This window comes from Giraffa tippelskirchi, chromosome 11 (genome assembly GCF_054371585.1).
Source record: "Giraffa tippelskirchi isolate mGirTip1 chromosome 11, T2T-mGirTip1v1.2.pri, whole genome shotgun sequence".
NCBI lineage: Eukaryota > Metazoa > Chordata > Mammalia > Artiodactyla > Giraffidae > Giraffa > Giraffa tippelskirchi.
In genome coordinates this window covers 30,352,102-30,618,794 of record NC_137285.1, presented here as the reverse complement: position 1 = coordinate 30,618,794, position 266,693 = coordinate 30,352,102, and the positions used below count along the sequence as shown (strand labels likewise).

Below are 266,693 nucleotides of genomic sequence, written 5' to 3'. Positions count from 1 at the left end.
AGTACTTGAGTTAATAATTATTAATACCTTCAAGAATGATATAATGTATTCTGACTTCAAAGATGTTCTGGACAAGCTATTTCTCTAGTTAACATGATCATGGTTCTGTAATTTTTAGGGAGATGAAAAATGTGCTGAGGGTTGAAAGTATCTTGATGCATTTTCAATGATGCACTTTAAATATTCAGCACCATTTTACCCTATCCTTACTGTGCACTTTCTAAAGGAATGACCAAGAAATAAAGTCATGAATGTATACCTATAAGTGCCTCAAACTTATCATGGAGAGTGTTTCTGATTAAAATGTAAATGTGTTAAAATAGAGTAAAATTATGGTCTTATAGATACTAGGTTTTGGACTTACTAACACAATATTTAAAATTATATATATGCTTTTCCTCCACTGTTAGGAGGTTGCAGCTGCTGAGTAAAGTCTAAAGTTTATTGACTGGACTGATTCCTAGTAACAGCCCTGACTTGCAAAGTTACTTATTGATTGAAGAAGACAGATTGTACCTCTAGCTGGTCAGTACTTTCTCTTTGATTTAAATGACCCTGTATTTGGACCCTGTGTCCACCTACTTTCCATCATTGTATGCATCTTCGTTAATAATGTTTTCTGTTAAGTTTCTATCTATTGCTTGTTTGCAAATTGGACCCAGAAGTTAAGAGATGGGTTAGTGAGTAACAAGAGAGCACAGGAGAAACTGGAAGCGTCATCAATACCGACTAGATACAAAGGCTTCTCTGGGAAGAAGTAGAGATGGGAGTTGCATGTTTGTGGAGTGCAGTGTCAAACTAGCCAGTCCTGTTGCAGTCAAGGTACTAGACAAAGCGGTATTGCATTCCACATGTATTTTGTATATTTCATATGTATATTTCTTAGGTACTAGTCAGGGAGAAAATATACTGAAAAGGTACTCAGGTTCTAGGAAAGCAGCTGACTTGACTTGGTCATAGCCTCTTCCTCTCTAGTGATGGAGAGCAACTGCCACACTCCTTTAGGGCTTCCTTTCAGTTCCTCACACTCTAGATTATTTTGGGTAAGTTGCCAGAGTTACTTCCGAAGGAAAGATATCTATATGATTGTGTTCAGAACTTCCTTCCAATTGCTGATGCCCTAAGTCCAAAGTCATTTTTGAGTGTGGCTCACAGAGACTCATGGTCTGTATCCAGGGATCTCCTCCAACTTCATCTCCCAGTCTGACCTCCTGCCCTCCTCTTAATCCCCCACTCCTTCTCCTAGTTTCCCAGGCCTGGCCCCACCCGCACTCCACCTGTTCCTGCCCTGCCTTGACCTCTTCCCCCAGAAGCAGCAAGTGGGAGATCTGGATTGAGTTCACCTTGCGTGGTCAGTTTGCTCATCTGTCCTATAAAATGAGAGATAGTACACATAACGATGCACCATGATTTTGATATTTATATGGCGAGTGGAAAGAACCCGGATAAACATGAATTCACATCCTGCATTAAGCACTTAGGAGCCTGTGATCTTAGCAAATCCCCAAGCCTCTCTGAGACTGAGTCCCTCCTCTGGGGAGGGGAGGATCCATCGCCCTTCATGGTTCATAGGAGGATGTAATTAGACAACACTTCCAAGTGTTTATCATTTAACCAGAACTTCAGAACTGTAACTGACTCTAATTACAATTTCAGCAATATAAATAATTCATGTTAATCATCAGAATATGGCAACTTTGGCCTAGCACATTTCATGTCTCTAAGCATACTATGAGTCATATTAAAAATTTGAAAGTTTCCTCAGCATGAATTTAAAAAGTAGTGAAGATTCCTGGGGACTCATCAGACATGTATGCTTGTGGTGGTGCAGGTTCTAGGTAGGATGGGATCGTCACACCAGACTCCTCTTTGTTCCTCTTATTTATCACATACTCTGTTGTTTAGACATTCTATTAGAAAGAATTTGTGGAAGAAAGTTAACAGACAAACATAATGATTTGGGATATGTCACTATTCTAGTAACACTTTTCTGTTTTGTCTATAGTATTGTGATTCATGTTGGTTAGAGCCACAAGAAAAGAAAGCATTAAATAAAATGTAGGGAAAAGAGGTTGAAAACAAAAATAACAAAAAAGGTAAGTGAAATAAGAATAGCTGATCTGGGCCACATAATGGAAGAGTGGGAGAAATAGTACCAGAAAGAGCATAGAGTTTTCAGTCATGATATTTGAGTTAGAATCTGAATAGAGTGGGCACATTTTTGGGTGATTAAAAAAACTACCAAGCTTCCCAGGTGACTCAGTGGTAAAGAATCCGCCTGTCAATGCAAGAGACGTGGAAGATCTGGAGGAGGAAATGGCAACCCACTCCACTATTCTTGCCTAGAAAATCCCATAGACAGAGAAGCCTGGAGGGCTACCGTCCATAGGGTCGCAAAAAGTCGACATGCCTGAGCATGCACGCACGCATGTAAAAAAATCTAATAAATGAAGATAACCCTCTGATAAAGTGAATAACCTTATCTACTACCATTATGAAAATTTTGCAAATTCTGATTTTTCTTTAAATAAAAAAAATTTTAATTGAAGTATAGCTGATTTACAGTGTTGTGTCAATGCCTGCTGCACAGCAAAGTGACTCAGTTATACACATACATACATTCTTTTTCCTTTCGAAGTGTCTGGAAAGTGGGAGTAAACATGTGTCTTCACTGCATCCACTTAACAGTCTTGGAAATACAGCTAAATATTTCACATTATATATTTTGAACATTCTCAAAAGAGTTCTTATTTTACTAATATATGTCACTGTAATTATGATTTCAAACTATTGTCGTTTTGTGTTTATAATTCCTGCTTGTCAAATGCTCCATGCTTTTAGGATTTATCCAAATATACTGCCTTGTTGGTTATTCTTTTTTTTTTTTTCACCCTTCCCTGGTCATATGAGGCAGATAGACTGTGCTTGATTCTAGATGAGTGTCTTTAGATATGAGCCCATTCTGTGACTGTACCACATATAATGGCTTTATAAAAAATAACTTTGTTAATGTTATGATTTGGTCATGCGGTATGTGGGATCTTCCTTGACCAGGGATGGAACCTGTGCAGCCGTCAGTGGGAGCATGGAATCTTAACCACTTCCCAGGTGGCTCAGTGGTAAAGAATCCACCTGCCCGTGCAGGAGACATGGTTATGATCTCTGGGTTGGGAAGCTCCCCTGGAGGAGGAGATGGCTACCCAGTACGGTATTTTTGCCTGGGAAATTCCATGGACAGAGGAGCCTGGCAGGCTACAGTCCATTGCAAAGTCAGAAGGGACTCAGTGACTGAATAACAACAACAACCAGGAAAGTCCATAATGGATTTACATATTTACACTAACATCATCACCAACACATATCCACTGTATCTTGTCCCTCCTGCCTCTGCGTCATGGCCAGCTAGGTGGTTTCACTGAGTTCTTCTTTTATCTGAGGGCTTGCTCTCTGTCTGCAAACACTATTTATTTTTATTCAATACCATGCAGCATCATTCTTTCTTTGACGCCCCCATAACTCCTGCCTTGTTAAATATCATTTTTGATTAGTACCACATTCATTCTATCTTAGATTCTAAACTCCTGGAGGGAAGGGAATAATCTATTAATATCTCTGTGTCGGTAATGGACCATGAGATAATAGGAAACCTGCTGCATAAACTAGCTTAGGAACCTTGAAAAAAGATGCCTAGGAGCCAGCAGCATTACAAAATGATTTTTAAGGCTTTCTTTTTTTTTTAATTAAAATGAACTTGATGGACAAATGAGTTGCCACATTATTCCAGGTCAACATTGGAGATGGATGCTCAGTTGCCCCCAAAAGTTATTGAACAAACAAAAACTGTCCTTCTTCCAGGAAGCATTAACTGTTGTGCTGTGAGATTAGAAGATCAGGGGTAAGGACTGCAATCAGAAGGGCGGAAGTAAAAATCTGTATTTAGCTTAGCCAAACCAATCACTTCTGATCTTAACACAAAGAGGGGGTTAAGTGGAGGTCCAGAGAAACTGACAGCATGACCACTGACGTCTTCTTGTCTTAATTTGAAATGTGTGAAAAAGCAGGACATTTATAAACCATGAGGCAGTTTTGCAATTTCCAACAAATCAGCCACAACAGAGGAAGTAAAAACGGCAAATCTTTTGGACCATCGAAAATGAGTCAAACATTTCCAGCCTGCTCTGGGAAAAACCTATTAAAATATCAAAAGGCTGGAGTGAGCAGCAGAGAATGAGAGAAAAGGATAAAAAGGAAAGGCGAGGATCAGAGGCTTTGCGAGTGAACGCAATGGCCGTGTGACTGGTGTTCTCAGTGCTCCGTGAGCCTGAGAACTTGATCAGTTATTTCATTAATCAGTACTTGCAGTGTGTGTGCTGGATAAAGGCTTCCAAAAAAGCCTCTCTCAGCTTCTCTGACTTCTCCCAGTAGATTCAGGCACATACATTTACAAATTTTGTTCACAGTTTGTCAATTCATGTCCATTTGTATATCTAGGTCTGTAACATTTCAATTTCAAATCTGTAAAGAAAGATGTCTCTGTTGAAGTGACTACAACTACAGAAATCTGCAAGGTCATAAGTTTCTTACACTGGGAGGATCAGGTTTTGGAACCATCTTCCTAAATAAAAACAGAATTAGCCTGGGTTCGATTCCTGGGTCAAGAAGACACCCTGGAGAAGGGAATGGCAGCCCACCCCAGTATTCTTGCCTGGAGAATTCCATGGATAGAGGAGCCTGGCGGGCTACAGCCCATGGAGTCACAAAGAGTTGGATACGACTGAGTGACTGACACAACAACAACAAAAGCCAAAAATCTCCATGAATCTGGGTAATGGCAGAATGAGGTTGGAAGGATAAGGTATAATGTGCATAGAGTGTGTTTAACAGGCTGTTGTCCTCTATGAAAGGACGATTTTGTGAGGAGAGACTCTTAGGGAGAAAAGGTGGGTAGAAATAAGGATTCCCATTTGCAAGGTTTGTGACCAAAATCTCTGGTGTAGATGTTGTCAGGAGGTGTGGTGAATCTGAGAAATAGAGAGAAGGAGGAACCGGTTGGCTAGGCCTGGGAATTAATATCTGGGCCACCTGGAGGCCAGAGTGGAGATGCTGCTGAGATTCCACTGGGAGGGATGAAAAGGAGGAGGAAGTGAGCACAGAGAACTTGTAGGAAGTGGGAAAGCGCCCGAGGAGACTTGCTTAATTTTCACTTTATCTCTCGATGCCTGGAGCCAAAATACGTAGACATTCTCACCCTACATGATAAACAGAATGTTGGACTGGCCTGGGAGTCGAGAGCTTACTACTTGTATGGGGTTTATTTGCTACTGAACCATGAATTGTTGATATTAGTACCTGCGGGGAGCATCACGCAACGGTGAAGGTGCCTTGCAGGGCTTCTGTAAGCATCCTTTCAAGCTCTGTGAAGTTGGAAGACATGTGACTCCATCTCGGGAGATGGGGTGTGAGCTGTGGGGGCGGGGGTAGGGGCGGGAGGAAAAGAAGTTCAGAGGCCTGTGTCCGTAGGAACAGAGTCTCCACTGCACCCCTCCACTCCCCACCGCCCCACCATCAGCCTCAGCATAGATGCAGAGACAGAAGACATGGTATTTTGGGGCAGGGAGAAGGAAGGGATTGCGAGAAGGGTTAAACATGTAAGCACTGGTGCTCAGGCTATTTGAGGATAGTAGATTAAGTTCCCTGCTTACGAATCCTCAAGTTGTGAACTTTCAAAGATGCGAACATGTGTTCCATCAGTGTCAGGCATGAGTGACATTGCAGCTTGCCCTCCATCTCCTATTGCTGATGATCCTTCAGTTCTACTATCCCCCAGCTCATCTCCCTCCTCCATTCAGTAACTCTCTTTGCCTGTTCATTCGATGCCAGCCCCTGTGTGCTAGCTGTTGTACTGTACTACTGTACATTTCAAGGTACTGTACTGTAAGATTAAAAATGTTTTCTCTATTTTTTGTGTTTGTTTTTTATGTATTATTTGTGTGAAAAGTATTATAAACCTTTTACAGTTCAGTACTATATAGCCAATAGTGTTAGTTGGGTATCTAGGCTAACTTTGCTGGACTTAAACGAACAAATTGGACTTAACGAACAGGCTCTTTGTTCATATGTGGGGGACTTACTGTACGGAGACAAGAAAATGTCTGTCTTGAAATGAGAAGCACTGAGATTCTGATCGTGCACCAACCTCTCCTGGGACGTGGATGGTTACCTCTTGGACTCCTGTAGAGCCATCAGTCTCACGCAGCCTGCAGCACAGGCAGGAGGCCTCCTGCACTTCATGAGGATGCCCCAGAGGCCACATTCATTCATCTGCATGGCATGTGAGGAAAACGATGCATCTTCTAGTTGTCTGGAGAATAGCATGGGAGTGAGGGATGTGGAGAGCGGACACATCCACGGGCTCTGAAAAGTCCTTTTCCTTAAAGTTGGACCTGACTGCAAGCATGGACTTGGAAAGGCGTCCTCAGAACCCTTCTCTCCTCTGTCCAGTCTCTCCTTAATGAAGAGAATGGTTTAAAATGTTTATCTGCCAGGCAGGTGCGTGGAAGTGTGACACATGATAATGCAAGATCAATGTATTTGCAAATCTTAATTTTTGAGGCTAGGATTTTGGTGGGTAATAAATGTATTTTAATAACTGTGATTTAGCTTCTTTCTATTTAAAGGTGATGCTTTACCCTTCTGATTTTTCTTGCCCATCCTGTCCTACATATGAAATTGGAGGCATACTTTTAAAAGCGAGTAAAAGATAATAAAGCAGAAATAAAAGGGAGCATAGCTATCTAGGCTCAGTTTCTTCTTATATGAAAATGAGGGCATTGTACAATATGAGCTTTACATCTCCTTTGAACTCAAAAAGTGTAATTATGTGAAACAAATTAAGAAAGTACTTGAGAGATATGAGGAAACTGTTTAATCAAATTGCAATTCACTGGAGACTCAGACTGCTGGAGGCAGAAAAAGAGACTTCATGTAATGTTACTTTGCATGAATGAGGTACGAATCAGGAGAACAAACTCTCAGGAGAAAAATAGTACAACGAAATGTTTTTAATCTATGAATTAGCTCATGTAATTGTGTGGCCACCAGTTCAAGCACACACTCAATTCTCTACCAAAAACAGAAAAATGATTTCAAATCTCAACCAAAAAAAAGAATAAATATGTATACATTGCTACTAAAAAATAAAGTCTCAGCTGCCTTTGGCTTAGAGGGGTGGGAATCGGGTGGGAAGGAGCCTCAAAAGGAGGGAATATATGTATGCGTCATGCTAAGTTGCTTCAGTCGTGTTTGACTCTGCGACTCCACGGACTATAAACCGCCAGGCTCTTCTGTCCATGGGATTCTCCCGGCAAGAATACTGGAGTGGTTTTCTGTGCCCTCTTCCTGGGGATCTTCCTGATTGAGGGATCAAACCCAAGTTTCATGTCTCATGCATTGGCAGGCGGGTTTTTTTTACCACTAGTGCCACCTGGGAAGCCTGGGTATACCTATGGCTGATTCATGTTGTTGTACAGCAGAAAGTAATACAACATTGTAAAACAATTATACACCAATTTTAAAAAATAAAAGAAAATCTCAACTGCCTTCTAAAAAGGGTGAATCTTACGATTAGAGAATGTATCAGATTATCTGCTGTCCCTTTTTGAGGCTAATCACTTGGGCACCTTGACTAAAGGGCGGACCTGGAATTTGAGTTTGGAGACCGGTTAAGGAGAGATGTCTGTGTGTTCTTCATCATAGAATGTGAACTTGAGCTCTTGGGCCAATGTAGGTGGTGGGCAGAGGTCAAGGAGAAAGGATGGGGAGGGAGAAATGGAGAGAGGAGCTGGCATAGTGACCAGAGGTCAGGGCTCCACATGGCCTGGAACAACCAGTGGAAAAGCCAAGGGTGTCCTTCCCCCAAAGTAATCCTCACTTTTTTTGAGAGCACTGAATATTAAAAAAACAACAACATATTCGTTATTAGAGAAGATTTAAGAAATAAGGTGTGTGTGGGGGGGGTTGCATGCTCAGTTGTGTCTGACTCTTTGCACGCTCAGTCACTTCAGTTGTGCCCAACTCTGTGCGACCCCATGGACTGTAGCCCACCAGGTTCCTCTGTCTCCAAGCAAGAATATTGGAGTGGGTTGCCATGCCCTCCTCCAGGGGCTCTTCCCAACCCAGGGATGGAACCCACATCTCCTTTCTCTCCTGCACTGCATGTGGATTCTTTTCCCAGTGAGCCACCTGTGAAGCCCAAAAAACATTGGCTTCTTTGGTTCTAGTTAATTCAGGTAATAATGAAGTAATTATACAATACATTTATTTAGCAGAAAATCAAATCTCTAAATTATTATAAAATACAATGATTTTGTAGGAAAATGTCAATTTCCAACACAAATAACCAGAGATCCCACTTTATGCTGTTCTTTTTTATTTCTATTCAACATTTATCTTGGCTGTGATAGGGAATAAAACCTAAATTTGAAATGCTCACAACTTGCCCTCATTTTTTTCCAAAGAAGGAAAGAGCTTTTGGTTTCAGTGATGCCACCTTGTTTCGTTCAGTATGATGGGTAGAGGCGCAGATTTGAAGATGATGAGAGAGTGTTGGGCCACAGTGGGTAAAACAGGGAATAAGCTGCAGTGGTTGTGCAGACAACAAAGGCAGAAAACGTCCATGGGGTGGGAGAAGTGAACTACTAAGATGAGAATTATGTCACTATGTATTGGTTCTCCCTGTGTATAAATCTCTGTGACATGTGCTATCAGCAAAAGTGCTTTCGAAGCAAAATCCTGGAATCAATACAGGTTGAGTGTAATGTTCTATTCATTCAAGTTATTTCCACATCTTTCCTCATCCATAAATTCTTGGTGCATAATCAGAAGTGTACACAAAGCTGGTGGTACCGGCCAGCAGGAGGAGATGCACAGATATGGAGCATGGACTTTTCAGGCTCCTGGGATGAGGATAACCTTGCTCTAGCAGAAACTTTGTTTTTGTTTGGATTTACCAGCTCTGTGACTATGGGCTGGTCCATATTTCTCTTTTGCTTAATCAGTAAAATAGAGAAATAGCTAATGCACCTAAAGAACAGTGGGCTAGGGCTTCCCTGGAGGTGCAGTGCTTAAGAATCCACTTTGCAATGCAGGGGACATGGGTTCAAACTCTAGTCCAGGAAGATTCCACATGCCATGGAGCAACTAAGCCCACAAGCTGCAACTATTGAACCCTAGTGTTGCAACTACTGAAACCTCCATGCCTAGAGCCCGTGCTCTGCTACAAGAGAAGCCACCACAATGAGAAGCCTGCACCCCACAGCAAAGAGTAGCGCCTGTTTGCTGCAACTAGAGAAAGCTTGCACAGCAAAGAAGACACAGCACAGCCAATAAATAAATAAATAAATCTTAAAAGAAAAACTCAGTGGGCTAGATCAGGGGATCTGTTCAGGTCTCTTTTAATTCTCAGATACTGAGCTTTAAAAAGTATTAACCTCTTGCCTGGAGAATCCCAGGGACGGGGGAGCCTGGTGGGCTGCCGTCTATGGGGTCGCACAGAGTCGGACATGACTAAAGCGACTTAGCAGTAGCAGCAGCAGCAAATATTAACACTGAATCATGTTTTACTAGCATAGGATGTTCAAGGACACAAAATTGGATTGAAATCTCTTTTGCAACACTTACTAAGGAGTGATGTCAGGCTTGCGACTTAATATTTCTCATTTTCTGTTTCCTATTTTGTAACGTGAGAAAATCTCTTAAGGTTGTTACAGGTATAGAGTCAGATCATGTTCATAAGCATCTGGCGCAGTTTGTGGCCCATGGAAAGCTCTTAATAACTGGCAGTTATAACATCATGTGTATAACCACCACATCCATAACCACAATCATATAGAACTTGACATTAAAATGGTATTAATGGGTACAGTTTGTTGGGAAATTTTTGATTACTGTTTCAATTTCCTTACTAGTAATTTTTTAGTAAAGTCTATGCAGATCTTATTCACTGATGGATGAATGTATAAAGAAGATGGGATATAGGTCCGTAATGGATAGTGTTGTTGTTGTTTAGATGCCAAGTTGTGTCCAATTCTTTTGTGACCCCATGTCTGTAGCCTTCCAGGCTCCCCTGTCCATGGGATTTCCCAGGCAAGAATACTGGAGCAGGCTGCCATTCCCTTCTTCAAGGGATCATCCAGACCCAGGGATCAAACCAGCATCTCCTGCATTGGCAGGTGGATTCATTATCATTGAGCCACCAGGGGAGCCCCCATAATGGACACTATTAAGCCATAAAAAAACAATGCAATCCTGCCATGTGTGACAGCATGGATGGATTTAGATGGCATTACGCTAAGTAAATAAGTCAGATGGAGAAAGTCAAATACCGTATGATTTCATCATATTGGGAATTGAAAAAAAAAATGAAATAAAACAAAAACAAATTCATAGATACAGAGATTAGATTAGTGGTTGCCAGAAGGGAAGGGGGTGGCAGGGTGAGTGAAGTGGAGTGGGGAAGTGGGTCAACGGTAATGGATGGGTCAATCTACGGTAGCAGATGGTAACTAGACTTGGAGTCGTGACCACTCTGTAGTGTATACAGATGTTGAATTATAATGCTATTCCACCTAAAAATTATATAATAAAAGTGCTTTCTTTTAAGGACAAAAGTTAAGCCTAACTAGAACACACAACTCCATCCATTTCAGTTTAACAAGTCCGCCTAATGTGTGAAATTAAGCTTGCGAAATGATTTAGTTCCCAGATGTAATCATTTGTTTCTTTTCATACAGATGATGGCGCTGCATTTGCACAGACTTGTTAATTTTCTGTTTGAGACATAAAGATGTGATTCCAAATTCCTAATTAAGAACAATAGGAAATTGTTAGCAACCTTAAAAAAAAAAGTAAGGTGAACTGTTAGATATTTCTGTAGCCTGCATACTGGAAAGATTTTTCTTCATCTTTTGGAGGTAGATAAATATGCCAGTACTCCCTTTTCTTGTGTGCTAATTGCCAGTTCAGAAAACCTCCTGGCCCCTTCTTTGTGGTTAGAAGAGACAGTTGCTAGGAGACATGCCAGTGCCAGGACTCAAGTCAAAGATCAGGTGGTCTTGTACATATCCACTTGGAATCTAAAAGTGAGGACCTTCCCAGCTGGGTCAGTCCTTGGCAAAATACTAAAGTGGATCAAGTTCATATTTGGGGCTTTTTATTTCCTATTTCTTTATTTATTCTCTGCCTATCCAAAGTGTTAAGCAAAATGATTGCTTTTTGCTTGATGATATTGTTTAAGTAACAGTAAAGCATTGTGGATAAGGACTTAGGATAAAATTCTCCCAGAGGATCATTCTGTAACTTTTAATTTTAGACTCACAAGATGTTGCAGAATACTACAAGAGGTCCCATAGATCCTTGACCTTGCTTTGCCTAATGGAATCGTCTTATATATCCATAGTACATTATCAAAACTGAGAAATTAACATTGCAAGATACAGCTAACTAGACCATAGACAGAGGAAACTTTTTAAGAATAAAAATTTCTCAAGGATAAAAGGAAATTTTTTCTGAATCTTGAAGTCACCTTCCCACCCCACCCGCTACTGTGTGTACCTAGGCTTTTGCCCTTGTCTCACAACTTGGTGATCCTAGATACCTTTTTCTTCTTCACTCCAACCTTTTAGAGGAGGGATCATGCTGTAGCCATCCTTTAGTCTTATTGTTTATTAAAGTAACTGGCATTCAGTAAACATTTTTGAGTAAAAGGGTAACTAACAATTGCTTAAGTCTATAAGGGGCTTTCTGTTTTCAAAGTCCCCTTATTATACACATTATCTCTACCGAGAACATTCATAGTCTAGGAGAAAGAGTGTAGACAATGAAAGCATTCAAACTTTGACATTTATTAGCTTGAGCCTTGTGACAAGGTAATGAATGTCCTTGGTCTTGTCTTGCTCACGTGTTTAATTACATCTACCTAATCGAGTTGTTGTGAAGCTCCAAGGAGGTAATGTATGTAATAAAGAATGAAATACAGGGGCTCTGGGAGGTAGAGAGGGGACACGACTTTATTGCCATTTCACAAGCTAAGGCTTAGAGGGTAAGTCCTTGTGGATAGTTATAAAGCTAGTATAGGGTGCTGCTGTCAAGAACCTTAAATCTTGCATGACAGCACACTATGTTTCCCAGGCAACAGGAGATAATGTTAATAAACAAACCACCAGCAACAACCATGGGGTTAATAAGGAGAGTTAAGGTATTATCTTTATGTGGCTGACTTCTTTTGCTGCATGCCCAGGAAATCCTCTCTTTGGTAGGGCATGGTGATGGGATAAGCCAACAGGTGAGTTATGGGTGTGGGTTGCTGGGTTGGGGGCCCCTGTCAAGTGCCCTCCAGCCTGCCCACTGTGTGGACAGCATGTAGCCAGGAGTCCCGCCTGCCCAATTCTGCTTCTGGAAGGGATGGAGGGAGGAGGATTTGGGATTCCCAAGTATTCACAGTGCATTATCAACATTATTTTAAAAATCCAAAGATAAATTTAAAAAGTTGGAGGGTTTTGACAATTATTGTATTCATCACTATTACCTATTTTCTGCTCATGAAAATAATTTTCTATTGACAAAAGAATAGAGAATTTTTTTTTTTTTTACTAAGCATAGAATATTTTTACCACATGACTGGTAACACACTAGCCAAATTGCTTCTCAACTTGCCCTGAATACCTTTTAACTTTCCCTTGAATACCTCATACTAGAATGTCTATTTGGAAGTATTCCTTTGGCTTATTCAGCCTGCTCATTTCATTGAAATGGGAGAGGAGATGGCAAAATGTATTATGGATTTATGAGGCTGTTGCTTGCAAATATCCACAACACCTGGGTTGTATTAAAAACACGCAGTTTTTGGTGGTGGTGTGCAGTTTGACTTTTCACTCTCTAGTTAAAAAATGGCAATGATAGCAGTAAGATCAGAGATGGAGAAAGCTAGGAGCTATCATGTTTCTCCAGGATTTGGAGTCATTTTCTTGGTTTCACACTGTCTTCCATCTTTGACTGTCAAAGTGAGGTGTACTAAGAGGTCAGGAAGACTGGACTTAAAGGAAAAAAATCACTTGGGTTCAGAATATGCCATCAGGATTGGGAGAGTTACAACTGAAATATGCCTTGAGGCATTCCTCAGTACAATGTCTTAGTGTCAATAAATTTCTGCAAACTTTTAAGAGACAGAGAAATGTAAACATGCTTGTGAATCTTAAATTTGTCATAAGTTAATAATTCACAGCACCATAAGGTATGAAAGAGACCCAGAAAGTTTTCTTTCTCAGTTTGTTTTGATGTTTCTCATCATATATTACCCAAGAAACAAAAACATTTTATTTCTGTGTACCTAATGTATTTTAAATAAAGTTTAATGCAGAACAGCTCTTTCCTTTCATTAAAAAATAGATTTGTTTTCAAAACAAACACTGTATACAGAGAGGAAGCAAAAAAATAGTCATGATAACAAAAGTAAACTGTCCATCTGGGATCCTTGTGTGTCTGTGGTTTTAACTGCTTTCTACTTTCCCCTTGTTTTTCTTTCCGGGAATAGTGAGAAACCTTGCTAAATAAAAAAGAGTTTACTGAAGGCATCTCTCTGTGAGGAGGCAAACCTATGATACAAATCACAAAAGGCTAAGGTAAAAAAGCATTACAAACACACAGGAACCAGGAACAGACATACAGACCATCCCTGGATGTGTCCTTGGGCACAGCCCTTGAACACAATCTCTTTAAGGACCGTTCCTCTTGAAATATACCATAACTTATAAAACAAATGTTATTATCAACTATACCAATTGATTGTTATGAAGCATAGATTTACATGGAATGTTAGTATTCCAGCTTTTAATGTAAATACCAGAAAAGCATTCCCAAGAATCCTTCTGAAGTGAGATGACAGTTTTATCAGAAAAAAGCATTTGTACCTTAAAAGCGTACATGTCAGTAATCAACATTTGTCCTTTTGATTATTTCATAAAATCCCAAGGTAGACAAAATTAAACGCTGAGCATACTTACAATATTTTCCAAAAATCAAGATGTAGAGGAAGACAGGACCAGATGTCATTTCCTTCTTAGAGAAACTGATTAATGAAAGTGAATACAATTTGGTCCTGGTTTCTGAGTCGCTTCGGCTCACAGTGGTTGTATGCTATTTCTGCCTGCAATCTTAGCAGTTACAAAGCAACCCCCTACCCGCCTCTTCCTCTCTCTTCCCAGTCCTCCTTTTTTCTTTCTTCCTTTCCCTTTCACAATCTCTCCTCCCCACCCACCTTCTCTAAAAGTCTTAATGTTTTTCTTCACACACACACAGATGAAGTTTCAGACAGAGAACACACAGGCTCTTCTTGTCGACTTTAAACATTGAGCCTCCATCCCCGGCAGCAGTCTATAAATGAGGATGTGTACGGACACTGACAAACGTCTGAACTGATCACAGTTACACAGAGAGACAGAAATCAAGCTTGGAGATGCATCAGGAGCCAAACCTGCTTTTCCCCCATGTGACTTGGGACTAGGAAAAGAACAGGACTATGCAGTACAAAATGCCTTTGTGGAATGAACTATAAGGCAGTAATTAGAGTATAACTAAAGTAATCTTTGTGAGCTGTCTGAGTTTAGGCATTTGAAGGATAGGATATTGTTCAAAGAACAATCTAGAGGAATGACACACAAATATTACATTTTCTTGGACTCATTAGTTTTCCTATGGTGGAGACCACACTGTGTCTGGTGGTGGAGTAAAACCTTCCTGGGTTTGAGTCACAGTCTGCTTTTTGAGAGATGTGGAGCCACTGATTCTTGGCCGAGCCTTGCCTCCCTGGAGGAAGACATCTCTCTAGCCAGGTAGCTGTGATGACCAGCAGAGAACTCACTGACCGTCTGGCATGGGTCCCAGTATGTTGTAGGTGTTTACTAAATGGCAGCTGTTCACAGGATGATGTTCTATTATTTTTAGCAGTGGGATAAAAACTCATGTAAATGTAAAGAATGTTTACATGTAACACGTTTTCTTTTTATCTTAATTTTTATTGAAGTAAGGTCGATTTACAATATCATGTTAGTTTCAAGTGTGCAGTACAGCAATTCAGTTATACATACATATATGTTCTCAGTCGTGTCTGACTCTTCGCGGCCCCATGGACTGTAGCCCGCCAGGCTCCTTTGTCCATGGGATTTTCCAGACAAGAATAGTGGAGTGGGTTGCCATTTCCTTCTCCAGGGAATCTTCCCAACCCAGGGATCGAACCAGGTCTCCCTGGGCATTGCAGGTGGATTCTCTACTGTCTGAGCCACCAGGGAAGCCCTACATACATATGTATATATGTATTCTTTTTCAGATTCTTTCCCTTTATACCTTATTGCAAAATATTCAGTATAGTTCTCTGTGCTATACAGTAGACCCTTGCTGTTTATCTATTTTACATACAGTACTATGTATATGATAATCCCAAATTCCTAATTTATCCCTCCCCCACGTTTCCTCTTTGGTAACTGTAAGTTTGTTTTCTATGTCTGTGGGTCTATTTCTGTTTTTTAAATAAGTTCATTTGTTTTATTTTTTATATGTTCCACATATAAGACAGATATTGCGTGCTACTTGTCTTTCTCTATCTGACTTACTTCCTTTAGTATGATCATCTCTAGGTCCTTCCATGAGAGGGACTGCTACAGTGGCATTAAGAATGCATTTTCTTTAAACCATTCTTATTTTGCAACTTGATCATTTATTGCCAGAAGAAATGGATAGCACTTTGACATGATAAATTTGTTTATGAGGTTAATGTCTCCTAACCATTCATCATGTAGGATCTATTTAAATTACATGACTTTATATCACTGACTCTGACATAAGAAGTCTAATTCTAAATGATGGCTAAACGATCATATTAACACCATTTTTTTTTCTAGTAAAGGTAATTAACACTATGAAAGGAGAAATGAGATATGTGAATGCTCACAATTCCTTATTCATTTAGCAGACTTATCTAATGAAATGTCATGCTTTTGGCAGAAATATTTACAGTTAACTGGATTCGAGTGCTTCTTTCATAATCAATAAGTGTTCCTTTAATATTTGTTGTTCATAATAATACTTGATAGAAGTAGTTAATAATTTAAAAAATTACTTTAGACATAGTGTTTCCTTGGAGGAGGCTGTGGGACATGTCAAGGGCAGACCCATCAGAAGCTTCTCAACAGTAGTGCTGAGGAACTTGCTTTGAAAAGTGTCTGCATAAAGTGAGCTGTTAATACAGAGGTTTGCAAAGCAATCCTGATGTTATTTTGTCAGCTTTGAATGTTTTGCCTGAGCTGATGACACAGGCAGACACAACGGCCAGTAGCCAGGGAGCACTCTTTCCTTAAAAAAAAAAAAATTTACTTGGATGCTTTGGCTCTTAGCTACGGCATGTGGGATCTAGTTTCCTGACCAGACGTTGAACCCAGGCCCCCTGCATTGAGGGCTGGAAGTCTTAGCCACTGGACCACCAACGAAGTCCCAGTATTCTCCCCCCCCCAAGTATTCTTTAATAATATATACAGGGAGTGTATTTTGGGGCTTCCCAGGTGGCACTAGTGGTAAAGAACCCACCTGCCAATGCAGGAGACATGAGAGACACGGGTTCAATCCCTAGACCAGGAAGATCCTCTGGAGGATGGCGTGACAACCCACTCCAGTATTCTTGCCTGGAGAATCTCATGGACAGAGGAGGCTGGTGGGCTACAGTCCATAGGGCTGCAAAGAGTCAGCTATAACTGAAGCGACTCAGCACGTAGTGTATTTTTAATCTCAAATTATTACTACAAAACTTCAAAATAATTTCTTATTTCACCAAGACTTTATAAATAGATTTTGCTAAAATAACTATTTATTCAGAGGAACAATTTTAGACATTTGATTTTTCAGGCAATGAAAAATCTTTCTTATTTCTGGCAAAGATAGTAAATCTGGAATATTAGTTTTACATAAGTACATTGATGGAAAAAATGCATGAGTGTATCAGAGTACCCATATTGCACACACTGCAGCAGGCACTATTTTTATTTAGGGTCAGAGACTTCTTTACCGTGAAGGGCTGTCTTTTGCTTTGTAGTCTATTAATCTGCATCCTTGGCCTCTACCCACTAGATGTCCATAGCACTCCTTGGTTGTGATAATTAAAAATGTCCCTAGACATTGGCAAATGCCTCCTGGGGGCAATGTGCTTCTGGTTGAGAAGTGCATTATAGCAAAAGATTTCCCTGAACCGTGTTCAAGTATTGATTTTAAACAGATTATTGAAAGAGAATTCTTCTTACCTAAATTTACTTATTTATCTTTTAAGATTTTTTTAATTTGGACCATTTGTAACGTCTTTACTGAATTTGTTAACAATACTGTCTCTGTTTTATGTTTTGGTTTTTGGCCACGAGGGATGTGGGATCTTAGCTCCCCAACCAGGGGTCAAACTTGTACCCCCTGCATTGGAAGATGAAGTCTTAACCACTGGACCACCAGGAAAGTCCCCCTGAATTTAAATCAAAGTATTTTCTCATTTGGCAATTTTTTTTAAAAATATTTTATTAACAATTTTTTTCTTGGAGTATAGTTGATTTACAGTATTGTGTTCTTGTTTTGCAGTATTTGAAGATTAAAGAGTTTTAAAAACAAACAGATGTTGGTGAGGGGAGGGATAAATCAGGAGCTTGGGATGAACACACACTACTATACATAAAATAGTTAGCCAACAAAGACCTACGGTACAGCACAGACAAATACACCGAATATTCTGTAGTAACCTTTATGTGAAATGAGTCTGAAAAAGAATGGATATATGTATAACTGAATCACTTTGCTGTACCCCTGAAACTAACATAACATTGTATCAAGTATAATTTGAAATAAAAATTAAATTAAGAAAATAGAGGATATATGAGACAAAACAAACAAAAAACCCAAACGGGTGTTGTACGTGCTTGACTTTCCCTTCCGCACAGGTTGTTTGATGATCACCTGCGCCATTGGCCCCACAGGATCTCTGACATCACTGCCGGCACTTGGCTGAGCGCATCGGGGTTTCTGCCCCGCATCCGTGCTGACACAGGGTTGTAGAGGTCAACCTCTTCTTCAAACCTTATTGTGGCTCTCTGAATAGTATCAAAATCTTCAGTTTGAAGATTATTTCTCAGATGAGCATTATTAACCTGTCTGTATTTTGTAGATTCAAGTCTCTAACCTGGTGGTTTTTCCATCCCACTACTACTGAAATACACAACAATGTTCTTCAGCATTGTATTTTAAAATTAGATAATGATATTTAAGGGCTTTGGTCCATGCTTCTGAACCTGTTTTCAGTAGCAGAAACAGTCATTTTTATGAAATGTCTGTTTGATTGTAGACCTGGGAAAGTCCCAGCGAAAGAGGTTGATAAAATCTCAGTCAGGGCTTCACAATGTAGAGACATTCAGAAAACAGTAAGCCAACTCATACGTTAAAAATAGGTGAGATCCAAGAGCTAAATGCATGCTGTCATGTAGCTCATCCTATGGATCCATTTCTAGTTGACAGCTGTCAGTCAAGCAACACCCTTGAGATACTCATCGCTAAGCCATGGCAAAAGACAATTTTAGCTGTCTTGATTTAGCATTAATGAAACAATTCTGGAATGCAATGATTTTGGGGGAATGATATCAAGCAAAATGTGTGCCTGGGACAGAGCAACTAATAGGTACAGGCATTTCAGAAGACATTTTGTACAAAATCAGAACAATTTCATCCCAGGTGGAAGTGATCTGAAGCTATTATGTGTATCATTTTAGCAGAGAATCAATGATTAAACAATAAACCAACTCTTGTATGGATTCATGTGTTGTCTTTGAGGCATATAATATGGAAATAACAGAATTAAGTGATCCTCTGCAGAACTGACAGTGTGAAGATGGGGTCAGAGTTAGCAAGCTCAACACCATTTATCTATGAATCCATCTATCTGTCTGTTATCTACCAGGCATCTATCCAATTTATCTGTCTAATCTATAATATAGCCTATCTATCTATCTATCATTTATCACATATCTAGCTAATCTATTATCTACCTAATCTATTGCCTATCTAATCTGTCATCTATTATGGGCTTCCCAGGTGGCTCAGTGGTAAAGAACTCACCTGCCAATGCAGGAAATTTGGTTTGATCCTTGGGTTGGGAAGATCCCCTGGAGAAGGAAATGGCAACTCATCCCAGTACTCACGTCTGGGAAATCCTATTGGCAGGGGAGCCTGGTGGACTATAGTCCATGGGGTTGCAAAGAGTCTGACATGATTTAGGAGCTAAACAACAACAATCATCTATTATACATCTGTCTAATCTACATAGTTAATCAATCCATCATCTATTATCTATCATGTGTCTGTCTAATCTATTATCTAATTAATGTATTATTATCTAATCTATCTGTAATCTACTACTTATCATCTCTCTGGTCTATCTAGTTAGTCTATTATCTAACTAACCTATTATCTATGTAAAACATCTATCTATCTATCATCTATCATTTATCAAGCTAATCTTTTATCTACCTAATCTACATGTGTGCATGCTCAGTCACAGACAACTCTTTCTGACCCCCATGGACTGTGGCCCACCAGGCTCCTCTGTCCAGGGGATTCTCCAGGCAAGAATACTGGAGTGAGTTGCTGTGCCCTCCTCCAGGGAGTCTTCTTGACCCAGGGATTGAATCTGCATCTCTTGTGTGTCCTGCATGGGCAAGTGGGTTCTTAACCACTAGCGTTCTACTTGGTAAATATGCACAATTCCCTGTTGTATATGTCAATAATATGTATTTCATGCATAGCTATCAGTTCTGCATGACCGATTGCAGTGCAGACTGGTCAGGACAAAATGACCCAGTACTAGAGAGCTTGTGGATGAGACACAGAGAGGAAAGCATGAGGTTACAAGCTGGAGAAAGAAAAGGGAGTTACACTGAATCTGAGAAAAGCAAGTACTGTAAATTCAAGGGATCACACTGCTATCAGAGTCAAGGGATGGTGACATCAAAGGTGTCATAGGAAGCTCTACTGAGGACCTGGAGGAGAAATCTGGAGGTGGTAATGTGATTAGAATAAGAGGCCAGGAGATAGGATTTAACAAAACAGGAATACAGAAACCAGAAAGACTCAGAGTCCAATAACATTTGATGCGTCCACACTGATGTCTTACATGGATATAACACCTCATCTCTGGAAAACAGTAGACTCTGTCTGAAAGCTGGGTGGTATTGGGTTGGCCAAAAGTTCATTCAGGTTTTTCTGTAACAAACCCAATACTTCCCAGTCTAGAGAAAGGCATGGCATTGAGGATTTGGGTAAATCATTTAAATAAGGAGAAAGGCTAAGTAATGCTGGGTGTTGACTTCTTGACTGGCATATTTTGAGGAATAATAATATAACATTGGTAACTGGTGAAGTTCACTTGGGAATTATGGCATTAAATAAATATCAAATGCATTTTTGGTGCCAGATACCGGCTAAACTGTCTATGATCAGAGTTTCAGTTATAAATATTTGCCCATCTTTTAAATAGTAATATTGATTTTTGTTTTTTGATAATCTAAAATGTATCTCTGCAGTAGATAAAGAGGAAAGCATGAAATTATTATAGAATTTCTGGTCTGAGGTTAGTATTCTCATGAAAACAAGCAGTCCATTTTTCCTATAGAACCCATTCCTAATCAACTCACATTATCCTTGCTGTGTCAGAACTCTCCAATTTTGATGGCGAGGTGAGTTACCAACCACTTGATGAGGTCAGCAACATGATTCGTGGATGCAAAACAGGCAATTTTTGGAAAAGCCAGGTGCTGGTTTATGCAACTCGTCTGATGACAGACACAGCAGCTGGCCTAGAAAGGCAGACATGGGAACACTACATGTGGATCTTTCCATAAACATGAATCGCTCTTGAAAAATATGTTTGGTTTATTGGATGTGGAAGTCTTCCTCCCCAACAGGGATGAATGTTTCCAATCACCAATGTCAAAAGACTAAATTTTACCATTAATCTTGGAAATCTCATAGAGCAGAGCTTTGAAAGAGGTATAGGTGTTTACTTTTTAAAAAAGAGATTTTTGAAATTCTGGCAAGAGTCTTGAATGATAGTTTGTATAAATTCGGATGCATTCATGGAAAAAGAGGCTATTGTGAAAACTACTGGGATTCTGGGATACTGAGATAATCCCAATATTACAATACTAGATTAGTAAATTTACACTTTATTTCTCCCTCTCCCTCTGACTGAATTCACTGGGTTGACCTTAAATGGGTCATTTACTGTCTTTGTACCTCAATTCTTCCTTATGAACATGTAACTTAAGTCGGCATACAGTACAAATAAAAGTTTATATCTCATCCCTGGAACTTTAGGTATTTTGTATAAACTAATGACACTGTTTATCTTCCAAATGAATTCATAAGCCAGTGAAGTTTCCTAAGAATCAGACATGAAAATGGCATGCCCTGTTTATTCCTTGTTTGAAACGGAAATAACAGATAAATGGAATTTACTGTTCACTGACATTTTCCCTCCAATTTTCTTGAGCAAAATAGAATTACTCCTTCTTTCAAATTATTTTTCAAGAATCATTTGAATTTGCTCATTGTGTTTCACTCTAAATAAATCACGTGTTTTTAAATAGGCTCTCCTAAATATTTTGGGCTTTCCTGGTGGCTCAGTTGATAAAGAATCTGCCTTCAATGCAGGAGATCACCTGCAATGCAAGAGGCCTGGGTTTGATCCCTAGGTCAGGAAGATTCGCCTGGAGAAAGACATGGCAACACACTCCAGTATTCTTGCTTGGGAAATCCAATGGACAGAGGAGCCTGGCAGGCTACAGTCCTTGGGGTCGCAAGAGTTGGACATGACTGAGCAACTTCACTTTCACTTTTCCCTTTCGTGCACTGGAGAAGGAAATAGCAACCCACTCCAGTATTCTTGCCTGGAGAATCCCAGGGACGGCGGAGCCTGGTGGGCTGCTGTCTATGGGGTCGCACAGAGTCAGACACGACTGAAGCGACTTAGCAGCAGCAGCAGCAGTGACTAACCACCACCACCTAAATATTTTATAAACAAATTTTGTCTTTTAGATTGAGTCTGTGGTGTTTTAGAGTAATGATTTGGCTCTGAGATCACTCTCTAAAGTTTAAATTAAGAGTATAGTATTTCTCAAGAATCATTGTTGATAAAATTAATAAAATGTTTTATGGACTTTCCCTCAATTTGTCATTAAAATTTACTAACACATTTGGTACAATTTTAATAGCGTTAAAATGTTACTAACACAATTTACTAATTCAGCATCTCTTGTTAATTTAAGGACAAGGAGATATTGAAAGCTTCCTATTTGTTATGTATTATTTCTGTAGTTGCCATAGCCTGGAACAGATGGTCTGTGAAACACAGAGGCTGGATGCAAAGTGACCTGAAGCAAATACCTGTAATAATGCAGTGGTCCAGATAGGTTACTAATGCTAAGATACTTATCAGAGTTTGCTGTTCGACTTATCTCCAAAGTTAGACTGTAGTTTATGCTGGTCATGAACTTTATTACTGCTTCTTTTGTATCTAAGCCTCACACACTATTTCAGTGTGATTCTTCCAAATTGCAATGTGTTTTAAATAAGAAAATCATGTGTAGCTTAAATTAGATGAAAAACAAGCTTATTATTATTGGTGGTGTGAATCTGATACTCCATTATTGAGTTGGGCTGTCTTTGAGTCTTGGTCATATGGCTCATGGTGAGAAATCACCTCAAGATTCCAATTTACAGGGTTTAAAATCCATCCTATTGAGACAGCCTGAGACCTGGGACCCTTTGCTGCAGTGCCGCAGTGCTTGCACCTGGATACACCTCTCCTCAAGCAATGAAATATAAAAAAACTGTATGGGGCCAAGAATGCATGCATGTGCAGTTGGGGCAAATTCTGGACCCCAAAGGTACAAAGAGATCAAACAATCCAACTGCCACTTTTGAAGAGCCTGGAGCAAAAATTGGGTGTTGGAGAAAAAGCAGGGTGCTGTGCATGCCCCTGGAAACACCTCTTAAGGGTTGGGCAGACCACCTAAGCCGTCCCTCCAGCCTGATCCCTGGACATATCCCTATCCTCACCCCATATAAGGAACAAGTTGTCCCCTCTTGGGGAGTGAGTGAGCAAGGGAACTTGTTGGTTGTTCTCACCCTCCAGTGCCACAGTAGAGGCCCCGATAAAGCCTTGCCTGAATTTCTTGTCTGGCCTCTGATCAATTTCTATTGATTGGAGAAGGCCAAAACCCCTTTATCCTAAAGTTTTATCTCTGCCCCGAGAACACACTTTCATCATAAACAGGTGCCAGAGATGCTTTCTGCTTCCTGTGTTTTCTTTTCCTTGACGTGTTAATATTCTCCTCTGCTTTTCTTTTCTAAGCCTCTCTTGTTCCATCTTTGGGTCTCTCTGTCCATCTGTCTATGTCTTTTTCTCAATTTGTGATGGGCTGCAGGAATCAGCACCTCTCCTCTACCTGCTACACATTCTGACCCGCCTGTCTACCAGAGGGCTGGGTAATTACTATTATACATCTGGAAAGAAATTCAGAGGGTAGTTTTTGATTTTTCTAAAAAGATTTTTTGATGTGTACCATTTTTTAAATCTTTATTGAGTTTGTTAAAATATTGCTCCTGTTCTGGTTTTTTGGCCATGAGGCACGTGCGATCTGAACCCGAATCTCCTGAACTGGAAGATAAAGTGTTAACCACTGGACTGCCTGGGAAGTCTCAATTTTTTACTTTTCATTTAATGTTTTATGTTATATGAATTTTATTGTTTGGAGTTGAACATTTTCATTAGGGGGCTTCCCAGGTGGTGCTAGTGGTAAAGAACCTGCCTGCCAATGCAGGAGACATAAGAGATGCAGGTTTGATCCCTGGGTCGGGAAGATCCCCTGGAAAAGGAAATGGCAACCCACTCCGGTATTCTTGCCTGGAGAATCTCATGGACTTAGGAGCCTAGGGGTCTACAGTCCATGGAGTTGCAAAGAGTTGGATCCGACTGAAGTGACTGAGCATGCAGCATGCATTTTGATTACAACATATACAAATAAAGTAGGAGAGATATTTCAGTTTACACGATGGGAATGAACACATGAACTTTTTGTGACACTGGATGTCTTCAACATTATTATAGCCTACACTTAAAGAAATAGGACAGGAATATCAGCATCATGTTTAATACTTACACATTAAGTGCTCATCTGTAAGGTATGAGAACTTGTGTAACACAGGTCCCCACTCTCTAGGAATTTACAATCTGGTTGATTAAAAAAAGACAAACTGTCTAGCTTTAGGACAGTTAGAGAATTTGTACATTTTTAACTTGGAACTTCCCCACTTTCTACATTGTTGCTCCTGATACTCTCAATGTTGGTAGAAAATCCTACAAAAGCATAATGATTAACTCCATTACAAATCTGTGAATTCCTACTTTGTCTGTAAATCCTTTTTCCTACTTCTCACAAAAACTGCCTCATATTCCTCCTTCCCACTCCTTCCCCACACATTGGTTCATCACTTAAAAACCAACTCTATTGAAATAAAAACTCTCTCTCTCTCTCTCTCTCTCTCTCTATATATATGTATGTATATGTATATTAATGCACACAACTTGAGTTTGGAGATAAGTGTACACCTATGAAACCATCACCACAATTTATGCCATAAACATATTAATCACCTATTAATCACCTCCAAACTTTAATCCTATTTTATTTATTTTTTATTAATTAATATTCTCTGTGAAAAATTTTTGGGTACATAATCCTTGTTTCCATGATTTCCTGAGACTGGATTTGTTCATTTCCATCCTAATGCCCTGGGTTTGCTCTGTCTCTGTATTTGGTCACCATCAGCTTGGTTCACTTGGGTCATCTTAAGGCATGTGTCCCTTCATTCTGACCCCAATCACCCTTTGTGTTCTTTTCCAGCCTCTGTATCTGTCTTGTAGTTTTGTTGTCTTTCCATGATCTTGGCTCTGTTTGATAAGACTTTTCCTTTTGGTCTTGGATGTGCTTTCCTTGAAAATTTCAGTCTATCCTGGGTAATAACTGCCCACTAACTTGTTTGCACTCCAGTCCTGCCCATCTCTTCAGCTGTCACATTGTGCTCTCCACACACAATTTCCTGCGCATGCAACACATGATCTTTCATCTATTGGCTTCTACCTACATCTCCATCTGTTCTCCAAATGCACCATTTTTTCTGCCATATTGCACTGTTTATTGTCATCCCAGCAAGTCTATATTCTGGCACCACTTGAAAGAGCCAGACATGGTGTGGGCATTCTCATCTGAGGCAAAGGGGGAAACAACAGAAAGGCAAAACAAAATAATGAACAAAGTACATGAAAAGGATTCTTCAACAAAGAAATATGAAAAACCAAACATATAGAGAAAACTGTAAGATACCGATGTAGGCAAGTGATGCTACTGAGAATAAAACATTGATTTCAGTTATCAACTTGATTGCTGCTGTTCAGTCACTAAGTCGTGTCTGACTCTTTGTGACCCCATGAGCTGCAGCCCACCAGGTTTCCCTCTCCTTCGCTATCTCCTGGAGCTGGCTCAAACTCATGTCCATTGAGTCAGTGATCAACCATCCAACCAGTGAGTCAGCCATCCAACCATCTCATCCTCTGTTGTCCCCTTCTCTTGTCCTCAATCTTTCCCAGCACGAGGTCCTTTTCTCATGAGTCGGCTCTTCACATCAGGTGGCCAAAGTATTGGAGCTTCAGCTTCAGCAACAGTCCTTCCAGTGAATATTCAGGGTTGATTTTCTTTTGGATTGACTGGTTTGTATGCTCTACAAAACTTTAAAATGATAAATCCCAGTATCGGTGATCTGTGATAGTTTTAATGGTACCTGGATATTTGTCGAGTAGGTAGGGTAAGACATACAGACACAGAAATGACTGTCATGAAGGAAGAAGTTTCTGCTATACTCATAACCCCCTAGACACAGGAGGCCTGACTTCCACGCAGGGCACAGAGGGAAGCACGTGGGCAAGATGGACAGACAGAGAGGAGCTATGGGGTAGAAGACTTTATTGTGGTTTTCCTGGGAAGGAACAGACAAGGTAAGCAAGCTAAGCAGTTGTGGAGATGGACACTTTGAATAATTTTGGTGGGCTCAGGGCTGCTAGAGTGAATCCTAGTTGTCCAGTAACTGGTCTTGGGGTGATAAGGATGGGGAATGGCATTCCCACACAGCAAGACCCTGATAAAATCAGGCAGAAGGAGATATGACTCAAATTGATTTGTTTTCATATTAAAGACACACTTCCAGGCAACCCTTTAGTCTCTCTAGGAATTAGATAACCTGGAATTAGTGACTCCTCACCACCAACAAGGCCCCAGATGCTAGAACATCAAGAATACAGAAAATAAGAAAATACAGTCAACACAATGAATGTGGATGATCTTGTATACATTACTGTAAACAACTATTTTCTCTCTTGAAGCTAGAAGAGTCTTTCAAGAAAAGTTAGAGGACTTTAACCATCTGATTTCTACAATTACTGTAAAGCTACAGTAATTGAGACAGAGAGGAACTGACATGAGGATAGACAAATAGATTAATGAAACAAAATGGAAAGGCCACAAAGACATCAATTGCTTTTTGAAAAAGTTGCCAGCTCAATTTAATTCAATGGACAAAGAAAGTCTTTTCAACAAATGGGGCTGAAATAGCTGGTAAATATCTGGGGAAAAGGTAAACCTTGACACTCATCTCACACTTCACACAATGCACTCAAAATTAACTTGAGTGAAGCATGAACCTAACTTAAAAACCAAAATTGTAGTTTCTAGAGGAAATGAAAACTTCTACCATTCAAATGAAAACTTTTACAATATCTTCATGGTCTCGGGGTAGGCAAAAATTTCTTAGAGAGGGCAATGAATCCAGTAACTATAATAGAAAGAAAATGAAGAACTTTACTTCATTGAAATAAATCTATAAAGAAAAGTAGCTCAATAACAGCCCAACACAAATGAGCAAAGCTCTTGAACAGACACCTCACTAAAGAGGTTACAGAATGAGTTACCAAGTAAGCAAATTAAGTCCACAATGAATTCCCGTGTTACTCCCCCTAAAATGGCTGAAACTAAGAAAACTGGAAGCACCAAATAATAGTGATGAGGATCTCTCACTTTGGAGATATGTGACTGTTAGTTTGAAACCTTCGGCATCTGCCAGGTGAAATTCAAAGCTGGCCCCTCTACACAGAAGTCAGGGAGAGACTGAAGGAAAAGGCAGAATCCTCCAGATGGGTAGAGAGTAAAGTAACTTTAACAAACAAGGAGACCTACATAAGATGTCGTCTTGGACTCTGTGAGATGAGTAGATCCCTGGAGTCTTTTTTGTTTTTAATTAATTAATTAATTTTGGGGTTCTCTAGTTTCAGGGAGCAGGGGCTACTCTTTGTTGTGGTGCACGAGCTTCTGATTGGGTGGCTTCTCTTATAGAGGAGCAATGGCTCTAGGGCTCACAGGCTTCAGTAGCTGTGACACATGGGCTGTGTAGTTGCAGCTCTTGGGCTCCAGAGCACAGGATCAGTAGTTGTGGCAGGCAGGCTCCATAGCCATGGCACATGGGTTTTGTTGCTTCAAGGCATCTGGAATCGTCCTGGACCAGGGATAGAACCTGTGTCTCCTGCATTGGCAGGTGGATTCTTATCCACTGGACCACTAAGGAAGTCTACCTCGAAGTCTCAAAGTTTATATAGAGGCCTTAACAAGGTTCTTTCATGTATTTGGTCTGGCAATACATTGCTCTCTCAAGGCTGCACCCTTGAAGTGTCTCCTAGTATAGGAACAGTGGGCAGAGCCTATGTTCCAAGGTTGGGAGGGGATGAGGGGTATTGGTCATGTCCTCTCAAAGACCTCCTCCAACAGGTAGTTTTATATAAAATTAAATATAGATTTTTTTTTATGACATTTTACAACCTGGTTATTCTACTCCTAAGTATTAATATTTACCCAAGATATTGAAAGCACATGTCCACAAATACTTGCATAAGAATGTTCAAATCAACATCATACATAATAGTCTAAAACTAGAAACAACCCAAATGTTCATCCACAGGAAGACAGATACTTACACTGTGGTCTACTCACACGATGTATTATGAACAAGCAACAAAAAGAAACAAACTACTGATGTATGTAAAATCATGAGCAAATCTCAAAAATCTTGTGTTCAGCAAGAGAAGCTAAACAAAAAGATAACATAGTGCTTGGAAGTGACACATGTCAATCCTGCCCCTAATCAATTGGTAAAAGCAAAGATGGCTCCATCTGTATCCAACAAGGCAGAGGATGTATAATTATTCTATGGGAGGAGAGTTGAAAATTTGAGAAATAATTCAACTTAACACAGTTAGATTATAGTATGGGAAAAATCTCCATATTACAGAAACTCTTGCTTTGTGTTTTGATTTCTTTTTTGCCATGTTTTAATTTATCTTTTGACTAGGTTTTGGCAATGTAGACTGAAAATACAGTTGTTTTGTTCTTGGTCTTATACTTTAGTGGGATCAATACTCAATGCTGATCCTTTTGCAGTGTGATGGTTGTTTAGTGGTTTAGTCACTTAGTTGTGTCCGGCTCTTGTGACCCTATGGACAGAGGAGCCTGGCAGGCTATAGTCCATGGGATTCTCCAGGCAAGAATACTGGACTGGGTTGCCATTTCCTTCTCCAGGGGATCTTCCCAACCCAGGGATTGAACCTGGCTCTCCTGCATTGTAAGCAGATTCTTTACCAACTGAGCTACAAGAGGTAACTTTTCTCTTCATTACTTGTTTGGCTGAAATTTATCTTCTAGTAGGTTTAAGCAAATTTTGTTTTCTGGGTTCTAAAATATTGAAAAGTATTTTTCAGTGGTCTTTATGCTTGAATGACAGTTTGGCTGTGTATAAAATTCTTGAGTTGTATGTGTATAAATTGGGTTGTCTGTATATAAAATTCTTTGTTTGATGGCTTTGTGAGTGTTATTCTGCTGTCTTCTAATAGTTAATGTTTTTTTCTAAAGAAGTCATAGTCAGAATTCTTACTATAGAAGTCACTAGATCATTTTGCTTAGACACATTTCTCTAATTTAGTTTTAGTACAATTGAAAATGCAGATATTGATAGTGTCTTAGTGTTGCAAGGATTAAATGAGATACTACCTGCAAAACATAAACATAAATGATTATTATTACTATCATAATTTATTTAGTTCAGTTCAGTTCAGTCGTTCAGTCATGTCCGACTCTCTGTGACGCCATGAATCACAGCACGCCAGGCCTCGCTGTCCATCACCAACTCCCAGAGTCTACCCAAACCCATGTCCATCGAGTCAGTGATGCCATCCAACCATCTCATCCTCTGTCGTCCCCTTCTCCTCCTGCCCCCAATCCTACCCAGCATTAGGGTCTTTTCCAATGAGTCAACTCTTTGCATCAGGTGGCCAAAGTATTGGAGTTTCAGCTTCAACATCAGTCCTTCCAATGAACACCCAGGATTGATCTCTTTTAGGATGGATTGATTGGATCTCCTTGCAGTCCAAGAGACTCTCAAGAGTCTTCTCCAACACTACAGTTCAAAAGCATCAATCCTGCGGCGCTCAGCTTTCTTCACCGTCCAACTCTCACATCCATACATGACCACTGGAAAAACCATAGCCTTGACTAGACGGACTTTTGTTGGCAAAGTAATGTCTCTGCTTTTAAGTATGCTATCTAGGTTGGCCATAACCTTCCTTCCAAGGAGTAAGCGTCTTTTAATTTCATGGCTGGAATCACCACCAGCAGTGATCTTGGAGCCCCCAAAAATAAAGTCTGACACTGTTTCCACTGTTTCCCCATCTAACTGGTTCTATTTTCTTGTGGAAATGCTCCTTTCAATCTATGATTTGCTTCTTTTATTTTGGAACATTTCCTTAAGTTATTTTTTTCCCCTAGTTCTCTGGTTTTCTTCTTTGGTAACACTATATATGCAAATGTTGGATCTCCTTCACCTGTTTTCCTAAACTCCCATTTCGTTTCTAATGTTTAAAAATCCTTGCTCTTTTAATTTTACTCAATTTTTTGTAACTATTCCCTAGTTTCTTTTTTTAAAATTATTAATTTATTTGGGCACATCTAGTCTTAGTTGCACCGTGTGGGATCTTTCATTGCAGCCCACAGATTCTCTAGTTGTGGCATATGGGCTCAGTATTTGCCCACGTGGGCTTAGTTGCTCTGCAGCACATGGGATCTTAGCTCTCCAATCAGGGATCAGACTTATGTCCCCTGCATTGCAAGGCTGATTCTTAACCATTGGACTACAAGGGAAGTCCCTGTGCTCTATTTTCTTACTGCGTATTATTTTTTGTTGTGGTGCTTCCAATTTGATTTTCATTCCTGTGATGAATTTTTTCCCCTTGCACTTCTTTTTTGAGCTGATCTATCTTATTTTCCACCTTCAACTGTTTTGCCATGAGTGCTCTGATTTCTAGTATCTATGATTTGTGTTTTCATTTTAAACAGGCATTTGCTTCTTTATATTTTTCATATAAAGCAACTTGTATTTGGCTACAGTTTTTATTTCCTCCGTGCCATTGTTTCTTCAGTAACTAGTCTACATACCATTTATTTTCCTTGTTGCTTTCCTCTTTAAAAAACAGATCTTATATAGTTTCCTTTTTTCATTATTTTTTATTTTTGAAAGGTGAATTGTTCCTGAACTGTTCCAGAATTGCTCTTTTCAGGGGAGTTTGATAAAGAGAATTCTATTCCTGCCATGGGCTAAATCCATTCTTTTTGCTTTCATTCCTTTCTAGTCAATTAAAAATAGCACTGCAGTCTGGTTTTAATCAACCTTATCTCCCACTCAGATGGTTGCCCAAATCTAGCTTGTCTGGTTGTCTCCCAAATTACCTCCACTGTCTGAGATATTTTACACTTGATAGCAAATATAACCCAGAGAGCCTCTTACTATTAGCCTAAACATGTCATTTATCTTGTTTCAAATATGAAATAGTTCCTAAAACTATGCCAGGGCATGCCACCCACTTTATGTCACAAATGCCCTACCCAACGTTTGTTAGCTTTTCAGCAGTGGTTGTTCTCTCTTTGCATTTTCCTGTACTTGCTGTCTGTCTCAACTTTTTGTCCACTTTCTTTTGTTTTATGATTTAGAGGATCAAATTTCTCCAGTTTAAACAAAGGTGGATTTATATTTCTGTTTCTCACCTATTTATAGAAAGGGCAATGCTTCATTTATTTATGATGAAATCTGAAGTTACTCTGGGCTCATATTGCTAGATCCCAATCTATCAATTTGAGATCAAGTTGCCAACATCCGTTGGATCATCGAAAAAGCAAGAGAGTTCCAGAAAAACATCTGTTTCTGCCAAAGCCTTTGACTGTGTGGATCACAATAAACTGTGGAAAATTCTGAAAGAGATGGGAATACCAGACCATCTGATCTGTCTCTTGAGAAACCTGTATGCAGGTCAGGAAGCAACAGTTAGAACTGGACATGGAACAACAGACTGGTTCCAAATAGGAGAAGGAGTACGTCAAGGCTGTATATTGTCACCCTGCTTATTTAATTTATATGCAGAGTATATCATGAGAAACGCTGGGCTGGAGGAAGCACAAGCTGGAATCAAGATTGCTGGGAGAAATATCAATAACCTCAGATATGCAGACGACACCACCCTTATGGCAAAAAGTGAAGAAGAACTAAAGAGCCTCTTGATAAAAGTGAAAGAGGAGAGTGAAAAAGTTGGCTTAAAACTCAACATTCAGAAAACTAAGATCATGGCATCTGGTCCTATCTCCTCATGGCAAATAGATGGGGGAAACAATGGAAACATTGAGAAACTAATTTTAGGCTTCAAAATCACTGCAGATGGTGACTGCAGCCATGAAATTAAAAGATGCTTACTCCTTGGAAGAAAAGTTACGACCAACCTAGACAGATTATTAAAAAGCAGATACATTACTTTGACAACAAAGGTCTGTCTAGTCAAGGTTGTGGTTTTTCCAGTAGTCATGTATGGATGTGAGAGTTGGACTATAAAGAACGCTGAGTGCCAAAGAATTGATGCTTTTGAACTGTGGTTTTGGAGAAGACTCTTGAGAGTCCCTTGGACAGCAAGGAGATCCAATCAGTCCATCCTAAAGGAAATCAGTCCTGAATATTCATTGGAAGGACTGATGTCAAGGCTGAAACTCCAATACTTTGCCCACCTGATGTGAAGAACTGACTCATTGGAAAAGACCCTGATGCTGGGAAAGATTGAAGGCAGGAGGAGAAGGGGATGACAGAAGATGAGATGGTTGGATGGCATCACTGACTCAATAGACATGAGTTTGAATAAACTCCGGGAGTTGGTGATGGACAGGGAGGCCTGGCGTGCTGCAGTCTATGGGGTTGCAAAGAGTCAGACAGACTGAGCGACTGAACTGAACTGAGGGCATTGAAAACACAATAAAGGGTACTTAATGTTACCAGATGTTAGTTTGCATAATAATACTTTCATTTTCGTTATTCCCTTGTTCTTGCAGATAACTGTGATAGGCAGGGTTGGTAGTTTTAATTTTTATTCTACTCTGTGAAAACTGAGTTTTACATTCTCAGAAATGGTTCTCAGACCCTTTAAACAACCTTGGATATGGAATTTGTTACAAGGCAGTCAGAAAAAATTGTTTTCCGTCGGACAGGTAACATTATCTTTCTTCTGTTGTGACTTAAAAAAATATTTATTTAATATTGGAGTACAGTTGGTTAACAAAGTTGTGTCAGTTTCAGATGTACAGCAAAGAGATTCAGTTATACATATACATATGTCTATTCTTTTTCAAATTCTTTTTCCCATTTAGGATATTACAGAATATTGAGTAGAGTTCCCTGTGCTATACATTAGGTCTTTGTTTTTTCTATTTTATATATGACTATACATATGTCTACGTGTCAATCCCAAGCTCTCAATTTATCCCTCTCCCTCACTCCCCTCATAACCATAGGTTTGTTCTCTAAATCTTTGAGTCTATTTCTGTTTCATAAATAAATTCATTTGTTTCATTTTTTCGATTTTGCATATAAGCAATGACATATCACATTTGTCTTTCTCTCTGGTTATGACTTTGGCATGCATCAGATATTCCTTCATTATCCTACCAGTTGTTGCTTTCTGCTTTGTCCCTGCAACCTGTTTAACTCAATTTGGAACTTGGTCTTTTTCTGAGTTCATCCTTGTGCTAATGGCTGCTGATGCTACTTGGTCTCGGGTTCGTCTCCTGATTCTTTGTGTGACCAGCCTCGGAAATTCTGCCATCTCATTTCTGCTGTCCTCAGCACTCAGTTCAATAGTGTGTTTTCATAGCAGATGAAGAAACCAAGGCTCAGGGAGCTTAACTGAATTACCTAGTACTACACTACTAGTGGGCTTCCCTGGTGGTTTGAATTGGTAAGCAAAAAAAAGCTGGATTAGTTAAAGGTAGTGTGACATGATTCGTGTCATGACTAGTGGAATTTACTTTCAGTTACTTTAGGGAAGAAGGGAGGGAGGGAAGTGGTAGGTGGGGAGAGGAATATAAAGAAAGGTGGAGAGAAAGAGAGAGCAAAGGAGCAAAATGCTGGCAACTATTAGCCTTAGATGAGGGGCATATAGCTGTTTATACTACTATTTTTGCAAAATTTCAAACTTGAGTTTGTTGTACATACTGTCAGTAGGTTTGAAATTCTGCAATGTAAAACTTGAAGGAATTCAAAAGAGCCCCTGGCAAGCTTGAGTGGACCAAGCACACCTCTCCTCCATCTTCGAGATCTGGGGTTCAGTAGGTCTGAGATCAGCCTGAGTAATATAGACTAAGGTGACTCTGTGATTCCATGGTCCACACTTTCAGAAACATTACCCTATACAGAACAACTAAGAGAAGCTCACATATTTTCTAAATTACAAGGAGGACAGAGGGTCAGAGAATACAGATTATGTAGGAAAAGATTGGGAAAAGAGGAAGTTCCTAAAAATGAAAGACATAAGATGAAAGAATTGAAAGAAAACCTTGTGTTTTAAAGGATAACTATAAATGGGATAAAACTCATTTCTTAAGTAAAAAAACTCTTATATTGGATCAAAAAGCAAGACTCAACTATATGCTGCTTACATGCAATTCATCTAAAGTTAAGGGAAAAAAGTGTATTCAAAGATAAAAAGATCTTTTATCTTCTGTAATGAAGATCTAGCTAACTAACAAATCTCTTTGAACTAAGTAATATAACATCAGAATTCAAGAAGCAAACGTGGAATACAAAAGAAAATTAATAGAAAAATAATTCTTTCACGGAACATTAACTAACAGATTAAATTAAGAAAATAAACTTGTTTAAAGGTGATGAAAAAGATAATAAATAAGGTTGATTTAATAGGTATATGCTGAATTTAATAGCTTTAGAACAGTTATGACATCTTACTTTCAAACGTTGTTAAGTATTTATAGAAATAAGATCCTATCTTAGCACACAAAAAAACTCTTAAATATATTTTAATAAATATCAAGAATATAGATTACCTTATTTTTTTGAAAAATGGAAATTATAAAAATTAAAAGCTTTAACCACCTGGAAATTTTTAAATGCTACCTTAATTATTCTTGTGTAAAGCGGGATACTGAAATTCATGGTACATAATTTCTAGCATGAAAATAAAAACTAGATATAAAAAATTATATGACTTGTCTAAAATCATGTTACTAAAAAAATTAGTAAACCTAGAAACTTATACTTATTAAAAGAGATAGAACAAAATACTGAATTGGAGGGATTCAAAATATTGAAAAGAATTAAAATGATTAAAACAGAAGTATGAAAGATAAGAGAATTCATTAATAAAACCAATATCTGATATTATACTTTAAAACAATAATAATAAAATTCAAGATCATGCAGTAGCACAACCAAAATGTTTTTTAAATGTGCAAAGATATTAAATGCTCTTGCATACAAAGACTCAATATTTGAAATTGATATATTGAATTTTTCAAGTTCAACATTAAAATTAAATCTGAAAATTCAAATACTATCCAATAAATATACCAGCAGACATCTCATTGTTGTGTTTACTTGAAACTTTATAGACTTATTCGCAATTCATCCATAAAAATAAACATGCAAGAATAGCCTGGAATAATGTGAAAGAGAATAACAAAGATAATGGACAGGCTAAACAATTTTAATCTATATTGTTAAGACAGTAATTACAATTCTGTGGTCCTAACACAAAAAATGATTACATGATCCTATAGGAATCTAGCATTACTAAAAACATTTCTGAACACTGGATAAAAGAAGAATTATTTGGCAATCAGTGCTGAAATAACTCATAAGGTGTTTGGAAAAATAATATAGGTAAGTCTTCACTCCTTACTCTAAAATTGACTATGTGTAGATTAAAATTTTAAATATGAAACATCAAAATGAAAGTGTAAGGAAAAAAATCACAGAGGTTAAAAAAAAATTATCCTGAGAGTATGACCAAAATCCATTAAATGAAGACATTTGAAACCTTTACCATATAAGAATTAAATGTACAGTAAATATCAACAAACCCAAAATAAATAAACTGGGAAAAATGTTCATCAAAAATTGCAACACAGGGATTAATTATGTTGCAGCAAAAACAGAAATGAGTGATTGGTCTTTGGCACATACCAGTCAAACATGCCTGCAAGAATTAAACATTTTTGGACATTCTTTAGTTGTTAATAGTATCAAACACTAGTACCTGGACTTGTCCTTCACAAAACTAATTCCTCTCTGACTCTGTATATTAATAGATTATACTCTGCACCTGGCATTCTTCTCCCCTAACTCCTTTGTGCACGCGTGCCAAGTCGCTTTAGTGGTGTCCCACTCTTTGCGACCATATAGACTATACTCCACCAGGCTCCTCTGTCCATGGGATTCTTCAGGCAAGAATACTGGAGTGGGTTGCCATTTCCTTCTCCAGGGGATCTTCCCGACCCATGGATCGAACCCGGGTCTCCTGCATTGCAGGCAGATTCTTTACTGTTTTGAGGCACTAGCCTGCTGTATACTCCCCTATGCCAGGCAAAGATAAAGCCATTTTTCTATTTCCTCCAAACTCTGTCTCCATTTTTTTTTTAGTTGGGGGACAGGGGGCCATGATTTTGGCAACAATTACACCAAAGAGATGAATTCTTTTACCAAACAGAGGTATCCTACAAATTATCTTTAGACCTCAAAACTTGCTAGGAAAAAATCAACAACAGGAGCAAGAAGAAATCACAAGAAAGGCAATATAAGGAGCCAATACACATAGAAAGGATTGATCAGTTCTGTCCACATATTAATGATCACTTAGACACATTTAGTGGTTTAGATACCATTTTAACCACATCACATTGGGAAATAAGAAAGAAAATCATTTTGGCAAGTGTATGGAGAATCTTAGCAGTGTTAAAATATAGTTACAACATTTTGCAAAGTATTACGAAAATATATACAGAAATTTTAAGTGTGTAACTATCTCATGATACAGTAATTCTACTGGGAACATGCCTTGTAAACATAAATGTAAGTGTATCACAATATACAATGTATATGGAAAGATATTAATGGCAGCATTTCATTTATCTGTCAGTAACAAACAGGAAATGCTAGGACACTGTGTTTGTGTGTGTAAGAAAGAAATTGACAGATTGGGAGAGAATGAAAGAATGAATACAGGTGCTATTTAATTTACAGTTTTGTACTTTTGATCTTTTACTATTTTAAAAACAAACTTGTTTTATTGATAAACAAACAAACCCACTTAAACAATATCTATGTACATTTTGGAGAGAATTTAGAAGGACAGCTTAAGTTACATGAAGAAAAAAAAAGAACCAGAATCTTGCTATATAAATAACTTTTTAAAATATAATTTTAAACTCCAACCAATATGAAGAACAATTTATGTTGATGTGGTTCTCTCTCTTGGACAGGTCAGTTGCAAACAGAATGAACTGTTTTGGCTGTGCTGGATTTTTCAGAGACTTTTCTGAAAAGTTTGCCTGAATAAATGGTAAATCAAGCAGCTGGGGCTGTAGAACCCAGTAAAATCACACAACACTCGAGGATAATTACATTTTGCCCCTTTCATTCATGAACTTGAAACATCTTCTCAGGAGGAGAAATTATTCCCACACAGCATCGAAATTAAGCAGTGATTGGGCACTTAGAATTTTTGCAGCAGTCGTGTAAAAGACATCCACGTCTACATAAAACAGCGCAGCATGTGCAGGCAGCCTGGTTTCTGCAGAAAATCTTTCCTATGCAAAAGTGTCCAATACCAAGTTGCCAATAAAATGCACAAAAACCTATTAGAATATATTGAGAGTTAATTATACATATTTTTTCTAACCACGTAAGAAATATATCATAGTTCCATGTTAAATTTGAAGGCCTTATTATTAAGACAACATTTATATGTGACTTTGGAATTTCAGACTTGAGGTCTTCTATAGGAAGCAACACAAGATGATGTAAACGAAGAGACAGGATTCTGAATGACATTTATTGCGTAAATAAAGAGAAATTAAGATGCTAGTGCTTAGTCTCTCAGTTGTGTCTGACTCTTTGCAACCCCTTGGACAGTAGCCTGCCAGGCTCTCTGTCCAAGGGGATTCTCCAGGCGAGAATACTGGACTGGGTTGCCATGCCCTCCTTCAGGGGATCTTCCCAAACCAGGGATTGAACCTGGTCTCTCACATTGCAGGCAGATACTTTACCATCTGAGTCACCAGGGAAGCCTCAAGATGCTGGAAAATGTCTCAGCTTCTGATTTGAGCGTTTGAGGCATGTCCAACTTCCCTATCTCCGTGGAATATATTATGCAGTAATTTTCCACTAGGCATTTCAGAGTTGAAGCAGACATCATGTTCATTTGCTACCCACTTTATGTCAAATAATTCACTTTAGTAAGACATTGTTCTGTTCCCTGGAAACAGAAGCTGAGGACATGCCTTCCTGAAGCCAGTGATGGCAAAACCCTTCAGAATCCATATTTAGAATACATCAAATTTAGCATATAATTACTTAATAGCCTATTGGGAAAACATTTCTATCTCTTGGTTGCAAAAGTTTCTTCAAAAACATCAGGGCAAGTAGTCCCAGGTCTCTGTGACCTAAAACGTCTAATAAAGCTCAGGAATTATTAGAATAACTTAGAGAACCCTGAGGCCACTCAACCTGATGATTTAACAATGACGTTTCTGTCACTGGGGCAGAGAATGTTGAGACTTCTAGTTCAGTATTTGCTCAGCATCACTCATATTGTTGGCAGCACTGGCTGTGAGAATTCTTCTATGTCCTTAATATTCTAAGGTAACATATTCTTCTGTTTGAGTAACTCTAGGGGTGGATTTATTCTGCGATGTGTTCAAACTTCTAGGAAACCAAATGATAGAGTGCAAATAATAAGTTATAAAGGTGTGGAAACTTTAAGAAAGCAGATGTTACAGTGAGGATTCGATTGATACATATTAGATATAGGATTGTTGCTCTTTAGTTGCTAAGTCATGTCCAACTCTTTTGCGACCCCATGGACTATTGTAGCCTGCCAGGCTCCTCTGTCCATGGGATTTCCCAGGCAAGAATACTGGAGTGGGTAGCCATTTCCTTCTCCAGGGGATCTTCCTGACCCAGAGGGTGAACCTGCATCTTCTATATTGGCAGGCAGATTCTTTACCACTGAGCCACCAGGGAAGCCCAAGAAAAAAAGTTTACATTTTTAATATAGACTATCACAACTAAACTTACACTGCCCTCTGGTGGTCATATATGAAAACATTTATACAGTTGAATTAAACGAATGATTATTTCACACATACCAAAACAACTAAAGGTAAGGCAACCAGGTGCCTCATTTTGCATTTTCAACAACTCACCTGACCCGATTTCCCCTAACTATCAAGGTTGAATGGCTTCTTTATGGACATGTCCCAAGTCTTCCTTATTTTTAAACTTAATTACAGAAGCTTTATGTAGTAAATTGTATTGAGTAATACTACTTATATACTTGGGATTTAGGTACTTATACATGTGACAAGTTATGCAGAAATAATAAGAAAAATATTTTCCTCAATTTGTTACACTATTTAAAGAGTAGATGATGAATTATTTAATGCCTTAATTTTATCATGCATATTAAAATGAATATTTTAGGAATACAGACACATTATTATCATGGTATGTCAGGTCACAGACTTAATCCAGCAACCAAACCTAGTGTTCCCTGTCATTAGATAATTTTTCTGATTGACAGTTTTAAATTTTTCTAATACGAACTTTACTACTTGCACAATAAAAAATATTCTTAAAATATTTTAAAAATATTTTTATTTATTTATTCACTAGGCTGCACCAGGTCATGGCGACCCACTCCAGTAGTCTTGCCTGGAAAATTCCACGGACGGAGGAACCTGGTAGGCTGCAGTCCATGGGTTCGCCAAGAGTCGGACACGACTGAGCGGCTTCAGTTTCACTTTTCACTTTCATGCATTGGAGAAGGAAATGGCAACCCACTCCAGTGTTCTTGCCTGGAGAATCCCAGGAACAGGGGAGCCTGGTGGGCTGCCATCTATGGGATCGCACAGAGTCGGACACGACTGAAGCGACTTAGCAGCAGCAGCAGCACCAGGTCTTAGTTGCAGCATGTGGGATCTAGTTCCCAGACCAGGGATTGAACCCGGTCCCCTTGCATTGAGAGGCAGAGTCTTAGCTACTGGACCACCACGGAAGTACCAAAAAATATATTTTTAAAAGGAAAAATGTTAAATCAAGAGGAATCAGTTGATATGCCCAGTTTCACTGCTGATCTGGTATGCTGGTATGTAGGTATCCTGATACCATCCAGTGGTTTTCTCTATAGTCTTCAAATTCTGATATATTTTCTGTTTCTAACAAAAATGCAACATTTCCTCTGAACCTGCTTTTCATTAAAATGTGCTGTTACAATTTGCTTTCAGTCACATCTCCGATGTTAATCGCTTTGGGGTGAGTGCTCAGGTATGGGGCTTCAGACCTCAAGCCTCAGAGTTTCTCGAGTTGTTCTTGGGTGCACTTCCCCAGCATGTCACAGGGGTCACTAGTGAGTGTCCACTCTTAACGGAGGTTGTAGGACAGATGAAGAAGCTTCTCTGTACACGTGTATACACCGAAAACCAGTGGAGAACTATCTGCAACGTCAGACCAGGGCAACTACCCCCTTGCTCTCTGCCCGCCTCCCTTCCTCACACCACAGACTCTTAGGACGTGGATAAGAGAGAAGTCTGTCTGTGTGGACTGTGCTGATGCCTCAGGGAAGAGGCATCTGACTTTTCTCAGCCATGTCCCATCACCCTGCAAATTACATAATTTGCCTCAATAAGAGTAGTCCTCAAAGTTACCCCAAAGCGTCTTTCTCTGTTATCATATTTTGAACCAAACAGAAACACTATTTTGAACATAGGTTTAGTATAGTTTCTCCCTCAGAATTTATGGAATTTTATCACATACTGAAACATTTTATGTATTTGAAACATTTATCGTGAATGAGTTGACCACCAATCTCCTAATGCTGTGACCACTCATGTAAATGACAACTTACTCTGCCCTTTATATTTCAACAGCTTTATGTCAGGTTTCAGCTGAAAGATAAATTACACACAGAGAAGATATTGTTTCCTTTCTCAGACTACACAAATTTCTTAAAAGGCTGAACCACATTTTTTACATGGTTTCACGTGTAATTCTGCAGAGTTGAATTTGACTTTAATATGTGAGTGAAATTTGAAATAATATCAGACTAGGTAAAATCCAGAGGAAAATTTCCTAAGAATTGCATATTCTTTTGTGTGTTTATAATAAGCATATTGTAACTATAGTCTCAGACATATCATAAGCAATCTCCACCTATCAGTATTACCAAACAGTGTATTCAAGTATTTAAACTCAAGTTCTTTTTATGATTGAGGGGTAAAATATGATTGAGTACGACAAAATATTCTCCTATATGTGTAATGGTTAATGCTATGTGCCAACCTGGCAGGGCCACAGAGCACCCCGATATTTGGTTGAACATGACTCTGGGTGTGTCTTGTGAGGGTGTTTCTGGATGAGATTGGCATTTGAATGGCAGAATGAGTGAGGCCGATTGGGTGGCCTTATTCCATCCACTGAAGGCCTACATGGAATAAAAGGCTGAGTAAGAGAGAAGCTGGGCTTCCCAGGTGGTGCTAGTGGTAAAGAACTTACCTGCCAATGCAGGAGATTTGACAGATGTGGGTTTGATCCCTGGGTCGGGAAGATACTCTGGAGGAGGCCATGACAACCCACTCCAGTATTCTTGCCTGGGGAACCCCACTGACAGAGGAGCCTGACAGGCTACAGTCCATAGTGTCACACAGGGTCGGACATGACTGAAGCGACCTAACACACCCAGGAGAGAAGCCACACTCTCTCTGCCTGTCTCTGGGTTGGGGTAGGGGTCTTCTCCTGCCTTGGGCAGACCTAGACTCAGACCAGAACTTATTAGAGCCTTGGTTTTCCTGGTTCTCTGGCCTTCAAATACAAGCTGGGCTTGACACTATTAACTCCTTTGTTTTCCAGGCTTTTGGACTCAGACTGGAATTACACAAGCCCTCAGGGTCTCTAGCTCACCAACTGCAGACTAACGACTCAGCCTCATAATCGTGTGAATGAATTACTTATAACGAATCTCTTTTACAGAGTTATGTACAGGTAGCTCCAGCACCAGTATAAACAATGATGAGTGAGTCACAGCTCACATAATTAAAATTCTGTGTTATATTTTATTTTTCACTTTACTCAGAATCCTTAAAAAGACAGGAGTATAATTATCTTCCAGAGAGACAGTCTGTCTTCAGTAGGAAAAAGAAAATGACATAGTTCCCACATGAGTACATCAGTAGCTAAAAAACGATTGAGTTCATGTCGATGTCCTGTTTGCTAGAAGGATCTGTCAATATTAAGAAACTTTAGACAAAGTTCTATTATTTTTACTAGAACATAAAGTTCTAGTAAAATAAAGTTCTGTTATTTTTCTTATCTAATTCCTGTTTTCTATACGGAGATGTCTGCCTAAGATGCTTTACACAACATGCCAGATCATCAGGCTTATTTCCTTTTTAAAAATGAAAACCGTGGGAGGGGTGTTCTGGAAGGGGAACACATGTACACCCACGGCGGATTCATGTCAATGTATGGCAAAACCAATACAATATTGTAAAGTTAAAAATTAGATGAATAAATTAAAAAAAAAAAGACATCCTGATCAAGATTATAAAAAAAAATAAAAATGAAAACCAAACAAACAAAAAATCACTTGACACATTTTCTTTTCATACAGGAAGAGAGGTATGCCCCCTCTCACACTAAGATGAAATGCACAACTGTGTCGAGGCAAAAACAGCCACTTTTCCAGACCTTCACAAAATGTAATTTTCTACTTATTCTATGTTTGCCTTGCAGTTTAGCCAACATCTTTATCTTAGTAGCAGTATTGCCAGGGCTAAAGTTCATAGTTTGCATTTGTGCATCTTATTTTGTGCAATATCTTGTATGCTCACTGGGTTAGAGATACCTGAGTTAGTTGCTTAGGGGTGTGTGCTCTCTTACATACACCCCTGGTGGCTATCAAGTCTGAAATTAAGATCTTGGCAGGGCTGTGTCCTGGAGGGCGTGGGGGAGAAGTCCTTTCTGTCTGTCTCTTGGTTTCCAGTGCCTTCCAGCAATCCAGGTCATCTCTTGGCTTGTAGTTATGTCTCTCTTATCTCTGCCTCCCTTTTAAAGTATCCTTCTTTCCTGTGTTCCTGAGAATGTCAAATAACCCTCTCCTTCTCTTATAAGAGTTAGAGTCCATATTAAATCCAGGATGACCTCACTGTGAGATCCATAATTTAATTAAATCTGCAAAGACCTTATTTCCAAATAAGGTCACATTCACAGGTACTGAAAATTAGGACTTGGACACACTTTCTGGGTAGTCACACTCAACCTGGTATAATGCCTAATTATTATCTGATGTTGCTATTTATGAAAGAGAGACCCAAGAGAAGTTTCAGTCATTTAACCTGCTACAATTCAGTAACCAAATGCTCACCAGAGGGCTTCTGCTTCTGGCACAGATGGAGTAACTGAAGTCACATTAATCCTCCCACGATAAAGAAATTTAAACATGAGTAAAATACATAAAATATTGGGCCATAGGCAGGACAAGACTGTGATACCTGTTACAAAGGGAAACAAGTTGAGTCCTACAACTTTCCAGTTTTACTGCCTGGATAGAGTTTGCAGGCTTCAGTGTAGTAAGGGGGAAAACAAACAGACCCCAGCAATCTTCCTGAGTTGAGCAGACAGAGATAAGAATTTGGAATGTCAAGGTAGGTACAAGAAGTAGGACAAAGGACTAAAGTGGGGGAAGAGAGAGAGTGAGATCGAGAGCCCCAACAATATCCAGGGAGTTTCTCAAGTCTTCAGGTCACTGAAGTGTCAGAGAAAAATAAAGAGACTGGGCAAAGAATCAGAGAAAAGGAAAGAAACAGGTGGGAAAAAAAATCCCCCAAATGACCTAGAGTTTGGGAGATTTCAGGTTCACCACTGCCAAACAAAACAAAACTAAACAAAAAACCAACTTCCCCCAATACAAAAAACAAACAAACTCCTAACAAAGAACAAAAAATCAAATAGCAAAACCACAAAAATTCTTATAATATAAAAGGATCTGAGTATCAGAGTTCACAGAAGGGTAATAAGTTCTGCACTATAACTTAAAGATATTCTTCAGGGTATATGGCAAAAAAAAAGTCACTTTTTTCCCCTCATGTGTCTACACTGTGCTATGTTCTTGAGATGTAAAGATGAATTAAACAACATTCACATTTCATAATAATTTTAACTATCAATGGCCTATAAAGCTCATATAATTCTTAAAGGGAGACAAAACAGCTTTCTATGTCAGAAAAAATTAGAGGTGAGTTTCATAATTCAGAACTTTATGGTATATGTGAAAGACAAGCTTATAAACCCTTTAATTATGGAAGGTATGAATGAGTTAGAGTACTTACAAGTACCTTGTTGGTAAGAGAAAAAGGAAAATAGATCTCTTTCTTAGCTGTGTCACCTCACACTGGTCAGAACGGCCACCAACAAAATATCTACAAATAATAAATGCTGGAGAGGGTGTGGAGAGAAAGGAGCCGTCTTATACTTTTGGTAGAAATGCAAATTGGTGTACCCACTATGGAGAACAGTATGTAGATGCCTTAAAAAACTGAAAACAGAGCTACCATACGATCCAGCAGTTCCACTGCTGAGCATATTTCCAGAAAAGATGAAAACTCTAATTTAAAAATATATACACAACTCAATGTTTATAGCAGCACTGTTCACAACAGCTAAGACAAGGAAACAACTGAAACGTCTATCAACAGAGGAATGGATAAAGAAGATGTGGTACATACATACAATGGAATATTACTCAGCCATTAAAAAGAATGAGATCATGCCATTTGCAACAATATGGATGGACACAGTCAATCCTAAGGGAAATCAGTCCTGAATATTCATTGGAAGGACTGATGCTGAAGCTGAAACTCTGACACTTGGACCACCTGATGCAAAGAACTGACTCATTGGAAAAGACCTTGATGCTGGGAAAGACTGAAGGCAGGAGAAGGCAACAACAGAGGATGAGATGGTTGGATAGCATCACCAACTCGATGGACATGAGTTTGAGCAAGCTCTGAGAGTTGGTGATGGACAGGGATGTCTAGCATGCTGCAGTCCATGGGGTTGCAAAGAGTCACATGACCAAGCAACTGAACTGAACTAGGTGGACATAGAGATTATCAAATTAAGTGAAGTACGTCAGACCCAGAAAAACAAATATTATATAATATCACTTTTATATGTATCTAAAAAATGATACAAATGAACTTATTTACAAAACAAAAACAGACTCACAGACATAGAAAACAAACTATGGTTATGGTTATCAAAGGTGAGGAAGGGATAAACTTGACATCTACATACTACTATACCTAAATTAGATAATTAATAAGAACCTGTTGTATAGCACAACCAACTCTACTCAATACTCTGTAATGACCTATATGGGAAAAGAAGCAAAAAAGAATGAACATATGACTGATTCACTTTGCTGTACACCTGCAACTAACACAAGGTTGTAAATCAACTATACGTCAATAAAATTTTTTTAAAGAAGAAAGAAAGGCACATAAAAAAGAAAAAATAGTCAGTGTTTTGGAAGACTCTATGAGGTTCTCCAGAAAACCATGTGGAATACTGCATTTGTGACTTATGCCTGTAATAAGTAGTACGTTGGGGTCAGGCTTGCAGCCTGCTGTCTCCACAGAAGAAACAATTCTCACCTTCCTCTCCAGTTCATTTCCAGTGATTTGTTTCACTGGATCTTGCTGCAAAATATCCATTTGGAAGTTGGGATTTTTTGTTTGTTTTCATGAGATCTTGTCAATATGCATTGTGTTAGAGATTTTATTATTAAAGAAAGAAAGAGTCAGTTTGTAGAATCTGAAGTAAAATTGGATGTGGCCACTGACTGGAGATGATTCTACATATGAAAATTAAGTGTTTGAACCAAAAATAATAATACAATGCCCAGTTATTATTATTGTTATTTTTTGCTAAAAATACCACTTAAATGGAATAGTTTGAAGTATTTCATTTTTTTCTCCCCCAAATCTTCATAAAATTAAATGGATACCTGTTTCTTTTAAATATCTTTTCTCTCTTCCTCTAGAGGTAGAAGACAATATTCTTTATTTTGTAAGAGCTTAGTACTTTGAAATCCTTTAAATATCAAGGTATAAGTCACAGATTCAAAAGAATTTAGAATTCAGGTGTGATAAGAATCACCAAGAACCCTTGTAAAAAGTGCAAATTCATACTTTCCAGCCCCAGAGATTGTAATCCATTAGGCCATTGTAGGAAACCCAAGAGTATGCATTGTTTTCAACATGCAGAAAATGGAGGTGATGTGGTTTAAGCAGCTTAATATTTTGCAGCTCCTCAAAAGAGAACATTAAGGAACGGGGATGGACTCAAAGAATAGCTAAGAATTCTTTTTAATTACACTATTAATTTAAAATTAATTTCTGAAGCAGGATACATCACACACATAAATATAATAATTCCAAATGTTAGTCATTTTTGCTTTTGTTTTTATTTTGAATACACACATATGCTTTCTTCCACTAGGGAAAATAATTGAGAATGAATTATAATTGTTTGAGATCAAGAAAAATTGTTCGAAAATGGCTAGAACATGAAAGAAATCAGATTCGAAGGGTACATTATATATGATCCCATTTATATGAAATTTTAGAATAGGCAAAAAGTAATCTAGAATGACAGAAAACAGATCACTTGTGGCCTGGAGCATAAGGTTAGCTCCAAAGAGGCAGAAGGGAACTTTTGGGGTTGCTGGAAATGTTCTGTGTGTAGCATGTAGTGGTGCTTATATGAGTGTATATTTGCTAAAGCTCATAGCTGCTGCTGCTAAGTTGCTTCAGTCATGTCCGACTCTACACGACCCCATAGACAGCAGCCCACCAGGCTCCCCCAGCACTGGTCACTTAAAATGGGAGAATTTTATTGGATGCAAATTATACCTCATTAAAGTTAATTAAATAGACTGTAAGATATTTGTGTGTGTGTGTTTTTAATGAGGCCAAATTTCTGAAACAACTATGTTAGGTAGTTCACAGGATCTCAAGCAGGACCATGGAACTAGGCTTAGACCCTACTGCAGGAGGCCATGAAAGTGAGTTTCTGGGGTCCACCTTTAGGAGATGGGATTCCTAAGCTGGAAATTTTCCCAACTGTCTTGATTTTTGCTGCTTTTATTTGTATGTACCTGTGTGTATGCATTCTTGTTTTGAAATTTTAACCAGTACCAAAAAGGATGAAAAGGAAAATAACATTCCTCCACACTCTCTTTGATTAGCTTTAATTTCTTTAACATTTAGCATATGCTTCTGAGCTATTTTGCTGTTGATTCTTTAACACATATTAACTAACACAGATAATTCATTGCCATAAAAAGTAGAGCACTACAGGTAATGCTCGAGGTTACCTTGAGCCAGTGTTGCCATTGTGATCTCATTTATCCTCACTAGAAGTAACCCTTATGAGTTTGGCGTACATGTTTTTCTAACATGTTGCATACATATGAATTTATAGAAAATGTGCGTATTACTTTGATTTTTACAATTTTTAAAAAATGGTATCACAATACCACGTACATGGTTCTACATCTTTTTACTGAGTGAGTTTTTCAGAAGCTCCCTCAATATTGATACACACAAGGCTAAGAGGTAGCAACTCTATCAGTACAAATAAATCAGTACAACAGGACTAAAAGAAGATTTGGTAGCTCAGAGGAAATGCTGTATTATTCATTCTCTAACACTTGTTAGGGATTTTTAGTAATCAGGCATTTTTGTTGTGAAAGTAGAAAATTCTTACTCTGGACGCCAGTCTCACTGGGAGTTAAGTGCTGCCTCTTTGCACAAAGAGACAGAAAGCGAAGACAAAGTTAATGCAAACACAAGAATCTGACCACACTAGACAAGGGAAGATAAAGCCCCAAACTTCAAAGACATGGGCGTTAACTTCCTAAGGTAAGCAAAGAAAGTGGAGATCTACAGTTGCCCTAATCTAGGCTAGTCTCTAGGATTGAACTGAACTGAACTACCTAAAAAGGTGCTGGTTTGGTAAGCATTTTGAAAAAGCTTCTTTTCTCTGACTTCTACTAACACTACTCTCACTAATGCTATAGGCGCTGCCTGGTAGCAGAAACTATACAGTGGTATTGAGATTTTTTTTTTTCATTTTTCCTCTGCAACTGCTTTACTTCAGATTTAAAATTTTGCATACCAATTTGCAACCTCAACTAAAAAGTAATTCAATGCAATTAATATAAAAATTTTTAAATATATTTAAATGAGAAAAATAGTTTTGTTTCGTATCGATTTATTCAAAGTTATTATAATTAGTGACATTTCAGGTTAAAATTAAATGAAATTTTGGAAGATGTTAATCAAATATTTATTTTATACCTGCAATTCAACAATTAAGCAGTGTCATTTTTAAATTGCACTCATAGACAGGAATAACTAGTTGTTTGGGTCAGCGGGTAGTGGTAAGGGAAACAGTTCTTACAATGTATTCTCCGATCTAAAGACACAGGCTTTTTTCCTCAAACAAGATGTAATAATAATAGCTTAGAATTATACAATGTTTTCCAAGCGCCAGACAATCATGAAAATATAGATTTTCACTAATTTGAACTTCCTGGTAACCATGTGAGATGGATGCTAGCAATAGCCCGAGTTTACAGATGAGGAATCTGATTCAGAATATTTATCCAAAGGCACACAATTAAGATGAAGCAGAGATAGGATTTAAACCCACATAGATCAGCTAGGGAATCACACATATTTTGCCCCTCCAAGTAGCAAAGTAATGTGCTATCATCAAGTGGGAATGGGTGAAACTTACAATGCACTATTCCAGTTATTTTTATTCTATTATTTTAAGAGTTTGGGAACCATGGAAATAAACATTGTACTAGCAGTTCCACTTCAGTTTTCTTAAAGACAATTATCATGTTCTGTGATTTTCTTTGACCTAGTGTAAACCACCATTTAAAAATTGAAGAAAACCACTGGTTACAAGAGGGGTTTTAGAAAAAATATATTTCAGAAAAAAATTAAATTGTACATCTAATGGAGTGCATTGGTCCCTTAAAATTCTCACTTTGAGAAGCTAGAATCCTGCTTCAGCAATTCTAGAATTTCTCCACAAGTTAGAGTAGTACATACATATATGTGTGTGTATTCATGGGTGTGTAATAAGCTAGAATCCTGCTTCAGCGATTCTAGAATTTACCCCCAATTTATAGTAGAACATTCATATATGCATGTGTATTTACAGGTGTGTACTTGTAAACATATGTATATGTGTTACACACATATTCTCAACAGTGGGAAGTTTTTGTTCTCTGAGGATGGATTTTATCTGGAGATATCAAAGGTATTTTGAGCTAACTGGGTGGGTGATTGAGAATTGGGCAACATTAATTTGAAGTAAAAATAAGTCTGGCCTGAAAATAATGAAATGGCCTTTTTAACATTCACTTGCCAACTCTGACATTTACTTTTTCTGACAAAGGCTCCAGATATCTTTGGATCCTAATTCCTTCATAATATACGTCTTCATCCTGCTTCATCCCCCACATTTTTATGCCTGTCTTCATGAATGAGGCTCATATTTTGGAAATGTGGACACACACAAAATTCTTTACATACGAATGCCACACTGTTTGCTAGATTCTGCACCAGTAAACACATATTGTGGTTAAAGCAGCATCTTCAGATACAATGAGGTCAAGTCCTACCTTCATCAACAGTTCATTAGAAGAACTCATTTTTACGCTTTGACTCAAAGCTGGTTTTCCTTCAATGTCACATTTGTGGGAAAGAAAATCATTTACCCTAATCCAGGACGGATGAAGATCCACTTGCTGTGTGAACATGAGCTCTGTTCTCAGCACAATCTCTTTGTCCAGGAGAGAAGTGCCCTCAAGAGCTGCTGCCATCTTCTGGCCTTGAGGTTGTCAAATTTTAGAAAAAGCTGTGCATAAGGCTCCAGTCAAGATGATGCAAAATGCAAGCATCATCAGCAGGTAGTTTTTTCGACCCTGAGTAATAAAAAGAATAAGTGTCATTAAGAAGGCCTGAATCAAATATGTAAAAAGCATAAACTCTCATGATTGCTGTGGACCTTACTAACCATCTGGTCTACCTCCTCCTCCTGTACGCTTTTCCATTACCCCCTGTATGAATCTTCCAGATTCTCAGGTCCTCTGTCATTACCCATTCAATAAATACATTTGCACTCCTACTATCCATCCCCATGTTCTGGAATTAAAATGGTAAGCAAAACGGGCCCCTATTTAGTGACTCATGCAATGTGGGAGATGGGAATGAGTAACATGCAAACAGCTGTGGCTGTTGTGAGTGCATCACAAAGAAATCTTAAGGAGGCAGATCTAGAGTTGAGTTGAGCTCCTACGCATCAGTGAATTGGGGGAGGAGGGCAGCAGATACAGATTTTGAGTAGAAGGAATGTGTGTGCAAAGCTCTGTTATAAGAGAAACATGGTACTTGCCAGGGACTGCAAGAAGGTCTGAGAGGGTGCAGCAGTGAATTAAATGGGGCTCAATGAGGCTGGAGGCTATGCATGTGTCTGAGCAGGCGGGTATCTTAGAGGCCATGTTATACTTTGGATTTACTTTTCCAAGCAATGGGAAGACATGAGAGGAACAGGCAGTGCCAAGTGTGTTGAAAAGATAGGCTTGCATTTTGTAAAGCCCACACTTTTGCAGATGATGAACAGATTGGAGGGGGGCCAGAATGGATGCAAGGGGACCAATGAGGAAGTGACCGCAGTCCTCCTGGGCAGAGAGGATGAAATGCAGATGGAGAGACAGAGACCAATCTAAAGGGCAAGGGAGAAATAGAAACAAAGATTACTCCCCCAGCTACATGTGGGTGCACTGGTCTTAAAGATGGAACCACGGAGGATGTCAGCCAATCTTTATATGAACAAACATATACCACTCTGTGTTCAGTAGAAATACTGTATTTCTCACAAGTTCCATCTCTAAGAGTACAGATAGATCAATTCTAGTCTCTCTCCCACAAGATAAACCCTCAAACACTGGAAAAGAAGTGTGCTGTATCTCTGAAGCATCTTTTTTCCTTGGTCAATATTTTAGCTCCTCTGACCATCTTTCATAGGGAACAATTTCAAGCTCCCACATAGTCCTGGCTGTTCTCCTCTGAATGATTGCCAGGCTAAACAGCCTATATAACTATTTAAATGTAGACCCAATACTCTGAGGCAAGTGGAAGAGGATCTCAATTACACTGAGATCAAGAGGATCTCAATTACACTGAGATCTCCTTGTAGTCAAATCATATGATATTATTATCAGCTTTTAGTAAAACTAATGACAATTAATATATAATCAAAATGTCAAAAACGGCTATCTCCATTTTTCATCTGAATAAAGAATTGGGTCTATCTGATGACCAGAGTGGTCTTTGTAAGTTGGATTGGGCTGGCTACATTGTCTGATTCACTGTCAGCACCAACTCTTCAGAAGTCACTCTGGTATAAGTTCTACAAGTGAAAGACAGCACAAAACCTTGCCAAGCACAGGGCAGCTAATTTACTCACACCTACATACAACACACACACACACACACACACACACACACACAAACATACTCCTGAAGGCTTTAAGGTTCCCTGACAACTTTTTCTTAAAGGCTACAGCCTTTGCCTAGATACTAGTATTGGTGCAGAGTAGGCACCAATAAATATTTGTTCAAAGAGTAAATACACTCAATTTCCAAATGTGCTGTGTGAATTAAACAACAGATGAGCTCATTGAAATAAGGAAAAACAATATATGGGGTCTCAATTATCAGCACTTTACAACCTAATTATGTGAATATGTTGCAAGCTCTCTGCTTTATTGTCTTTGGAGACAGAAGAACAATATTCTCAGGGACTAAAATTTTTTTCCCTTTTAAGGTTAAGAATCTGCCCAAACTGCCTATCTCCTAGAGAAAAAGACTGATTATATTTGGGCAAAAGCAATAGTTTCACTTTGTCAGAGGTGAATGTTAACGCCTAGAAAGAGCACGCTAACATTCTCCCAAAAGCAAAAAGTGTTTAATGTGGATTTCTGAGACAGGTACTAAGATGACAAATCATCTCATTCTTTATCTGGGAGTCGCTATTGCCTTGTAAACTGTGGTAACAATTCCCTGCATTGGGATTGCTGTGGATATTCTGACTAAAGTGTGTTGCTAAAAATATACTGGCTGTCTAGCTTAAAATAGCTAAATATGAGATTCTAAAACAAACTTTCCAAAGAGGAAAAGATATCAGATATAAAAGAATGTCACAAGGGCAAAGTGTCCAACCACAGCACTCATGGCACTGAAATGAAATAAAATCTTTAAACTCTTCCACACAGTGCTCGGATCTCCAATTAAGTCCTCACTGCTGTAGGTGGTGGACTTTTAAATATGTGTCTTCGAGGACTGCTTCCAGACATAGCTGACAGGAACTACAAGTCACAAAGATGAAACGTTTTGCTAATAAGGACCTACTGTACAGCATGGGGAACTCCGCTCAATAAGCAATGACCTAGATGGGAAAAGAATCTAAAACAGGGTCGATGTATATAGATGTATAACTGATTTACTTTGCTGCACAGCAGAAACTAACAGAACATCGTAAATCAACTATACCTTAATAACAACTTTTTTAAAAAATTGCTTTTGTTTTCCTCTAGGGTTTTGTTTTTAAGAAAAATAATTTTAAAAACTCAAATAGGATTTTGGTTTCAGTGTCTAGTCAAACTCTTAAACTCATTGGAATATAAAGCATTTAAAACTGTCCTTTAAGTCATCTGTCAAGAGGCCGTTGGGCATTTGCACTGAATGATAAGTACACTGGACACTCCTTAAGTTCTGCTTGTACACAGATTTGTAAGGTGTTTTAACTAGAGTTAAAAGGTCAACAAAACTCGCTGAGCTTTCAGCTGTAGCCCTCCAGGCTCCTCTGTCCATGGGATTTCCCAGGCAAGAATACTGAAGTGGGTTGCCATTTCCTTCTCCAGGGGATCTTCCCGACCCAGAGATTGAATCCATGTCTCCTGCTTGGCAGGCAGATTCTTTACGACTGAGCTATACGACTGAGCTATACGAGAAGCCCAAAAGGTCAACAAAATTTGTTGTGCTTTCAGCTTTGCCTTCCCTCTCTCTATTTTTGCATACACACTTGGCCAAACTTAAGCACTAATTTGCGTATCTATAGATGGAACACCCTGGGATTTTATTGGAATTACACTGATGGTGAATGGAGATGCTGCCCAGTAACAACAGGGAGCTGCTCTATCAGGAATATGGTGAGTAGCTCATTTGTTATGATAATCGTTGATATTCGGTAGTAAGCTTTTGCAGTATAGGAAATTATTCCATAAATCCAGCACATTTCATGCTATCTTCTTATATTTTTATCATTTTTGTCGGTATTAATAGCATTTATTTTTCTCTTTTAATTGGCTCTTGGTGGCATATTGGAAAGTTACTAATTTAATATTTATATTTCAGTGCCTGACAAAGTGATCTTATTGGTTCTCCAGATTTTCAGCTGCTTCTTTTAAATTTAAAGAAGAGAATATTATATGCAAACAATTTTTCTTATTTTTCTCTTATGTCTTAATTTTATCTTAGCCCACTGGTTATGACCTCTGGGAAATACTGAGTAACAGCAATGATGGAAATATCTTTGACTTATAGAGAACTCATATTTTTTCAGTTCTATTGAGATATAATTGACAGAGAATGCTTATGTTTCACTTTAGTTATGTATTTACATAGTTTTTGATAGACATCTTATATCAGCTAAAGTTTCCTCTTATTTCCTATTCCTCCTATTGTTAAAGGTTATTTTCTCAGTTAAAAACTGGTCTTTAATTTTAGCAAATACTTTTTGAATATATACTATTACACAGTTTCTTTTCTATCTGAAAACAGTACAATAAATTAATTATACATATTATGATCCATCCTTGCATTCCTGAATTAAATCCTACTTGGTCACGTTTTATCCTTTTTAAAAGCCTCTCCTCTATTTGGTCTGAGCTTTTTTCCCAGGTATCTTAAAAAATCATTCTGTCTTTTATGTGTCTCTTTAAAGGACTCTCAAGAATTAACAGTAGGCCCAATGGTTAGGTATTCTCTTGCTCAAATGAGTTCTATCTAGGGAAAAAGATTTTTCATTCAGTATTGTTATACTGCAAAGTAATTTTTACATGCTTCATAATAAATCTATTCTTTGTTTGTGTTTATTTATACCTACAGTTTATTTATACCTACAGTTGTAAACAGGCTTGTGATTTTCTAAGGCTTCAGCATGTTATGTTGGATAATACCCAGTTCTTAATAGGAATCATTATCCTTCAAGAAGCAGATGAAATATTTGTGAAGAGATTTAGAGTGTGCTTTGGCACAGAATTATTTTTTTGTGGAAAGGAATCCTAACTAAAATAAATAAAAAACATATTCAAGAGAATAACATCTATAAATGTTTTAGGTTGTCTTGTAAATTTAAAAACACAGCAATCAAGATTGTGATCCAAATATCTTCTAAACAAATTTATTACTTCTTTAACCTGAAAATCTTACTTGTATTAACATCTTTTGGCTTTCTAAGTGAACACATTTCATTTGAATGAATGAAATGACGTTTTAAATCTAAAACTGAGTAATCATTTTAAGAATTTTCCAGGGACATGTTCACTTTATGGCTCCCAGAGATTAGCAACATCAGTCTTCTTAGAGATAAGAATTATTTGCTTTGTGTTAAGACAAAAAAGTATTATATCCATAATGCCTTGACAGTGTCTCTAATTTATATTGTTTTCAGTAAAAACTACTACAAAATATCATTCACATAGCCTCAACTGAAGGCTTTTTCCACAAATAAGGGTAAAGGGGAAAAATCTTACAAACAATTTTTAATGAAAACACACCACACACACATCCTAGAACTACTTGGTAAAAGCATTTTAAGTCACCATAATTTACACTTGAGAGGGTGTTCTCCTATAAAGATGCTGGTTGGATGTGGAGGACTTTGGAAGGCGTGAGACTCAACAACAAACCTATTCTCAAATTCCATTTGCCTCAAGGATGTTTTAATTTGGGGGGTAAAAATTTTCATCTTGTTTATCTAACATTTTTCACTAGATAAAATTTCTATCTATCTTATTTTATTGGATGATTTAACCAAAATCTCTTAAGGGAAAATAAAGTCAACTAAAGCATTTTTCCTCTAAGGCTGGGGTGGAGAAAAACACATCCATAATAATTATCATATGGTTGGTATTTTCTAATTAGAGACGGTAACACTTTGAATATCTGACCTGTCAAATTCATTCACATGTTTTCTGCCCTGGGCTTTGGTGTTGCAATTTTCAGAAATAACACATAGTATTAAATACGTTTCTTTACCGATCTACACCTTTTGTGTACATACCTGTATTTCCTTAAACATGAAGACACCCCACATTGCGGCTATAAATCCTGGACCCTTAAATTTAAAAAAAAATTAATTAAATTGGCTATTTTTCTGTGACAGTACTCTACACAAATACAGTAAGTTGGAGAGCTGACCTGACACTTTCATCAAATAAATTTTGATTGTAAAAACAATATAACAACATTGTCAGGAAAAACTATTCATACCGCAATTCAAACTCAAGTTAAACTAAGCAGCATTAGGAGAAAAATGAAGACTTTTTTCTTTTCTTTATGGTTTTCATTTTTATTTTTTTGATGATGCTAGAATACTGTGTGCCATAGAATGTTTTCCTTCAATGTGATTTATAACAAAATATTTTCATAAGAAAATAGATAATCTTTTTCACTAGTTCCTCAAGATACTAGAAATGGGCTTACCAAGAAAAAGTGTATGAATAAACTTATAACTTCCTTCAGCATGAGATAATTTCAAAACTGAAGAAATTCTAGTATGTTATTTTGGACCTGAAATATAGCACGTACTTTAAAGTTTTCCTTAACTGGAGAAAGAAATGGCAATCCACTCCAGTATTCTTGCCTGGAGAATTCCATGGACACAGGAGCTTGGCGGGTATAGTCCATGGGTTTGCAAACCAGTAGGACATGACTCAGCAATGAACACTTTAACTGATATTACTGGACAGTAATCAGCTATATCTCACATTTCACTCTAATGAATGCTAAAGACAGCATTATGGGAAGATGGAAAAATAAACACTGGGTTAATGAGCAAGAGTTAAAGACAGGAATGAAATAATATAAGACAAAAGAGAAGAAACAAGATGGAAAAAAGGATGATTCTGCAATTTGAAAATTTTAAGTTCTTAAAGCATATTAATTTTTTTTTTTTTGCTGAGAAAGGAAAACATTGGAACTTAGATCAATTGCCATCTTTGTGGAAAAGATGTATTGTATCTGCATTCTGATGATTCCTTTTCAAGTCCTGCACAAACTCTGAAGAGTTCCAAGTAAACAATCTCAGCCTGTTTCCCCGTTTCCCAGTTGTACATGACTGGATCAGTCATGATCCAGTACATCACATGATCAGCAGAGCTGGACTCCACTCATGACAGGTAAGCCAAGCAATGGGAACACACTACTCTCTGTTTATCAGGATCCAGAAAAGTCAAGAGCCAAAGAGCCAGAGAAATAGGTCAAAGGAACTGTGGTCCACCAATGATGTATGGGCCTAAGCTTCAAAAATCCAAACCAAACAAGAAATACCTGTGCCCTTTAGCAATTCCACACTGACTTTGGGTAGGATGGGAGGAAACAGTAGCATAGGTGACAAAATATTAATGTTATCATGCCAATCACACTTGATCCTCTTCAACCTGGAAACTCATTTCCTTTTCAGAGTACGTGGGTGAAGACAATACCAAGAGGTACTGTTGACCTCTGCAGGTTTTTGGCTGATGATTTTTTAAACATGAGTTTGGACGTGGCCTAAGGGTTATTGCAAGGAACAATGTAGTGCTTTGCTAGAAGTAATCCAAGCAGAAGTCAATGTGGCTGGCTCAGTTCAGGCAAAGGAGATCCGAGTAAGGCTGTTGTTCAGTCCCTAAGTCACATCCGAATCTTTGCTGGTAGGGAGGGCATCTTAAACAAAAGAGACAACTGTTTTGGCATTGGGATCATGCATTTTTCTGTTGTAAATTAACAAAAATTACACACTTATACATTGGCCTTTGAAAAGAAGGTGAGCTGGAGCCATCTGGAGAGGCTGAACCTTCTGGAGAAGCTGATTTAGCTGTTAAGCTCCTTGAGGAAGACTGGAAACAGAGCTCTTTGTCCTGTTACCTGGGCTTTTCTTCTTTCTTCTCCTATTTGCTTTTTAATTGAATATTTGCCAAGGAACTATATAGATAATGCTTTCAAGGAACTCCCAGTCTAGTCACCAATGGATTCTAACAATGGGAATACATGTCCTTGGCAGGAAAAGTGCGCTGCTGGGATTTGAAAAATGTACTCTTGATGAAACAAGATTAGCCTCATCCATACTTCTTAAAGCTGGGTGGTGGGTATGGTTGAACTTTTCCATCAAAAAAGTTAAACTTAAAGCAAATCTAGCACTATGAGGAAAACAGAGGAGAAAGTAAGATCCTGGAGGGTATGGTTGAACTTTTTCTGCATGTGGATAAGGCCATCTTTGAACTGAATAATGACAGTGAAACCAAGCAAGAGCCCAGTAGCAGTAAAGACCTAGGCCCTCATCTCCCAGAGATACCTGTCCCTCCCAGGAGACAACCCTCAGGCGCCAGAGGGAGCCACACCAGGGGGGTGAGATGCCTTCTTCTGTTACAGTGGTCGAGAGTCATCCTGCTGACAGGTCAGTCTCCAGACGCCACAGAGACCACTCCCACTGGCCCTCCACCCACACCCACCTGCCTCAGCAATTTATTTCCACTGCGTTTGGCTGTCATGTCTGGCCCTAAGTCTTCACTGTAATTTAATACAAGAAACAACAGTAGGAAAATCATATCTGTCTACTATAAAATTTTTGTGAAGAATATTATTTATTATTGTTCCACGTCTCCTGTATAAGGATCCACAGGATAAATTCTATTAAGAATTCAGCATTTTCAAAAGAACCCCCCCAAAAAAATTGTGTTAGAAAATAATTAGTCTTTTCTGAGGAAATAATGTTACCAGTTAAAAAGAATTAACTATCTCTCTGTCTCACCGGCTTCTGCAAGCACAAAACAAAACAATGTTTAAAAAAAAAATGTTTAATCACATGACTGTTTACCCTCTGAGCTATTTGCTTACTCTCTCATTTTCCTCAAACTTTTGATTTTCTATTTATGTTTGTATTTCTCTTTGCCTTGTGTGACTTAATTGTATCTGTGTGTTTTATAGAAAGTTGCCTTAAACTCTTCTTGAAGAATCCACATTAGTTCAAGAATATAGCTTGATTGAATGACAAAATCACTGTCATATGATTAAGTTTAAGTTTGATGTGATTAATGACTTACCTATTTCAATAAGTGTCATTCCTCCTTATATGGTAGGATATGACTGTCATGCAGCATTTGCATCCCTAGTTGAGGTGTATATCATATTGTATACTTTGCTCTACAAATTTAGTTTAAATTTGTTTAATTTCATTTAGTTTTAAGTATTTCACTGATAAGTTTTTTTTTTTTTTAATAAATTTATTTATTTTAGTTGGGGGCTAATTACTTTACAATATATCCCATTGCCCATTACATTTTTCCTGTTATATGGTCAATTCTAGCACTACATATCTTTGAAAAAATGAAAAGCAAACACTTTTTGGGGAAAAATTTGGGTTTTTACCACTCCAATGATGAGGACTTAAACTATTCCTTATAATTTGCTCAATTTTGATAACATTTTCCCTCAGTACAGATTAAGAATGTCAAAATGTGAGTCCTTTAAGTTAAAAAAACCCAAACTTTTATTATTTGAATTTAGTTGTACACTAAAGCTAACTATTTTATGAACACAGTAGAACTGTCAAAAATATGCTATTTGAAACCCAGATTCTCTGTATCATGCATTGAACCTGGACCAGTGATTTGTTTTACATATGATAATATACATGTTTCAATGCCATTCTCCCAAACCATCCCACCCTCGGGATGACCCAGAGGGATGGGATGGGGAGGGTTCAGGATGGGGAACACATGTACACCCATGGCGGATTCATGTCAATGTATGGCAAAACCAATACAACATTGTAAAGTAATTAGCCTTCAATTAAAATAAATAAATTTATATTAAAAAATAAAAGAAACCCAGATTCCTATTTAAATTGAAGGATGTTTCAAACTTTTATGCAGTTGTATTTTAGACTAGACAATGCATTTTAAAAATTCAGTTTTGTATGCTTGCACAGGTGTGCAGCTAGAATGTTTCAGGCAAATTTTATTTATGATGCTGATTTAGGAAGCAGGGGAGGCAGGTAAACAACTGAACAATCTAAGATACCAGGAGTAGAAATAAGAGCAATTAATTCGTGTGTATGCATGTCAGTCCCGGCACCATAAGGAACCTGAAACATTCTCAACTGTATTTTATACTAAAGGCAGAAAACAGTCCTGTGTACAGTAAACTCTATACTGAGAAGCCTTGAGGTATCCATGTGGCTGTGTCCCTTCAGATGATGCTCTTCGCTACTGTCTCAATTTTCTCATCTTCAAATCGGGGACAATCCTATCAATACTTGTCCTGTCTATAGCAAAAGAAACATTTTTGCTTTTCTGTTACCTGACTGTGCTACATGTCTGGCACTCAAAAATATCAGATGAAGCAAATTACATTATGAACGCATGATAAATGGCACCATCAAGAGACAATACTTTGCTTCAGCACTTTCTGAAAACCTTCTTTAAAACACTGACATGCCCTATGAAGAGAGGCTAAAGTACTCTCTATCTCACAAGGATGCCACGAGATTCAAGTGTGACAATATACATAGAAGCATTTTTGTATCTATAAACTATTACATAGAGATAAATATTGTTATCAATTAGATTCCCAGGTGACTCAGTGGTAAAGAATCTGCCTGCCAATGCATGAGACACAGGAGATGCGGGTTTGGTCCCTGGGTCGAGAAGATCCCTTGGAGGAGGAAATGCAAACCACTCCAGCATTCTTGCTGGGAAAATCCCACGGACAGAGGAGCCTGGTGGGCTACAGTCCATGGGGTTGCAGAGTCTGACACAACTGAGCAACTGAGCACACACACTGCTATCAATAGCAAATGACAATGTATCCCAAATGAAATCAGGCAGAATGACCAAACGAAACTCCAAAGGTATCAAAGATGAACAAGCTTGTTAAAATCAAGTTGGCAACATTCCCTTAGCAATCAAGGACATGAGATTAGAGGTGTCAGTTTATCCACATGAATCCGTTACACTGATTGTACTCCTGAAAAATAAAACTCCATGAGAGACTTCAGTGATTCACTAAGAAAGCTTCAGAAAAGTGTGATTTACATTTGGAGAACAAAAACTTGGAAACGCAATACAGCTACTTACGGCTGTGATGATCGGAAAACTGACCACAGCACTGAGAGAGTGGTTCGCTATGAACCAACAGCAGGTGGCAATCGCCCAGAGGACTCCGGACAGGAACCCTGAAACAAAGACGGCACACGTTCGCCAACCACATCCCTCTCCAGAAGGGTCCACACTCCAGGTGGAACAGGACTACTACAGTGAAAATATCACACACTCCTATCAACACCGACAGCCAACATGGGTTTTTGAATCATGTTTATGACCATTTTGGAAACCAAATCATTTCTCTTTTTGTGACTGCACTGGGTATAAGGATCACCTTTTACCTTACTGTCATTAAATCAAGTACCCAAAGTAATAGGTGCAGTAAAGACTGGGTAGTGCAGCGGCACCCAGGGAAGGTACTGGGTCTGAACATTTTCTGAAAACACCATTTACTCTAAGCCATGCACGTAAAAATATGTGAAATTCAGAATGATGCTTAAATAAGGGGGAAAAAAAACCTGGAATCTGAATAAAACTACCAGCTTAAAATGTCCAGGATACTTTAGCTAGACATTCAGTAAATATTCTACCATTTTTCTAAAACTGTATAGTGGAGGAGTGGCATTCTTTGGCTTAAATGAATCAAGCACTGAAAAGTGAATCTCTGATACATGCTTTGTTTTGTTCTTTAAAGAATTTTTACTTCTGGACCTATATTCCATATTGAATTATAGTAAATTCTTAAGTGAGAAATTATAATTTCTTATTATATACATTTTAATAATTAAATTAAAATATATTAATTTTAATCTTTTAATACATAATACACATTTAAATTGAATTACATATAACTTTATTTTTATAATTTATATATTTATAATTCTTATTATATTAATTTCTCATTGTATATGTATATATATATATATATATATATATATACACACACACACACATATATATACCCAGGTCTCTTGCATTGAAGGCAGATTCTTTACTATCTGAGACACCAGAGAAGCCCATATATATATATATATACACACACAATTATATATAATTTTCTTTTTATAATTTATATATTATTTATAATTCTTATTATATATAATTTATCATTATATATGTGTGTATATAAACACATATATGAGCCTATATGGGCTTCCCTGGTGGCTTAGATGGTAAAGAATCTGCCTGAAATTCAGGAGATCCATGTTTGATACATATACACATACATTACCATCAATGTCTAATAGATTAAATTCAAAAGCATGTATATTTGACATAACTTTTTTACACTCTGAAATAATTTCTCCGTTTTGGAAAAAAAATGCTTGTTTTCCCTATCGACAATATAGAAATATGTGAAATTCAGAATGATGCTTAGCTAAGGGGGAAAACAATCTGGAATTTGAATAAAGATACTAGCTAAAATTTTCAGGATATTTTAGCTAGAAACTCAGTAAGCATTCTACCATTTTTACATCTACTTGTACACGTTATACCATTACTATAATGTCTGAATTATAGTAAACATTCTGTACTATAAAATGGTATAACGGTGCAGTGGCACACTTTGGCTTAAATGAATCAGGCACTCAAAGTGAATCTCTGGCATATGCTTTATTTTGTTCTTTAAAAAATTTTACTTGTGGATCTATATTCCATATTGAATTATAGTAAACACCTAAATAAGTGAGGAATTATAATTCTTCATCCTATATATGTGTGTGTGTGTGTGTGTATCTATCTATCTATCTATCTATCTATATATATAACCAACAATGCCTAACTGATTAAATCCAAAGCATGTTCATTTGACATACCTTTTTTACACTCTAAAATAATTTCTCTTAAATTTTTGGAGAAAATGCTTATTTTCCTAAGTGACTGCAGATTTGTATTTGTGGATACCTTTAAGAATAAAAGAGCCCCAGCACTCTGACTTTTAATGTGTATCCTTAGTGAAGAAGAAATACTAAAGTCTCATGCTCATCACACAAGGTATTTCAGCAGAGGAAACACTCTCAGATTCACACTGGTCCAGTTCTAGGTTTAGTATTAATGACTTGGCATTTCAAATCCAGTTTCATAGTTTTTAAATCCTCCATATTTGGTGGTGAACTGAGCCAGAGCAATTGAGGGAAGGAACACACAGACACACACACACATACACACAGAATGGCTTCATTTCCAGAAGATGAGTATTCAAGGTAACTTAATAGGGAATGATGCTTTCACAGCGTAGGAAGATTTTCTGTAGTAAAGATTCTTACCTGGCAAGACTGCTTCAGGATGTAGTTTGGGATTATTTTTCATGGCTACACAGTAGGCCAGAAAGTAGACTGTACTTGTGAGGAAGATGCCGCTGAAGTGTGCAAAAACGTAGTCTAAATCTGGAAGCGCAGATTATAAAACTCTCAAGCATATTGTTTCAGTCATTTCAAATATATTTAGAGTTCTAAGAATAAAACAAGCTCACCAAAATTAACCTTAAGTGTAAAGGAAGCACTCATTATATTTTATCATACTATTTTTCTACATGCTATTTATATAGAATTTTAATTAACCTATTTAAAATATTAAGAAGTTAGTTACTATAATCAAATCTAAGAGGCTGGCTTTTATATTGTCTTGGAAAGCTAAATAAGAAATGACAAACATTATGTGAATATAGCATTAATATCTCGTTTTTTAAGAACCGGTATCCAGACTTAATATTACTCATAGCTACAGAAACTGTAGCAAATGTCCAAGTAGACGGTATTTGGGGGGAAGTATGTAAAAAATTTTGGCAGTGCTGATTTTATAGGTTGAATTGATCAATCTGGAAACCAGTGTCCAGGTTGCAGCTATACAGAAGGATATTCAGGAAGTTATTCTAGAGGATTTAATTACTTATTATAAAACTAATTACATGGGGAAGTTAATACCCAGATGGTGGCCCAAATTCTGAGAAACCCAACTCCACTGACTAAAGCAGATGGTCCTTTTCCATAGAATGGGTATAGGAGGTTCTTGGCCGGGAAGGTCACTTTGGGCCCAGGGTTTCTCTCAACTAAATCTAGAGAAGGATGGGCAGCCATGCTTAGAGAGGAGAGCTTGAAAGTCAAAAGGTTTGTCTATTCTTCTAAAGTCTTACTTCCTACTTCTGAGCCATATAACAACATGTCTGTCCCAAGATCATCACAAAAGGCAGCTTAATCCAGCGATCAGAACCATAGACCACCTGGTGAGACTCCTGAATCCACTATTTGCTAACTTGGAGACTTGGGTAAATTAACTTATATCTCTCTCTCTCATCTTATTGTAAAACCAGGATAATAATGGTACCCAAACAGTAAAGCTGCTATGAAGGCCAATCAAGTTGTTATTGCCCAAAACTCAGCATATACTATTTATGTGACCGTTAAATAAATGAAATAAAAAACTATGCCCCCTTGAATTAGTTTTGAATGAATTGAAATGAAGTGTGTTTCTATCAGACTACATTTGAGTTGCCATAAAAAGATCCCTTAGACCTGATTGTACTATTTATATGAAGAGATTCTTAAGGACATTGTTCATTATGCTCCAGGACCAAGAACAACTGTGCTTCTGAACAATCAGTTGTTTTTATCTTGTGTTTGCTGAATTCTGGGACTTATCTGATTCCCTTTGTGGCTGTAAAAATCTTACAGCCAAATTTATGACTCATTACTAGCAAGGGTACAAGTGTGGTGCAGTTTTTAAGACTTGTTCATGGTTACATTTTACTTTGTCATTCATTTTCCCTTCCCTATTAATTTTTCCTAAGTGATTCTATTTTTATTAGTTTTTATCCTTTAAAACAAAAAGAATAAAAATACAAAAAATATTTGGATAAAATCTTAAAAAACACAGAAGGTAATAAAAGTACTTTGGGAACTGTTTGTGGGGCTGAACATAAAAGGGAAAAGACAAACCATGGTATCTATTCAAAGTCAATCCGTTCAATTAGAGTTCAGATCCCAGTTTTTCCATCCCTCTTCCCCTCCTGACTTGCCCTCCAAACTTCTCCCTTATCTGAACACAGATGACATTCATTTTCTGTGCCACTGAAGTAGAACTGACTTAATCATGATCTCCTTCTTTTATCATCATAGATGTGAGTCACATTTCAATATAATCACAGGATCCTGAACTAGACCCTCCCATCTTCTTCTGAGCCTGTAAAAGGCTGTTGCACGCAGTGTGGAGGTGACACCTGAGAGATGAATTCTATCACTCGAAACTGAGACAATTTGCAAGCATTACATTGGGTCTTTCAATGTATTACTTTGTGCTTGAAAAATAATATCCTAAGCAGGCTATATTTTGACCTTTACTTGGTTTGAAAGCACTGTATGCTACACCTCAGTTTCTTTTTTAAAGAGAAGAACAACACACATTTTCCCAGAGATCATCAAACTGGAAAATAATCTCCAAATCTTGCAGCAAAGCCAGAAACCATATGTTAAGATCCAAGTAGCTGAAATGAATCGACTAAAATTGATTCCATTCGTATGTTGAAGATCATATGAAAATATTGAAATAGTCCTTTCTTTCAGTTTCCAGGGCCCTTCTAATTCACCACTTACAATGACAAAGTAAGATCAAATCTGATGAAAGGAAATTTATACTTTAAGATGGGATGAGAAAGCTTAAGCATAGAATTCTCTCTGTGTCTGTCTGGGCTTTCTCCCTCTCTAACACAAGGTGTGCACCTGCCTTTTAGTTTAATCAGAGCTTCTCAAAGATGAGGGTGCTTGCTTGACCATAAAGATCAATTTCTTTCTTCTCATGCTAGTGATGTATTAATAACATCTTAAAAGAATAACATTCTCTCCCAGCTCTGCAGGGGGTCATGGTGACTTGCTGTTCACTTTGTACTATGCTTCCCTAGACTATGTATCCTTGGTGAACTTTATGTGAAATGTCAGTATGTCATTTTGATGTACATCCTTTGTCTCAAAAGTGCCTTCAACTTTTAACAGGTGGAACTATTCTCAGAGCTTCAGAGAGTTGGTCTCCCGGGTTATAATGCTCAGTTTGGCTCAGATAAAATTTCCTTTCTTTCTTCTTAACTTGGTTTTTCATTGTATTTCCATCACCCAATCTATGTACCCATATCTACCACAGTCCGTTTCTTTTTATAGTCTTAAGTAGAAACACGGGTATTGAGTTTACTTATGAAGTAAAATGACTTTTTCCTCTCACCATGCTGGCTTGCCCCTGCATATATACTATCATTTCTCTTGCTGTGGTCCTTGATGTAAATGATGGGCACAAATGTAGATCCATAGAGAATTCCAGATATCACTGCGAGACTGCAGCCCCTTAAAAAAAAATACATTTCTATTCACCTTGGCCCAAAGCATTATTTCTGCCAAACATAAATGGAATCTTACCTAAAGCATGCTTCAAAATGTAAATCACAAGGCATCATGTAGCAATTATCCATCTATCTCAATCGGGGTGATGAGCAAAAGTCCCAGGAATGCCCTGCAGCATCCAGGTACCTTGCTGGGACTCACCTTCAGCCCTTCACTATCTAATGGTGGAAGGACATGATTTACAGACACTGTAAAGGATTATTATTATTATTTGTCATTACATAGGTGAGGATATTGCCATCATAGTCTACAAGTGACATGAAAAAACAAGGCTCTCTAACTAAATTAGGACTTCACTGGTGGCTCGGTGGTAAAGAATCTGCCTGCAATGCCGGAGACTCGGGTTTGATCAGCAAGATCCCCTGTTTGATCCCTGAGTCAGGAAGGTCCCCTATAGTAGGAAATGGCAACCCACTCCAGTATTCTTGCCAGGGAAATCCCATGGACAGAGGAGACTGGAGGGTTACAGTCTATGGGGTCTCAAAAAGTTGGACCATCTTGGGTGACTTGTAGGATCTTAGTTCCCCAGACCAGGGATTAAACCTGGGTCCACAGCTGTGAAAGTGCCAAGTCTTAACCAATGGACTGCCAGGAAATTCCTTAATAAAATAATTTGAATATTTCAGATAAAACATTACTTCTGTAAAAAGAAAATGTTTTGCCTTAAGCAGTAGAGTCATGCTGGGCCTTCATACTTGGGCTATATCTGCATGAAGCAACAGTCTTCATTGACTTTGGTGGGCAATGATTAATATTTTAGAACAGTTCCTTTAGCTTAACATAAATAAGAATGGCATGAAACAGGAAAGAGTTTTAGGCAAAAACCATTCCTTTCTAAGCTTAAAAATAAATTCTTAAAATCTATTTTAGTGGTGCTTTGAGGAATATGAGACTGTAGGTACTCACAAGACCAATGAGCTCTGTTCATGATGGAAACCTCTATATCGTGGTAGAGACCACGAATCCTGGAGGAGAGTCCCAAACACAGACCAGACTAATGGACTAGGTTGTCCAATGAGACAACTAAAAGAGTGCTTAACAAATATTCCCTTAATGAAGGTGATGCTTTGTGAAAAACATTTTGTTGGAGAGATCTATTTTATTTCAAAGCAAAAATAACATATTTCTTTCTTCCAAAGCTTATAGGTTAGTTCATTCTTTCATTCATGTAATTGATTCAAATATTTTTTGAGCATCTATTATGTGCGCAGCACTGCCTCTTTCCACTGTGAAGACAGTGTATATACTAACAAAGGACATGCTTTCTGTTCTTAAAGTGTCACCACATAAAGTCTAAAACAGCCCTCAATTGAAAAATGCAAGCTACTATTACACATGCTAGTGTTACATACTATTATGTATTCATATTTCTTATATAAACATGTAAAGGTTCTCATATTTCTTTGCTAGCCCTCCAAACCCCTAAATATAGGAGCTATTGTTGAACCTAACTCTCTCAGTCTTCACAGAGACAGTGCAGGGGTGGGGACTAGCACCTACATGGACACAAAATATCCTACCATATTTGACAATAAATACCTCAGGATTATAAAACTCTCTGATACACAAGTGGAGGGGTTCCCAGGGCACAGTGGTCATCCTGGCTAGAGACGCGGATTGCCTAATTCGACAGTGATGGCTGGGAGCATACTGGTTGTTACACTCTGTGGCCTATACTTCTCCTTTCCTTTGCTTTTTTTTAATCTTTCCTTTTACTTTAGGCATGAAAGTCCTGCAAAATGAGATTGCTTCTGTGAGCAACTTACTGACTAGAAACACTGCGGGGGCTTAGGAATTCCCTGAAGCACTGAGACCAAGGCCCTCCATGCTGTAAAATTCAGCAAGGGACCACAAAGTCTCTCTACCATGAAGTTAAGAAGTCAAAGCTTGTGTAACCATTTGCATCTTGAGCTCAAATGGATAAGCTCTCCACTCTGCTTATCTTGCTGTAACCATATATGAAACCCAACAACAGAACCTCTTCTTACACTAAGCGGCTTTGTGCTGTGGAAAGTTTATCCACCCAGGAACAGTTAGGATCAGGGTCTTGAGTTTTGTTAATCACCTAGTGAAAACATTGGCAAAAAAACAAAAGAAAAATAGCATTCAATTAATAGCCACCCTGGTGACAAGATTTTCAGTGTTTTTCTCTTCTGTCTCAAATACACTTTAAAATAAAATAAAACCATGTCACCCTGCGTTCTGATTCTGTGGGCATCACTAGACTCACACATTTCCAATTCTGTTTCTCTTTTACTCAGAATGGTCTGGTCTCTTTTAAAATGTTTTTCACAGTTTAATAAATGGCTACTTTGATACACCTATCAAAACTAACTAAAGTTATTAGTGCTTGCATTTTATTTGCAAACTTTAATAATCTGTCAAGAAATTAGAACTTAAGACTCTTCTACTCTTCTTTATCATGAGTACTATGGAGTACTCATGATCAACAGGCATATTTTTATCCAGATTTTTTAAAACTAAATTGGTTGCTGGTTCCAGTCTTGTTTCAAGATTAGCTCATATTCTAATTTAGGAAATATTTTGCCCAAGTTCATAATATTTCTATCAAAGTAATCATCTTTGTCTCAGCTGAGGTTTCCTTGATGCTATACTCCTAACAGTAATAGATGAGAAATTAGAATTGAATTCTTTGTTACGTGCTAGGTCAAGCTTTCTTCTGACAATGATGCTTTCTTCCCTGACGAGGACCTCCGGATACATGGCTGCATCATAATCAACACTGTTTATGCATCTTTAATCTTAGTTGGCTTACCTACTGCCAACTTGATGGAAAACTCTAAGGCAATTAGACTCCTATGTTGCTTTCCCCAAGTTGTTTTTCTTTCCTCTCCTCCCCCTTTGTTTGAAGGGAGGTTGGTTAGGAAGTATCTGGAACGCTAAAGTAGGCAAGGACACCAGACACCTTCTCCCCATCTCACTTCTCCATCCTCTCTAAAGAGTTCCTTGATTAGAGACGCCCGTGGATGAATACATCTCTTTCCTCTTACACCTAAGCTACTTATTATTTAACTTGACTCCCCTGGTGACTCAGATGGTAAAGAATCTGCCTGTAAGGCAGGAGACCCAGGTTCGATCCGTGGGTTGGGAAGATCCCCTGGAGACGGAAATGGCAACCCACTCCAGTATTCTTGCCTGGAGAATCCCATGGACAGAAGAGCCTGGTGGGCTACAGTCCATGTGGTCACAAAGAATCAGACATGACTGAGTGACTAACATACTTAGTGTCAATTTAACTAAGGTTTCTGCCACCTTAGTTGAGAAGAGTTTTGATATGGGAAAGATAAAAGGGGGAAGAAAGATTAATTTTGAAGTAAGGAGTAGAGGCTGTGCCTTCCAGGGGGGCATGGCCTGAATGTGGGGGCAGAATGTGGGATTGAGGCCAGCTTGCTAGCACTGGGCCCTGGCAGTTGGACAAGCTATGTGACATAGGAGGGCAGGAGTCTGCGCTCATGGCCATGGGGGTTTGCCCTGAAATTGCTTCTGTAACATGGAACCACTGGCACTGTGCTGTGTGGGCTGTCTTGTAAGGGTTGTCCCTGCTTAATCTAGGTTTGCTATGTTCAGACTCATTCAGCTTTTTTAAGGTCAAAACAGAGACTCCTTACATAGTTCCTGTCTTCACCTTTGAGTGGAAGAGATATGGCAGAAAAATGAGAAGAAAACCAAGTCTAATTCCTACATTCATACGACCTGATTTACCTTTTCATTAACTTCCTCTGATCGGCTACCTGCTGCCCTCCTTGGAGTTATTAAAACCTCCTCCTTCCTCCTTTCTAAGTAATTTTCATACTTCTCTGTAGTATTTAGAATTCCTGTACTGTGACATCCTTAAGTTATTATGAAATATGGGCTTGTATGAACATCTCCTATTAGGGATCTACCATTAATAAAAATAACTAGACCTCTGTGTTTGTTGAGAAATTTTACTGTGGAAATATGGATTGATTGCTACATAAACCTACCCATGATAAATATGCTAAGATATTTCAGATATCCTTGATTTAACAACATACCCCACCACCCTCTCATCTGAGTTCACATCCATGCAGTTTCCTTTTATCCTAATTTCATGTTTCAGATCGAGTTGGTTCTCATTCTGTACTCACATGCTCTGCTATCAGTGGTGTGGTGTCCACAGAACATGTGTTATTTGGTATTTCACTTTTGATGAACAAAAATATGAAAGCACTGTAAAGAAAAGAAATTTTAGTGACATTTATCATAACCCTGGTTCACATTAAGATGCCTGAATTTTAAGGGAAAACAGAGCTAAAATGAAGACCTAATGGTATTACTTCCAAACTGCCTTTGCAGGGATCCTGCCATTTCTCCAGCACTGACATTGTCTTTGATGTCTCTCCCCAACCTTAATTTCAACAGTTTAAAAGCTAAACTCATAAGCTTTCCTCCCAAATCAGCTTTTTCTCCCAATTTTCTTGTTCAGTCAATGGCCCCATCCTTCTTTTCATTCCTGCTTAGTCCTAAATCACATGGTAAGAAAAATACAAATGAAAATGACATTGAAATATATTTCTCACATATTCTATTGACAAAATCCCCAAAGCTTCACATGCTTGAACAACCTGCAGGAGAAAAGTACCATTGATATGAGTGCAGACTGTCTGACCCCCATGGAGGAGACTCTGGGGCCATGTACCAAGGGCACAGGTGCGTCCACTCCTGCCCTTAACAATCCTGCTCCAGGCCGTATAACACAGGTACAGCCACACTCAGGTGAGCTGATTTTCATGGCCATGTGATGGAATACAACACAGCCATAAAAAAGGAATGAGGATAATCTCTATGCTCTATGTTCTGATATGGCTTTCCAGACTATATTTTAAGAGATAAAAACACACATGTAAGCCTAATGATTTTTTTTTGTTCTTGAACTTCTCTCTCCTAATTTACTAACTACTCATGTCCAGCATCTTTGTAATAAATACCTCACTGACCTTGACTTTTAAATTATGCAGAAACGTTAAAATGTGTTAAAGTATTTAATTAACTGAAGGAAAGTTACAACTCTAGTACCCTTTTGATATTTCTTTTTTTTAAACATTTGCATGGCTCAAAAGTGAAAGCAATATAAGAAGTTTTCAACATACACATGAGACAGAAATAGTATAGATAGCTGGGTGCAGACTAGGGCACCCACATATGCTATCATTTGTATAAAAATTAAAAATGTCTAGTGGCTTCCTTACTTCAGTCTCTTGTTTGCTTTATACACTTAACTGGCTCCATACTCCATCCCATAGGAAATTCAAGTTTCCTTTTGATTTTTTACAAATATATTTATTTATGTATCTTTGGCTGTGCTGGGTCTTTGTTGCTGTGTGTGGGCTTTCTCTAGTTGTGGCAAGTGAGAGATACTCTCGCTAGTTGTGCTGCGTGGGTTTCTCATCGCAGTGGCTTCTCTTGTTGCAGAGCACAGGCTCGAGGTACGTGGGCTTCAGCAGTTGTGGTGCACAGGCTTATTTGCCTTGTGGCGTGTAGGATCTTCCCAGACCAAAGATGGAATCGTGTCTCTTGCACTGGCAAGCAGACTCTTAACCAATGAACTGCCCAGGAAGTCCTCCTTTTGACTTTTATTGCTCTCTACTTTATGCCACACCCAACCTTCCTGAAGATAACTCCTCCATGGACTTCTTTCTCTGACCAGTCCCTGCTCCAAGCTTTCACGTCTTGCTTGCCAGCCTTCCTTAGCTGGGCATACCATATTCTCACCTCTTATCCAAACTACAGAAGAGGTGACTACTGACTGTGAGAGGGGAGCCTCCCAGGCCAATCCTCCCCAAATCTCCCTCTTTTCTGGATTCCTGCAACACTGAGAACTGTCATCACACAATCCAGACCATTTTCCATGCAATCTTTTTTCTCTAAAGATGTTCCAATTCAATAGAAAATTGAATAGGAACCACATTTTCTATCTCTTTCAAGGTCCTCAAAGTACTTGAATGACTTGTACTCAGTAAAACTGAATGCATAAAATCTGATTATATGTGTCTATCTTAATTGTTAAACATGTAAACATGTGTGTGTGCTCATATATGTTAATTCGCAAAGCTAATATTAGACACTACCTTTGCATTTTCTCCTCAAAATTACCATGAAAACTTTCTACTTTGTATAGACCAGTCTATTTGCTAATAACAATAGAGAATGATATGTTAGAAATACTTGAAGGAGCTTTCGGATCTACCATCTGTGGTGGAACTGCCGCCAAGATGCAGATTTTTGTGAAGACTCTGACGGGGAAGACCATCACTCTCGAGGTCAAGCCCTCAGATACCATAGAAAATGTAAAGGCCAAGATCCAGAATAAGGAAGGAATTCCTCTTGACCAGCAAAGACTGATCTTTGCTGGCAAGCAACTGCAAGATGGACGTACTTTGTCTGACTACAACATTCAAAAGGAGTCCACTTTTCATCTTGTGTTGAGACTTCGTGGTGGCGCTAAGAAAAGGAAGAAGAAGTCTTACACCACTCCCAAGAAGAACAAGCATAAGAGAAAGAAGGTTAAGCTGGCTGTTCTGAAATATTGTAAGGTGGATGAGAATGGCAAAATCAGTCACCTTCGCCAGGAGTGTCCCTCAGATGAATGTGGTGCTGGAGTTTTTATGGCCAGTCATGTCAACAGACATTATTGTGGCAAATGTTGTCTGACCTATTGTTTCAACAAACCAGAAGACAAGTAATTGTATATTGGTTAATAAAGATACGAGCTAACATTAAAAAAAAATACTTGAAGGATCCAGAGAAAAGTCCTTGAACGTTTCTTCAAACACCTGTATGACTTTCCAACAAATCAGTTAACCTCTCTGACCTTCAACTGTTTTCATCTAAAAAATGGGGAGAGAACCACTTTTCAGAGCTGTGATGAGCGACTGTCCTCCAAAAATTATGTTTTGGTCTATACTTCTCAATAGTGTACAATTATAAACTTTGATAATTAAAAACAATTCAAAAAAATGGTCATAAAATTCTCAAGGAGAATGTGCCATTTTTGGCACATGATAAAAGCTCAAAATATGTTAATCAGTTGAGAACCTTAACTATAAACTGGATGGAAGAGAAGGGTGCTGAGCATATGAAAGAAATCAAGACTAAGTCAGTCATCTGAGCCTGTGTGACTAGACACAAAATGGTTAAGTCAGAAAGAAGAAGCCCAGCTAAGTTAGGTCAAGAGAGGATGTGGTGGCACTAAGTTAGGGCAAGGTAATGAGACATATCATATATGCCAATATAGCAATATGAACATAAGGGTAAATAGATCACATGGTCTTCTGGGCTATAGATGCAAAGAACTTGGTATGGTTTGTCAAACACAAAGTTCCATGAGAAAGTCTAGAAATCTTGTCAAAAGCATGGGAAGCAAAAAAAGAAAAAGAAAAAAAAATCAATTATATTACAGGCAAAGGTGCTTCTCTACATTTTCAACCTTTCCAATTTCCCTAGGTCTGCAACTTTCTATTAGGAAAACTCACGTGCGTGTGTGTTTACACTGACAACTGATTTCAACAAGCATTTGTTCTGAGTCAAGCACTGTCTGATCGTGCTGGTGGGGGAGATGGTAACAAAGAGCAGACTTTGTCCTGCAGGAGCCCACGGTTTAAGGATAAAGACAGTTTTGTGAATAATACAAAACAGACCTGAAGGATGTGGATAGTATCAATAGAGGAAGGTGCAAAAGACAGTAGGAATTTGGGAAGAAGAAAACATCATCGGATGGGAAACCTTACCTGAAATTTCAGGCTGGCCAATGAAGCAGAGGAAAGGGCTTTTGGGGCTGAGGGAAGTGCCAGGTATGCTGTGATAAGGAATCCCAGGTCAATGAGGTGACAACACAGGAGAAACCATGCTAGGAAGAAGCACTAGATCTGTAACTATGGGGGACCTGCCAGACTAAGGAGACAGATTTATTTTGAATCCAGTGGGGAACCTTCAGAGGTTCTTAAATAGAAGAGTGATGTCCTGATTTGAGAGCAGATACAAGCAAGCCATTCTGACAAAGGAAAGAACAGTACTAGGCAAACGAAATGCAAGATTTTTACAACCATATACAGGTGAGTAGATAGAAAGGGGCCAAGGGAAAGGAGGGGAGGAAGCTGTGAAAAATTCACGAAGAATTTTACAGAATTAGATATGGGGGGTTACAAAGGAAGCAAAATAAGAAGTCTGAGTTTCTGAATTTGAATGACTGTGACTAATACCTTCCATCCAGAGAAGAAACGCAAGAAGAGAAATCAAGTTTCAGGGAAAGCTAAAGTAACAAAAGTATTCATTTTTAAAAAATAGACAGTACTTTTTAAATTAATTTATTTATTTGGACATACATCATGTGGGAATCTTAGTTCCCTGACCAGGGATTGAACCTGTGCACCCTGCATTGGAAGCAGAGTGTTAACCACTGGACCACCAGGGAAGCCCTAAGAAAGGTAATTCTGATTGAAAACGTTGAAGGCAAAGAGAAAGGAACCAACAGCCCAGGGTTTGCACAGTCCTGGCCTTGTTCCTGAACTGGCAGGGTCCCCTTCCACAGGTAACCCCACCTAAAATGGAATAGGAGGTGTCCGGAGAGCATCTACCTCAAGATGACTAGCCTGCTCCACAGTTCCATGTAAGGACCGTGGCTCTGAAGAAAAGTAACGGCTAGAGTCCAAGACCTGGGTTTCCTCACAGCACCATTCTCCAAGGAAAACAAGTTCAGAAAGTAAAGAATGGAGACAGATTCAAGGATAATCCAGAGCCTGCTTTCAACTGAAAAGGAAATCTGTCTTTTCATGAATTCTGACTCCTGCATCTTCACTAAAGCATGTCTAAGAGAGTGTCTTGAACTTTGTTTCTTGGCATCAGTTCCACTTCTATCCTGAACCATGGAGCCCAGAAGACTGAAAACTATGTTTTCCTAAACTGTGCTTCATTTCGGCTTTGCCAGCAGGACACACATGAATAAGGCAAAAGTAGGGAGGCTTGGTGGGGGCTCCAGTGGTGGCGGTAGCTCAGGGTGGGGGAGTCTGTCCCCACAGTGCCAGCAGGAACAGGGGCTCTGGGGCTTCTGGTGAGGCCACTTTCCTCCCTTTGCTCCTTTGGCTCTTGTAACACTTCTGTCAACAATTCGTTGTGTTAAATCCTCTGCTGCTAAGGATGCCTGGAGTGGTCCTGAATGTGGAAAATGACTGATCCTTACAATAGATATCATGTAGGAAAAACGTAATGCTAGACATGACCTAAGCAACCCTTTAAAAATGATGGTAAGGAGGACTGAAGCAATCACTGCAATTTTAAAAAGAAAAGCAACATCCTAAACCAAGATGACCATATGTCAAGTTTCCTTATACTGACCATAAGACTCCAAGATATTTCAGTGAATTTCACTCAGAAGAAAGTAATTTATAAATTTCTCTTAGGAAAGCATAAAATTTTTTTAATAAAAAGAACCTTTAATTAAACAGAGGGAAAGGAAATTTCTCACACCCTGTGAGGATGGTAGAGCCAACAGAAAGAAAAAGGCGCCTCTTCCTTCCCGGCCAGGACTCGGTCAGTGAAAATCCATGCACTCCTTGTTCACTGTAGCCCTCCCAGCTTCCTTCTCCCCTCTACAGAGCTCTCCTCCCCTTGCTGTGGGACTGGTACTGGCTCGTCATGGCTGCAGACCCCAAATGGCAATTCTCTATTGACCCCGAATAAACCCATTTTTGCTGGGGACGATCTGGCCGTGTAGTATTTATTTCAGGTCAACAAAAGAGAGGCAGGATGCACCACAGGCAGAGACCATTGCATCTCCCTGCCTCAGATCAAGCTCTGGGCCAAGCTGGGAGACTCCCCAGGCACTCTGACTAGCTGACTGCAGGGATGGACACCACAGGTCCAAAGAGGAAAGAGTAACTGAGCATGGAACCGTTACTAACAAAAGAATGACTACTGTAATTAAAATTACCCAACATATAGAGTATTAGCTACGTGCCTAACATATTTTATTTCATCTAATGCTCAAAATGTCATATAAGGCTGGTGCAATTATTATCCACACTTTATCCCCAGACAAAGAAACCAAGATTTAGAGAAATTAAGGTCATACAGGTGGAAGTGGTAAAACATGAATAATCTGTCATTTCAAAGAATGTACACTTTCTAAAGGAAGAAGGAATATGGAAAAAAAACAGTGTCTGATGGACGGGGTAAATTGGTCTTAAATTACCATTAAGTCAAGACAAAGGCATGCCACATTCCAATTCTAGGGTGTAAAGAAATGATTTCTGAGAGAGCTATTCAAAGCTCGAACGCTATGTGAATTGTACAAAATGCACAAAATTTCCTCTAATCAAAAATGTCAAGAATCTGCTATTGTAGAATAATCTATGTTATTTCCTCTCCGATTGGCCTGGAACCACTCTTGAAGGCAACATTTCAATGACAAAGAGATTGTTCCTGAATGTGACTGGGGAAAAGTCATCACCACAGGAAGAAGAGAAATATAGTGTTCTTCCCCTGAAGAATAAAAAAAGTACTAAAATCTTCGCAGGCAGTGTTATCCATCATGTGAGGTGCTGACAGGAAATATAGATGGAGTCTAGAGAGGAGAAGGGAGTGAATCAAAGGTGACCTAATTCAGCGATGATTTTATAGACTGAACGCTGCCATGCAGAGATTCAGAGTCACTTTCACCCTCGTTCATACAGTGACTATAACTAGACATCCCCAAAGAGGTAGTTACATGAGCGTGCATTGTAACAGGTGAGAGTGTGCTTATCTGAGCAGGCTGAGGAGACAGACGTGAGGCCACAGGAAAGGGGAAACTGAGTGGCAAAGAATCCGTAAGAAATAAGAGGAGAGAGCCAGTAGCTATTTCAGAGCAACAGGAAGCCAGCACAATGCTGATTCATATAGGATTTTCTAGTTTGCAAAATATTGGGTTGGCCTAAAAGTTCATTCGGGTTTTTCCATAAGCGCATACAGAAAAATTCGAATAACTTTTCGGCCAACTCAATACTTTAACTGCCACTTGATCCTCATTTATGAACCATGTTTTAGGACTTTCTGAATATTACAGATAATGAAAGTGAGCTTGACAACAGCTGAACAGTTTCCCGGGGTCTCAGAGCTTTCTAGCTGTGAAGCTGGGGCTCCGGACCCCAGAGCTGGCATTTTCTATCCTCTGAAATCATGGCTGTCAATGTAAATGAGAGATCTGAGGAAAAAAATCATGCTGATTGATGAGAGGTGGATGTAAAACAATGTAAACACATCAGGATCTTTAAAAATGGTTCTCAATGTTGGGAAGAAGAATTAAATCATTATAAATGGACATGTACCTTACTACAGACAGCCCAGCTCCAATATAATTGAGCAGTGGTTTTGCCACTTCTTCTGCATCCATTCCAAACCAGCCAAACCTGGAAATGGAGAAGTCACATCAAAACAGATGTCGCGCTGTTTGCAGAGACATGGGTGGACCTAGAGACTGTCATACGGAGTGAAGTAAGTCAGAAGGTAATATACGATAAAATATCACATATTAATGCATATGTGGAATCTAGAGAAACAGTACAGATGAACTTATTTGCAAAGCAGAAATAGACACAGGTGTAGAAAACAAACATATGGACACCAAGGGGTAGAAGGTGGGGGTGGGAAGAATTGGGAGACTGGGACTGACATATATATAACTACTAGGTATATAACATAAGCAAATAACGAGAACCTACTGTATATAGCACAGGGAACTCTACTCAATGCTTTATAATGACGTATATGGGAAAACGATCTAAAAAAAAGTGGATATATGTGTATGTATAACTGATTCACTTTTCTGTACAGCAGAAACTAACACAACATTATGAAACAACTATATTCCAATAAAGTAAATAAATTGTCAAAAAGAAGATATTTTTGAATATGTGTTCATCACGCTGTTTAAGGCCATGGACTCAAGGTCAGATTCCTGATTCAAACCCTAGGTCCATGATTTACTAACTGTGACTTGGATAAGTTAACTACCTTTATTGTGTCTCAATTTCTCATGTTTAAAATGGGGATAATTATATCTATAATTATACCTAATATACAGATTTCTTATGAAGATTAAATGAGTCAGTATATGTAAAAGTACTTTTTTAAAAGAAAACTCCCTTTCACTTTAAGACTAAGAAATAAAGAAGAAAAAATAGGTTATGTGGCTAACTGAATGCTGATAAATTGATGCAATTTTGTATAGAATTTGAAATAAACTTCAGTGACTATTTGGTTAAAGATCTCTACTCTTTGGCATCGCTTTAAATTCTGCTTTTAATGCCTTGATCTTGCAGTGACCATTACCGATAATTACTGTGAACCATCCAAGGGCGAGAAAAATGGAGGCAAGAAGAACACAGCACTTGTAAAAGGCAGACTGGGGGTGGAGAAAGGACAGGAAAGAATGTCTTGGAGGTTAATTTGCTTCATTATAACAGGTTGCTGTAGTGCACTGAGTAGGAAGAGGAGCTGGAAAAGTAAGGTTAGAATAAAATCCTCCTTCTATTTATCATCCCAAACTCAACTGGAATGTTCATCTTAATGCTGACAGAAGGTGGTGCGGTCCAACAGGACTTTGCTAATGTTCCATGGCTGTTCCGTGGCTGCACAGGGCAGCTTCTAACCAGATACAGTGATGGAGCACTTGACATGTGGCCAGTACCACTGAGGAACTGAATGCTTCATTTTATCACATTTTAATTAATTTAAAAATACACAGCCACATGTTTTGTGGCAACCCCATCTGACAGCTCAACTCTAGAGTTGAACGGTTGGCTAACTTTCCCATAAAGGGCCAGAGAGTAGATATTTTAGGCTTTGTGGACTGGATGGCCTCTGGCAACTACTCACCCCTGCCTTTATGGGGTAAAAACAGCCATGCTGTAGACATTCCTAAAATGGATGTGTTTGGCTGTGTGCCAATAATACTTTATTTACAAAGTGGAACCTGGGCAATGATTTGCTGACCATGGCTCAGACTCTACAGGGAAGAATACAGGCTCTAGAACCATTAGATCTGGGTTTGAACGCAGCTCATTAGCTCTGCAACCTTCAACAAGACACTCAGCTTTTTGTGGGTCAGTTATCTTCTAAGACAGCACCTACCTCATTTATTTGTGGAAATAAGATGAGAATGATGATGTGTACGACATGTGAAATAAAACTGTCAAACACAGAAAGAGAAAATACATACCAATGCCCTTTCTCTCTCCCTATTTCATTCTCTAAAGAAAATTATCTTGATCAGCGTGTTAGATCACTTCTTTAGAATTAAGGCAAATAATTCAAGGTAGCACATGTTACTTGTATGTCTTACAAGAAGTGACCTTTGTGAGGGCAGAAATCAGCATATGCCTTACACAGAATGTGAGTGCAGAGAATCTGAGCTGAAAACACCCTGTTTTGTGTTACCTTGAGCTTGCCCATCCAGTTAGGGCATTAAATGATCCCCAGATTAAGATTCCAAGGCCCAAACCAATGGTTTTGATAATTGGGACAACAGCTATATTACCTGTAGATGAAATATACAGAAGAAAAGTGTTATTTTTCAATACAGAAAATCTATTTATAAATTAAATTAGTTTTAATTTCAGATGAAGCTTATGGGATTTGGACAAACTTGCTGCTGCTGCTGCTAAGTTGCTTTAGTCATGTCCGACTCTGTGCGACCCCATAGATGGCAGCCCACCAGGCTCCCCCGTCCCTGGGATTCTCCAGGCAAGAACACTGGAGTGGGTTGCCATTTCCTTCTCCAATGCATGAAAGTGAAAAGTGAAAGTGAAGTCGCTCAGTTGTGTTCGCCTCATAGCGACCCCATGGACTGCAGCCTACCAGGCTCCTCCGTCCATGGGATTTTCCAGGCAAGAGTACTGGAGTGGGTTGCAGTAAAGCCTAACTTCTCATTTTAAAAATAAAACAACCAATGTTTGGCATTAACCTCATGATTATGATTGCTAAAAGAGCCAGGCTTAGGGCAAAATCCTACAAAGAAAATGTAAAGTTAGCTCTTTGCCTAACTGCACCAATGTTCTTTATCCTTAGTGTAGGTCTCCATTGTATGATTTTTTTTGCAGAAGTTGGTCAATGACAAAATCAATGGTGACCATCCTCTTAGACTGGAACTAGGACCAGCCACTGGCAGATGTCCTTGGCTCGATATGGCCCCAGACTTTGCTCTCACGCTCATTTACTTGTCTTTTGGATTGCCCCACCCAGTGCTTTGTTCTCTTGAGGGTCACTCAGGACCAAATTCATGGTCTTTTTTTTTTTTTCCATTTCCTGACCTGTTGTTTGACTCAGTCAATATCCTCTTGAAAGGTTTTCTCTCTTGGTTTCCAAGATGCCTTCATCATCAGATTCTCTCCTGTTTCTCTCTTTTTTTGGCTGTTCTTTCTCATCATACCATCTGGATATAGGTATTCTCTAAAAATTATCCCTAAAATACACTCCTACTCTTGCTATATTCTTTGGGCACTTGACTAGCTTCATGATTTCAGCTATCAGCTAGAGACACATGCTTCCAGCACTAGCCTGGACCTTCTCCAGAGCTTTAGTGCCAATAAGAGATTACCAACCAGATGTCCCCCATTGAGGGAATATTAGGAACTTTAAACTAAAAAGGTCCCAAGCTGAAGTCATCATTTTCCCTTTCATCCATGTTCTTTTCGCTTTTCTCCTCATCCGTGTCAATGATACTGTCACTCTCCCAATCACTTACAATAAAATCCCTACATCACCATATCACCATTAACTCTTCCCCTTCCTCTACTCCCCATATCCAGTCAGCTATTGTGCCCTACACTGTGAGATGGTTAGACAGCATCACTGCATCAATGGACATGAATCTGAGCAAATTCCAGGAGACAGTGGAGGACAGAGGGGCTTGGGAGGCTGCAGTTCATGGGGCCCCAAAGAGTCAGACACAACTTAGCAACTGAAGAACAATGCTGTGACCTACATCATCCCAGTCTGCAGCAGTTCGCAAATTAAACTCTTCCCACCAACTCCTTGGACCATAAAGAAGGCTGAGCACCGAAGGACTGAGCACTTTTGAACTGTTGTATTGGAGAAGATCCTTGACAGTCCCCTGGACTGCAAGGAGATCAAACCAGTCTGTCCTAAAGGAAATCAGTCCTGAATATTCACTGGAAGGACTGATGCTGAAGCTGAAGCTCCAATACTTTGGCCACCTGAGGCTAAGAGCTGACTCATGAGAAAAGACCCTGATGCTGGGAAAGATTGAAGGCAGGAGAAGAAGCGGACAAGAGAGGACGAGATGGTTGGATGGCATCACCAACTCAATGGATATGAGTTTGAGCAAGCTCCAGGAGATGGTGAAGGACAGGGAAGCCTGGCGTACTGCAGTCCATGGGGTTGCAAAGAGTCAGACACAGCTGAATGACTGAACAACAACAACAACCAACTCCTGTGTGAACAGATGTTTGAATATAAATACTGCGGTGGTTGTCAAGATCTGCAGGGTGAATGGTTGCTCTCTCTGTTCCCCTCTCCTATTCAAAATGATGATCACAATCATACTAAAGTATACATGAGGTGTAATAATTACAACTCTAGTGCAAATTTAACTCTTTTGTCCTCCAACTCATCATCTTCACTAAATCACTTACTTCTGTAGAGATTCAAATTAAGTAGGTGCCCAATAAAATTTTAACATTTAAACATCTATTTGCTTTTAATCAAATCACCTCTAGAGATTCTTGATTTTCTTTGTTAAAGAGAAGAAAACTCCTGGGGTATATGTTTATATTAATCGAAGAAAAATATTTCTGATTGGCCAAGCAAAGGCATAAACTCTAGTTACAAAATTTCAGGCAATAGTGATAAGGCAACAGAAGGAAGATTTTTGTTTGTTTTTGTTTTTCTGCCAGTGCTTTTGAAATTATAGCGTGTTTGTATTTGTCTACTTCTAAGGACAAGTCCTAAAAATGCTATCAGTAGAGATGATTATTTAGTAAGTATTTTCTGATAAACATGCTAGAGAAAGGGCAGAGCACTTATGCTTGAACAAATAGCAAGTGAAACACTTTTCCTATGATAATTTTATATAATAATATATATATATATAATAATTTTGCTATCATAATTTTCTAGCAGGAACAAATATGAAATCATTAAAAGAAAAGAGTCAGGAAAAATGTGAGTCAAAAATATGCACCAAAAATATTTATGGAGCATATAAATGAAAGAAATGAAATCATTAATTTCTAGTATCCATCACCATTTCCTTCTATTATGATCATAGTATTAAATGATTAAAGAATAAGTTATATCAGACATTACCTGTTGCCCAAATGCAGCCCCCAACCATTGCAAAAGGCCAAAATTTAGGGCAATGCAGTATCAGATTTACCACCAAGGCAACCAACCACACGGCGGCACAAAGTACCCATTGGAGAAACATTCCTGGAAATAAAAAAATTGGTGTCAGGGGTTCAACCTGATTTAAGAAAATTAGTGCTTAGGAATATCAATGAGATGTTATAATAACAGTCAGAATTTATTGACTTCCTATATTCCAGATGCTTTACACCTCTATTATTAACACTTGTAACTACTATACATCATAATTAACCCTAGTTCAAAGACAGAGAAAACAAATCTGAGATGAAGGAACTTGTCCAAATAACTAACAGTTTGTAAAACTAAAATTTAAACTTACTTGGCTCCAAAGATTGCTCTACATTGTGCATTCTTGCTTAATAGGGATCAAGAATTTTCTGCCACAGAGTAAGGGCAAGACCAAGTCTATATATTTTTATTCAGATGTCATACTTAGTGCCATTCCTGACCAAAAAGAACGGCATTAAGAATTTCAGAATAGTACAGTAGTAATTTGAACCTTCGGAGAAGGCAATGGCATCCCACTCCAGTACTCTTGCCTGGAAAATCCCATGGACGGAGGAGCCTGGTAGGCTACAGCCCATGGGGTCGCTAAGAGTCGGACAAGACTGAGCGACTTCACTTTCACTTTTCCCTTTCATGCACTGGAGAAGGAAATGGCAACCCACTCCAGTATTCTTGCCTGGAGAATCCCGGGGACGGTGGAGCATGGTGGGCTGCCGTCTATGGGGTCGAACAGAGTCGGACACGACTGAGGCGACTTAGTAGCAGCAGCAGCAATTTGAACCTTTGGAGATCATATGAGTCACTCTGAGATAAACATAAAGTCCTTTATGGCCACGTGACATTCCAGACCTGAGAATTAGCCTTTCTACATCACGGCTACTCCCCTTCCTATGCTCTCGGCTGCCATCTGCCAGTTAGTGGAAGGTCATGTGGTGATACAGGGTGTATCTGTACTTTTGTGGGGCTCAGAAAGAAGGTTCAGGGATTAAAAGGACACAGAAAACATCAGTGTTGGAAGAAATACTAAGCTTGTTATAACTCAACGTATTTATAGCACTTTAGACTCTATTGGAAGATTTTTGCTTATTTCTACTCAATCTCACGGTGGAGGAGAGAAAAACATCTGTTAACCTCTAAAACTAGGAACACAGAGATGAAAGGGAACTTCATTTTACAAGTCCTTCATTTTACAAATGAGAAACTGAGAACCAACGAGCTGATCAGGCTTCCCGGGATCACATGGTTCTTGTAAAACCCCGAAAGCCAGGTCCTCTACCCTTTAGCATCTTTTTTGTTCTTCTTTTAGTACTTTTCATTCCTGTTCTAACTCCAACGGGAAAAAGAAGAAAGACTATGGAAGGAAAGAATCTGTAACTCTATTGTCCAGGTAGTATAAAGACATAAGAAATTGGGGTGATAACACAATGCTTCTCACCAGACTTTCACCATAACATCCCCAATTCCTTTTCCTGGCTTTAGTAGGAAAAGCAAGTGGATAAAAACAACTGCTACTTCTCCTTCCTTGAATTCACATTACAGTCAATTCTATGAAAATGTAACACGTATGTTTCAAAAATCACTACACTAGGTAAAATAATATGATAAAACCCACAGAGCTCATGGGGGAGATGGGGCTGAGGACACAACACTCGAAAACTTCATTAAAAAAACGTATTAAAAAAGATAGGAGGGCTTCCCTGATGGTTCAGTGCTAAAGAATCTGCCTGCCAATGCAAGAGACACAGGTTTGATCCTTGGTCCAAGAAGATCCCACATGCTTTGGAGCAATTTAGTCCGTGTTCCACAACTATTGAGACTTGCTCTAGAGCCCAAGAGCTGCAACTACTGAAGCCTGCACTCCCTGGAGCCTGTGCTCCACAAAAGGAGAATACTGCAATGAGAAGCACTTGCACTGCAGCAAGGAGTAACCCCCGCTTGCTGCAGCTACAGAAAAACCCACCCAGCAGCAAAGACCCAGCACTGTCAAAAATAAATAGATAAAATTACTTTTTAAAAAAGAAAGCCTAATAAAAAATGGTAGTATAGCTTTATACTGGTTAAGTGGTTAAGAAATTCATAAATGCTGTAATAAATAGGGCACTTTACCTTGAAAAAGACATGAAGTTTACTTAAGCAAATGAGTGTCAAAAGTGTTGCAGCCTGTGAATTATTGCAAAGGTTGGGAGGGTTTGAACACCAGATGTGGATGGCTGTGGTGGTTTGGGGCAGAGGGTGTGAGCACATTTTGTGCATTGCTATGTACCTTTATCCACCTGAGTGCAGTTTTCTGTGTTCATGTAAGGTTTGTCAAAGTCAAAATTGTGTATGAGCAAGCACAAAATTTGTGTTATGAGCAAACTGCTTCCTTTTATATCATTTGTGTTGGAAATCTGTGTTTTAAAAAGCAAGTATTATTACAGAACTGACTTCTTTTGTAAACACAGCTTTTGTTGCTAAAGTTGTTCAGCTCCTCTGTCCACAGGATTCTCCAGGCAAGAATGCTGCAGTGGGTTGCTATTTCCTTCTCCAGTGGATTTTCTCGGACAAGGGGTTGAACCCATGTCTCCTGCCTTGGCAGGCGGATTCTTTACCACTGAGCCACTAGGGAAGCCCATAAACATAGCAGATATGGCTAAAAAGCTTCCTTCATCCTAGCTTTACCATGAAACAGAATATTAAGGTTATCCTATACTGACTAGCACTTAGATAACCTGGCATGGGCATTATCAACTGCTTGTTTTAAGCTCTATTCATTTGGCATCTGGCATAGCAAAATTCATTTTTACAGTCATCATTTAAAGAAGACCGACACATGTAAACCCATGGCTGATTCATGTCAATGTATGGCAAAAACTATTGCAATGTTGTGAAGTGATTGGCCCCCAACTAAAATAAATAAATTTATAAAAAAAAATTAAAAAAAAAAAAAAAAGAAGACCGAAACAGTGACCTTCACATTTAAAATTAATTTAAGATTAACAGTGAATAAAACATAATTACCATCACCAGTCTCATATTTTTTAAGTGGTACAAAGTTTGAGCCGAATAAAAGGATGGCTACAATAGAAGCGATGAAACCAGTGGTGAGGTCTGTTCCATTACTGCTCATGGCTCTGGTGCTGCCAAGAGCAAGCTGATTCACTTTTGACTTGATGTTCTTTTCAAGAGCTTCTGAAATAAAAGAAATAAAAATGAAACAATTAAGAAGTTGTGAATCTGTGAGCAAATTATGATCAATACATGATATTAAGTTTTTCAAAAGTATGGTAAGATTCCTTCATCTAGATTAAAAACTTAGGACACTATGAATTTATGTCCACACCCCACATTAATTCATTTTCTTCATTTATTTTGCCAACAAATACTTTTTTGACTACTGACCTAAATAAAAATCAAACAAAAGAACAAGCAAACTTTGTCTTCGGAGTTTGAAAAACCTAACTTCTTCCAAGATCTGGCTACAATTTGTATGATATTTTAGAGAAATTCTCCTGTGTGGGTAGACTGGTATAATGAAGATTTGTGGACCAAAATTCTGTTCATTTCAATTGGGTCTTGTGACAATTAAGTGACAGAACCCATGTGAAGACAAAACTATTAGTACCTTCTGAGCACAAGCTCTTCTGCTATTTAAACACAAGCTTAAGGGCATATTTAAGTTGTATTGTTGCTACATACTCAGGATCCCCTAGAGGTAAAGTCATTTTTCTTCATCAGTAGCACCCTTTCAGTGTGTAATAGTTCGAATAGTTTAGTTCATGAAACTATCTTTTATGACTTAAAAAAAACACAAAAAACGAACAGGTAGAACAATCTCTTCAGCAATCTCCTAAATCTCTTGAAGGCAGCCAACACGGTGGAGTGGGAAGACTCTGAACTCACCTCCTCCCATGGACACACCAGACTCACAATTATTTACAGAGAAACTATCAATGAAAGTAACCTGAATACTGGCAGAAACAATCTTCTACAACTAAAGAAATAAAGAAGAAACCACAAGGGGATTTCCTGGTGGTCCAGTGGTTAAAACTCTGTTTCCACTGCAGGGGGCACGGGTTTGATCCTTGGTCGGGGAACTAAGATCCTACATGCCATGAAGTGAAGCAAAAAAAAAAAAAGGAACCCCACAGGGATGGGAGGAAGGGTGGAGACACAGTAGAGTTGAGACCCATACCTGTTTGTAGGTGACCGACAAACAGTAGGATAATCATAATTGCTGGGATTCTGCCAAGGTGAGGGGCCCAAGTCCCATACTGGGCTCCCCAGACTGGGGGTCCTGCATGGGGAAGAGGATCCCATGCTTTGAAGAGGACCCTTCTAGCTTTGAAGGCCAGGGAGACTTGCATTTGGGAACCCAGAGGGCTGTAGCAAACAGAGACTCTGTTCTTATGAGGACTCATACAAAATCTCACATGCTCCAAGACCCAGAGCAGAGGTTGTCATATGAAAGGAACTGGGTCAGACCCCTTGCTAGTCTTAAAAGGTTGCCTGGTGAGGAAGGAGGCAACTAACACTCACTCTGGGGATGCAGATGTTGACAACAGCCATTTTGGGGACCTCAGTCTGCCAGGAAGATACTGGAAAGCACCATTTTGAAATCCTCTCACTAACCCAGCCTCACCCAAAGGCCTGCTGGCACCATTCCTGTGATGACCCAGGCCAAGCAACCAGCAAGGCAGGGACACAGTCTAACCCACTAGCAGACTAGTAGCGGCCATAGGTAGGCCCCTGCTTCGTCCCCAGTATTCCCAGGACTTGACCCTGCCTACTGACACCAGCATTGGGACCACCAGGACCTGGCCCATCGGCAAGACCAGACTAGCTCCAGAACCTCCTGGCTTGCAGCCAGCTACCACAGGACTTGACTCAGCATTAGGGGGTCCTAGAACTAGTCCTAGCCCACCAGTAGAACACATGAGATTTTGCATTTACCTTTTAAAAGCAAAATCTATTTCCACCAGTGCATAGCACTAGCTCCATGATCTCCTGGTCCACTTCAGTCAGCTGCGTTAGGACCTGGTCTCACCAACCAGCAGGTGGGCAGCAGCCCTGGGATGACCTGGGCCTCATAGCCAGCCATGCTGGGACTTGGCCCCTCCTACCAGTGGCCAGCAGTCTATGCACTAGGCAGGGCCTGGCAAGCAACCGATCTGAGGGCCAGCCACATCTAGCAGTGTACCCACAGTAGCTGGCTCTAACACAACAGAAAGGCTCATGCAGCCCATATAGGGGGCACCACTAGACCTCTGGTGACCAGAGAGGAGTGTTATGCTGGGATGCATAGGATGTCTACTACTTATGGCTACTTTTCCAAGACCAGAAAATATAGCCAACCTACCTAATATGGAGTAACAAAAACAAAGAACTGGAAAAATGAGGCGACAGAGGAATAGTTTCAAAATAAAAAAACAAGATAAAACTAAACAAGGAAAGCTAAGTGAAGTGAAGATAAGAAATTTACCCAATGAAGAGTTTAGGTAATGATCATAAAGACATGCAAGGAACTTAAGAATGGATGAAACAATAGGAATTTTAACAGTGAGCTAGAAAATATGAAGAACCAAAGAGAGGTAAGGAATACAACAACTGATATAAAAAGTACACTAGAGAAAAATAACAGTTGATGATTAGATGATACACAGGAAGCGATCAGCTAACTGGAAGACATAGTAGTGGAAACCACCCAAGCTGAACAGCGTGAAAAAATTTAAAAAACCAAGGATAGTTGAAGAGATCCTTGGGACAACATCAAGCATCTAACATTCACATTGTGCTCAGTCACTTCAGTTGTGTCTGACTCTTTGCAACGTTAGGGACTGTAGACCTCCAGGCTCCTCTGTCCATGGGATTCTCCAAGCAAGAATACTGGAGGGGGTTGCCATGCCATCTTCTAGGGGATCTTCCTGACTCAGGGATCAAACCTGCATCTCTTATGTCTCCTGCACTGCAGGCAGATTCTTTACCTCTGAGCTACCAGAGAAGCCCAGTACTTACATTAAGTGGTGCCAGAATGAGAAGAGAGAGAAAAAAGGGTAGAAAAAGTTATTTGAAAAAATAATAGTTGAAATTTACAAACAGCTCACGTAGCTCAATATACAAAAAACAAACAAACACCCAATCAAAAAACGGGCAGAAGACCTATATGATCCAGCAATCGTGGGCAGAGAAAAATGTGGTTCAAAAGTATACATGCACCGCAATGTTCACTACAACACTACTTACAAAAGTCAAGATATGGAAGCAACCATCAACAAATGAAAGGATAAAGAAGATATGATATGTATATATAATGGAGGATTGCTCAGCCATAAAAAGAATGAAATAATGCATTTACAGCAACATGGATGGACCTGGAGATTATCATACTAAGTGAAGTAAATCAGACAAAGACAAATATCATATGATATTGCTTATATACTCAATCTAAAAAAAAAAAACTGATACAAATGAACTTATTTACAAAACAGAAAGAGATTCACAGACTTAGAGAACAAACTTATAGTTACCAAGGGAGGAAGGTGGAAGAGGAGGAATAGTTAGGGAGTCTGAAATGGACGGTATACACTGCTCTATTTAAGATAGATAACCAACAAGGGCCGACTGTAAAAAAATAAAGAAGAAGAAGAATAGCTGAAACTTTCTATAACCTAGGAAAAGAAACAGAAATCCAGATCCAGTAAGCAAAAACATTCCAAACAAGAGCAAATCAGAGATGTCCACACTAAGACACATTATAAACAAAACAGTAAAAATTAAACATAAAGAGAGAATATTAAAAGCAGCAAGGAAAAAGCAACTAGTTACATACAAGAGAACTCCCATAAGACTGTCAGCTAACTTTTCAGCAGGAACTTTGCAGGCCACAGGGAGTGGCATGATATATTTTAAGTGATGAAACCAAGATGGCTTTATTCTAGGGATGCAAGGACATTTCAATATCTGTAAATCAATCAGTGTGATACACCACATTAACAAATTGAAGCATAAGAACCATATGATCATCTCAATAGATGCAGAAAAAGTTTTTGACAAAATTCTATATCCATTTATGATAAAAACTGTCAACAAAGTGGATAGAGGGAGCATACCTTAACATAAACGATGAACCTGGGGCTGCTCTGGTGGCTCAGTGTTAAAGATCTGCCTGCCAGTGCAGGAGACACAAGAGATGCGAGTTCGATCCCTGGGTCACAAAGATCCCCTGGAGAAGGAAATGGCAACCCAGTCCAGTATTATTGCCTGGAAAATTCCATGGATAGAGAAGCCTGGTGGGCTACAGTCCATGGGATCGCAAAGAGTTGAACACGACTGAGCACACCTACACACACAACTAGGTGGTGGTGTGTGCAGCGGGCACGGGCATGATGAACCTACAGCTAACATCACTCAACGGTGAAAAGCTGAAATCATTTCCTCTAAGAATAGGAACAAGACAAAAGATGTCCACTCTCATCACTTTTATTGAATGCAGTATTAGAAGTCCTAGGGATGGTGTTGTGGACAAAAAAAGAAATGAATTCAAATTGGAAAGAAAGATGTAAAACTGTCACTGTTTGCAGATTACATGATACTATCTATACTTCTGCTGCTGCTGCTGCTAGGTTGCTTCAGTCGTGTCCAACTCTGTGCAACCCTATGGAGAGCAGCCCACCAGGCTCCTCTGTTTACAGGATTCTCTAGGCAAGAATACTGGAGTGGGTTGCCATTTCCTTCTCTAAAAATGCATCAAAAAAGTGAGAACTAGTATATGAATTCAGTAAAGTTGCAGGGTACAAAATTAAAATACAGAAATCTGTTGCATTTCTGTACACTAGTAATGAACTATCAGAGAGAGAAATTAATTAAACAATCCCATTTACAATAGCATCAAAAAGAATAAAATCTCTGGGAATAAATCTAACCACAGAGATAAGACATTGATAAAATTGAAGATGACACAAATGGAAAAATATACCATGCTCATGGATTAAGAGACTTAATGTTGTTAAAATGACCATACTACTCAGGGCAATCTACAAATTTCATACAATTCCTGTCAAAACAGCTTGGCATTTTTCACAGAAGTGGAACAAATAATTCTAAATGTGTATGGAAACACAAAAGACCCCAAATAGCCAAAACGATCTTGAGAAAGAACCAAGTCTGAGGTATTATGCTCCCTGATTTCACACCACTAAGCTACAGTATTCAAAACCATATACTACTGGCACAAAACTGGCACACAGATCAATGGAACAGAATAGAGAGCCCAGAAATAAACCTACAAACATATAGTAAACTAATTTATGACAAAGGAGGCAAGAATATACAATGGGGAAAAGGAAACCGTTTTGATAAATGGTGTTGGGTAAACTGGACAGCTACGTGAAAAAGAAATATCAAATAACTGTGTTGTGTACCTGGAAATAATAGAGTGATATAGGTCAACTATACCTCTATTAAAAAAAAATTAAAAATTGGGAGGAAATATGTCAAAACAGCACTGGAGAGTAGGGATTATGAGTGAATTGTAAATTTTTACTTGATGCTTTTATGTGCTTCTACTAGAACATATGGGCTCCCCTGGTGGCTGAGCTGGTAAAGAATCTGCCTGCAATGCAGGAGGCCTGGGTTCAATCCCTGGGTTGGGAAGATCCCCTGGAGAAGGGAATGGCTACCCACTCCAGTATTCTTGCCTGGAGAATTCCATGGACTGTATAATCCATGGGGTCACAAAGAGTCAGACACGACTGAGCGGTATAGTAGAACATGTATTGCTTATAAAATGAGAAACAAACCAATGTTATTAAGAATGAAAAAAATTAATCTCTTAAATCCGTTCAAGAGTAATGTTCTTGAAAAATACCTTCAAGACTATCTGAAAGCCCAATGTCGGCAGTTATGTCATGCACGATACTATAACCAGCCACCAGAATAAAGGGAAGCAGCTAATTAGCTGTCTGTGCAATCTGGTAGCCCATGGGTCACATAAAGATAATTACATTTTCATTAAAATCAATTAAATTTAGCAAAAGAAAAAAAATTCAATTCCTTAGTTAAATTAACTACATTTCAAGTGCTCAATGGCCACACAGAGCCAGTGGCTATCACACTGGACAGTGCAGATTGTATGCAGAACATTGCTATCACTGCAGAAAGTTCTACTGGACAACACTCCTAAACTTATTGAAAAACTCTGGTTTACTATGAAGAAAAGGACCAAAACTCAGAGTCAAGAACCAGACATTTTTCACAAGATACTATCTGGAAAAAGTTATTGAACATAATTCAGTTTTTTAGCTGTAAAAGCTACTTGAGAAAAATACAACAGTCATTTTATCACAAGAGGTAACCAGAGTCATTCCACAATACCACTCTGAAATCATATTTGGCACACTGACCTTTTGTTTCACTCACTTCTGTATATAAATCCTCTGGAATGTAATTTAAAACAATCCAGCTCTTTTCCCCCCAAATTTAATATTATAGTGATATCTTACTACGCATATGTAATGAATAAAGCATTTTATACATCTAAAATCACGTTTATTATTTTATTTTACAATAATAAATATTTACTTTCAAGGTGTTTCATTGTTTTCATTGTCAAAGAACAATGCACTTTGCAGAGAATATTATATATAAAAGTATCTACAATATATCTTCTTCAGTATTATTAACGATAGTTTAACCCCAAACATACTGTGGATCACAATAAACTGTGGAAAATTCTGAAGGAGATGGGAATATCAGACCACCTGACCTGCCTCTTGAGAAACCTGTATGCAGGTCAGGAAGCAACAGTTAGAACTGGACATGGAACAACAGACTGGTTCCAAATAGGAAAAGGAGTACGTCAAGGCTGCATATTGTCACCCTACTTATTTAACTTATATACAGAGTACATCATGAGAAATGCTGGGCTAGAGAAAGCACAAGCTGGAATCAAGACTGCTGGAAGAACTATCAATAACCTCAGATATGCAGATGACACCACCCTTATGGCAGAAAGTGAAGAACTAAAGAGCCTCCTGATGAAAGTAAAAGAGGAGAATGAAAGAGTTGGCTTAAAGCTCAGCATTCAGAAAACTAAGATCATGGCATCTGGTCCCATCACTTCATGGCAAATAGATGGAGAAACAGTGGAAACAGTGGCTGATTTTATTTTTCTGGGCTCCAAAATCACTGCAGATGGTGATTGTAGCCAAGAAATTAAAAGACGCTTACTCCTTGGAAGGAAAGTTATGACCAGCCTAGACAGCATATTAAAAAGCAGAGACATTATTTTGCCAACAAAGGTCCGTCTAGTCAAGGCTATGGTTTTTCCAGTGGTCATGTATGGATATGAGAGTTGGACTATAAAGAAAGCTGAGTGCTGAAGAATTGATGCTTTTGAACTGTGGTGTTGGAGAAGGCTGTCCCTTGGACTGCAAGGAGATCCGACTAGTCCATCCTAAAGGAGATCAGCCCTGGGTGTTCATTGGAAGGACTGATGTTGAAGCTGAAACTCCAATACTCTGGCCACCTGATGTGAAGAGCTGACTCATTGGAAAAGACCCTGATGCTGGGAAGGATTGGGGGCGGGAGGAGAAGGGGACTTCAGAGGATGAGATGACTGGATGGCATCACCGACTCGATGGACATGGGTTTGGGTAGACTCCGGCAATTGGTGATGGACAGGGAGGCCTGGCATACTGCGGTTCATGGGGTCGCAAAGAGTCAGACACGAGTGAGCGACTGAACTGAACTGAACTGAACTGAACCCCAAACAGGGATAACCTCAATACTGATCAATAAATTTTAGTAAGAAAGCTATCTATTTGAAATTTTGTGTGCTTTCTTAAAATGAAACAAAATGCCTGTAAGACAATATCCTCCATGAGGATGTAGTTGAGAAAGAGGTGCTGACATATTTACCACTGACACGGTAAAAAAAAAAACTTCAATAAAAATACTACACATCTTATTGTTAGGTGCAAAGAAAGTTTCAGCCCTGTGGCCTCCATCAGTGGCTTACATGAGTTTTGTTCAAAGATCTAGCTGGTGGATTGTTGCTAAAATATCAGGGAGGCAACAGTTCAGAGAAACAGGAGATATCCAGGAAGGATATCACAGGACTAAAGACACATGTTTAGGTTCAGCTAAGAAAGCAATTTTGTTTCCATTTTAACTAAACTCAAGGAAGTGGGGGGGGAGGGGGCGGGGAAATCCTTGATAAGCACGTTGCAAAGAGAATGCCCACCCTTAAAAAATAGCAAATTGAGCAAAAAGATGGTTCTATTGAAGAATATTGACAGCCCAAAACCTCTCAGATTTACTTGAAAGAATAACCCGGTGTGCTAATCACAGTGGATACACTGCATTTTGACTGCTGGGTGAACATTAACCGGAGTTACTTAGTTATTACCGGCAGATGCAGACAAATTAAGTTTACTGCATGCGCCTCTGATACATTGCAGAAAGCATGTGATCTAATTTCATCGTGGGTTGGCAATGTTTATTATCTTTAAGGTAGAGTCCACTCTTGCTAAATCAATGAAATTTTTGTGGAAAAGATAACACCACTCTAGCACATTACTCCCAGTTTTTTTGGTGCAAACCTATCGAGTTAACAAGGCTCAAACTTTTAATTATAATGTTTAATTTAAATAATTGAAAATGTTTAAATTAACTTAATATACTCTCGACTAAAGTAGTTTTTAAATGGCTAACTATCTACTGATACATTGTTAAACCATATTCATTTAGTTTTGTTCTAGTACTTTTGATTCACTGAATAGTACTTCTTTAAATCTCTCGTAGTAATTTAAACTTTTTCCTCTAAATCTCTCCTAGCAATTGAAAGCTTTCCCTCTAATTCTCTAACAATTTAAACGTCTATAGAGACCCTTTTTTGGCTAGTCTTTAGTACGTTCTGATCAATTTTGCTTGCTCCATTTCACCTAAGATTTCGGTTTTAGTTTCACGTTAATTTCCTCAAACCTCCTGGCAGGTTGCGCCAGTGTCTTGGCTAACATTAGCAGTCTTGAATTTACTTACTCTGAGACTTGTTTTTTTGTTATTTGTTTTCAATCAGGAGCATGTTCTAAAAAATCGTCAGACACTCCCCTGCCCAGCTGCCCGGGTTTCCTTAAGCTGCCGTCCCCACGCTGCTCGGGGTCGGGGCTGGGCTGAAATCCCCTGGCGCTCTGCAGCCGCACAGCCGCCTCCCCAGCGCAGATGCCGAACCAGCACCGCCTTACTCTTCCGGCGCGCAGCCAGCCTGGACTTCCTGCGCGACCTTCCCTACCTGTTCACCTGCAGAAAGGGAGGGCAGGGCGCCTGCACCCTCGTTCCCAGGCTCGTCTGGGCTCGTCTTTCCTTCCCGAGACGCAATGACCTGCACACCTGGCCGCAGAGGACGGAGAAGCACTTAACAAAGGAGATCCCGGACCTGCGAGGCGGCAGGTTGGGAAACACCTTCCTCCAGCTGCCAGGCAGTGCAGGTCACGTGACTTTGTTGTGCGGTCAACAGGCCCCTTGTCAATCAACCAGCAAACTAGAAAGGCTTTTGTGTATTTTAAGACGTGATTGTTTTAGGGAACTCAAAATGTCACCCTCACTAAATCTCCCAGAGCATGGTATGATAGGTACTGTTAATGGATAAAAGGACAAGGAATTTCACAACTGTTAAAGATGATCTAAAGCTGTGTTTTCTTTTTTACAGAATGTGAAGAAATTCATCTGAACCACCAATGTCACTAATATCTCTTGTAACATCACAAGATTTTACTTGTCATCACCCACCCTTTATAAAAGCTCCCAGACCATTTATCTGTATATTTATTTGGTCTGTTTTGAGGAGCAGGTGAGAACAAATCTTCTAGACTCAAGCTTGGCTGCCCATCACAGTCCTCTGGGGAGATTTTCTGTTTTGTTTCATTTTTAAAAAAGACTAATTAATACCTGGGGGTTTTCCTGGTGGCTCAGTGGTGAGGAGTCCACCTGCCAAGGCAGGGGACATGGGTTTGCTCCCTGGTGAGGGAAGATCCCAGGTGCCATGGAGCAACTAAGTCTATGCACCACAACTACTGAACCTGTGCTCTAGAGCCTGGGAGCTGCAGCTACTGAAGCCTGCCCTGCGCCTACAGCCTGTGCTCTGCAACAAGAGAAGCCACTATAAGAAGAAGCCCCCGCTCACCTGCAATTGGAGAAAAAGCCTGCACACGGCAACAAAGACCCAGGGCAGCCAAATTTAAAAAAACAAAAAAACTAATACCTGGACCCCACTCCAGGCCAACTGAAATATAATTCTCTAGAAGTGTGATTGGGACATATTTTCTTTTAAAACTTCCTTCAGTTCAGTCTAATGTGAAGCCAGGATTGAGAATCCCATTCTAGACCAATAGTTGTGAAATTTTGTTGTATTTTGTTGAATTACCCAGAGAATGGGTCACTAAGCGTCTTAGTGACATCGTGATTTAGATTTCGAGAAACACAGCTTTAGTCCCCCACTGTCAGAGATGTGGCCACAAGCTGAATTTAGCTATTTAAATTTAAATTAGGATAAAAAATTCAGTCCAAGTAGCCACGTGAGTGGATTACAGACAATTTCTCTTCCTGCAGAAGGGTCTAGTGGACAGCACTTCGGGACTGTCTGTCCTGGGGATCAGCTGTGACTTGTGCAGAGTCTACCCTCGTGAAGATTCCAGAATAGCAAGGGACAGAGCCATTCAGATTCAAAAAGAGGAAGTTCAAAGAAGGCCTCTCTGAGGAAGTGACTTTGCACTGAGACATTTCAACGGTTGGTAGTTGGTAATGGTCGTGGAGTTACAATGAGAAAGCCTAAGGACAATTCAAAGACAAAGGAAACCCTGGAAGGGAGTCTTGTTTTAAATATCAATCACATTCATAAGCTATCTTTGTAATTAAGCAGATGGGAAGGTAAAGTGTCATCCCATTTAAAGAATTAAAGAAGCTAAGGCTTTTCACTTCAGGGAAAGAACAAATTTAACAGTTCAGAAAAACTGTGGAGAAATAAGTTCCCCTTTCCACATATCCATACTCACAGATACACACATATACAAACTCTCTCTCTTCCAAAAATACAGAGCCTAAATACAACCTAGAATTGCTTCTTTTTGTGATTACAAAAGACCTCAGTGAATGATCACATGGTTAGGTCTTGCTGCAGATTCTTTGAGAGACTGAGACTCCCATTGTTGTGAATTCCCTAAAATCTAAGTGTGAGTTAGGGACTGAGTCAGGCTTGAGGACACATTATGGAATATCCCTCTCCAGGGCTTTTTACGTCAGGCCGCAGAAACAACTGAAACATGGACAATCCAAATGTTTTTCTCAAGTGGGTTCATGTGCATTAATGCCTGAGCATGACGTTTTGTGTTGAAGGAGTCTTGGCAACCTCTAGAAGATGTGGGTTACCTTCATCTTCTGACCCTTTATCTTGGCAAAGTCATTCATTCTCTCTCAACTTCAGTTTTCTAGCATGTAAAGTGCCAATAATAAGATCTATGTACTTTGTCCTTGTGAAATAAAATTCATATTTTATGGCAAGACAGGGATTCCCAGATAGCTTAGGGATAAAGAAAACATTCTCGTGCCATTGCAGGAGACCCAGGAAAGGGGTTCCATCCCTGGGTCAGGAAGATCCCCTGGAGAAGGAAATGGCAACCCACTTCAGTATTCCTGCCTGGAAAACCCCGTGGATTGAGGAACCTAGCAGGCTACAGTCCATAAAGTCAGAAAGAGTCATACACGACTAAGTTGCATACACATACATGTATATGGGAAGACAAGAAAAATTTAAACATAAACTTTCTCCTCTGACCATTAACTACTCCGCACTCTGCATTGTGGATGTGCATTTATGTGTGGACCAGACCTCCCAAATCAGTAACAATACGTCAGTTCAGTTCAGTTCAGTTCAGTCGCTCAGTCATGTCTGACTGTTTGTGACCCCCATAGACTGCAGAACGCCAGGCCTCCCTGTCCATCACCAACCCCCAGAGTTTACTCAAACTCATGTCCATTGAGTCAATGATGCCATCCAACCATCTCATCCTTTGTCATTTCCTTCTCCCACCTTCAATCTTTCCCAGCATCAGGGTCTTTTCAAATAAGTCAGTTCTTTGAATCAGGTGGCCAAAGTATTGGAGTTTCAGCTTCAGCATCAGTTCTGCCAATGAATATTCAGGACTGGTTTCCTTTAGGATGCACTGGTTGGATGTCCTTGCAGGCCAAGGGACTCTCAAGAGTCTTCTCCAACACCACAGTTCAAAAGCATCAATTCTTTGGCACTCAGCTTTCTTTATAGTCCAACTCTCCAGTCTGTCTTGACTGGACGGACCTTTGCTGCAAAGTAATGTCTCTGCTTTTTAATATGCTGTCTAGGTTTGTCATAGCTTTTCTTCCAAGGAGCAAGCATTTTATAGTTTCGTGACTGCAGTCACCATCTGCAGTGATTTTGGAGCCCCCCAAAATAAAGCCTCTCACTGTTTCCATTGTTTCCCCATTTATTTGCCATGAAGTGATGGGACCAGATGCCATGATCTTAGTTTTCTGAATGTTGAGTTTTAAGCCAATTTTTTCACTCTCCTCTTTAAGTTTCATCAAGAGGCTCTTTAGTTCTTCACTTTCTGCCATAAGGGTGGTGTTATCTGTATATCTGAGGTTATTGATATTTCTCTTGGCAATCTTGATTCCAGCTTGTGCTTCATCCAGCCCAGCATTTCTCATGATGTACTTTGCATATAAGTTAAATAAGCAGGATGACAGTATACAGCTGTGACGTATTCTTTTCCCTATTTGGAACCAGTCTCTTATTCCATGTCCAGGTTTAACTGTTGCTTCCTGATCTGCATTCAGATTTCTCAAGAGGCAGGTCAGGTGGTCTGGTATTCCCATCTCTTTAAGAATTTTCCACAGTTTGTTGTGATCAACACAATCAAAGGCTTTGGCATAATCAATAAAGCAGAAGTAGATGTTTTTCTGAAACTCTTTTGCTTTTTTGATGATCCAACGGATGTTGGCAACTTGATCTCTGGTTCCTCTGCCTTTTATAAATCCAGCTTGAACATCTGGAAGTGCACAGTTCATGTACTGCTGAAGCCTGGCTTGGAGAATTTTGAACATTACTTTACTAGCGTGTGCATGTGTGCTAAGTCACTTCAGTCATGTCTGACTCTTTGTGACCCTGTATACTGTAGCCCACCAGGCTTCTCTGTCCATGGGATTCTCCTGGCAAGAATACTGGAGTGGATTGCCATTTCCTTCCCCTACTAGCGTGTGAGATGAGTGTGGTTTTGTGGTAGTTTGAGCATTCTTTGGAATACTTGCTCAATCATAAAGAGTAACATTCTTCCAGCATTGATAAGACAACTCCTTAAAAGATAACATTCTTCTTGATCTTGTAAAGGGTCACATGATCTACTATGATGATGTTTAGTCTGGATTATGTAAACTGCCAATAAAATGTCATTTGATATATAGCCCTCTGTCTCAAAAAACTTACATAACTGTACCTTGACTTCTGAGATGCTCTTCCTGGTTATAGTCTTCAAATTGGCTCAAATAAAAATTTCCATTTCTTTCTTTGATTGACTGATTAATTTTCCATCAACACCTTTTTGTGTGGTCAAAAGATATAATGGATATAAAATATTACTATTACGACTTATGGTTTCTGCTCTGACATATGAAGATCTTGAAAACTGTCACTACTGCCATCACAATAAGAAAAAAGTTAAATCAACTGAAAATCAATGATTCTTTTGACACCTACCAGAGAACTGAGGCCACAGGACAAATCACTTCTCTGGAAACTGAAGCAGACAATACCAGCTGACTAGGAGCAGAAGCCACTGTCGCCAGTGATGGATAGAGGGCAGTAATCGGAGGACAGCTTGAGACCGAGTGTGAACTTGACTAAGAGTGGAAAACTCTGAGGCAGTAGGATTTAGGCTTAGGTGAACTCCCACACTTTCATGATTTTTACCTTGAGGAGCCCCACCAGTTTCTCCTGTGAAGATAAGAGAAAAATTCCCTCTTGGATCTGGCAGGGAGGGGGTGCAATAGCTTTGAAACGCATATAGAGCTTCCTGTCCCTGAAACAAAGGCTGCACGAACACTCAGTCGCTCAGCCATGTCGGACTGTTTGTGACCCCATCAACTGTAGCCCAGCAGGCTCCTCTGTCCATGGGGTTTCCCAGGCAAGAATACTAGTGTGGGTTGCCATTTCCTTCTCCAGGGAATCTTCCCCACTCAGGGATCGAACCAGCATCCCTTGCATCTCCTGCAGTGGCAGTTGGATTCTTTACCACTGAACCACTTGGGAAGTTGAAACAAAGCTAGCCCTCAAGGGTCATTTCTGTATCAGAGCTCTATCTGAACTTGAGGGAGAATAATTAGACAACTTCTGCTCCTTCAAGCCTGTCTCACGTGAGTAGAAAAAGAACTGCTGGTTCCCACTTGGATATTTGAAGATTTTGCAAGTTGTCATGCCTGTCATCACAAACAAGAAAGCTGAACAACTATTCATAGCCCAGGGATTCCACCTCACCAAAAACGGAGATTTAACCACAAGATTATAGAATGCATCCCCTTCCCAATTCCTTATGATCACATTAAAAGTTTTCCAGTTACAGTAGCAGTGGATTATAACTGAGAGCTGCAGGACACAGACACAGTTCAGGAAGGAGTTTCTAAGAAAACCCAAAGACAAAAGAGCAGACAAAACAAACGGCGTTAAAGGAAAGTAAAACCTCTCTTCAGCAAATATTAAACACAGCTTAACTCGTGGCCATTTTAACATAAAAGCTCACACTAAAGACTTGCTTATCTCAGTTCCTATTACCTGATACATTATGCCTGGCTTGTAAAAAAATTGCAACACATGCTGAAAGGTAAGCAGTCTGAAGAAATAGAGCAAGCATCAGAAGCAGACTTGAAATTGGTAGAGGTTTAGGAATTTTCAGAGTGGGAACTTAAAATACTTACAATTAATATGCTAATAGGTTTACTGGAGAAATTAGACAACATGCAAGAACAGATGTGTAACATATGCAGAGAAATAAAAAACTCTAAGAATCAAAAGAAAGTGCTAGAAAACAAAACACTGAAATAGAAATGAAGAACACTTTTTACAGCTGAGAAATAATCCATGGACTTGAATATATGTCAATAGAAACATCTCAAATTTCAGTATAAAAACAGGTTTTTTTAAAAAGGAACAATATTCAGAAACTATGAAAAATCACAAAAAGGTGTAAAATATAGGTAATGTGAATACCAAACAGAAAAGAAAGGAGAAGAATATTTGAAGTAATAGTGCCTGAGAATTTTCCAGAATTGATGGCAGATACCAAACCAGAGACTCATGAAGTTCAGAAAACACCAAATAGGATAAATACAAAATTATCTACATGTCAGTATATCATATTCAAGTTGCAGAATGTCAGACAAAGAAAAAAAATACTGAAAAAAGCTGGAGGAGAAAATTACCTTACCTATGGCAAAGCAAAAATAGAATTACATGAGATATCTCTCTTCAGAAACTAGGCAAATGAGTGGAATGGGACATTTAGAGTGCTGAAAGAAAAATCCATCAATGCATAATTCTGAATCCGGTTAATTAATTATCGTTCAAAAGAGACGAGGAAATAAACTTTCTCAGATCAAAAAAAAAAAAAAGGAGGGGGGAATCTTTCACTAGTAGATCTACCTTGGAAGAAAAGTTAAAATAAGTTCTCCATAGACAAGAAAATGATATAGTCTGAAACTTTGATCTACATGAAGAAAGGTAGAACATGGAAAAAAGGATAAATAAAAGTAAAAATAAGATTTTTATTCTTAGTTGATCTAATAGATAACTTCAAAATAATAATAGCAACAATATATTTGGTAGGGACAGAGTAAAGGGACAAAGTAGGTGATTATATTGTTAATCCCACTAGGGGGTTGTAAGTAAAAAAAAAAAAAAAAAATATATATATATATATATATATGAGACCCCTGTAAGTTAATGATTATTCAAGAAAACAAGTTTGCTAAACCACAAAACCAACCATATTTGCTTAGTAATAAAACCATGCAGTAGAAGCGTGAGACATGCCCCCAAAGAATAAAGCAATGGTGCATGAGAACCGCATACTGCCCCGTGTGCTCAGTAAGTTAATGATCTCTGTGACAGGCTGTCTGCACACATACGAAACAATAATTTCTGGAACTAGCTTGACCATGTAGGGACAAGGAAACCTCCTGCTCAAACTGAGGGAGAAACTGCCTACTCAAGAGAGACAAATAAGGTCTTCTTCTCCCTCTCCACTTTTCCTTTGATTATAAAACTGTAGCCCAGTAGGTTCTCAGAGCATAGCATTTCTTGCCTACCTGCTTGTAATCCTCACAAGCGTCCTATTCTAATACATCACTTCTTATCTACTACTTTACTCTCATTGAATTCTTTACACTGAGACATAAAGGACTATGGTAATGAAGTTCTTTGGAGCACTCTTGAAATGACACTTACAGATTTCACATTGGGTGATTATGGCTTACGGGTAAGTGAAATGAATGACAGAGTGTTAGAAGAGATAGGAAAGAGGAGCTGGAAATAGTTTATAATAAAGAAATTGCATTACCTGTGAAGAGGTATAGTGTTATTTGAAAGTAGATTTAGATTAGTTATAATTGTACTATATACTCGGGCAATTCTTAAAATAATTGTGCAGAAAGTATAATTAATATGCTAAGAAAGGAGAGAAAATGGAATCACATAAGTCCTTATGGACCTCCCGAGTGGCACTAGTGGTAAATTACCCACTTGCCAATGCAGGAGACTTAAGAGATGTGGGTTCAGTCCTTGGGCCAGGAAGATTCCCTGGAGGAGGAAATGGTAACCTACTTTTATAAAAAGTATGATTAATATGCTAAGAGAGGAGAGAAAATGGAATCACATAAATCCTTAATTAAAACTAACAAAAGCAGAAAGGAGGAGGGAAGAAAAAAGGAAACAAAGCAGAAAGGTAGTAAGTAGAAAAAAGTTTATGGTAGATATTAATCTACCTCTATCAATAATCACTTTAAATGTGAATTGTTTAAATACACCAATGAAAAAATAAAGACTGACAGAGTGAATAAAATATAGGACTCAAATACATGTTGTTTACAAGAAACCAACTTTAATTATAAAGACACAGATGAAAAAGGATAAACATACTCCATGGTAACACTGATCAGAAGAAAGTTGGATTAATCATTTTAACTTCTGACAAAACTGATTTCAGAACAAGGAAATTTTTAAGGATGTATAATGATAAAGGGTCAACTCACCAAAATGACATGATAATCCTGTGTCTGCATCTCACAGTACAGCTTTGAAGTATATGAGGCAAAGCCAGATAAAACTGCAGGGAGAAAGAGACTTAAATGCACTATTATAGGTGGAGTCTTCAGCAACCCTCTATTGGTAATTGACAGATTCAGCAGGCGTAAAATCAATGAGGATATAGTCGAATTGAATGCCACCATCATCATCTGGGTCTAACTGTCAGTTGTATATTTCACCCAATCAGAGGAGACAATGCATAAAACACTAACCTTACACAGAAAGTTCTTCAAGGTCACATAAAACATTAACCAGAATAGGCTACATTCCAGGCTGTACAGCACATCTCAACACATTTAAAAGAATAAGTATCACACAAAGTATTGAGAGAGTTAAAGCTTAAGGCCCTTTAAGGAGGAGGTGAACATTCTTGCTGGTACTTTCCTTAAGCCTGTGTAACAAGGCATCTTGCCCGAGAACTGGCCTTTCTTTAGGTCTGGAACTAATGATCACACAACACAACGTCTTATTCATGGAAATGTTTTTCTATGTTAATGATTATAATTGTAACAGAGCTTGCCTGGGAACCTGTTTCTCGATACTTGTACCCCTGATTACACAGCAATAGTATATCTCACCCAGAGACGTTGCCCAGAACCGTTCTCCCTGGCTAATCTTGTGCCAAAGTTATCTCAGGATGTATGCCTTGGGAAAAGGTCTGGTGGAACTCTTACAACCTTGAGGTATTCTTTTTATCTATTATCGGCAGCTAGTTGAGAAGTATATAAGGTCGCACTTAAACTAGTGAGGCAGGTACTCTCCTGCCCCCTTCTGATGTCTATGTCAGAAGCTTTCTCTATCCTGTCACTTTAAATAAAATTTTGCACTCAAAGCTCTGAGTGACTGAGCCCTGTCTTTGGTCCCAGAGTTAAATCTCCTCCTTCAGAGACCATGAATCCGGCAGCACCATTCACCATAAGCTATCAGTGTGCTCTCAGAGCACAACAAAATTAAGTTACAAATCAATATGGAAAATACACAACACGTTTCTAAATAACTCATGGATCAAAGAAGTGCTCTCAAAATAAAACTTATTTCAAGCTAAATGAAAATACTGCTTATCAAGCTCATGGGATGCAGTGAAAGCAATATATAGAGGAAAATTTATAGCACCTAATACATACATTAGAAAAGAAATATCTAAAATCAACAATCTAAGTTTCCATAAGAGGAAACTATAAACAGAAGAGCAAAATAAGTGCAAAGTAATAATAAGAAAAAAAAAAAAGAATAGAAATCAATGAAATTGAAAACAAGAAAACAATAGAGAAAATAAAGGTAATGGCTATTTATTTGAAAAGATAAATAAAATATATAAATCTCTAGGCTAACTAAAGAAAAAAATACACAAATTACTGTTACTAGAAGTGAAAGTGAGGACATCACTACTTATCTCATGGATGTTAAAAGGATAATAAGGAAATGTTATAAACAGTCCTATGGCCATACATTTGATAACCTAGATTAAATGGACCAATCAGTAAAAAGACATAATTGCCAAAACTCAACTAAAGAGAAGTACACAATTTGCGTAAGTTTATGTTAAAGAAACTGAATCAGTAATAACCTTTCAAAACAGAAAGCGCCAAGCCCAGATAAGTTCACAGGTGAATTCTACCAACATTTAAGGAAGAAATGTATACCTATTATCTATACTCTTTCAGAAAATAGAAACAGAAAAACACTTCTAACTCATTCTATGAGGCTAGCACTACCCTAATAATAAAACCAAATAAAGACATCACAAGAAAACTACAGACCAGTATCACTCATGACTATACATGAGAAGATCCACAGCAAAACATTAGCAAATAGAAGCCAACAATATTATAAAAAGAATTATACCCAATGTCCAAGTGAGACTTATTGCAGGTATGTGAGAATGATTCAATATTAAAAAACCAATTAATGTAATGCATCATATTAACAAACTAAAAAAAATTGCATGATCACATCAATAGATACAGGAGAACCATCTGACAAAATCCAATACCCATTCATAATGCAAATACTCGGTAAACCAGAAATTGAGGAAGGGGAGCTTCCTCAGTTTGATAAAGAACATCATTAAAAACCTACAGTTATGATCATGCTTGATAGTGAGAGACTAGAAGCTTTTCCACTGATAATCAGGAACAACATAAGGATAGCTCCTTTCACAACTGCTTCTCAACACTGTAATAGAAGTACTAGCTAAAACAATAAGACAATAAAAAAATAAAAGATACACAGATTGGGAAGGAAATAATACAACTGTCTTTGTACATGAATGATTTGATTTTGTATGTAGAAAATCCCAAAGAATTACAAAAAGAACTCCTGGAACAAGTGAGCAATTATAGCAAGGTTGCCATATACAAGATTAGTATATATGTCAATTGTTTTCTATATGCCAGCAGCAGACAGTATAATTTGAAGTTAAGAGTACTACACCATTTACATTATCACTAAAAAAAAATACTTAGTATAAATATAACTATATATATATATATATATGCCCTATACGAGGAAAAGTACAAAATAATTCTGAGCAAAATTGAAGAGCTAAAGAAATGGAGAAATATTCCATGTTCATGGATAGAAAAAGTATTGTTAAGATGTCATTCTTCTCAAGTGGATCTGTAGATTGAAAACTGTGAAAAATAAAAATACAAATAAAAATCCTAAAAACTTATTCTGTGAATATTGATGAATTGATTCTAAAGTTTATACAGAAAGACAAAAGACCCAGAATTGCCAACACAGTACTGAAGAACAGCAAAGAAAAATGATAAATACCAAATTTCAAGGCTTACTGGAAAGTACAATAATCAAGATAATGTGGTATTAGTGAAAGAATAGACACATAGATCCATGGAACAGAATGGCAAGCCCCAAACAGAGCCATACGTAGAGAGTCGATTGTTTTTTATAAAGAAGCCAGTAGAGAAAGAATAGTCCTTTCAAGGAATGGTGCTGGAACAGCTAGACATCCATGTGAAAAACGAAGTTAGCTGCAGACCTTATACTTTTTGTAAAATTTTAAGACAAATCATATACCTAAATATAAAATATGAAACTTGAAAACTTGTAAAAGATAGCATAGGAGAAAATCTAACTGACACTAGGTCTGGTGATGAACTTTTATATGCAATGCTAAAACCACAATGAATAAAAGAAACAATTAATTGAACTTATTAAAATTAAAAATAGTGCTCTGTGAAAGATGTTAAGAGAATGAAAAAACAATCCTAATATGAGAGAAGATGTCTGTAAAATACCTGTCAGACAAAAGACTTGTATCCAAAAATATACAAAAAACTCTTAAAATTCAATAGTAGGAAAGTCAGCAACACAGTTTAAAAAGTGGACTCAAGATCGGAACAGACAGCTCATTAAAGATTTTAAAACAGCAAATAATTATATAAAATGATGCTCAGTATCATATGTTACTAGGAAGTTGCAAGTTAAAATATTTGAAAGTTACATCACACTTTTAAACCACTAAACACCTACTAGGATGGTTCAAATCCAAAAATCTGACAGTAGCAAATTATGAAAATGTCTTAGAACAATAGGAACTCTCATTCGTTGCAAGTAGGACTGCAGAATGGTGTGGTTACTCTGGAAGACAGTTAGGTGGTTTCTTACAAAGATAAGCAGTCTTACCATTTAATTTGGTAAACATGCTTCTAGGTATTCACACAAAAGTATTGATACTTACGTCTAATCTTTCTAGCAGCCTTATTCATAATTGCTAAAAATTGTTAAGCAACCAAGATATCTATTAATAGGTAAGTGGAGAAGCAAACTGTGGTACATCCATACAGTAGAATATTATTTACTAATAAAAAGAAACTATCAAACTACAACAAAAACATGAAGAAACTTTAAATGCATATTTTTAAGTCAAAGAAGCCAATCTGAAAGGGCACCACACTGTATGATTCTAACTATACGATATTCTTGACAAAACTATGGAGATATTAATACTAAAAGGACCAGTAGTTGTGAGAAGTTCAAGAGGAGGAAGGGAATGATGGTGGGGGATTAAGGACAGTGAAGCTATCTGTATGATAATGTAATGGTGGGTACTTGATATAATATACTTGTCAAAATCCATAGAGCTGAGCAATGTAAAAAGTAACTTCTAACTAAACAACAGACTTTATTTCATAAAAATGTTTCAATATTGGTTCATCAATTATATCCAAGGTACCACACTAATGCAAGATGTTATTAACAGGAGAACTGTGAGAGAAGAGGGATGAGGTATATGGGAACTCTATCCTGTATGCTTAAAATTTTCTGTAAGTCTAGAGCTGTTCTAAAAATAAAGTTGGAGGGAGAAGGATAAATAAGAGTTTGGACTAACATGCACAGTTCAGTTCAGACAGTTCAGTCGCTCGGTCCTGTTCAACTCTTTGCAACCCACGGACTGCAGCACACCAGACCTCCCTGTCCATCACCAGCTCCTTGAGTTTACTCAAACTCATGTCCATTGAGTCGGTGATGCTGTCCTCTGTCATCCCCTTCTCCTCCCACCTTCAATCATTCCCAGCATCAGGGTTTTTTCAAATGAGTCAGTATTTCACATCAGGTGGCCAAAGTATTGGAGCTTCAGCTTCAACATCTGTCCTTCAAATGAATATTCAGGACTGATTTCCTTTAGGATGGACTGGTTGGATCTCCTTGCAGTCCAAGGAGAGAAATCTCAAGTGTCTTCTCCAATACCACAGTTCAAAAGCATCAATTCTTCAGCACTCAGCTTTCTTTATACTCCAACTGTCACACCCATATTGACTACTGGAAAAACCATAGCCTTGACTAAATGGACTTTCGTTGGCAAAGTAATGTCTCTGCTTTTTAATATGCTGTCTAGGTTTGTCATAACTTTTCTTCCAAGGAGCAAGCATCTTTTAATTTCATGGCTGCAGTCACCATCTGCTGTGATTTTGGAGCCCCAGAAAAATGAAGTCTCACGGTTTCCACTGTTTCCCCATCTATTTGCCATGAAGTGATGGGATCAGATGCTATGATCTTAGTTTCTGAATGTGGAGCTTTAAGCCAACTTTTTTGCTCTCCTCTTTCACTTTCATCAAGAGGCTCTTTAGCTCTTTTTCACTTTCTGCCATAAGGGTGGTGTCATCTGCATATCTGAGGTTATTGATATTTCTCCCAGCAATCTTGATTCCAGCTTGTGCTTCATGCAGCCCAGTGTTTCTCATGATTTACTCTGCATATAAGTTAAATAAACAGGGTGACAATATACAGCCTTGACGTACTCCTTTCCCCATTTGGAACCAGTTTGTTATTCCATGTCCAATTTTAACTGTTGCTTCCTGACCTGCATACAAATTTCTCAAGAGGCAGGTCAGGTGGTCTGGTATTCTCATCTCTTGAAGAATTTTCCAGTTTGTGGTGATCCACACAGTCAAAGGCTTTGGCATAATCAATAAAGCAGAAGTAGATGATTTTCTGGAACTCTCTTGCCTTTTCGATGATCCAGCAGATGTTGGCAACTTGATCTCTGGTTCCTCTGCCTTTTCTAAATCCAGCTTGAACATCTGGAAGTTCACAGTTCATGTACTGTTAAAGCCTGGCTTGGAGAATTTTGAACATTACTTTACTAGTGTGTGAGATGAGTGCAATTGTGCAGTAGTTTGAGCATTCTTTGGCATTGCCTTTTTTGGGATTGGAATGAAAACTGACCTTTTCCAGTCCTGTGGCCACTGCTGAGTTTTCCAAATTTGCTGGTATACTGAGTGCAGCACTTTCACAGCATCATCTTTTAGGATTTGAAATAGCTCAACTGGAATTCCATCACCTCCACTAGCTTTGTTCGTAGTGATGCTTCCTAAGGGCCACTTGACTTCGCATTCCAGGATGTCTGGCTCTAGATGAGTGATCATACCATCGTGGTTATCTGGGTCATGAAGATCTTTTTTGTACAGTTCTTCTATGTATTCTTGCCACCTCTTCTTAATATCTTCTGCTTCTGTTAGGTTCATACCATTTCTGTCCTTTATTGAACCCGTCTTTGCATGAAATGTTCCCTTGGTGTCTCTAACTTTCTTGAAGAGATCTCTAGACTTTGCCATTCTATCGTTTCCCTCCACTTCTTTGCATTGATCGCTGAGGAAGGCTTTCTTATCTCTCCTTGCTATTCTTTGGAACTCTGCATTCAAATGGGTGTATCTTTCCTTTTCTCCTTTGCTTTTTGCTTCTCTTCTTTTCACAGCTATTTGTAAGGCCTCCTCAGACAGCCATTTTGCTGTTTTGCATTTCCTTTTCTTGGGGATGGTCTTGATCCCTGTCTCCTGTACAGTGTCATGAACCTCTGTCCATAGTTCATCAGGCACTCTGTCTATCAGATCTAATCCCTCGAATCTATTTCTCACTTTTGCTGTATAACTGTAAAGGATTTGATTTAGATCATACCTGAATGGTCTAGTGGTTTTCCCTACTTTCTTCAATTTTAGTCAGAATTTGGTAACAAGAAGTTCATGATCTGAGCCACAGCCAGCTCCCTGTCTTGTTTTTGCCAACTGTATAGAGCTTCTTCCACATGTACACACTACTATATATAAAATAGATAAACAACAAGGACCTACTGTATAGCACAAGAAACTATTTTAAGTATCCTGTAATAATCTATTACAAGAAATAATCTATACTTGTATATGTGTGTGTGTTTGTGTGTGTATAACTGATTCATTTTGCTGTATACTTGAAACACTGTAAATCAACTATTTACAATGATTGAAGGCAGAAGGAGAAGAGGAGGACAGGAGATGAGATGATTGGATGGCATCACCGATTCAATGGACATGAACTTGGGCAAACTCTGGAAGATGGTGAGGGACAGGGAAGCCTGGCATGCTGAAGTCCATAGTGTCACAAAGAGTTGAACATGACTTGGTGACTGAACAACAAAATCAACTATATTTCAATAACAAAGTAAATAAAAAGTAAAATCTACAAAAGTATTAAGTCTGTGATTATTTTGTGAAAGTTAACACTATTTCATATGCTAGGTAAAGTATATTAACTACATAAATATGAGAAGATATATATATAGATAGATAGATATGTTTTTTAACTTGATTATCTTTTTTGACCATTCACTGAATACAAGAGACAAGTTTATAAAGTGAAACATATACTGAGAAGTACCATTTTACCCTTTCCCTTAGAATCAAAACCAATTACTTCCCATTTTGATCTTTGAACACCTGTTTATCATTTGATGGCTCTTCTGGGCAAGTATGGATGTAAGATCTAGGTTACCTTTATCCTTCCCATAGTTGCTAAATGATCTTCTCAGATCCTATAATTTGTGCTATCCTGATCCCAAATTTAGATTCTATACAGAATGAGGAACTGTGAATTCTGTGAAGGCAGAAAAATCCTGTTTATTCACTAGATAGGGTAATCATTCACTTTAGTGTTAACTCTCCCTGGGTTCTTTGCAAAAGAAGACATCAATTTAAAGCAATTAATTTTTAAGAAGAGTTTTATTATATCATGAAAGCAAACAAAAATTTCCAAGAATAACGTGACACTAGAAAAATATGCTGTGAGCATTGATGATGCAAAATGTTAAAAATAAATGTTCCTTTCCCGATCCAAAGCTTATTTATCATGTAAACTATTTCACAATAAAGTTTACTTCAATGAAAAATAAAACAATTACATTTTATTGAGTTTTTAAAATAGGGTTCACAAAAATGTTAGATCTTTATTCTTCAAAATGTTTACTATAATATACTGAACCAGTGATAGTTTTAATCACCTATTTTGAGTTTAGGAGAGAACTAACACTATTTATTTGCTTTTATTTGCTTATATTAATTTTATGAAGTCTTGGAAGCAGTGTAGAATGAGAACATAATAATCGGAATGAAATATAAAAAACAGAGAACTTATAAATGAGAGAAGGAAATCAAGATGAAACAAAACAAAAGGTACCAATTCTGAGAACCCATATATTTGCTATGCAAACTAGTAGTAAATTTTAGAGGCATCCTTACAAAGTGGGAGCCAGTCACAAAATCCTATATTTGAGGCATTTTCAAAAATCTTTTGACCATGCTGAGAGGCACATGTCATCTTAGTTCCCTGCTGCTGCTGCTAAGTCGCTTCAGTCATGTCCGACCCTGTGTGACCCCATAGACGGCAGCCCACCAGGCTCCGCCATCCCTGGGATTCTCCAGGCAAGAATACTGGAGTGGGTTGCCATTTCCTTCTCCAGTGCATGAAAGGGAAAGTGAAAGTGCAGTTGCTCAGTCATGTCCAACTCTTAGCGACCCCATGGACTGTAGCCTACCAGGCTCCTCCGTCCATGGGATTTTCCAAGCAAGAGTACTGGAGTGGAGTGCCATTGCCTTCTCCGCTTAGTTCCCTGACCAGGCATCAAACCTGCACCCCCTTCAGTGGATGCCCGGAGTCTTAACCACTGGACCACCAGAGAAATCTCCTTAAGTTAATATTAATTGGCTATCCATGCATCGTTGACACTCATGTATTCACCTGAGAAATCTTTATGGAGGATACACAATAAACTGGAGAGTGTATCTACATTGGAAAGAAACAACAATCCATGCACCAACTCAGCTCTCAGCTACCGAGTGCAGAGGCATCATCTATAATGAAACTGAAAGTGAAGTCACTCTGTCATGTCTGACTCTTTGCCACCCCATGGACTGTAGCCCACCAGGATCCTCCATCCATGGAATTTTCCAGGCAAGAGTACTGGAGTGGGTTGCCATTTCCTTCTCTAGGGGATCTTCCTGACCCAGGGACCAAACCCGGGTATCCCACATTGCAGGCAGATGCTTTACCATCTGAGCCACCAGGGAAGCCGATTGTAGATAATACATGAAGTCTATTAAACAGTAATGCGTGTGAAGGAAAAACTAAAGGAAAGAGAAAGAAGAATGTGTGTGGGTGTGGGTGTGGGTATATGTGGGGAGCTCTCTGGAAAGGTCATTAGGGAAGGCCTCCCTGAAAGTGGAACACTGAGGGATGGCCTGGCAGGAGGAGAGGGGAGGGAACAGTGATGCCCTGATGCTCCTGAGAAAGGCAACAGGGTCACTGTGGGTGGGCCTGGGGTGATAAGAAGAGGGTGGAGCCAGGGAGGAAATAAGAGGCAAGCAGGATAGGAAGGGGGCTTCCCAGGTGGCACTAGAGGTAAAGAACCTGCCTGTCAATGCAAGAGATGTAAGAGATGTGGGTTCAGTCCCTGAGTAGAGAAGATCCCCTGGAGGAGGGCATGGCAACCCACTCCAGTATTCTCACCTGGAGAATCCTATGGACAGAGGAGCCTAGCGGGCTGCAGTCCATAGAGTCGAAAAGAGTTGGATACAGTGAAGTGACTTAGCACACAGGCAGGATAGGAGGGTCCTTGTGGGGTCTCCAGAGGACTCTGATTTTCCTCTGGGGAAGGTGGGGAGAAGTTCAAGTCCTGTGATCATAGATGTATTAGTTATTTATTACTGCATAACAAATTGTCCCAAATACATTATCTTGGGGAACATTGGACATTGTCCTCTCTCACAGTTTCTGTGGGCCGAGAATTCCGGGAGCATCTTGGGTAGGGTTCTCAGAGTCTCTCCCGAAGCTGGATGGAGACGCTGGCTATGGTTTCTGGCATCTGAAGATGTGGATGGGCCCCGAGACTTCACCTCCAAGGAGCCTTGCTCATCGGATGGGCACATTGGCTGTCTCTCGGGCAAGACCTCAGTTTCTCTTCATGGGCCTCATCAGAGGACTGCTTCAGTGTCTTCATGAAGCAGTGTGGCTTCCCCAGGGTGAGAACTCCACGAGGGTGGAAGCCCCACTGTCTTCTATGACCTAGCATCTGAGGTCACACACCAGGGCATCTGCAGAATTCTGTTGATCACATACTTCAGCCCTGACTCCGTGTGAGAGGGGACTTCTTCACAGTGTAGGTTTCAAGGGCTGAGATTCATCAGGGGCTGTCTTGGGGTGGATGACCAGGGAAAAGAAAGGAGGGAATTCCTGGAACAATGTCCTCCCAAGCAATGGGATCTAGTGCAAAGGAGAGAGAGGAGCCCTGTTGGGTGAACAGGAACATCCCGACCAGGGATAGCATACAGGTGCAGCTGCAAGAGGTTGGGAAGATGTGCGATTTTTGTTGTTGTTGTTCTACTTCTGATTTTTCCTACTTCTCAGTGAAGTAGGAAACAAGGTCATCAAGAATGAGGACTGGGAAGGAGCTTTTGCAATTCATCAGTATTTCAAGTTTTTCGGTATCTCTCAAGCAATGCGATTGTCATTGTCACTAAGCATTGCCTGGTCATATTGCTAAGGAGGAAAAAAAAACACCTTTTTTGATCATTGTTGTATTATATGAGGCATGGGCTGGGCTTGGGGAAAGTAAAAGAAAAACCAAGGAGTTTAGTCATTGGTTTTGTTTTTCATTTTAAATACAGTGATTTTCTTCCTCTTTGATCTCGAGAATTTTCTATGTTTATAGCATGGAAACTTTTAAGTTATAAACATCCTTTGGTTTGCAATTAGATGGTTTTGTTACTCCTGCTTACAGAATGGAATAAAACACAGATAATTAAAAGTAGACATTTGAAATACAGGACACATTCTTTTTCTTATCTGATCAGCCTAAGACCACCAGAGATAAACCTGTGGACTACCAAAGTCAGGTTCACTGATTCATTGCCATGTAGGGACATTTCACCAGAGAAAAAGAGAGAATAATTATGGGATTTTGCAAGAATGGCATTTAGGTGTAATGTAAATGAAGCAGTATCTTTTTTTTTCCTTTGACTGTGCTGTGTAGCATATGGGATCTTAGTTCCCCAAACAGGGATCAAATCTGAGACCCATTCAATGAAAGCATAGAGTGTTAACCACTGGACTTCCAAGGAAGTCCTGAAGCACTGTTTTGATGGGCTCCAAGCAAAGTTGGACTGTGTGTAAAGGGGTCGCCATCAGTTATGGGCCAAGTGAAATGGACCTGCAGTTCTGTTTCCTTGGAAACGAAGTTAAGAGAGATGTCAAATGCTATGTCCAAGACTGCTGTGCAAAACTCTGCACACGGACTGCAAATCAAGACTACTACCCTGCGATTCAATGACTAAACTCCATCAGACCACACTTGGATATTTCATCTTACTGAAATAATTTCAAACAGAAATGTTTCTGGTAGTCCATGATTTCAGAAAGTAAGATTTTTCAGTACGAAATTCGTGGTCACTCCAAGAATTGGGTTGCTATGACCTTTTATGGCTGTAGTGTATATTTGGAAGAATTACCATTTTCTGATAAATTTGTACCTGGCTTTACCTGAAGTTCAGAACCTGGATTGGTGAATTGTAAGGAAGATGCTTATTCTTAGTCAAAGTCAATTTTCACTTTTCTCCAGAGGATCTTCCTGACCCAGGGATCGAACCCAGGTCTCCTGCATTGCAGGCAGATTCTTTACTATCTGAGCGGCCAGGGAAGCCCTATATTCTGTATTATTATAATTTACTAAATCTCAAAATCTATTTTTTGGGTGGTCAAATGTAGTTTAATGATGTAAAAAAATGGCAGTAATCTGTATGTTCAACAATAGGAAAAGGTTAAGTAATTTTATATCTATGTTATGATATATTATGTAGCCATTAAAACTTTATATGCCTCACTTCCACTATGTGTAGAGAGGTTATCTCATAAGGTTGTTGCACAGATTAAACGAATTAGTATGTGTAAAGTGAAGCTCAAAATCTTGGTGCAATTGTCATTTTCCCTTCCTGGGTACTCTTGGTCAAGACACTTAAAGAGTTTGTACCTCATATTTTTAATTTGAAATATTAGGAGGTTGAACAAATTCCTTGCCAGTTGGTTTATGAAATTGGACTCCTTTTATGTTTAATACTGAAGTTACAATGCCTCCTGCAGTGTGTTTACAAGACCTCAGCATCTGAGTTCCCACACCATCCCCCAGTACCTGCCAGTCCCTAAAAGGAGGCCTCCCAGGTGATCACAGTGCCCATGTGACACTTTCACCTTCTTTTCTTGTTCAGTTTCCCCAGGCTAACAGCTACCAGCATCCAGTTGTCCGAGAAAGACCTGCAGTGTCTGTGACAGATGGGATGGGCACCACACCTGTGCTCCCATAGCTGCAGCTCCCCAGGCATGGGACACTGTTGGTTCAAGAAGAAGCTCAGAGGAAGCCCCTCCTCTCAGGACGTCCTCTGGGCCTTGAAGCAGTTCTGCTCCACCTCATTCACCTGGCTGAGCCGCCTCTGCCTTGTGGGCCTCATCACCTGCCCACGATCCTCAATGCTTTGAACGAGTAAGCAAATGAAACAAAACCAAAGAAACAAATCAACCAATAATAACAATAATGAAAAAGAAAGGATGCCTATATTCCCAGAGATCCAGCTCATTCTACCTTGTGTGGTGACTGATTAAACCCCAACATCTAACTTCAGCCTACAGATCACCTCATCTTTGTCAGAAACAAAGGACTTGCCTTAAGTGTGTGTAGTCAAAGGGCTGGTCTGCTGATCTTTCTAAAAACAGGTAATGGTATGGTCCAGGTAATTTAAACTCTCTGTGTTTGGAGATCAAAATCTTCTTCTAGTATCACATTTAATTAAAAATTTTCACTTGATTTTACCCATCAAAAATATAAAGTTTGCTGAGTCCAGTCTTATCGGGGATAAAGTAATCTTTAACTGCCTGCCAGTGAACCCACATGGCCTCTTTTTGCTTGCTTGTTGGCATGAACGTATTTTTTTTTTCATGTTTATTTGTTTATTTGGCTGTGTCAGGTCTTAGTTGCAGCACTCAGGATCTTCGCTGGGTCATGCAGGATCTTTTGTTGTGGAGCACGAGCTCTCTAGTCGTGGCTTGCAGGCTTTAGTTGCCCCTCGGGATGTTAGTTCCCAGACCAAGGATCAAACCTGGTTCCCCTGCATTGCAAGGTAAATTCTTAACCACTGGACCACCAGCAAAGTCTTATGTGACTGTAATTTTTCCTCAACATCGTTTCCGGGTGATGAATTCACAGGGTGAGAGGGAGGTAACACAACACCTGTGGTGGAAGGACATGGGAGAAGGTCATGGGGCAGCTGATGGGGACTGCTGATGAGAACTGGTAGTGGGGTGGGGGGGAGGCAGAAATGGAGTCAGATATGGAGGCAGGAGAGAAGGTCACTAAAGGGGCCCTAAAAGGAAACCTTCTGGGTGGTGGATAATTACATTGCTGCTGCTGCTGCTAAGTCGCTTCAGTCGTGTCTGACTCTGTGCGACGCCACAGACGACAGCCCACCAGGCTCCCCTGTCCCTGGGATTCTCCAGGGAAGAACACTGGAGTGGGTTGCCATTTCCTTCTCCAATAATTACATTAATGCTAACTAATAATTACTGAGCATCTACTATAGGTGTTTACAATAGACCCTTCTCTTCATTATCTTGTTCAGTTCTTAGACCAACTGGGTGATGCCGTTAATACCTCCATTTGATGGATGAGGATGCTGAGGAAAGTTTGAAAAGTGAACTCAGATTCACATGGAGTGTCAGTAGCAGTGCTAGTTCTCAAGTCAAAATCTCTCTAATTTCATTGCTTGCGTTATTCATTCTTAATATGCTTTCTAAAATATTATGACATGGATGCCTCATTCTGACCTCTAAAGAGACCTGAAACATGCATCTGAGTATCTGAGCAAGTAAAAATCTGTAATGCATCTAGACAGCTTGACATGTATGTTCAAAAATTCTCTAAACTGGCTTCATCCACCGCTGATCAACTACAGCTTTACTTGCGTTATTCCTGACCTCAAAGCTCTGCTAATCTGACTCTGTTCCCAAAGTCTTTATACTTTTCAGGTGGATGTCCCATTTTCACACTTAACTTATCAATTTCTCCCTGTAGGATCTCATCTGGGTATAACTCAATTTTGGGGACCAAAACCAAGAGTAAGAGGCAGCTCTACAGCTCACATTATCACAAGAAAAAGACCAGATGTGTTTGAAAAGAACTGTCAACAATAAGCTGTGGGTCCGGCAACTCAGATGGTAAAGAATCCACCTGCTGTGCAGAAGACCTGGGTTCGATCCCTGGGTCAGGAAGATCTCGCGGAGAAGGGAATGGCAACCCACTCAAGTATTCTTGCCTGGAGAATTCCATGGACGGAGGATCCTGGCAGGCTACACTCCATAGAGTCACAAAGAATCTCATACAACTGAGCAACTAACACTTTCACTGATATGGGAAGTTTATTTAAAAGAAATTTATAATGGATATAGCAAGCCTATTTCTAGATATGTATTAGAAGAAGACAAAATCTATATCTCAAAGAGATATCTGCCCACTTGTGTTCACTTCAGTGTAGTCAAGGTGGGAGAACTACTTACATGCCCATCAACAGATGAATAGGGAAAGAAAATGTGATACAACAACATTACTATACATATATTATAATGGAATATTATCATCCATAAAAAAGAAGGAAATCTTGCAATATGAAGCAACAAGGATGAACCTGGAGGAATTATGCATACTGAAGTAGGCCAGTCATAGCAGGAAATAAAGGGCATAATCTCACTTTTATGTGAAATCTAAAAAAGTCAAAGCAGAGAGTAAAGTGGTGGTTGCCAGGGGCTGGGGGTTGATGGGGAAAATGAGGAGATGCTGGTCAAAGGGTTGGAAGTATCAGTTTGAAGATGAGTAAGTTCTGAGATCTGATGTATGGCGGAGTGACTATCCTTCATATGATATTGTATATTTTAAATTTGCTGAAAAAGTAGATCTTAATCATTCTCACCACACACATAAATGTAACTGTGGGAGGTGATAAAGTGTTAGTTAGCTTGATTGTGGATCATTTCATAATGTATGTATATTAACTCACCACATTGTAGAACTTAAATATGTAAGATTTTCTTTATAACTCCATAAATTTGAAAAAAGTTATCATGAAACTTTACTCCAACTAGAGTAAAAACTTATTAACACAGGCGGCAAATCCAATACAAGGACACCACATAGTTCCTTTAGGTTTGTCTCTCTGACTTGGTCTTTCTCCCCACCTGCTGGTAAGAAGGGAGAACACGAACTTTGATTTAGGGTTTAGTGGGATCTGCTCTTTTAAGTAAAAGCTTCATTTAGTGCTCAGATTCTCTTAATAACATAAGAAAACAGCGCAAACAGTGCTTAGTTTATCAAATAGCCTCCCAGCCCTTGTTCATCTCCCTCAGGGGTGTTCCAAAGCAGGGGTTGGGGGGAAGGTGTGGCTTATGAGATGTTAGGGACCTGGAGGAATCAGAGCCTTGAGGGATTGTGTCTTAGGACATATTTAAAGTCTACAATGTGGTCCAGGTTAGGGACCTGGAGGAACTGGAGCCTTAAGGGGTTGTGTCTTAGGATCCTCTGTTTCCAGGACAGTGTCCCACTTAATCTCCGTTTCCTGTGCTGGCATTCCCAGCTCAAATGTGACTTTTGCCTTGAGCGCCATCACTTCATGGAAACTGTCAACATCACCGACGTCAGCCACATTGCTAAATCGGATGACCAATTCTTAGTCACTTTTTCTGTGACCCTTCAGCGGTACTGTCACAGTGATCTTCACTTTGATGTTTTCCATTGACATGTCTTCAGAACATCACTCTTCCCGGTTTTCCGCCCATAATCTGAAGGCTTCCTCAATCTGCTCAGATGTTCCTCATTTATTCCTGAACTCTTAATATCTGACCCATTGAATAGCACAGGGAACTATACTGAACACTGAGGAATAACCTACAAGGGAAAAGAATCTGAAAAAGAACAGACATAAATGTATGTACTAATAAGTCATTTTGCTGTACACCTTAAACTAACACAACCTTGTAAACCAAACACACTTCAATTTTAAAAAAATGACCCAAAACGGAGAGTCACCAAAATGTAAATAGGATATATAAGTTGAAATCATGAAATACACCCACCCTGAAAGTCAAATATTAAAAACAAAGAGGAAATCACAAAAAATAAAACCAGTAATTCAATCAAAAAATGCAGCAGTGACTAGACTGCTCTTCTCATATCCAGTCCCACATTTCTAACAGTTTCCTTTCTTTTTAAGTTTTTTTTTAAAGTGGACCCTTTTTAAAAAAGTCTTTATTAAATTTGTTACAATATCGGTCCTGTTTTATGTTTTGCTTTTGGGGCCAGCAGGCATGTGGGATTAAGATCCCTGGCCAGGGATAGAATCCATACCTCCTGCATCAGAAGGCGACGTCTTAACCACTTAACCAGGGAAGTCCCTCTAATAGCTCCCTTGACCTCTCCTTGTAAGCATCTGAGAGAAAACTCAACCTTACCCTAGTCCTGCCCTTCTCATAAACTTCCCCTTCTCCATCAGCAGTAACCTCATTGTTCAAGTTGCTCAGATCAAAAATCTTGGGGTTCTGAGACTCTGCTAGCTCCCGACCTTGTCTCCTGCCGCAGAAGAGAGAAACACAAATCAGGATGTTTTGCTCTTAAGCTCTTGCCTTTTTGTGACTTACGATCCATTCTTTGCTCTTATAAGGCCCACTCTACTATTGCCCATAACCATTTTAAAGTGAGCAAAAATTCCTCTGAAAACTAAAGTTCTAGATAATTTCACGGTAGAATTACACACACTTTACAGTTTGAAGTTTCAGCTGAGATGACCTGTTTCATTAGAATCAATAGCATGCATAAATTGTCTCTTACAGATGTTGAGCAATAATGTTAACTGTTCACATTTCCATGGCCTCATTTGCATCATCCATGAGACTTCAGATAGGCTACCCTCTCCAGTATTCTTGGGCTTCCCTTGTGGCTCAGCTGGTAAGTAATCCACCTGCAATGCGAGAGACCTGGGTTCGATGTCTGGGTTGGGAAGATTCCCCTGGAGAAGGGAAAGGCTACCCACTCCAGTATTCTGGCCTAGAGAATTCCATGGACTATACCCATGGGATCTCAAAGAGTTGGACATGACTGAACAACTTTCACTTTTTTGGGGGGGGCTTCAGATTCAGCATATTTGAAACATTATCTTTTCAGTAAGGGACACCTATGCTGTGTTTGCCCTTCTTCCAGGAATAGTACGCCTATCCCTCTTGGAATTATTCCTCTCCCTTCTCTGACTTTGTGGTTTATATGAGCATGGCTGTTCTCTTACCCAAGTCTGCCCCACTGGCCTCATTCCACTGGTTCAGGGCTATCATTCTGGCCCAATCTAAGCTAGGGGTAGGACTGCAAAACCCTAGTGACGATTGCTTGATCTATTGTATGGCACAAGGCAGTCAATCAGATTCCTCCCTTAGAATTTTTGAACTTAAAAGTGCAGAGAATAAAAGGTAGAGAGTAAAAACTGCCTGGTTTTTACTCTCTGCACTTTCAAGTTCAAATATAGAGACAGAACTTGGTTCAAAAATAGAGACAGAACCAATGAAGAGGGAACCAAGGCAGCTGTATGGTGGCCACGTTGCCAATGATGGAAAGTAGTCTGTAGTGAGAGAAAAGGAGACCAGCATCCACAGAGACACACAGAGGAAAGGCAGGCCAGGTTTTGCTGACTCTGACAGTCCAGTCCCCGGACTGAGTTTTCCCTGAGGCCCAGTTGTAGCTCTGGCCTCTCAGCAGGTATTCATGGAGAATCTCATGCTTTATATTTCAGAGTCCCATTTCTAGCTAGCCAAAGGGAGAAAAAGGCCTCTATTTCCTCATATGATTGGGAGGGATGTTGAAAGAGCTAACATGATCAAAGAAATACCTGCATTACCCAGGCCTCTGCTGATGCCTGGAGCTCACACTGTCCATTTTTCACCTCTGCTTCTCTCAGCAATTGAGTTGGTCTCAATTGAACTTCATACAATTACACTTTTTTCTAGGTTGTTGCGGAAGAGGGTTGCTTGTTGCTGTAGTAGTTCATTCTTCCCAGACATTTCCCCAAAGACAACAATTCCAGGAGAAAGCCCCCGCTGGCTCTACTGAAGAAATCTCATGAATCCTTGATTGGCATGCTCAGGTCTTCAGACCACCTCTGAGCCAGTCACTCTGGAAAAAGTGTGGGCACACTGACTGGCCAACCCTGGCTCCTTCACTGCTCCTATGTCTGTGAGTAGATCAGACGTTGCTGTACTTAAAAACTGGAGACTTATTAGAAGAGTTATGAAAATGCATTCTGAGAAGACAATTTTAGCTACCACTGTCCACTACCCCATTGCTGGGTCAAGACTTGCTTTAATTTCATGCAACAGAAAAAGCCTTTTTTTTTTTTTGGTCTTAGTCAGTTCACTTGTTTTATCTCATTTGCCATCAAGAGTCCTGATCTCCTCTCTGTTTTTCGATTTACGTGCTTCTCTCCCAGCAGGATGCTGTTTACCAAGCCACCTTAGCAGGAGATATGTGAATCTTCTTCCATTTCTTCCTATCCCTCCCTCCCTTTATCCAAAAATGTGGGAATTATCCTCCACTTCTGCTTAGCCTTCCCTCTCCATATTCAATCAAATATCTTATATTAGATCTAGCTCTGAACTGTATCTAAAACTTTCTAGTTCTGAAATGTCTCTAAAACTAACCTCACAGTTCCATCCCTATGGTCTCAGCTACTGTTCATGCCTTCATCATCTTTCAGTAGATTGGCCCCCTTCATTGATTTCCTTACTGCTAGCCTTTTAAATTAAAAAATAATGACTTTATTATTTATTTATTTGACTGCACTGGGTTTACTTGCATCACTGGGATCTTTTAGTTGCGACAGTGGATCTAGTTTCCTGACCCGGGATCTAACCCGGGCCCCCTGCACTGGGAGTGTGGAGTCTTAACCACTGGATCACTAGGGAAGTTCCTTACTTCTAATCTTGTTTCTTTGCCTTTTATCCTCCATCTTACTGTGAAAGTGAAATGATCACGTCAATTCCTGAATAGAGTTTTCTCTTGGACCCATTGCCAAGAAGTTAAAAACTCCCTGGTGATGCATTCAGGACCGCTGTAAACCTGTGTTGAGGATGCCTCACATGGGCCCGGTGTTTGGGTCTCAGCATCAGCTCCTAGCTATATATACTGTACCTTGGCTGGTGTATTATCCTGTTATCTTGGTCCTATTCCTTTCAGGCATCGCTGCCTTGGCCCTAAACTCTAATCTCATAATTCAATGTCTCTTTTCGGCTCTTGGGATTCCTCAATATCCTGACTCCTTTTGCCTTTGATATCTACCATGTTCTCAAGCATGATATAATCTATAAATAGCTTAGAAAGATTTTAAAAGTCACATAGCTCCTTGACTCAACCCAGATACTCTACACCAGAAATATTTTTTTGAAATGAACTCCTGGAGAGTCTGAAGCAGGTGGTTTGCAGAAGCAGGACTTTGGCAAACACCATGCTTTAATGTCTGCTTTTGCCTGCTATCCAGTTTTCTGATGCCTCTTCTTTGCATTGACTGGCTTTCCTCTTCTACTTACTCCTAAGTCCTCTGATTGGCCAACTTGACTGTGGAATCTCTTCAGATTTACATCCTAATCATCTCTGCTCTGGACCTTGGAGCCATCAACCAAGGATCAGTGATTTCAACCACTGAGCTCTCATTTGGCTATGTAGCCCGTCATAATTCCACAACCTTGGATTTATTCTATTTTTCCTTTATCATCCATCCTTCAACCTCTAGTTCAAGTCCAAATTACTTTTCCCGTCTACTTTGGCCATGTCTCCAGCCATAAATTCTCCTGACTTAGGGGCCCAAGTGGGCTTCCCTCGTATTTCAGCTAGTAAAGAATTCACATGCGGTGCAGGAGATCCTGGTTTGACTACTGGGTCAGGAAGTTCCCCTGGAGAAGAGATAGGCTACCCATTCCAGTATTCTTGGGCTATCCTGGTGGGTCAGATGGTAAAGAATCCACCTGTAATACGGGAGACCTCGGTTCGATCCCTGGGTCGGGAAGATCCCCTGGAGGAGGGCATGGCAACCCATTCTAGTATTCTTCCCTGGAAAATAAATGGACAGAGAAGCCTGATAGGCTACAGTCCAAGGGGTCACAAAGAGTCGGACATGACTGAGTGACTAAGCACAGCTCAGGGGCACAAATACTAGATAGATAGGCAGATTTTCACTAACTCTTTAAAATTATCGTAAAGGCTCAAGTTAGTGGTAAACTTCAGCTGACAGGAGACTGTACTTCTCTCCCAAACTCCATATTCAGTAAAATCACGTTGTTTGAGCTTGAATTTGAATATTTACACCAACCGCAGAAATCAGCAAATACTCAGAAAATGCTACTCCCCCCAAACCCAAGGGACCGGGAAACATTTTCCAGCATACCCCTGTTTTCAGAGCAAGACCAAGCGGTGGGAGTCCTGGTGCCAGCCTGACGTACCTGATGTAACCCTTGCAGAAAGAAGTGTGTACCATGAGAGCACAGGTGTACTGAGCCTAGACAGGTGGGCAGTGAGTGGTCCCTGGGCCTTGGAAAGTAGAAAAGTAAATCCCTCATACCACTTCAGATCTGTTCATCTCCTAGATGGGTCCCTCTCAGCTCACAGCAACTACATTCATACATCATTTAAGCGATCTGCACAGCAAGTTCCTCATTCATAAAAAGGGAATGCTAATAACATTTATTTCACAGATAAAAACAAAACAACCCCCAGAGTGATCCTTTTCCAATTTGAAATTTTGTCCAAAGCAAATCAAGTAAAAGCATGATCTGTAATGGGTACCTTGGAAATCGGCCTGCTATGAAGAAGGCAAGAAAATATCCCCAACTAGTACCTGCAGAGAACCTGGCAACCTTCAATACTCCTTAGTCTTAGGTAGACATGGGTGAAGTGTGGTCTGGCTTTGTTGTGGAGTATTCAAAATTAGGAAGCCTGTGCAGGTCTGGACAAAAAGTATTTCCAAATCGGGTGGTATGTAGAACATGCTCCACTAATAATATTGACCTGCTTCTCTCCTGGAAAAGCAACTAGGAACTGGATGTTCCTTGGGAGCAGCTGGGATGGGTTTAGGGTTAGGGCGAGGGTTAACACAGCAAAGAACAAAACAAAGGCACTTGGGAGAATCAGTCTCAGTCCAGCTCATGGATAATCTTTTTCTTGAGGCAGAAAGAACAGAGGCCAAGAACAAATATACTAAGTGTTATCTTTAAAATCTCATCTTAATAAGGTGGGGATTATAAACCAAACAAGCAGATAATCAAAAAGAAAATAAATATAAAAACTGATATGTATCTTGTTCAGTTTAAAACCATCGCCCTTGGGACTTCCCTGGTGTTCCAGTGGTCAAGACTTTGCCTTCCAGTGCAGAGGGTACATGTCCAACCCCTGGTAGGGGAGCTAAGATCCCGAATGCCTTGGGGCCAGAGAGTCAAAACATAAAACAAAACCAATACTGTAACAAATTCAATAAAGACTTAAAAAATAATAATAAAATCAAAAAATCCCCCAAACCAAAAAATCATCGTATTAAGTAAAAGATCCTGCAACAAAATCCACCAGATTTCGCAGAAGAATCAGCATGAGATGCTGTCTGTTGTCTTCAGCCTGGCTTCATCTTCTATCTTTTCTCCTTTTCTGGTACTGGTCTATTGATTGTGTTCTGGTCTGGACATGCACCTTTTTGGCTGGTGTTTGATCCCTGAGCTGCTTGTTAGCCTGTATCTCAATACCCTTATTATAACTTGGCTGTGGTTTGTCTGCTGGCTAGATCCTATGCTTTTGGTACCCAGTGGTACAGAAGACTCTCATATGGTCATCCTTCTGAAACTTTTTACCACAGATTGGGACTTGCACCCATGTACTGCGACTCAAAACCAGCCAAAACCCAGTTTGGGACTCAAACCCATGTGTCTGGGACTCGAACCCAGCCAAAATCCACAGTACCTGGTTTCAGGACCTAGTGAAGCTCAGGTTCTTCATGTCTTATCACAGGAAGAATTCAGTGAGAGACAAAGTGATAGGTATAAAGTGGATTTATTCTGATTCAGAGAGAAGCACACTCCACAGACAGAGTGTGGGCCATCACAGAGGGCAAGTGCACAGCAGTCTCAGAATGTGGCATGCTTAGTCTTTATAGGCTGGGCAATTTCATATGCTAATGAGTGGGAGGACTATTCCACCTATTTTGGGGAAGGGGCAGAGATTTCCAGGATTTGGGCCACCGCCCACTCCTTGGTCTTTTAGCAGTGCCTTGGAAGTGTCATGTCACCTCTGGGTGTGTCATTTCACTTGCTGACTGAGGATCAAGGTCTAATCTTGTCTGTCACCTTGGTCCCATTTGATTCTAATTGGTTTATGTTGTGTCCTTGGGCTATGTCATTCTTTCAAAAGTTGTGCCCTGCCTCTTTCCTGCTACATTTGCCCTGCTCCCCTTTGTCCCCCACATCCACCCCATCCTGTTTTCTTCTAGATCATGTCCTTCAGTTAATCCAGGTTCTCTCAGAGATACATTCACAGAGATAGACTCTATGCAAATATCTCACTGCAGGATAGAAAATTCCATCATAGCACATCCAGCTATCAAATACAAGATTCTGGAGTGCTGACAAGGTCAAAGCTTTGTCTTGGAAAATTTGTTCCTACTGAGAGTTTAGGACTCGGTGAAGAGTTGTTTCTGCTTGTATGCAGTTGAGGCTGTTGGTTCCCACAGAGTTCCTGTAGCTGGTGTGGGCCCCACCCCCTCCCTCACCCCAGATGCTTTGAGTAGAGGAGCTCAAGCAAGACTACAACTTCCTCCTGAGAATGGCCCTGCCCTTCCTTGACTAGTGGAACCTGGCCCTCCCAGAGAGGCTTAGGACCTACTCCTCCCTCCCACAACAGACCACTTGGATCAGATTTCAAATCTCATTCCACTGGTAGGTGGAGTTGGGAAGAAAGATACTTCTGCCATATAATCACCATACATAGTCCTCTGTAAAGGTTGTGGGTCTGTGACTTTTTGCTGATTGCGTACAGTCAGTTAAAATGATATTCCTCCCATCTTTATATAAAATCTACCTCATGACTTGGATTTTTTTTTTTCCGTCAAGTCAAGCATTCAAACCTTTCTCTAACTCTGATTAGGGAATTATTTCCAGATGAGAGTTCTGATACATCTTCTGGGACAAGCTGTCAAACCCACACTTCATCAAGGGTGCCTCATCCTAGTTATGATTTGCATGTTTGGGAGGTAATATATCTTCAGATTTACAAAAAAAAAAAAGAGAGAGAGATAGGAGGTGGTGTGTGAGTGGCTCTCATCAAATTGCATTGATGTGAAGCTCGAGACAGAGGTATTGGATTCTGTTTCCATAGCAACTGCTTCACTGCTCAAGGGGAAAAACAGGACAGCAATTGAAGTCTGTGTTAATAGCTGCTCTAAAAATATTCGGTAATGTGTTGAAATCAAGTGAAAGACCCAGAAAGCAATAGGTAAAAATTACAACCATGCAGGATGGGGTTGAAAATGAGGTGTTGTGCAAATACTGTCACAACTACAATATGCTCTAAGAATTATAGGAATAGTTGGTGACAAATACATGTTTGAGGAGATCAACTATTATTTTATTTGCTCATTCATTCAGGCAACTATCCAATCTTGATTTTATGCCAGCTACTAGGTAGCATCTGAAGGCACAGAGGTATGCCAGGACTGTCTCTCTTACAGGCTCTGACGGTTTTATGGGGACAATAGACGGTGGTTAAAAACGGATGTTTTTTTGTCTCCCAATACCAGTCTGTTTCCCACTGTGTAGCAGCCAGAAGATTAAGGATTTGTATGGGACTGCTATCACATGCAGCTCCAGGGACAATTGAAAGTCATTTACTTCAGTTATTGGTTCAGCAATAAGGGTGTAACCCTATATGGCACAATTTTAAATATACTGATTGCCTTCTGCATGAGGCTCAGAAATCTTGTTTGGTGCCATACTTATAATTTTTTTTTTTCACCTACAGGTAAAAGAGGGGTCATGGAGGGTCTATCACTCCAGGAAGCCACCCACTTGGTGATCAGCTTGAGGATGTCAGCTGTTGACAGAGGCAAGGCCAGGATAAGAACACAGAAACATGGCCAGACGTGACCCGACAGACCAATGGCCGGCTCTACCCTGGCCGTTCTGGCAACGCCAGCCAAGACAATTTCTTTTTTGTAGATTGATTTTTTGTAGAATTTTGTAGCTTGAATTGAGTTTTTAGGTTTCCTGCTGCCTGCAAACAAAAACAGCATCACACTAGTGACAAATGACAGTATCATGGAATAAGTAAAATATTGGAAACAAGCGGAGGGAATGAGAGACATAAAGAGGAAGAATAAATCAGGAGGAGGTGACAACTAGCTCCATCTTGGAGAAAGGAGTACAGGAAAGATCCCAAAGTGTCCTTTGTAATGAGGTAAAGAGTTTCTGTCTGCATAGCTGCTGATTGTTGCTGGAGAAACAGGCCTCTCCTAACCCAGGCTGAGCGCCCAGGGGGGTGCACTGTGATCCCCAGGCAGCCCAAGCCCAGGCACCCTTCACCTTCACTGCCCGTTGTGGGGATGAACATTGCAGCCCCCGCTGCATAGCAGCACCTTGACCCCTAGATGGAGATCGCCCTCCAAAACCCAGGGGTGTTTCTAGGCTGCGGGTGGGGAAGGGCGTGCCAGTAGCATTATTTTTCCACTTTTCCTGACTTCAAGTTCATAGCCCCTGGTGGACTAGCGGCTAGGATTCCTGGCTTGCATCCATGCTGTGTGCGGTGCGTGCGAAATCACTGTAGCCCACCAGGCTCCTCTGTCCATGGGATTCTCCATGAAGAATACTGGAGTGGGTTGCCATGCCCTCCTCCAGGTGATCTTCCCCACCCAGGGTCTAACCCACGTCTCTTGTGTCTCCTGCATTGGCATACAGGTTCTTTACCACTAGCGCCACCTGGGAAGCCTCTTTCATCCAGGCTACACAGGTTCAGTTCTTGGGCAGAGAACTAAGATCTTGCTTCAAGCCACCACTCACTGCTGTCTCCCTGAGATCAGATGGAGGTCACCCTCCAAAGCTCGGTGGTGTCTCTGGGCTCTTGGGGGAGCGGGGGTGCCAGCAGTATTATTTTTGTACTTTTCCTGACCTCAGGTTCACAGCCCCCTGGACTCCATTGAGCACCAGGCCTTTATCTTTGACTCAGACATCACGCAGTTTGCTGCTTTTCCTCAGGTCTGCTCTGTACATCCGCAGTGGAAAGTTGACCAACAATTTGAGGGAAGTGTGAATGCAGATTTAAGAGCACCCCGTCTGAGAACCCCCTCTCCTCAAAGCCCAGCTCCTTTGGCATCACTGACTCCATGTCTGTCTGAGCCTGTAAGACTCTTGCCTTCTTTCTGAGCCCTTGTCACTCCGGCCACAATCTGGGAGATGCCCACAGGAGGTGTGTGAGGTCACTCGGGTACCCCTGTGTACTTCCCTTTCTAAGGATTCCAACTGCTCCAATCCACTTGTGCTAACTCTCCAAGGTCTTCAATTTACCACTAGCGCCACCTGGGAAGCCATCCTCCAAGGATTGCTTATATATTTTTCCAACTTTCAAAGTTATTTTTTGGTGGATGATTTTATTCAGGATAAGCTACATTGTTGGGCCCAGGGTTCAAAATTGTATCCATTGAACTTCAATTTCTATAATTTCTTTAATTATCTCTAAATGTCACTTTAAAATTTCTCTTAAATATGTGCTCAATCATTTTAATCTTTTCTTATTGTCTACTCACTTTGCTGTCTTTTAAACATTATTTGTATAGTGCATACTAAATATATGTTTGAATTCTAATTCTGAAATTTCTCTCTTCTTTTTAATATTGGTGATTTCTTTTATTCACCTCACATAAACTTATATCCATTTGGGGAAAATTTAAATTTGAGAGATGTTTCATTTTAAAGAAATTGCAAACAGTGGATTCTCTGTTTTTCCTTATTTATTCTGGGTCTAGATTTAAAGTACAAAGGCCTGTGAGAGTATGTAGCTTGACATAATGCTGAAGCAGAAGTTATACATTTTAATCTTGAATTGTGTTCTCTGTGGAAAAATTATAAAAGTGATAGAAATGTTTAGTGATGAACTTAAATTCACTAAGCTTCTCAGGCAGTTAAAACCTTTAGCTGCTGAAATTCCATGCTCATCTTTTAAATGTTTTATTTATTTAAAAATTAATATATTTGAGAGGAAAGGTTATTTACATGTTAGTTAAAGTTCAACTCATTTTAAGAGATTTGTTTTTTTCCTTAAGGAAAAGGACAATGTCTTTTTCCCAAGGTCCAATAAGTGAATACATAAAAATAAGCCCCTGTTTGGTTTGAAATTTATGACAGACTGGTAGTTGAATTATTCATCAAACTAAAATGAATAATCTATAAAACTAATCAAAGTAGTCTAGCTCAGTCACTTGGCAGATGACAAATTTGGCCTGATTAGGATTGTCATGTTTGAGGCTGTGTGTAGGCGGGATCAGCTTTTCCGTGTTGGGATAAGACATGACGGGAAGAGTTTAGATATGAAGCCAGATATGTCTGTTAGGTTTGGGCAGGTCCTGAGGTGGTGGCTGGGGAAGAGGTGGAGAAACTGATAGGGTGAAAGTTCCAGAAGAGTCTGGCCTGGACAGTGGGATCCCATACTCCTCTTGATGGTGGCACCATTGACTCTCCTTTATGACTACGTCCAAAGAGACTTGACAGTGACTGCCGCAGAGTAGCTACTCCAAAAATATTTTAAATGAAAAAACAAAAGACTAATATAGGAGCCTAAAGACATGGCAACAGGCACCTCAGGCTCTCATAACCCCTTACAAGTATCTCTATAATATAGAGAGACGCCTGCCTGGAGAAGAGACATCTGAAACTGTCCAACAACTGGTGACCCCTCCCCTGAGTTCTGAGCAGATGGGCGTGATCAACTTGAATCTCTTTCTGGCCATGATAAGTAAACATTCCTAAGGTCTTTTTTTTACCCCCACTATAGTGTCCTGGTAAAGACCAAGCTAACACCTTTTTGATATACTAAGGGCTTTTATTTATTAATTCATCTAACCCTTACAGCAGCCCTAAGGAAAGCTATTATTAAGAAGAGTAAAATGAACATTAAACTATTATATTTCTATTGATATCACTCATTACTGTTCTGGTAATGTTGCCAGGGGTCTAAGCAGCCTGAAGATGTCAATTCACCTGAGGAGAAGTCTGTCCATGTATGATCTACACACAAGATTGTGTATGACAAGTGCCCATGGCCATCACATTGCTAAGGAACCTTGACTATAGCCTCATGTGGTTACCATAGGCTAATTTTGAATAAAGGCAAAACTTACCGAAGATTTGAATCCAAAATAACCAGCAGGATGTACCTGATTATCTTAAATCCTTCGCTAAGTGTAGAAGGAGATAGTGAATCAAATTCTGAATAATTTGCTATATTAATAACTCAGTAAGACTAATGACTGTTGAATCTGAAACTAAGTGCTGATCAGTGTTTTACCCACTGCTGTTTTCTTGTAGCCTCCTTAGAGAATGCTCAGTCATCAGCATCATCCTTGCTAGAAAAAGGGAGCAGGTGAATAAGCCATGACTTCTTCTGTGTATTAAGCACTGTGCTAAGTGCTTTACATACATGTAATATGTAATTTGACTCTTAGCACAACCCTTGAACTAGATACAATAATCCCAGTTTTTCAGATGAGGAAATTGAGCAAAATGAAATTTCTTGGTGTCTTAGTCCAGGCTACTATCACAAATTATCATAGACTGGGCGATTAAAACAACACACATTTCTTTGTCACAGTGCTGGAGGCTGGGAAGTCTGGGATCAGGGTGCCAGCATGGTGGGACTCTGACTGAGAGCCCTCTTCCTGGTTGGCAGGTGGCCGTCTTTTTGCTGTGTCCTCATACAGCACAGAGCAGAGGCAGAAAGCAAATTCTTCTGTCTCTTCTTTTTATTTTATTTTATTTACTTGACTGTGTCAGATCTTAGTTGTAGCATGTGGGATCTAGTTCCCTGACCAGAGATTGAACCCGGGCCCCCTGCATCGGGAGTGCGCAGTCTTAGCCACTGGACCACCAGGGAAGCCCCTGTCTCTTCTTCCAAGGGCACTAATTCCACCAAGATGGCTTCACTTTCATGACCTCATGACCTCCTGAAGGCCTGGACACCATCACAGTGGTCATCAGAGTTTCAACATGTGAATTTTGAGGGGACACAAACATCCACAGCACTTGTCAAAAGCACCGTTGAGATAAGAGTATTTTGCTTACAGATTCCTCAGCTCAGCTGAATTCAAGTGGAGATTTCCTGTCATCAGCTCTATTGTCTGGTTATTTCTGTATCCTAAGCAATTAGTGCAAAGATAAAGCAAAGAACCTTGCCTTTGAGCTGGTGATGACCTCAATCAAGGTTGTTTTCATCCGCCAGAGAACTGCAAAATGATGTGCCTTCTTCACCAAAGATTTCCTGAGGGGAAATAATTGGGGTGTGTTATATTTAGAGAAACAACATGTTCGTTCTTAGAAAAATATTTGATTTTCTTCTGTGTGTTACAGCGCTTTGTATCTGTTCATCTTTTTAGTTTCAGAATCCATTCCAGGCTTCTCACCAAAGTTTTCTGGCTTATAATTTTTGGCTGCGATACACATTATGTGGCCATGGGAACCTGAGGACTGCTTTTAGGAAACCAGTGTGATTTTACCATAAAAGGTGTCTTTATGGGCACAGAACTGGTGCTGGCCCAAGGAAGCTTTGAGTTCTTCCTGCAATTTTCCTCAGTCCCTCCACACCCAGCCACGAGGGCTCCTGGTTTTCATTTCATGGACTGTGAATTGCAGTCTCTCTCAAATTTTTCCTTTCCCCAGTATTTGTACAGCATGACCTTACTTTGAGAAAGGGGCTTGGTTCCAGAGGGCTGGGTGACTGGCTGGGCAGATATGTGTATTAATCTGTTCTGTCTGTTCTAATCCAACAGATTAAATGTCGAGGAGGAAAAAGAACACTCATAAAGGGAGAAAAGGTACAGAATGACTTCACATAATGTGGTTTTGAGTCTTCATGCAATTTTTTTCTTTCCTTTCCTTCCTCTTTCGGCATTTTCCCTCTCTTCCTGGACTGCCTAGTTCTTTTTAGGGTTCGTCCATCAGGGCAATGGTTCTCAAACATAAGCACACATCAGATTATCTGGAGGGAGGGCTAGGTTGAAGCGCAGTTGAAGAACTGTGCTTCTAATAAATTCCCAAGTGAAGCAGTAGCCGCTGGTCCAGGGCCAGAGTCTGAGAACCACTGGTCTAGGGACGGTGCTTTATTATCTGAATCTTTTCATTCATCCATTCATTCAGTGTTTAGTGAGACATTACTGAGTCTTAGACACAGCAGTCTCCTGACAGAACCCAGCTTTAAGGACTGGTATCGTAACTGAGAGTGGGGTCTGGCTGCTTGCCGCTCAAAAGCCAATAAAGAGGCCAGGTTGGTGGAAAGGAAAGTTTGCTTTACTCTGGATGCCAGCGCCAAGTGGGAAGGGTAGTGTGTGTGCTCAGTCACTCAGTCATGTCCGACTCTTTGCGGCCCCACGGACTGTAGCCTGCCAGACTCCTCTCTGTCCATGGGACTCTCCAAGCAAGAATACTATAGTGGGCTGCCATGTCCTCCTCCAGGGGAATCTTCCCAACCCAGGGATTGAACCTGCATCTCTTGCACTGCAGGAGGATTCTTTACCATCTGAGCCCTGGGAAGGGTGGACACCTGTCCAAAGGCTGAACCCCGCCCCCCCGGACAATCGGGGGCAAGAGCTTTTCCAGCCGGCTGTGGGGGAGGTCTGCATGCAGAAACAGCACAGTCAGCTTTAACAGTCATCTTGAAATTGGTCATTGGTGGTCTGACCAGTGTCATCTTGATTGTTTTAGTTAATCTTCAGTTCCAGGGTCTGTTTGTTCCCATTTCCTTGAGGCCAATTCTTGGAATTGTGGCAGCTTCTGTCATGGCTACAGTCTGGTCATAATGTAGTTCACTTTTTCCACCTGGTGGGGGTTTCAGTACCTGCAAAATAGCTCACAGGATACGGCTCAGAATATTATCTCCAGCCCCGGAGAAGGAACTGAAAGTCCTTGATTTTGCTTACTGACTACATTATTATTATTTGGTCTCCTTTGACTGTTTTTGTTTGCTTCTGCATTTTCTCACTTTTCTGATTACACTTTTTCTTTGGCTAAAGATTTTTTTCAAAGACAAAAGGTGGGCAGAGGACATGGGGGGCAAGAACCATAGGGCCCTGCTCCATTTCATTATTTAAAGAGTGTTTAATAAATGTTAATTTGTTGCACAACCTACATTTCCTCAAGTCTCGGCAGTCTGTGGGAACCAAGCATTCTTTGGTGAGACTGACTCCAACTGCACTGATGCTCACCATCTCCTGCATGAAAGCAGACCTCCAGCAGCTCTCCAAAAGCACTATTTATGCCACAGGGACTTGTCACTTGTGTGCTTATAAACCCAATCAGTTCTGATCACCGCAAGCCAGTCTCTCTCCGGGATATTTTCTCTGTGGAGCTACTTACAGGGGACTCACTGCCCAGCCTCCTCCTGCCACTGCTGCCGCCTTCTATAGCATCCACACCAGGAGTGCCACCCCTCTGTTTCCCAAACTGCCAATGTCTGGAAGTGGGAGCGGGGAGGGGAGCAGCTCCCTGACCCTGCACTCTATTTCTTACCTGGAAACCGACCTGTACTGCTAGCGCCTCAGTGTCTCAGAATAAGACATGTAAATCCCTCGATCAGAGTTTGCCTGTAGTTTTTTCCTGGGGCTTGAACTCATAGGGTCAATGGGTTGGATTGACCCACACAATTCTGACAATTGGTCAGAATTGACTCACACATTCTGTCTTTTTTAATCCAGTTTTTCTATCTGTTCATAACCACGTGTGTGTGGTTTGCCACATGTGTCTGAACCATCATCGGGAGCACAACTGAGTCTCAAAACTACGAGACAGAAATGCAAAAAGGGACCTCAATTTCTCCGGTCTTATTTTCCTGTACTTTTAAGGTGTTCATTTATAGCTCCATTTCTAATGTGGCAAATTTAATCTAGGATGCCAGGGGCCTTCCTTCCTTTAAGTGTACTCTGCCTGCGGCTTATTTCTTTTATAGCAACTTGCCGTAGGGTGGGAGAGAAGTGATCCTTTGTCTACACTAGGTTCCTGCAAGGAGCCGAAGGATAGAGACACAGACTGAAAACCACTGCTGCCCAGGACGTTTGGTCCTAAGCCATGAACGACCCAGGGCCAGTGTGTCTTTCTGTCCTGGCTTTCTTCTGTGTGGCCTGGGAGTGTGGGCGGGAAGCAGAGAATTGAGGCCTTCAGCATCCACAGTTGAAACAGAGAAGCTTAGTTGTCTAGACTGTCTGGGGCTTTTAAACAGAACTTACCTCCAACTTACCTACTTTTTCTGTTCCTCCACGATGACTCTGGGTGTCGTTGGGTTTTAAAACTATAAAACAGATGCTGATTATTATAACATGCATGGTTATAATGGTGATGGTTTAGTTGCTAAATCGTGTCCGACTCTTGTGACCCCATGGACTGTAGCCTGCCAGACTCCTCTGTCCATGGGATTTCCCAGGCAAGAATATTGGAGTGGGTTGCCGTTTCCTTCTCCAGGGGGTCTTGCCAACCCAGGAACTAAACCCATGTCACCTTCATTGTAGACAGATTCTTTACCACTGAGCCACCAGCGAAGCCTATGACATGCATAGATCCTCTAATTATTCAGAAGTGAGATGACAACCCTATGAATCTGTTATTGCAAACAGATATCAAATTGGCCGAAGTACATTTTATCTGCTTCCTGGGAACCCTGCTCAGTTCCTGAGCGTGTGGCAGGACCATCCTAACACAAACACACTCTAAATAAATGGAACCAACATTCCTAGGGAGATGAGGGCAAAGGGACTGTTGTGGGGGATTCCTACTCTGGGAAACCGCAGGGCAACTCTTCACCAGGTGTAACAGTGGACCGAGGGGAGGAGATCCAGTGCGTGAAAGACTGGGTAGTTTGTTCCCTGGAAATAGGCCTACTGGGGGCTCTCCTGGCCACATATGAGAAGTGAATCTAGGACACTCAGCACCACTTCATAGATCTGTAATGCTAGCTCTGAGGCAACACTGGGTTTTCTTCCACAGGGCTCCCCAGAAGGCTCAGTGGTAAAGAATCCGCCTGCCCATGCAGGAGACTCAGGTTCGATCCCTGAGTTAGAAGGATCCCCTGGAGAAGGAAATAGCAACCCATTCCTGTATTCTTGCCTGGGAAGTTCTATGGACAGCAGAGCCTGGCAGGCTACAGTCCATGGTTGCACATGACTTAGTGACTAAACAGCAAACAACAGCTCCTACTGAGACTAGACGTGGTGGTCTGAGTCAACATGAAAGATGTCCTTAACTGTGAGTCCTCAAGTGTCAGATAAAAGTGCACGTATTTTTAGAACATACAACACGAAACCTGTAACTTCTTTATAAGGGTTTAGAGGCAGATCTAGGACTTCCCTGATGGCTCAGATGGTAAAGAATCTGCCTGCAATGCAGCAGACCTGGGTTCAATCCCTGGGTCAGGAAGTTCCCCTGGAGAAGGGAATGGCTATATACTTCAGTATTCTTGCCTAGAAAATCTCATGGACAGAGGAGCTTGCTGGGCAAGGAGTCGGACATGACTGAGTGACTAATACACAGAGACAGAACTAGTATAGATCACTATTGAAGGAACGAAGGAACCACCAATTTCTTGGTACCAACTAAACCCGTCTATAAAAAAAATTTCAAAGTTTATCAGGTTAAGGGTGTTTCAGCAACAGGCCAGGCCAGCTTGGTGCCGCCCAGGCCTGATGTTAAGATGGGTGATAAGAGTACTAGCAAATTCCCCATGACAAGCAGGACAGAGGTCGGATCCAAGAGCCGAGGCTAAAGCCAGGATTATAGTTCTAGAAGAGCTGTGGATCCTAGAGGTCAGGAGGGCAGCAGGCGAAGGTTAGGACTCAGTGGACAAGTCTGGTCAGCACTAACTGATTTCACAGAGGAAGCTGTGAGTGAGATCTTAGTTCCCTGCCCAGGAATTGAACCTGCATAGTCTGGATGAAACCCAGAAATCCTAGCCATCAGAACAGCAAGGGCTAGAGGCTAGAAGCTGTTTTTCCTTGGATCTTTGCCCCCATTGAAAAATGCATGTCTTGCAAAGGCAAAACTGTAAATGCAGGTACAAAGTTTATTATTACTGACACAGCACCACAAGTGAGGAAACACAAAGAAAAACAGTTTTAGTTAAGACAGAACTAAGGTAGAGATGCACGAAGAGAAAGGGTGTGGGCGTCCCCTCCTAGTGAGGAGGCAGTTAAGTCTTTTTTATGTAGGGTGGTTCTTCTGGGTCTTTGTTTACCTTTAGCCAATTATCTGGTTTCTTTTTCTACACCTGACCTGCCCTATGACCCTCCCCAACATTTTTTCCAAGATAGATTCCAGCTCAGAGGCCTATAGGATATTAGCATCACCTACTATGGGGTGGTGTCCCCTCCTTTTTGACCCCCAAGGAGCCTTTCTGCGCATGTGCAGTGTCTCCCTTGCTCCAAGGATGGGAAATATGTGACCTCTTGATCCTTGACTCAAACAAGATTTAGCCTCTCTCTGTTCCTGCCATGATTATTACCTTAAGGTATCCACAGGAAGCAAAGCCTGGCTATTTATCTTGTTTCAGACGTCATTGCCATTTCGGAGAGCAAACAGGAGGCTGGTTGTAAGTATCTTAACCTGGAGCCCACTTATCCCCCGTTTCAGGAAATTCAAACAGGTTGTAAATGTCTGGCCCGAAGTCCATCTTTTCCTTGCCCCAAGAAATGTAAACAGGAGGCCAGTTGTAAATATCTAGCCTGGGGCCCATCTATCTCCTGTCTCAGACCAGATACAAGGATCCATCTGTGGGTCTGTACCTTATGTACCAAGTGTGGGTCAAGCACAGCAAGGAGAAGTTTACCGCTAAGCTTTTCAGTGACTGGGGCCCTTAGGCATCCGTCTGGTGGGTGAGCTTGCGCACACGTCAGCAGTAAATAGCACACTTGACAGATGTGGGGAAAGGAGAGCCCTCCTCACCATCTGCTCTGGTCCTGGACTTCGCCCAGGTAAAGGACAAACAGTCTTTCCATACGTGTATCTTTTCCTGGGAAACCTTGAAAGATTGAAAAATTATTTCATGGCCAGTAAAACCTAAGATGTTTCACTTGACTGTAGATAAGTGTTAATTTGTTTCTGAAACTAGCCATTTAACTTTTAGAAGCCTGAATTATAACCTTTCACAGTAGACTTTTTCAAACTGTGAATTTTTGGGCTCCTTCTTACAGAAATTAAGGGGAATCTCTGGGGAGCTGGATGGAACATAGGCATCTTTTTTTTTTTTTTCAAATTTTCAGTGATTTCATTGTTCTTTAACTTTTTAATTTAATTTTGAAATCATGAATACATCGGGCTTCCCTGGTGGCTCAGCTGGCAAAGAATCCGCCTGCAATGTGGGAGACCCGAGTTCGATCCCTTAGTTGGGAAGATCCCCTGGAGAAGGGAAAGGCTATCCACTCCAGTGTTCTGGCCTGGAGAATTCCAACGACTGTATAGTCTATGTGGTCACAAAGAGTTGGACACAACTGAGCAATTTTCGCTTCATTTCACTTCACTTCAATGAAGTCATCATTGTAAATCACAAATTCTTCACTGTAAATGAAAAAGATGTAAAAAAGTATTACTCTCTTACTCCTTTTCTATATAAGGGTATAGCATGTATGATCATGATATAAAGAATATAAATGAGTGTTTGTTTACCCACCATCTTTTTCAGTTTTATTAAAGGATAAGACATGTATGGGAAATGCACAAATAATAAATGGATAGCCAAGAAACTATCCCCAAATAAACACCACCTAGGCGAAGAAATAGAATATTAGGGAATTCCATGGTGATCCAGTAGTTAGGACTCAGCTCTTTAACTGCAGGGACCCAGGTTCAATCCCTGGTCAAGGAACCAAGATCTGCAAGCTGTGCAGCACAACCAAAAAAAAAGAGTGTACAATATGATTAAAAAAAAAAGAGAAGTGGAACATTAGCACACACCACAGTGCCTGCGCACATAACTTCTCCATAAAGGTATAAAAAATTAGCTAGTTATTTTAATGGGCCACACCATTGTCTTATTGTCTACTTTACCATTTTTTTCTCCTGAAAGATTTATTCTTCAATGGAGAGAGAATGCTTTAGATGTGAGAATTATCCTATCGATCTCTCTGAGCTAATAATAGTCATAGCAATCACAAATATTTTGAGTGTTCTATGTCTCTCTATGTGGAGTATGTGGATATTAGAGCATGGCAGCAAATTTTCAAACCATGACTCATTCAAGGAATTCAGCCTTATTTTTCGAAAAGTAAATGAAACTTCTCTTTGGAGCCCATGACACCTGATGGGAAAAAAATCCCTTTGTGTTCAGTTTCAATTGTGACCTTGAACAAAATGTGGGAATGGTTACACATTTCAGTGTGGGTTCACCAGGCCTGGGAATGCAACTGCTGCCCTGGGGAGCTGAGGTCTCAGGAGCAGACGATGTGACTATGTCTGCTGGACCACTTGTGGGCAATACACACAGGCCCAAAAGAGAAAGTCAGCCTGCCGGTCATCTTAAGTGCTGCCCAAGAGAACAGCCTGAAGAAACAAGGAGGTCTCCACGGAACAGTGGGCTGTCAGATTCGGAAGGGCTGAGCAGACATCAACAGCCAGCCAGAGAGGCCATGATCTTCAAAGTGAGGGCACCGCCCCCCTCCCCGGTCAAGGGTCAGCTTTAAGCATCTGCCCAGTCCAGAGAGCCAGCACACCAATTCATAGCGTCAGAGGGGAGCAAGGTCATTTCTGCTGTTAGCTTTACTTCCCCATCACCCTTCACCTCTGGCACAGCCAGAACCACTCACAGCAGAGTGAGTGGGCAGGAGGATCAGGTACGGGAGGTCTAGACAGAGGAAACAACACCGTGTGGATTTCCTTTCTCCTTTTTCTATAGATTTTGGCTACAGTTTCTGAGGAATAGCAAGCTTCCAGAGAGGGGAAATGCTGTAAACATAAATGTGAACATCTTGACTATTACATAGAATCTAACTTTTGACTAGTTTGTGTGTGTGTATATGTGTATATCTGTGACTAAAATGGAGACATTAAAAAATAATCTAAGTCTGACTACAGAAGTTATGTCTGAACTTTTATCCAAAGGAGTTGAAAAGCTCTATACTAGTCCAAAGAGCAGGTTTGAGTAGGCAGTGGGAAGAATGATTCAAATTGCTTTCTGGGGCTTCCCTGGTGGCTCAGTGGTAAATAATCTGCCTGCCAATGCAGGGGACACAGGTTCGATCCCTGATCCAGGAAGATTCCACATGCTGTGGAGCAACTTAGCCCACTTGCAGCAACTACGGAAGCTTGAGTGCCTAAAGCCTGTGCTCCACAACAAGAGAAGCCACTGCAATGAGAAGCCCGTAAACTGCAACAAAGAGTAGCCCCCGCTCTCTGCAACTAGAGAAAAGCCCATGCAGAAACAAAGACCCAACGCAGCCAAAAACTAAAACAAACAAGCAAAAAAAAAGTTTTCTGATTCTAACTGCTGAGCATTGCTTAGCCAGTGTATTTTTAATATCAGTATGTTAGCTACAACCATGATTCTATGAGCTGGTTCCAAACTCTACCAGAGATCTTTGCCTTGGGGCAATGGTGACTCCCTGTCAGGAGGCCAAGCCTGGGAAGGGCCTCTGAGATGATCAGTGAGGCATCAGGGACAAAAATGTGGGGAGAAGAGGGACAGTCAACCAAGTTCACTAACTCAGACAATTCTTATCTACTTTCTATACATTTCTCCACTAAAAAAACAAGTTTTGGAAACAGTGGAGCTTTCCCCTTAGTGTAACCTAGCCTCTGCCAAACACTAACTTTTACTTTTTAAAGAGTTCAGGTCAGTTATTCCTCTAAATACAAGAAAATAACAAGATAGTTTTACAAACCAGCTTTGTTATAGCTTTCTTTCCAGAAGTTAGTATTTAGTATCAGAAAATAATTCTGGTGGAGGTGTGCTTTAAAGAGTATTGCTACCATATAATCCAGCAATCTCACTCCTGGGCACATAACTGGAGGAAAACATGGTTTGAAAGACTACATGCACCCTAGTGTTCGGCTGTTTACAATATCCAGGACATGGAAGCAACCTAAATGTCCATCAACAGAGGAACAGATAAAGATGATGTGGTACATATATGTGGTGGACTATTATCAGCTATTACAAAGAATGAGATAATGCCATTTGCAGCAGTATAAATGGACCTAGAGATTATCATACTGAGTGAAGTAAATCAGACAGAGAAAGATAAATATCATATGATATTGCTTATATGCAGAATCTAAAAATGATACAAATGAACTTATTTATGAAACAGAAACAGATTCACCGATTTAGAGAATAAATTTATGATAACCAGTAGGGGACGGGTAGGGAGGAGGGCTAGAATGGGAGATTGGGATTAGCACACACACACTGCTATATATAAAGTAGATAACCAACAAGGACCTACTGTATAGTACAGGGAACTCTACTCAATACTCTGTAATAACCTAAATGGGAAAAGAATCTGAAAAAGAATAGATGCATGTATATGTATAACTAAATCACTGTGTTGTACATCTGAACCTAATATAACATTGTCAATCAACTATACCCCAATAAAAATGTAAAAAAGAATATTGAAGTACAATGGAAATCAATTTGATGCTTAAATTCTCAAGAAGTTTAAACAGAATCTACAGGTATTTCTAGGCCACTGTCAGTACTGGAATTGTCCTGTCTTGTTCCTCCACATGGCAGAACTTTCAAAGAGGAAGAAAGATCTGAGTTTGAGTGCTAAAGGAACAGTTCTGTTATAATTTTTGGTATTTTATCACTTGGAAGTTAATTCTTTCCTTCTATATATATTCTAATGCCTTGATCTTTTTTTGCATTGTCAAATGTAGTCTTTTTAGGATTACAGACAATACTCTAATTTCTCCCACCCCCATATCACAACCTTCTTTTCCGGGGGGGGAGTCATTCCTTGCCCCCTTCCAGTGTGCCTGCCTGTTTGCCTTCTAGATTCTATTTGCTGTAAAAGCAAAAACAGTGTCTAAGTGAGACCCAGAGGTCACCAACCCTTGCCTTTGTGCCGGGACATACAAATCACCTAAACCAATCACTAACCTGTTTTTTAAAAAACCTCCAATCAGAGAGAATCCACAACTTTCTTTTTGTGAACTGTTATACTGTGCAACAGCACACGTAAGTGTCTCTTCCTACCCATGTGTCCTCCTATTTGCCTGTTCTATTTTAACCCTCATTTGCATTAACCCTTTCTTACCTTTTTATGAATTTCTAGGCCACTTCTCAGAACAGGTGGGAGATCAACGTGACTCTGGGCACAGCCAGGATGGAAAGGTGAGTCCCTGGGAACTCTGAAGCTCCAATCCCAGGCCTCTGGGGTGATGGCATTCATCTCAGGAGGGCTTTATTCTACTGCTGCTAAGCAAACCCTCTCAAATGCCTTTGAATTCCAAGAGACTGACATTTTTGAGTCTGTTTCTAAACGGGACACTAGAGGGCTCCCGGGGGTTAAAAATAAGTGGAGAAATATTTGAATGAAAACTGCTTCTGGACGGCATTTGTTTATTTCAGAATTTAAAATTAAAGTTCATTTTTTTTAATATTAAAAAAAAACCCTCACACGTCTTAAAAGTGGGTTGTCAGCAGACAGTTAACAAGTATCCGTTTTGCTTTTCAATCAGTAGTTTTCAAGGGAACTTTTAAAGCTAAGCTGAAATATTTGAAATGTGGAACACTCTTGACCATGAAATATGGTCTACTTACATGCCTCAGCCTTTAAAAGTTCTTTGCATTAGAGTCAGAGATTACATTCTTCCTGGAGCCACGCACGGGGCCAGTTGCGTAAGTAACGTTGCTTACCAGTTCTTCTTCTTTTTAATAATGAGAAAAAAGACAGCTAGAGAGCTTTGGGTTTTCTTTCAGCTGAATTTGGTGGAAAGAAAAGGAATAAAAAGCAGTTAGATGCATGTTTTGTGTTTATGTTTGTGTGTGTGTAACCGAATAAATATAATTACTTCCAAGATACGTGTACATGTATGGCTTTATAGTATAATGACCCTTGTAAGATAATGAAATGTATTATGAAGAAAAGGTTGTACCATCAGATTAAGAGAATATATTTCTGAATTTGAATGTTAATACTTGGTGCTTCTGCCCAGTTAATTCATGCAAGACTTATAAAAATAAATAAAAGATAGCTATAGATTTTTAAAACCCTTTGTTGCTTTTCTTAAATCATTTTTTAATTTCAAAAAGAAAAGCCTGGATTTGTCCAATTTTAATGCTTTTTCTTCAGAATCAAATTAAAAGACTCTAGCTACAAATTATAAAGCAGTCTTGGATTTTGGTAGTTTGTTTTTACTAATTGCAACTGAATATCAAATGTATGCATCTATCTTGTTTATTTTTTAACTCCATTTAAAAAATCATTTAGTGGTGACAGTAATGAAAGGAAAGGGTCCCGTTTATTAAATTTCCTCTTGTGGAGGAACTGAACGGGAGTTTGTGACTCAGTGCCCTCTGTTCGCATTCATTCCCAGGAACTAGTCAGACTTCTCCTTGGGGAGACTGATGGGGCTGTAAAAACTTTGTTGTGGCCAGTGTCAGAAGCCTTCCCGGCTCCATCGCCAACGCCTAACTTCCACTTCGACCCACTGGAGACCACTTAGACACCTGAGCGGAGCCGACAGCTGCGTTCAGAAAACCATGCTTCATGTCAGCAGGCACCAACGGCCGAGTTTAAACTCTGTTCAGCATGTGGACACGGCGGAGAAATGAGCTGTCCGGACAAGCCAGGGCAGCTCATAAACTGGTTCCTCTGCTCCCTGTGGGTCCCGAGGGTGCGGAAACTCTGGAGTAGCCGGCGCCCCAGGACGCGGAGGAACCTCCTGCTGGGCACGGCCTGCGCCATCTACCTGGGCTTCCTGGTCAGTCAGGTGGGGCGCGCCTCTGTCCAGCACGCAAGGCCGGCAGGAAAGGGGCCGCACCGGAGCCAGGCTGCCACCGAGGCCCCCTTCCCTGAGATACCCCTGGATGGCACGCTGGCCCCTCCCGAGTCCCAGGGCAATGGCACCACGCTGCAGCCCAACGTGGTGTACATCACCCTGCGCTCGAAGCGCAGCAAGCCAGCCAACATCCGTGGCACGGTGAAACCGAAGCGCAGGAAAAAGTATGTGGTGGCTTCTAGGGTTTCGGGGCCCGAGGCTTTGGTGGGACCATCCCTTTGGCCTCAGGTACCTGCAAGGGCAGTGGATTCTGAAGTGCCCGGGCACGTCCCAGGAGGAAACCTGGCCAAGGCTGGGGAGCGACCCTGGAGGTGGATCCAGGGTCCGGGAGCGCGAGGTGGGGGCGCAGATGTGCAGCTGCCCCTGGCTGGGGAGAGCAACATCAGGATCTACAGCGAGAGCGCCCCGTCGTGGCTGAGCAAAGAAGACATCGGACAGATGCGCCTGCTGGCCAACGGCGCCGTGGCGGGTCTCCAGCTGGCCCAGTCCAGGAGCGGAGCACGCCTGCTGGTGCTGGAGGGGACTACCCGGCCCTCGGTGCCCGCCTGCGGTTCCAGCCCCTGCGGGCTGCTCAAGCAGTCTCTGGACATGAGCGAAGTGTTTGCATTTCACCTGGACAGGATCCTGGGACTCAACCGGACCCTGCCCTCTGTGAGCAGGAAGTCTGAGTTCACCCAAGGTAACCCTTTCCCAGGCTTCGTTATTTGCAGCTGTCGGGGATTGGGCTTGATTTTCTCTTTCGCCTCCCTCTCTTTTTCTAAATGATTTTCTCCACCCACGGTTCCCATTTGGACAGCAGCAGCAGCGTGTCTATCCACGTGATTGGCATCCTTGATTTTCCCAGCTTTGGGAGGATGCAAGCGTGCTGGGGAGACGCTGTTCTCCACAGGCAAGAGAAAGCCCCCACCGCCAAAATCTGAGCTCACTGTTTCCCTGACCTTGCTTCCCAGAGGTTTATTAAACCTGATTAAAGCCAGTGTCAATTTCAGTGATGAGGAGTGGAAGGTGGGGTGGAAGAAAAGAACTTGAGGGCAGTCAGGCATATTATTAAATAGGATACTACTATGGAAGTAAGTAGAATGTTGTGCATGGGAAGTTTTTAAAAGTAAGGAGGGAGTGGGTTATCCTTCTGCTGCAGATGGAATCTTTTTAAGAGGCCCAGAGCCAGATCATGTTAAATTCAACACCTTCATTTTTCACAATGAATTTAACTGCTTTCATTTACAAAGCTAATGAGGTCAAAAGAGGTGATTTGTTCCATAGATACACCAATCAGCTGGTGGTTTCTCCAAGTCCATGACTACGGTTTATGGAACCTGAGTGTCCAGATGCCGTCAGGTGATAAACATTTTGTCCAGTTCCAAGGTGTACATCCAGCTGCTTCGGCTGCAGGTGGCCAGGACTGGTGTGTGTCCATGCTCATACCACAGAAAGAATTTTCTCTGATGCCTGAGGCAATTCCAGACTGTTAGGACAGAGTAGGGTAGGTCCCTTACTTGTATTTGAAAGCATAGTGATCCCAGAAGTTGTCACTAGCTCAATCCAGGCTAGTCCGAGAGGCTAAAAAGAACCCCAAAGAGACTGTAAACTCAAAATCTATTTCTTTACTTCCTGTCACCATGTGAGTGCGTGCTCAGTCGCTTCAGTTGTGTCCGACTCTTTGTAACCCCATGTACCCCATGTAGCCCGCCAGGCTCCCCTGTCCATGGGATTCTCCAGGCAAGAATACTGGAGTGGGTTGTCATGCCCTCCTCCAGGTTATCTTCCCAACTCAGGGATCAAACTGGCATCGCTTATATCTCTTGCATTGGCAGGCGGGTTCTTTACTACTAGAGTCACCTGGGACGCCCCCTCCTGTCACCATAAAAGCATTTCAGCCCAGGCCCTGTGGAGTTTAGACTGGAATGCCTTAAAGCCCTGGGACTGGTCAAAAGCCAAACTGCATTTTAATAACTTCAGGAGTGTAATTTAGCCTTAGAATGGGTACTTCTTGAACTACCTGTGGTTTGCTTAGAAAGACTGGTCATTCCCTACTCATCCTGGTTCATGGCTAAGTGCTTCAGATTCATAGATGTGTTTCCGTATCTCAAGTTCACAGAGTCTTCACCAGGATGAGGCCAATGTGAGAAAGCCTCTCAAACATTCAATCAAATGTTGGTAAAAGCTCATTTTTAGCGGGTGCTTGCTATTTGCTAAACACTACACAAACTGAGACATATAGTTCATATACACTGTGATTCCTATGTTTCTCACAACAGTGCTAGCAGGTAGATACTATTATTATTTCTACTTGGTAAGATGAGAATACTGAGGCTTATTTAGGCAAAGTAATTGGCCTCCTGTTCATGGCTAAGCTGGGTTTTGAGCACAGGGGCAGCAAACTTCATGACATCAGCTCTTAGCCTTTGGGCTTAGGTGGCTGTATCACTTCCTCCAGACAGGAGCATCCTGGAGAGAAGGGAGATGCGGGAGGGCACAGAGACAGCAGGCACACACTGAGGCTGTCCTGGGCCAGCAGGGCAGAGGGTCCCCCGGGAAGGCCCTCTTGCCATTCATTTCACGTTGTAGAGGCCCTTGAGAAGAGGTGAGGCGTGCTTAAATGTATCCTGAGGAACCATACTCTGATCTGTCCTTCCAGCTTCCCTGGGAAAAAGCTGGATGGATTTGGGAGAGTGAAGTAAAATTAGGAGCCTGGGCTCTGGAGCCAGACTGCCTGAGTTTGAATTTACCAGCCATGTGACCCTCCATGAAACAATACCTACCTCATGAGGCTGTTGTTAGTTAATCCATAGAAAACCTTCAGTGTATGTGTCTTTCTGTGTGTGTATGTGTGTTAGTCACTCAGTTGTGTCCAACTCTTTGTGACCCTGTGGACCGTAGTCACCAGGCTTCTCAGTCCATGGAATTCTCCAGGCAAGAATACTGGAGTGGGTTGCCATCTCCTTCTCCAAAACCTTCAATAAATAGTGGCTACGTGTATTACTACACTAAGCACGTGAGGTTTGAACTCACAGAGCCTCCAAGCCTCATCTATCATCTTATTTGTTTTAATTGAAGTAGAGTTGGTTTACAGTATTGTGATAGTGTCGGGTGTACAGCAAAGTGATTCAGTTATACATATACATATATATTCTTTTCATATTCATTTCCATTACAGTTTATTAAAAGCTTTTGAATATACAAAATATACTCTGTGCTACACAGTAGGTCCTTGTTGGTTATCTGTTTTCTATATAGTAGTGTGTATCTGTTAATCCCAAACTCTTAATTTATGCCCTGCTCTTTGGTAACCATATACATTTGTTCTCTATGTCTGTGAGTCTATTACTGTTTTGTAAGTAAGTTCATTTGTATCATTTTTTTTGGTGGTTCCACATCTAAGTGATGTCATATATTTGTCTTTGTCTGACTTACTGTCCTTAGTACGATAATCTCCAGGTCCATCCATATTGCTACAAATGGTATTATTTCAGTCTTTTTTATGGTTAAGAAATATTCCATTGTATATATGTGCCACATCTTCTGTATCCATTCCTCTGTTGATGAACATTTAGATTGCTTCCGTGTCTTGGCTGTTATACTGCTGCTATGAACACTGGGGTGCATATGTCTTTTCGAATTAGTTTTCTCTGGATACATAACATTTCTTTATGTGACAGGACTAGGACTGAAACCCAAGTGTCCTGTTTGCTCAGTGAAACTTCTTGGTGCCAAGATACCTCTAAGGTATTTAATTAGGTTCTTCAAATATCCAGCATCTTTGCGAATGAAGAAGGCACTTGCATTCAATTTGAAGGAGGCATTTATAATCCCAACATAGGCTGGTGTTCCCCTCTCCTTTCCGAAATAAGTGGTTATGGAAAGCAACTGGCAAGGTTGCACTGACATGACTCTCTATGTGATGAATTAAATACCAAAGATCGTATTTCAGGTAATATCAGAACTTTCTTTGTTCTTTCTTTGATTCTTTCTCCTACCATGTAGTTATTGAGAGTCATAAAATCAGGCCAATTTCCTCAGGAGGCTAGGACCTAATTTAGATATAGTTATGAACACTCTGCACAATATAATTCTATTCATGGAGACATTGTACTGATGTAAAGAACATTCATAGGTCAGTTCTAGTCATGGTACAGGATCCACCGTCTTAGGTTCCTGGTACCTACCTCTAGCCTTTTCCTGACTTGTGTCTTTCTCCCTTTGATTTCCACAGATATGTGTATCTTCCCTCTAGGGTCCTCCTAGTCCTCTCTTGGTCCAAGCTTAGCTTTATTTGAGCCTCCGCCTCTACCTAAAGTGGTGATAGATCTCATCTAGGTACCCAGCATCCGCTTCTGGCTCATTCTGTGTCACTGTTTTGTAACTACAATTGCTTGTTTGATCATCTCTTCCTTCCCACTAGGCTCTAGGTCTGTGAAGGCAGAGATATCTCCTGTCTTGCTCATCACTGTGTTTCTGAATCCCAGTGGAGAGTCTGACACATAGTAGGTGCTCAGTAAATATTGTTGAATAAATGTAAGAATGCATTTTTGGACTGTTCCACTGACTCTAAACAGTAAATCTATATTTGCTTCAGGCTTTCAAAACTCAGGACAACTGCTACCATTTTTTTGTCCTAAATCCAGGCTGGGCTTTCTCCTGCAGTATCTTATAAATAGCTCATTGAAAAGGGTAATAAAAAATGTCCTTGGCAGCCTCTGAATTATGCAAATAATAAGGTTTATGGAGCTTATTCTTGTGAGGACCATCAATATAATATGTCTGCAACCTCATGTGCTCAGTCACTTAGTTGTATCCAACTCTTTGCAACCCCATGGACTGTAACCCGCCAGGCTCCTCTGTCCATGGGATTTTCCAGGCAAGAATATTGGAGTGGATTGCCATTGTCTCCTCCAGGGTATCTTCCCAACCCAGAGATCGAACCAATGTTTCCTGCATCTCCTCTTTTGGAAGGCAGAGTCTTTACTACTGAGTCACCTGGGAAGCCCCTCATACCGTAATGTATGTGGCCTCATACCATGGTATGGTGGCCTCATACCACAATGTATGGTGGCCTCATACCACTGAGCCGCCTGGGAAGCAACCTCACACTGTAATGTAATTTGATAATGAGTTTTCTGTAGGAGGAACAGTGGAACTCAGGTATGTATTTTTCTGATGATCTGGCTTGGCCTGGGAGTAAAACTTTTAATATCTGGGAGAGTAGTTAGGGAGACAGTCCTGTAAGCAATCTGCCGTTAAGTGTTGTTTCTCTTCTCTGACTTTTGATGTATGTTTGTGAAAATGAATTTATGCTTGGTAACAAGAACACAGCTAGTCGGTCTTACGTGGTGAATACAGATATTTTGCTTATCTCAGTTAATCTTTCAAAGAAACCTATGCAGGAGACACTTTCTTACTTCAATTTTGAGAAGAAAGAAAGATAAGAAGAAGGCAGCTGAAGGTCATACAATGAGTTAGTTTTCCAGGAAGAATTCAAGCACTTGTCTTGTAACTTTCTGTTTATCATCTGCTTTCCTCACCAAATCATTTCAGGGGCCTTAATTAACTGTGCCTTCTTTCCCCTTCACCACAACCTGTTCATGTACTCGTTAGTCAGTTATCTAATGCAACTAGACGCTGATGACTTGCATGCTGATGCACAAATATGGGCTATTTTATTTCTTAAGGAGACAGCACTGTAACCATAGCAAGAATAATATTGAATGTCCCCACGTACCAGGCACTGTTGTAAGTACCGTGCACCTGTTATCTCATTAAATCCTCCTAAACTTTTATGACAGGTACTCTATGAGAGACATTTTGTGGACATGGAAGGAGAGGCCTAGTGTAATTAAATACCTTTGCTCATAGTCATATAAATTACGCCGATGTGAAAAGGGTCCATAAGATGCAAAGGGAGATGTGAAAGAGCATCAGAGGCTGTGACTGAATGATGTGCCTGTTGCAGCCCCTCAGATGGAGCTTTCTGCCAGTCAGTCTGAAGACAAAAGGTCCCAGTGATAAAGTTTCTTTATTTGTCTGTTTTTAAAACTGACAGAGGTGATCCTGTTATCCCAGAGCCACTAGCTAAGGTTCATCTGGGGCAGGTTCTTGCTTGTACAACTTGATGAATTCTAGATGTCTCTCCTTGAATCCCAAAATATATATATGTGAAATTAGCAGGTATACTGGCTCTGAACAGTGTACTGAACCATTTTATGACAGGTGTCGCTCCAAATATATCCTAGAATATAAGAAGGGTGTACTTGGGGAAGCATAAGGTTGTAATTAGGTAGGGAGGGTCAGGAGGGGACCATCCTACAGAGTCTAGCCATGACCATGGGCCTGAGTCCCATCCTATGATACCTGTGTGGGAAATACAAAACTGAATTGAAAGATAGCATCAGAGGCTTTGTAAAAAAATCCATGTTTGCAATAATGAAATATTTTTTTTTAGTTGTGAGTCTATAAAGAATCTAGTGTTATGTATCACAGAACATCTATACTGCGTTCGATGTCACATATCTGTTGCATTACTTAACAATTCCACACAGCAGATAGTATTAATACTTTATATATGAGAATCCTGAGATTTGGTAAGGTGTAATATTTGTGCAAGGATACATAGCTAGTGAGCAGCGGAAGTGGGATTTGTACCCCGATCTGTCTGATACTGAAGTCTCCCATGTTGCTTCTCTTACCCACGATACTGCTCAAACATAACTTGATATAATCATGAGATAGTGACAGCAATGTGCAAATTTTAACCTGGTGATTTCTGATTTACCATTATGCCAATCTTTCTATTTAACCTATTTTTTCAACTCAACCATTTAATATTGATACAATTTTCACTCAAGGGAAGTATGACCAGACTACTCTAAACACGGCTACAAGCATTATTGTTGTTTAAATAAAAGCCAGTGCCTCCCAGATCTTCTTGTTTTACCATAAACAATTACTTGTATGTAAATATGACTGAACATATTAGTATGTTTTCTGCCAAACTGTCCTTGGGAAAGCCATCAATCATGACAGAGGTCACCAGATACTGTGTGGTGCTGGTACATTTAGATAAGTTTTTAACAAAATATTTCAGATATGTATCTAAGGCAAGACAAAACAGATTATGTCCATGTAAAGAGCAGAGGAACCCAGGAGCCCCTGTGATCCTCCACTTAGCAGCTTGGCCAACCTTTGTGGCAGTCTGCTCAGCTATGCAAATGAATCCCAAGGGCTACCATTTTGGTAGCATTTAAGCATCCTACTGTTTTTCATGCCTAGCATGGAAGATGCATTATGTTTGCTTTACTTTTAGGATGTTGCTTTACCACTACAGAGATGTCAGACTGAATTAAGGTAGCCTCGTTCCAGGACTTCTGTGTGTCAAGGCTGCTTGGATGACAAACGGCAAGCACCTCAACAACTTCCATTTAAATTCATTGTAAATCCCAAATTGCTCACTGTTCTCAGCCTTGTACTGCCTCTTCTTATCATAAAGCAGGAGAAATATGCTGTGTATTTTCCACTGTCCTCTTGAGTCCATGTGAGCAGTGCTGTGAGTTGCTGGCTGATAGTGTGACTGCCAGGGCAGGGAGATCGCAGCTGCACAATTCCTGTTGTCTCAAGCTCTCAGGTAAGGACAGAGGTGTTTTGCAGGGAATTATAAGAATCACCCAGATGCCCATACAACTTGGAAATACCCTGACTTCAAAATCCTAGAAATCTTGGACACGGGTGGAAACTTTCTTAAAATATTAACTCAAGAGTGTAGGAATCATGTCTTATTTTTGAGGAGCTGGAAGGAAAGCACGTTGTTTTATCAGAAAAGCCTTAAGGGTTTTATTTCTTTAGCAATCAAATTGACGAGTTGGTCAGTTTCACACACAGGTTTACTGAGCATGGGCTCCAAGCAGCGCTGGGCTCTGCTATTTTCTTGTTTGTTCATTACATACTTTCATTGGCCAAGTAGGGGAACCTGGGAGCCTTCTCTGCTGTTCCTCTGGAAGGTGTCCCTGGATTTCTCACGAAACTGGGATAGAAGAGTCAGTGGCTAATAGTTGGCACAGTGCTCACAGCCTAAAAATGGCATGTTCCTCAGTTCCATGCAATCTATTCCTTTCTTCAGAATCACATTATCTTTTTTCTTTTAAGAAATATTTTTTGATCACCTGCTATGTGCCAGCCACTCTTCACTGGGGGCTGTATCAGTGGACAGAACAGCGAAGAACCCCTGTCCCCATGGAGCTGACACTGTTGGACCACATGACAGCTCATAGCCTGGAGGGGTTCTTCATATGACCCCTGATTTCAAGATTCAATCAGCTTGAGCCTGAGCCCAAGCTCATGACCTTTCTATTGGGACTGCATCTGTTACGGTCTCTAGGTGGGTTAAGGACTACACAGGTGACGACCTCAGTTAATGGGCAAATATTGACATTTCAGTTGAGTTTGGTTGTAATTTGTAGCATGTACTTTCTACTCGTGACTCTAAACATGAGGAAGAAGCTGTAGAGCTTTTAATTCAAATAGCTTTGCAGTTCACAGCATGGACTGGCATATCTGTTTGCTAGGGCTGATACCCTAGCAAAAATACCACAGACTGAATGGCTTAAACCTTTATTTCTCACAGTTCTGGAGGCTGGAAGTTCCAGGTCAGGGTGTCGACTGGTTTGGTTTCTTTGAGGCCTCTTCCTTAGCTTGTAGATAGCCACCTTCTCACTCTGTCCTCCTATGAGCTTAACTGTGTGATCCTGGGCCCCTTGCATTCCCTCACTGTGTCCAAATCTGTTTTTCTTTTATTTAAAAAAAGATAAAATTTTTCAAAAATACTTCTTTAGGATTTTTTTTTTATGTGCACAGTTTTTTTTTTTTTTTAAGTCTTAAAGTTTGTTACACTATTGCTTCTGCTTTATGTTTCGGTGTTTTGGCCAAGAAGCATGTGGGTCTTAGCTCCCTGAGCAGGGATTGAACCCACATCCCCTGCATTGGAAGGAGAAGCCTTAACCACTGGACCATCAGTGAAAGTGAAAGTCGCTCAGTCGTGTCTGACTCTTTGCGACCTCATGGACTATACAGTCCATGGAATTCTCCAGGCAGGCCAGAATACTAGAGTGGGTAGTCGTTCCTTCTCCAGAGGATCTTCCCAACCCAGAAATAGAACATTTCTCCCACATTTCAGGTGGAATGTTTACCAGCTGAGCCACTAAGGAAATCCCCAAATCTCTTCTTCTAAGGACATGAGTCATATTGCATTAGGACCACTCTTAATTGCCTCTTTAAAGGCCTTTCTCCAAATGCAGTCACCTTCTGAGGTGCTGGGGTTAGAACTTCAGCATATGAATTTTGGAGGAACACAGTTCAGCTCAGTAATTACTGGCAGTCTAGACTCCCTGAATTTGAAGCCGGGTTCTACCACCTGAGAGTTGTGTGGCCTGGGAGAAATGACTTAAACTTTTTCTACCTTATTTTTTCAAGAGTATGATGATATTGGTAATGGTACTAACCTCATCGAGCTGTGAGCATTGAGTGAGCTGATGTGGCTAAAATATATATAACAGCGCCACCCCTCCCAAAAGGACACTCAGTGATTGCTATCTGTTATTTTCATTCGGTTTCTAAGCTAATTCAGCTCTTGGTGATAATGTCTCCTTAGATTTTCTTAGTTTGTTTCTCTAAATCGATGTTTACATGAACTAAGTAAACAGGCAGTTCATGTTGTCATTTAATGAAAGTGCTTGGGGTGGATGGTGGATGATTCCAGTCTTTTCTGTTTGTGGAGTGCGAGGCACTTTACGTTCATCATCTCACCAGATTGTATGGCAGCCCCACACACCAGTTGAACAGGTTTCCTGTGGGGAAATGAGGCTCAGAGAGGAACCATGTCCTCCAAAGGCTGGCAGGTCGTGTGCGGTGGGGCTGGGACCCAGCCTCATCCTCATCACTGTATGAGCCTTCACCATTATTCTCTCACCTTAGTGGACTCTCAGCAGGTGTGAGCTGGGCCTTCCCAGGTAATCAGCACCCACATCAGAACCTGCTACCTCCATAGCCTTTCGGTATGATTCCCAAATGGAGCCAGGATGCCTTAACTGTCCCCTTCTCAAGACACTGATTTTGGGTCACAAGGAGTGAGGCAGTGTGTGTGCACCACTCCTGTGTTTATTATTCCCAGTCTCAGAGAATTATGGAGACGTGGGGCTGGGTGGTAGAATGAGGGCCTGGAAACCCCTGGATACCCCCACTTCTACTCCTCAAGGGCCTCTAATTCTTTTCGATCCATTTATACTGTTGTTGTTCAGTCGCTCAGTTATGTCCAATTCTTTGCAACCTGGTGGACTGCAGCACACCAGGCTTCCCTGTCCCTCACCATCTCCCAGAGTTTGCTCAAACTCATGCCTATTGAGTCAGTAATGCCATCCAACTATCTCATCCTCTGTTGTCTCCTTCTCCTGCCTTCAACCTTTTCCAGCATCAGGGCTTTTTCCAATGAGTCGGCTCTTCACATTAGGTGGCCAAGAGTATTGGAGCTTCAGCATCAGCATCAGTCTTTCCAATGAATATTCAGGACTAATTTCCTTTAAGATTAACTGGTTTGATTTCCTTGCAGTCCAAGGGACTCTCAAGAGTCTTCTTCAACACCACAGTTCAAAAGCATCAATTCTTCGGCACTCAGCTTTCTTTATGGTCTGACTTTCATATCCATACATGACTACTGGAAAAACCAAAGCTTTGACTATACAGACTTTGGTGGCAAAGTAATGTCTCTGCTTCTTAATATGCTGTCTAAGTGTGTCATAGCTTTTCTTCCAAGGAGCAAGCGTCTTTTAATTTCATGGCTGCAGTCACCATCTGCAGTGATTTTGGAGCCCAAGAAAATAAAGTCTGTCATGGTTTCATTGTTTCCCCATCTATTTGCCATGAAGTGATGGGACCGATGCCATGATCTTCGTTTTTTGAATGTTGAGTTTTAAGCCAGCTTTTTCACTCTACTCTTCCACCTTCATCAAGAGACTCTTTAGTTCCTCCTCACTTTCTGAGTACAGTGAAATCACCACTTACTAGGTCACATCAGCCAAATGTTTATTCAGGGGCCATGGACCATTGCTTAGGACCTACAGGCTGGAGATGGAAAGTGGGGGATTCTGAAAAATTCACTCATTTATTCGTCAGCATATTTGAATGCTTGGTCGAGACGTTATGTCAGGAGCTGGAGAACCAAAGATGATTGGTGATGAGTCCCTGTTCTCAAGAGCTCCCAGCTTGGAAGGCGGGAGGTGGCTAAGCAAACCCATCCTACAAGCGTGGTCAGGTAAAAACCTCGATGGAGATATTTTGGGGGAACCCTGCAGGCACAGAGAGGGATGTGTACTTAGGGGGATAGTTAGGGGTATTGCAAAAAGATTTAGAAGCAGTAATGTCAGACTGTGGATGAAGTGAGAGATGGGTGGGTGTAGAAAGATGGAGAGAGCATGTGCCTGGAAAACAGTTCTGGGAAAAGGAGATTAGCGGTTGGAGGGGGAGAGTGGAGAATGATTGGATTTGTGTCATGGAAGGACATGGACTTCATCCCACAGACCATGGGGAAACATTTATGGGTCTGAAGAAGAGGGGTGATGTAATGGGCTTTGGACTGCAGGAAGCTTACTGCAGTCAAGAGTTCATGGCTTCTTCATCTACATTAGCAAACACTAAATGGCCCAGGGCTGCATCACCCAGATGTGACCAACACTTTATTGGCAAAACGTGATTGTCCGTGGAGCCTGGCAGTGATCCCATCCTCACAAACCTCTGAAGTTGAGGTCGGTTCCTGTTTTTCAAAGTGGAATATTGGGACAGGAAGAGCCTGGAAGTTTCCATTTTCATAGCGGAAGTCCTGGGCAGACCTCGAAAGCAGAAGTTCCTGTCCATGAGTCAAAGCTTCAGAACAAAGAAGGACACTTTTTAAAGTGGAACTGATGGTTTGGATTGTTTGAATCATCTGTGGTGGAGGAAGTCACAAGTGCTTCATGCTTAGCTAATGCTTGAGGAAATGTGGAGATTATTTTAACTCAGTTCAACCTCAAGAAAACTAGTGAAACAGTTAGAAAAGCAACTAAATGCATTTATTTTTTTTGTTGTTGGAAGAACTAAATCACCCAGAAATCGGATTCCTAAAACAAACCCTTGTATTCAGGGCTTGATTGTCTGCACAGATTCTTAAAATATAAAATGTATGGAATTCTGCTTCTGTGTTGTCTTCCCCTTTTAAAATCATTGAAATATAAATTGTTTCTTCCTAATATGTGACGGTGCTGTATTTCAGTGTCTGTCTAGATCTCTTACCACCCTGCCAGACAGGTTTGGAGAATGGTCTTTTTACCTCTTGGGGCGCTCAGTGCCTCAGTCAGGGTGGCTGGAGGCCTGGGCTCCACTCCTATGGAGACCAGAAATACTGTCAAAAGTAGAACTCTGGGCTTCCCTGGTGGTCCTGTGGCTAAGACTGCCTTCCCAATATAGGGGACCCGGGTTCTATCCCTGATCAGGGGACTAGATCCCACATGCCACAATTAATGATCCTGCATGCTACAATGAAGACCCATCATAGCCAAAAAAAAAAAAAAAAAAGGGTACAATCAATACTTGTGACTCCTTTCTTGACCTCACCCACAAGCTCAGCTCTTCTTCAGAGAAGGTTCTTCTCATCAATGGCTATAGCCCAATTTCAGAGCCCAGCAGTTTTTTTGTTTTGCTTGTCTTTGCACTTAGAGCTCAGCCTTTATTTTAGTCCTTCATTCACTCCCTTCAGAACATTCTTCAACTGGCAGACATGTAACCTGATCATCATTACACACGTGTTTGCCTGATTCTACTGAATTCCTAGCTACAGCCTGGGTCTTGCCTGGACTGGGATCTGGTAGGTCCTCCATTTTTGGTATGCTTCATTCTGAACACTTTCTATCCAGAACACGGACAAAATGGGTCCAGAAATTAAGGGGCAATGGTAAATACATGCTTTTGGAATAAGAGGATGTTTGAAAGCCTAAGTATCTTATTCTCTGTCCCTACCCTCTCCCGCAAGGCCATCAGAATCTTGCATTCTTATTTACCCTCTCTCACATTGACTAACTTGTCTATGTTCGTCAACACTAAGCCAAGAGGTCCTACCTGCTTTTTTCACTTCTGTCTAATACTTTTAATCACCAGAACCCTACTGTGAAAGGCACTGTAGAAAAATAGAGCAGATCATTCATTAACAACCAGACACCTGCTACCCTCTCACGGGAGGTACACCCCTTCAACACCTGCTTTTAGCAGATTAGAGTTTTGCAATGTTCAAATTTTCCTTCAATGCATCAGACAGTTGCAATGGAACTGGACAAAATTTGTTTCCCATAACAAAGATGAGCCTCAAGTTTTGGCTGGTCTTTGTTTTCTTTAATGGATTTTGGAGTTATTTTTAATGAAAGGCTCTGAGCTGAACTGTCACTTTCCTTTTTGTCTTGTTCACAAGAAGTCTTGGAACTTGGCCCATGTGATAAAAAAAGGCTTCTGATTTCAGAGCTCAGGATGTTTGACTTATTTTTGCCCAGCGATAGATGCAGACTGACAGCTCCACCTATTGTTCAACAAGACCGGTCACCGGTTCAAGGTGAAGGACACTTAGTAAACTAGGGTAGAGGAGGCTATGTGTAGCATTCATTCTTAGTGGATTTTCACATTCATCTTCTCAAAAGAATGTCTTCTTTGTGCTTTTGAATAAAGAACAAACTTGGAAGAACCTAAAAATTCAAGGGAACTATTCAGATTTTGGAAAAAATAAGTTTTACTGGCAAGTCTCATTTTTTTTAAAAGACAGCTGTATAACCTTTAGTTTACATGAGCACCCACATATCTTTTAAAACCCCACATCCTCCCCACTCTGACAGTTAGAATTTTATTTCTTCACTGTAAAATTTCTCTGGAGAGCATAGTGCTGCATCATTTTGACAAACCTGAATGTGAAGAGATGAATGCAGCTCATCTCTGAGGCACTTCAGGTAAGTTGCTTTCAGAGTCTATTTTTCTGTCATGCCTTCAGATCTATCAAAGTTCATTTAATGCTGTTATCAGCCATATTTTATACAGAGTGGAGTTCTCGCAGTAGCTGCTCACAGTTCTGAGCTCTGGAGCCATCCTGGCAGCTGTCACTACCTCAAGGGAGGGCAATGTGCACAAATACTCTGCAAGATCTGTTTGTTGGGAGGAAGAGCGGGTGGCCCACCAACTCTGAGAACTGGTGCTGGCCCTGCTTTCTGGAAGTCCCTTCCCCATGGTGACTGATGTCAGGCAGGGCAGGATAGAACCTCTTTCTGTGACAGTCAGAATATTTGCTAATGGGAGATGGATGTGGAGGAAAACAGTTGATACTAACTGAAAAGCAATTATTCCTATCTGCTGAAAGCTCCCTGTGGCCGTTTGAGAACAATTTTTAAAATAATTTAATAGAAGATGTATCATTCAAAAAAATTTAAGGTTTAAAAGGGGGAAATAGTAAATGAAATGCAATATACTCCTAGACTGAAATGGTAATAGTTGATTCACTACAGTCTGTGGCTGAGAGATAGCCCACAGCCCATTTTTCTGTTTTGTGAGCTACCAATGGTTTCTACAATTTTTAAATGGTCGAAAAAATATCATCATCATCATAATATTACTATGACACTTAAAAATATATGAAATGTATACTCAGTGTCTGTAATAAAGTTTTATTGGAATTTGGTCACCATCCTTTGTGTAGGTATTGTTTCCACTGCTTTTGTGTCGCAATGGAGTTGAGTACCGGCTAGTGGACATTGTATGGCCCTCAGTCATCATCTGACCACTGGGCTAGATATCACAATTAGAGTGATAATACTTAAGAATAGTTAATTGTAAGAGACATGTTTGCAATACACCATTTAGTGAAACAGTTCTGACAAACTACATACGTAAGATGATTCCAAATAGTTTGTTACCCTTGTATAACTTTTGTGTCTTTCCCTTGGTGGAAATGTAAGTTCTATGAAAGCAAAACAGCCACAAGAAAACAAACAAACAAACACCAAACAACTGAAAACCTGACATGTATGCATGTGTGTATGTATGTATGTATGTATTTATGTATGCTTTAGGCCTAGAGCAGCACTTGAAATATAGTAGATGCTCAATAAACAAATAAGGGCTAAGGGAAGGCTGATGAATTATGTGATTTTATAACGTATGCATGTAATAATAGTCAAAACAAAACCTTTCTAGGATATGCATATATGTGAGGGACCATGCTGAGAACTTTAAATGCATGATCCCATTAACCTTCATGCAGTTAGTTATGGAAGGTACAGTATTGCCCACATTTTACAGAGGATGAAAGCGAGGTTTGAAGGGATTATATAACTTGACTAACATCACAAAGCTAAGAAGTAATGTGACCAGAATTCAGAAAGTCTCTTGGCTTCCAGAGTCTGAACACTAACCGCAAGCTATACTCCTTAAATTTCTAAAAACAATTTATTTTTTCAAGTGTGAAAGAAAGACATGGGAAAATATCTGATGTCAATATACAAAAAATAGGACCAGTTACTAGGATAGGAGATTGTAGATGATTGTTGTTTTCTGGCTGTATATATATATTTCTTTGTATTATAGTTGATTAGAATATTTTATTAGCTTCATGTGTAACATAGTGACTTAATGTTTCTGTAGTTTTATACTCCACTTGAAGTTATTAAAAATCATGGTTATATTTTCTTGTGCTGTATAATATATCTTTGTTGTTTCTTTGTTTTTATGTATAGTAGTTTGTGACTTTTAATCCCTTACCCCTGTATTGCCCCTCCCACTCCCCTCCCTCCACTGGTAACTACTAATTTGTCCTCTATGTCTGTGAATCCGTTTCTGTCTTATTACATAATTTGATTTGTTTTGTTTTTTTAAATTCCACAAGTATGTGATAACATAGAGTATTTGTCTTTCTCTGTCTGACTTATTTCACTAAGCATCATACTCTTCAGGTCCATCCATGTTGTTGCAAATGGCAGAATTTCATTCTTTTTTATTACCAGGTAGTATTCACTGAATGCGTACACACACACACACCCCACATCTTTGTTACCCATTCTTTTGTTGATGGACATGTAGGTTGTTTCTGTATCTTAGCAACTGTAAACAGTGCTGCTGCGAAGATTGGGGTGGATATATCTTTTAAAATTAGTATTTTTGTTTTCTACAGATGTATGCCCAGCATTGTAATTGCTGGATCATATGGTAGCTCTATATTTAGTTTTTTGAGAAACCTCCCTATTGTGTTCCACAGTGGCTGCACCGATTTGCCTTGCTAGTAACAGTGTAGGAGGGTTCCCTTTCCTCTATTCTCTCTCCAGCTTTTGTTATTTGTGTTCTTTGTTGTTATTGCAGGATAATTGCTTTACAATATTGTGTTGGTTTCTGGCAGACATTAATATGATTCAGCCACAAGGATACCTACGTCCCCTCCCTCCCGAGCCCCCTCTCCCGTCTCCCACTCCATCCTACCCCTTTAGTGGTCATGGAGCACTGTGTTGATCTCCCTGGATCACACAGCAAATTCTGAATTGCTACCTATTTCACGTATGGTGATATGTTTCCATACTATTGTCTCAATTGTCCCACCCTCTCTTCCCCCACGGTGTCCACAAGTCTGTTCTCTATGTCTGCATCTCTATTGCTGCCTCACAAATAGGTTCATCAGTACCATCTTTTTAGATTTCATACACACGTGTTAATATACAAAATTTGTCTTTCTCTTTCTTACTTCACCCTGTAGAATACACTCTAGGTTCATCTACTTCATTAGGACTGACTCGAATGTGTTCTCTTTTATAGCTGATATTTTATAGCAATATTTCATTATGTATCTATCTATCTATCTATACCACAGTTCATCTGTTGATGGATGTCTAGGTTGCTTCCATGTCCTAGCTATTGTAAAAAGTATTGCAACAAACACTGGGGTACATGTGTCTCTTTCAATTATGGTTTTCTCAGGGTGTATGCCCAGTATTGGAATTGTTGGGTCATAAGGCAATTCTAACCCTCTTGCACTGTTGGTGGGAATATAAATTAATATAGCTACTACGGAGAACAGTATGGAGATTCATTATTTGTATTCTTTATTATGTTAGCCATTCTGACAGATGTGAGCTGATATCTCATTGTGATTTGATTTGCATTTCTGTGATGAATAGCAGGTTAAGCATCCTTTCATAACCTATTGGCCATCTATAAGTTTTCTTTGGAAAAATGTCTATTCATGTATTCTCATTGTTTAAGTCTTCTTTGTTTTTCTGATATTGAGTTATATGAGCTGTTTCTGTATGTTGGATATTAGCCCCTTGTCAGTCATTTCATTCACAAATATTTTCTTCCATTCAATAGTTTATGTTTCCTTTATGGTTTCCTTTGCTGTGTAAATGTTTTTAAGTTTAATTAGGTCTCATTTGTTTGTTTTTGCTTTTATATCTTTTTTTTCATATTAATTTTATTTATTTATTTATTTTTATTATTTTTTTGTGTGCTCTACTATTTATTTTATTTTATTTTATTTTTTAAATTTATTTATTTTAGTTGGGGGCTAATTACTTTACAATATTGTAGTGGTTTTTGCCATACATTATCTTAGGAGCTGATTCCAAAAAATATTGCTATGGTTTATGTCAAAGAATATTCTGTCTGTGATTTTGGAGCCCAAAAAAATAAAGTCTGACACTGTTTCCACTGTTTCCCCATCTATTTCCCATGAAGTGATGGGACCAGATGCCATGATCTTAGTTTTCTGAACGTTGAGCTTTAAGCCAACTTTTTCACTCTCCTCTTTCACCTTCATCAAGAGGCTCTTTAGTTTTTCTTCACTTTCTGCCATAAGGGTGGTGTCATCCGCATATCTGAGGTTATTGATATTTCTCCCGGCAATCTTGATTCCAGCTTGTGTTTCTTCCAGCCCAGTGTTTCTCATGATGTACTCTGCATATAAGTTAAATAAGCAGGGTGACAATATACAGCCTTGACGTACTCCTTTTCCTATTTGGAACCAGTCTGTTGTTCCACGTCCAGCTCTAACTGTTGCTTCCTGATTTTTGGGCTCCAAAATCACTGCTGATGGTGATTGCAGCCATGAAATTAAAAGACGCTTGCTCCTTGGAAGGAAGGTTATGGCCAACCTAGATAGCATATTTAAAAGCAGAGACATTACTTTGCCAACAAAAGTACATCTAGTCAAGGCTATGGTTTTTCCAGTGGTCATGTATGGATGTGAGAGTTGGACGGTGAAGAAAGCTGAGGGCCGAAGAATTAATGCTTTTGAACTGTGGTGTTGGAGGAGACTCTTGAGAGTCCCTTGGACTGCAAGGAGATCCAATCAATCCATCCTAAAAGAGATCAATCCTGGGTGTTCATTGGAAGGTCTGATGTTGAAGCTGAAACTCCAATACTTTGGGCACCTCATGCGAAGGGTTGACTCATTGGAAAAGACCCTAATGCTGGTTAGGATTGGGGGCGGGAGGAGAAGGGGACGACAGAGGATGAGATGATTGGATGGCACCACCAACTTGATGGACATGGGTTTGGGTAGACTCCGGGAGTTGGTGATGGACAGAGAGGCCTGGTGTGCTGCAATTCATGGGGTCGCAAAGAGTCGGACACGACTGAGCGATTGAACTGAACTGAACTGATTCTGTCTGTGTTTTCTTCTAGGAGTTTTATGGTTTCAGGTCTTACATTTAGGTCTTTAATTCATTTTGAGCTTATTGTACATGGTGTGAGGAAACATCTAATCTCATTCTTTCACATGTAGCTGTCCAGTTTTTCCAGCACTACTTAATGAAGAGACTGTATTTTCTTCATTGAATATTCTTGCCTCCTTTGTTGTAGATTGACTATATGTGTGTGAGTTTACTTCTCCATTCTCTATTCTGTTCCATTGATCTGTGTGTCTGATTTTGTGCCAGTACTATACTATTTTGATCACTATAGCTTTGCAGTATTGTCTGAAGTCAGAGAGCCTGATTCCTTTAGCTCTGTTCTTTTTTCTCAGGATTGCCTTGACAATTTGGGGTCTTTGGGTTTCATATAAATTTTAGGATTATTTGTTCTAGTTCTGTGAAAAGTATCCTGGGTATTTTGACAGAGATTATAGTAAATCTGTAGATGGCTTTGCGTAGTATGGCCATCGGAGAAGGCAATGGCATCCCACTCCAGTACTCTTGCCTGGAAATCCCATGGACAGAGGAGCCTGGTGGGCTGCCGTCTATGGGGTTGCACAGAGTTGGACATGACTGAAGTGACTTAGCAGCAGCAGCAGCAGCATTATGGCCATACAATATTAATTATTGTATTATTATTATTATTATTGCAATCCAAGAGCATGTGATATCTTTCCACTTTTTGTATTGATATAATTTTCAAATTCCTTCATTAGTGGAGTAAATTCCTTCTATTTTTCAGTAAATAGATTTTTTACCTCCTTGATTAAGTTTATTCTTAGGAATTTTATTCTTTTTAATATGATTGTAAATGTGATTATTTCCTTAATTTCTCTTTCTGAGAGTTCATTTTCAGTATATAGAAGAGCAATAGATATCTATATATCCATCGTGTATCCTGTAACTTTACTAAATTCATTTATTAGTTCCAACATTTTTTTTGTTTGTTTTGGTGGAGACTTTAGTGTTTCCTGTAGATGTCATCTTTTAGCTATGCATTTTAATGTTTTTCCACATTTACTAAAATGAATAGATTTGCTTTTTTAGAAAATGAAACAAATATTTCTAAAGCAAAGGAAAAAGCAATGCAGAAACTGCTAACTGTTTATGTGCGGCATTTCCTCCTTTCTCTGAGGGCCTCATGTGCTGAGGAGACCGCTGGTTTGTCTTTCTTGTACATTGACTTGTTTTGTTGGAGTTCAGTGTTGGATTTCAACTCCCCTTGAGTACTTTCTAGCCCTGAGAATGCAAAGTGGTAGCTGTGTATCACTTTGTTCGAAAGATACCAACTGATAGAGCCTCTTGGTGTTAATATTTTGAAGTCCATATCTTTGAAAGCTTCCCTGGTGGCTCAGTGGTAAAGAATCCACCTGCAATGCAGGAAACACGAGTTTGATCCCTGGGTTGAGAAGATCCTTTGGAGAAGGAAATGGCAACCCACTCAAATATTCTTGCCTGGGAAATCCATGGACAGAGGATCCCTGTGGGCTACAGTCCATGGGATCCCAAAGAGTTGGACATGACTTAGTGACTAAACAATAACAAAAAACCTTTGAAAGCTATGCTGTGTCTCTTACATGTGTTTGGTTACACTGGTTATTCGTGTCTCCCACTACATGATGGACGGCTCCTGTTGGTATTGTTGTTCAGTTACTAAGTCATGTCTGACTCTTTGCTATCCCATGGACTGTAGCACACCAGGCTCATCTGTCCTCCACTGTCTCCCAGAGTTTGCTCAAATTCATGTCCATTTAGTCAGTGATGCTATCTCATCCTCTGCCACCCCCTTCTCCTTTTGCCTTCAATCTTTCCTAGCACCAGGGTCTTTTCCAATGAGTTGGCTCTTTGCATCAGGTGGCTAAAGTATTGGAGCTTCAGCCCTTCCAGTGAATGCTCAGTGTTGATTTCCTTTAGGATTGACTGCTTCTACCTGAAATTTACTATTGTTATTTTTTAAATAGGCATAGTATTTGGAGCATATACATTTAACATTATATTTATCTAGCATCTAAGACGATAATTAGGTCCCAGTAGCACCAAATCATTTAGTACAGTAAAGGAAATAAAAAGGAGTGAGATAACAATTAAGTTATTTAGTTATGGTTCCTCTTTCTTTATTTTTCTTTTAATTGTACATCAGTGACAGTGACCTATTTTCCACAGTCTAAAGGACTTTCTACATGTCCTGACCTAAATTGCAAGGCTAAAAGGAGAAAGACTTTTCTTTTGAACAAAAGTGGAATGTAGGTGCTTGGAATGATGAAGTGAATGTTATTAATATTATTGAGGTCCCTGGAACACCAAATTGAAGAGCAGTTAAAAGAGTGACTGTCCTTGCATTAAAGACCAGAGATAAGAACTCTCCACAAAGGCAAAGAAGCAGGGTGGGAAAATAAGTCTTTAACAAAAACAAACAATTATAGATTGAGAACCTCTCAGGTTATTTGAAAAAGCTTTAAAAATCCCTGTGATGTGTCTTGACATTCCAACCATAGTTTCAGAGGCTTCTGTTGTTCAGGCTTGTTAAGAATGAGTTAAATTGGATTTTTCAGATCTTTGTGACTTACTTTTTTTTCTTTTTTCCAAGCGATCATTCTGATTTTTAAGTTACAAGCAAAGCTGATCATCATCCTCTTTGAGTGACTTTATTTGATAGACATGGAGGCTTGAGAGAGATACTTTCAGTTTTAAGCCTGCAGTATCATTTAATGTACAGTTTATCAGTGAAATTTCTAAACTATCAAAACTGAGACAAAAGCATTCAAGTGACGTTTTCTTTGAAATATATTCTATGCACTGGGAATAGAAAAAAATGATATTTCCTTAAATATACTTTGTGCGGTTTTATGTGAATAAATAATCATTTACCAGCAGTGCCATTGTTTCATCAGAAAAGAAAAAAAAAAAACAAACCAAAAAACACCTCTAAACCTCTTACTTCCTTTTTCTTTCTTTGGAGATTATAGTGACCAGTGTGAAACATACAATTTCACTTTTAAATTTGCAACTTCTAAAAATTCTTTTTCTTCCTGACATCGTACTGTAGCCTCAGAAAATCAGACAGTTGTTATTACAAATAGAGTGCAGCTCCACTCAGACACTGAATAGACAATTATAAATGTCTGGATTCTTTCCTTTTTCATGGTGGCTGCTTTTAGATGTGGAATAAAACCACATTAACCAGAGGGCGTTGTTATTGGTGGTTACAGGCCTATTCCTGCCACATCTATAAAGTATCTTTTTTTTTTTTAAAAAAAGATCCTTTTCTTTCCTTGTCTAACAGTAACTTTCCATCATATAAGACTGTTATCAGGAAGCATCATAAAGGTATATGAATATTAAATTATTCAGAAGACAAAAGGACCATAAATGTCACCTAACCCAACTCTAGCACATGACAGGTGAGAGTGTAAAGCTTTGAAAGGGTGAATGACATCCAAGGGCACCCACAGAGTCAGTAACTTGTTAACTGTTTTTTTCTTCTGTTTTTTTGATTTTATAGGTGGCCGCCCATGTCCTTTCATCCTCTGGGATCCATCTTTGTCTCCAACAAATAACGAGACCCACTCTTCTGTTAAGCTCACTTGGGGAACTTATCAGCAGTTGCTGAAACAGAAGTGCTGGCAGAATGGTCGAGTACCCAAGCCTGAATGGGGCTGTACTGAAATACATCATCATGAGTGGTCCAAGATGGCCCTCTTTGATTTTTTGTTACAGGTAAGTTTATTCAATCAAGTAAGTAGTTACCTGAGACTAACACTGAGTTATGGCCGTCTGCAGTTAGGAAGTTTCTGCACCTTTTGAGTTTTTATGAAAGTGTAGTTTAAATTCTGTAATGTTGTATTTGGCAAGCCTGGTACAATGTCATAAGACATTATAGCCTTTTAGGAAATGTTCAGAAATGTCCCTCAGCCCTTTTATTAATTTCTGAATAGGTAATTCTTCAGTACATTACTACTGGAATCATCATACCTATCATAGATACAATTTATTATGATAACCCATCAGTGGCTTTTCAAGGCAGGTAGTCTTACAGGTGATAGTAGAAGTTTGTCTTTTTTCTATTTTTCCACACTGTTTCAGTGGTCCCTTGGCCACTTTTCTTACAGTCACCATTTCCTGTTTTCTTTCCAGTAATTCTTTGTAAATACATCATTAAGACTGACACTGGAGAATAATAAATATTGGCCATCTAGATAACTGCATGATTAGATGTTTTATAAGTTTCTTATAGCTTTTATCTCCTTCTGATGAGGCTCTCATGACTCTTCCTGTCCCCTCATTCCAATTACTGCCTTCCTCTTCTTCCACTTTAGAAAAGCTGCCTTTTTGTTGTTGTATTGTTAATTAGTATTTTGTGGCAATGTAGGACTGCCTTAAGACATCTGCAAAACATTCTCCTTTTGTCAATTTTGTGTGTGCATAGGTATGTGTGTGCCTTTTCAGCAAGGAACTAGAGAGGGACAAAAATGTAGGAAGAGGGGCTTCCCTGGTGATCTGGTGGTTATGAATCTGCCTACCAATGCAGAGGACATGAGTTTGATCCCTGGTCCAGGAAGATCCCACGTGCTCAGAGCAGCTGGGCTTACACGCCACAACTACTGAAGCCCCTATCCCCCTGGAGCCCATGCTCCACAATAAGAGAAGCCACAGCCATGAGAATCCTGTGCACTGCAGCTAGAGAGTCGCCCCTGCTCACTGCAATTAGAGAAAGCCCAAGCAGCAATCAAGCTACAGTGTGGCCGAAAAAAAAAAAAGTGTAGAAAGAAACCCAGTTTGGTGAGAGCCACAGGACAGGGATTGGGAACTTTCGAGGAGAGATAATCCCTGGTGTCCATGCCTCAGAGCCACCAGTGAGAACTGAGCTGGGAGCAGGCCACTTGGTTTGGGGAGGAGGCCATCAGGAAGCGCCAGATACTGATGAACTGTGCAGCTGTGAGGCTCAGGCCGGGGTTGTATATGTATAATCTTATTATTCCATTTATCAGCACACTCTCTCTGTGAGGTAGACACCTTCTCTCCATTGTACAGGTAAAGTCACTGAGGCATAAAGAGGTTATTATCGAGAACTGTGAAGTGTCTGTGGTCTTACTCTGCTTATAGTCTAACAGGTTAGCCAGCCATAGATGTTAGCAGAAGAAAAAGGACTCCCAGATGAGAGACAAATGACTTCATTACCCGTGTTCCTCTGCCCTTAAGGCCCACTGGGGAGTTATGGAGTGGCCTCACTGAACGCTGCACACAGTGGGTTTTTGTACCTTCTAAGAAATCCTCCAGTCTTTATTTTATTTTTTTTTAACTGAAAAATGAAATGATGTACAACATTATGCTGCTTTCAGGCGTACTCCACAGTGATTTGACATTTGCAGACATTATGAAATGAGCACCATGATAAAGCTAGCATTCATCTGTCCCCATACAAAGTCATTACAATATTATTAATTGTATTCCTTATGCTGTATGTTACATCCTTGTGACTTATAACTTATAACTTTATTTTATAACTGGAGGTTTGTATTTCTTAATCCCTGTCACTTATTTCACCTGTCAATCTCCTTCTTCTCTGGCAACCACCCATTTTTTTTTTCTCTATATTTAGAAGTCAATTTTCCTTTTGTTTTGCTTTTTGTTTATTTTTTAGATTGCACATATGAATATGGTGTTTGTCTTTATCTGATTTATTTCATTTAGCATAATGCCATCTAGATCATCCATGTTGTCATAAATGGCAAGTTTTCACTTTTTTATGGCTGAGAAGTTTTATATATGTATACATATATATAGATATCTCACACCTTTATCCATTCATCTGTGGATGGACGCAAGTTGCTTCCACATCTTGGCTGTTGTAAATAATGTTTCAATGAACAGTGGTGTTGATTGTTTTCTTAATGTTTTCTTCAGGTAAATACTTAGAAGTGAAATTAGTAGATCATATAGCAGTTATATTTTTAAGTTTTTGAAGAGTCTCTCCATCAGTTCAGTTCAGTTCAGTTGCTCAGTTGTGTCTAACTCTCTGACCCCATGGACTGCAACATGCCAGGCTTCCCTGTCCATCACCAACTCCTGGAGCTTGCTCAAACTCATGTCCATTCGAGTTGGTGATGCCATCCAGCCATCTTATCCTCTGTTGTCCCCTTTTCTTCCTGCCTTCAGTCTTTCCTAGCATCAGGGTCTTTTCAAATGAGTCAGTTCTTCTCATCAGGTGGCCAAAGTATTGGAGTTTCAGCTTCAGCATCAGTCCTTCCAGTGAATATTCAGGACTGATTTCCTTTAGGACTGACTGGTTTGATCTCCTTGAAGTCCAAGGTACTCTCAAGAGTCTTCTCCAACACCACAGTTCAAAAGCATCAATTCTTCGGTGCTCAGCTTTCTTTATAGTCCAACTCGCACATCCATACATGACTACTGGAAAAACCATAGCTTTGACTAGATGGACCTTTGTCTGCAAAGTAATGTCCCTGCTTTTTAGTAAACTGTCTAGGTTTGTCATAACTTTTCTTCTAAGGAGCAAGTGGCTTTTAATTTCATGGCTGAAGTCACCATCTGCAGTGATTTTGGAGCCCAAGAAAATAAAGTCTATCACTGGTTCCACTGTTTCCCCATCTATTTGCCATGAAGTGATGGGACCGGATGCACCAATTTATATGCCCACGAATATTGCACAAGTTTTCCCTTTTCTCCACATTTTTGCCAAAAATTTGTTGTCTTTTGACAATAGCTATTCTGACAGGCATAAGGTAGTATCTCCATGTGGTTATTTGCTGATTTTAGGGGGTGTGGGGCAGTTGATATGCAGGATCTTAGTTCCCTGACTAGGGATTGAACCCTCACCCACTACAGCAGAAGTGTGGAGTCTTAACCACTGGACTACAGGGAAGTCCCTTTCTTTGCTGATTTTTTTCCCTTGTGGTTTTATATTTCCCAGGTGATTAATGATGTTCAGTATCTTCTCATGTGCCTGTTGGCCATCTGAATGTCTTCTTTGGGAAAAATGTCTATTCACATTCTATGCCCATTTTTAAATTGTTTTTTGATGTTGAATTGTATGAATTCTTTGTGTATTTTGAATATTAACCCCTTAATAGATATATAGTTTGCAAATATATTCTCCCATTCAGAATGTGGCCCTCCTTTTGTTGACAGTTTTCCTTGCTGTGTAAAAGCTTTTAGGTTTGGTAGTCTCATTTGTTTATTTTTCCTTTTGTTTCCCTTGCCTGAGGAGATAGATCCCAGAAAAAAAAAATATTGTTAAGACAGATGTCAAAGAGCATACTGTCAATGTTCTCTCTTAGATTTATGGTTTCAGGCCTTGTATTTAGGTCTTTAACCCATTTTTGACTGCTTTTTTTCATATGGTATGAGAAAGTAGTCCAGATTGATTCTATTGTACACAGCAGAACAGTTTTCCCACGACCACTTATCGAAGAGGCTATCTTTCCCCACTGTATATCCTTGCTTCTTTGCTGTAGATTCATTGACCATATAAGTTTGGGTTTATTTTGGGGCTCTCTATTCTATTCCATTGATCTATATGTTTGTTTCTGTGCCATAACTATACTGCTTTGATTACTGTAGTTTTGTAATATAGCTTGAAATCAGGGACTGTGACAACTCAAGCTTTTTTTTTTTCCTTCTTTCTCAAGATTGCTTTGGCTCTTTTGGGTCTTTTTTGTTTTCATACAAATTTTGGAGTTATTTGCTCTAGTCCTGTGATAAATGCCTTTGGTGTTTTGACAGGGATTGCCCTGAATGTGTAGATTGCTTGAGTAGTGTAGTCCTTTTAACAAACATTGACTCTTTCAATCTATGGGCACAAAATATCTTTCCATTTGTTCTGTCATCTTCAATCGCTCATAGTTTTCAGAGTATAGATCTTTTTCTTCTTTGATCAGGTTTATTTCTAACTAATTTATTCTTTTTGATATAATTATAAAAGTGATTGTTTCTTAATTTCTCTTTCTGATGGTTCATAATTAATATTTATAAATGCAGCACATTTATTTATTTATTTTTAATTGGAGGATAATTGCTTTACAATGTTGTGTTGGTTTCTGCCATACAAAAATGTGAATCAACTATAAGTATACATATGTACCCTCCCTCTTGAATCTTCCTCCTACTCTGCACCCTATCCCACCTGTCTAGATTTTCACAGAGGATCAGGTTGAGCTCCTTGTGTTAAACAGCAATTTCCCGCTAGCTATTTATTTTGTATATGGTAATGTATATATTTCAATACTACTCTCTCAATTTGTCCCACCCTCTCCTTCCCCTGCTGTGTCCACAAGTCTGTTCTCTATGTCTGTATCTCTATTCCTGCCCTGCAGGTAGGTTCAATAGTACCATTTTTCTAGATTCCATATATGTTAATATATATTTGTTTTTCTCTTTCTGACTTACTTCACTCTGTATAACAGGCTCTAGGTTCATCCACCTCACTAGAACTGACTAAAATTTGTTCCTTTCATGGCTGAGTAATATTCCATTATATGTACCATGGCTTGTTTATCTATTGATCTGTTGATGGACATCTAGGTTGCTTCCATGTCATGGCTATTGAAAATAGTGCTAGAGGAACATCAAGGTACCTGTGTCTTTTAGAACTGTGACTTTCTTAGGGTATATGCCCAGTAGTGGGATTGCTCAGTCCTATGGTGGTTTTACCCCTAGTTTTAAAGAAATCTCCATATTGTTCTCCACAGTGGCTGTATCAATTTGCATTCCCACCAATAGTGTAAGAAGGTTCCATTTTCTCCACATCCTCTCCAGCATTTACTGTTTGTAGATGTTTTTGATGATGGCCATTCTGATGGCTCAGCAGGTAAAGAATCCACATGCAATGCAGGAGACACTGGAGACGCTAGTTCGATCCCAGGGTGGAGAAGATACCCTGGAGAAGGAAATGGCAATGTACTCTAGTATTCTTGCCTGGGAAATCCCATGGGCAGAGGAGCCTGACAGGCTACAATCCAAAGCGTTGCAAGGGTCAGACACTACTGAGCAACTAAGCACATTCTGACTGCTGTGAGGTGATACCTCATTGTAGTTTTGGCTTGCATTTCTCTAGTAATAACCAATGCTCAGCATTTTGTTTATTGGCCATCTGTGTATCTTCTTTGGAGAAATGTCTGTTTAGGTCTTCTGCCCATTTTTTGGCTATGTTGTTTTTCTGATATTAAGCTGCCTGAGCTGCTTGTATATTTTGGAAATTAATTCTTTGTCAGTTGTTTCATTTGCTATTAATCTCTCCCATTCTGAGGGTTGTCTTTTCATCTTGTTTATGCTTTCTTTTTGCTGTACAAAAGATTTTAAGTTGAATTAGGTCCCATTTGTTTATTTTTGTTTTTATTTCCATTATTTTAGGGAGTTGGTCATAGAGGATCTTGAGGTAAAAGAGTATTCTGCCTGTGTTTTCCTCTACGAGTTTTATAGTTTCTGCTCTTACACTGAGGTCTTTAATCCATTTTGAGTTTATCTTTGTGTATAGTTTTAGGAAGTGTTCTAATTTCTTTCTTTTACATGTAGCTGTCCAGTTTTCCCAGCACCACTTATTGAAGAGGCTGTCTTTTCTCCCTTGTATATTCTTGTCTCCTTTGTGAAAGATAAGGTGACCCACAGGTGCATGGATTTATCTCTGGGCTCTCTTTCTTATTCCATTGGTTTATATTTCTGTTTTTGTGCCAGTACCATTCTGTATTGATGACTATAGCTTTGTAGTATAAAGTCAGGAAGGTTGATTTCTCCAGTTCCATTCTTCTTTCTCAAGATTGCTTTGGCTATTCAGAGTCTTTTGTATTTTCATATGAATTATGAAATTTTTTGTTCCAGTTCTATGAAAAATGCCATAGATTGCTTTGAGTAGTGCAGTCATTTTCACAATATTGAGTCTTCCAAAACAGGAACATGGTATATCTCTTCATCTGTTTATTCTGTCTTTGATTACTTTCATCAGTGTCTTATACACTTTCTGTATACAAGTTTTTTGTTTCCTTAGGTAGGTTTACTCCTAGGTATTTTATTATTTTTGTTACAATGATGAATGGGACTGACTCCTTAATTTCTTTTTGATCTTTCATTGTTAGTGTATAGGAATGTAAGGTATTTCTGTGTATCAATTTTGTATCCTGTGTCTTGACAAATTCACTGATTAGCTCTAGTAATTTTCTGATAGTATCTTTAGGGTTTTCTATGTATAGTAGCGTGTTGTCTGCAAACAGTGAGAGTTTTACTTCTTTTCCAGCCTGGATCCATTTTATTTCTTTTTCTTCTCTGACTGCCATTGCTGGGACTTCCAAAACTATGTTGAATAATAGTCATGAGATTGGGCACCCTTGGCTTGTTCCTGAAATTGGAGGAAATACTTTCACTTTTTCACCATTGAGAATAATGTTTGCTGTAGAAAACCACCAATCTAATGAGATGCTGCTAGCAGACCTGTCCAACATTTGTCCCAGAAGGAGACATTATTTTTATTATTTGGTCAGGAAGCAAATCTATCTTCCATCCCAGAAGGAGACAGTCTTTGTAAGATGCAATGATTTTTGCTATATTGACATCCTTGAAGAGATTGTGCAGAACAAAGCTTGCTATAAGACGTGCAGAAATGCCCTGAAGAACTGTTTCTCAACAGTTACCTCTTTCGTTTGTCGTTACTTAGTTAGCAAGTTCCCAAATAGAGATTTCAGCAAGTTTGTCTAACTGCATTTGTCATATTTTACACTATTATTTTACAACAACTGCCAAGTTATTTTTAGTTTAATGAAAGAAGTTGGTGTGATAAAAGGTTGTAGCAAGAAAGTGGAGAATGTATGAAGACTTCTAGGATGAAGTATGTAAAGGTACTCACTGTAGGGGTTGAGCAGCGTAGATGTTGAAAGTCCTGAAGGTAATGCCTTGGGGGAGCAGAGGATGGAGTGGAAGTTCATGAAACTAGTGGTGAAATATACAAGAAAAGAAAGACCTTGAGGTTTGCAGCCTATGATCAGAAGAGCTAACCAATAATGATAGATGGCAAGCCTTGTTTCTGGTGATATTTTGTTGTTGTTGCCCTGATTCTTGGTTTGCTGTGTGTTTTCCTTCTCTAGTTGTGGTGAGTGGGGGCTACATCTCATCATGGTGCATGAGTTTCTCATTGTGGTGGCTTCTCTTGTTGCGGAGCATGGGCTCTATTCAAGGACTTCAGAAGCAGCGGATCTTGGGCTTAGTTACTCTGAGGCATGTGGGATCTTCCTGGAGCAGGGATCAAACCCATGTCTCCTGCAGTGGCAGGCAAATTCTTATCCACTGTACCACCAAAGAAGTCTGACATTTGCTTTAATTTTGGAACCTTCAACTAAATCTTAACAGCCTCTTTCTTTATCATTTTCCTTTCTGTTGAAGGAAGCTCTAACTGTTCTCATCCAGTGAAAATATATTTATGCAACATCCACTATGCAGGGGCAGCAAAGTCATGTGAAATGGTTTTCCCCCACTACCCTACCCCAGGTTTGGTTTGTAAAACATCAGTTAGGAAAATAGAGTGTATAAAACAAAAAGATAGATCCATGTAAAATGGCTGGCTGAGATAATAAAAGTTCCTATTGTTATGAGGTCAAAAGAAGAAGAGCCTTTTGCCATAAAATAGTAAGGAGGAAGTTTGAGTAGGGTCATAGGCTGTGAATGATAAAGGAGATAAGAAAAGTGTGTGAAAGAACACAGGATTGGCAATATTCTTGTTATATTTAGGGTATCCTAAATACAGGCACATCACAGGAGATTTGGGGTTTGGTTTCAGACCACTGGGCTTCTCTGGTGGCTCAGATGGTAAAAAAATCTACCTATAATGCAGGAGACCCAGGTTTGAGCCTTGAGTTGGGAAGATCCCCTGGAGAAGGGAATGGCTATCCACTCTAGTATTCTTGCCTGGAGAATTCCATGGACAGAGGAACCTGGTGAGCTAGTCATGGGGTCACAAAGAGTTGGACACAACTGAGCAACCAACACTTTCTTTTGTACTTTTTCAGACCACTACAACAAAGTGAATATGATGATAAAGTCAGTCACACAGATTTTTACTTTTCACAATGCATGTAAAAGTTAGCTTGATAGTCTATTGTAATCTCTTAAGGGTGCAATAGCATTATGTCTAAAGAAAACAATGTATTTAGGTTAATTAAAAAAATAATGCTGCTGAGAAATGATTCCAATTGACTTGCTCAATGCAGAGTTGCCACAGACTTACCAAAAGCAAGTTCTTGTGCCTGATACACAGTGAGACCAAACAGAAACTTGGAGTCTAGAATAGAGAAATGCTTATTGCAGGGCCATGCAAGGAAACTCTAAAACCCGGAACTCCCCCAAAGGTTTCAGTAAAGTATTTTTAAAGGCAAGGTCACCATGTTCTGTGAACTTCCAACAAGACAACTGTTATTCTCTATCTGCAGCTTTTTCTTCCCTTTATGAATGGAAAAATGTTATACCCTTAAAAGTTAGAGACTTGAGAATGGGCTATCATGTATATATATGGCTCTAGGCAACATTCTTAACTTGAAGCAAAAGCAATAGGATACAAAAGTTAAAGTAAAATGTGGAGTCAGATTTGTTCTTTCCTACTACAAAGCCAACTTGTAAAATACACATTTTCTGGGGAGCACAATAAAATGATATATGCCTGTATACCATTTGTCTGAAGCAGTTATTTAGGGGAGTAGTTATACTCTCTGTCTATAAGAGATACAGTAGAACATTGAGGAAGAGAGCTATTTTTAAAAAATATAGTTATGTTGTAACTCTCTGTTTATTACCCTGACTCAGCAAAAACCAATCCCAGCTGAGCCACAGTCTCATGAGTACATCAGCTTTTATCATCACTGTGTCTATTGCCTGTAGTTGTGAGGATGTATCTGGGTATGACTAATAAGTTTTCAACAGAGATAAATATTTCACGTTCTTAAACTAATACTATTAATGATCTCTCAGTCATATAGCATGTGCTATATGCCTGGCACTGTTCTAAGACTTGCTCCTAAGCACTAAAGTATTCACTTATTTAATTCTCATAACAACATTATAAAGTAGATATTGTTATTCCCATTTTATAGGTGAGGAATCAAGGCAAAGAGAAATTAAATAATGACCTGGATTGTATACCTGATATGCAATAGAACCTGGAGTCAGACTCAAAGAGTTCCAACTTGAGAGAGAAATTTCCTACAGTGCCTCTTCGTCTTCATTTTATAGGGGATGGGGGGTGGATGGTTGTCTTCCAATTTTCCAAGTCAAAGATTTGGAGTTGTGTAGGTGCTTCAGGATACTTACTCTTACATCCACACAGTGACCAAATCCTTGATATCGCCTCAATCCATCTTGTCTCAGATATAGTTCACACTCTCATGTTAGTTCAGGCTTTGCCATTTATTAACTGGATGATTCCCTCCAATCCACTCAAATTGTATGAGCCAAGGTCACCTTTGGCTTGAGACACCAGGCATCAGGCTACTACCTCAGCAGGAACTGATGCTCTTGGCAGATCAGCTCTATTTGTAGTCTACCCTCTGCTCCTGCTGCTTGGGTAGGGAAGGCAGTCTTTCTCATCCTTGATAATTCATGAGAATGAGATCTCAGCAAGCTTTTCCTGAAACTGTTCAAGTAAAGACACAAAGATTAGAGTTCCTAATTATGGCTCCATTTAAAGCACTGAATCTAAAAGTCAGAAGTTAATCTGGTTGGTAAGAGTTGATTTGGTCAGTTTTACAAAAATGGATTAAACTATTTATCTATCTATCTATCTATCTGTCTATCTATCTATACACACACACATACAAGGATGGCATCTGTGAGAATGGTTTTACATTTTTTTAATTCATCCAACATTTATTTACTCCCACAGTCTCAGACAAAAGGCTAATTTTTCACTAGATTTTGCAGTGTTTTATAATTCCACCAGTAATGTATGAGAGTGTCTGTTTCCCTCTCTTTCCTACTTTGGTAAATGGAAAACTAATATTTTTGATGATTTTATGGAGGATAATAAGGTCTTGTATATATTCCAGTTCTTTCATTACAAGTGAGATTGAGGATATCATATTTTCATCTATTGATCATTTACATTTTGTTTTCTGTGAATTGCTTTTTCATATCATTGATCTTTTTTATTGCATTCCATAATTTTTTCTTAATGATTTGTAAAAGCATTTTTATATCTGGAAAATTAGCCATTGCCCAGTCCTACATGTCTCAGATAATTTTTCTTTATTGTTTTCTTTTGAGTTTTCCAATAGTAGATTTTACTTTAGAGAAATTTTACATTTTTTGTAAGGTCATATTTTATCCTTTTACTTCTTATATTTAGCATGATACAATGTTTATTGAAAATGTTTACTGAGCAAATAAATGAACAAGCTTTGGCCATTTTTCATGAATACCATAATGAATAGTTATCTTTTATACAATAATGCTTCTCATCAACTGCTTTGAAATTTTTATTATAAAGTCGAATATATGCCTTATTTAAATGGTGTTTGGGAATATGTTGGATTGTAGTGGATAGATTTTGTAAGCAATCTTAGATAAGTTATGCCTGAAACAAATTGAAATCACTTGCTCTGTGATGTTGCAGCAAGGACAAGAGAATACAGAACACAGTTGTTAATTTTCTGTACACAACATTCTTTCTGTTTCACCCAGTTAACAAATCTACATTCCCAAAGGCAATGGCATTTTACTGGGTCTGTAAAATGTGATAGAGGCACAAGTAACCTTTTATTCTTGAAGCGTGGGGTTCTGAACTAAGTGGATAAAAATTCTCCTCCATTAGTATGACAAAGAGTACTAGTCTAGAGAGCATCTGAGTTTCCAAGATTTGGTCAGATTTCTTTCAAAAGATTAAATAAAATAACAGAAGAAGATTTAGGCAGTAGAAAACTTGTTTTTTCACCTCAAATGTAGTCTGTATAATGAGCTGAGATTCTGGAACCAGCCTGCTAAGCTTGAATTCTAACTTCCAGTAACTAACTTTTGAACACGGAGAAGCTACTTAACTTCTCTAGGTCTTGGTTTCCTCAACTGTAAAATAGGAATAATCATATTGTTTATATTGATTATATATGACAATAACAATCATATTGTTATTTAGAAGATTCAATACTTTTTATACACATAATGGATGTAGAATAATGCTTGTTAACACAGGAGGTGCTCAGTATTAATTCATATTAATTAAGAAATTGATCACCCAGAAATAATAGTAGAGGTAAATATCAACATAAGAATTAGAGTATTTTGTCATTATTTTCATGTATTAAATTATAAATTATTCCCGAATGATTTCATTTTTTTCTACTCTCATGGGCTTTCATATTTATATTTAGATTTTAGCCTATTAAGTTTTAATTATTTTTGATTACTCTGTCTTCTTTAATAAACTGAATTTCTCAAGGGGAAGTCCCTGTCTTACTCAACTTTGTAACCTTTCAATTAGCAGCAACATGTCTGAAAATGTTACAGTTACTCAGGGCATTTTTTTTTCTGGTGATCAAAGAAAGCTACCTGGTTATATCAAAATATTAAATCCAAAGTGTGAAATTAAAAGTGTTAAAAGTGAAAGAAAGAAAAGCATATTGCCTTGCAGTAAAGAAATAAAGTTTTGTTAAGGGCAGAGAATGAGATGTTTAGAAAATGAAAATCAAATAAATAGAAAATGTTTAATATTTTTACTATCTAATAAAGTCCTCCCTGTATTTATATTTTTTGTTTATTTGTTGGTAAGTTAGGGATGTTTCTATAGACAGGGACCAACATAAATGTGTCTTGGGAGATATTTGCTTTCACCATAAACAAAATAAGTCACACATATTTCTTTCCAGTTGGATTTGACAGATGCTTTTTGAGCTCTTTTCTTTTCTAAAAAAATTTAATTTTTACTTTTTTGATTTAATTTTATATTATATTGGAAAATATTTGATTTACAATGCTGTGTCAGTTTCTGGTGTATGGAGCTAAGTGATTCAGTTATATCTATCTATTTATATTTATGTATCTATATCTCCATTCTTTTTCAGATTCTTTTTCCCATTTAGGTTATTACAGAGCATTGCATATAGTTTCCTGTGTTGTACAGTAGATCCTTGTTGGTTATCTCTTTCACATATAGTGGTTCATATGTGTTACTCTGAAATGAGCTCTTTTCTGTTCCAGACACTTGGTAGGTTTAGCGCTGGGATAAAAGGGTGAGACTGTTTTCGTGCCCACAAGAGTCATGAAATCAGATACAAGAGACAGATCATCACAGAAGAATATATTATGTCTAATAATTGAGTTTAACAACCTATAGAAACAAGTGAGATATTATTAGTTCTTATGGAATTTGAGGTCAAAAAATATGGACAGAGAATGTGACATTTAATATAGAAATGTAAGAACTGGCAGAAATCAGGTGAGCACAGGAGTTAGGAAGAGAGTTTCAGAGGGATGGATTCTAACAAAGGACTGGAAGAGAGGAAACGTTCCCTGAGTGGAAGAAATGATGCTTTGGAAACTTCCTCTTCCATTAAGGTAGTTTCTCCCAGATGTCTGTGAGTGGTAAACTTGTGATCATAGATTCGGTGAGTAGCAACAGTGTGAACTGGTAAGCCTGGCCCCTAGCACCCTCTCTCCTAACTTTTACCTTGGCTCATTATGGTTTAATTTGTCAATTTAATGAATTAATTAGCATATGTTAAACTCTGACCTATTCTTCCCACCTCTTAATTCTGTGGGTTATTTTTTGCTGTTAATGGTGTGATAATAGTAAAAGGGGCTTCTCAGATGGCACTAGTGTTGAAGAACCTGCCTACCAATGCAGGAGACATAAGAGATGAAGGTTTGATCCCTCCATCAGGAAGATCCTCTGGAGGAGGGCATGGCTAACGCACTCCAGTATTCTTGCCTGGAGAATCTCAAGGACAGAGGAGCCTGGTGGGCTATGGTCCTTAGAGGCACAAAGAGTCGGACACTACTGAAGTGATTTAGCTCACACAGCACAATAGTAAAAGTAAAAATTTCAACTGACTATTAAGAGTAAACATTACTCTTCATTAAAAAGAAACTGAGTCTGTGGGAATGTTCTATATGCCCAGCAAAGAAAGATTCCAGCTGTGGTCTCCATGGTACTTGATTACAGGCTTCTAAGCATCCTTTCCCTTTATCCGTATGGCTCAGTGATCAAGGGCCTCGCTGCCAACTTTAGAGGTCAGTGCAGAAAAACACTAACAAGCAGGTAGGTGTTCTGACAGCAAAAGGCATAGCAATCCAGGGACCCCAAAACTGGTATTTCAAATACATAATTTGGATCAGTTTTATGTTTTTGTGTAATTAGCACACTGCCAATCTAAATGGCCCCTGGCTATGTATTTATTAGTAGGTCCAAACAAGCAAATATAGGTTCTTATTCATTTGCTGGCAGCTAATGAAGGATGATCCTGTCGGATTCTATCTTGGCTTCAAGTAGCAGAGAAAATCTGGGATTAGCTTTGGCAATATCTGTTGGCATGCTGAAGTAGCTGGGCTCTAGGGAGCAAAGACTGCCAAGGATGATGAGAGGATTTAGAGAACATTACATTCCTGCTTTTTATTGTTTGTTAAAAACTCACAGTGGTTCACTTGACTATAGAGTCACTTTACTAAGGTAAAGGACATGGAGAATATGTCAGTCTAGGCTTTAACAATGACAAGCTTCTAACTTTGCAGATACATGTGTGCTAAGCACTGAAATGTATTCTGGTTAACTAATACATTTTCAAAGTGTAAAACTAAATTTGTCCTTTCGATATTCAGAAGTCTGACTTTGACATAGTTTCTACTATACATATCCTCACACGGTCACTAGGAGAAACTATTTTCAGTATTAATGATGCTTTAATACAGGGACTATCGAAGAGACCTCAGAAGACTTTATAGATTATCTTGTGACTCTATAGTTTCAACCTTCTGAGTACTGCTTGTAATATGTGAGCAAATTGGCTAGAAAATTTGGTATCATTGGGCCCTACAGAGGCTTTATTATTTTTAATGTTTTATGCGCAGAGATAGGGAAGTGAGGTAATAGAAGCATATTTGCTCCTGATGATAACAAAGAATATAGGGATTTTTGTTTGTTTTATTAAATTTATTTGCTTATTTTAATTGGAGGCTAATTACTTTACAATATTGTGGCGGTTTTTGCCATACATTGACATGAATCAGCCACGGGTATACATGTGTCCCCCATCCCAAACCCCCGCCCACCTCCCTCCCCACCCCATCCCTCGGGTTGTCCCAGTGCACCGGCTTTGAGTGCCCTGTTTCATGCATTGAACTTGGACTGGTGATCTATTTCACATATGGTAACACACATGTTTCAATGCTATTCTTTCAAATCATCCCACCCTAGCCTCCTCCCTCAGAGTCCTAAAGTCTGTCCTTTATCTCTGTGTCTCTTTTGTTGTCTCACATATAGCATCATTACCATCTTTCTAAATTCCATATATATATGCATTAATATACTGTATTGATGTTTTTCTTTCTGACTTACTTCACTCTGTTTAATAGGCTCCAGTTTCATCCACCTCATTAGAACTGATTCAAATGCATTCTTTTTAATAGCTGAGTAATATTCCATTGTGTATATGTACCATGGCTTTCTTATCCATTCATCTGCCGATGGACGTCTAGGTTGCTTCCATGTCCTGGCTATTGTAAACAGTACTGCAATGAACATTGGGGTACAAGTGTCTCTTTCAATTCTGGTTTCCTCAGTGTGTATGCCCAGTAGTGGGATTGCTAGGTCATATGGCAGTTCTATTTCCAGTTTTTTAAGGAGTCTCCACACTGTTCTCTATAGTAGCTGTACCAGTTTGCATTCCCACCAACAGTGTAAGAGGATTCCCTTTTCTCCACACCCACTCCAGCATTTATTGTTTGTAGACATTTTGATAGCAGCCAGAATATAGGGATTTTTGCAGGAAAAGGATATAAATAAAATGGCTAAGCCATGCTAAGAAAATATTTTTTATTAAAGAAGAATTTGAGCTATTTTAATATTAATTCCAAAAAAATATTTTGATTAAAGAAGAATTTGGGCTATTTTAATATTAATTCCAAGAAGATTCAGCATACATTTTTTACTTAATTATTTTGTTATAAAACTTGAATGTATAGCAGTTTATTTTTAAATAAGTCCTTCCAGTCAGAGAGAGAGCACGAAGGACATCATTTTTGTATGTGTATAGTTAAAACGTAATTTACTTTTAACAAAAATAAAACCTTATGACAAAATTTTATTTTTAATAAAGGCAAATTGTCACTTCAGCCTCTCAAATTTGAAGTCTGGAAGCAAATTTGTCACTACCTTCCCTAACAGCATGCTTTCTCTACTTACCTATTTCTTTTTATGATATTCCTATTTTTAAAATCAGCCAGATATGAAATTTTTGAGTCCTCTTTGTATCTTCCTTTCCTTGGTGACTTGTATTTGAATAGCACTAAACTTTGACAGTTCTTCTGAATGATACCACTTTTTTCTTTTCATTCCTACTAATGCTGGGAACAACCCAGACCCAAATCCGACTCACCCCTGTGGGTCAAGATGTTATAAGAGACTCTGAAATGATTTCCTGGTATCTGGCCTTCCTCAGTGCAATTTATTGTGCAAATCACTGCTGATTTCCTCTCTTCTACTTCCCTTAAACATATTGCTTCTTGTGAAAAAAAAAATTCTCCTAAGACTTATATTTGATTGGGAAGTAAATTTTAAATGCTCTGATGCATTGAAAAAATGTGTTATAGAAAAATTAAACATGTAGAAAAGTAGATATAACATTATAATGAGCTTTCAGGTACCTATTGTCCATATACATCAATCAGTCACCTCATGGCTGGTCTTGTTTCATCTCTATCTGTCTACTTCCTGTGCCCACATTTATTTGAGACGAGGCCCAAACATCATATTTCATCTGTGAATATTTCAGTATGTATTGTTAGAAGATAAAACACACAAGCGCATTACCATTATCACACGCATAAAAAAAATTAGCAACAATTTCAGTCAGATACATTGTCAGTGGTCAAATTTTTAATTGTCTCCTAAATATCTCTCTACGTACTTATCTATGCATCTGCCCATGTATTTAAGTATACACGTGTTTGTCTATCTATCCATTTATCTCACAGTTGTTTTCAATCAGGATTAAAATGAAGGCTACCCTTTGCGAACAGTTGGTATGTCTTTTAAGGATTAAAGTCCACTTCGTCTCTTCTTTTCTTCCCTTTGTTCTACTTATTGAACAAACTAGGTTGCCTGTTTTTAGAGTTCTGGATTCTGGAAATTGCTAGTTGAACTTCTTGGTGACTTTATTTTGTCCTCCGGTCATCTCTTTCCACGTAAGTAGGTGTCAGGCTTAGAGACTTGGTCAGACTTAGATGTAACTGATTTTATCGAGACTTCTTCATAGATAGTGGTGTATTGCACTAGAGGCTTGCTGGTGGGTGTCTAGCTGATTTTTCTTTTCAAGATAGTATCACTATGTATGCTCAATATTGATCCATGCATTCACTAGCCATAGAAAATGAGGGTGTTCTAATCCTGTCATTACTTCTTTATTGATTAGTTGGAATACTTATTTAGGGAGTAATTTCCCTTCATCTCTTATCTGGTTCTAAGTGGTACAGGTCATGTAGCATCTGTTCATCTAGAGGTTTACATAGAACAAAATTAGCGTTACTTTTAAGACACACCATGACATGAGCTTCTAACTTCCTTTTAATTCTCATCTGTTATGATTCTCTTATATAATATTTGTGTACCGTAAGCTGAGAACAGTACAGTTAACAAACACAGTAAGGAGGTATGTGTTTGTTAACTGCCTGTGTGTGAGTTAACTGTGTGTGAGTGTGTGAATTTTGTAGTTTGGTGTATTCCAAACTGTCAGTGATTGAACATGCTCCCAACTCTTCTTTACTCTCTACTCACCACCAAAACACTGCTCCTGCTCCTGCCTTCTGTACAGACTGCTCAGCCCTCCAAGTCCAGCTCAGATTCTGTCTCTGCAGAGTCTCTGGGACTAACTTAATCTGAGTGAGCTCCCTTTTCCCCCTGAATGTCTAATACAATTTTTTAAAAATCCTATAAGTTTTTAGTTCACTAAATTCACAGAGAAATGGCATAAATAGCATTCATGTAAAACAGACCTGGGTTCAAATCCCAGCTTCTTACAAGTCACCTCTGTAACCCTGGGGAAGTTTATAATCTCTCAGAGCTTTACTTTCTTCATTATTTGAAAAAGAAGATGATTTTACTTCCGTTGGAGATTTGCTGTGAGAACACCATGAAATAATTCACATGAGGTACTAATCATGGTACCTGGCTGTTAAGGGCTGAATGTTTGTTCACCCCGAATTCATATGTGACTCCTGCCACCCCAAGGTGATGGTATTAGGAGGTGGGGCCTGTGGGAGATGATGAGATCCTGATGACAGAGCCCCTAGAATGGCACCAGTCCTCTCAGGGAAGAAGCCCAACAAAGCCTCCCCAACCCAGTCCCTTCTGTCACTCCAGACACAGTGAGGAGTCAGGAGTGTAGCCTCAAGAAGAGCCGTCACCAGCACCCAACCACACTGTCACTGTGATATCAGACTTTCAGCCTCCAGAGCTGTGAGAAATATATGCTTCTCATTTATAAACTAACCAGACTAATGGACTAAGACACTGATACAGAGCAAGTACTCAATAGATCAACCTGGTTATCATATGGAACCACTCCATTTATAGGAATTGAATTTATATGGAAGCTATGATTTCCTGAGTCTCCGAATACTGCAAACCTTTAGTGGTGGGAATCATGTAGGTCTATCTTTGAATTTTCTGCAGTGTAGAGTTGCTCCTGGTAGCCTTTGGTGCTGCAGGAAACCATGAGAGCATGGGAGACCATTTCCATGGACCCTGCCATCCGGTCAGGTTGGGGTGAGGGGCATTTTTGCATACACAGGGGAGCTTCAGACAATACCTCCTTTGGTGCTTGTTAACTACAGGGTTCTCCACTGACAGAATTCAGGAAACTAGCTGGGATTTTATTCTCATATTCTATTCCTTGAGATCTCCTTGTCAAGACAAAAAAATACCAAAGAAAAACAACGGACCTAACAAGTAATGTGTTTTCAGCTTCTAGAATTATCCTGTTAACTTCTTGTGCATATTGGCTTTCAGAATTTTCTTTAGAGATAGAAATATATAAAAGTTAGTGAAAGTCCCTTTGATCACCACCTCATGGCCCCTTCCTGCACTTCCTCCTCAGAGGTGATCATTGTCATGACATTAGTATACATTTTTTCAGCCAATTTAAAAATTATTTTGCATGCACAGTACGTGGATATCTGTGTGTTTAAAAAATTTTACACATCGAAAATGCAGTTGAGTACATGCATTTTTCTGTGACTTGTCACTGCTGGTTTTTTTTATCAATTGCTTATACTTTTAACAATTCGAGAGGGGCATGGTCTAGCCAGGCTATGGTTTTAGGATGAGAGAGGTGGGAAGTGGATATTAGGCAGGATCTATTCCTGAGAACATAGGTCTACAAGGCAGCAGCCAAGAAATTTTCCAGGATTGGAACTGGAGTCTTTGTGAGACAAATCCCACATTATTGCTTTTGAACTCTTTAACGTTATACGAAAGGCTTTGCTTGGTTTCATCAGTGTTCTGTTTAAATAATTTGCTTTATAACCATTTGTTCTATTTTTCCTGTAAGCATATCTTCTTGCTTTTAATTTTGCTTTATAAACAAAACTAGGAATCCTAAATATACAGGATACTGCTTACAGGATTCAATTACATTCAGCAAACTTGGACTGAGGGATTTCTGTGTTCCAGCTAGACATCCTCAGGCATCCGTTTAGGTTTTGTGTCTTGGCTCTCAAATCTGACTCAGTGTCATTCCCAGGCCTGGGAACTATTGTTCTCTCCTTTCTCAGTGTGATTCCTCCCCAGAAGGCCCCTTGGTAGACTCACACACCCAGTTCTATCTACAGAGGCATTAGCATCTGCAGAAATGGACCCGGTAGAGCATCCTTCTCATTAAGAAGTAGAGCTGTCCCCAAACCACGGGGAGAATAGAAAACCAACAGTAGAATTATATTGGCCTATATTTCAAAAGGCAAATAGTTTCACTTTTTATGGCCCTCACATGGAATGTACTTCTGTTGCTAAAATTTCTCTACAAGAACATGGCAGGATAGAGAAAGTCAGCACAAAGGTCTTGACGTTTGTCCATCTGTCTTTGTGGCCTGGACATCATTTCTCTGGTGGAGACCTTTTAGAGACCACATTCTCTCACTCTAGAGAATTTAAGCTATTTATTTGATTTTTCATGGAGACAACTTTGAAGAGAAAGAGTTGCCCGGTCACACTAAGCCTAGTGTGTGACAGAGGTGACCTGGCCTCTACAAAAGGAAAGTATTTTCTGTAGATCCTGTACTGTGCTATGTTCAGTTGCTCTACTGTGTCTAACTCTTTGCAAACCCATTGACTATAGCCCACCAGGCTTCTCTGTCTGTGGAATTTTTCAGGAAAGAATACAGGAGGGGGTTGCCATTTCCTACACCAGGGGATCTTTCTGACCTGGCCCACTTCCTATAAGGGTTCTATGTGTCTCAAAGCATCTGCCTCCTCTGAAGAGGCATAGAGATGCTCAGACGTCTTCTTCCGACTTTGAAACCTTTAGAATTTTATATATCCTTTCCACCTACTGTCTAGCATTTATTCTCAGAGATTTCCAGGATGGGTTATGCTAAAACCTCATTTGCATAAAATGTGGGCTGGATGACATAGGTTTTTGCTCTTGTATCTTTCTGAATCAAAGAGGAAGTGTCTGGTCAAATACATTATATTCATAAACCTCGTATATTACCAAATGACAACCAACTGAACATTTCTGGGTCAATTCTAATTTAGCTATTAATCAAAAGCACAATCTATTTTCCTTAATAACAGGTCATTTTTTCTTATTTCAATCCTTGCCATGGAATTTTTAGGCTGTGCTAAAATTAATGAGTACATAGTCAGTATGTATCAGCCCTAAATCTTGTTGTATCCATAGATGGGCTGGAGAGATCAAGGATTGGAGGAAGTCTGTCTGATTCCATAAATAATCTTTTGAGTCTCAAAGATTGTTTAATGCATCGTTTGAGCTAGATTTTGGGATTAGTTTTCCCCTCTAATCCTATGCCATTGAAATATCGACACTTTGAAACCATCCTTTGCTCTATTCCAGTAAAATATGAGGTGTAAGCTTGGACCTCTAGATAAATTTGCCACAAAATAAATAAGAATCCATAGAAAAGGCAACAACAGTATTGCCACAGGGACAATGAGAGGGCAAGCAGATACTTATCTGGTTCAATGTATATTATATTTTTGTATGTAATCATTTAAAAAAATTATGGTTCATTTGGGCCAACTGAATAGACTCGGAGAGACTTAGGGGAGAGCTGGTCCATAAGGATTCTGTTAGCACCAGGCTCTTCCCAACCATATTCAAGCTGTTTATGGATGCAGATAACTGAGCGATAATGAGAGCTTTTAACATTTGTTACTGTTTGTGGTCACACTGAATGGGACTGTTTGGGGCAGTGGCTTTTCTGTGGCCCTTTCAAGGGGCTCCATGAGGTCACAACTATTTCTATAATAACACTGAAAGAGGTTTTGCTTTTTTAAAATGATGTTTACAAAATGTGCAATCATGGTGAATCTGTTGGTGCCTTAAGATGAATCAAAGCTGGCACCAGACCCTCCCAAGGGTCAAACTGCTCTCTGTGGCCAATGGACTCATGTGAAAAGACACATGGAATACATGCCTGATTCAACTAAGAAAGTCCTCGATGAAGCAATGTGTGTATGTTGATGATGTTTTTAGCTCTTTACCTTTAAGTGTACACCTTTTGAATATTCTGGGTAACAAAATGGAAAGTGTATATAAAGCACTTCTACTGCTTCTCACAGTGCAGTGGTTGAATTGAGGAAAACTGCTTATTCAATTGTTTGAATCAGGGGCTGAGCTCACTGCAGAGTTTTTGTTTTAAAATCATTTTCACTTTTGAGAAAAATTCCATTTCTCATATTATTTTTAGAAAGTGTAGCAATTTCTTGTAAAAATGTTAACATGTAATAGGTGTGTCAGTGTTATTTTTCAATGAGTTTATGCATAACTATTCAATTTTTTTCCATTTTAATTTCTATATGGTAGATAACCACATCAAGGAGGCTTTTGAGGCTCGCATACTTTTAAGAAGGTCAAAATGTTCTAAAATAAAAAAGTTGGAGCACCGTGGCTCTAGGGTAATTTTTCTGGAATAAACTTACCTTTGCCTGTATAGGCTTCCTCTGTAGCTCAGTGTAGAGAATCTGCCTGCAATGAAGCAGACTCAAGTTTGATCCCTGGGTGGGGAAGATCCCCTGGATGAGGAAATGGCAACCCACTCCAGTATTCTTGACTGGACAATTGCATAGACAGAGGAGCCTGGTGGGCTATAGTCCATGGGGTGGCAAAGAGTTGGACATGACTGAGCACACACTCATGCAATTATTTGCCTGTATAGGCTCTAAAAACTTCAGTGTCATTACGTTTTTGTAATTCTAATATTCTTTGATTTTGATTTTAAGACTCTGAGCTTTTTACACGATATTGGATAGAGGAAAACACGGAGGTCCGGCCTGATAAGAGGCCTTTTAGTAGTTTAGTATCTCTATCAGACAGACTTCAATAGGAACCAGCATCCATTCCTTCATTTTTCCCCACGGACTTTTTACTGAGTATGTACACTGCACAAAACCTGATGTGGTTGATGTGGAGGATGTACAGTGAATCACACTTAGAGGTGATGGATTGGAACCTCCCGGAAAGCAGGAATCTTGTCTTCTCTACAATGGGGGCAGTGTGGAACAGGCAGAAGTTGGTAGAAAACCACATCATTCATAGCTGTGTCTCCTTGGGCAGGTTCCTTAGCCTCATTGAGATTTTTTCTTCATTTGTTAATATGAGAGAAAAAAAATGATACTTTTGGCTCAGTTGGTAAAGAATCTGCCTGCAATGCAGGAGACCCAGGTTCAATCCCTGGGTCGAGAAGATCCCTTGGAGAAGGAAATGGCAACCCACTCCAGTATGCTTACCTGGGAAATCCCATGGACAGAGGAGCCTAGTGGGGTCGCAAAGAGTCAAACATGACTGAGTGACTGAGAACACATATGTGTGTATAACTGAAATCCCATGGACAGAGGATCCTGGCAGGCTATACTCCTGGGGTCGCAAGAGTCGGACATGACTGAGAGACTAAACCACCACTACCAACCTTTTGGGTTATTTTAATAATTAGAAACCGTATGATACAAATTGCTGTGGCAGTAGCCTTGGCTTTTATATCCAAGCTACATAAAAGGCTTTATTTTATAGCTTTTTGCCAACCCAGGGAGCATAAAAACAAATCCATTTTCAAACAGGAAATTCTATACATATGTGTAAAAATAATCTTTTTTTAAGTTTAATTTAATAAAGCAGAATTCATTTTTTAATTTTCTATTTTTTCCCTTCTAGCTTTATTGAGGTATAATTGACAAATACAATTGAATATACTTAAAGTGTACAATGTTGTGATTTGGAGATGTGATTTATATATATGTTATGAAATATTTACCACAATCAAGCTAACTAACAGATTTATCACCTCACAGAGTTAACTTTTGTGTATGTATATGGTGAGAATGTGTAAGATCTACTCTGTTAGCACATTTCAAGTGTACAATACACTTTCGTTAAATATAATCTGATCCTCAGAACTTATCCAGCTTTTCCCATCCAAAGACTAACCAGGTCCAACCCTGCTTCGTTTCCGAGATCAGACGAGATTGGATGCATTCAGGATGGTATGGCTGTAGACAGAAATTATCCATCTTCTAACTGAAAGTTTGTTTCCTTTGACCCATTCCGTAGCCCCTGGCAGCCACCATCCTACCCTCAAGCAATATTTATTTTTAAATAGCCAGAGAATAATCAGTCTAGCAGAATTAGCTTTCCATGCGAGAACCAGTTTCCATGAATAATGCGTTTCAATATCATTAGGATATATTATATTAAGTTGTGTTAATCTTTGTAAAAGAAAGAATATTCCATAGTGCTTGTTAAAGATGGTGAATGAGACTTTATCCAAGACCATCAATATAGGTGTAGGGATCGCTGCAGTGGGATTTGACAAGGAGGCAGGGAGAAAGATGGGGTTCCATACAGCAGTACAGGTGGGGATTTATAGCCAGGGAGCAGAGGAGGGGTCATGGGGTAGACAAGGGCTAAGAGCAAACATCAGGGGAAGGGGAGTTCCAGGTAAAGTGGCCTGACCAGATTCTTGCTATAGACAGGTGACAAGACCTCACCTTGAGAATGGTGGAAGCTGAGGACCCAGGTTAGCTATTAAGTGTGATCAGGTATCTCTGAGGGTAAGGACTTTGCAAAGTTCTTGCTAAAAGTTAATTTTATCAGGAAGTGCACAGATAGGCTTAGGAGAGTTCAGGAGACTAACTAAAGTTTGGTCAAGCAAAGTAGTTGTGTCACCACAATCAGAATTATGTTTTAGTGCAGTCATTTAGTTTATTTTAACTTATTTTTGTCACTATCCTTATGATAAAATACTGCATGATAGGGGACAATAAAACTGATAGAAATTTCATAAAAATGCTAAAAGTGAATGCATGTCAAGTCGAGCAAAGCAAAAGCTTTTAATGACACTGCCCTGAGATGTAAATGTACATCATTTTAAACTTACCAGGAAGCCCTATTTAATGTTAAATTGTGAAAAATGCTGTCTCAGTTCATTGGAAAAAAAGCATTTTTAAGAAACAGTGCTTATAATTAAGGTTATTTTATTGCTGTTTTAAATTTATTTGCTTCATATAAATTCATTCTATAAATGAGAACTTGATAAAATGTAAAAATGTTTGTTTCTCTTGGTCCAAGTGCTCTTTAGAAATCTTTACAGAAAGGTGGGTGCACCTTTGATAGAGGCTATTTTCATGCAGCCTTGGTTGTGCAGATTACAGAACGTGAATTTTCTTTTCTTTAAAAATAGATTGTCACTTCCCTGGTGACTGTTTCTAGAGTCTTTTTGTGGCAGGATGATGTTTGATTTCTGGTATTTATTCAGAGTTACCTGAATTCAAAATATTACAGCTGTTGGGACTTCCCTAGAGGCCCAGTGATTGAGACTCAGTGCTTCCACTGCAGGGGTGCAGGTCCCAGCCCTGGTCTGGGAACTAACATCCCACATGCAATGTGGCATGGTCAGAACAAAAACAAACAAACAAAATTATTCTATCTGTAGAAACAGATCCAAATATATTGTAGCATTGAAAATAGCTTTACTTATGTATAAAAAAATACTATTATGTCTTTTCTTATGGTTCAGCAATGGGACATAAGCTGGAGAGTCTCTCTTGAAATGCTACTCAATGATTGTTATTGTTAAATGCGGAGCTCTGGAGTATAGGTGGTGCAAAGCCTGTTTACAGAGGCCAAAGCACAGGGGAACTCATGCCCATAGTTAGATGTATGTACTGTAAATGATTTTCCCTCATTGTTCGTAAGCTGCTCTGCTGGGCATTTTCATGCATACTCATTTGCATGCATAATCATTTAACCTGTTGCCATGGTAACACAGAACAAAAATGAAACCTATTCTTTTCTGAGATGAGAGTTCCCCGGCAAGACAGATGCAGGCTGGTGAGAACCTCTGCTTTTCTTTTTGTTTTGTCGAGTTCCCAAGGTATCGGGCCAGGTCTGTGATCACAGGTACTGTGGGGGCCGTGGGGGTTGTCTGAAGTTTCCCTTCTCTATGATCCGGTAGAAATCCACACATCCATTAGACCACAGGGATCCAAATATGGCTCCACTGATGACATGGCAACCATGTATTGATTGACATCAAAACAAACCCAGGTACAAGGATTTTTCACTGTGCGTTATTAGCTGATGAATAAATAAGCCCATCTGTTTGTGTTTCTCTCTTTCTTGGGTGGGGATGATAATGTTAGTGATTCTCATGCATTTTTTAAAAACAAATGAAGTGTCAAAAGAGGTCACCAAAATTCAAAGGAATCTTCTAGAAAACTGCGAATTACAGTCCTGTTGTTTCCTCTGCCACATCTTCTTGTTGAGTGTTTATCAAATGCCTCTTACAAGCAGGATGTTATGTGGACTTCCTGTGGGATGTGAGACTTCTGGTCCACAGTTAGTGACATTGAACCTCATAGAGACGCCAACCAGGAGTGAATGATGAGCACAGGCAGCTCTGTTCTTTGCTCCCTGCCCATCTTTCCCCACTCTGGTTAATACTGGATGCTGTTTTAAAAAGACCCACGTCTTACTCTGCCAGCATGATTTTATTTACTTGACTCTTGGACTGGAGGAAGCACAAGCTGGAATCAAGATTGCCAGGAGAAATATCAATAACCTCAGATACGCAGATGATAGCACCCTTATGGCAGAAAGTGAAGAAGAACTAAAGAGCCTCTTGAGGAAAGTGAAAGAGGAGAGTGAAAAAGTTGGCTTAAAGCTCAACATTCAGAAAACTAAGATCTTGGCATCCGGTCCCATCACTTCATGGCAAATAGATGGGGAAACAGTGGAAACAGTGTCAGACTTTATTTTTCTGGGCTCCAAAATCACTGCAGATGGTGATTGCAGCCATGAAATTAAAATATGCTTACTCCTTGGAAGGAAAGTTATGACCCACCTAGATAGCATATTAAAAAGCAGAGACATTACTTTGTCAACAAAGGTCTGTCAAGTCAAGGCTATGGTTTTTCCAGTAATCATGTATGGATGTGAGAGTTGGATTATAAAGAAAGCTGAGCACCGCAGAATTGATGCTTTTGACCTGTCGTGTTGGAGAAGACTCTTGAGAGTCCCTTGGACTCCAAGGAGATCCAACCAGTCCATCCTAAAGGAGATCAGTCCTGGGTGTTCATTGGAAGGACTGATGTTGAAGCTGAAACTCCAATACTTTGGCCACCTAATGCGAAGAGCTGACTCATTGGAAAAGACCCTGATGCTGGGAAAGATTGAAGGTGGGAGGAGAAGAGGATGACGGAGGATGAGATGCCTGGATGGCATCACCGACTCAATGGACATGAGTGTGGGTAAACTCCGGGAGTTGGTGATGGACAGAGAGGCCTGGCATGCTGCGGTTTATGGGGTCGCAAAGAGTCGGACACGACCGAGCAACTGAACTGAACTTCCTAAAGAAGAGTGTTTTGGAGGAGCTTTGTAAATAGCCAGATTCAAAGTGGATACCAACCATCAGGAAAATTCTCTTAACAATAAAGTTTTATAAAATGCCTGCTCTGTGCCAAGCGTTGAATGTGTTACTGTGCTAACACTTTACGTATTTTATTGCACAATTTAAACTTTCTCTCTAAAAATGCAGTTTTCTTTGTAAAATTTCAGTTTTTAACTTTATTTTATTTATTTATAATTTTTAACATTAAAATTTAAGTATATTTGATTTATAATGATTCAGGTGTATGACCAAGTGATTCAGCTTTATATATATATGTGTGTGTATATATATATATATATATATATATATATATATATGTATGTTCTTTTTCGGGGCTTCCCTGGTAGCTCAGAGGTAAAAAATCTGCCTGTAATGCAGGAGACACAAGAAACGCAAGTTTGATCCCTGGGTCCAGAAAATCCCCTGGAGCAGGGCATGGCAGCCCACTCCTGTGTTTTTGCCTGGAGAATCCCATGGACAGAGGAGCCTGAGGTGATACAGTCCATGGGCCGCAGAGAGTCAGACATAACTGAGCATATACACACATGTTCTTTTTCATATTACCTTCTATTATAAGTTATTACAAAATGTTGACAATAGTTCCCTGTGTTCTCTTGTTGTTTATCTATTTTATACCTTGTAACGTGTGTATTTTAATCCCCAGTTTCCAGTTTATCTCTCTCCCCGCAAAAGGTGGCATTTTTAAAACAAATAATTTGAAAAGAGATGATGAGAAACTTAAGGTATTGACTTAACAGACCAGAAGCGCGTGCACACACACACACACACACACACACACACACACACACACACACGCATGTGCTCACTCAAACCTTCAAATAATTGTGGAAAGACAGGTAGAAAAATAGGGTGATAACATTACCTAAAAGAATTGAACGAAAGAAGTTTTTGGATCAGAGAGTTTCTCATCTCTGTTCGAAAGTATCTCTTCATTTTAGTCTCTCCAGCTTCTGAGCACATCTGGCCTTGGTTCCCTTTGGTTCCTGTTCTTCTGACGTCTCCTGATGCCCTGCTCCCTGCCTTCTCCTCTTCCAGCCTTGTGGGAGAAGGTGGTGGTGGAGCCTGCAGATACATCCATTTCTCGGCTTTCCCTGTAGGCACCAGGCCCCTGGTCTGCTCCGGCTCTGAGTCCTTGGCTTCATGCCCCCTTTACCTGCAGGACATGGACTCAGACCATGCTGCTCCAGGTATGGTCAGGCACCTGGTCAGTCCAGAACCAGCCACGGAGAGAGAAGGGCAAACGCTGCAGATGAACATTTAGAAACTTTGACATCAGTTTGGTAGAGTGGTTTTGTCTGTTGAATCTAACAAGATATTTGGTTGGTATTTTGTATCTTTTAAAATTTCATTTTTCTTGTAATAAATTATTTTGTTTTATTTTATTATATTATCTTTTTAAAAAAAGTTTCATTAGAAGGACGATGAATACATTCCTAAGAACATTTATCACAGTATGGTCTTTATGAAGCTCTTGTTCCCTGAGTTCTTGAGATGATTAGATGAATCTAATGGAAGCACTTCTAACTATGAGTAATGATGTTCATTTATTTATTATTTAAGTATAGTTAATTGACAATGTTGTGTTAATTTCAGGTGTAGAGCAAAGTGACTCAGTTATACATATATAGATATACATCCTTTTTTAGATTTTTTTCCTATTATAGGTCATTACACGATATTGAATATAGTTCTCTGTACTGAACAGTAGGCCCTTGTTGGTTATGTTTTATGTATAGTAGTGTGTATATGTAAATCTCAAGCTCTTAATTTATCCCTCTCCCTTTACCTTTTAGTAACCATAAGCTTTTTTTCTATGTCTGTGAGTCTGTTTCTGTTTTGTAAATAAGTTCATTTATATAATTTTTTTTCATTCCATGTATCAGTGGCATCAGATGATATTTGTCTTTTTCTGTCTTATTTCAGTTAATATGATGATATCTATTTTATTGTCTTTTAATAAAGCAACAGTCCACATGGAATGTGAGGCCTGGGGAGAGAAAAGACAAAAATACCAGGTTTTTCACTGTAGATCATTTGAGAAGTGCCCATCTAACATACCCTCAGGTTCTCTAAAATGTCTTTTGATTTCCTACCTGCATGCCTTTGCCTGTTTTTCAGGTAATACTACCTATCTCTTAAATCCCAATTGTAATATCCTCTCCTACATGAATTTTGCCTGAACTTTTCATTGAAGTTCATTGTGTTTCTGCAGAAACCTTGTGACTGGTGGTTATTGCAAGTAGGATCATTTAACCTTCTGTACAAATGCACTTGTTTTTCTTTAGCACCACCTTTGAAGGCTGTCCCTGGGAGATAACACTCATGGTAGGTAAGAGATGTGCTTTGAAGGGATGGACACCTGTGTTAGAATCCTGAGTTTCATCATGTATGAGCTGAGGGACCCTGAGTCATCAGCTAGCCTCTCTGCACAGCAATGTCCTCATTTATAAAGTGAGACTCTTGGTAGCACCTAGGTCTTAAGGTTGCTACTATGTTTTTCATTATTAATATTAGCATGTTTGGGATATTTTAATCGCCTGTGTTCACACAATAAAATTAGTCATTTAACTGTTTTACTTTCAGGAAAAAGAGATAAGAAACTCCCACAATTGTGTTGACAGACCCACGTTTTGAAGACACAGCTAGGATGGGTGGGATGCAGAAGCCTTGGAAGTGACTGGATTTCTGCAGATTTATCCTGGGTCTTAGCTAGTCAGGGCAGTTAAGACTTCCTTGTTTGGACTCTGCACACATAGCTTGAGTCACTCCTAGATACTTTTTCTTACAGACAAAACTTACACCACCGAAAGGAAAATGGGGTTAGAAAAAGAAACTTCAGAAAGGCCAGATATCTAAAAATACCCCTACCAACAAAATATTTGGCTGGAACACCTGATTTTTCTGAGTATAATTTTAATCAGGTAAACATTGAAAATATATATTTTTCTAAAAGAGGAAAGAGTAATTTTATGGAAAATAATGATTGTCAGGAAACTTCAGAAGCCTTCAGAAGATCAATTTTGCAAAAGACTTTCCTTGTTTTAAGGAGTGAGAAGATATGAATTTGAATAAGCTCCTGCAATGGTGATCAACATGTAACTGCTTAACTGACAAGATTTTCCTGCAAATTGGCTTTTTTATAGGATTATTATCTAGAAACACAGACAGGGAATTGGTAACTGTGGTGCTTGATCATGTGATTGTTGTTCAGTTGCTCAGTCATGTCCGACTCTTTGCTATCCCATGGACTGCAGCACGCCAGACTTCCCTGTCTTTCACCATCTCCTGAGCTTGCTCAAACTCATGTCCATCGCATCAGTGATGCCATCCAACCATCTCATCCTCTGTCTTCCCCTTCTTCTCTTGCCTTCAATCTTTCCCAGCAGCAGGGTCTTTTCTAATGAGTCAGTTCTTCACATCAGGTGGCCAAAGTATTGGAGCTTCAGCTTCAGCATCAGTCCTTCCAATGAATATTCAGGACTGATTTCCTTTACGATAGACTGTTTTGATCTCCTTGCAGTGCAAGGGACTCTCAAGAGTCTTCTCCAGCACCACAGATCAAAAGCATCAGTTCATCGGTGTTCAACCGTCTTTATGGTCCAACTCCCACATCCATACATGACTACTGGAAAAACCATAGCTTTGACAATACAGACCTTTGTTGACAAAGTAATATCTCTGCTTTTTAATGCACTGTCTAGGTTTGTTATAGCTTTTCTTCCAAGGAGTAAGTGCCTTTTTATTTCATGGCTGCATTCACTGTCCACAGTGATTTTGGAGCCCAAGAAAATAAAGTCTGTCACCGTTTCCATTGTTTCCCATCTATTTGCCATGAAGTGATAGGATCAGATGCCATGATCTTAGTTTTTTGAATGTTGAGTTTTCAATCAGGTTTTTCCTCTTTCACCTTCATCAAGAGGCACTTTAGTTCCTCTTTGCTTTCTCCCTTAAGGGTAGTATCGTCTCCCTTAAGGGTAGCATATCTGAGGTTATTGATCTTTCTTCCAGCAATTTTGATCATGTGATAGTTAAATGAAATGATTATTTTACTGTGTGCAGTAGACAAGTTAATACATTAAAACCATATTATGGATACATAGATGTCTAGAATATGCTTTGTTAGGCCTGAAAAAGTAGGTGAACTCTACTCAAAGTAAGCAGAAATATATTCAAGATATAACTGAATTAAATGCCAAGAAAAATGACGGTTAATTTAAAGGAGGGGATAATGATTTTGTGGTCAAATTATTTTGGATATATTGAATGTCAGTTCAAAAGAGGGCCTATAAACACAATTCTGGGAAGACCTAGGGAGTGATATTTAAGTGCTACTTAGGCCCTTAGGACACAAGGCCAGTAAACAAAGACACAATTTACTATAGGGGAGGCTAAGAAAAACAAAGTAAAACAGTTATTTGAAGCCTTACAGTGTGATTCTCTGTATGTGTACACACACGTGCACACACACACACACACACACACACACACACACCATTTGAAAAGTGGTAATATACCCACCAAGTACAGGCATTATCTGAATAAAAGGAGTGATAAACATTTTTGGAAGGGAAGTTAGGCTGGAATCACACACCTATTTTTAATAACAAGGTCTGTGAGACTTGAAGGGCTCAACACTCTGACAGGGAAGTGGTGAAATTATCACAGACTGTTGAGTGATTCAAATTGGATCAGACAAAAATGCTTTAAAAATACACCATTGGAAACAATCTCACATTGGGAAGACAGTAAAAGGATGGACCTAGAGCCTGTCACACAGAGTGAAGTAAGTCAGAAAGAGAAAAATAAATATATATTAATGCATATATGTGGAATCTAGAAAAATGGTACTGGTGAACCTATTTGCAAGGCAGGATAGAGATGCAGATGTAGAGAATGGACTTGTGGACACAGCAGGGGAAGGAGAGGGTAGGATGATTTGAGAGACTAGTGTTGGAAACAGGTATTAGGTTGGTACAAAAGTAATTGCAGTTTTGGACCATGAATTTTAAATCATTATAACCAGGCTCAAACACATCTTTATTTATCAAATAGGAACCATTACACTCAATACATTTTTGCCTAGTAGAAATAAGTTTGCTTATTCCTATAGTGTAAAAATTCATGCTTCCAGATTCCACGGAGTCTTGGAAAGCATTTTCTGTTTCCTGCTAGTTGTGGAAGCATTTTCCTAGCAAAAAGTTGTTGAGATGCTTGAAGAATTGGTAGTCAGTTGGCGAGAGGTCAGGTGAATATGGCAGATGAGGTAAAACTTCGTAGCCCAATTCGTTGAACTGTTAAAACATTGGTTGTGCAACGTACAGTTTGGTGTTGTTGTGGAGAAGAAATGGGCACTTTCTGTTGACCAATGCTGGCTGCAGGCATTGCAGCTTTCAATGCATCTCATCAAGTTGCTGAGCATACTTCTCAGATGTAATTGTTTCACCAAGATTCAGAAAGCTGTAGTAGATCAGACCAGCAGCAGACCACCAAAGAGTGACCATGACTTTTTTTAGTACAAGTTTGGATTTGGGAAGTGCTTTGGAGCTTCTTGTCAGTCCAACCACTAAGCTTGTCATCCACTGGTTGTTGTATAGAATCCACTTTTTGTCTCATGTCACAATCTAATCAAGAAATCGTTCATTGTTGTTGCATAGAATAAGAGAAGAGACACTTCAAAACAATAATTGTTTTGATTTGCGGTCAACTCGTGAGGCACCCGCTTATTAAGCTTTTTCACCTTTCCAATTTGTTTCAATGCCCAATGACCATAGAATGGTCTATGTTGAGTTCTTTGGTAACTTCTGTAGTTGTAAGAGGATCAGCTTCGATGATTGCTTTCAATTGGTCCTTGTCAACTTCCGATGACCATCATTATGCTCTCATCTTCAAGGCTCTTGTCTCCTTTGCAAAACTTCTTGACCCACCACTGCACTGTAGAGTCGTTAGCAGTTCCTGGGCCAAATGCATTGTTGATGTTACAAGTTGTCTCTGCTGCTTTATGACCCATTTTGAACTTGAATAAAAAAGTCACTCGAATTTGCTTTGTGTCTAACATCATTTCTGTAGTCTAAAATAAGTATAAAATAAACAGCAAGTAACAAGTCATTAGCAAAATAAATAAAGCAAGAAATGTGCATTGAAATGATGTGTAGCATAACCACATTTATTTAAGAATGTATTCCAACATCAAATGGCAAAGTTCAACAATGTAAAACTGCAATTACTTCTGCACCAAACTAGTATGATGTGTAAAATAGCTATCTAGTGGGAAGCTGCTGTATAAACAAGGTGCTCAGCTCAGTGCTCTGTGATCCTAGAGGGTTGGGATGGCAGGTGGAAGGGAAATCCAAGAGAGAGAGAGGATATATGTATTCCTATAGCTGATTTACTTTGTTGTACAGCAGAAACTAACACAACATTGTAAAGCTCCAATAATATACTCCAATAATAATTTTAAAAGGATGCTCTAAGTTGCTCTAACTTAGATGCTCCTCTAACTCTTAATGCTTTTTTGTAGTCTAAAAACAGAAAGATATAATATTTACAGAGTACTGGAGGTTAGGGCCTAGATGCTAAATTGCTTGTTATCAAACAATATTATATGTGATACCCCTGGCTTTGTTGTAGTGACAACAGAAATGCTGCTATTTGTTTTGGTCCTTTCCCACTACTAGAAATCAACAATGAAGAAAGAGCTTAGGGTTCAGAGCACCATTTAAGAACCAGTTGATATATGTGTCCTTACAAGTAAAGCTCTAAACACACTTATCCAACACAATACACCTTGATGTTGTAACCAAAGTGAAATAAGATTAAGCTTTCCCCCATATATAATGTCATTATAATTGTATAAAAACATACAATGATGATGGGAATAGGGTATAGAGACTCTTTGAGAATTATTAGCTACTGTATATAAAAAAAGGGACATTGAATGAGAATCAACTCCCTGAAGAGTTATTTTTCACATTCTCCCTGACCACTTGATGGTAACTTGAATAAATGGCAAGCACATACCATCTCTTCATATCATTTGATTTCCCTTATGTTCAAATCTATCAAGATAATACGTAAAAGGAATCAAATTGAGGAGAAAGGAATCAATTCATTTTTCATTTTTCTAGTAGTTTCCAACTTATGCTTTTTTCATTTAACCTACAGTGATGTGGTTGGTGGTCTCTTGCTCAACTTTGGGAAACATTCAACCTGCCCTGGGAGCTTATGTGCCCTAGAGACAGGCAGTGTGACATTTTTGGATAAACCCCTGGTTAGGCCCATGACCCACGGATCAGCTTGCCTGAAGCTAGTTCTGCCAAGGTCCTATGATCTGTAGACTGTTTCTTGACCAGCACCGTACCCTCTGAACCGTCCAAAAGGCTGGTGGCTCATGGCGCACCTCATCCCATGTGACTGCTTTTATATATATTTCATAGAAAATTGGCTTATGCTAACTTTTCTTATAACCACTGCTTCCCAAAGTATGCTTTTTGATGCGAAGTCCACTTACCTGCAGAAAACATAGAGGAGGGTCATTTGTCTGGTAGTGGGTTTGCTGTGTTAGCGAGGCAAAACTAAACTGATTCATTTCCCTCTGGGAGTAGTGCTGGTTTGGGCGGGGTGCTGGCCCTGGGTGACATTTGCCTCAGCACCTGGCCCACTGCTGGCTGGTAGAAGATATTACATAAACATTTGTTGGATGAATATGCAGGGTTTTTGCAATGTAGGCTCAATTTTGGTGCTACTCTTTCTGCATTTCTGTCTTAGCAACTGACTGCCTAGAGTGACAAGCCCTATAGGATCTGCAAAAAAACAGGAGGAAGAGAAAAGATTGGAGTTTAGTAAATAAAAGAATAAAAGACTTAAAATGACAAAAGAATAGAAATGACTGCCTGGGGACTTCCCTAGTGGTCCAGTAGTTAAGACTCTGTGCTTCAATGCAGGAGACACAGGTTTAATCTCTGGTCGGAGAATTAAGATCCCACATGCTGGGTGGTACTGCCAAATAATTTATAAAAAAAGACACTCTATGTTGAGCCATCTTTTGAATCTTGAGCATACGTACAATCTTCGACTAGACAAACTATTCAATGTGGTGTATTAGGGAGAAATGTGGCATTTCGAAGACAAACACAACTGTGTCTGAATCTTAACTTTGCTACTTACTAAAATTCTATGCAGAGTACAATATTTAACCTCTCTGAGGCTCAGTTTTCCTTCACTGAAATGGAGAAACTACCTTTTGTTTTGGAAGCTTGTTTTGTGGTCAATCATTTCATATAGTGTGTACATGTGTGTCTAAACAGTAGTAATGACAGGTTTCATTTTTTGAGTATCTTCTAGATGCCTAGGTCAGGCTGGAGTGTATCCAGACACTTTCGTATCCTTAACACACCAAAAGTACAAGGCTAATAGTATGATTCCCGATATACAGATAATTAAATTGAGACTCAGTAACGTAAAGGGAGCTATACAAGTTTGCAGAACTGCAAAGAAGAGACTCGAGTTTAAATTTATCTAACTCCTTAGCCTAGGCTTTAATTTACCATGATTAATAAATATTATTTTTTCCCTTGCCCAAAAGACATGGAAGTAATCCAATTCTCCCTTCCCTAGTTAATGTCTGCCCTCTATAGGGTGGTCGCCCTACTCCCACAATAAACCCCAATAAGCCAAACTGTTCTGTTTATTCATTTAGAATCTAACTGTGGGCTCCATATGTGGCGTGTTCTTGGCTATCATTATTGGATATCACATCTTTTCCATAGGTTTGTTCTCGGTAACTTCAAGTTTTATACTGTAATACTGAAATCCAGAGAGAGTTATGGAATGCAGTAAACTTTTAGAACCACTGAGATAACCCAGATTTTCTGGATGTATCCAAGTACAGTGATTTGTATCTTCTGTCCCAAGTAGCATCAGAGATTCTTCTGGCCACGCATCGACATATGATGTCAGTGGGAACTCTGAATGTGAAGGGTGGAGATGCTTAGTTTGGATGATCTGCCTGTAGAGCTGTTAACAGAGCTGGAAATGCTTATACCCATCACTGAGTCAGAAGGCTATGAAATTTGGACTTATTCTGACAGCTAATTAAAAGAACCTGGCCCCAATTAAATTCTGGCAAGTCAGCCACTTAGAAAGTACTTGTTCTTTGGAAATCTTCTAACTTTCCCAAGTTTTGTTTATACTCAGCATCTTGGATTTTGTTTTTGTTTTCCCTTTCAGATTTATAACCGCCTGGATACAAATTGCTGTGGGTTCCGACCTCGGAAGGAAGATACCTGTGTACAGAGTGGGAGGAGTTCAAAATGCGACAACCAGGATGCCGTGGTTCTAGCCCACATTGTCCAGCGAAAACAGGACCCAAGACACGTGGTCTTTATAGATAACAAGGGTTTTTTTGACAGAAGTGAAGATAACTTGAATTTCAAACTCTTAGAAGGCATCAGAGAGTAAGTTTCCTGATGCAGTAACATCTGTGGGACATTGCATTTCTATTGAATACGTAGTGAGGTTTGAGAAGACTCATATCCTATGTCTGATCGATTTAACCCTTAAAGAGAATCTGGGAATGGAGACCCAGAGGAGAGAACCAAACCCAAGGGAAGTAGAACAGGGTACAGCCAGGTTTCACTGTAAACTGACCTGTGCAACCTACAGAGGTCCTGCTGCATTTTACAGGCATCAAATTTCTTGGCCCTCAGTGTGAAAATCCAGGTGGTATGAAGTTGGAAGGATGCAGGCATCTCTGGAATAGGAACTAGCCTGGTGGAGGTGAGCAGGTCACAGGGGCTCCATTACCAGGGTGCAGGATGGGGGGACCAACAGACATTCAAATACTGACAGGGCAGGATGTCCCAGGGCAGAATAAACTCAGTGACTTTGCTGAACACATGGGAAGTTAGAGGCAACCTGCTGAGTAGAACACAGTAGCCAAGAATAGTGGCTGTTCAATTCAGGTAAGAGGGTTTCTGAGCATTTGGAAATCCTTCTGTAGACAAAGATTATGGGGACAAGTATCTTGAGCTTACACTCAAGAAGTATTTGGAAACAAAGGAAACTAAGACACTCCATAGTGGCAGGGACCTCACTGTCAAGTCTGAGATATTCACCCCCAAACATGGAGACTGAAGCTACATTTCAGACTCCCCTTCATAAGCACCCATTCATTGTGTTTCTTTCTTTTTTCTTAATTAATTAATTAATTTTTGGTTGCACTGGGTTTCCAGTGCTGCATGCGGCCTTTCTCTAGTTATAGCGAGTGAGGGTTACTTGTTGTGGAGCACACGCTCAGTACTTGTGGCTTGCAGGGTATAGAGTGTGGAGTCAGTAGTTGTGGTACATGGACTTAGTTGCCCATGGCACGTGGAATCTACCTGGATCAGTGATCAAACCTGTGTCCCCTGTATTGGTGGATTCCTATCCACTGCACCACTAGGGAAGTTCCCTTCATTGTCTTTCAAACTTAGTCAGATATCAGGGTCACTAAGAAACTGGGGTGTGTGTCTAAGACCTGAAAATAGAAGGGTGCTCTAGTGAAACAGTCCACCAGCCTTGTCAAGTCTAGTGATTGCTGGGGACATGTGAGCAAGTCTAAAATTGAGAGTAGAACCCAGGTCCTCCAACCCCAAGTCCAGTCATTTTTCTTCAGTAACTCGTGGCATTTCTGCTGTTACTATTTCTCTTGTTAACAAAACTCTGAAGCATATTTCAATAATTTTTCCTAGCACCATGAATTAGGTAATGGAGAATTTTATGTATTTCCAAAGCCAGAGTTAATGAGTTTCAGAACATCCATTTTCATGAGTTTTTGCCATGACTTTCTCTGTTAATACCCATTCCTTCCATCTCTGTGGATAGAAGGTAAAATATAAGTGTCTGCTAAGTGTCTGAGCTGAGGAAATTTTATGTGTAGGAAAATTTACATACCAGTGGCATCACTTACTGAGTCGATATTATGGAGTCTTCTTAAATCCCTGAATTTCCTCTTAGAATTAATAGTGCCTGGAGAATCCATCTCTCTCATACATTCATAAAAATATGAATAACATTTTACTTAAGCTTTCAAAGGAGATTTAACCCTAAATGCATTATAAGGGTTTAAAGTTAAGTCTTCTTTGAATATGTAATTTCCACATTCAAAAGCAAAAATGAAGATTTCACTAACCCAGATTTATGCATAGAATATTTCCATTAAGCAGCATAGTGCAGAGTCAGGTAATTTTTTTGATTTTCCTTTATGCAAAGGATTAGACACTAAAGAGATCCATGAATGTAGCAGTTTCATCTTGTACATTCTGCCACAGCTAAGTTAGTTCAAGGGCCAGAGAATTAATAAATCATGGATTATTAATACTTCCTATAGCAAAAATGCTTAATTAATACTATGGTTACTAAACTATAAAGGACATGTCTTTGGGGTGCTCAGGGCATCTGATTAACATTATTTAATTCCACACTTACTCAGACTCGTTAAGCACGTCCAGCTCTTTGGCCTTTGGTCTCTCTGCAGCATCAGAAATGCTGGAACATATGGACTGCTGTATTCATGCCCCCTCAGTGCCATCCCCAGCTTGATCCATTGACATTTGGAAAAGATTCTTAGAAGACTAAAGCTCTTGGCAAACTGTACTCTTGGAACAAATATATATTCTGTTTTAGTTTTTAAGGAACTACTAAATTTACTCTTAAACCCCAGTATGTGTACTGTACTTTCATCAGCATTTTAATGAAAGCTGGGAGAGAGGCCAAATTGGAGATTCAGCAAAATGTTGCTTATAATTTTGAACCAGAAATTTTAGTAAATCCTTTAGATAATGTATGTGCTGTATCCCTGGGTTTATTCTTTCTAAATGAAGAGCAGAAATCATAATGCCCTTCTTTAAGTAATTCAGCAAGGATCCCTCTAAATTGACCTCAGGTTTTCCAGAGAGGTGCTTCCTTGTGGAGTGCCCTGGCCCTCAAACTTGAGTTTTGCTGAATTTATTTGAAAACAAATTAATATTATGGTTTAATATAATGTTTCCAGATTCTTAGAATTTCTGAAGTATTATCTGAATAAAAGGCATTTCAGTCTTTAATTGGGCATTTTGGTATGACTTCTTTCTTTATACTACATGTATTTTGTGTAATTTCTCATTAAGTTCATTCATGCAACTCTGCTTCAGGAAGAGTAATTTACTGAAATTGACAGCATTTTTTGCTTCTTATATTTTCTTGCATATAGTCTCATGTTGACACTTAAGAGGATAGGATTATACTCAACAGATTAAAGTGGTTTCTTATGGGTGCAATGGAGTTTAAATTTGAAGAAAGTACTTTTCCAGATTATCAGCATTCTTGCTAATTCTGTCCCTCTCTTTGCCTACATATAATGATCTTAAGTAAAAAAGACATTGGTATGTCAAGTTCTCAGTGGTATAGACAACTCAGTTGCTTTGAAATCTGTTCTTCTAGTATATAATTATTAAGAAGTGTAAGCTAGCCACTGACAGAAATGTTTTGATCCTCAAGGTATTATCAGATAGTATGATTTATACCAGATTAATGACTGGCCAAACCACTGGGCAGGGCATAATATTTCCAAGCAATTACGAAGAATGATATATCATTTTCTCTTTTCAGGTTTCCCGAATCTGCAGTTTCTGTTTTGAAGAGCCAGCACTTACGGCAGAAACTCCTTCAGTCTCTGTTTCTTGATAAAGTTTACTGGGAGAGTCAGGGAGGTAGACAGGGCATTGAAAAGCTAATCGATGTGATAGAACAGAGAGCCAAAATCCTGCTCACCTACATCAACGCACATGGGGCCAAAGTGTTACCTATGAATGAGTAACAAAAGGTCTTCTGGCTAGTGGTCCAATCCTTTTAGAGATGAGGCAGTGGAGATGAATGAATACACAAAGTAAATGAATTTAATCTAGTAAATATGATGAACCTGAGCACAATAGCAGTCTTTAAAAGCTTTTGCAAATATACTGCTAAGATGTATCTGCTTACATTTTCCTTTAACATCATGACCTGGAGTCTCAACATCTGAGCACAGAATGGTTGCAATTTTTATCCCAGTTAGTTGTGTTAAAGCGTCTGTCACATTGGTTAATAGGATAGTATGAACCAGAAGTGGTGATTCCTTTAATAAATCAGATTTGATGCCATTTGCTGGTCTGACCAAATACTAATGGGAACAGTTCTGGACATCTTTCTGTTGTTGATTGTTAGAACAGACAGCAATTTCAACACTACCCAGAGGCACCTGTACACTGGAAAATGGAGGTGTATAACCTTCAGAAACTTCAGACTCTATAGTAATTCTAAGGAGAAATGTTGGTTTATTTGTAAAACCCCCAGTATATATTCTATTGTATCTAAAAATGATCAGCCAGCTTTGTGATCCTCAACACAAGAATCGCATTTTCCATTCCCTTTTGGAAATGTATTAACATTTTGTTATCAGTATAGAAACCTACATCTGACAGTTTATACATTAGGTAGTTTTACTCTCTGTTTTGGTCCAACTTATGTCTGTTGGCTTAAAAATTCAATTTTTAGGCATAAAGTTGGATATGTGAAACTACACTTATTGAGTGTCTTTTGGTTGGATGGGTGCTCTTTTTACATATTTTGTCATTTTTACTAAGGATAGGCTATAATTTCTGCTTATTTCATAAATAATAGTGGATTTCTTCAAGTTTGTTCTTTGTAATTATATTTAAACAGAATTAATTGATATTGTCCAGATATTGACAATAGGACCAGATATTGAATGTGTTTAAATATATTGTTTGACTTATTCTAATATGAAAAATCAGAGCAAAATAAGTTAAAACCCAACTCTGATCTGTTCTCTTCAAGTGAAATCACATGACTAGAAACAGGAAATTGGAGGATATTTAGCCTCAAACAAGTCTCTCTGAACTAAGTTGTGTTCAACTCTGCAACCCCATAGACTGTAGCCCTCCAGGCTCCTCTGGGCATGGAATTTTCCAGGCAATAATAGTGGAGTGTGTTGCCATTTCCTTCTCCAAAGAATCTTCCCGACCCAGGGATTGAGCCCATGTCTCCTGCTTGGCAGGTGAATTCTTTACCACTGCACCACATGTCCTTGGAGGCATCTACATTATGTGTTTGATAGATGTTTACATAGAGATTTGAAGTCTTGAACAAACTGCTATGACCCTCCCCCCTCACCTCTTATTAAGAAGCTACTATACTGACTTCTCTCAGTTTAAAAAAACAACTTAAGAATGTTTATAATCCATTCTATCCTCTGTTTTCTCAGTTCTGCATGTTATTCCTAAAGTGCATCCCATTTTCTGTGTTCCAATAAGGGTCGTTCAGAATCACTGAAGATTAGAACTACTAAAGACAGTATGATAAAGGCTAACCTATCTATTGATTTTAATTTATACAAACATTTGAGGCAAAGTGACATAATAACATGTAGATTAGAAGAAAACAGAGGAAAGGGGATCGTTTGATCCTCTAATTATGACTTTTCTAGGCTTACATTCAAGTTCTACTTTTTAGCACCCTCACTTCTCAGCTGACCCTTAGAGAGCTGGCCTTCAGACCATACTGTCTTCAGTGTTCCCTCTGTAGCCCTGCATGCGCCTCCCCCAGCCCCCGCCCCATACTTTCTAAGTACACATGGACTCTGCTGAGTCTCCACTGCTACCTGCTGTTATTTGGTCTTTTTAAGATCACTTTGTGTCTCAATAATCAACATATTAATGAGAAACTGGCTTAACAGAAGTCTGAAGATGCAAACTCTACATTAAAATAACTCTTTGTCAAGTTGCCTTATACCTTGTCTTATCTAGGTGGCATATTTGCAGTTTAATATGCCTTTCATGAAATATACCATCTTGTCCAACTTTGTGATACTGGTGCTGGGAATCCCAGGTTCCTCAGAAGTGGCTTTGATTTTTCATCTTAACCTGTACCACTTCGGGGCAACTTGGACCTCCAGCTTGTTTATTTGCCTCCAGTTTTTCTGAAATGCAAAGTATCAAATGACAGGTCCAGGAACACATGTTTAATTTAGTCACCTTTGCTTTTTAACAATATATGTTGTCTTAGAATCAGTGAATAATTCATGCTATATTATTTTTGAATAATGGATGACTTGAGGCCAGGCTTTTCATTCTAATAAGTAATACTTTTCTCTTACTGAAACAATGAAAATACTCTGTGCCTTTCAAATGTACTCATTATGCTACAGTTTGGTTCACATTGCACATTATGGGGTTTATTTATAATTTGATAAATTTAAAATAGAGCAGTTTACCTAGGCAGATAAACAAAAGCTTATTCTTGTGTGATTATTTTTTGAACTGATATTATGAAAATAAATACATATCTTAAAAATATGTCATAAAAATGTTAAAAATTAAAGATGTGTGCTTTTTATTTTGTCAATGTTTTTGTTGTTGTTGTTTTGTTTTTATCTTGTTTTATAAGTGAACTGCTTTTCAGAAGTGAACTCTGGGGGAATGTTTGCTACCTTTATCCATGATAAAAGAAACAATTGAATAGTCAAGAATTATACTAGGCTGTGTTTGTGTATGCATATATTTGATATCATTAATAATGATATTATGCCTTCCCTTGGTGTACATTTCGTACTCTTTTAGGTGGTATGCAAATTACTTAACAGATATCATAAATTATAAGAAGATACTAATTTGGGGTTTTCTTTGCTTGATGTGAGTCTTACCATTATATTTAAGGCTTCCTTGGTAGCATTCATATTTATTAAATTTATTAGGTACCTGGGGAACTTATTAAAATATAAAATGTCTTAGACTTGTGCTCAAAATATTTATAATCTCCAAACTTCTGTAATAGCCTATTTATACCATTGTGCTTTTAGATATATGGTAAATTATATCCAGTGACTGAAATAAAATAACCTAAATGTAGATTCATCTATACATTGTCTTATGAAATTCTAATGTTTATCTCAGTACAGATTAAATAAGGCACATTTAGAGCACTAGCCTGAAAATATGATATGGAAATGGTATTGAAGTCAAATAAAGATGATGAAGGCATTTCTCTAAAGAATAAATAATGTTATCAAGAATCAGGAACTTTCATGAATGAAAGATGATTTGACTTGTCAGAAAAGGTATTGGACACTTGAAATAGCCCCAAGTGTTCTTTCAGTGCAACGCTGGACTTGATTTTGTATTGAATGGACTATTTAACAATGCCCTAGGGCAGAGGTTAACTTGTAGATTTTTACCCCAGGGAGATGCAAATAATTTCTGTCTGGTGGATAAAACAATCCTACCTTAATGACTTTACAAATTATTACCCTGTTGGACATTAACCAGTTTTGTTTTTTTTTTAATTTGTCCAGCAATCTTATCCTAACATTTGCCTGTAAATATTTAGCTTTTGAAACACTCTTGAAATCATAGTGTCATCTTACTGGTTTCCTTGTTATTAATTATTTTAATAAAATCTTTGAATATGTTCATTTTATATTTGCATAAGAGTTGTGGTTTTACCTTTTTGAAGATTTTGGTTTAATAAACTTTGTAGAGTCTTATAACTGTATTTACTTGAGTGTCATGATTTTAAAATTTTGAAATTTTAACAACTTTCAAAACAGAGTCACATAATTTAAAAAACTGAATGATACCATTTGATCAACAGCTCGAGTTTATTTTCATTTCATCCTTTAATTGATTAAGAATTGTTAGTTGATTATCTACTTGAAAGGTCTGACTCAGATGTGTTACAGGCAGACTTTATTTTGCAGCCTAAAAATGCACATGGTACATGAAGGAAGTCACAGAAATCCTTTCTTATACTAGCATTGCATATAGTTAAATTAGTTCAACATTTTGTTTTTCTTCTTAGAAAGGTATCTTTTTACCCTCATGTCTCCAAAGTGCATTTTATTTGTTGATAAAAACATACACAATTTTGCACGCATTAAGAAATCTCTATGCATTTTCTTAAGAAGTAATGTGTGTTTCTTAGCAGTGCTTGTCAAGATTTCTAAAGCTTTTGAGACAAAGAGATTAAAAAACTCTTCCTTCTCAGGGGCCTTTTTGTCATGCTGCAGAATAGCTAGCTGAGCTATATTTCAAAAGGCAAACTGGGCTGCAGGAGTGTGGCCAGTCACTAAATGAGACTGAAACAGCTGTGATTTTGCAAGTCGTGCCAACATTTTCTTTAGCTCCAGGACACCAGACATTATCTGGCTCATAAAGTACTCTATGTTATTGGCTCAACTTCTGTTTAGGAGAACAAGAGATCTTGTTCTATATCCTCATTTCAGGCCCTCAGGAGTACTAAAATTTGAAGTCAACAGTATTTTTTGACCATATAATACTTTAAAAAATAAAGTGCCGTTCACATATCCTCTCTAACTTGGTGAGAATACTTTATAGTTAAACTTGCAAAGTTTAGGTCTTTCATAAGAGAATTTTGAAAAATGTATAGCATCTCCTAGGAGAGAGTCAATCTTCTTCTCTCTCAATCAAGTAACAGGTGACAGTTAAAATATAGGACTTTCCTGAGAGCTTCATTGACAATTACGGCAGTACTATTTGTGTAATTTCCGTCTTACTGTATTGTTAGATGCGAGCAGAGAGAATATGTTTAAAAAGGAGTGACATGGTTGCATCCAATGTAGGAAGTTCCTAATTCAGAACTTAGATTCCTAATTGAATCTTGATGTTGGCCCCACACTACTTACCAGATGCTAGTAGTAACAGGTCTCCAAGTTGTGACAACCAAGAGTGTCTCCAGATATTGCAAACTATCCCCTGAGAGGCAAAGCTATCACTTTAAGGTTTAGAACTACTGCTTTAGCCCATTGATAAAAAGCACCCCCCTGCCTCGCCATAGAAGGTAAACCTTTAATTTTCTTTTGTCTTCTCACACCTCGTCTTTTGGATTTATTGGCCTGTCATGCAGTGAGCAGAGTGAGCTTGGACTTGGTAGCAATATGATAAATTAAACATCAGGGCAAACATTTTGGATTGAGTGGAGGTAAAAGTGCTTTACCTTCTTCTGTCTCTGGGGCCAGTATCTGTGTCCTTTGACATGAAGACTGGTCGGTAAAGAAGGCATCCTCTCCTCAGGACCCTAACAGTCCTAGGAACCTCCTCCCCTACCTTGACAGAAGATCAGACATTGTGGCAGGTGTTTCCTTGGTAGCAGGCGAGGAAAAAGAGAAATGAAGTGCATTAGAAAGAAACTGTTGGGCCAGGGTGCAGTTGCAGCCAAAGGGCAGAGCATAATCACACGGGAAATCTAAGAAAAGGTTGGAATATCAATATAATAGACCAAGTAGTGTCACAGGAACAAAGTACCTTCAAATCTCCATGGCTGGAGACCGCTAAGTTCGATTTCTACTGCAATGTCCATCCCGGCTTGGCAGGAAGGCTTTGCTTTTCGTAAAACTGGAGATTCGAGCAGATGGGCAGCCTGGATGTTTCCATTGCTGTGCCTGAGTGAAGGGAAGTTCTGAAGGGCTGGTACTTTCAGCTACAAGTCATTAGACAGAGCAGTTTGAGAATCGGTCAATGAACTATCTGGTGAATAACACTGGTAACTGCAGTGGATGGTGAGAGCTATTAAACAAATGGTGACTCTGATTATATTTGAAGCAAATACAACCTACATCTTCTTTCGTCCATCCACCAATCCTCTTCTTCTGGGGACCTCCGACCCACTGTGTCACCTCCCCTCTGTCAGGGCCCCCAGGCCCTATTTGAGAGGTTCATGGATGTACGTGTGACTTCCACTGGGCAAACATCTCTTTATTTAGCTTTGTTTGTTGTCATCATTGATTGGTTCAGAATTGAGCTCCTGACTGACTAGGAGAGTGTGCCTCAGAATTTTAGAGCTGGAAAAGAGAAAAAACAGGACTAAAGTACTAATGGGCAATATTCTGGAGATCTTAGTCAGACTTTCTTCTTCACGAGCTGGAGAACGCTGATGGCAGAAGAGCTGACATCAGGGATAGCTGTGCCCATGGTCCTGTTGCATATGCTGCCTTTGTTGCCCTGGAGATGACTTCAATTTCTTTCCCTGAAATGGCTCAGTATCTTTCATTGATTCATTGTTTTACTTCAACTTAATCTAGATTGATTGTTTTTCTGATGCTTGCAATCAGCAGAAAAATCTCTGATTTAGGTCTTCTAAGCCAAGTTTAGAAAGCATGTCATGATTTTTCTGATGACAGATGAAGATATCCATGCTCTTAGATGCTTTTACCCTATTTCCTTCCTTCATGAACCAGCTTCTGAAATATGTATCATCGTGCTCACATTGTTAATCTTCTTACTGTTTACCTTCTAGCTTCCTCCTCTCACAGGCACCTTATTGCTTTGTGTGCATGGATTTCCTGCCCTCCATTAATTATAGCTTCTGCATTCCTGAGGTCTTTGTTTTTCCTCCTTCATCTCTGCTGACACATTTCTTCATCAGATGATTATTACAGACTTACTCATGAGTTCTATATTCACAGAGACATCCTCATTTGTGAATAACAGAGCTTTATTGATGTATTTAAACAATAGCCTGGTGATAGGAAATTTGGATTTCATATTTTATTTTCAAAACAAAATGCCCCTGGAGGTTGGTAGACATTGCAAATCTATTATTTGGCTTTGAACATTACTAATAAGATTTCAGAGGTCACCCTGGATTCTTCTAACTTGTAGATGATTTGCTTTTCAAATTTTGACGCACACTGCGTTTTCTCTTCATTCTTTAATTTTAATAAATTCTCAAGACATGTCTTAAAGCTGGTCATTCTACATCAGATTTTCCTAGAACACAACAAGGAACCAACGTATTTATATTTTCCTTCATTTCAGGAACACTTTTATGATATATATTTGAATATTATTTGGTTCTATTTGTTAGGTTTTCAGGTAAAGAATCTGCCTCTGAATTGTATTTTCCTTATTCACCTAATTTTCTCTATATTTTTCCTTCACAAAATGTACTATTTTCTCAAGGGTTTTCTTTATATCTCCGACTTTATCTCAGCAGTATCTATCCTATTTCTTACTGGTTCTAATTAGTCTTAATTCTTCTAAATGAATTGATCTTCAAATTTACTTTTTAGAAAGCTTAGTTTTCACTTTCTGCTTCTATATTAATTCTGTGTTGATTTTAAAAAATTTTTAATCTTTTTAGGTGAAACAGTTTTTCAAAGAGTTTTAGAATTTTCTGAGACTGTAGGAAATAGTTTCGGAAATTTTTCAAGTAAAATTCAAATAAAATAAAGTTAAAATTGTAATTCCTCAGTCACACTAGCAACATTTTAAGTGTTCAGTAGCCGTGGATGCTTTAATCGCTACTCAGTTGTCATTTCAGCACAGGTGGAGGATGCTTCCATCATTGTAGAATGTCTACTGGCTAGCATTGCTACAGAGCCCAGGTGTCTCTGTATTTTCATGTGCCACCCTCAGCAACAGCTGCTGTTCCCCAATCTCTGTCTCAACCTCATCTGCCAGGTAACACATCTAGGTTAGGGTTTTGGTCTCTGTCTTGGGCAGCTTGGGGTGCCATAACAAAATGCCACAGACCAAGATTTTACTTTTCACAGTACTGGTGAAGGGGAAGGCCAAGATCACGGTGCCAGTGGGGCCAGTATCTGGGGAGGGCTTTCTCCTTGGGTTGCAGATGGCCATCTCCTTGTTGTGTATTCACATGGCCTTTTGGGGGTGTGCAGGTGGAGAGAGAGGAAGCAAGCTCCTGAGTGTCTCTTCTCACAAGGGAACGAATCCCATCTTGAGGGCTCCATCCTCATGACTTCTTCTAAACCTCCCAAAGATTCCCAGCTCCAGATACCATCACATGAGGTTGGGGCTTCAACACATGAATTTTAAGTGTGACACAATTCCGTCTATAGCACTAGCCTTTCAAACTTCACATTCTTTTTGCATAAAAGATGCACTAATTCCATGCAAACAACCCTCAAGTCTTAAACTGTTTCTGCATCATCTCTAAAGTCAAAAGTTCAAAGTTTTATTTAAAAATCATCGAAGTCACATGTGTGGGAGACTTGAGTTATGATTCATCCTGAAGCAAAATTCCTCTCCAGCTGTGAACCTGGGAAACCAGGCAAGTTAACTGCTTCCAAAATACTGTGATGGGACAAGCACAGGATAAAAACTACCATTCAGAAAGGGAAAAATAGGGATGAAGGGAGGAGGGAAAAGTCGCAAGCAGGTCCAAAGCCTAGAAAGGTGATTTTCATTGGCTCTTAAGTCTTGAGAATAACCCTCTCTGGCTCTATGTCCGACCTCTTGGGACCACTGAGGTGACAGCATCACCCCCACAGCTCTGTCCCTGTTGCTTTCTGAAAGGGTCCTGCTCATGTGACATCTGGGAGGGCTGTGAGTGGAAGCATCCTGGCCCAGTGAAAGCAGAAGAAACTAGTTCTGGCCCCCGAGCCTGTGGTTAGAGTATCAGCTCTGATGATCTCTGAATCACCTTCAGCATCACCATTCCATTTTCTTGAGGAAGAGTGCACCTTCATAACTAGAGAGCATCACAGTCCTGTGATGTAGAATCATGCAGGCTGAGTAGTCCTGTGATTTGCAGTTGGCAAGTTTGACAGCCTTCCTTCATTCTATCCTGCTTTTTCTGTCCCTTTGATTTAAAAATGGCAGTGTCTTTGGTGGTATAATCCCATTTTCTCTTTGTTAGGTTTCTTAGACGCTTTTGTTTATTTTCAAAGAAATCTGCACTCTGCGTTCTGCTTTTGGTGATGGTCATCTTATAGATTTATACTAGACACGTTCTTTCCCTTTTGCATCTTCTTCATTCATTTCAGTGGTTTCTGAAGAAGAACCATGTGTCTTGTATCCCTTGCCATGTTTTTTTAATGAGTTTTTCTGTTCTTAAAGAAGGGAATCATGTGAGAAAAGAGTCTGTTGGGGTGGACTGGAATATGTCTTGTGGGAGAGGATGTGGAGACGTGATCTAAAAGCTCTAGAAGTTAGTTACAAAGAAATCAAGGAGTGAGGCAGGATGGGTCTAATTTTGAAGTAGTTTTCATACATAATTGTGGGCCATCACATAAAGATTCGGAGGGAATTAACTAACCATTCTGAGAAAACTGTCATGGCTGTGGGAGATAACATGAAAAGATATTCCAGAAACGCCATGCAAAAGAAATAGACTGCTCTGGCTTAGATCCATTTTATGCACATGTAGTCATCACACCAGTAGTAATCTCTAAAGGGACCTATGTTTACTAGAGAAGGTCACCTGAGTTTGTATCATTGAGGAAGATTCAGAAGGACTGAGGGGCACACACACACACACACACACACACACAGGACAATAAATCTAGATAAAGAGGTAGATTGCTTTTCTTTCTTTCTTTTGGGGGGGGGAGGTTTCTTGATGAAAAGGCTGATTTCACAGTTGATTCAAAACCAAGTGATTTACTATTATCAGAATTGAGGCTTTTAATTTAAGTGGGGGTGCCCCAAACCATGAGATTAAGCCACATCTCAGGATTTTCTGGTACAATTAGCTCTGAACTGGTGATGACTAGATAATTTTTTAACTTTATTTCTTTAAGGTTTTATTGATTTGTTCATGTGATAACTATTTCTTGAGTGCCAAGTATGTGTCAAGCACTGCCTTAGATCTTGGGATTTAGGAGAGGAAAATAAGGGATCACTTTTTTTCAGCAGCTTCCTTCTTCAAATCTTTGATCAGGAAACTGTAAAGGTTAATATCTGTCTATATGTGGTAGAATAGAAATCAGAGGCATTAGCTAATTTTTTCACACATAAGAAAAACTAATTTTATATGGAGTTCCTTTAGCCTTTTCTTTCTGTTCTTCAACTGTTCCTACTAAACAAGGCATGTTATTTTTCAGATATATTTATAAATCAAAATATCTTGTATAATATCTCAAATATCCTTCATGATAGCTCCAGCCAATGCACTTTATTGTCAGGAATTGTGTGTTTTGTGCCCTTGATGCTCTGTTCTCTGATTTTATCTTTGATAAAAAAAAACCCAAAAACTCCTCGAATAAATCATGACAAGGACTCTGGAAAGAAAGAACTTGGATTTATGCCAATCTTGGTAGCATGCTTTCAGATCAAGGAAATGTTCTAAAGTCAATATTTAAATAGCATATTTGGCAAAATGTCCTGCCCTGAAAGGAATGGGTGACATTTTTTTGAAGAGAAAGAGTAATGGGAACCAGACAGCAAAGTTCAAGAAGCCAGTTCCTGTAAGCCTGCTTCCCTTTGTTGCAACATCATCCCCTTCAACAGCTTTCAGTGCCTTAAATCTATTCCTCCATTATCAGTTGTATTCTTCTCTTTCCATTTTGTTTGTAGTGCATTGCAGAATTGCTACCTTCCATTTTGTTTTATGTAAAAGTAAAAAGCCTCTTCAATGCAATATCTGACTATTGGAATCCTTTTCTGCCGTATGCAGCCATTTCATCTATGTAAAACCTCCAGTGGTTCTTTTCCTTTTCCATTAACTCAGATTTATCCTCTATCACTGAGATACAGAGATATAGCTCTTGATATTCTGTCCTGTTCTCCTGCTTCCTTCAAAAACTCTATCCCTCTTTCCCCTCCCATCTTGTTTCTCTTAAGAAATGCATAGCTTTGTTTCTACTGCCTGGGTTACAATGACAGCTAAATCAGCTTTGCCTTACGAATATTTTCACAAACCTCTTGTTTGTCTTATCTTTCAGCTCTTTGAAAGTTTCTTGAGTGAGTACCGGATACCATTTGAATCAATGGAGAAGAGCAGGACATAAAGAAAGATGCAAATAATGAGTAGAATGAAACACTTGGAGATCTGGTCATCATGTAGGCTCATTTGGTATCAATTTTTCATTTATATTTTGAAAATGATAATCTGTGAGTTATAGAAGATTGTAACAACATAGATCTCCTAATTTAATAATGATAGCTACCCACCAGTCAGAATGGCCATCATCAAATTTCTACAAATAATAAATGCTGTAAAAAAAAAAATGCTGGAGAGGGTGTGAGAGAAGGGAACACTCCTACACTGTTGGTGAGAATATAATTTGGTGCAGCCACTATGGAGGCATCGTGAAAAACTAAAAACAGAGCTACCATATGATTACAGTAATCCCACTCCTAGGCATATATCCGGAGAAAACCGTAACTCAAAAAATACATGCAACCTAATGTTCATAGCAGTTCTATTTACAATAGCCAAGACATGAAAGCAACCTAAATGTCCATCAACAGATGACTGCATAAAGAAGATGCAGTACATACGCACAGTGGACTATTACTCAGCCATAAAAAGAATGAAATAATGCCATTTGCAGGAACATAGATGGACCTAGAGATTGTTGCACTGAGTGAAGTAAATCAAAGACAAATTTATCACTTATATGTGGATTCTAAAAAAAATTGTATAAATAAATTTATTTACAAAACAGAAACAGGCTCACAGACACAGAAAACAAACTTATGGTTACCAAATGGGAAAGATTGAGCAGGGGAAGAATAAATTAGGAGATTGGATTATCATATAAACATTACGAAATGTAAAATTGATAATCAACAGAGACCTACTATATAGAATAGGGCACTATTCTGTAATAACCTGTATGTGAAAAGAATCTGAAAGACAATGGACAACTGAATCACTTTGCTGTACACCTGAAACTAGCACAATATTATAAATTAAATATACTTCAATATAAAATGAAAATTAAAAAAGATAGTTACCATATCAGGTTCACACTTTGAGGCTGCTATATATACTGTGATATACTTCAAAAAATAGTATCTACTTTAGTCCTCTCCACTCTATCTGACACAAGAGAAAATTAAAGAATGAAGTTAATAATTTGTTCAAGAACAGCCAGGAAATGACAATCTGAGATTCATATCCAAATCCACCCAACTTTATGAGCCCTGCTTGTGACAATCAGGCACATGGCCTACATGAGTCCATCCAGGACTCTCCACTCTGTCACAGTGACTCACTTCCCTGGGAGAATTTGTATCACTTATACACACCGAGATAAACTGCAGAAAGCATGGCCAGGTGCTGAAGTGGAAGCATTGTCTAATAGCCATCTAATTGAGAAAAGGGTCAGCCACTCAAGTTTTTCAGTGTCCCTCTCATGTCTGGTTCTACTCAAGCACACTGAAATGACAATGACCATTTTCCAAGATGGGTACTTACTCTTTATAATTGTTATCTTCTTGGTCCATATGTTTGGACTTCCTGATTCACGGGAGACAAAGAGAATTTCAGCTTAGAGTTGCAATCTCAATCCATTTGCCATGATGCTGAGTTACACAGAACTCGGGCACATGTAAAATAAATACCTCTTTCTGTTCCAAGCCTTGATGAGCATTTTTCTTGATGCATTTGGATTCCTCGGGTAAGAAAATCACAATGTAAAGCCATTCTTTACATTCAATGTTGTGAGTTTGAACAAAGGGCTGTGAGACTGCTGTCGTGTGAAAGCTGGCGAAGTTCACAGAACAAAGGAGGGCAAAGCCCCCTTAAAATCACAGCATTCCACTTCATTTTACTTTGTGTTGTTATGTCGAAAATTGAATTTGCTAGTTTGCAAGTAGATATAATAGCCAGTTAGAGCTTTGTTCAACTGATTAGTTAGTGTGTTCTAAAGCAAGAGATTGAAAAAACAATTAGCAGATTTAAACTCATATAAAATCAGCTCTGTTCTGGGAACAAATTTTTACTTTCACTGAGAGGCATATAAAAAAGTTTAAAAGTGATACTTTTTAATTTTTTAACATGGCTTCGATTGAAGCATTTTTTGGCATTCCTGTTGCCAGTTGTATGAGTGATAACACTCTTAAAAATGATATTAAGTACCCACCATATATTTAACAATCCAGTATCTAACTGGTTGGTTTATGTGGAATTTTGAAACTTTTATACTGAGGATTGTGGAAGACTGAGAGTTAAAAATAGACATCTCTCCCTTTATTGTTGTGAGCAGAATTTTAAGCACACTGGACTCTCCAGGCAGACATCTATCTCATCATGAGCATGAAAACATGTCAAAACTCATAGCCGGGGGGCTATCTGAGCCTGTAATGCATAGAGCGGTATGAAATCCATGGCTTCAGTCCAGCATTTTGTGTGGGAGATAAGGTGTTGTTTTAGAATATTATGTTCTTTCTTATGAAGACAATAGGCTATCAAAACCTGTTTCAATGCCATATGTAAATGTGAGAAGCAATACCTGAAGAACTGGTCAGTCCGAGACCCATTTTAGAAGAGGCTACTGTTGGAAAACAAAGCTCCATCAATTCCATCTATCAAGATATGCATTCATACAGTATTGATTTATTTTTATTCATGTCTTTCCCTATGTCATTTGCAAAAAGACTTGAAGCACCTGGTTTGACTTGCTCCCAGTTGAAACTAGCAGTAGCAAAACACTTATGTATAAAAATGCAAATCATGAACTTTTGGAAGCTGAATTTTGATCCATAGCAAACAGAGATTGAAAAATAGAGTGATTCTTCTGAAAAGTCTGGTGTATAAGACCTCAAGAAACAGAAGAAAATCAGTGAGTTATTTAGGACTGGGACAATCGATGTATTAGGAAATGGATGAATGTGTGAGAGAAATGTCATCAATGTCACAGCTGCATTAAGCTTCACCAATGTTAGTATTAGCTTTGAGATTAAAGTCAAAGGCTTTATCATATAGCATGTATAAATAGAGATATAATGCAGTATATGTTTATACATACATATAGCATACATATTATGTTTACATATATTATATACATAGATATGTATATATAAAGACCCTGATGCTGGGAAATATTGATGGCAGGAGGAGATGGGATGTGGAGGCTGAGATCAGAGGACTGAGAAGCAGTTACCCCAAGAACTGGAAGAAGAACATTTCAGGCAGAAGCATCAGCACATGCAGAACCTTGAAAAATATCCCATGTCCCCCAGAAAATGAGATAAAGCTCTTATGAAATATGGCAAATGAGGGAGAGACACTGCAGGTGGATGATGAGAACAGAGGCCAAGATCATGCACCTCTGACTCAAAGGCCTTGCTAAGGAGTTTGGATTTCATCCCAGGTTTGGTGAGATCACTCTGGGGTCTGTGTGGAAAATGAGTGGGAAACAGGCAATGTTGTTTTCCTGAAAGTTTTACTTTTGCTTTAGGTTTGAAGGATTCACTAACAAAAGACACCCCTCATTACACACACAAATAGTTTTAATTTTTTATAGAAGATTATTTGAATTAATTTCAATATGCAGTCATTAAAAGAAAAGAAATAGAGAGAAGTAACAGCACATACATCACCAAATTGGGCCAACAAACATTCCTTAAACAGCTCTGGGAAGTTCCTCATTAATAGCAATGTGGAGTCCTAGTTGGGAAAAGTTCCTGAGCGGTGGGTCCATCCCATGGGTGAGACTTCAAATGGCAGTTTGCAGGTCTCCTGCTTATAATCCCAGGCCACAAACAGATATCATCATCAAAATTGCATGCAAAAATGCAGCTCTAGTTTTACTTTAGCCGTTTCTCAATGCTTTTTGTTTTACCTTGTGAGTCATAGGATTCTGTTAGACCCTGGGGGCTGACCAGACCTCCAGGGGCTCAAGAATTCTAACAACCACTCCATTTCTTATCTAGAGTGCCATCTGATTTGCTGTCCTTGCAAGTATGGAATCCAGGCAGTGTCCAGGCAGGTCAGAGTCCTGCTCTCCTGTTTCTGAACTTGAACATGACTTTTTCCATTTTAATTTTTCTAATGAATGTGGAAGGAAGGGAGACAGGACAAAAGACCACCCAATAGCTCCAATGAGAAATGGTGAACCATTATGGGGAGAGTGGAGATGGAAAATCAGTGAATTTAAAGTGTTTAAAGTGTATCTTCCATCTACCAGATGGAAAATGATGTTTTCAAGAATGACCACACGTTTCTAACTTGAGTAATCAGATTCATTATGTTGCCCTTGACTCAAATGGGAACGATCCAGTGAGAAACAACTTTGGTGAATTAAAAAAAAAAAAAAGACTATTTTGTTTGACAGAAGTCATTGCGCATTCGAGTGGAGACATTAAACATAGTTGTGAGGTGTGAGCTGGTTAGGGCCTTTCAACACTGGTGTCATTTGAGATTTTGGGCCCAGTTAGCATCCTGGAGACTATAGAATGTTCAGCGCCATCTCTAGCCTCTACACACCACCTGCCAGTGACAGTTTGTCTTGCTCTGACAATTAACCTGTCTGCAGACATTGCCAAATGTCCTTGGGGATAAAACCACCACTGCCTGAGAACGAATGGCTTAGAAATATAATTTGGGAATTGTCAAAATATAGATGAAATTTAAAATCCATGAAAGCACAAGAAATTACCCAGGTGCTTTCAGTTCTTGCAAGATTGAAAAAAAAATCCAAAAAAGTATCAAAAAATGCAGAATTCTTCCATTAGGATGAAAATGTTTACATTGAGAACATAAAAAAAGGAAAATGCCTAGAGAATGGTATCAAAATATAATATAAATTAACAGTACTTTATGATGATAAAAGTAAGAAGGAATAGAATTTAATAAACATGGAGCTGTTGTTTATTATAAATGTATCAGCTGTAGCCTGACTTTGAAGGTGCAGAGGTTACTTACCACATGAAGAGAAAATGGAACTTGAATTTTAATAACTATGCAGAGGCTGTACGAGGAAAAATTCAGAGCTCCTCAAGAAAAACATTCTTTCATAAAGCCTGGGCTGTAGAAACCTGAAGGTTCAGTGAAAGGTGTAAATGAAATAACTAGTTCTCACCCAGTGTTTAACAAGCAAGTTCCTATGTCTGGTGTCAGGGAAAAGGTTCCCCTCACCAATCCAAAGGTTTGGAGGCTGACCTTTATCTGAGAAGGCCAGACTGCCCAGCTGAGAAACTAATATAAGGTGGTCCTTGGGATAACTTTGGGATGTATAGAAGAAATAACTCAACTTCCTTGGGGCATCATCCTCAGAACCAGTCAGTCAGTACCTGAGACTCCAGTGAAAAACAAGCTCCTCTCAAAAAAGTTAAAAAATTTAAATTAAAATATAAAGAACACATTTACCAAAAGCTTACAGGAAAATCATTGCTTTAATCATTTGAAACAATAAATAATGTGAAACTTACTATAAATTAACAATGTGGTAAATGAAAATGAAAATCATGTTCATGATTAAATATGTACATGTATATATTTATATGTATACATATATAAGTGGCACAGTTGGTAAAGAATCTGCCTGCCGCAGGAAACTCAGAAGATGAGGGTTTGATCCCTGGGTTGGGAAAATCCCCTGGAGTAGAAATGGCAACCCACTCCAGTATCCTTGCCTGGAAAAATCCCATGGACAAAGGAGCCTGGTGAGCTGCAGTCCATGGGGGTGCAAAGAGTCAGACGTGATTGAGCACACGCCCAAGCGCGAGAAGAGCAAGAGGCCAGAAATAAAATAAGACAAGATGGAAATCAGACAGGAGGCTCTTGCTCTACAGAAACTGAAGAAATTGGAAGATAAAGATGAGGAAATATCACAGATTAAAAGTAAATCAGTAACAATCGGCAAAGAGAGCAGAAAGATGACTTCGTTGTGAAAGATAGCACAGAAAGGAGCCACACGGATCTGTGAGGAGCTCCAAAAAGACAGCACAGAGAGAAGAGAGATGTGGCAATAATGCAAGAGATAAAGCCCACATATTTCCAAAATTGAACAAAGACACAAATTCCCAAAGTGCAAATACTTTTTTAAAAAGCAGATCATCCAGTAAACGGAATAGGGACAGATGACAAGAGGCAGTAAGACCTGTCTTGGGTGAACAGCAGTTACAGAAGGTGGATCGGGGGTATCAGAGCAGCCAAGGCACAGGAACAGCACAGCGGCCCAGCAATAGACACCAGGCTTCAGAAGACGCGAGACAGATATGTACAATGGAATATTATTCAGCCATTAAAAGGAATGACATAATGCCATTTGCAGAGACCTAGATGGACCTAGAGACTATCATAAAGTGTGAAGAAAGTCAGATAGAGAAAAATAAATATCGTATATTAACACATATATGTGGAATCTAGAAAAACAGTACAGATGAACTTATTGACAAAGCAGAAACAGAGTCACAGATATGGAGAACAAACTTGTGGTTACCAAGGGGGAGAGGGACAAATTAGGTCTTTGGGATTAACAGATACAAACTGCTGTCCATAAAATAAGCAATGTCCATAAAATAAGTAATCAACAAAGATTGACTGTATAGCACAGGGAATTATACTCAGTATATTGTCATAAACTATAATGGAATATAATCTGCAAAAAACCTGAATCACTAGCCTATACATGTGAAGGTACCACAACATTGTAAATCAGCTATACATCAGTAAAAAAAAAAAAAAAAAGAAAAAAGGAATATTTTGGAGACCGATATCTGAATAAATTTGTTCTTGTGTGATTTCACTATATGCAAGTGGAAAGTGAAAAAAAAATCTGCCTAAATATAACATTTTTCCTCCAGGGCACAAGGACCATCTAACACCAGAACTAAAGCTCTTCTGCTTCATTATAAAAAATTTGATCTTGGGGACTTCTGTCTACTTCAAATCAAATGAAAGATTCTTGGCATCTGCCCAAAATCTTTCACTTGGTTTTAAGAAATATAACCTGTCTCACATTTAAAGTTTCCTTTAGTTTTATTAAAGTATTAAGAAATAAACTCTGCTGTATGAAAACATTTTTTCAGATTTTATCAAATTATGATAATCAAACATGGTCTTTACATTTATTTTTTTATTTGAAATGTTCTTTGTACCCTAAAATAATTTGTAAATACTGCATGAGTAGTTGAAAAGGATATATTCTCTTAGAAATATGGGAATTCTATTCTCTTAGAATCTTAGAAAATTACATACATGTTAGTTGATATCATTATTAAGTGAAAAAACAACTTGCAGAAATTTTCAGAATTTTGTTTTATTTCCCACCATAAGCCAATAGAGTTTTGTTAGAAATTTCCTCTTTGTATTAATAATGATTTTTCCTATAGTCTCTATAGAGAATTTAATTTGTGTACTTTTTCCTATGCCCTTGCGTTTTAATGTAAATATTATTGTTATATTTTATTGTATTGTTATTTTTAACATATCTGTACTATTTGACTTCAGATGAATTTCTCTAAATAGCAAATAGCTATGGTTTTATAGTTCAGTTTAAGAGCCTTTGCTTTTAAGTAAGTCAATTTTAGTTATTTAATTCTATTGTCAATATCATTGCTCTTGGTATAACTTCAATTTTTTACTTTCTGGATGTTTTTAGGTTATATGTTTCTGGCTTGTCTTCTGTCATGTAAGCTATGCTGTTTTTATTCATGGTGATAATAGCTAGTATTTGTAGTTGCCAGATGTTTTATGTAATGAAAGTGATATTAGTAACTCAAGTGTATCTAGCTCTTTCTACATGGCAAACACTTTGCAAGGATTTTCAATTTTAAGTTTCATAAACACATGTGAAGCAGGAGCAATGATGACTCCTGATGTGTTTTGGTGAGAAGACGTTTCCTGATAAAAACAAACAAGACAGTGAGGAGCAGAGGTGAATTTAAACCCAGAGGCCCAGTGTCCTCCAGTGCATCAGTTCAGCCGATTTCCATAAGGACTCTGTATGTGAGATGTTATCATCACATGCTGCAGATGGAAAAAATGGTCTAAACACCTTGCTCAATTTCACCAAATGGTGAGCAGTGGGCCTGGGATTTCAAACCCCGATGAGAACTGGGAAGATGAGAGAGTCTATGTTTCTCTATGTCCTTATGTTTCACTAGGACATTCCCATTCCCTAGTCAATATCCCAATAACTGGGACATTGGACGCTCGATTTGTTTAGCAATTTGCCAAGAGACAGCACAGTGTAGTAGGTAAGAATCTAATTTCTGGGTTGGAAAAAGCCCAAGATCAAATCCCAGCTGGACCACTTTCTTTCCCTGGGCCCTGGACAAGTTGCCCATCTCTCCTAAACCCCAGGTCTTAAAATGTAAAGTGAGGATGAAAAAGAGCTGTGCCTCCCCGAATGTATTGCTGTGAGGAGTAAGTGAGGTGACTCATTTGAGGTCCCCACTAATACAATTTCCATCATAGAGGATGTGCTACAAGGTGCCCCAGAATAAATTTTATGTTTTAAAATTCTAAACCAGGTAACGAACAGAAGGAATGGATGCTACTTTGCAAAAGAAGGGAAGACTTTGGAAGCAATAGGGACATATTTTTTATATTCAAATGCCTGAGGAGATTTCATGTAGCAGATGGAAAATAATCATTCAGGGCTTGCCTCACAAACAAAAACAGGACTTGTGGTTGGAAGTTGTAAGGAGCTTAATTTCATTCCAATTAGGAAATGTTCTCACAATCAGAACTATTCATAAATTCTCTGCTTCTGAGGATGTTTGAGTGGAGACTGGTGAATCCCTAGTTGGTTTCTGTGGGTCTGACCCTGGATTTTTAGATCAGTATTTCCGACACCTTCTAGATGCATCCTCTGTCGGATACTCACTGGGAAGGAAAAATAGATGAGAGAAAAATGGAGGAAATGAAAGAAAAAAAATATATATATAGAGAGAGACAGATCAGGGCTGTGAATGGGGTACCATACCAGCTTTTCATAGGAAAATTGTGTTATTTTTGCATTTATAGTAGCTTCAATTACGTCAGACTCTTTGTGACCCCACAGATTGTAGTGCACCACACTCCTCTGTCCAAGGGCATCTCCAGGCAAGGATAATAGAGTGGGTAGCCTTTTCCTTCTCCAGGTGATCTTCCTGACCCAGGGATTGAACCTGGGTTTCCTATATTGCAGGCAGATTCTTTACCATCTAAGCCACCAGGGATGCCTTATTTTTGCATGCTAATCATTTAATTAAATAATTTTTCTGAATGCCTAATTTATAAGTAATAGTTTATAAATCCCTACTTTCCTGGAGCTTCCATTCTCATGGGAGGCAGCAGATGATAAAAAAAGCAAATGATTGTATAGAAGGTTGAAATATCCCAGTGGACTGGAAAAAAATTAAAGGAAGCTCAAGGAGATGGGAGTGCAGGGTGGTCATTTTAAACTGAATGATTTGGGAAGACCTCAACAGGAAGGTGATATTTAGAAAATACCTGAAAGCAACAAGAGACTGTGTCACACATGTTTTGGGAAAAGATCATTCCAAGCTAAAGGAACATTCCTTGGAAAGGTCCAGAGGTAATAGCTGCCTTCTGCATTCTGGGAAGAACAAGAAGGCCAGGGTGACCAGAGCAAAGGGCCCCATGCAGGGAGTCAGAAGGAACAGAGTCAGAAAATTAAAAGGCTGTGCCATGTAGAGACTGTGTGCCATTGTGAGTACTTTAACTTATACTCAGCGTGAAGGATTTAAGGATGACACCACCTAACTTCCTTCTTAATAGGCTCACTCTGGCTGGAGTGTGGAAAGCACATTTCAGGGGCAATAGCAGAAGGAAGGTAATGATGTAATGATGCATGTGAGGCACCATGATGTTTTGGACCACAGTGGTGAGATGCTGGATACACTTTGAAGGTGGAACTACCAGATTGTCTGTGGGTTTGAGAGAAATAGAATGAGTAATGGCCAAGATGGGGGAGACCACAGGCTGGATGGGTATTGGGGTCAGGGGAGAGGTCCATTTTGGCACATTTAAGTTTGAGATGTTTGCTAGGCATGGTAGCTCCTGAAAAAGAGTGAGTAGTGCTATAGGTGGAAAACCAAGGCATCTTAGTGCCATGCCTGAAATCTAAGAAAAAGAAAAAACAAAAATGGCAAAGAGAAAGATTAGAAACTGGTCTGGGGTACTGGGGGTGGAAGTCCAATTGGAGTGATTTTTTTAAAATGTGTGGAGCGAAATTAGAGATGGTAGCAGTATACCAAACATGGTCTAAGATAATAAATTCATCTTGAAATTTACATTACCTGAAAAAGCTAATTTTCTTACATTATTTTTTTGATTTTTAAATGCTCCATGAATTTTCCCCTCTACTTCTCCCTACCTGAGTCTTGGGCTAAGATCTATACTTGACAGGGAAGAAGAATAATTAATATCCCAAAGGCTTGTTTGCATATTATATGACCAAACTATTAGGAAAGTCAACAGTACCTTGAATTATTCTCCTATTATAGTTAATGCAATGATTCATTAGGTGAGTTGTACCTTTATGGATATGGTATCTATCATCATGGTACAGACTTTAAATGTTATGAAGTTATATTTAACAATGCAAATTAAGCAACTTTGTAATTTCTTTAATGAGCCTTCCTAACTGGCACTGGATTGAAGATTTCATGACTCTCAGAGCCTAACATACCAATCTTCCAGTGTATTTTATGAAAGAATATCCTTATTTGGCAAAGGGAAGAGTCAAACTGGAAACATAATTCTTTTTTTAATTTCTGGTCTCAGAAACAGAAACTCCTGGGGCTTTAATGAGTAAGCTCCTTTAATGTTGGTGGCGTTATTTTAGAGAAGATCCCATAGGAAGCCCCAGGATGTGCTCTGCTCACTAGTGTCTGTAAATATCTCACATGATGGTAGGTTTCTGGATCTCAGAACGGTAGGTTTCTGGATCTCAGAACGATAAAGACCAAAGTACAGAATAAGTTTTAGGCTATTGTGTTTTACAGCATGGGCTCTGGTTCTATGTTCAGTGGGTGATCAAACATCCCTGAGGCACCACTTTGGCTGATGTTCTGTGTGCCATACCTTCCTTGACTTTTCTTGTTCTGTCTCCTCTGATGACTTTCACCCAACCCACTGTCATGTATTTACTGCTGCACTTCACATTAGCATCTTCTCTGGTCTAATAAAAATAATTACAGACTAGGTATTATAGGAGTTAAATAATCCATATAAGCCAAAATATTAGCACATTTGAGTCAAAATTTTACTTTATGAAATGCATCTTCATTAAAGATTTTATTTTCTCTAAGTTTTAAGGAATATCTCCAGTCATTTCTCTGGGAGACTGGAGAAAATGAGCTTTCCTTTCAGTCTGGGGTGAAGAAGGGATATGAAGAATAAAATCAGTAGTCCTCCGGCCTCAGCTGCTGGGCTCAGAGGGTTTCAGCCCCCACATTTTGCAGCAGATATGAAGGAACAAGATCATCTTCCTGAACTTCTCCTTGCCTGGGGGACCAGTGGTGATGGCATCTCCCAGAACTCTGAAATCTGGGTCAGGATATTTGCCTGCCTGGACTTACTAGCAGGAAATACAAATTGTGCTTCTGTCCTGGCTAATCCGTGTGTTCACTCTTCTTCAAGTACACTCTTCTCTCCCTCATCTCCAAAGAGACTGGGTCTGGACTGCCCATTCATAGCCAAGTTGACATGAGCAATATCAGATCGCCAGTAAGTGCTGAAATCACTGTTAAATCCCATGCAACAGTTGGTCAGGAAGCATTTATTTATGATTTTTAACAGAGCATTGGATTTCCAAGTGCTTCTCCAGAATTTTCATTAGAGCAAATTAATCACTTGGTAGATTTTAACTTTGATCCTCCATAACTTTGACATTTGTTCACTTTTTCTTTTGCTAAGGATTAACCCACTGACTCAATCTAAACAAACCTGCAAAAAAGCAGCATTTCTGTGGAATTTCCTTTGATGTGTGCCGCTAGAGAAAACACACTTCACTGTTCCCTTCAGGATATCTTTTGTAACTCTTATTTAATTCCATTTAATTTTGTCTCTCATTTAATTCCAGCAATTTGATATTTGATGAATTTCTGCTGTTGCTTTTTCCTCAAGGTAAATAGTCTGTTTTGCAGATTGGAGTTTGGATTTACTCCTATTTTTAAAAAATATTATCTCAACAAATTGTGGGGAAAGCTTCTGCAACATTTCACGAAGCTGGAATTAGACTTTGCCCTAATTACAAAGCAGTTGGTTTGATCCCTGGGTTGGGAAGATTCCCTGGAGGAGAAAATGGAACCCACTCCAGTATTCTTGCCTGGAGAATCCCATGGACAGAGAAGCCTGATGGGCTACAGTCCAAAGGCTCGCAAAGAGTCAGACATGATCGAGCGTGAGCATGAAGGATGGCTGGAGTTTTACAGTTCCAGGTGAGGAGCTCCTCATAAAGTTAACCATAATGAATGTTGCCAGCCTGCCTTGCCTCCTCTACTGAGGTGAGTGTAATCCAGGAACAGAATCATTGGTTCCTGCCTTTCTTGTACATCCCTCATTTTCTATAATTTTCTTCATCTGCCATTTACTGGATTCGGATTGGAGTTTGGATTTCAGATAGCTCTGACCTTGGTGTGTTCTTTTATTCGTTTTGGATAGCAGTGTGGACACACATCTGCTTCTGCAGTTTCTAACGCCAAAGTTATTTGCCAAGAAGAGAAGATGGATTTCTCAATATTTTGCAAATAAATCCTATTTTTTAAAATGGATATCATGGGGATGAGAATATTTTGCAGTTAAATGTGATATGATATCACTTATACGTGGAACCTAAAATAGGATACAGATGAGCTTATTTACACAACAGACCCAGACTCATAGATGTAGAAAACAATCCTATGATCACCATAGAAGAAAGATGGGGGGAGGGAAAAATGAGGAGTTTGGGACTAACAGATACACACTACTACTATATACAAAATAGACATAACCAAGAAGAACCTGCTGTATAACACAGGGAACTAGATTCAGTATCTTGTAATAACTATAATGGGAAAGAATCTGAAAAAGAACACACATATATATATATGTGTGTGTATCTAAATACATATATGATGTGTTTTATATATATATATATACAACTGAATCACTTTGCTGTACACCTAAGACTAACATAACTTCATAAACTAGCTATACTTTAATAAAAAAGAAAGTATCCCCAAAATAATAGTGGAAAACTTGCTCACTATATTTCGAAGTGAAAAATATTCATAAATCATCATTTGCTTCTTAGATGCACATAAAATCTCTGGCTCGTCTTCCTGCTCAGGGGCATCTGCACTTGATCTTGTAAAAATTTCAAAGTAACAGTCAAAACAGTAAGAGTTCAAGAATGCTTTCTCATTTAGTTTGCTGTCACTAATCTCTGCAGGTAGTAAAAAGCACTTTATTTTTACATACTTCATTTTAATGTACCTGTTAAGTACACAGGCCTTCAGGGTTACTCACACTTGGTGTTCACGTGGTTCTGTTGGAAGTTCCAGGAAGATACATAAGGAGGTGGCCCCTGTCTGTAGGTGAAAATAAGAAGACATGGAGTGCAGTCAGTGCTTAAAACTCCACTTACATGTTCAAAAGGTGTCTATGGCCACCTCTTCTTCTCACAGACTGAAAGATTGAAGAGGCTTGGGGCAAAGTCCCAGCAGTTTGTTCGATTTGTTTTATGACTTATTTGTCAGTACATGACATTGTGGATGTTTATTTTTACCTTGTTGCATGTCTTGAGAATCTTGACGGGGGACACACTGCCTGCTAACATCCTCAGTGTCTTCTCTTTTCACCCATCTCCAGAGAAGCTTATGCAAACAACGTACTGATATTTTACGATTTTAAATTCCAACGGAACAAATAACGCTACTTTCTTAGAATGCTACCAGGAAGAAAAAGGAAATTAATCCAGATTAAATTTCACCAGTCACGGCCAAATTCTTATCAGTCATAAAATCTTTTAAAACTTTTTAGGAAAAGTCTCTTGGCCATTTTTTTTGTATAACTTTCCCCCTTTGAAACAAAATATTGTTTCAAAACTCATATAGGATAATGAATCAAATAATTAGCTTTGACAGGTTACTGACGTATGGCTTTTATGTACTTTTAAAATGAACTATTTATAAATTCACTCATTTTAAGTCAGATCTGAGTTCGATCCCTGGGTCAGGAAGATCCCCTGGAGAAGGAATTGTCAACCCACTCTAGTATTCTTGTCTGGCTGATCCCATGGACGGAGGAGCCTGGCAGGTTACAGACCAAAGTGTTGCAAAGAGTCGGACACGACTGAGTGACTAACACTTTCAATTATAAGTTATAAGTTGGCTTTCTAAGTAAGTCTCTTATGTGGACATAGTTGTTGTTTTAATCTTATTTATAATATTTATTTATATAAGCTGTCAGAAATTATAGAATTTCTTATTGTTAAAATATAAACAAGCAGGTGTTTCTTCTTTCTTTCCACCTAGAACCATGCATTCTATAGTTAGACTTCAAAATGTTGAACTTAAATGAATAATCTTGATGTTGAAAAAGCCATCCCCCAGAACTTCCTTGACGGTCCAGTGGTTGAGAATCCACTTGCCAATGCAGGAGACTCAGGTTCAATTCCTGGTATGGGAAGATCTCACATACTGCCGGGCAACAGCCCCTGCGTCCCTGAAGCGCGAGCCACTAGAGCCCAGGAATCACATGACTACTGAGTCTGCTTGCTGCAACTGCTGAGGCCTGAGCGTCACAGAGCCAGCGCTCCCCTCAACAAGAGAGTATGCCCTGCTCGCGGCAACTAGAACAATCCCAAGCACAGCAACGGAAACTCAGCACAGCCAAAAATAAATAAATTAATTAAAAAAGACATTCCCCAAGTTATTTATTTTTCCCGAATCTTTAATGTGATAGTCAATCAATAGTGGTCAATTCAATCAATTTTAGTAAAATCATATTTGGACGATATATTACAAGGAAGTGTTTAATGTAAATCCAGAATTTTGATATGATTGCATTAGTACATATACAAATGAATCAGCTCTTTTTTTTTGAGCTCTGCAGAACATTAGTTTCTAATTCTAGAGATATTTAAAACATGACTGTTAACTGCAAAGGGTTGACTGAATCAGTGCTGTGCTATGAGGACTCTGCACTAGCTCTGTGGGGTGTAGGTTTTGGTAAAGCCTCATCTTGTGAGAAGTGTGTGGGTTCGGTGGATGTGGGGGTAGGAAGGATTTTGGTTTCTAGAGACTGAAAGTTTCCATAAAAAAAATGTTAAGAATAACTTAAAGTTTTCCATTGCAACATATTTGCTCTAATGAAATTTATAAAATTATATTCTGCTTTAAATATAATGTAATTACATTTAAAGTTTGGGGGAAGTAGAAAAAGAAAAAATAATCAGTCATAGCTATATTACTCTGATATTAACCACTGTTAACCTCTTGTTGCATTTTGTCCATTATTTTTCATTTTCCATATTTTAAGCTCCAAACTCCTTATTTGACATTGCTTTTTCAGGCAGATAATAGTGAATTATCTATGGAGCCCTGACTACAAGTACTTTACATACATTATTACATTACATCTATACAACATTCCTGTGAGGCAGTGACTATTTATTACCTCAGTTTCACAGACAAAAAGAATTGAGGAAGGCTATAAAGGTTAATTAATTTGTCCAAGGTCATATTCATATGGCCAGTAAATTGCAATGTCTGGCCTTAAATCCAGGAAGCTTAACTTTAGAGTTCTTGATTTAAATGTTATGCTATAATGTGCCTCTGCAAAGCTACTTTTGGTGGAATTTATATAGCTTGAAAATAAAATTATCTGGCTATTGGCAAAAAAATAAGCTATAACATATTTCTCCATTAAAGATACAAGTTATGGGCTCCAAGTTAATTTTGTAGATTGATTATATTGTTTAAATTTATTGGTCTAATTCTTCTGATCAAAATTATGGTTAGCAATATCTTTAAGGGATATTTGGCTTAGTAACTAAGTGACTAGCTGAGTGGCTTTACCTTTAATTTTGTCTGAATTTTCCCTCCTCCCAGGCAGGTTCTTAACCCTTCCCTGTTTTTTATTTTGGACTATGGTTACCTAACTTAATCAGGGAATATGTTTGGTGCTGCAAAGTCACTTGCACACTTTGACATTCATATTTTCTCTTTGGTTTTAAAAAAGGAATTGAGGCAAATTTAATCATGCTTCCTTTTAAAATTTATTTCTGCTGTAAAGCCACAATAGTACCTGAGATTTCAGATTGTATAGAAAATGAAAATTGGAGAAAGGATTAGTGAATTGAAGAGAGGAAGTCATAACTTACCAAAAATCAATCTGAATTTTTATTGCCCATTTTCAAGGGCATCAATTAAGAATGTGATTTTTCTTTGTGTAACTGTCTTTTTCATATTCAGAGCAAGACATTAGCAGCTGCCCAAGCAAACCCTTCAGTGCTCTTTTGAACAAAGAGAAATGCTGAGAATTAGGATAATTTCAGGAAGGAAGCCGACTTTGAAACAGTTTAAGCAGCTGCATAGAACCTGAGTGAGGTTTTGGTTTTTTCTACAAGCTTATTTATCAGATAAAGAGTGATAATAGCAAATGTTCGCCATATTGACATGTTATAATGTACACTTAAGTCCTCAGAATGGAAGACAGAGGGGAGAATTCCTCTCCTGGAGACAAAATAGTATTAAATAATCATTAAACAGCATCTGATTAAATAGCTCTTGAATTAGGTGTAGGTGAACCTGGGGGTATCCACACAAGACAAGAGAAAAAGGAATACAAGATTTACATGATTGATAAGTGATACGTAAGTAGCATTATGTGTTATTACCACACATAATGGTATGATGTATGGAATGGATGATTATACATTTCATATTTCAATGGGTGGTGTTTGAATTTTCTTTGATTTCTGTGAAGGCTTTGACACTTGAGGTGATGATCTTCAAAGTGAAACCAAACACTGAATTCTTTTCTTCTATAATAATTTTTAATTTAACTTAATTTTTATTGAATTCAATATGTATTGACATTTTTTGATATTGATATTCAATATTTATTGAAATCAATACCTATTGATTTACAATGTTGTTAAGTTCAAGTGTACATCAAAGTGATTCAGTTTTACATATATACATATATGGGCTTCCCTGGTGGCTCAGTGGTAAAGAATCTGCCTGCAAAGCAGGGGATGTGGGTTCAGTCCCTGGGTGGGGAAGATCCCTTGGAGAAGAAAATGACAACCCACTCCAGTATTCTTTCCTGGATAAGCCCATGGACAGAGGAGCCTAGTGGTCTTCAGTCCATGGGGTTGCAAAAGAGTCAGAGACTACTTAGCGACTAAACAACAACATATATTAATATGTATGTATGTGTATGCATTCTTTTGCAGATTCTTTTCCCTTATAGGTTATTATAAAATACTGAGTATAGTTCCCTGTGCTACACAGTAAGTACGTTCTTATTGGTTATGTCTATTTTATATATAATAGTGTGTATCTGTTAACCCCAAATTCCTAATTTATTACTTTCCTCTTTCCCCTTTGGTAACCATAAATTTTTATACATCTGTGAGTCTACTTTTGTTTTGTAAATAAGTTCATTTGTATCTTTTCTTTTTGTTTTTTTTTAAAAGCTGATTTATTTTTTAATTGAAGGATAATTGCCTTACAGAGTTGTGTTGGTTTCTGCCAAACATCAACATGAATCAGCCATAGGTGTACATATGTCCCCTCCTCTTTAACCCCCCTCCCACCTCCCTCCGCATCCCACCCCTCTAGATTGTTACAGAGCAAAAACCACTACAATATTGTAAAGTAATTAGCCCCCAACTAAAATAAATAAATTTATTTAAAAAATAATAATAAATAAAAAGTAAAATATTTTTACTCTTAAAAAAAAAAAGAATGATTCTTACTGGGACTCTACCTTTTCTTTTTAGATTGTACATATAAGTGATACATGATCAAATTGAATTCCGTAAAGTACCTAAATGGGATCTTGGCTTAAGTGAGTCTTAACATGTAAATTCTTCAAAAGGTAGGGCAGTGTTATGGGTTAAATTGTGTCCTCTCCAAAAGATTTGTTGAAATCCTAATCTCTAGCACTTGTGAATTTGATCCTCCTTGGAAATAGAGTCTTTGTAGATTTAATGAAGTTAAGATAAGGTCATGATGGTGAATCATAATTCACTGTGACTGGTGTCCTTATATGAAGAGAGACTCTTGGGCACAGATGCAGACACACAGGAGAACACTATTAGGATGGAAGCAGAGACTGGCAGGGAACATCCACCAGCCAAGGAACCAAGAATGCTTGGCTAAGACCAGAGGCTGGTAGAGAGGAAAGAAGGAGCTTCCCTGTCAGAGCTCTCAGGAGGAGCCAACCCTGCTAACATCTTGATGGCAGACTAAGGGCCTCCAGACTATGAGACAATGTTTCTGTTGCATTAATTTACCCAGTTTGTGATCATCTGTTATGGCCACCCAGGAAACCAGTATAGGTAGGAAACTTCTTCCAAGCCATCTTGTCCTGGCTGATGGGCCTAAAATAAAGCCAAGTAATAGAAAAATAAATAACAAAAAACAACAACTCAGAAGTCAGGTAACTATTGAGTTGGCCAAAACGTTTGCTGGGGTTTTTAAGCTTCCTTCGGGATATTCTCATAACAGCTTACGGAACAACCCAAATGAACATTTTGGCCAGTTCAATACTTCCTTCCTCACTCAGAGAAACCGAGTTTTGAGAAACCTGAGGATTCTGGCTTGAGCTCAGTGTTCTCACTGATCACCAGAAAGGGAGTATTTTTGCGCTCTTATGTTTAGAAGCTCTTTATAACTGCCCTCAGGTTCAACAGTTTGTGAACTTTGTGACTCTCTGCTTTCTGCCATTCTGGTGAAAACAATGTAAAAGTTTAACTATTTTAAGATGAAAAGACAGGAATCACGCCTGGAATTCCAGATTCAGGTGTATAAATGTGTGATTGTGAAGACAAAGAATGACAGATTTCATTGCGCCATCATGAGACTCCTCGTGTGGTTGACATGTTCTCATAGCAACCATGTAACACTGTTTGTCAGTCGTCCCAACATGTAGTGGTAGTTATATACTCTGCTCCATCACCTCTTCCTCATTCACTGCCTCCCATGGAAATCAGGGGAGCACCGTGGGGACACCGAAACTATCTAGCTTGCTTAATTGTTGAAAACATAAAAGGATTAAGTATTAATTGATCAGGCAGTCTTGTATGCTTAAGCACTAGCGAGCACTGCACCAGATTCTTTGAAATAGTAAACAAAATATTTAGGCATGATCTCTGATGAACTTAAAATTCTGTGACATTAGGGATCAAATGCAGACCCAGGAGTCAAGTTGTCCTGTCTTTGATCTGACCTCCATGAAAAGTATTTCAGAAACATAGTGTAAATTATCTTCTCTCTGCTTCATTTCTAAACTCATCAAATAGTAGTAGCTACTACGTATGCCAAAGGAGTTATTTAGGTTAAATCAAGTGTTTGGCTTATGGCAACTGCATAATAAACATTGCCTATTGTTATATTATTGATATTACTGATGAAATTAGTTTCAAAGCAATATTAACCAATACAAAACATAATTTTAGAGAAGACTCTTGGGTGTCAATGCTAAGAAGCAAGATTCAACCCTGAAATATATATATGTGTGTGTGTGTGTTTGTATGTATACACACACACACACAAATACACACACACATATATGACTCACTGGAAAAGACTCTGATGCTGGAAAAGATTGAAGGCAAAAGGAGAAGAGGGGAGCAGAGGATGAGATGGTTAGATAGTGGCACTGACTCAATAAGCATGAATGTGAGCAAACTCTGGAAGATAGAGAAGGACAGGGAAGCCTGGCATGCTGCAGTCCATGAGATCAAAGAGCTGGACACGATTTAGCCACTGAACAATAACCACAACCACACACACACATGTATATTATACAATATATAAATATAGAGAAATATATATATATATATAACTCAATGCATATGAGACTTCATTATTTTAGTCTAGGTAACTGAGAAAGAGCCAGTATTATAGGCCAATAAAGGAGAGTTTACCAGTGGGTTGTGCAGAAAAGCAGTCTGTCCAGTTAATTTTTTCATCAACCGAGTAGAAAGGAATAACAGGCAAATTTCTTTTCTTAAAACTTTGAATTTGACTGAATGTTTTTAAAAAGATTTCTGTGAATGTCATTCTCATTGCTTAAAATGAATAGAATAGTAAAATTTAAGTCACCAAATGTTATTTGTGGTAGGCAGAATAATGATTTCCCTAGAGATATCTATCTCCCACTCCTTAAATGTTGTGAATATTTTATTTAGGTTGATACAAAAATAATTGTAGTTTTGCATTGTTCAGCTTTGTCATTTGATGTTGGAATACACCCCTATATAAACGTGGTTATGTTATACATCATTTTAATGCACATTTCTTGCTTTATGTTTTTTTCTTTTTGCTAATGATTTATTACTTATTGCTAATTTTATACTTACTTTAAGCTATAGGAATGTTGTTAGACCAAAAGCAAATTTGAGCAATTTTCTTATTCAAGTTCAAAATGGGTCATAAAACAGAGGAGACAACTTGCAACATCAACAATGCATTTGGCCCAGAAACTGCTAATGAATGTACAGGGCAGGGATGGTTCAAGAAGTTTTGCAAAGGAGACAAGAGCCTTGAAGATGAAGAGCATGGTGGCAGGCCATCAGAAGTTGACAAAGACCAAATGAGAACAATCCTTGAAGCTGATCCTCTTACAACTATATGAGAAGTTGCCGAAGAACTCAACATTGACCATCCCACAGTTGTTGGGCATTTGAAGCAAATTGGAAAGGTGACAAAGCTCTATAAATGGGTGCCTCATGAGCTGACTGCAAATCAAAAAGTCATAGTTTTGAATGTCATTTTCTCTTCTATGCAACAACAATGAACCATTTCTTGATAAGATTGTGATCTGCAATGAAAAGTGGATTTTATACAACTGGCAATGGCTAGCTCAGTTGGTGGACTGAGAAAAAGTCATGGCCACTGTTTGGTGGTCTGCTGCTGGTCTGATCCATTACAGCTTTTTGAATCCTGGTGAAACCATTACATCTGAGAAGTATGCTCAGCAAATTGATGAGATGCATCAAAAACTGCAATGCTAGCAGCCAGCATCGATCAACAGAAAGGGCCCAATTCTTCTCCATGACAATGCCCCACCACATATCGCACAACTAACACTTCAAAAGTTAAATGAATTGGGCTGCAAAATTTTGCCTCATCTGCCATATTCACCTGACCACTCGCCAACAGACTACCATGTCTTCAAGCATTTTGACAACTTTTGCAGGGAAAATGTTTCCATAACCAGCAGGAGGCAGAAAATGCTTTCCAAGAGTTTGTTGAACCCTGAAGCATGGGTTCTTATGCTACAGAAATAAACAAACTTATTTTTCATTGGCAAAAACATATTGATGGTAATGGTTCCTATTTTGATTAATAAAGATATTTTTGAGCCTAGTTATAATGATTTAAAATTCACCCTGCAAAATCACAATTACATTTGCACCGACCTAATACGATGCTTTTGAACTGTGGTGTTGGAGAAGACTCTTGAGAGTCCCTTGGACAGCAAGGAGATCCAACCAGTCCATCCTAAAGGAAATCAGTCCTGAATATTCACTGGAAGGACTGATGCTGAAACTGAAACTCCAATACTTTGGTCACCTGATGTGAAGAACTTGACTCATTTGAAAAGACCCTGATGTTGGGAAAGATTGAAGTTGGGAGGAGAAGGGGATGACAGACGATGAGATGGTTGGATGACATCACCAATTTGATGGGCATGAGTTTGAGTAAGCTCTGGGAGTTGGTGATGGTCAGGGAAGCCTGGCATGCTGCAGTCCATGGGGTCACAAAGAGGTGGACACGACTGAGCGACTGAACTGAACTGAATATCTTCTAGGGCAAGAGGAACTTTGCAGAGGTGATTGTGTTAAGGATCTGGAGGTTGTTGAGAGTATGCTGGATTATCTATGTGGCCTGGTGTAACTACAGGGGCCCTAAAGGGCAGAGAATCTCTCCCTGCCATGGTGAGAGAGAGCTAGGACTCCAGAATAACCGTCAGAGAGGTGCAAATTTGCTGTCTTGGAAGATGGGGCAAGAAGTGATGAGCTGAGGAGTGTGGGTGGTTTTTAGCAGCTCGAAAAGGCAAGGAAATGGATTCTCTCATAAAGCCTCCAGAATGAAATTGATTTTAGCTCATTGAGATCTGTGTCAGAATTTGGATCTACAGAAACATACGTAATAAAATTGTGTTGTTTTTAGCCCTTAAGTTTATGATAATTTCTGGCAGCAGTAACAGAAATCTATCAGCTACTGAACATTATCAAAAGTTAGGAAGAAGACAGTTTCATCCTTTCCTGCTCTCTCTTTAACTATCTCATACGTTTTCCTTAGTTCCTTTAGTATTTTTTTTTAAGGTGAGGGATAATTTCTTCTTTTGCATGAGATATAGTATCAGAGACTGAAAACATCCTCCTGCTTGATAAAAACACAAGATCAAAACCAAAAATCCAGACAGCTGTAAAGAGAGTTTTCAAGACACTGGCCATCAGACTCGAAGCCTAATGATCTCCAAAAGAAACAAAGAAAGTGAGTCCTGTAGTTCACTTCCCTTCATTAGTTATCGAAAAGCTAACTTTTCAAAAGAACAAATTTACAGCACTAACCCTAACTGATTTCAAGACCTTTAATAATGGAACAACAGACTGGTTCCAAAAAGGAAAAGGAGTCCGTCAAGGCTGTATATTGTCACCCTGCTATTTAACTTATATGCAGAGTACATCATGAGAAATGCTGGGCTGGAAGAAACACAAGCTGGAATCAAGATTGCCGGGAGAAATATCAATAACCTCAGATATGCGGATGACACCACCCTTATGGCAGAAAGTGAAGAAGAACTAAAGAGCCTCTTGATGAAGGTGAAGGAGGAGAGTGAAAAAGTTGGCTTAAAGCTCAACGTTCAGAAAACTAAGATCATGGCATCTGGTCCCATCACTCCATGGGAAATAGATGGGGAAACAGTGGAAACAGTGTCAGACTTTACTTTTTTGGGCTCCAGAATCACTGCTGATGGTGACTGCAGCCATGAAATTAAAAGACGCTTACTCCTTGGAAGGAAGGTTATGGCCAACCTAGATGGCATATTTAAAAGCAGAGACATTACTTTGCCAACAAAAGTCCGTCTAGTCAAGTCTATGCAGCCATGAAATTAAAAGACGCTTACTCCTTGGAAGGAAGGTTATGGCCAACCTAGATAGCATGTTTAAAAGCAGAGACATTACTTTGCCAACAAAAGTCCGTCTAGTCAAGACTATGGTTTTTCCAGTGGTCATGTATGGATGTGAGAGTTGGACGGTGAAGAAAGCTGAGCGCCGAAGAATTGATGCTTTTGAACTGTGATGTTAGAGAAGACTCTTGAGAGTTTCTTGGACTGCAAGGAGATCCAATCAATCCATCCTAAAAGAGATCAATCCTGGGTGTTCATTGGAAGGTCTGATGTTGAAGCTGAAGCTCCAATACTTTGGCCACCTCATGCGAAGTGTTGACTCATTGGAAAAGACCCTAATGCTGGGTAGGATTGGGGGCGGGAGGAGAAGGGGACGACAGAGGATGAGATGGTTGGATGGCATCACCGACTCGATGAACATGGGTTTGGGTAGACTCCGGGAGTTGGTGATGGACAGAGAGGCCTGGCGTGCTGCAATTCATGGGGTCGCAGAGAGTCGGACACGACTGAGCGACTGAACTGAACTGAACTGAAAAAAACCACAACAATCGAGTAATGTGGCATTGCCATTGAGATAGACAATTAAAAGAACAAAGGTCCAGACATAGACTCACATGTATAGGGACACTGGATTTTTTTACAAAGGTGAAAGAAATTCCATGAAAAAAGGATAGTCTTTTCAACAACTGATTCTGGAACAGTTGAGTATCTACATACAAAAACAAAAAGCAAAATCCTTTAATCATATGATAAAAAATTAGTTTAAAATGGATTATAGATATAAATATCAAACCTAAAATGGTAATAATTGTAAATGTAAACATAAGGTAAAGTCTTTGTGACTTTGTGTTAAGCAAAGATATCTTCGATGCACTACCAAGAGCATAATCCGCAAAAGAGTAAACTGACAAATTGGACTTTCAGCATTAAAACAAAAAACTCCTCTTCAAAAGACACTCAAGAGAATGAAAAAATAAGCCATATACCAAGAGAAAATTCAAAAACTTGTACACACAATATGTAAAAATCTCTCAAAACTCAATAAATATAAAACAAGAACCAACCCATAAAAATAGGCAAAATATCTGAAGAGTCACTTCACAAAAGAGGATTTACAAATAGCAAATGAGCAAACGGGATTCCCTGGTAGCTCAGCTGGTAAAGAATCCGCCTGCAATTTAGGAGACCCCGGTTCTATTACTGGGTCGGAAAGATCCGCTGGAGAAGGAATAGGCTACCAATCCAGTATTCTTGGGCTTCCCTGGTGGCTCAGCTGGTAAGGACTCTGCCTGCAATGTGGGAGACCTGGGTTTGATCCCTGGGTTGGGAACATCCCCCGGAGAAGAGAATGGCTACCCACTCCAGTATTCTGGCCTGGAGAATTCCATGGACTGTATAGTCCATGGAGTCGCAAAGAGTCAGACAGGACTGAGTGACTTTCAATAACCAAACACAAAAAAATTATTATTGTTAATAATTAATTATTGTTAATAATAATTAACTCATTAATTATTGTTGTTGTTTAGTCACTAAGTTGTGCCCGACTCTTTTGCAACCCCATGGACTGTAGCCCATCAGGCTCCTCTGTCCCTGGGATTTTCCAGGTAAAAATACATTTATTATTAGGCAAATGAAAATTAAAACCACAATGAGTTATCACTGTAGACTGTGCAAAAATTTAAAAGACTGACGACACCAAATATGAGCAAAGACATGGAGAAATAGAACTCGATATACTGATGGCAGAAATGTAAACTGATACAACCACATTAGAAAACAATTTGGCAATATCTTTAATAAGCATACAGCTATCAATCACATGATCCAGCCATTTTGCTCCTAGTCATTTATTCAGAAAATTACTCAAAAACTTGTCCGTAAATATTCATGGAAGCTTGATTTGTAATAACCAGGAGTTGGAACAATCAGTGTGCTTATGAATGGATAAACAAGTAGTGGTACAGGATGTGATAGAACCGACTAAGCAAGAAAAACTGATGTCTAATTATACATGTCCCTTGGACTGCAAGGAGATCCAACCAGTCCCTCCTAAAGGAAATCAGTCCTGAATATTCATTGGAAGGACTGATGCTGAAGCTGAAACTCCAATACTTTGGTGACCTGATGTAAAGAACTGACTCATCTGAAAAGACCCTGTTGCTGGGAAAGATTGAAGGTGGAAGGAGAAGAGGATGACAGAGGATGAGATGGTTGGATGGCATCACCGACTCAATGAACATGAGTTTGAGTAAACCCTGGAAGTTGGTGTTGGACAGGGAGGCCTGGCGTGCTGCAGTCCATGGGGTCGCAAACCATGGACACGACTGAGTGACTGAACTGAACTGAACTGAACTGAATTATACATGTATCAGAATGGATGATTTCAAAATATTAATAGCTCTGTTGAGGGAAAGGAACCAGACAGAAAAGGGCCACATACTTTGTGACTCCCTTTATGTATGACTATAGCTATATTCACAGTAACATACTAATTCATACTAGTCTGTACTAATCTATAGTAACATAAAGCAGATCAGTGTTTACTTGAGCAGAGGGAAGGCAGGAAAGAGTGGCCAGTTTGGGAGATGGCCATATCATTTGATTGTGATGGTGGACTTCACAGTGTGGACGTCTGTTACTCAGTATGGGCTGTGAGAATTAAATGCGTTTATACCTGAGAAGTCTTAAAAGGTGTGTTAAAAAGTAACATGCCTGCAATTATTAAATATCAATAAATTAAAATATTTCCTGTATCTGTCTTAAAATTTTCAACTCTATTTCTCACAATCAGGACCTTTCTTCTCATCTTCTATGGTTTTGTTTTTCATCCTTTCCCTTTCATGAGTTTTTTTTTTTCCATTTGGTTATGATTTTTAATTCCCTTTTTATTCTTATTCTTAAAATGCAGCCCTACTGTTTCTTTTGCTGCCCCTAAATTTCTTTGTCATTGAAGTCAATGGATAGCGCAACAGTCTCTGAGAAAAAATCCAACCCAATAATCATCTTTTGGGTGAAGAAAATTGCGAAAACAGATTAAAAGAATGTGCCTGTGTTCAACGACTCCATTAAAGATGTTTTATATGATTGATCAGCTTTTATATTAAAAAAATCCAAAATTTGATATGTACAAGGTAATAACTAATAGAATTGAAATTAATGTATTTTGTCCAAAGTTTTACTTTTGTTTCAGGTTCCAAGGATTTGCTAACAATAGAAACCATTTGTTACTCACAAATGAACAATTTCAATATTTAATAGAGGATTATTTGACTTAATTTCAATATAGAGTCATTAGAAGAACAGAAATACAAATAATAAAGAGAAGTAACAGCATATATATCACCAAATTGGGCTGGTGACCTATATTCAGACTTGAACAGCACTGGGAAGTCCCTCATTAACAGCAATCTCAAGTCCCAGTTGGGAAAGAGTCCTGGACAGTGAATCCACCACATGGGTGAGAGTTCAAATTGCAGTTTTGGGGGTTCCTTTTTATAGCTCCAGACTATGAACTGATATCATCAACAGTTTGTTCCTCTGAAAATACAGCTCTGTTCTTTTTTCTTAAATGCTGTTTGTTTCACCTAATGAGTCATAAGATGTCTTAGACCCACTGGGGAAGGTGGTTAGCCAGGCCCTCAGGGACTCAGAAGATTCCAGGACCCATTCCTTTCCTTATCTAAAGTGCTGCCTGACTTGCTGTGCTCAGAGGCAGGCATGGAATCCAGGCAGGTCAGAAGCAGGTCACAGGCCTGTTCTGCTTCTGAGGCCTGAACAAGACATCTTCCATTTTAATTTCCCTAACACACTACTTTTCTAATTAATAAAGATAGAGACATAGACAATCCTGATTATATTTAGCACTATAGAATACTGGAGGGGAAAATGTAAGCTTTTCATAATTTTAGTCCTCTGAAGTTCATGCAAGAAACATGAAATAAACCATCAAGTTCTACTTACTCACAATAGTAAAACTGAGACTCCTACAAGGAAATAAAACAGCATTTTAGTTCTCAATTTATTCAGGGGCATTAGAGACAGTGGAGAAGAAGGTGGCAACCCACTCCAGTACTCTTGCCTGGAGAATTCCATGGACAGAGGAGGCTGTCGAACTGTGGGTTTGCAAAAGAGTCAGATGCTACTTGGTGACTAAACAGCATTAGAGACAAGGTTGGGAGTAAAGAGAACTGCAGTGTGTCAATTCAGATAAGCCATCTTTAAGTATGTCTTTTCTTTCCAATATAGAAAGGGAAAATAGGCTAGAGAAATCCAGAGATAAAGCAAGATGTTGTAGTAATCCTCTCATCTAGGAAGCGCTATGTTGGTGGCACGAAATAGCCCTGCAATTTTCTTTCCACTTAATATAAGAGGAGGGATGTGTGGAGGGCAGTAGTGATTATTTAACACAGGTTGCAAGTAACTGGAATCAAATAGCATTTCATCTGTGCCCTGTAATCATACTTTTTATCCCTTGTGTGTATTGCCAAACACATAAACAAAAATGTCTTCACATAAATTTAGCTTCACAAACTCTTCTGTAGAAAATGTGTACTGAATACATACGTACCATAGCAACAGCTAATGTTGGTTTTGTTCAACCACAGAGACTCATATGAAATGTATTAAAGAAACAGTTTTATCAATAGTCTACACTTTAAGAATATGGACATGTCATTTGGTACAGCAACTCATTAATGTTTCAGAATTTGTTATCTATTGCCTTAGAATAGTGTGATTTATTATTTCTTTATTGTTAACAAAGTGATTTTTCTATGTAATTGCTTGTGACTGTTATATCTTGAGCTGCCACTATGATTCTAGACAGTTTTGGCCATTGCATGGGTTAAGAACCTATAAAAGTTGTTTCCATGTTGGGCTTTCTGTGTCTCCATGGAAACTCTCCATGATTAAGTGTTTATGAATGATTCGTGGTCTTTGATGAAGCAAATTTTTATGAAATAAATGCCTTCATGAGCCATTTGTTTGTGTGTGTGCTTCTTTTGTGTGTGTTTTGTGGGATAATTTCAGAATCTTTTCCCCTAAAATTCTGCACCCAATTTACTTTTGTTGGTTTTAGTTCTTTCAGTTTACTGATGAGCTTCTAATTTTTGTTTTATCTATTGCAATTGCTTTTTGCAAATTCCTCTGTGTCCTCTTTAAGACAGCTCTGTGGTAGTATTGTAGTTACATTTCCTGTCTCAGAAGTGATCATTCTCTTTCCAACACTGTATTCAGTGTAAAGCTGCAACAAACCAAAACAAAAAAAGTGCTGTCAACAACGTATCTGGCTGAAGATGTTCCCCTGTTTCGTAAATGACTTTTGGAATGAAATTAATTTTCCTTCCATTTTCTTTATAGCAAACTTGTAATGAAGCTAAGCAGGGGCAAAGCCAAAGTATTTCCATCAAGTATTTAAAATATTCATTTTATTTATTTAATTTATAAATTTATTTTATTTTACTAATTTAATTTACTTAATTTCTCTAATTCATACTACTCATTTTATTTAAATATTTAAACTTATACCATTATTAGTATATGAATTTAAAATTTTATCCAGGAATGTGGGGTTACTCCAATATTTTTGGTAATAGAATTCTAATTGCAGTACTTTAACACCACTATTGGACAATGCTAACCCTAATAACTGAATATTTAAATAAAATTTTTAAAATGTATTTTCAAAGAGGCTCCACTATATGAAAGCCATACAGGCTACACTATAGGAAGATTTTAGTCATCCTGGTGGAGACAGGGTCGGGGTATCTTCCAGTGTTGGCTTGAATTTCCCTGATGGCTAATGAGGCAACCATCTTTTCATGTGTTTAGTAACTATTGCATATCCTTTTTGGAGAAATGCCTATTTGGATTCTTTGCCTCATTTTTAATTGGGTTGCCATTTTATGGCTGAGTTAAAGATTTTTTTAAAATGTTAATGAAGGGGACTTCCTTAAAGCTATATTTTAACTGGTGAGTTTTAACTGACTTAAAAAAATGATTTCTACTTTTAGTATAGAGTCTGTTCTACATCAGCCTATTATATAGCATTGATTATTACATAAAAGAATCAGTATGCTTTTATATTTATTTAAAAATCAATCTTAGCAAAATAATTTTATTCAGCATTAATTTTAAAATAATGCTATCTTCTCCTTCAAAGATAATATTTCTTAGGAAGAAACACACAGAGCATATTTTGAAAAGCCAAAACTGCTTATTGCTTAACAAACAGTAGGGCCTGATATCATGAAAACTCTTATAGTTCCAAGGAGACCTTGGCGTTTGGACAATGACAATATTATTTAAATAGAAGTCATTTTTAAAATGACTCTAATTTTTTCCTACTCTGCCTTGGTAATTTTCCTGAATGTCTGTGAGGGAAGATTAATAATATTCTCAATGCCAGCTAGGTGTCTGAACCTTTAAAACTTGAAGTGAGCTGAATGTCATAGCAGGAAATAAAAATATTTTCTGCAAAACAGCAATTTCTAATGTATTGATTCTGCAGATCCCTGGAAATACATGTTTGATTTTTAACATGGACACTCTCTGTAGAGTGGCAAAGTAAAGGACCGTATAAACAATAATACTCAAAAAATGATTTAGAAAAAACATTATTAGTATAGTTTTCAAAGCTATTCTCAAAGGGTCTTCAAGAATTATATCACTTGTAATTGGGGAGAAAATTTAAATTATATTCTTGGCATTTTCATCATTTAAACAAATCTGTCTTTCACAAAACACAAGTTAAAAATTTCAGCCACCACAAATAATCTTTTTGTTGTTGTTGTTGTTTTATTAATCTTTTTCTTTTACTTCTTTCCTTTTTATTTTTTAAATTATCTTTTTATTTAAAAAAGTTAATACTTAGGGTGTAAAAATCTCCTTATATGTTTTACCTGTAAGCTTTCTGAGCACAGGGACCTATCTTGTGGACCACAGAACTTGGGATGTAATAAATACTTACTATATGTTTATTGAAGGAGTGAACTAAGGCTATTTAATCGGTGAGCTTTCACTGATTTAAAAAAATGATTTCCATCCTGTTTAGCCTAATTCTAATATGTAACATTGATTTTATTTTATAGTGTCAATGTAATTGTATACTTTATAAACTAAAGGCTACCCCAAACTGAGTACTTGGGATGAACTTGGTCTGCCTCACCCCAAACTGGAAGATTCAGAGCCATCAGGGAGAAAGGTGGGCAAAGGAGGCTTTGGCAAGTAGGGTGATGGGCTTGCCCTCCTCCTGCTGGGATCCTTCCAGACCCTCAGGTCTGGCAGGAGAGGGTATGTCTGGAGAGGGATTGCCGAAGGCTGTGGTGGCTTGTCTACAGGGCTCAGTGGTCCAGGGGTCTTGGTCATCTTTCTAGCAGTTAGCTTGGTCCTTGTCACCAACGTCTTCCTGATGGCCTCCTTAGGGCTGGCGGAGATCATTGTATTCTGAAGCGGTGCAGACTCAGGGATCTAGGATGTAAACACCAGGTTATCTTCCTGGCTTTTCTTATTATATTCTTACATATTGATTTTTTTCCCCTAAAGTAGGCTCTCTATTATGGCTGAGGCTGTCTGTGAGTGTCATGATAAAAGGAGGAATCAAATCCTTGGACACAGACCTCCTGTAGGGTTTCAACTATTGGAGTATCGTCTGTGATCCATTTGCCCTTTCAATTCTCTCACCCTGGAATTCCGGCTTGACCTAGTCCCTATCAGAGGTCACACGCCTACTTCTCAGCTTCATTTGCTTTAGTTCCTTTCAGATTCTTGGTGGGGAGGGAGGGGGAAGGAAGAGGAAATACATTTGCCTTTTACATGATTTAGCCAATGATTTACAAAGCAAACAAACATTGGTTACCATGGGAAGAATTGTTGCCAACTATAAAACATTGGTCTTGCACATCATTCCTTCCTGATGCTGGATATTTTTAGGCAATGCCACGTTAGCACTGCAGCAAACTGTGTAACGGTGGTTCTACAAAGCCACTGCTGAGAAGTAAAAAAAATCGAAAGCACTCCGCTGGCAACAAATCAATTATTTCAACAATTTTCTTTTACTTGTAAGAATGCAAACAATCTTAGGCATGAGTTAGTATTTTTGAAATTCTGATTATACTAAGCTTCTTTCAATTCTGGGCTCAATTAAGAAGTTAAAATTATGTAGGAAAGAACAAACATGACAACAAACCTCATTTCACCTTAATCATGGCCATGAATGCATTGCTTTTTCTTCCCTAGGGAGACAGAAATACTGTGAGAGAGATAATGAAATTCATTTGGAATTAAAAAGAAAATTGAGGACGTGAAATATAAAAGAGATTTTTGGGGGTAAAGGACCTTCAAGATGTAATCTAGTGATTACTCAACAGTTCTTATTCGGCAGATGAGAAAATTTAAGTCCAGAAATATTCATTTCACAAGAACAGGCTACAAAAGAGACTGGGCAATAAAGCTGAAAGTAAAGTAAGAATTAACTACCTGTTACACATTTACAAAAGAGAAAATATACAAGAAGTAACCACTCAGTAAAGCTATGCTAAAACCCATGGTCATAGATGAGGAACTTCACTCACTGACAGTCTTTCCTGACATAGAAATAGCAAATTATCATGGTTCCCAGTCCTTTGGTGTTGGGTAATAGACATTGTGACCAGGAAGGTCTTCTGATTGGTCCTCAGAAGCAATAAATGATAGATGTTCTGTCAGTGAAAAAGAATGACTCTTTGACTTTGATTGAGCAATTTTTAACATCTTGCAAAACTGGTTTTTCTCTCTTGATCTGTCTCTGACTCTGCCTGTCTCTCTGTCTCTTTCTCACACACAAATATATACATATACAAACTGGTTTCATTTTTTTTTTAATCTGAACCATTTGGGAGTAGGCAAACTATGCCATACTCCTTTATCTGTTAATATTATAATAAGTATTTCATAAGAACAAAAATATTCTCTTATAAAACCAAGTATAGTTAGAAAATTCAGGAAAGTTGATTTCAATCTATGTTTTATCCCTTGTAACTAACTAATTATATTAGTTTCAGATTTATTCTTTTCTTTGTTGTTTTTGCAAAAATAAACAGATACATATATGTTTTCTTATTTCCCTAAATAGGAGTGTTTTGTACAATAGGTCCATTAAAGATACAGAAGTAAAACACAAAGTCAAATTTGAAGTAAACATAATTTGTAGATTTTGAGATACTTTTATTCTTTCCAATGTCTTTGTCTTTACCTCTTTCCTTCTTTCTTTCTACATTGCTTAAAAGTACATTAGAAAAAGCCAAGCCTGATTTGCCAAGGAAATGGTACTGTTAGCAGTGATGAATTTCCAAACAAAGAATTAATATTATCAAATCTAAGATTGTGGCCATTGTGTGAAGGAGGAAATAATAAGGGAAGACAGTAGAGACTGGCAGACCAGATAAAGATGTTATTGTGATTTTCCAGGTGAGAGATGTTGAGAGTCTGAATGAAGATCATGGCTAGAGGAGTAGACAGTGATGGTCTGAACCTGGAGGATGAGCAGGGGAAGGTGAGTATGCAACAAGGTTTTGTAACCTTGGAGTATGTTGTTATTATTGAAAGTAAAAAACAAAGAAGGTGTAGTTTTGGGTGGGAGGGAGAGGAATGGTTTGGTGTAGACCTAGTGAGTTTGAGTCAGTGTTCTAGTCATGTGTGGAGGAGCACAGCACCGTGTGATAACATAAATCCACGTGGAATATCACTCAGACACAAAAAGAATGAAATAATGCCATTTGAAGCAATACAAGTGGACCTGAAGGTTATCGTACTAATAAGTCAGATAGAGAAAGACAAATGTAAAGTGATATCACTTATATATGAAATCTTGAAAAATGGTACAAATGAACTTATTTACAAAACAGACTCACAGACATTGAGAACTTATGTTTACCAAAGGGGGATTAATTAAGAGTTTGGGATTAATAGATACATACTGAAAGTGAAAAGAAAGTGAAAGTTGCTCAGTCGTGTCCAACACTTTGCGACCCCCTGGGCTATACAGTCCATGGAATTCTCTACACCAGAATACTGGAGTGGGAATCCCTTCTCCAGGGGCATCTTCCCAACCCAGGGATCGAACCCAGGTCTCCAGCATTGCAGGTGGATTCTTTACCAGCTGAGCCACAAGGGAAGTCCAGATATACACTATTATGTATCAAATAAATAACCAATAAGGACCTACTGTATAGCACAGGGAACTATGCTCAATATCTTGTAATAACCTATAAGGAAAAAGAATCTGAAAAAGAATGTGTGTGTGTACATAACTGAATCATTTTGCCATACACTTGAAACTAATACAACATTGCAAATCAACAGCACATCAAATCTATCAATCAATCCATGTAGAGAATACACGGACTGGGTGCTGTATGGACTGGGTGTTGCAGGAACAGTTTGCTCTGTAGTTTCATTTTATTTCTTTCACACAGAGCCATATTTTCGGCTTTGAGCTTCACATGTAGGGGTGCAGTGAACAAGTGTGATGCTTTAGGCTTGTGCACGTGTGCTAAGTCACTTCAGTGCTAAGTCACTTCAGTTGTGTCAGACTCTTTGCAACCCTGTGGACTATAGACCGCCGGGTTCCTCTATCCGTGGGATTGTCCATGCAAGAATACTGAAGTTGGTAGCCAGTCCCTTCTCCAGGGGATCTTCCTGACCCAGGGATCGAACCTGCTACTCTTATGTCTGCTGCATTGGCAGGTGGATTCTTTACCACTAGCACCACCTGGGAAGCCCTGAGGCTTTAGACTTCCTCATGGTCAAACCAAGAAGCCAGGCTGAAGCATGAAGTCTGGGTTTTATATTCCACATAGCTGCACAGAACTACTTAAAAGTCTAGCCTTTGGAAAGACAATGGTCTACTAAAAACATTTTGTAATGTTGCATCATGGTGTCTGTAAAGAACTCTGCCTATCAAGTTTTTCTGGTTTTCTTTCTGTAAGACCTGAGTAATACCTGATAATGAAAGTGGGATTTAACATGGGTCAGTGTCCAACTGTCACCCCTGTTCATAGGAAAAACATGCACACACACATTTTTTCTGGAAAGGAGTCAAGCTTCTATTGTTACCAGAATTCTTTCCATGGAGAATAGATTTTGTTTTTCTCTTCATATAGTTTTCCTGTTGTACATGGAGAGGAAATGTTTTCTCTTGTTTCTAACAGTTATGCACAGAAAATGCAAAACCTTGTTTGAAAGAGAAATGATTCTCTCTTTACTGAGACAGAAGATGGCTTTTACAAGAATTCCTAATTGTTAGGAACAAGTCCCCAAACAATGGCAAACTGCCTTGTCTTTTCTTGAGACTAAACAAAGCAGATTGGGGACGGGGCAGGTAGATAGATACCCATGGCATTGCCCCTTTGCCCTAGAGGCAGTAGGAGCTGAAAACAAGTTTTGCTTTTCTCCTGTTAGAAGATTGAGGCCCCCGAGTTTTCAGAAGCAACAAACAGGACAAGCCTCCTTGACTCCCTTTGGGGAGAAGTCACGGTGCTGGCTCCAGCTCCCCCCAGGATATACAGAGGCGGAGGAGACCAGCCTCTTCTGGTCCTCACCTACCCTTCAGGGCCAGTCTCATTCTTGTCAGCCTTGTATTTTAAAAACCAGGTCTTATTTCTCTGCATGCTCAGTTCTATCGGACTCTTTGCGACCCCATGCACTGTAGCCATGGGTTCCTGTCCATCGGATTTTTCAGGCAAGAATACTGGAGTGGGTTGCCATTTCCTTCTCCAGGGATCTTTCCGACCTAGCTATTGAACTGATGTCTTCTGCATTGGCAGGTAGATTCTTTACCACTGAGCCACCAGGGAAGTGCAAGGCCTTTCAATAAAAGATCTTTTCTTGAGTATGTTTCCAGCCTTTCTACCCTGGCCTTTCAAACTGTGCCCGAATACAGCTTTTCTGAATTAAGTCTCCTCCTCACCCCCTTGAGATGGGACAGGCTGGAATCTGGGACCCTTTGCTGCAAAGCTTGCACCTGGACACACCTCTCCTCTAGCAACAAAACTCAAAGAAACCATGTGGGACTAAAAGTAACTCCTTCTATGTGCAGTTGGGGCAAATTCTGGACCCAAAATATACCAAAAGATAAAAACCCAACTGCTACTTCTGAGGAAGTGAAGTGAAGTGAAGTCGCTCAGTCATGTCCTACTCTTTGCGACCCCATGGACTGTAGCCCACCAGGCTCCTCCATCCATGGGATTCTCCAGGCAAGAATACTAGAGTGGGTTGCCATTTCCTTCTCCAGGAGATCTTCCCAACCCAGGGATTGAACCCAGGTCTCCCACATTGGAGGCAGACGCTTTAGCTTCTGAGCCACCAGGGAAGCTTGGAGCAAAAACAGTGTTGAGAGCAAAAGCAGGGTACTGTGCGTACTCTCTACACACAACACCATCTGAGGGGTGGGCAAACAACCTAACCCGCCCTTCAGGTCTGACCCCCTGGACACACCCTTACCCTCCCCCCATTTAAGGAACCAGCTCACCACCCCCTCCGGGAACAAGCAAGGGAACATGTTGCTTGTTCTTGCTCCACCCTGCTGCAGGAAGGGCCCCAATAAAGCCTTGCCTGGATTTTTTCTCTGACCTCTAGTCAATTTCTATTGATTAAGGAGGCCAAGAACCCTGGTCAGAACAGTTTGACCCTCGATGTGTTGTGTGTAGAATTATATTTGTAGTGTGTATTATGTGATATTATTGACGTTATTGTCTTACCTGATATGATTTATATTAATGGCTTGATATTATTATCTCAGGACTATTAACCTCTGGAATTAGACTATACAACCAATAAGAAAGGAAGAGCATTTGGGTTCTAATTTAGATTTTATCATTAACTATTTATCTGATTTTGTAGACATCATTTAGTCCCTGGGAGCCCATCTATGTAGCTGCAAAATGCACATGGGTTTGAACTGAGTGGATCCACTTACGTGCTGATTTTTTCTGGCTGAATCCAGGGATGTAGAACCCTTGGTGTGGAGGCTGACTGTAAAGTAAGTTATACTCAGATTTTGAACTGCACAGGGGTTGGTGCCTCTAATCCCCGCATTTCTCAGGGGTCGACTGTATTATTAGCAACTCTAACTGCTTCTCAGAATTTGAAAGAATAAATCTTAATAATAATAAGGTACTTGGGAATATTGTATTATATAAGCATGACTGAAATTTCTGCTGTTCATCGATTATTTTACAGTCATCTAGAATAGACAGAGTCTTAAGTATGGTGTACTGGGGCAAATTGTTATTCTGCTATTTAAAATATCTTTTCTCACAAATATTATTCAATATATAAGCTGTCTAATAAAATTCTCTAAATATATCCCTTAACCATCTAGATCTGTTCATTAGCCATACTGGTCCTAGAGAAAATTTTGTAACTGCATAATAATAGCATAGAAACTGTCATTTGTTATAGATGGTGAAGAAATAGAATAGAATAAAACTAGCATGTATTTGTATTGAGTATGTACAATACTACTCACTATCTTATTAGTTAAACAGTTTCTATGTGTCACATGTGCTAGGATTAAAATGCCTTAAGAAAAGAAACCATCAACAAAGTGCAAATATAGTCTGTGAAATGAGAAAAAAATATTTGCAAATCATATATCTGATAAGGGGTTAGTAGTCAAAATATATACATAACTCATATACTCTACAGCAGAAAAAAAAACCCCAAAAACAAATAACACAAATTAAAATTACACAAAGAACCTAAATAGATACCACTCAAAAGAAGATATATAAAAGGCCAACAGGTTCCTGAAAAAATGCTCAGCATCACAAGTCATTAGGAAAATGCACATTAAAACCACAATGAGATATCACCTCATACCTGTTAAAACAGCTATTATCAGAAAGGACAACAAATAACAATTGCTGGCAAAAATGTGGAGGAAACGGAACCTTTGTGCACTGTTATTGGGAATATAAATTGTGATGTTATTGTGGAAAACAGTGTGGAATTTCCTCAAAAACTAAAAATAGAACTGCTATGTGATCAAGCAAATCCACTTTAAGAATGCGTCATGGAAATACAATACTAACTTGAAGAGATATCCTCATCCCCTTGTTCATAGCAGCATTCTTTTGGACAGCCATTAAGGGTACAGGAATTCTGAAACATATGTGCTAACACAGTATGGTTTTCTTTATGAGATCTTCACCCTAGACCAGAAAATAAATTGTGAAATAAAAAAAATTAAAGAATCCACCAATTCTACCATTTATCATTAATGTGAATCCAAGGGGAAAGGAAGGTGAATGTATAGTAATAAAATGATGTCAAGTTAGATATTAGATAGGTGAATTCATGAAGTCACAAAAGTCATGCAGATGAGATTTGAAACTCTGAGTTATATTTGCTTCTCACTATACATTTATGAATCTGTTATGTCTATCACATGGATCAGTGGTAGGCAAATTACCACATACTGCAAACCAATCCGGCCTGGCTCCTCTGTTGTAAATAAAGCTTTATTTGAACACAGCCAAGTCCAATCATTAACCTGTTGTCTATGGTACGCTAATGGCAGAGCTGTGTTCCTGTCACAGAGACCATTTTGGTTATGCAGTCTTACGTATTTACTATCTGTCCCTGTACAGAAAAAGCTTCCTGATGCCTGAAACAAATCACTATTAAAAATCAAACAAATGTTTTTTTTTCTTTTTAAGGAAACTCCATACTGTTCTCCATAGTAGCTGCATCAATTTACACTCCCACAAACAGTGGAGAAGGGTTCCCTTTCCCCACACTCTCTTCAGTATTTATTATTTATAGATTTTTTGATGGTGGCCATTCTGACCTGTGTGAGGTGATACCTCATTGTAGTTTTGATCTGCATTTCTCTAACAATTAGTGATGTTGAGCATCTTTTCATACTCCTTAGTCATCTATATGTCTTTTTTAAAGAAATGTCTGTTTAGGTCTTTTGTCCATTTTTTTGATTGGGTTGTTTGGGTTTTTTTTGATATTGAGTTTTATGAGCTGTTTACATATTTTGGAGATTAATACCTTGTCAGTTGTTTTGTTTGCAAATATTTTCCCACTTTTCTGTGGGCTGTCTTTTATTGTCATTTATACTGTATAGTGCAGGGAGCTCAGCTGGGTGATCTGTGATGACCTAAATGGATGGGATAAGTTTGTGGGAAGGAGGGAGGTCCAAGAAGGAGGGGATATATGTATACACATAGTTGATTCACTTTGTTGTACCCCAGAAACTGACACAATACTGTGAAATAACTATATCCCAAATAAAATGAAACAAAACAGATAAACAACAAGGAAAAAATCCAGACAAAGAGCACAACAGATTGTCTTACTTCTCTTCCATGTGGAAGAAAAATTAATACTGATTCACTCCTGTTTCTCTGGCTGTGTTTTAATTTTTATTGTTTCCCTTACATGTGAATGTTAGTAACAACATTGTGTTTTCAACTTTTCTGTCTAAACATATGGAAGTATTTCCTTTTGAAAATATTACTGAAGTTAATAGTATTGTTTCTCTATATTCTGTAAATCAAATCACGTTTCTAGTTATTGTCCTGTTGTTGTTGTCAGTTATTAAGCAAAGGAGTATCTGAATGTCTTACTAATATTTTAAGGTTAAAGACGATGTTCATTTTTTAGCTGAATATTTAGTTACTCTTTCTAATACTTTTAATTCTCTGGGAGCCGGCTCTGGGGAAAGATAAATCTACATTAGCTTTATTATGCATTTTTCTTTCTTATTCTTTCTGTAGTTTCTTAAGAGCACATATCATTGTTTCAATAAGATCATGATATGTTCAAGATAAGTCAGTGTCCAGGTCCTGAGTAAAGGCAGACTTCCATACCTTCCCTAATTAGAGAGTCTACTCTAGAAATACCAAATGTTTTTATAAAGTTTTTGTAGGATGGCCTCTATCAGTTAAGTGAGGTGAATAGAGAGATTTAGGAAAGAAATTGCTCTCAGTTGAACAATTCAGAGTGCAAGTTGAGTGCAAGTTGATAGAAGTCTGAAATTGTATCAGAGAGCGGTGATAATCAAGAAGGATTTAAGTGAATGGCTTTTGAGATTAAAGTGAGGCTCTGACAAAAGTACTCCAGAGAGAGCCAAGATTTGAAACTGGATATCATACCAGGAAAGTCCTTTCACAGGACAGCTCCCAGTACATCTGCAGATCCATGTGTTTCGGGTTGTCATGGGGAATCCTTTGAACCTTTTAGCATCTAGGGATCCTTCACCATTGAAAAGTGAAGATGCTGTTGTGTGTGCCCCAAAAGAGATTGTTGTTGTTCAGTTGCTAAGTTGTGTCCAACTCTTTGTGACCACATGGACTGTAGCGTGCCAGACTCCTCTTTCCATGGGATTTCCCAGGCAAGAATATTGGAGTGGGTTGCCATTTCCTTCTCCAGAGGATCCTCCCAACCCAGGGATCAAACCCACATCTCTTGCTTGGCAGGTGGATTCTTACCACTCGGCCACCTGGGAAGCCAAAAAAGGATTATTACCAACCTACTAATTATTCTGACTTCTAAATAAAGGCTAACTCATCAGAAGCACAGCTTTACTTCCAAAGATTGTGATACAGCAAATATTATAAAAACACAGAGCTGCAGATATGGATAAAGATAGTTGTGTCTGAATATAAAACAAATTTTAGATTAAGCATGGACATTTTTGAAATTTTATGACTTCAGAGAAGTCCTGTTTCTGTTTTTCTCATCTGTCACCTTAATCAAAATATATATCACAAATATTTAGCTTTTACTTTTGGCAATAATTTAGCCTATGATAAGCTTATTGCTGATTTCAAAACAGACAATTATTTTATTGGTGTAAGTTTTCATTAACAGTGTCTTTTATTTATTTGTTTGAATTGGAAGTGCAAATAGACTACAGAATTTAAAGTAAATGTTATGCCATAATATGTTAACATCTCATCCCAGTACTGTCAGTTGGGTATGTTATCTTCCCTGGAAACAATCACCATCACCATTTTCTCCTCTCTTCTTCCAGAGTCAGTCTCTGTATATGCAAGCACTGACTTATATATTCTTTTAGATAAAACAAGTAGTACCACGCTCTTCACATAGTTTGGAACTTTGCTATGCTACCTCAACAATAAACCTTTGAGATTGGTTCCTATCAGCGCTTCATTATTTTTAATAGCTTCATAACATGCCATTGCATGAATGTGCCATAGTATTTTTAACCAGTTCTCATACCAAAATGTTGTCAAATGTTCTGGCTTTGTGTTTCACTTTTTTTGTGTACATATGTCTGTGTAAGTATGTGGGTGCTGTGTGTGTATAGATGTGTGGATGGAGCTCAAATACAGAGGTTACATTATTTGGTGCACTAGAATACATTATTGGTCTGTATGAGTCTCCCTTATTATTCTTTTCTTTTTCTTTTTCTTTGTTTTTGATCATCAAATGCATTTCCTCACTCTCCTCCACCATAGGCATTACTAGTGTGTGTGGTGTTTTTCCTTGGATATGTGTGTGTTTTTGTAAACTATGAAATATTTTTTAGTGTGCTTGTGTGTATTTAGAGAGTACATTAATGGTATTGATATTGTTCCAGAATGTGGTTCATTGGCACTGCTTTCTGAACTGCTGCATGATCTTTTTTCACATCTATGATTTTTCCCTAATGATCATTTTTCACATGTCTATGACTTTTTCCTGGTGTACTTCCCAGAAATTGACACATAGGATGTATCCAGGTTTTGTGATCACAAGTAATTCTGTAATAAACATATGCATACACACTCCTGTACACCTATATGTGGGTTTTTCTACATCCAGCGGTAGCATTGTTGGAACATCCTCACAGTTACTACGTTCTCAGATTTTCTTCACATTAGTTTTGCCCAATTATAGTTCTACCTGAAACACAGGAGGTTCTTATTTTCTCACATCCTTCTCAGCATTTGGTATCATATAGCTTTGTAGTTCGGAGAAGGCAATGGCCACCCACTCCAGTACTCTTGCCTGGAAAATCCCATGGACGGAGGAGCCTGTAGGCTGCAGTCCATGTGATCGCGAAGAGTCGGACACGACTGAGCGACTTCACTTTCACTTTTCACTTCCATGCATTGGAGAAGGAAATGGCAACCCACTCCAGTGTTCTTGCCTGGAGAATCCCAGGGACGTCAGAGGCTGGTGGGCTGCCGTCTGTGGGGTCGCACAGAGTCGGACACTACTGAAGCGATTTAGCAGCAGCAGCATTATGCATATAAGTTAAATAAGCAGGGTGACAACATAAAGCCTTGATGTACTCCTTTCCCAATTTGGAACTAGTCCATTGTTCCATGCCTGGTTCTAACTGCTGCTTCTTGACCTGCATACAGCTTCCTCATGAGGCAGGTAAGATGGTCTGGTATTCCATCTCTTTAAGAATTTTCCACAGTTTATTGTGATCCACACAGTCAAAGGCTTTGGCATAGTCAGTAAAGCACAAGTAGATGTTTTTCTGGAACTCTCTCGCTTTTTCTGTGGTTCAATGGATGTTGGCGATTTGATCTCTGGTTCCTCTGCCTTTTCTAAATTTGAATTTTTTAGTAGCATTTAAAAATTTGCTTATGTCCATCTTGTAGGCTTCTTAAGTTTATTGCTAGATATTTTACTTCTTTTGTTTCATTTCAAATGAATTATCTTTTCCAAATGGCAGTTATTTGGTGATGTGAAGATGATTGATTTCTATATATTTAAGTTTTCACTGAAATTTGGTAAATGTTTTTACTGCTTATAATTTTTCAGCTGTTTCTTTTACTCTTTCCCCCTAGAAAACAATAATACAATCTAAATATAATGATACTATAACTTTCAGTTTCCATATTTCTTTTCTTCTCTGATCTAACTGAACTAATATTTTCAAAACAATGTTAATTAAAATGATGATTAAAAGTATATTTGTTTTATTTTTATTTCAATTAAGTGCTACTAATGTTTCTCAATTAAGTATGATTTTTACAAGTAACTTAAGTGTCTTAGATTGAGAATACTAATAATTACTTTAGCTTCTTGTCAATGCCCTTTCAGTGCATATAAAGGTCATTTATATGACTTTTATTTATTGTTCCCTCCATCTTCAAATTTATATAAATAGATATACTAGCATTTAAGAATCCTTACATTCTTAGAATAAATAACAATTCATAAGCTGTATTATTATATTAATGTGCTTTTTGGAATCTGCTGTTATTTTTACAGTTACAATATTCAGTGATAGTAAGTTCTACTCAGCTTTCCTTTCCTGCTGTTCTGGGTTCCAAGTCCATACTATACTTATTTCCTAAAGTGTTTTGAGGTTTTTTACATTCTTTCCCCTGTTTTATTAATACTTTTTGAAGAATATGATTGCATTGTGGTGAATTGTTCCTTACAAGTTTGGCAGAAATCCCTGTGAAATTGTTTGAACATTTGAATTTTGGAAAGAATAACTTTATAGCAGCATATTCTAGAGTAATTGGCTTGGCAATATTTTATACTGCTTCAGGGTTTAATTTTAATTTATATACTCAGAGAATTTATCTCCTACAAGTTCTCATTGTCATGGAGCAGAGTAGTGAGCAAAATAGTCTCTCATTATTCTACTAGTGTTTTCTCTGTCCGTGGTTATTGTCACAAAAATATTTCAGTGTTTTATATTCATATTTCACTTTTTTCTTGTTTCAATGATTAATGGTTTAAATATTTTTTCTGTTTTAAAGAAAATTATTCTTAACGTAGCTTTATTGTATTAATCTAATAATCTTTAATCCATTAAAGTTTGCTTTTATATTTATTAGTTCCACTTACTTGCCATAAGTTTATTTTTTTATAGCCTCTCAAGAGAAATGCTTTCTTGATTTATTTTACTTATTTTAATATTTTAAGTATTAATGTGACATTTAAAACCATAGATTTTCTTTTGAGTAATGTTTCAGTTGTATAACATCTTTGCTCAAAATTTGCTAGTCTGGTGTGAACTTGCGTTTCTTTCAGAAGTTACTTCCTTATGCCGAATACATTTTTAATAATTGATTTTACTGAGCCAAATTAACCTTAATGTACTGTTACTTTGATAACAGTTCAGTTCAGTCGCTCAGTCGTGTCTGACTCTTTGCGACCCCATGAATTGCAGCACGCCAGGCCTCTCTGTCCATCAACAACTCCCGGAGTCTACCCAAACCCATGTCCATCGAGTCGGTGATGCCATCCAACCATCTCATCCTCTGTCGTCCCCTTCTCCTCCCGCCCCCAATCCTACCCAGCATTAAGGTCTTTTCCAATGAGTCAACCCTTCGCATGAGGTGCCCAAAGTATTGGAGTTTCAGCTTCAACATCAGACCTTCCAATGAACACCCAGGATTGATCTCTTTTAGGATGGATTGATTGGATCTCCTTGCAGTCCAAGGGACTCTCAAGAGTCTTCTCCAACACCACAGTTCAAAAGCATCAATTCTTCGGCGCTCAGCTTTCTTCACCGTCCAATTCTCACATCCATACATGACCACTGGAAAAACCATAGCCTTGACTAGACGTACTTTTGTTGGCAAAGTAATGTCTCTGCTTTTAAATATGCTATCTAGGTTGGCCATAACCTTCCTTCCAAGGAGTAAGCATCTTTTAATTTCATGGCTGCAATCACCATCAGCAGTGATTTTGGAGCCCAAAAAAATAAAGTTTGACACTGTTTCCACTGTTTCCCCATCTATTTCCCATGAAGTGATGGGACCAGATGCCATGATCTTAGTTTTCTGAACGTTGAGCTTTAAGCCAACTTTTTCACTCTCCTCTTTCACCTTCATCAAGAGGCTCTTTAGTTCTTCTTTACTTTCTGCCATAAGGATGGTGTCATCTGCATATCTGAGGTTATTGATATTTCTCCCGGCAATCTTGATTCCAGCTTGTGTTTCTTCCAGCCCAGTGTTTCTCATGATGTACTCTGCATATAAGTTCAATAAGCAGGGTGACAATATACAGCCTTGACGTACTCCTTTTCCTATTTGGAACCAGTCTGTTGTTCCATGTCCAGTTCTAACTGTTGCTTCCTGACCTGCATACAGGTTTCTCAAGAGACGGTCAGATGTTCTGGTATTCCCATCTCTTTCAGAATTTTCCACATTTTATTGATATGGCTCTATATAATTAATAAATAAAAATGCATCTACCTAACATGATAGGGTGACAAATAAATACAAGAGAAATACATATTTTTCCATCTGAAAAATTTATTTCATGAAACAGCAGTGGTATAGAAATGAATAAAGAGTCTAAGTCTGAATCTTTCAGATCTCTTTTGATTAGCTGGTTTGCATATCCTTATACAGAAAATAGGGCTTCCCTGGTGGCTCAGTGCATAAAGAATCTGCCTGCAATGCAGGAGACACAGGAGATATGGGTTTGATTCCTGAGTTGGGAAGATCCCCTGGAGGAGGCCACAGCAACCCACTCCAGTATTCTTGCCTTGAGAATCCCATGGACAGAGGAGCCTGGTGGGCAACAGTCCATAGGTCACAAAGAGTTGGACATGACTGAAATGACTGAGCACATATGCATACAGAGAATAATGATTTTATTCTAACCAACTTCTTAGAAATTTGAGAAATACAACTAGCTTCCTCCTGTTTCAATTCGCAAGTCTCCACAAGCTTGAGAATGATGTAACCTGCTGGGTATAACAAAGGACTTCACTGTGCCTGAGAGTGGTTTGTGTCTTTAGGTCCATTAAAAGCATTTACATTGAGTTTTGTGGAATTCTGAGAATCAGTTCATTTTTCATGATACTCAGTCAATTTACTCACTTTGGCCTGAAGATCTGGAAATTAGATAAGATTTAAATTTCCTCTCCCTCACACTCAGTGGACTAAATTGTACTGGGATCTGCTTGTGTATAGGTCTGACGTGAGGACAGAAGGCAAGAGGGATGCAGGCTAAATAGCTACTCTTGCCTTGGGATGAAAGTTACTATATTAATGTTTCCACATTCAGTTCTGTTGAGTGCGTGGTGGGATTGTGTGGATCTGTGCATCCCCACCTCCTCCCATACTCTCTGCTTACTCCATGCCCAACCCCAACATCAGGAGCTGGATAATGACAACAGTAATAATGATAGAGTTGATGATTACTGAGTATTTGTTATGTGCTGGTTTTGTTCTAGGTATTTTCATTTACAACTCACTTCATCTTCACAACAAACCCAGGAGGTAGGTACTATTATTGCAGTAGGCATCCCAAGGTTGTCCAGTTCTCAATCCCAGAACCTGTGAATGTGTTGTGTTACATGAAATATTACATGGCAAGAGGCATGGTTTCAGATGGAATTAATGTTATTAATCAGCTCTTAAATTAAGGACATTATACTGGAATATTCAGTGGGCCCAGCGTAACCACCATTGTTCTTTCTTTCTGAATTTTGTTTTATTGAAGTATAGCTGATTTACAATGTCTTGTTATTTTTCAGGTGTACCGTACAATGATTCAGATGTGACAGCTGTTATATCAAAATGCATTAAGAAAGACTTATCAAAATTTTGTGTAGCCATTTTAATCTTGAACATAGAATAGAAAAGCAACATTTTCAGCATAATATGCTTTATTATATCAAGAAAGATAAAAATTCAATTGAAATACAAAAAAAATTTTGTGGGGTGTATGGAGAGGGTACCATGAAAAAAACATTCTGCATTTAAAACAAATTGTAATGGGTGATGAAAAGTAGATACTATACAATAATGTGCAATGGAATAGATCATGGAGCAAGTGAAATGAACCACCACCAACACACTAAAGGCCGATCTTCATCCAAAGAAGATGGCGTTATGTGTGTGGATTGAAAGGGAGTCCTCTGTTATGAATTCCTTCTGGAAAACCCAGCAATTAATTCTAACAAGTACTGCTCCCACTTAGATCAACTGAAAGCAGCACTTGATGAAAAGTGACCAGAATTAGTCCACAGAAAACATGTAATGTTCCATCGGAATAATGCAAGGCCACGTGTTTCTTTGATGACCAGGCAAAAATTGCTATTGCTTGGCTGGGAAGTTCTGATTCATCTGCTGTATTCACCAGACATGGCACATTAGAATTTACATTTATTTTAGTCTTTACAAAATTCACTTAATGGAAAAATATTTCAGTTCCCTGGAAGACTGTAAAGGCACCTGGAACTGTGTTTAAAAAGATACAAGGTTTTGGGAAGATGGAATTACAAAGTTGCCTGAAAAAATGGCAAAAGGTAGTGGAACAAAACAATGAATACACTGTTCAATAAAGTTCTTGGTGAAAATAAACAATATGCTGTTTATTTTTCCTTAAAAGCCAAAGGAAATTTTTGGCCAACACTATATATATATATTTATGTATGTATATGTATATATCCTGAAAAAGAATGTGTATATAATATTCTTTTCCCTTACATGTTATTAAATGTGGAGGAGAGAGGCAGCATGTCAGAGTCACAGAGAAATATGAAGATGCTTTTCTGTGCACTTTGCATATGCAAGAAGGGCCACATAATGCATACAACCCTCGGAAGCTGTAAAAGGCAAGGAGGAAGATTCTCCTCTAGAGACTCAAGAAGGATCCTGCCCTGTCAACATCTTAATTTTAGCCCAATGGGGTCCATTTTGGACTTCTGAACTCCAAAAGTGTATAGTAATATGTTTGTGTTGCTGTAAACCACTAAGCCGGTGGTAATTTGTTCTGGAAGCAATAGGAAACTATTGTAATTATCATACTTACTTGGCAAAGTTGAGATATGAGACAGAGATTAAGTAGCTTGTCCGAGGTCACTTGTATTAACAGGCAGAATTGGGAATTGAACCTGGGTTGTGTGACTCCACAGACTGTATTATTGTTATTGTAAAACCAAGTTTCTTAAGGTATAAATTACCTTTAGTAAAATTCATTGTGCAATATTATGAATTTTGACAAATGCATGTAGTCGTGTGACCAAAATCAAAATGAAGATCTAGAACCTTTCTATCACCCCAATAACTTACGTGGTACCTCCTTTGTAGTCAAGATTTTTCTCCATCCCGCTTCAGTGCCTGGAAGCCATTGACTTACTATTTGTCTCTATGATTTTGCCTTTTGCAGATTGACACATCAGTGGGATAATAGCTGTATGAATAGCTTGGCAATTCATCTCCACGAACAGATTATAAAACCATATTAAATTATCAAAAACAATAAAGGCGCTGGAAATTGACTGAAAGCAGATAACATTTTGAGAAGTATTAATTGCTAAAAGTCAGTGAGAGCTTTGGGTAAGGACATTAGGAGTCTTTAGCCATCACTGGACTGCTCCCCTCCTCACCCCATCCCCCAGCCTCTGTTTGGATAGCAAGAGTTCTAGTTTCACAAGAGGTGACTGGGTGCAAAATCCTGTGGCAGACTGACTTAATTTCAATTCAGAGTTGGAGGTAAAATCTCCTGCTTTGCTCATTAACAGTGGTGATAGACTCAAGTGGGAATGGGCAGGAAATATATCTCAGCCAGACATTTCACGGGTAGATTCTGGAAATGAGGGAGTCTTGGAAGTGCTAAAATAAACAATTCCCATGCCCACTGGCTGAGTAGGATCTATGTGTGTGCAGAAGAGATCTAAGAGAACAAAACAAAACAGAACTATCAAACACACAAAAAGAAACCTAGCAAACAAAAGTAAGCCTGGAGAGACTTGAGAACAGTCTGCAAATTTGAATGCATTTCCTAAACCACAGGCTAAGGGTAGAAACCATGTGTTTGAGGTATTTGAGTAAAAATTTTGTTCAGAGCATTAACTCAGTTCTTAGTTATGTAAGTACAGGAGGTAACATCAGGAAAGCCAAGTTGAAAAACAAACATAGGATGGAAGACCTGAGCAGAGACATCTGACTGTGTACCATGGAGCAGGTAGATTCTGAGGTTAAATCCAGACAATAACCCTCAGAAAAATAAAAAGGGAATTTCTGTAGAGCTGATACAATAAATCATCTAAAATGTATGATTTCAAACAAAACTATGGGACATACAAAGAAGTAGTAAAGCATGGTTTATACTCAGTTCCAGAAGCAGAAGCTGTCCATAGAGACTGTTTCTGAAGGGGTCCATTTGATGGATTTAGCAAAGACTTCAATACAGCCTTTAAAATATGTTCAAAGAATTAAAGGAGACAATTTGAAGAGTAAAAATAAATTAGGATAACAAGTTCAGTTCAGTTCAGTTCAGTCGCTCGGTCATGTCCGACTCTTTGCGACCCCATGAATTGCAGCACGCCAGGCCTCCTTGTCCATCACCAACTCCCGGAGTTTACCCAAACCCATGTGCATCGAGTCGGTGATGCCACCCAACCATCTCATCCTCTGTCGTCCCTTCCTCCTCCTGCCCCCAATCCTTCCCAGCATTTGGGTCTTTTCCAATGAGTCAACTCTTTGCATGAGGTGCCCAAAGTATTGGAGTTTCAGCTTCAACATCAGACCTTCCAATGAACACCCAGAACTGATCTCCTTTAGGATAGACTAGTTGGATCTCCTTGCAGTCCAAGGGACTCTCAAGAGTCTTCTCCAACACCACAGTCCAAAAGCAACAATTCTTAACAAGTTAGTAAATATAAAATATCAATAGAGAAAATAAAATCTAGAGTCAATTATTACAATAAATGGAATGAGGAAATCAAGAACAGATTTGGGTTGGTGGAATAAGGAATCACTGTGAAAATGAATTAGATCAATAAAAAATAGCCAATTTCAACAATAGAAAACAGACTGAAGAATAGTGAAGAGACAATATGACACATTCCAGCTATGAATCCCATCTGTCTCCTATCTCCAACTAGGAGATAGAAGAAGAAACAAAAAAAAATGAAGAAGTAATGGCTAAAACTTGCTAAATTTGGTGAAAAATAGAATCCAAGGGATCTCAGATACTCATGAAACTAAGTAATATAAACACATAAAAAAACACAATTAAACATTGTCAAATTGCTGAAAGCCAAAGGCAAAGAGAAAATCTTGAAAGCAGTAAAACAGAAATGATTGTCAATAATATGATTAAGAACTGACTGATTATGAGAAACAATGGAGCCCAACAGGCAGGATGGAATGACATATTCAAAGTGTTGATGAAGAAAAATAGAGTCAATGAATAAATATTCTGTGTGTGTTTACATATAAAGCTAAAAATCAATAGAGAAAGTAAATATGGTAAACTAATCATGCTTATTTATCACAAAGGAAGGCAGATAAAGAGGAACAAAAAAGATATGAAATGTGTAAAAAATAGCAAAATGTAAATCCAACCCTAACAATAATCACTTTAAATGTAAATCGAATAAACATTTCAGTCAAAAGGAAGGGATTGCTAAAGTGAATAAGAAAGCTTTCTATAAAAGAAATATTTTATTTATAGCCAAACAAATAAATAATTGAAAGTAAATGATGGCAAAAAGATATACCATTCAAACTGCAACTATAAATAATCTGAAGTAGCTATATTAGTATCAACATTGGCTTTAAAAAATATTGCTAAAGACAGAAATGGACATTTCCTATTGATAAAGTAGCCAATACATCATGAAGATTTAACAACTGTAAATGCATTTAAATGGAGTCCCTAAATAAATTGAGAAAAATCTTATTTATTCATAAGAGAAATAGACAACTCAACAGTCTTAGTTGGAGATTTCAATACTCCTTTTGTAGTAATTGCAAGGCAACCAGAACAAAAAAAAGCATAAGGATACAGAAGACTAAAATGACCCTATCATTCAACTTGACTTACTGAGGACTTTCACTCAACAGTACAGTTTCACTGCATGTGACTCATCCTCCAGGGTAGACCCTAAGCTAGGTCATAAAACAATTTTTAATAATTTCAAAAGGATGAAATCATACTAGTATATTCTCTAACATCTCTAACATCAGAATTAAATTGGAAATAAACCACAGAAAAAAGTCTGTGCTTAGAGGAAAATTTGTAACTTTAAGCACTTATAGTAAAAAGGAGAAAAGATTTAAGATAAATAGTCTCAGCTTTCACCTTAAGAAGATAGAAAACTGAGAGCAGCCAATCTAGTGCCAATAAGAGGAAGATGGAAATAATAAAATCAAGGCAGAAATCAGTTCAGTTCAGTCGCTCAGTCGTGTCCGACTCTTTGAGACCCCATGAACAGCAGCACGCCAGGCCTCTCTGTCCATCACCAACTCCCGGAGTCTACCCAAACCCATGTCCATCGAGTCGGTGATGCCATCCAACCATCTCATCCTCTGTCGTCCCCTTCTCCTCCCGCCCCCAATCCTACCCAGCATTAAGGTCTTTTCCAATGAGTCAACTCTTCGCATGAGGTGCCCAAAGTATTGGAGTTTCAGCTTCAACATCAGACCTTCCAATGAACACCCAGGATTGATCTCTTTTAGGATGGATTGACTGGATCTCCTTGCAGTCCAAGGGACTCTCAAGAGTCTTCTCCAACACCACAGTTCAAAAGCATCAATTCTTCAGCGCTCAGCTTTCTTCACCGTCCAACTCTCACATCCATACATGACCACTGGAAAAACCATAGCCTTGACTAGATGTACTTTTGTTGGCAAAGTAATGTCTCTGCTTTTAAATATGCTATCTAGGTTGGCCATAACCTTCCTTCCAAGGAGTAAGCGTCTCTTAATTTCATGGCTGCAATCACCATCAGCAGTGATTTTGGAGCCCAAAAAAATAAAGTCTGACACTGTTTCCACTGTTTCCCCATCTATTTCCCATGAAGTGATGGGACCAGATGCCATGATCTTAGTTTTCTGAACATTGAGCTTTAAGCGAACTTTTTCACTCTCCTCTTTCATCTTCATCAAGAAGCTCTTTAGTTCTTCTTCACTTTCTGCCATAAGGGTGGTGTCATCCACATATCTGAGGTTATTGATATTTCTCCCGGCAATCTTGATTCCAGCTTGTGTTTCTTCCAGCCCAGCGTTTCTCATGATGTACTCTGCATATAAGTTAAATAAGCAAGGTGACAATATACAGCCTTGACGGACTCCTTTTCCTATTTGGAA

At 39.0% G+C, this 266,693-nt stretch overlaps 2 protein-coding genes and 1 pseudogene across 25 annotated transcripts; 2 read left to right on the top strand and 1 right to left on the bottom strand.

Moving 5' to 3' along the window:
• Window positions 1-24,810: 24,810 nt before the first annotated feature.
• TMEM144 (transmembrane protein 144) lies at window positions 24,811-112,268 on the bottom strand. Of its 18 annotated transcripts, XR_014068844.1 has the most exons (15): window positions 112,014-112,268; window positions 111,755-111,920; window positions 110,987-111,099; window positions 85,117-85,287; window positions 82,051-82,173; window positions 79,162-79,261; window positions 77,052-77,132; window positions 69,840-69,921; window positions 67,698-67,774; window positions 65,534-65,652; window positions 62,593-62,712; window positions 60,359-60,456; window positions 55,306-55,359; window positions 49,676-49,882; window positions 24,811-25,393 (listed from the first exon to the last, which is right to left on the bottom strand). XR_014068844.1 is itself a non-coding variant. In XM_081541704.1 (14 exons), exons 4-14 carry the CDS (start codon window positions 85,223-85,225, stop codon window positions 49,799-49,801), a joined length of 1,047 nt encoding a protein of 348 aa, XP_081397830.1. In that variant the 5' UTR covers window positions 85,226-85,287; window positions 110,987-111,110; window positions 111,755-111,920; window positions 112,014-112,268; the 3' UTR covers window positions 49,306-49,798. The 18 variants fall into 18 exon arrangements, 15 of the variants coding, with proteins under 15 accessions (XP_081397830.1, XP_081397835.1, XP_081397829.1 ...); XM_081541704.1 differs by lacking the exon at window positions 24,811-25,393 and having other exon boundaries at window positions 49,306-49,882; window positions 110,987-111,110; XM_081541709.1 differs by lacking the exon at window positions 24,811-25,393 and having other exon boundaries at window positions 49,306-49,882; window positions 55,306-55,352; window positions 60,355-60,456.
• Window positions 71,944-72,478, top strand: LOC145526321 (ubiquitin-ribosomal protein eS31 fusion protein pseudogene; annotated as a pseudogene). The gene has a single exon (XR_014068846.1). The product of XR_014068846.1 is annotated as a ubiquitin-ribosomal protein eS31 fusion protein pseudogene (transcript).
• Window positions 112,269-112,331: 63 nt separating the features above from the next.
• On the top strand, window positions 112,332-208,186 carry GASK1B (golgi associated kinase 1B). Of its 6 annotated transcripts, XM_081541696.1 has the most exons (12): window positions 112,387-113,661; window positions 114,505-115,006; window positions 116,361-116,702; window positions 119,165-119,279; window positions 120,326-120,551; window positions 126,366-126,800; window positions 131,377-131,421; window positions 140,857-140,915; window positions 142,121-143,264; window positions 164,804-165,018; window positions 200,857-201,083; window positions 204,256-208,186. In XM_081541696.1, the coding sequence occupies exons 9-12, from the start codon at window positions 142,355-142,357 to the stop codon at window positions 204,461-204,463; spliced, it is 1,560 nt and encodes a 519-aa protein (XP_081397822.1). In that variant the 5' UTR covers window positions 112,387-113,661; window positions 114,505-115,006; window positions 116,361-116,702; window positions 119,165-119,279; window positions 120,326-120,551; window positions 126,366-126,800; window positions 131,377-131,421; window positions 140,857-140,915; window positions 142,121-142,354; the 3' UTR covers window positions 204,464-208,186. The 6 variants fall into 6 exon arrangements, with proteins under 6 accessions (XP_081397821.1, XP_081397819.1, XP_081397820.1 ...); XM_081541695.1 differs by lacking the exons at window positions 119,165-119,279; window positions 120,326-120,551 and having other exon boundaries at window positions 112,332-112,403; XM_081541697.1 differs by lacking the exons at window positions 112,387-113,661; window positions 116,361-116,702 and having other exon boundaries at window positions 114,732-115,006.
• Window positions 208,187-266,693: the final 58,507 nt, after the last annotated feature.

Bases quoted from the DNA above. Each gene is read 5' to 3' on its own strand.
- TMEM144 (XM_081541704.1), bottom strand. From the start codon at position 85,225: ATGAGCAGTAATGGAACAGACCTCACCACTGGTTTCATCGCTTCTATT. The intron at 79,262-82,050 runs GTAATGTCTGAT...TTTCATCTACAG, and splicing joins GGGCTGCATTTGGGCAACAG to GTAATATAGCTGTTGTCCCA. The intron at 65,653-67,697 runs GTAAGAAGAGGT...TTTTTTTTTAAG, and splicing joins ACAGCACAAAGCCGCTTAGT to GGGCTGCAGTCTCGCAGTGA.
- GASK1B (XM_081541694.1), top strand. From the start codon at position 142,355: ATGAGCTGTCCGGACAAGCCAGGGCAGCTCATAAACTGGTTCCTCTGC. The intron at 143,265-164,803 runs GTAACCCTTTCC...TTGATTTTATAG, and splicing joins GAAGTCTGAGTTCACCCAAG to GTGGCCGCCCATGTCCTTTC. The intron at 165,019-200,856 runs GTAAGTTTATTC...TTTCCCTTTCAG, and splicing joins TCTTTGATTTTTTGTTACAG to ATTTATAACCGCCTGGATAC.